Source organism: Dipodomys merriami, unplaced genomic scaffold (genome assembly GCF_024711535.1).
Source record: "Dipodomys merriami isolate MVZ:Mamm:240054 unplaced genomic scaffold, mDipMer1.0.p SCAF_400, whole genome shotgun sequence".
NCBI classification, from domain to species: domain Eukaryota; kingdom Metazoa; phylum Chordata; class Mammalia; order Rodentia; family Heteromyidae; genus Dipodomys; species Dipodomys merriami.
The window spans coordinates 584,867-867,923 of NW_027205605.1; the positions used below are offsets into that span (position 1 = coordinate 584,867).

At 47.0% G+C, this 283,057-nt stretch overlaps 6 protein-coding genes, 1 long non-coding RNA gene and 1 pseudogene across 11 annotated transcripts; 3 read left to right on the plus strand and 5 right to left on the minus strand.

Annotated features, from left to right (window-relative positions):
* Positions 1-4,576: 4,576 nt before the first annotated feature.
* Positions 4,577-47,182, minus strand: LOC138806570 (tyrosine-protein phosphatase non-receptor type 11). 2 transcript variants are annotated; one of them, XM_069991995.1, is made up of 16 exons: positions 46,948-47,182; positions 30,658-30,780; positions 28,212-28,406; positions 26,346-26,538; positions 25,273-25,389; positions 23,188-23,301; positions 18,137-18,233; positions 16,188-16,267; positions 15,919-16,077; positions 14,573-14,704; positions 14,178-14,332; positions 13,075-13,142; positions 12,453-12,604; positions 10,647-10,762; positions 9,331-9,430; positions 4,577-8,523 (listed from the first exon to the last, which is right to left on the minus strand). In XM_069991995.1, the coding sequence occupies exons 1-15, from the start codon at positions 46,959-46,961 to the stop codon at positions 9,361-9,363; spliced, it is 1,785 nt and encodes a 594-aa protein (XP_069848096.1). In that variant the 5' UTR covers positions 46,962-47,182; the 3' UTR covers positions 4,577-8,523; positions 9,331-9,360. The 2 variants fall into 2 exon arrangements, with proteins under 2 accessions (XP_069848096.1, XP_069848095.1); XM_069991994.1 differs by having other exon boundaries at positions 14,178-14,343; positions 14,572-14,704.
* Positions 47,183-51,427: 4,245 nt separating this feature from the next.
* On the plus strand, positions 51,428-54,643 carry LOC138806571 (large ribosomal subunit protein eL6). The gene is made up of 6 exons (XM_069991996.1): positions 51,428-51,670; positions 51,761-51,859; positions 52,735-52,878; positions 53,261-53,309; positions 53,951-54,135; positions 54,455-54,643. The coding sequence occupies exons 1-6, from the start codon at positions 51,428-51,430 to the stop codon at positions 54,605-54,607; spliced, it is 873 nt and encodes a 290-aa protein (XP_069848097.1). The 3' UTR covers positions 54,608-54,643.
* A 9,128-nt stretch (positions 54,644-63,771) lies between these two features.
* Positions 63,772-192,553, plus strand: LOC138806573 (probable E3 ubiquitin-protein ligase HECTD4). Its single transcript, XM_069991997.1, has 76 exons — positions 63,772-64,025; positions 88,618-89,135; positions 92,212-92,301; positions 93,019-93,149; positions 97,276-97,384; positions 98,748-98,886; positions 100,748-100,918; positions 107,207-107,399; positions 108,141-108,299; positions 112,631-112,744; positions 113,658-113,798; positions 114,825-115,057; positions 115,424-115,569; positions 117,369-117,439; positions 118,484-118,589; positions 119,155-119,275; positions 120,415-120,543; positions 122,397-122,521; positions 124,919-125,072; positions 125,491-125,591; positions 128,663-128,861; positions 131,268-131,387; positions 132,928-133,032; positions 133,875-134,038; positions 134,583-134,816; positions 136,213-136,405; positions 137,088-137,192; positions 138,261-138,349; positions 138,656-138,831; positions 142,552-142,687; positions 142,805-142,946; positions 143,037-143,203; positions 144,224-144,370; positions 145,208-145,392; positions 147,826-147,979; positions 149,397-149,677; positions 149,855-150,044; positions 151,615-151,696; positions 153,208-153,410; positions 153,513-153,648; positions 155,554-155,736; positions 156,175-156,339; positions 156,956-157,125; positions 158,138-158,253; positions 159,791-159,894; positions 161,247-161,408; positions 161,526-161,674; positions 162,062-162,141; positions 162,407-162,570; positions 164,732-164,969; positions 166,397-166,533; positions 166,945-167,071; positions 168,634-168,771; positions 170,351-170,487; positions 170,871-171,031; positions 173,017-173,198; positions 173,985-174,190; positions 174,456-174,586; positions 174,835-175,040; positions 176,375-176,554; positions 176,842-178,148; positions 179,383-179,590; positions 180,299-180,522; positions 180,618-180,769; positions 183,255-183,361; positions 183,783-183,906; positions 185,754-185,944; positions 186,798-186,944; positions 187,561-187,680; positions 188,125-188,280; positions 189,433-189,536; positions 189,646-189,867; positions 191,053-191,219; positions 191,524-191,719; positions 191,837-192,059; positions 192,324-192,553. Exons 1-76 carry the CDS (start codon positions 63,852-63,854, stop codon positions 192,458-192,460), a joined length of 13,254 nt encoding a protein of 4,417 aa, XP_069848098.1. The 5' UTR covers positions 63,772-63,851; the 3' UTR covers positions 192,461-192,553.
* Positions 139,038-141,217, minus strand: LOC138806589 (PACRG-like protein pseudogene; annotated as a pseudogene).
* Positions 192,554-198,884: 6,331 nt separating the features above from the next.
* Positions 198,885-211,216, minus strand: LOC138806574 (TRAF-type zinc finger domain-containing protein 1-like). 4 transcript variants are annotated; one of them, XM_069992001.1, is made up of 12 exons: positions 211,146-211,216; positions 208,979-209,043; positions 208,221-208,356; positions 207,545-207,598; positions 205,936-206,341; positions 205,098-205,304; positions 204,537-204,613; positions 201,883-202,113; positions 201,036-201,156; positions 200,149-200,488; positions 199,834-199,903; positions 198,885-199,712 (listed from the first exon to the last, which is right to left on the minus strand). In XM_069992001.1, exons 2-12 carry the CDS (start codon positions 209,023-209,025, stop codon positions 199,659-199,661), a joined length of 1,743 nt encoding a protein of 580 aa, XP_069848102.1. In that variant the 5' UTR covers positions 209,026-209,043; positions 211,146-211,216; the 3' UTR covers positions 198,885-199,658. The 4 variants fall into 4 exon arrangements, with proteins under 4 accessions (XP_069848102.1, XP_069848099.1, XP_069848100.1 ...); XM_069991998.1 differs by having other exon boundaries at positions 199,834-199,906; XM_069991999.1 differs by lacking the exon at positions 211,146-211,216 and adding an exon at positions 210,403-210,519 and having other exon boundaries at positions 199,834-199,906.
* A 2,128-nt stretch (positions 211,217-213,344) lies between these two features.
* LOC138806582 (uncharacterized) lies at positions 213,345-222,610 on the minus strand. The gene is made up of 5 exons (XR_011365929.1): positions 221,953-222,610; positions 221,453-221,509; positions 220,627-220,778; positions 216,032-216,161; positions 213,345-215,370 (listed from the first exon to the last, which is right to left on the minus strand). It is a non-coding gene; the product is annotated as an uncharacterized lncRNA (long non-coding RNA).
* Positions 222,611-222,622: 12 nt separating this feature from the next.
* Positions 222,623-270,745, plus strand: LOC138806576 (N-alpha-acetyltransferase 25, NatB auxiliary subunit). Its single transcript, XM_069992003.1, has 24 exons — positions 222,623-222,709; positions 233,513-233,598; positions 235,436-235,574; positions 236,545-236,663; positions 240,103-240,177; positions 241,134-241,241; positions 241,519-241,597; positions 242,768-242,879; positions 244,612-244,701; positions 245,608-245,777; positions 247,958-248,070; positions 249,667-249,877; positions 251,810-251,899; positions 252,994-253,174; positions 255,464-255,563; positions 259,055-259,206; positions 259,660-259,785; positions 260,751-260,994; positions 261,361-261,484; positions 263,044-263,109; positions 264,382-264,479; positions 266,530-266,640; positions 267,330-267,476; positions 268,125-270,745. Exons 1-24 carry the CDS (start codon positions 222,652-222,654, stop codon positions 268,245-268,247), a joined length of 2,922 nt encoding a protein of 973 aa, XP_069848104.1. The 5' UTR covers positions 222,623-222,651; the 3' UTR covers positions 268,248-270,745.
* Positions 270,746-271,912: 1,167 nt separating this feature from the next.
* LOC138806581 (endoplasmic reticulum resident protein 29) lies at positions 271,913-280,944 on the minus strand. Its single transcript, XM_069992007.1, has 3 exons — positions 280,677-280,944; positions 274,971-275,109; positions 271,913-272,729 (listed from the first exon to the last, which is right to left on the minus strand). Exons 1-3 carry the CDS (start codon positions 280,923-280,925, stop codon positions 272,227-272,229), a joined length of 891 nt encoding a protein of 296 aa, XP_069848108.1. The 5' UTR covers positions 280,926-280,944; the 3' UTR covers positions 271,913-272,226.
* Positions 280,945-283,057: the final 2,113 nt, after the last annotated feature.

Sequence of the window (283,057 nt, forward strand, 5' to 3'; positions counted from 1 at the left end):
GCCTGAGGCCCTGGGTTCGATTCCTCAGCACCACATAAGCAAAAAGAAAAAAGCTGGAAGTGGCGCTGTGACTCAAATGGTACAGTGCTAGCCGTGAGCTGAAGAGCTGAGGGACAGCGCCCAGGCCCAGAGTTCAGGCCCCACGACCGGACCCCCCCCCCAAAAAAAAACCAAAAAACAAACAAACAAAAAATAATGAACCACCCAAAAAGCTGGAAATGATGCTGTAGTTCAAGTGGTAGAGTGCTAGCCTTGAGTGAAAAAGCTCAGGGACAGCACCCTGGCTCTGAGTTCAAGCCCCAGGCCTGGCACAAAAAAAGGAAGGGAGGGAGGAAGGGAGAGAGGGAGGGAGGGAGGGAAGAAATCCATTTCAGTAGAAGGAAGACATCATGGTAACATGGAGAGTGACAATCGAACATGTATGAATGAAGTCAAAAATAATGAATCCTTACAAGTCTAGAATTCTGTCAAGACTCAGACATCTGTCACCTCCCAAGAAAACTGGAGTTTCAGTGTCTGCTTCCTTTCCATTTCCCTTCCTGTAGTTAGAGGAATCTAACATATGGTTGGGGTGTCACAAACTCGGGGTGGTAGGTGGGGAATCTAAGAATATCTGGAGCTTATTTCCCAGACATCTGCAATGACGCTGGAATTCTTAGAGCTGCCTTCGCATCTCCTCTTGCTCTGTTGCCTGGGCATCATGGCTGCCCGGCGATACCCAGTCACCCTCAGGTCCAGCTCGTCTGAACTGACCCACATGGATTTTGCCCACACAAGGAAAGCCTCTGGTGACGTCTGTCTCCGCTTCCACATTGCAGGCCTCTGCTAGCAGGTCCTCTGTGATCTGGTAAGATCTTGCTCAGGGCCTGAGACTCTGCATTTGCCACATTCCCAGGGAGGCTGACTCCCACCCCTCAGGTGAGGAGAGCCCAGTGGATTCCACCCCTGCTCTGAGCTCGGAAGCTGAGACCTGCAAGCAAGTTGCAGCACCCAGGCAAGTGCCTTCTGCAGACAATTACACCTGAAGATCATAGCACCTGAGGATTGTGGCACCTGTGGATTGTGGCACCTGTGGATCATGGCACCGAGGACCTCAGCACCTGTGGAGTTCAGCACCTGCAGATCCCAGCACACACCTGCAGATCCCAGCACACACCTGCAGATCTCAGCACACACCTGCCGATCTCAGCACACACCTGCCGATCTCAGAACCTGTGGAGCCCAGCACACACCTGCAGATCTCAACACACACCTGCAGATCTCCGCACCTGCGGATCTCATTACACACCAGCAGATCTCAACACACACCTGCAGATCTCGGTACCTGTGGAGCTCAGCACCTGAGGAGCTGGGGAGAAAGGGCCAGGGACTAAATATACCCTTCAAAGGCACATGCCAGTGAGCAACTCCCTTCCCCTGGGCCCTCCCCTCTATAAGTGGTCACCATTGGTCCATAGCCATGCAGCTACAAATCCATCTCACACTGGAGCTGGTACTTGATGGTAGAGCACATGCTCAACCTACCCTCGAGGCCTGGGATCTCATTACCCAGAATCAAAAACACACAGGAAAAGTGATGTCAGCAACGACCATGTATAGAATGAAATGACTCACTATACAAGGGAATTCTAGCAAAATGAACCTAGATTGCCCAAGATGGCACTGACGGACAGATGTGAGGACCTAGAGAACACCTATGTTGAACGTGCTTTCCTGCCTAGCACCGGTGGCTCACGCCTGTCATCCTCACTACTCAGGAGGCTGAGATCTGAGGATCTAAGTTCCAAGCCAGCTCGGGCAAGAAAGTCAATGAGACTCTTATCTCCAATTAACCACCAGAAAACTGGAAGTGGTGCTGTGGCTCAAGTGGTAGAGCGCTTGCCTTGAGCTGAAAAGCTGAGAGACAGTGCCCAGGCCCAGAGTTCAAGCCTCATGACAGACCCCCTCCCCCCCCCCCAAAAAAAAAGAAGATTGCTTTCCTTTCCTCCTTTCCTCTGAGCTCCTCAGAGCAAGGAGCTATTCCCCTCACCCATCCTCACCTCCAGCAGCTGGCTTAAGCATTACCAAGGGGAAGAGGATGTGAACCCTGAATATGGTTGTCCTCAGTATAACCATGCAGTAGAATATCACCACACACGATTCCTTTGCCTAGCTGCCCACAGGCCTTGTAGTAAGGCATTGCTTTTTGTTGTTGTTGTTATTGGTCGTGGGGCTTGAACTCTGGGCCTGGGCGCTGTCCCTCAGCTCTTCAGCTCAAGGCAAGAGCTCTATCATTTGAGCCACAGCGCCACTTCCAGTTTTCTGAGTGGTTTGTTAGAGATGAAAGTCTCTCAGAGTTTCTTGACCAGGCTGGCTTTGAACCATGATCCTCAGATCTCAGCCTCCTGAGTAGCTAGGATTACAGGTGTGAGACACCGATGGCCAGCTAGGCATCTCTTTCTTATAACCATTATTTTAGTTATTAGGTTTTTGGTAGGTCATGGGGCTTGAACTCCGGGCCTGGGCACTGTCCCTGAGCTCTTCATCTCAAGGAGAGCGCTCTACCACTTGAGCTACAGCGCCACTTCCAGTTTTCTGGTGGTTTATTGGAGATGAGTCTCATGGACTTTCCCACCTGGGCTGGCTTTGAACTGCAATCCTCAAATCTTAGCCTCCTGAGTAGCTAGGATTACAGGTGTGAGCCACTGGCACCCAGCTTATCATTTTTTTTAAGTTAAAAGTTAAATAGGTATATATATATATATATATATATATATATATATATATATATATATATATATATATATATATATACACCTATTTCCATGGTACAATGTGACATTTTCAGTAGTCACCCCGTGTAGCAATCAGATCACCATCATCGGCATCCATCACCATCAATATCTCTCATCTCTTTGTGTTGACACAGACAAAATCCCTTCTACCACTGCTTTGACACATACTATTAATTGTTTTCAACCATAATTACCCTTCTGTGCTACAGAGCACAGAAGCTATTCCTCCCATCAAACTGAGCTCCTGGACCTATTCATCATTCTCTATCTCCACCCCTCCCCCCCCACACACACACGCGCACACACACACACACACACACACAGAGCCATATTTCATCCTGATGGTATTCAGAATTTTAAATAGTCTGACCTGAAAAGAGGTGAATGTCAGCTTGCTAGCTTGTCAGTAACTAAACCATTACCACCCATAAATGAGCCAATTTCTCTCTCCCTCCCTCCCTCTCTCCCTCCTCCTCCCCCCCTCTCCTCCCTCTCTCCTTCTCTCTCGTGAATGTTTTTCAAATTCAGTGTTTGGAAACCCAGCACTGACACACTCAGTCAAGGACTGGCGTGGACACGAAGCTGACGGCCACTCATCCTCTCCCATGTCCAGGAACTCTGTGACTCACTCGGTCACATTCATTGTGTCTCCCATCTACACACCCACTTGGGATTCTCTGGAGAACCAGAAGGTTCCATCCTGGCCCATCGCTAAGGACAGGGCATGACCACTGCCCTCCGTGTGCATCCAGGATCTCAGGGCGATACAGAGTTGGCCAACGGCATACACAGCACCTCTTCGGAGCCCCCAGTCTGTGCCCCAAACCCACACTTGACGCCCCTCTCCCTGACCGGCCAGGCAGCGCTGCCAGGACCTTCAGCTATGTTCCTGTGTGCATCCCGCCCAGCTCCCTTGGTGGACAGTCACTGTGCTGGGTGGTTGGGTACCAGGCACTCAGAGGTGCTGCGTTTTCCAAATGGACAGAGGACGAGGCTGACCAGCTAAGCCAGCTGCTCTCGTTACCGGCAGAAAGCAGCTCCATCGGTCCACACCGTGTGACAGGTGTAAAGAAGCAATCCAGCCTACCCTGGCTTTATGACGGCTGACAGGTAGCCAATGGCATGCCTAGTGGTAGAGCACGGGAGCAGGAGTCAGGCCCTGGGTTCCATCCCCACCGCCACCTGTTCAAAGGTGGCCTAAAACCTACACTCCAGGAAAGCAATGGCATCCTATGGGGTAGCTCAGTCCTGCAAGCCTTCCAACATCTTTACTTATACCCTTAACACTATTCAAACCCCGTGTGTGTGCGCGTGTGCATGTGTGTGTCAGTCATCACACCTCCCCTGTAGCTGGGATAGCAAACACGCACCACCGAACGCAACCACTGGTTGAGATGGAGTCTTGGGAACTTCCCAGTCAAGCAGCTAGGATTACAGGCTTGAGCCACAGCACCACCCATTCTGTGGTTTGTTGTTTCCTGTGGAGCAGACCAAGACGTGATTCGGAGCCTTTCCTTACTCACAGCTTCCTCCTGAAGCTACTCCAGGAGGAACTCCCCGACCCCCCCTCATTCTGGCTCCTTCTAGCTAAACACTGTCTATGCCAGCACTTCACCAGCGTGCCAGGCTCGGTGGCTAGGGCCTCAGCCTCCCCTGAGGAAAACGAGTCCCAGAACGTAAGAAAATGGGTTTATTCCTAATTTTTTGTTCCAGACAATTTGCAAATACACTTGACGGCTTCACGGCTACCAAAGCATAGAACTAACACCCATCACCCACGGAGGGCCGAAAACACCCACTCATGTTTCTCTACATAAACTATTCTTTTAATGTCATTAAAAAAAAAAAAAACTGCAAATAGACTACGTACTGCATGTGGGCAAAAAAAGGCAAGTAAGTGAATCTCTTGAAACACTAAATGTATAACCAACAGCATATTATCAACATTTACATAGTTCATATCAAAATGATGACATCCTAAAACGTATTCCTTTTAAGGGATAGATTTATCAATAAAATATTACATATCTTTTAATACTCTGGTACAATATTCCATACACTGCAGGGAAATTAAATGTAGGTCTAGTCATCAGCTTAAAAGAGGATCCTTTCCCATTAGCTTTTATTAATAAAAGAACCACAATTAGGTCATAAATAAACAGGCAAATTATTAATTACATGATCTGAGGTTTAGGATGAAAACTTGTAAAAATTAGTTTGATATATAGCAAGGTTATAAGACACAGTGAAACCAACTGCTTTATATTTTGGCCTTGTGTGAACTTGCCCATAGGGAAAAAGGAAAAAAAAACAAACAAACTTTAGTGGTGAAAGATACAATAAACTCTATTTTGGAACTTATTTTTCAAAAGGAAGAAGGAAAAATGTTTCAACAGAATTAAGGACTAACACAGATCCTAAGAAAGGCTTCTTACTATCAGGGAGGCCGTGTGCTTGTTGCGTGAAACTCACCCCGACCACGGACAGCACACAGACCTGCCCCGGGCCAGCTTTCCATCCACACCCCCTCCCTAATTGACCCCTAATCTACAACACCTAACAGCTGCATACTTTCCCATAATCCCTCGACCCAGAAATAACCCAAGAATTCATAACAGTTCTTTAAAATCCCCAGTAAAATAGCTTCTAAAAAAAATCATATGGACCGTTTTTCTTGGCTGAGGAAGCAGAGATACAGGCGGCCCTGCGTGAATTCCTGTCCCATGTGTCCAAGGGCGCTGGGTTTGATGGGTGGGTCACACCCTAGACATGAGGGGCTGTTGGTTTAGATTCACTTTATGGAGTTGATGATCTCACTTTGGGGCAGTGCTGGCATCTGACACAGTGTGTCACGCTTGCTAAGCAGGTGCTCTACCGCTGCCCAGGCTGGCCTGGGATCCTCCTTCTCCCGCTTCCTGCCATGTTGTGATGACAGACATATATCACCATGGTTGGCTTTTCCAGGGCTTTTTCCTTTTTGCCCAGGCTATGCTGGAACCTCAATCCTCCTGATCTCAGCCTCCCATGGAGCTGGGATGACTTCTCCATCAAAAAAGAAATTAAGTGTTTTAAATTTGATTTTCAAAAAGCTCAGTATCATGTGCCAGAAATTTTATTTCACCCCAATCTCACCCCTACGCTTCTAATTTTAAAACGCTCAGCCAGCTATGGCATATTGTGCATTTTTCATGACCACCAACAAGCCTGATGTAGGCTGGCTGTGTTCCTGTCACATCCGTGTTTCTGCTTCACCCAGTACTGACTGCTCTGGCCTTGAGCCTTCGCCTTCTCACAGACCCTCTCAGCAACTTGGAGGAACACCTGCACCCCAAGTGCCCTCATCTCCCCAGCCCTACCTGCCTTACCACATACAGAACCGCCTGACCCGAGACCCTGCAACGGCCTTCCACCCAACACCTGGCAGACTCAGCCACTGGCGATGTCACCAGCCTGGTCTGGGATCTGCTTACGTAACGTGACAGCTTGCTGGCTTTGTGGAGGGAACCTACGCGGAATCAGTGCACGACAGCAGTCAACGCTGACCATCCCAAGACGGTCAACAGCAGGTCAACATGCAGATGCGGCAGGCCTACTTGTACAATCCGTGCTGTGTGTGCTGGTGCGGAGTCAAAGCAGTCCCCCCAAACAGGCGATTCACAATCCCGTGCGCACACACGGAGCTAGCATTTCCTTCTCTGCAGGCTTGGCAGGAAGAGAGCAGCCATTACACCCCAGTATGGTGACAAAAAGACAACAGTCATCACAATTCCAGGACGGTGACAGACGCCTTGCTCTGAAGCAAGGGGCATGGAAGGGGTGGGGGGATGGACGGAGGCCACTGCACAGCCCCAAGTTCCTCAGGGTTCCAGAAAGGAACCTCTGCTGGGCTGGGGGGGGGGGGGCATCTAGTCCTTCCTTTCAAGAGCCAAAGCAAGAAGACTGAGCAAGGAAAGCCGGACTCTGCAGGAGCCGACGCGTCCGCGGAGTTGCTTCACTGGCCGCCGCCGCTGCCGCCGCACGAGAGGCTGAGCGAGGTCTCTGGAGAAGGCACTTAGGGCAGAACATTTGCAAATCCCACTGCGGGCTGCATCTGACAAGAGCCCGCTCCGCTCGGCTCCTCGCTGCGGCCGGACCCGACAGCACCCCCGCCGCCAGGCTCTGCGGGCGTCACCGGCGGGAGCTCTGCTGCCCCATGCTCTGTCCCCGCACTCGGTTGGTTCAGCAGATGTGCAAGTCACTGGCAGGACTGCTCAGAGCTTCTTGAAGGCTCTTGGTGACTTTCTCATCTGATTGCTGCCTCTGTCACTGACTGTTAAGGGGCCTCAGCCTCCCAAGGTCTCCCTTGGCCTCTCCTGGACTGGTGGCCTCCGGTGAAGCCCACTGCACTGGGCCCTCTTCTTGGATCGGGTGGGCCTGCCTTGTCTCAGAGGGCACAGAGGGGAGCCACAGAATTGTGAATTGAGCCTGAAGAAGGCCTGAGCTGCCATGTTGTGGAGAACACCAGAGATGACATAGAGACAGACCCGAGGACTCTACCCAGAGACAGAAGCGGGCCATCCCAGCACCTCCGGCACCTGCCGACCACCTCAGTGACCATCTGTAGGCCCTGCAGACCGACCCAATTGACCCAGCGAGGACCAAGGTGGGAGACATTATTGACATTTCATGATCGTGACTCTTCTCTGCTCTGAACACAAGACGAACATGCCAAATGCAAGGGCAGAGCGACCGCCATCCCCTCAGGCCTTTATCTGACAGGTCATGGCACCTGGCTGTCTGCTAAGAGGAAAATACATCTCACCCTAATTCGTAAGTTTGTTTCTCATGACTTCATGACTTTTTAATTCATTCTTTTTTTGGGGGAAGGGGGTAGGTACAGCAGTGTGAACTTGTGTGACCTCTTGCTTACTAGGCTGGTGAATTCTTGCCTGAGCCATGCCCCCCTCCCCTGATTCCTGTGACTATTAGCAATGCAAAGGTAATCAACTGGAGGGGAAGAAAGAAGCCACCAAAGTGACTATCCACTGCTGGCTGGATAACTGCTTTGGCTGACTGGGTCCCCAACCGCACTTCTTAGACACTTGCTCCCCAGTGTGATGCTTGCAGAGATGGGGAACCATAGGGGTGATGGGGGTTCATCCACAGGGTGGCTTTCCGCCCCGCCTGCGGTGACCCCGAGGCGCCCTCTGCTCTGCTACACACAGCAGGATGTGGCTTTCCGTTCTGCAACTATGTGATAATTGATACAGGCTGTGTCTGGAGTGTTCTGTACAACATAAACCAGGGTAAGATGGCAGCCAAGGTGAATGGAATTGTTCTCACTTCCCAGGGAACCTGCTACTTAACTTCCCCAAGACATTTCTTCTTACATGTGTCACATGATTCTTACAGAAAAAGGTGGGGGGAGGGGGAGGAGTCAAATCACTTAAAGTTATAAAAAGGAAAAGAAAAAAAAAAACAACTGCCCACAGCTAGACTCTGAATCCCATAATCTGTAAAATAGGAGCACAATTTAACTGCTTCCTCAACTCAAAGCAGAATCCTATAAAATAGAACACTGTCTACATTGTAGAGATGATTTCTTCGTATCTGAGGACAGGAACTTCTGAGTTAGAATACAATGGCCTTTAAATGGTTTCCAATTTTCTTATCAAAAAGTAGACCACCGTGCAAGCCTTCCAGTTCATTCTTCTGTAAACTTCCCTGCATCTGTTCTTGACCTCCGTGGGGGAGGGGTCAAAGTCCGCATCTGAGGAAGAAAGGTGTTTGAATTTCGAAAGCATGGCGAAACATTTGACTCATTTTCCGTGTGGTGTGGGGGATAGAGCCCAGGGCTTTACACACCATGAGGCAAGCACTCTACCACCGCGCAATACCCGAGCCCGAAACAAGGACAATACACTCTGCGCTGAGATGGGAATTTCAGCACAAAATTCTGAAACTATGACTTCCCAGCCTATCCATGAAATGCCCATCATCACGTGTTCGGTCTGCAAAGGTGACTGGCAGAGAGAGGATGTGCGGGAGTTGATGCCCACAGTCGAGCGGCAAAGGTGGAGCTGACCCAGGCAGGACTCAGGAGCCTCTGCTTCTGGGCACCACCGAGTGCCGTGTCCAGCCCCTGACAGATGCTGACAGATGGGGCTGGCACAGTGTGGGTCACCCAACTCTAATAAAAAAAAAAAAATGCCCGGATGTGGGGGTGTGACTTGAGTGGTAGAATGTCCATCTTGAACTAAAAAACCAAGTAGCAAGAGCCCCTGGGTTCCAGCTCCAGTACCAGCTCAGACCCCCACAAAAAACGTCTGCTCGTCCCACTGCCCTGGGCTAGACCCCTGGAGCAGCTGCACACTGAAATCTGCATCTAGTTTCATGGCTAATGAATTGTCAACTAAACCTTGCTCGTGAAAGAAACACAGGGTGAGAAAGGGGAGGCTGGTGTGCAACCCTCCATGATGGCACACTTTGCTAAAATATTCACAAATTGCCTGCCTGCTCCCAAACCGCTGTGATTATATAAGCAGTCCCCGGCGAGCGCTGGCTTTCATTTAAATACCTATTTCTGTGCTGGAGTGCCGCAGCGCCCTCACCGGAAGCTCTTCTGCTGCTGCATTAGGCCCACGTTCTCATAGACTCGAGCACTGTCCTCCCTCAGGCTGCAGGGAAAGAGAAGGCACGCATGGACCACGGCACGGGCCTCACAGGGGCTGGCCCAGGATGCGGAATTTGCAAGGCACGCACGCCATTCTTTGGGACCCAGCTATGTGCAAACCCTTCCTCACTCCAAAGGACATACAGCATTAGGAAGTTACTAGGACAGTCAGAGCTGAGAGTCTCTGTGCTCACTGGGGGGTGTGCTCCAGGCAGGCAGGCAGGGAGGTCTGTGAAGCAAGGCACTGAGTTAGACATGAAGAGGCATCCATGTTTGCAGGAGGGAGCAGAGCAGGTTTGCCACTGTAAGAGGAAGTGTGGAGCCAGGTGACCCCAGGAACACCCGCCTTCTAGCTCTACTGCAGACTGCTTTAGATTTGCCATGGAAGCCCACAGGGGGTGAGGGGGGAGGGAGAAGGAGGAAGAGGTGGAAGAGGAGGAGAAGATGGAGGAGGAGAAGGTGGAGGAGGAAGGGCTTCTACTGTGGAATTTCATTTCAATGTTCGACAGAAAGTGAACATAAACACAGCATGTATCTGCTCTCCAAAACACTTACATATAATACCCAAGTCAGTAAGAGCTTTAAACATCCAAATCAGAAGTAAACAGAGGTCAGATTCTTGGGGGGAATAAAAGGTAAATGTTATACTAGTGGGTGACTTCAGAATATAGAGAAAAACAAGCACTATTCACATGATCGCTTCCACAAATGTTTTCCCTGCTGTGTTTCAGTTGTGGGGAGTTGGGGAGAACCAGGGGGTGGATGTTTCAGACTGTGTGGGCCACACAGTCTCTGTCATACATTTTTATTCTTTAGAGGTGGAAGAGGGAACGTGGTGGTGCTTTTAAACAATTTGGCTGGTGGGCTGTTTTCTGACCACTGGCTGAAAGGTGGGTTTCTAGCAGGTCGTGAGCTGGCTGACACCTTAGTAACCCATGTGTTTACTGGCATTTGGCAAAGCCTCAGCACATCCTAAGGACTGTTACTTGCCTGGCTCTGCAGTAGTAACCCCCCCCCCCACGCGCCTCCCCTCCCCGGGTGCAAACACCTGCCTCTCAGAGAACCCACCTGAACGCAATCAGCCTGCAGTACGGGAAGAGGAAGACAAGCGCTAGAAGAGGCAGGCCGCTGGGCGCCCAGGTGCACACGTGGGAGGGGTGGCGGAACACGCCTGCCCACACAACTGCGCTCCATTAGAAAGCCCTCCAACCACTACTTACTCGGTAGCACTGGGTGGCGTCGGGGTGCAGGGCGGGAGGGGACTCTGCTCCCCACCCGTCTGGTCCGACAGGGAATACTTAATATTGGTGTACTCGTGCCCTTTCCGCTTGCTTTTCTGAAAGATGGAAAAGCACAGATATGAGGGGCTGTGGTTTTAAAAAACTAAAAAGAAACATAAAGACACTTCATCAAAGGGGGAGAGGAGAAAGAAAAAGAGACAAAAAATAGGCTAGACTTTGAAAATACTGATATGTTGACCAAATTATGAGGGAACTTATATAAATGTACCATACGGTGAAAAATACATTGACTAAGCTGGGCACTGGTGGCTCACACCTTTAAATCCTAGCGGTAATAGTCAAGAGTCTGAGATCTGAAGATTGTAGTTCAAAGCCAGCCTGCGCGGGAAAGTCCATGAAACTCCCACCTCCAGTTAATCACCAAAAAGTCAGAAGTGGAGCTGTGGTTCAAGTAGTAGAGTGCCAACCTTGAGCCCAAGAGCTCAGGGACAGTGCCCAGGAAGAGTTCAACTGGCACGCACACCCCAGCAGGGCTGTGGACAGGGAGATCACACAGCTCCCCAAAAGAGCAGCTGTCTTCATCCACCTTGGTAGGGTATCCCCTAAGTGACTAAGCTTTCTGTCTGTGAATTGCTTCAAAGGGAAAGGCTCCGACTCTAGTTCTCCGTCATCACGCACAGTGTGTTAAAAAGCAAAATTTCAGGGCTGGGAAGGTAGCTCAGTGGTAGAGCGCTTGCCTTGCATGCTCGAGGCCCTGGGTTCGATTCCTCAGCACCACATAAGCAAAAAGAAAAAAGCCGGAAGTGGCGCTGTGGCTCATAGTGGTAGAGCGCTAGCCTTGAGCTGAAGAGCTGAGGGACAGCGCCCAGGCCCAGAGTTCAGGCCCCACGACCGGACCCAAAAAAAAAAAAAAAAAAAAGCAAAATTTCACAGTCTCCAACTCGGCCAGATTAGTGGTTCAAACCCCAGTGCTGCCAACAGAGATATTCATTTTAAAAGATGGAACTGGGATGAACGTGGGCCAGACCAAAGCTGGAACAGGCTGCGAGCGTCAAGGCTCTGAGTTCTAAGCTTGCCATGTAAGCTTCAGCCTGGGCAGCCGGGACAACGAGGCGGTGCCACAGGATGTCGCTGAACCCCAAGCTGTCAGTGGGGACAATGCTAGTCTCTAAGGGGTCCTGTGAGGTGGGTGTCTGTTTCTCATTCCCAAATGAAGATGGTGCCTGAGGGCCAGGTATGGTAGCCCATGACTATAATCTCAGCAGCTACTTAAGAGATGGAGGGAGACAATCTGAGGCTGGCCAAGCAAAGGTGGAAGGCTCTTTCTGAAAAAACTAAAAAGTAAATGGACTAGACGGGCGGGGGAGAGGGGGAGCACGTGATATACCACCTGCCTAACAAGCAGGGCTCAATCCTTACTACTTTTTTTTTGGGGGGGGGGTGTCCGATTGTGGGGCCTGAACTCTGGGCCTGGGCGCTGTCCCTCAGCTCTTCAGCTCAAGGCTAGCGCTCTACCACTTGAGCCACAGCGCCACTTCCGGCTTTTTCTTTTTGCTTATGTGGTGCTGAGGAATCGAACCCAGGGCCTCAGGCATGCAAGGCAAGCGCTCTACCACTGAGCCACCTTCCCAGCTCCTCCTTACTGCTTCTGAGGGGAGAGGAGAGACAGAGAGAGGGAGAGAAGGAGAAAGAGAGAACTATTGATCTGAGCCTGTGTTCTGTGCAAAGCAAAGGGAAGTAGAAGCCAGGAAGGAAAGGAAGCCCAGGCTGGGCCTCCAGTAGTACCTGCTCTTCTTCAATCCTGCGCTGTAGTGTTTCAATATAATGCTGGACGGCCATGTAGATGAACCGGTATTGTGCTTCTGTCTGGACCATCCCTGACCTCTGGGACCGGACCATCTGAATGGTTTTGGGAACGTCGATGTCACAGTCAACACCTACAAAGCAAAAAAGCAAAGACTATGAAGCTGCAGGAGGGGCTGCTGGGCTGGGGGGAAGGAGCTCAGGAGCTGCAGGGCTGGGCGGTGGTCAGGAGGAGCTGCAGGCCCAGCTCCAGCTGGCTGCAGGGTCAGTGTCTCTGCTCTCCCCAACTGTGTGCTAAGGGCCACAGCCCGGGGCTCCTTGGCAGTGTCTCTAAGGGCTCAGGATGGCACCAGGATGGCATGACCAGGGCAGGAAGTCAGGTGCTCTCACTGCCCAGTGACCCTACTCCATTTCAGAGGCAGGGACAGAGCAGCAAAGCCACAGCACAGGGCTAGCCCCTGGGCTTCATCTCAAATAAGACACTCTCTTCTCAGGTGACTAGTGATGGTGGAGTGCTGGGAGGTTTCTGGACTCCCGATTCCCCCCCGCACCCACCTTCCTTGGAGACAGCCAGCGCTGTCTCCTCACCCTCCATACGACCTACCTTTCTCTCTGATGATGTCGATAAGGATGTCGATCACAATGAATGTTCCCGTCCGGCCAATGCCAGCACTGAGGGCAAGATGAGAAGCAGGGACAGCAGGGTCGGTCATGGTGGCTTACACTCAAAACCAAGCTGCTAAGCTGGATGCTGGTGTCTCACACTTGTAAATCCTAGCTACTCAGGAGGCTGAGATCTGAGGATCAGGATTCAAAGCCAGCCAGGGCAGGAAAGCCTACTAAGACTCTTATCTCCGACTAACCACCAAAAAGGTGGGAGTGGAACTGTGGCTCAAGTGGTAGAGTGCAAGCCTTGAGCAAAAAAGCACAGGGGCAGTGCCTAGGCCCTGAGATCAAACCTAAGGACCAGCACACACGTGTACACGCACACACACATACACACACAAGCTGCTAATATTAAGAGGAGTATCTGCTCTGCCATGGTTTACAGACAGCCTCTTCCTACCTACAAATACACTGGCAACAAACACAAGGCTCCGCACTTGGAGCCTGGCCTCCTAGAATAGGGTGCTCAAGGCAAGTCCCTGCAGCCCTCTGACCCTCTGTTTCCATGTCTGTGAAATGGGGGCAACAGCACAGCTAGGGGCTGACACGAAACAAGGGCTTGCTATATGTAGCTTTTGAAAACTAGGAACAATGCCAGTTTCACACATCTACCTGCCCAGCACAGGAAGGAGATACGGAGAGCCAGACTGTCCCCCATGCAGGCACAAAGCCCAAGTGGGGCACTGGCAACCCCACTTTCCTCTGGAGGTCCAGAGACAGCCACCACCAAGGAGGGAAGTGACTGACACCTCAAGAAGCAAACAGTGTAGGAAAATATATATTCCTAAGACGTGAGCCCTACATTATTACTATATGAACATATCACTCAGACATGAGCCCTACATTATGACTATATTTAAAAAGAAGACTCAGCAGAACTAACCCAATGAGGGATCCTTGAGAGTAAGGCCTGGGCCCACCTCACCCACTCTGTCCCCTCTGCCTGGAGGTCATACTAGGTCTATGAGAAATACACTTGGGGGTCACAGGTGTCCCCTAGAGAGCCAGGGGTGGGCAGGCAAAGCAAGCCCCAGCTGTCACCTGCAGTGAACCACGACAGGGCCTGCATCCATGATGCTCTCTTGCTTGTGGTGGACCTCCTCCAGGAAGTCCAGCACGCCCCCGGGGTCACTGGGCACGCCATGGTCCGGCCAGGTCCGAAAGTGGTATTGCCAGACCGTTCTCTCCGTATTCCCCTGGAGTAGAGCCAAGAAAAACCAGAAAAGAATTAAATAAATCAGGGAGTTGAGGAATCGCTGGCCTTCAAATTGTCCCAGACCCTAGGCCAGCCAGTGGCCCAGAGGTTCCTCCCGCACTGGAACGGCCGAGTCAGTAAGTGAACAGACGCACGAACGCGAGCAAACACAGGTAACCAGAGACGCTGGATCCTAAGTGCCCAACACCGTTACCGAAGTCTTCAAATACAATATACTTACTTGTCCAACCTTCGAGAGCTTGAGTTCTCTTAGCGTGTAGTCATGAGCCGCGCTTTCTTTGACGTTCCGGACGCGCATGACCCCATACTCTTTGAGCGCATACTCGTCTGGCCAGTACTTGACACATTTGCTCTGGAAGGGATCCCAGGACAGACAGTTAATCTCTGAGAGCTGGAGCCAGCAGCAAACAAAGGTCCAAGTCTTGCAAAATGACCACTCTCATGGAAAGTGGCCCATGGCACAAACAGAGATGGAGGCAAGGGAGTTAGCATCGGGACCAAGCCAGCTGGTCAGGCCTGTTGTTCTGAGAGCTTCCATAGCTCTTCTGATGGGGTCTGGCACTGAGACTCTGAAAGCCCCTAGATGCCTATCACAGCCCAAGTGCTGTGAATGAGCTGCCTCCTGAACACCCAAGCCAGCAGGAAGGAAGGTAGGGGGCTTCAACCCTTCCTTCCACATCAGGCCAGCAGCATTCACCTGAAGCAGAAATTAGGAAGATGCTGTCATTGGCCCATGAGTTTGAGAACATCTAATGTCACTGCTCAAGGAAGCCTGCATCTCACTGAATGTGCCCAGATTTAACCTCAGGAATGTGCAGAAGTGCACCAGCCAGGAATCCAAACACGAATCTTATGCAACTGCCCCACCCTCACAGCGCAGAGAAGCTGCCCCGGAGGACCTCAGTCCCAAATCCTCATCTGCCCCTGGTTCACTGCTAGATGTGGCTGTCATGCTCCACTGAATTCTTACATAAACCAGTTACAGACAGAACAGAAAGAACTTTGACAAAAACACCCAAAAAAAACTCATGATATTTCCACATTAAAAACCCACAAGGAGGGCCAGATATGGCAGCACACTTATTCCAGACACGTGGGAGGCTACGGGTAGGAGGACTGTTGTTGAAGGCCAGACCAAGCAAAAGCCCAAGATCTATGTGAAAACTAAAGCCAAAAAGGGCTGGGCTTGTGGCCCAAGTTGTTGTGGCCTAGCATGCATAAAGTCCACGCCTCCACTGTGTTAAAAAAGAAAAGGAAGCTGGGTGCTGGTGGCTCACGCCTGTAACCCTAGCTACTCAGGAGGCTGAGATCTGATGACCATGGTTTGAAATCAGCCTGGGCAGAAAAGTTCGTATGACTCTTATCTCCAATAAAGCACTCAGAAAAAGCTGGAAGTGGTGCTGTGGCCCAAGTGGTAGAGTGCTAGTGTTGAATTCAAAGAGGCTCAGGGACAATGCCCAGGCCCTTAGTTCAAGCTCAAGGAAGGGAAGAAGGGAGGGAGGGAGAGAGGAAGGGAGGGAGGAAGGAGGGAGGAAGGGAGGGAGGGAGGAAGGGTGTGTGGCATACCTTCCCCCTCTCCACCTCCTTGGTCGTCATGACAATCACCCGGGAGTTCTCCTGGAACACCATCCGCCAGAAGTCATTCACCGTGTTCTGTAGGCAGCCTTGTGTGGCAATGTAACTTTTCTTGGGCTTTGAATTGTTGCACTTGGTTTCAAACTCAGGCTACAAATTTAGGAAGAAAGTCCTTCAAACATGTGGAAGTTGCTTCCAGGACACAAGGTTAAAACTTCCCTCCACAGGCAACCAGAAAACAGTGAGAAAGGCAGGTTTACCATGATGATGTTTGCGTTGATGTAATCAGAAACGGGCTCGTTAGGGTCCCCATCATGCAGGACTACCCTGGTGTGATCGACTGGAAGGAAGGGAGAGCACAGCCCCGTGAGAACTCTGCGTCAGCACCCGTCAGTTCACCCTCAACCCTCCAAGGGATAAAACCCTCCTCAACGAGAAGATGGCATGAAAAATAAACTACAAACACACACTCCCTGAATGCCACAGGTGCCCCCACGGCTGCCTTCTCCTCCTCTTTCTTTTGTCTTTCTATTTTTGGGGGGTGGGTTCTAGGGTTTAAACTCAGGGCCTCTTTGAGACCTTCTGGCTTTGGTTACTTATCAGATGGGGGGGGCTAATGATCTCAAGAGACCTCGTTCTTTTTTTTGGGGGGGGGGGGTCTGGTCGTGGGGCCTGGACGCTGTCCCTCAGCTCTTCAGCTCAAGGCTAGCGCTCTACCACTTGAGCCACAGCGCCACTTCCGGCTTTTTTCTTTTTTGCTTATGTGGTGCTGAGGAATCGAACCCAGGGCCTCAGGAATGCAAGGCAAGCACTCTACCACTGAGCCACCTTCCCAGCCCAAGAGACCTCTTTCTTTCTTTTTCTTTTTTTTTTTTTTTTTGGTCGGTCGTGGGGCTTGAACTCTGGGCCTGGGCGCTGTCCCTCAGCTCTTCAGCTCAAGGCAAGCGCTCTACCACTTGAGCTACAGCGCCACTTCCGGTTTTCTGGTGGTTTATTGGAGATAGGAGTCTCATGGTCTCTCCTGCCCGGGCTGGCTTTGAACTGTGATCCTCAGATCTCAGCCTCCTGAGTAGCTAGGATTACAGGCGTGAGCCAGCAGCTCCCGGCGAGACCTCTTTCTTTTATATCTATGTTTTCCCTCTGCTCAGGGGCTCCCCTGGTGCTCATGGGGTCACAGGCGGTAGGAAAGATGAAGGAGTAATCACTGCTGTTTCTAAACATAATGCTGTCCGTAAGTATTTGCCAGGGCTGGACCGCCATCCTCCTGCTTATTATACTTCCCATGTAGCTAGCATGACTGTCGTGTGCTACTACACCAGCTTGTGCTGAGATGGGGGTCGCACTTTTTGCCTGGACTGGCCTTGAATAGTAATCCTGCCAGTCTCTAAGTCCTGAGTAGCTGGGATCACAGGCGTGAATCTGGGGCCCCTGTATGGCACGAGGACAGCGCCTTTGGAATGCCACCTGTCGCCTTGCTAAACAGTCTCTGGCATGTGGGTAAGAACACTTGCTCTGTGCCCATGAGGTCCAGATTAGGAAACATCAGGCTGCAAAGACTGGCAGAGTCTGCCCTCTAGAGAGGTGAACTGCACATGTGTGGGGGACCATTCGTGGGGTCCCTGCTCTAGGGACCTCCTTCCAGGTTCAACCTGGACTCTTGCTGGCAGCATCTGCATATGAAAGGAAGTACAGCTTCCAAAATATTCCCATGGTCCTCTTTTGAGCAACTGCAGGTGTGTCACTGCAAGTCAGGGGACTAGCAAGAGGAATAGTTGGATGGCAGACTCCGGAGTGTTTTCTGATTTTTCCCACATGAGTGAACTGAGGTGAGCCTTCCCCATGACTTGGGGTGCATGCTGGAGAGCCAAGGCACTGATCTCAGACCCTGTGACTCATGGCACGGCCTGACTCTGTATGGTCACAACCTTGAGATGATTACACTTGGGCAGACAGAAAACTAATGAACAGAAGGACAGGACCACAGACAAAACCTCCACGTGGCTGTTTTATGGCAACCGGTATCCTAGAAACCCACGAAGAAGACCATCCATCCCCTCTGCTGTTGATTATTTTAGAAACTACTGCTCTCCCTTTAAGATGCTAAGGCCTGGGGTCTGTTAACAAGAGCAAAACATCTGCCGACCCCCACCCCCACCCGGCCCTGGGCACAGTGACTATTCATTATCAAGGAGGATATATGGATACTTACAGGGCAGGATGTTTTTATATCTGTTCTTGTTCTTATTTTCTTGCCTCTGACCCTCTTTTCGGCTGTAGAGAAGTTTGCATTCCTGCTGTTGTAGTGTCTAGAAAGAAAAGTAATTGTTATGATGCGTCAAAAGCAGAGAAAGGAAACAAAAGGGAAGAGAAGGGAGGAGGGAGGAGGGGAGGGGCCCGTGCTTGATCTGGTACAGGATGGCGGGGCGGTCTGCCGTCACTGGATGATGGGAATGTGACTTCTCCCAGTGAAGCGTTGGGGTTTCCGATGTCAAGCCCGTGTGGCCAGGCCACGACATGGTGGAAGGAGGCTTGGGAAGGGACAGGGATGGGTATGAGGCGTTCACTGAGCCCTCTCTGGGACCAGGAGGTGGGGAACCCCATCAGGCAGAGAGAGACACTGAACCAGCCAGCCACCATGGGGCTGGCCCACATCAATAGGGAACTGGGGGAAGAAAGAAGACAATTGTGCGGGCAGGCCCGAGGCGGGCACCGGCCAGGCAGCAGAACACTCAAGGAGTGTGTTCCCTTTCCAAAATCACAGAATGTGCCTCTGGAGGGGTCATTAGTCTCCAACATGCTATTTGGGTTTTGCAATCCCAGAGATCGAACCCAGGGCCTCTGGCACTTGCTAGGCAAGTGCTGTCCTACTGAGCTGCACCCTCTACTTCTCCCCCGCCAGCCAACTCCCTGCAGGGTAGTTTTTAATGGGAAATCACAAATGGGCAAAACAGGAAAGTGAAAAGTAGGCTAAAAAGAAAAGCAATTTTTCTATATAAAAATGCCACAACGACTACCCCTTAAAGATTTCTGCCAGAAGAGACAGAATCGATATTTTGCAGTGCAGCAGCCCTGTGATAGTTCCATTTCATTTATCTGAATTTCAAAGGCAGGTATAAAAGTCAGGGTTTTAAATTAGTATTTGACTCTCAGTTTCAAAATGCAATATTCAGCCTCAACACACAGCTCATAACAGAAAGTGTTCCACTGGCGGAAACCTTAACAGAAACAAGCCCCAAGCATGCAGGACTCAGGGAGAGACATACTCATCTAGATTAATTAAAGCTGTGTGCCTTCTGCAAGCTGGCATTTTCTTGAACTGTGAGCCAGCCCTGCCTGGCAACAGTGCTGGATGCTTAGGGTAGCAAGGTGAGGTTCAAAGAGAAGTTCAAACACTGAACCAAATCTGTCACTTAAAAGTCAACCGTCGTGATAAAGTGAAACAAAACTTCAGCAAAAAATGGTAAAGGGAGAGAGAAGTAGCAGCCTCATTTAAAACAAACCTGGCTCCCCGGTGTGGGAGCCCTCGCTTAGGAGCCATTGCACTCCTGGAGGGCGTTCGGCCGCCATCACTGTGGAGGGCGGATCCCTCCGGCCCCGCCCTCCGGCCCTGCCCGGTTCCCCTCTATCACCATCAGGGCCGAGCTCTCAGCAGACTCTAGAGGCCAGAGCCCACACAAAACCTGCAAAGGCGTCAGGAAAGCCAACGCCTGTCCCGTCCCGTGGGGAACATGTACAAGTGCCCAGCAGGAGTACCAAGGAAGAGGACAAGTTTCATTGCACAGGCTGGCTCCTTGTGTTTACTGCCATCACGCACATCAAGCATCTCTTCTCTGAACTCCTGCCAACCTGGTACCCAGCGCAGCAGCCCCATCACTGAGGACTGAGATTTTCCCACAGGCTCTGGGCCTGGCTCTGGACTGGAGTTTCAAGAATGGAAACCCAAGAGGAAGAGAGGCACACAGGCACATGCAGAGACAGTGCCCCTGTGCTCCGCCGGCTCCAAAGACTGTTTGGAGCAGCAGAGCCCAACTACTTCGGGATAAAAATAACGATGCTGGTGGGCTGAGCATGGGTCTTCTGGGTAAAAGGCACTGGGTTCCACCGCCAGCTCCGAAAAACAAATGAACAAACAAAAATAAGCAAATAATGCCGGAGAACTTTAAGGCAAGTACAAGCCATGGGATTTACTTGGAAAACAAAGCTACTAAGGGATACATATTTGTGGAAGGAGGGGAAGGGATCTAGAGGAGAGAAGAAGAGAAGGCTGGGGGGGCGGGCAAGTAAGGCTAGAGGGGTGGGATCCCAGCAAAGAGAGCCAAAGAGAGTACCCTCAGCTGGGCCACCCTGGACAGGTACCTTGGTCCGGCAGAGCACCTGGACAAAGTCTAATCTACCTCAGAAGACCTGGCGGTGCACCAGATGTCTTCCAGAGCCCCAGATAGCTTGCCTTGCATGCATGAGGCCCTGGGTTCGATTCCTCAGCACCCCATGAGCAGAAAAAGCCAGAAGTGGTGCTGTGGGTCAAGTGGTAGAGTGCTTGCCTTGAGCTGAAGAGCTGAGGGTCAGCACCCAGGCCCAGAGTTCAGGCCCCATGACCAGAAAAAAAAAAAAAAAAAACTAGAAAGATGTTAGAAAAGGAAAATCAACAGGACTTGGCACACAATAAACTATGGGAGGAAGAGGAGAAAAGTGAATCCAGGCACTATAGGGATGGGATTATTTAAAAAGACATGACTAGCAAGGACAGGAAGCTAAGATTTGCTCTGAGGGAGAAAATCACAAGTCCTGTCTGGAACGCCTGAGTCTGAAGAGAGATGACAGCCGAGAAGCAATGTGGAATGCACAAGCCGAACGGTATCCCCAGAGCCCAAAAGCAGCATGAACTCCAGGGAAGGAGAACACGCTGAGAGTGTGGAGCAAGAAGCGTGGCGGGTCCTCCAGAGCCACCAGGCTCGGCGAGGCGTGTGGGAGAACTGCAGGGAATAGCAAGACACAAGGGAGGGGAAAGGAACAAACTAGTAATGGTGTGCTGCAGGGCGGAGATGCCAAGAAAACTGGGGATTGAGGAGCTAAAGCAGCACAGGGAGGAGGGACTGGAGAAAGGACTGCTGGAATTGCTGGAAAAAAAGGCACTAAGTGTCTTTCCCAAAAGTGACTGCAGTATGCAGGAGAAACCACATTACAGGCCAGGCCCAAGAAAGAAGGCACTGCCGGGCACCGGTGGCTCACGCCTGTCATCCTAGCTACTCAGGAGGCTGAGATCTGAGGATCACGGTTCAAAGCCAGGTCGGGCAGGAAAGTCCATGAGACTCTTTATCTTCAATGAACCACCAGAAAACCGGAAGTGCTGCTGCAGTTCAAGTGGTAGAGCACTCACCTTGAGCTGAAGAGCTCAGGGAAAGCTCGTGCGCAAGCCCAGAGTTCAAGCCCCACGACAGACAAAAAAAAAAAAAAAATCCATGAGCACAGGTGAGGTACAGTGCTGTCAGCTGGTAACAGGTGAGGTGTAGCGCTGTCAGCTGGCAACCTCAGCAACATGGAAGGTGGAGACGGAAGGACCGCAGGTCAAGGACAGTCCCAGGTAAGAAACAAGTACAATAAGTAAAAGAAACTTAGAAAACATGACCTTGAAAACTACTTAGTAAGAAGAAATAAATATTTAATCTGTATTGGTGATTTTAAAAAAAAAAAAAGCTTTAGAGAAATATTTCAATGTTTAAAATAAGTAATGACAGCCCAAGGATGCAGCTGGGTGATAAAGCATGTGACTCTCAGCAACAAATGAGGAAAGTAAATTTAAAATAACAACTCTAACTCGTTACGTTTATCATCGTGTTTCACTGATGCTCTTCATCGCTAGTTTTCCACTCCACTAGAATCTCCCCCCGCCCCCCCCACCGCCCCAGTGTTCCTCAGGTGTCTCCAGGGCCTGTGGAGAGAATAGAATGAAGCTGAATTGCAGGGCCTGTCCTGCAATGCACTGTCCTGAGCAAGCACCCGGTTGCTCCACACAAGCTCCTCCAGGCTGGAACGCAACTGGAGTCTACGTGTGCCGTGAAGTGCCTCAGGCTGCTAGCTCTGCGAGGGAGCTGACAGTGAGCCCACCGGGCTGCTCTGACACACTGAGGCGGAAAGGACTTCATCCCTCAGTCATTACTCACTTGTCCATTCCGCAGCGCCACTGAATTCTACAGTCTTCCAAAGATGATGGAAAGAACATTCATAAAAGGAGGTAAGGGGGGGGAGTGTAGTTTTGGAGAGGGGAGGGAAGGGATGGTAGAGGAAAAACAAAGGAGGAGGCAACAATGCTTGATAAGGAATGTACTCATTACCTTGCTCATGTGATTGTAACCCCTCTGTACAGTATTTTCACAATAAAAAAAAACTTATTTAAAAATAAAAAGTAATAAAAGGAGGTAAACAGCCACTAAATTAAAGCAGTCAGTCGAGAAACACTAACTTATGGAGTTCCCGCTGTGTGCCAGGCCCTGTGCTGAGCATTTGAGATAACTCGGACAGTAACTACGTCAAAAGCAATGCTGGGAATGTGACTCAGTGGCCTCACGTCAGCCTAGCAAGGGAGAAGCCCTGAGACAAATCCTAGTATTGCCCGGAGCAGGAGGAGGATGCCAAAAACCTGGGAGTTTGTGGTTACTTTTCTTTTCTTTATAGTGCCTGCACTCAGGAACTCATGAATCCTAGGCTCTACTTCTGAACCATGCCCTGAGCACCAAGATCACCGTGTTTGAAAGATTTCTGTCAAATGGATGAGGGGAGAGAGAGAGAGTACAGGATCAGGGGTGACAGGAAAGGGGAATGGAGGATCTTTCACTCAGGATATTCTCCTAGCTACGCAGGAGAAATTGGTCCACCCGGTCCCCGAAGTTACCTACCTGACCTTCTGGAGCACAGCTAGTACTTCCCTCCCACCATTCAGAGTAATGAGGCTGCCCCGGCTTTCTGAAGACCCCAGTAAGCACTGGAAATCTTCCAATGGAATTCCAGTCTTTTGCTTTTCTGGGACTTTGCCAGCAGTCCCAACTGAAAGCACCAAATGGAAGTGCTGGCTCCTCCATTCGACACAAACTGCCAACTCCTCTGTCTGAGGACAACGCCCTCTGTCCCTTAGCAGCCCTTCAGCTACTGGCTTCCAGCCAGTCACTGGCTGAATTAAGAAAGGATTGGATTCAGGTCTTTCAGATCAAATTCTAACACCTTATCCATTAAACGTCACATAAAACCAATTTCATAATAACTTACCTCAAACTCTTCCCAAAAGCCTTGCTTGACTTTATCTGTGGTCTCAGCTAACTTGCTCAATTCTCGAACTCGGCTTTCGATTTCGGCAGCATTAATCCGAGTCGTGTTGAGAGGCTGACCAAGTCCAACAGCGGGTAGGAGAGGAAGCAAACGTGTTTTAGAAAGGCATTCATGGGAGGGGGGTATAATTGGGTGGGGGGAGGGGGGAGGCTGGGAAGGGAGGTGAAGGGTAAACAAAGGAGGAGGCTGCAATGCTTGGTAAGAAATGTATGCATTATCCTGCCCATGTAATTGTAGCCCCTCTGTACAGTATGTTCTCAAAATAAAATTAAATTAAAAAAAAAAAAAGAAAGGCATTCATGTAAAAACAAAAAAATTCTGTTGGTAGTAACGAATACTACAGAGTAATGCACAATACAGTTGTTCAAAGGCAGTTTCACCTTCTTTTCTGTTCTCTCAGGAACTGGATCTTTTTTCCGTCTTAGCAAATAATTAACCCTGTTGTTACAAATTCAAACCTGGGTTTGAATTCACCTCAACATGACTTAGAAATGACACACTGTCAAAAACTTGGGAGATAACAACTCCAAAAGAGAACAAACGTGACCAATGAAAGGAAGCCAAGAGCGGATCTCTGAAGAAAATCTGGCCAAATACTGCCTTAGAAAATCTAGCCATACCAGGCACCAGTGGCTCATGCCTATAATTCTAGCTACTTAGAAGGCTGAGATCTGAGGGTCATGGTTGCAAGCCAGCCCAGGAGTAGAGGTGTAGCTCAAATGGCAGAGCACCAGCCTTGAGTGAAAAAGCCAAGCAATTGTATGAGACTCTGAGTTCCAGTACTGGAAAAAAGAAATCTAGCTAGATGTGGTGATTCACACCTGTAGCACCAGCATTTGGGGTGCTGAATCAGGAGAATAGAGAAGTTGATGAGACAAGCTTGAGCAAACTCAAGTTAAGTCTGAGCAACACACTGGATCCTGTCTCAAAGAGCCACGGGTAATTAAGTGTAAGCGTAGTACACAATTAAATGAGTAGGCCAACACTTGTGCAAAACTCCTTTAGCGGAGTCTTAGCATGTGCAATGACTTCAGTTAAATCCTCAACCCATTCCCCCACCCCCCCAAAAAACCCACAACTTTGTAAGCCCTTTTATGTAAATGGGTATATATGGGAATAATATAACACCTAGAATTTGTTTCCAAACACCACAAGTGGTATCCACTAAGTAGAGTAATAAGGAAACATTTGGAGCCAGGTGTCATAGCACACAACACACCTTTAACCGTAGCACTTAGGAGACAGAAGTAAGATGAGCACAAGTTCCAGACCAGTCTGAGCTATATAACATGACCCTGTGTGAAGGAGGAAGAAGAGGAGAAGAAGAAAGAAAGAGAAGCCAGGCACCGGTGGCTCACGTCTGTAATCCTAGCTACTCAAGAGGCTAAGATCTGAGGATCACAGTTCAAAGCCAGCTTGGGCAAGAAAGTCCATGAGACTCTTATCTCCAATAAACCATCAGAAAACTGGAAGTGGTGCTGTGGCTCTAGAGTACTAGCCTTGAGCTGAAGAGCTGAGGGACGTTGCCTAGGCCCAGAGTTCAAGCCCCACAACTGACAAAAAAAGAAAAAAAAAAAAGAGAAGGAAGGAAGGGAGGGAGGGAGGGAAGAACTGAATCCAAACTGAAGATGGATAATATATGTGGAAGCTGATACTCCTTCCTCTCCTTCTCCATTATAATACAGATCTTAAATATTGCCCAGGGGCCTATGTGTCAAACAGTTGGTCTGCAGCCTGTGGTGCTGCTGGGAAGTTAGGTCACTGGAAGCCAGCCCCTTCCTGTCTTCTTTACCACCAAGAGGTGAACAGGTTCCTCCTACCACGACTGTGTCTGCACAGGCCAAAAATGACAGGGCTAAGGGACCGAAGCCCCTGAAACCGTGAGCCAAAATCCCCTTATCCTTACAAAACAGATTCTTTCAGGTGTCCTGTCACAGGCAGAAAGCTGACTGATACATTCTGCATGTATGGAAACTATCTGTATTTTTAAACTCTGAGGGGGAATAGAAGCTTCATTTTTCCAACCTGCTTGAGTTGTAGAACTGTGCCCAATGTCTCCACCATCGGATTCTTCTTGTAATGCTCCACCAGATCCGTCAAAGAATCAAACCGTTCTCCTCCACCAACATCATATTTCAGCTCCTTTTAAGACAAAAATGATGATGCTTGTCATGTTTATGTTACATCGCTGGTTTTCCCCATTCCCAGTCTTCAGTATATGGAAATGACAACAGAGGAATAATGAAGACAGGCTAGGGTGTGTGTGTGTGTGTGTGTGTGTGTGTGTGTGTGTGTGTGTGTGTGTGTGTGTGTGTGTGTGTGTGTGTGTGTGTGTGTGTGTGTGTGTGTGTGTGTGTGTGTGTGTGTGTGTGTGTGTGTGTGTGTGTGTGTGTGTGTGTGTGTGCGTGTTGTGTTATTTGATTTCGCTTGGGTGTGTGTGTGTGTGATATTATTTGATATCGATAATGAAGACAGGCTAGGGTGTGTGTGTGTGTGTGTGTGGTGTGTGTGTTATTATTTGATATCACTTGGGGGTGTGTGTGTGTGTGTGTGATATTATTTGATATCGATAATGAAGACAGGCTAGGGTGTGTGTGTGTGTGTGTGTGTGTGTGTGTGTGTGTGGTGTGTGTGTTATTATTTGATATCGCTTGGGTGTGTGTGTGTGTGTTATTATTTGATATCGCTTGGGTGTGTGTGTGTGTGTGTGTGTGTGTGTGGTGTGTGTGTTATTTGATATCGCTTGGGTGTGTGTGTGTGTGTGTGTGTGTGGTGTGTGTGTTATTATTTGATATCGCTTGGTGTGTGTGTGTGTGTGTGTGTGTGTGTGTGTGTGTGTGTGTGTGTGTGTGTGTGTGTGTGTGTGTGTGTGTGTGTGATATTATTTGATATCGCTTGGTCTTAAGACCAGATCTTGTAGGGCAGAGGGTAACTCATGTACTCAGGTCTGAGTTAATCTGCCAGAATTACACTGAAAATAAAAACTGCAACAGTTCCAGAGTGATGAAGCAAGTGGGATAAACAATGAAGGAATAGAAGAACAAAGAAGCTGACTTTGGATGTCACAGCTCTGTCTTCCCGGAGCAGGGGCAGCTCACCTGGCAGCGAATCATGACATGGGTCACTTTAGACTTGCCATCGTTGCTCTCTCCCTTGTCATCACCGGTGCGCACAGAGAGAACAAAATCTCCAGGGTGGCTCTGGCTCTCCCGTACAAGGAAGCTGCCATGCTTTCCTTTCTCGGTCAGCAGTTTCTCGGCTTCTTTTCCAGAGAGGTGACCATGAAACCACCTAAATTTTTACAAAGAAAAATGAGCCAGGCAGCAGTAGCTCATGCCTGTAATCCTAGCTACTCAGGAGGATGAGATCTGAGGAGATACATGGTAGAAACAACAAAAAATATATAAACGAAATAAAAAATACATAAAAAAATAAACATTTGGTCTTGGTTTGGCCCTAGACAAAAAAGAATCTTCTTAACAAATTAACGCAAGCGATTCACATTTTTCCCTGATTTCCTATCTACACTTACTTTACCAGCCTCCAATTTGCTGTCCATGTCTTGAGTATTTACTGAGTTGTCATCTCAATCTTTAATGCACATAAAACTTGGGGTAGTGTTGAAGGATTTCACTGTGAGTATGCATTCCTATGCCCCCAAGCAGAGATGACATTTAAGTCTGAATGGAGCCCATAGAATCTGTATTTTAAACCATCATTCCAGAGCCCAGATAAAGGCCATCCAAAGTCATCCAAGGACAGACTTGAGACAGTACTGCTCTAAGTGACATGGAAACCATCTTGACAGCCATACTAATTTAGAGCTTTTTCCCTCAAGCTCCTCATAAGAAAGCAAGCTCATCATAGCAGCAATGCTAATGGCTGATCACTAAAGGAACAGACTGTATTTGTCTTCATCCACGCTCAGTTGAAGGAGTCGAATCTAAAAGCAAATCACGCCAAGTCACGGAGAGCCCTTTGTCTGAAGCTACAGTAGTAGCTGGAGAAACAAATTGTCATCAGTACATGGCAGCACTGACATATGATGTGAGCCAGAAAAATGGACCTAAGACACAAAACATACAGACCAGAATTTATCCTGGGTCAGAAAGGGGAATGCAGAAGAAAAAAAAAAAAAAAAAGCAATGCAATTGTGCATGTGAGCTAAACCCAGCTGTCAACTGCTGAAGGAAATCTCTAAAATAACACAATTCCCCATAGGCGAAGTCAGGCTCACTCCCACATGCATGGATGTAACACTGGAGGGATGGTGGGAAAGCTGCCCCTCTACACACTCTGCTCTCCCACTTCTAGACTCAAGCTGACATCTGCTGGTGGCGTGGCTGAACAACTGGCTGGAGCCGCAGAGACTGCTGCTGTTCTGGCAATCTTGATCGTTATGCTTTTCTATCATAAGCCCCACGAGTGATGGATCAATCTTAAAACTACAGCAGGTACAGCACAGGCAGTGTATGTAGGATAGTACGAGGTCCCCAGAGAACGCCCATAAGTTCCACTGACTGGAGATCCCACAAGAAAAGAATGCCTTTCCAGACACCAGTGGCTCACACCTGTAATCCTAGCTACTTAGGAGGCTGAGATCTGAGGAACAAGGCTCAAAGCCAACCCAGACAGGGAAGTCTGAGAGACTCTCATCTCCAATTACCACCAAAATGCCAGAAGTGGAGCTGTGGCTCAAGTCATAGAGTGCTAACCTACCAAAAATGTTCATGGACTAGTTCCTAAGTTCAAGCCTCAGTATTACATCCTGTAATACTGTGGAAACAGTCACACTCACACACACACACACACACACACACACACACACACACACACACACACACACACACACACACACACACACACACACACACACACACACACACACACAGACCCCACAACACAGCTGCATAACACATGGCCCAGGAGAGCTGCAGACCACGTGGTCACTCACAGGTACTGACCGTTCAGAGGTAGGATCTGCACAGTTCAGCGGGTACTTGAGCTCGATCACATCTCCATTCTTCTCTTTCAGTTGCCCGTGATGTTCCATGTAGTACTGGACCAGCTCTGCCAGGGTGGCAAACTTCTCCCCTCCATAGAGGTCATAGTAGTCCCCTGTGTTCTGAATCTTGATGTGGGTGACAGCTCCATTTCTTCTACAATAGTCCATCAGAAAGGGGAAGAAGAAGTAATAAAGAGCCACACTAAAGACAACCCTGAGATACCACCTTACCCCAGTCAGAATGGCCCACATCCTCAAGTCAGCCAACGACAAATGCTGGAGGGGATGCGGAGAAAGAGGAACCCTATTACACTGCTGGTGGGAATGCACACTTAAACAACCACTTGGAAAGCAGTCTGGAGGGTCCTCAGAAAGCTAACTATTGACCGCCCTTATGACCCAGTCATACCACTTCTAGGCATCTATCCTGAACAACAGGAACCAGTATACAAGGACACATGTCCCTCCATGTTTATTGCAGCACTGTTCACAATAGCCAGGATATGGAAACAACCCAGATGTCCCACCACAGATGAATGGATCCAAAAACTGTGGTATCTATATACAATGGAATATTATGCAGCCATTAGAAAGGACAAAATAATGGCATTTGCAGGGAAATGGATGGAGCTAGAAGAAATCATGTTGAGGTAAGCCAAGTGCAAAGAGACAAACGGCACATGGTCTCCCTGATAAGTGGATGTTAAACCCAAAATGTTAGGTGATATGACAAAATTAACAGATTTAAGAAACAAAGGACTTCCACTCATCTGGTCAAATCACTACTAAATAACCCCATGCTGCTGATCACATGTATGGTATATATGTACACACCAGAGGGAAACCAGGAGGATGACACAGAACTAGATGGAATCAGGGAAAAACATACACCAGTGGGACCCATCAGCTGCACTGGCCATTGACCAAAATGAACTAAGCAACTCAATGGCAATTCAATGGGAGGGAGGGAACAAGTGGGAAAGAGGGAACAGCTGATGCTATGCAAAACAAAAGAAATGTACATATCACCCAATGTGGAAGAAGTAACTGTATGCATCACCATCCCACAATACTGTGAAATTTGGGAAATTATGTAACCAATTAATCACAATAAAAAATTTGGGGAAGAAAAAAAAAGAGCCACACTAGCCTAGCGCCAGTGCTCACACCTGTAATCCTATCTACCAGGAGGCTGAGATCTGAGGATCAAGGTTTGAAGCCAGGAAGGCAGGTTTGAAGGCAGGAAGGTCCATGAGACTCTTATCTCCAATTAGCTACCAAAAAAGTGATGAAAGGACAAAAGGTGAATAAATGCAGCAGTGGTACTCAGCAGACACTATGTGGAAAATGAACTTTATAACGTGTGGATAGGGAAGGGAGGAAAAAATTAGGAGAAAGCAAGAGAAGTGACATTGTCCAAACAGAAATGTACTCTTTACCTGGCTTATATAACTAACTACTCTGTACATCACCCTTAAAATAACAAAAAAAAATTTTTTTAAAGCCAGAAGTAGAGGTGTGGCTCAAGTGATAGAGCAGTAGCTTTGAGTACAAAAGCTCAGGGACAGGCTGGGAATGTGGCTTAGTGGTAGAATGCTTGCCCAGCATGCATGAAGCCCTGGGTTCAATTCCTTATCACCACATAAATAGCAAAAGCTGGAAGTGGTGCTGAGGCTCAGGTGGTGCTAGCCTTGAGCCTTGAGCAAAAGAAGCTCAGGGCAGGGCCCAGGCTCTGAGTTCAAGACCCAGGAAGGTAAATACGGAAAGTTTTTAAATAAACTGAAAACACTCCGACGTTCATGAGAAAGAGGGCAGGTAAACTTGTGTGTGGCCACCAGCAGACTGCTACAGCCATGAAGAAGCACTGGCATGGAAGTCAAGGTGCCAAAGTTTGCATGTCATCACTGAAGTACTTACATGGTTAGTCCGCACCTGGTACCAACACAGTCAGCACCAAAACATGCTCAGGAAGGACCTATGCCAACCTCTGGATGGTGGTTTACTCTCCGGAGAGATGAGCAGGGGAACAAAAGGGACCACAACTTCCTCACTGACTTTCTATTTCTTGACAAAGGAAAGTGATCTAAAGAAACCCTCAGAGAGGCCTTCCCCGGTAGAAATGTATGGCGGGAAGAGGAAGAGTGCAGAAGCCATGGTCAAGAAGCGTGGGGCTGGGCCGCAACCTTGCTTTGCCTTCTGCATCTTCAGCAGTTGCTCAGACATAAGGACGTGCACCTTGGCACCCGTTCGGCTGAGTTTCTGGGGCTCTCACTGCAGCGGGCACAGGGAGCCTGTGATGGGCCAGTCAGTGTCCTGCAAGGCGCCTCTGCAGAGGGGCAGGCCACAGCTGGCCAGGTGTGGCCCCAATTCCCAATGCTTAGGAGTCTCTTCTCCTTCCGACTTACCTAACGGAAAGCGTGAAGTCTCCAGGGTTACTTTTACTGGGCCTTGCCAAAAAGCTGCCATCAACTCCTCTGGTCAACAGTAGATTTTCTGCCTCCACGCCAGTAATGTTTGGGTGAAACCATCTGGAAAAGGAGAAATGCAATGGGAGGCAAAGGGTTCCTGCTTTCCATTCATCATGGCTAAGCTACCCTGAGTAGAACATTTTTTCTTTTTTCTTTCTTTCTTTTTTTTTTTTTTTTTTGTAAAACTGGGGACTGAACTCAAGATTCAACCTTGCTAGGCAAGTGCTCTACCACTTCAGCAATGCCCTCAGCCAAGCAAATAATTATTTAATAGTTTTTATCAGACACACACACACACACACACACACACACGCACACACACACACACACACCCCTTGCGGTACTTAGGATTGAACTCGGGGCCTTAAGCTCATTAAGCAGGTGCTTTACAACTTGAGCCATGCTGCCAGCCCAGTTAACATTCTATCCTGAATCCTACTTAGCCTGATAATGTTGGTATCACCCAAATCCTCTGTCACCTGTTTGTTTATCTGTTGTCATTCTTTCTTTTCCAATTTGTCTCTTTTTTTTTTTGCCAGTCCTGGGGCTTGAACTCTGCCAGGGCTCTGTTCCTCAGCTGCTTTAGCTCAAGGTTAGCGCTCTACCACTTGAGCTACTCCCAGCTTTTTCTGAGTAGTTTAATGGAGATGAGTCTCATAGAGCTGAGTGCAGGTAGCTCATGCCTATAATCCTAGCTGCTCCAGAGGCTGAGATCTGAGGATCACAATTTAAGGCCAGTGTAGGCAGGAAAGTCCCTGTGAGACTCATCTCCAATTAACCACTCAAAAACCAGAAGTGGCACTGTGGCTCAAGTGGTAGGTAGAGTGCTAGCTTTGGGCACAAAGAAGCCCAGGGACAGAGCCCAGGCCCCAAGTTCTAGCTCTACAATGGGGTTGGGGGGGAATGCCACCTGACTAAGTCAAAAGCTGGGATTCTCATTCCTTTTTTGGGAGGGGGGCGGTCAGTCATGCAGCTTGAACTCTGGGCTTGGGCACTGCCACAGAGCCACTTCAGGTTTTCTAGTGGTTTATTGGAGATAAGAGTCTCTCGGACTTTCCTGCCCAGGCTGGCTTTGAACCACATTCCTCAGATCTCAGCCTCCTGAGTAGCTAGGATTACAGGCATGAGCCACCAGAGCCCGGCTCTCAACCCAATATTACTGACAGCTTAAGTTTAATCTCATAGATACCAGTGTGTTTTCAACTTTTTTTGCTTTTTGTCTCTTTTCCTACTCAGCTGCTTGGGTTATTTATTTATGTCAGACGTGAGACCTGAACTCTGGGCCTGGGCGCTGTCTCTCAGCTCTTCAGTTCAAGGCTAGTGCTCTACCACTCGAGCCACATTGCCACTTTCAGCTTTTTCTGCTTATGTGGTGTTGAGGAATCGAACCCAGGGCCTCATGCATGCAAGACAAGCACTCTACCACTGAGCCACCTTCCCAGCTCTTGCTTGGGTGATTTAACAGGTGGACATCCTGTTCCTAATTCTAATAGGTTCCTAATTATTTTTAATTTATAATGATGGATATCTTGTAGCATTTCAAAAGTGTCATTAAGCCTATAATTACTGGGTTACTGAAGGGAAAGATTTTGTCTCCTCCTTATGGCAAGTGCAGAAATCCCAGCTATAGTACTCTCTCGAGGCCTACCCCATTATCAGCCTTCATAAACCACACACCATAGGCTCAGCACTCACACTTTAAACACAGAACCCAGCCTGGTCCCACATCTACCATGGATCTGCTCCCAGACAATTACAGATGTCATTTCTGAGTTTTCTTTTTTGGGAGGAGTGGGGGGGGGGGCTGTTTTTGTTGTTTGGTTTTTATTTTGTGCTAGGGCTTGAACTCAGGAGTTGGCTTTTCCACTTAAGTCACAGCTCTAACTCCAGCTTTTCCATGGTTAATTGGAGATCAGAGTCTCATAGGTATTTCTGCCCAGTCTGGCTTTAAACCAGAATACTCAGATCTCAGCCTTCTGAGTAGCTAGGATATAAGTGTGAGCCATCAGGATCTGGCAATATCTTGTTTTTGAGCTAGGGTCTCATTAGATTCAAGACCTAGGTTGGTCTTGAACTCCTGATCTTAAGTGATTCTCCTGCTTTGGGCTCCTAAGTGCTAGGACTACAGGCATGTGCCCTGCACCTAACTTTAAAACATCCTTTGTTGAGGATGGGGATGGAACGCAGGGAAATAGCTATCTCAGGGACGCATTCAATCACTGGACTAGTCCCTGCAGCCCCTAAATTTTAATCTTTTTATTTTATTGCCAAACTGCCCTCAAAAGAAAACACAAATGGCAGGTGAAGTCCCATTCTCCCTCACTGTTGCCAACACTGCACATATTATCAAATTTCATCATCTCTGTCTATCTGATTAATGGAAAATGGTAGCACTCAGGTGCATTTCTTTGTAAGAATGACATCTTTCATGTTCTCAAACAGCTTATTTTCCCTTTCTGAGTTGTCAATGCAGCAATGCTCATTTCCTTTCTCTTTTTTCTTTATTAGCATGTAGGAACTCTTGGCATAACCGAAAAGCTCATCCACCCCTTGTTATAAGCATGGCAAATATTTGTCTTAGCTTTTTCCTCCCGTTTTTACTGTGGGTTTGGTGTTGGTGTTTTCCATAGAAGGTCATCTTGGTGAGGTTAAATTTATCAAAGTTTCCACTGGGCCTCTGGATTTCCTGCCCTGCTTAGATAACAATCTATACTAACAATCTATACCACCGTGGCGTGATGCAAGTAAATTACTACATGTAAAATGTGTAGCCCAAACCACCCTTCAGAGGGTCGTATTTAGAGCTAGGAATTTTGCTGTTAGCCAGAGGAAAATACTATGCTTTGAGTAAAGTCCTAGACTCTACCTGGGTACGGCAAGATGGTGCCCTTACTGATTTTCACACTCCCGTTGAGATTTCTCAAACTGGGCACTTGCGGCCTTTGCACTTGCCCGTCCTTTACAGCCCACAGCCCATCCCACCTTCTCACTCACCCACACAGCCCTTGGGCCTTGGCAGCCATGCCCAATCACAGACTTCCACACTGCCACGTTGAAGGTTTGACAGGCGGCCCCACGAGGACAGGGGACAGGTCTATTTCCTCCCCAGCAAGCCCTGAGCCCCCGGCCAAGGGCTGACCCAGCAGTTTCTTAATGAATACCCGGAGCTCGAAGTGAAGGGCGAGCAGCCAGTCAACCGCCTTTGCCTCTCCCTCACCGTCGGCATCCGCCACAGCTGGCCGCTCAGTTGGGAAGAGGCCATCTTCTTTTCAATCCCAGCAGCTTTCCAGGTGCTGGGATTCCAGCCACGAGCCACTGTGCCCAGCCCCAACAGCTCTTTGCTTGACAGAATCAAATAGTGGGTGTTTCTGGGTCAGTTACTTCCTGAATTTATGGAGCAGAAGAGGGAATTTTCCCCCACTGTGTGCTACTAGATAATTTTTTTGGGGGGGAGGGGGGGGTCAGTCATGGGGCCTGAACTCTGGGCCTGGGCACTGTCCTTCAGCTCTTCAACTCAAGGCTAAGTGCTCTACCACTTGAGCCACAGCGCCACTTTTGGCTTTTTCTGCTTATGGGGTGCTGAGGTATCAAACCCAGGGCCTCATGCTTGCAAGGCAAGCACTGAGCCACCTTCCCAGCCCTACTGCAGGATTTTAACAGGAATTTTGACAGTGAGTATCTAAGGACCCTGTGCATCATAGGCCAAATGCCTGCCTCTAGACTCCCACATTTGGAAATGCCAAATTTAAGTTAACACCAATGGGGAGAAGGACTTCCTCCTCTTCCCACTCTCCATCTTCACCATGCCAGTACCCTGACGGCATTTCTCCCAGGCCAGCCCCATGAAACCCCCCACAGGTGAAGGAAAGTGCAGGTCATCGTGGAAACCTGTGAAGACTTAAAATGGCAGGTGCTCAGGTTCTCCCTACATAACCAGCTGAAGCTGACCACAGCGAGCGGCCCATCGGCACACCCCATGGACAGCAACGGAGCTTTCTGCTTCTTCTGACAAACCTGGGAAATTCCATCAAAGCCACAAACATATCTGTGAGGGTCAGCATGCTACCAGGGCCACAGACACTGACTAGTTTTAAGCTTTAATATCTATTAAGTGTGCTTAACAACAACTGTATACACATATACAAATGTACATTTATATATGGACACATGTCAAATATATATCTATATCTATATATGTATCACATGTTCGAGATTCTATTTCTCTTCAGAAAAAGCCAGCAAGCATTCATGTTTCAAAGAAATAATATGCATTTTCACTTAGTAACACGAGTTGCGTTTTACAAACACTAAATAAACCTAGGTATCATAGCATAAAAACCACAAGCTGCTAGATCATCATCTCTTCCTAATTGAAACATGGAGAAGAAGACACAGTTCTACATGGTCTCAAAGAGTAATTTAGTTTGGTGAGAAACATTTCAATGTGTGTAAAAAATATTTGTACTATGTATTTTTTAAGCTACTACTGTAGCTTAAAAAACCGTGAAAGTAAAAAAAAAAAAAATGTAAAAGTTTCTAAGCAGGTGCCAGTGGCTCACATTTGTAATCCTAAACAGATGAGAACTGAGGATCATGGTTTGAAGCCAGACCAGGTAAGAAAGTACTTGAGACTTATCTCTAATTAATCACCAAAAGGCCACAAATGGAGCTGTGGCTCAAGTGGTAGAATGCCAGTCTTGAGTGAAAAAGCCAACAGTGTGAGGCCCTGAGTTAAAGTCCCAGTACCAGCATTTAAAAAGAAAAAAAAAAGCCAGGCGCTGGTGGTTTACACCGGTAATCCTTGCCACTCAGAAGGCTGAGCTCTGAGGATCACAGTTTGAAGCCAACCCAGGCAAGAAAGTCTAGGAGTCTCTTCTCTCCAATTAACCACCAGAAAACTGGAAGTGGAGCTGTGGCTCAAAGTGGGAGAGCACCAGCCTTGAGTAAAAAGTTCAGGGACAGCGCCCAGGCCCTGATTTCAAGTCCAATGACAGAAACAAATAAGGAGGGAGGGAGGAAGAAAGAAAAAGAATGGAAGGAAGGAAGGAGAGAGAGAGAGAAAGGAAGGAAGGAAGGAAGGAAAGAAGGAAGGAAGGAAGGAAGGAAAGAAAGAGGGCTGGGAAGGTGGCTCAGTGGTAGAGAGCTTGCCTGGCATTCATGAGACCCTGGGTTCAATTTCTTAGCACTATATAAGCAGGAAAAGCCAGAACTGGCACTGTGGCTCAAGTGATAGTGCTCGCCTTGAGCTGAAGAGCTGAGGGACAGCGCCCAGGCCCAGAGTTCAGGCCCTATGACTAATTAAAAAGAGAGAGAGGAGGGAAGGAGGAAGGGAAGGAAGGAGGGAAAATGAAAAAGAAAACCAGCAACAATGAACTCAGCCTTTCAAGCATTATACTCTGCCACTATTTTGCAAGGTGGGACTCAGAACTCAGCTGCCCCTCTACTGTAAGCAGCATGGTTGCCTTGGCTTGCTGTCTCCATCCTGGGTGTGGGAGACACTGTCGAAGCAGCTTTGTCTCATCTCTTAAATGAGGCCCACTGAGCACCACCTCCACCCATCAGCAGAATCAGCGGAGGGAGATAAGGCAGGGGTGGTCTCTTCACCCTTTTATTAAATAAAGTGCATTATTTCATTTACAACTCATAATTACACCTATCCTGTTATTAAAAGCAGACAAGTGAGTGGTATTTTGAAGAGACCTTAGTAACCAGCATTTAGACACTGGCTAGACAGACTAAGGGCTTAATAAGCATTAGTTTCCACTGTTATCATTATTGTTATTACTGGTGGATGCCACACAGGATAGACTGTTCTTGTGCATACTTATGATAGTTTTCCATACACCTTTGGCTGTGTCTGTCACTTAAGTTATACTGCCCTTCATGTTTGTTGTCAGTAATAGGGTTTGGGAATGGAGGTGTGGCTCAGTTGGTAGAGCACCAAACAATTAGGGAAAGTGTCAGTCCTAGCCTCGAACAACAACAAAAAGGTAGCTGGGCCCTGGTAGCTCCTGGCTATAATCCTAACTACTCAGGAGGCTGAGACATGAGGATCCCGGTTCAAAGCCAGCTTGGGCAGGAAAGTCCATGAGACTTTAAGCTGTGGCTTAAAGTGGTAGAGCACTGGTCTTAACAGTTTAGTGGCAGTTCCCCGGCCCTGAGATCAAGCCTCACAACCAACCAAAACAAACAAATAAAAAAAGTAATGTGCTTGCTCAATTTGCTTGCTCTGCTGAAGCTCTACCACTTGAATCATGGCTCCAGCTTGCTTTTTGCTGATTATTTTGAAGATATGGTCTCATAGACTTTTCTGCCCAGTCTGGCTTCAAAAGGATCCTCAGATCTCGCCTCTTGAGTAGCTAGGATGACAGGCATGAGCCACTGACACCTAGTCAGGCTGAATGCATGTTGAGGGGAAAGAAGGGTAAAAGGCAAGGGGGAGGCTGGGGTGGAGCTCAGTGGTGCAGAGGGTGGGAGCATGTGTGAAGCCCTGGTTTCAATCCCCAGGGCAGCCCAGACATTTATGAAGACACTCTTGCTCGTTCTAATACCTGTCACACCTGCCGGTCCTCAACGATCTCTTCTAACCTGCCCACTTCTAACATTGTTCACATTTACTAAAGACCTCTGATCATAATATGGCCCAAGTGGGTAACATCCACTCCACAGAAAGACACACAAACACACCACTAGCACCACCGGCACCACCAGCACATGTGAAAAAGAGCCTCACACCTAAAACTGCCTTCAGGAACAACTATCACACATAAGCCCGTGAGTGTGAAGAAGCAGCAGGCACACTATCTGTAAGAGTTCACAATTAAAACTGTTCACAGAGAAATCACAAGACAGCCTAGATCCCTGAATGGAGATGGGGGGTGGGGCGGCGGGGAATGCAGGAGGCCTGGGGCTCCACCCTCAACACTGTAAAACATAAAATAAATAAAAACAAATCCGCCCTTGAGTGGTAAACACAGATTCTAAAAAGGCTAGAAACTTTCTAAAAACCCTGCTGAAACCCAAATACAGTGAAGCTGAGTGTTTTGTTCGGTCTCTGCACACCGCCCCCCCCACCCCCCCCAGCGATGTGCGAGTACAAGCCAACAATTTCAGGAACTTCTTGTCAAAGCTGCTGTACTAAGAAAAGGGCTTAAATTAAGGGTCCAAAATCTAATATCAGTTTCTTGCCTACATTTCAAGTGATCGTGGTTATATGCTCCAGAAAAATTACTCTTTGTCATTCAGGCAAATGTTATAATTTGGTTACTTTCTACAGATTCTAAAGCTTTACCTCTCTTTTCTATTTAAATCTTACTATACTATAGGAAAAGGATAAATTGCTGGAAATCAGCAGCTCCTGCCTGTAATCTGATCTCCTCTAGGCAGAGTGAGATCTGCTCACAGTTCAAAGCCAGCCTAGGCAGGAGAGTCTGTGAAGACTTTTTTTTTTTTTTTGGTTGGTCGTGGGCCTTGAACTCTGGGCCTTAGCGCTGTCCCTCAGCTCTTCAGCTCAAGGCTAGCACCCTACCACTTGAGCTACAGCACCACTTCCGGTTTTCCAGTGGTTTATTGAAGATAAGAGTTTCATGGATTTTCCTGCCAGGGCTGGCTTTGAACCGAGATCCTCAGATCTCAGCCTCCTGAGTACCTAGGATTGCAGGTGTGAGCCACCGGCACCCCGCTGTGAAGACTCTTATCTTCAATTAACCACCAAAAAGCTGGAAGTAGAACTGTGGCTCAAGTAGTAGAGTGTTAGCCTTGAGCAAAAAAACTAAGGGACAGTACCTAAGTCCTGAGTTCAAGCCCCAATACTGGCACCCAAAAAATAAATAATTAATTAAATAAATTATGAACAGCAGTCATCAGGGACATACACTGTGAGTAAGAAGCTACAAAAAAAGTTGTGGAGGGCTGGGGACGTGGCTTAGTGGTACAGTGCTTGCCTGGCATGCATGAAGCCCTGGGTTCGATTTCTCAGCTAAAGGCAGAAGTGGTGCTATGCTTAAGTGGTAGAGTACTAGCCTAGAGCCAAAGCAGCTCAGGGACAGTGTCCAGGCCCTGAGTTCAAGCCTCAAGATTGGCAAAAAAAAAAAAAAAAAAAAAAAAGTGTGGAAGCAGCTCTTTAGTGGATGCAGTTATGTCTTTAGAAATCACTGCCTTCTCATGGTTTCTCCTTGATCAGCATCTCTTCTCTAATGATTAGGTAATGAAGAAAACCGCCTCCCAAAATGGCTCTGCACAAACTTCTGCTGCCCTGATGCAAAGCCCCCCACCCCCGGCACCCCTACGCCCTCCTGCCTCCTCAGCCCTGCCCCAGCACCAGGATATTTTTAAATCCATCAGCTCACATCAGCTCATGCCACTCCCCGATCACATCCTTCTATGGTTTTGTCCTGATCTTAAAATACAATCCACACTCCTCCCCATGGTGCACTTGACACTGAAGACCTTAAGAGCCCCTGCACAGGGCTGGGCGTGTAGCTCAGTGGTAGAGGGTGTGCTGCTTGCTGTACATACCGATGCCCTAGCTTCCATCCTCGGAACAAAAAGGAAAAAAAGAAAATTGCACCACAGCCACCTCCTCAGGCGCAGAGCTCGCGCGCTTGCTCCCTTGCACTTTACATTCCCCAAGAACTCCCCACCTCGGAACTCTCACACACGCCGCTTCCTAAGCCTCACAACACCCAGTGGCATCACCAGGCCTGTCACTGAGTTATCTGTCTCACAATTAGTCTTCAATGAGCCAGATGTAACAGTGCAGGTCTATTGTCTCAGCACTGGGGAGAACACAGGAAGATACTGAGTTTAAGGCACAGTAAGACCATGTCTCAAAATAAATGACTGTATGCATAAATGAATGAATGCCTAGCTCGTGTGTTTCCTTATAACTGTAATAAGCTGTCTATCTGTATCTTATGCACTAATACATTTCAGGTTTCACTAATACGAATCAGGTTGCAGCCTGATTAGTAACAATCAAACCCAATCCATGCTGGTATGTAGTCTGTCTCCATTCAAACTCAGTGCTCCTTGCAAACAAGGATAGAGAGATCCTCTTATTACAGCAATACCAAGAATCACAGCACTGTATGTTTACTGAATGCACACAGCCCTCCCAAAAATCCTAGCAATAAACTGGGCTGCACTTTAGGGCAGGGATCCCAAACCCTGCTGTGATCCACCACTCCCACGGGGCCTGCAGAACCTCAGTATTTGCCCTGCTTTTCCTTAAAAGCCTTACATGGCAAGTGCCTTCTGTGCTTCCCAAAGGAAAGAGGAGTGCGCTCAGTGTGTCCCTATTGTTCTGTAGCTCCCTAACAAAGGGCCTTAAGGCCTGCTAGTAACAATTACCAAAGGCTGGCTCTGCTTTCCCAGGGCCCCCATTAACCAGGCAGGAGAAGATCTTAGCAGCAGCCTCTGTACTTGAGCAATGCTGGCCCCAAACTTGGCCTTATGTCAGGACACGACATTAATAAAGAAAACCCAGTTTCCACTGGAAAAGCTCTTATTTTTTCAGCTTTTCAGCAGGGCGAGTTTATTTACTCCCACAGGAGATAAACAAACATGGCCGCCAGGGAAAGCCTGGGACAAAATGTACTTGACCTGCAACAGATAAACCAAAAGTCTGAGAAAAAGCTCAATGTTGCCCTTGAAACTCAAATCGCCACTGGGGTCTTCCTGGGATGACAGCAACTGTAAAGCAGGAATCCCACGCTGAAGGCACACTGGAGAACACTGGCAGAGCAGGGCACAGAAACAATCTTAAAACCTATACTCATGTGTTAATTACTGAATACATAAACCCTACAGACACTAATCCCAGCTACTCAGGAGGCAAAGATTGAGAGGACTGCAACTGGAGGCTAGCAGATTAGCAAGACCTCATTAATCTCAACCAATTAAAAAGCTAGGTGTGGTGGCATGCACCTGTCACCCCAGCTATGCAGGAAGCATAAATAGAAGGATCTTGAGGTGGTTCAGACAAAAATGCAGGGTCCTCTCCCCAAAACCTAAGCATACCAAAGGGCTGAGATGTGGCTCAAGAGGTAAAGCACCAGTGTAGCAAGCTGGACGCCCAGAGTTCAACTCTCAGAACAAAAAGAACAAAAAACAGGCCCAAAGGAACTGCTGTGATAAGCAAAAAGCTTGTCAAATAAAGATCTGCTCACAAGATTACCTCCTCAGAGACCTTCCCTAAACTCCACAGCATAACTAATAGCAGCCAGGCATGGTAGCATAACTGCTTTAATCTCAATACTTTGGAGGTGGAGACAAGGAGGACAAAAATACTTGTGAGACAGCCTTAACTAGTGACTTAGAATATTGTCCAAAATACATAGGAAGAACCTGTCTCAAAAAAAAAAAAAAAAAAAAAGACCCACATACGTACACCCATGCACATGCAAAAAGAAAACATCTGAAGCTTTAGTTTAATCTAAGATGTATTAAAGCATGAACCATACAAGAAGAAATTGGCAAACTAGACTTTTAATTTAAAAACTTCCTGAAGCTTTTGTACGATGGGTTTTTGTTTTTGCTTTTTGAGCAGGGGCTTACAAATGAAGGAAGAGTGGGTAAATACAGCCATTATATTCAATGTATGTTATATGAAAGTTGAGGGTAGGGATGGAACTGGGAAAATTGGGGAAGAATGGTGGGTTGACTGATCAAGATATTTTGTGCTCATACTCTGATTTGTGTAGTTAAACCCCTTTGGATGGGCTGGGAAGGTAGCTCAGTAGTAGAATGCTTGCCTTGCATGCATGAGGCCCTGGATTCGAGTTCTCAGCAATACATAAGCAGGAAAAGCCAGAAGTGGCACTGTGGCCCAAGTGGTAGAGCACTAGCCTTGACCTGAAGAGCTGAGGGACAATGCCCAGATCCAGAGTTCAGGTACCAGGACACTCTCTCTCTCTCTCTCTCTCTCTCTCTCTCTCTCTCACACACACACACACACACACACACACACACACAAATAACCTTTGGAGCTGGGAATGTGGCTTAATGCTAGAGTGCTCACCTACCATGCATGAAGCACTGGGTTCAATTCCTCAGTACCACATAAACAGAAAAAGCTGGAAGTGGCACTTTGGCTCAGGTGATAGAGTACTAGCCTTGAGCAAAGGAAGCTCAGGGACAGTGTCCAGGTCCTGAGTTCAAGCCCCAGGACTGGCACAAAAACAAAACAAAAAAAAAAAAAAAAACCTTTGTATAACTACTTAAATTTTAAAACTTTTGCTCATCAAAATACAGTTAAAGAAAAATGAAAAGACAAGCCGCAGAGGAGAAAATATTTGCACTTACGATAAGATTACACAAAAATTAGAACAGTCCATATGGAACTCTCAAATCTCAATAGTAAGAAAATAAATAACTAACCGGGTATGAGTGGCTCACGCCTGTAATCCTAGCTACTCAGGAGGCTGAGATCTGAGGATCACCATTCAAAGCCAGCCTCGACAGGAAACTCTGTGAGACTCTTTATCTCCAATAAACCACCAGAAAAACTGGAAGTGTCACTGTGGCTCAAGTGGTAGAGTGCTAGCCTTGAGCTGAAGAGCTGAGGGACAGTGCCCAGGCCCAGAGTTCAAGCCCCACAACCGACAAAAAAAAAAAAAGAAAGAAAGAAAGAAAATAACTAAATGAATATAGACAAAAGGTTGTTTTTTTTTTTTTGGGGGGGGGGTGGTCATGAGGTCTGAACTCTGGGCCTGGGCACTGTCCCTCAGCTCTTCAGCTCAAGGCTAGCGCTCTACCACTTGAGCCACAGGGCCACTTCTGGCTTTTTCTGCTTATGTGGTGCTGAGGAATCAAACCCAGGGCCTCATGCATGCAAGGCAAGCACTCTACCACTGAGCCATATTCCTAGCCCCTAGACAAAAGATTTGAGCAGAAACATTACCAAAGAAAGTATAGGGGCTGGGAAGGTGGCTCAGTGGTAGAGCACTTGTCTTGCATGCCTCAGGCCCTGGGTTCAATTCCTCAGCACCACATAAGCAAAAAGAAAAAAGCCGGAAGTGGCGCTGTGGCTCAAGTGGTAGAGTGCTAGCCTTGAGCTGAGGAGCTGAGGGACAGTGCCCAGGCCCAGAGTTCAGGCCCCACGACCGGACCCAAAAAAAAGAAAAAAAAAAGTATAGAAGTGGTAAACTAACATATGAAAAGATAATCATCACTATTAGTGATTAAGAAAAATACAAAATAAAACCGCAATGGAATCAGACAACAAATGCACTAGAATGGGTGAAAAACAAAAAAGTCTGATTAAACCAAGTGTTGGCAAGGAAGTATATACACTGTGAAACTCATAGACAAGGAAAGAAACGAGGGGAACAATTTCTGAAAAAGTGAAATGCATGTACTATTCCACTAGTAGATACTGACAGAGAAATAAAGCCACACACCCACACAAACACCTACCCACAAGCACCTAAGCTATCACCTGACACCTCCCTACCCCCACCCACCCCCAAGGATGGATCTCAGCACAAGTATGCCGAACTTAAAGTTAGACCAAGGTGAGCATCAGTGATTCAGGGGTTAATTCTAGCTGTTTAGGAGGCCGAGAACTGAAGACCACAGTTTGAAGCCAGCCTGGGCAGGAAAAGTCTTTGAGATTCTTTTTTGTTTGTTTGTTTTGTTTTTGGTCAGTTGTGGGCTTGAACTCTGGGCCTAGGCCCTGTCCCTGCGCTCTTCAACTCTTCAGCTCAAGGCGAGCGCTCTACTGCTAGAACAGCACCACTTCTGGTTTTCTAGTGGTTTATTGCAGATAAGTCTCAAGGACTTTCCTGCCCAGGTTGGCTTTGAACTGCAATTCTCAGATCTCAGCTTCCTGAGTAGCTAGGATTACAGGCCTGAGCCACCAGTGCCCGGCTTAGTCTTTGAGATTCTTTTTTTTTTGGGGGGGGGGGGTTCGGTCGTGGGGCCTGAACTCTGGGCCTGGGCACTGTCCCTCAGCTCTTCAGCTCAAGGCAAGCGCTCTACCACTGAGCCACCTTCCCAGCCCCAGTCTTTGAGATTCTTATCTCCAATTAACCACCAAAAAGCCCAAAGTATGAGTTGTGGCTCAAGTGGTAGAGTGTCAACCTTGAGTGAAAAAGCTAAATGATGGGCTGGGAAGGTGGCACAGTGGTAGAGTGCCTGCCTTGCATGTATGAGGCTCTGGGTTCAATTCCTCAGCACCACATAAGCAGAAAAGGCTGGAGTGTGCTGTGGCTCAAGTGGTAGAGTGCTAGCCTTGAGCTGAAAGGCTGAGGAACAGCATCCAGGCCCAGAGTTCTGGCCCCATGACCAGCAAAAAAAAAAAAGGAAAAAAAGAAAAAGCTAAAGGACAGCACTTGAGCTTTCAAAGATCAAGCCCAGTATTGGCATTATTTAAAAAAAAAAAAAAATAGGTCAAAAAAGTGGGGGAGGACACAGATCTAGCTCCATGTATGTAAAATTCCAGAAAACAAAATCCAGTCTATAGCAAAAGAAAGTGGACCAGCAGCTGCCTAAAAAGGAGAGATTACCGAGCCCAGAGTTCAAGCCCCAAGACCAACAACAACAACAAAAAGAGAGATTATAAGATTCATAAGGGATGAGTCTGATGTTTCATTATCACCAGTGGTAATGGTTTCACAACTGCACACAGCTGCATACATACATCAAATCTTATCAGAATGTACAAATATATGCAATTTATTACACATCATTTTATTATATATCATTTGTATATCAATAAAGCTTATTTTAAAAAAAAGACAGGGCTGGGAATGTGGCTTAGTGGTAGAGAGCTTGCCTAGCATGCATGAAGCCCTGGGTCCCCTTCCTCAGTACCACATACACAGAAAATGCCTGCAATGGCACTGTGACTCAAATGATAGAGTGCTAGCCTTGAGCAAAAAAAGCTCAGGGACAGTGCTCAGGCCCTGAGTTCAAGCCCCACAAGGGGGGGAGGGGGGTTGGAGGAGAACCAGGCGTGAAAGTTAATGCTACCTGTAATCCCAGCACTCAGGAGACCAAGGTTGGAAAAATCCTAAATTCAAGGCCACCCTAAACTACATACCAAAAAGACTCTGTCCAAAAAGAAAGCACACACACACACACACAATAGAAGTTTACAACCTAAAAATATATAATCTCCCATTACATGTTATGTTCCACAGCCTCGCTTCTTAGGTGACACATGCCTCTTTTCTTTAACAGTGAGTGAGATTTATCCTTCCGTGAGCCAGCCGAAGGAACGACTCCTTGTCAAGCTTCATCATCACCACTTGCCACTCTGGCTGTGCCCACACCTCCCAGCTCCTAAACTAACAAGCTGGACAATGTCGTGTCTATTCCTGCTCAGCTCCTTCTCCCTCCTCCCCAGCCTTTTTGTCGTTGAAAGCAGCAGATCCTTACTTGTCTGGAAGAGCAGACGCGTGGAACAAAAGGCCCAATGACTATTTGACAGATTAAAGAACAGACAACGGTTTTATTTAAAAGCTCCCTAAAGAATTCGAGCCTTTGAGGCCATACACTGTTCTGGTGAAATGCAGCTATATATTACCCTGATCTGCAAAGCCCTGGCCAAGAGACCTGTCCAAGTCACTCACTTCCTAAGACTTCTCAATTTTCTTTTTCATCCCCCCCCCTTTTTTTTTTGTTCCAGATCCATGAGTGGATAACACGGCGGTATGTTTTGAGAGACTCCTAATATTCTGAAAAGTGTCTAAATAACATAGCCCCAACAGCTGGAGATTGTTTTTCAGATATCTATGGCAGTGACTATAAACTGGACAATTATGGAAAAGAATGAACAATGGGGCTGGGCAAAGGGATGTGTGCCTGACATCCCAGCTATTCAGAGGGTGAGATAGGGAGGCTGGTGGTTCCAGGCCAGCCCAGGCACGAAAGTTCACCAGACCCCCCATTTCAACACAAAAAGTTGGGCCTGGTGGTGCCTGCTTGTCATCCCAGCTACAGAGGAAATGAACATTTGAGACCCTATCTCAAAACAACCACAACAAAAAGGGATCGAGTGGTTCAGCATCTAGATGGCGAGCAGGAGGACACTTGGAATGCAAACCCTAGTACCAACGGCCCCCCTCAAAAAACAAAAAACAACAAAAAAAAGGACAATGGATCCTATGTGTCAGTGTTGACACAAAAGATCAGCATCAAACTAGAGGTCAAACCGGTACTTAGCAACAAAGTTACAACTTGCAAACGATTAGCAATAGTTACAAAACAATAATGGCAACAGGGTAATTAACCTGGGGCAGGGGGTGCAGGCACCACCATTTACTAGCTGAGTGACGTCAGGCCAGTTTACTTCTAAACCTCAGTTTGCTCAACTGTAGAGTGGGAGAGTAGGCCTCAAAGGATCGTTGTGAGGGGGGCTAACCATTAGTGACGAACCGTGTGCGTGCCTCGACTTCCAGAGGTTCCCGTGACGCCTCTGACTCTCATCGGCACCTCGCTTTCAAAGCCTCAGTTTCCACATCCGTAAAACCCAACCGCGGCCGTCAGTTACCTGTCTTAGGAGGTTGTAGCCCCGGAGTAACTCGATAAAGCTCCCGTCCCCTCCCTCCTCCCGAAGCGAAGACGGCGGAGGAAGGAAATACTCGTAGTGGCTGCAGATACCGTCAGTTTTTCCATTTCTGGCACGTGAGGAACGGGGAGGAAAAGGACACGCAAGGGGACATTCAAAGGATCAGGGGGTCCCGGGCGAAGTCCCCAAGTGCAGGGCGGCGGGCGAGGGGAAGGGGGCGCCCGGGGCGGCTGGCAGGGCTGCGGCCCGAGGCCCGGGCCGGCGACCCACGGAGCGAGCGGGTTTATTTCGGAATCTCCATGAGGCAATTCTCATGAGGCAATGGGTCAGGAATGCGGCGCCGGGCCGGGCCGCCGGCGTCCGCGGTCCCCGGGGCGCCCCTACCTGCCCCCCGCGTCCCGACAGGCGTCCCCGGGGCCGCGGGAGCCGGAACTCGGGGAGGCAGGAAATGAATGGGGACCCGCGGGGAGGGGACGCGGAGGGCCAGGCCGCCCCCCGAGGCCGGGAGGCCGAGAACGGGCGGGTGGGGAAGCCCGACCCCCCCCCGCCCCGCACACACACACACACACGCACACACATGCACACGCACACACGCACACGCACGGCAGCCGGGACCGAGCCCGGAGCCCGGCCGGGCGCCCCCACCGGGCGGGGCCGAGCGAAGGCGACGCGGGCCGGGCCGAGGCCCCGCCGGGCCCCTCGGGGCTCCTCACCTCCGCGATGTCATGTTCCTCCCGCCCTCCGGCTCCGCGGCGGGCCCGCTCCGCGCTCAGGCTCCGCGGGGCCCCGTCACATCAGGCTGGCCCCGAAAGGAAGCCGGCTCGGGACCGGACGGGGGGGGGGGCGGCGTTGGAGGGGGCAGAGCCGGCCGGCCGCGCGCAGACCCCCCCCTCCAGACCTGGGGGATCCCGGACTCTGTGCAGCCGCCCCCCGAGCCCGGCTCGCTCCTCCCCCCCTCCTCCACCTCCTCCTGCCCCCCGCCCCTCGGCGGCGGCGCCCTCGTGACGTCACCTCGCGCGACGCCCGCCGCCACTTCCTGCTTCCGGTCTGCCTGGGCTCGGGACGGCCGCTCCCGCCGCTCCCGCGGACCGGGCCGCGGGTGGTGCGGGATAGCGGGGTCGCCGCCGTCACCGGTTCCCCCGAGACCCCCGCGGCTTCCTCCGTTGGTCTTCGGGCTGCCGCAGGGTGGTGGCTTGCGCTCGGTCGCAGCCCCGCCACCCGCTCCATTCCCTTCCCCGCGCGCGCTGCCGAGCCGGGCGTCGTGGTTCTCGCGTCTCACGGGCCCTGGGCTGCTCTAGTGATTGCGTGAGCGCGGGAAAGTTGCGTACTTTGCTGAGCCTCGGGTTCCCCCTTGCCTTGCTGCCCGTGAAAATTAAAATAGTAATTGTACCGATGGGATTATTCTGTAATAATGTATAATGCTCAGGACTGGGCCTGGCCTGTGTAGTAAGTGCTCTATAAGTTTTATTTGTTCTTGAAGCTAGATGTCTGCGGAGCGTTTTCTACTTGTGAGGCTCTGTTTTGGACAATAGGGTTATAACGGTGAACAACAACAACAAAAACCGCTTGAGATATGCCTCTAAATCTTGCTGTGGTTATTTTTGAGAATCTCACTTTACCGTTAGACGTGTAGTCCCCTCCTGTGTATGCTTCCTGCGGTAGATGGGATGACAGGTATGTGCCATTGCACCAGCTCTTCCGGTTGAGATGGGGAGGTATCTCATGAACTTTCTGCCTAAACTGGCAAATCGTGATCCTTGGATCTCAGCCTCCTGAGTGGCTAGATTGCAGACATGAAACAACACACCAGGTTTGTCTTTTCTTTAGAGCCTTCTAGATCTCACACTCAGGTTTTTCTTTTCTTTGTATTCCTTTATGTGGCATATATGTACACTCGTGCTTATTTCATACATATATGAATATATTCATATGAATATATTCGGGCTGGAAATGTGGCTTCGTGGTAGAATGCTTGCCTACCAATCATAAAGCCCTGGGTTCAATTCTCGGTACCACATAAACAGAAAAGGCCAGAAGCATTGTGGCAAGTGGTAGAGTGCTAGCCTTGAGCACAGAGAAGCTCAGGGACAGTGCCCAGCCCCTAAATTCAAGTCCCAGGACTGGCAAAAAAAATATATGTATTCATGTGAATATATATTCATATTTATATATGGATATAAATGAATATATATATTCATATTTGCATGAACCGTGGGCCTGGGCACACTCTCTTAGCTTGTTTGCTCGACTGGTGCTCTACCTATTGAGCCACAGCTCCACTTCTGGCTTTTTGGTGGTTAATTGGAGACTTTTCTGCCCAGGCTGGCTTCAAACTGATCCTCAGATCTCAGCCTCTTGAATAGCTAGGATTATGGACACTCACCATCAGTGCCTAGCTTCTCTAGGCTTCCTTGCTCACAGCTGGTGTTACCACTGAGTCACGCCTCTAGTCCCACATTTTCTTGGATACTTGAAGACAGCAGACTTTTCTGCCTGGCTGGCTTGGAACCAGAATCCTCCAGGACACAAACTCCTGAGTACCATGATTTCAGCTGTGAGCCACCAGCACCCAGCTCATTTGCATCTTCCCCAAAGTAAACTATAAGCTCTTCGAATGCAGACCCCCCATTACCCTCCCAGATTTTCCTACACTATATTCTGTATGAATCAAACCTTGTCATTCCCATGATCCAGAAGTAGGCTCGAAGACGTTAGCATTTATTTGAAATCCTCCATTCACTCATGAGGTTCTCTAGACATGGCCCTTGATAACACCCTCATATAATCTAGCAGTTTCCAAGGCTTTTTCCTATTTTTTACATACCAACCATCCAAAATGTAGTTCTTTAGGATTATGGTTTACAAACCTTTTTCCACCTGGTACTGGGGCTTGAACTCAGGGCCTGGCCACTGTCCTTGAGCCTCTCTGTGTTCAAGGCTAGTGCTCTACCACTTGAGCCACAGCACTACTTCGGCTTTTTCTGTTTAAATGGTACTGAAATATCAAACCCAGGACTTCATGCATGCTAGGTAAGCACTCTACCACTAAGCCACATTCCCAGCCCCTTTTCAGCCTTTTTCCATATATAAAACTAAATGTCATACAAGATTCAGCTCTAACTCAAATAGCCAGCTCTATTTTGCACCACTCCCCTTGACCACGTTCTCAAAATAAACCAGAGGCCCCTTCCTATGCTCTTGGGCTGCCTGCTCATTCTTCTATCAGTACCTAACACATTTCAGTGTCAGATGGCTGAGTCCTCTGGCTCCTTCCTTAGATTAAGAGCTCCTTTTAAGACAAAGTAATCTTTGTCTATATATAGCATAGCTCCTGGTTTATAACAACCTCAACAGATATTCATTTAATGACTCTTATTTTGTATTTCTCAACTTCAAAAACTGCATTTTCCTTTTCATGTCACTTTCTCTTTTTGTGTGTGTGTGTGTATGTGTGTGAAAAATCTTCCTATGCCAACACCTACCTATAATAATGATTTGAATATACTCTTTTTCCTTTTTTGTGCCAATACTGTGGCTTGAACCCAGGACCTCTTGATCTTGCTTGGCCTTTTCACTAGTCTGGTAGTCTATCACTTGAGCCAAGCCTCCAATGATGTTTTTTGCTGGTTTTGGCAGTAAGAGTCTCATAGGAGCTACACTTATAATCCTACCTACTTAAGATGCTGATATCTGAGGATTGCAGCTTGAAGTTGGCCTAGGCAGGAAAGTCAGTGGGATTTTAATCGCCAATAATTACACAGCCAACAACTAAAAAAAAAAAAAAAAAAAAAAAAAAGTGGAGCTGTGGCTCAAGTGGTAGAATGCTAGCCTTGAAGTTCATGGACAGCACCCAAGCCCTGAGTTCAAACACCAGAACTAGCCCCCACCTCCAACCCCACCCCCTCAAAAAAAAAGAATCCTGGTGCAGAGCCAGCTTCACTGGAGACTCATCTCTAGTTAACTGCTAAAAAAGCTGGAAGTGGAACTGTGGCTTAAGTGGTGGAGTGCGCTAGCCTTAAGCAAAAAAATTCAAGGACAGTATCCAGGTCCTGAGTTCAAGCTCCAAATATTAAATAAAAAAATTAAATGTAATTAAAGGCACAAGCAAGCTAGTGGCTAGTGATTTATTTATTTAATTTTACACCAGGTCTTACTTAGGAGCCCAGGCTAGCTTCGAACAGGTTCAATTTTTTTTTTTAATTTATTTTTTGCCAGTACTAGGGTTTGAACTCAGGGTCTAGGCACTGTCCCTTAGCTTACCACTTGAACCACAACTCCTTTTCCAGCCTAGCCTGGCTTCGAACTCTGACCTTCGGATCTCAGCCTCCTCTGCGTTGGGCCTACAAAAACTGTTCCCTATTTCAGGAATTACAGCTACATGCTGAAGTGAAAACTACATTTCCCATGATGCCGCGTCCAGGAAGGAAGTTCAACGAGACGCCTCCCGTCATCACTTATAGACCGGAAGCCGGGAACGTAGTCCTCTTTCCCGTCTTGCAAGGTAAGAATGGCTGCCGCCTCTGCAAGACTCGATTTCAGGACCCCCTAATCCTTCGCCATCCGAGACCGAAGGATACTAATTTCACACCTACAACGGTCGAACATGTCCAGACTTAACTTAGAGGCCTCCCCGGACGTTTTCTTTCTGTCGGGTTGGTGGGGAGCGAAGGGAGGGTAGGTGGGGAGCGGACAAGGCCCCGGCCGGTTGTCGCCTTGGACCCGGAGACGAGGCCCCTACGAGGTGCCGTAGCGAGGTGGTGTGACGAGAGCGACCGCGCGACTCCGCGCGCGATTCTGAGGCCTGGTGGAGGTTCCCGAGTTTGCCGCCGAACTGGCCTCAGCCACGTTGGAGCCTGCGGCCGTGGCCAAAACCTTAACGTCCCCTTAGCCATCCCCCGAAGCCGTCCCGGCGTCTCTGCTTGCTTTATGCTGGGCCCAGTGTGTTAAAAGACTCTGTTAAGTTTTTCTGACCCACAAAACAGGGACAGTAATGGTGTGGGGACTTTAGGCTACAAACCAACACACTCAAGTTTCAGAAGATCATAGTGTGTTGGCCGCATGAGGTTTAAGAGTAGGAATTGGAAGGGTGATGCCTTCGAGGTTGTGGGGGGAACCCAGCCCCTCTGTAGTTTTACTTAGAATTGCTTTTTTTGTGTGTAGGATGGTGTCTTATTTATTTTACAATATTCATAGATGGCGGGTGAAAAGGCTGAGAAGCCGAATGCTAAGGAGAAGAAACCTGCAGCCAAGAAGGCTGGTGCCGATGGCAAGGTGAAGAAGGCTACCCCAAAGGCTAAAAATAAAAAGCCCAAGAAAGGGATGCCCCACTGCAGCCGAAATCCGGTCCTGGTCCGAGGAATTGGCAGATACTCACGGTCTGCAATGTATTCCAGAAAAGCCATGTACAAGAGGAAGTACTCAGCTGCTAAGTCCAAGGTAAGGGGAGAAAAGGAACGCTGGCCTTTAACATCTGAACTTTAATCGTCGGCACTGACTTTGTGCGTGTGTGTGCATCTGTCTTTGTAGGTTGAAAAGAAAAAGAAGGAGAAGGTTCTTGCAACTGTCACAAAACCAGTTGGTGGTGACAAGAATGGAGGAACCCGGGTGGTTAAGCTTCGGAAAATGGTGAGACTTGAAGGGATATCAGATGGCTGGGTATGCTAGGGACGCCACCCAGTTGGCAAGGTGCTTGCCGGAATTCAATCTCCAACACTGCCAAGGGACTGGGGGGAGTGTCCTATTTTATTTGTTACCCCTAGTACTTTTGTGGTGGTTTGTTTTTTTTTGGTCAATTTTTGGCTTGAACTTGGCCTGGGCACCTGAGCTGAGCCACAGCACCACTTCCGGCTTTTTCTGTTACTGTGACACTGAGGAACCAAACTCGGCTTCATGCATGCTAGACAAGCACTCTGCCACTAAGCCACATTCCTAGCCCATGGTGTGTTACTTTCCAGTAAGTGGATTAATAAATCCTGAAGTTCAGTCTTGAGAGATTTGTTTCCCTTTGCATAAAATGCAAGTAAGGCATGGTTTTGCGAGGTTAAGTTGTGATACAGGGGATGTAGCATGCGTTATTCTTGGTTTCTATATTTTTCTTAGGGGGCTTTGTACTTCCTATTCAGATGCTTTACTACTGAAGTCATGCTTCCAGCCTACTTTAAATGGAAACTAAAGCTGTATCTCCATTGTTTACCCCTTCTGTGATGTAAACTGTTTTGGATATCTTTTTCTGAACAAATGATTGTGTGGGTTTTGTTTTTGTGACAATGATCCACAGATCTCAACTTCCTAAGTACAGGCATGAGCCACCCAAGCTCATCCTGAATGATGATTTATCCAAAGTTGATGACTAAACAAGGCTTACATGGAAATCATTGTCATCCTACTGGGGACAGTAAAAAAAAAAAAAGAGGAGGATAGAGCATTGGAGTTTCAAGTCAGGGCCTGTGACACAGGGGTCCTAAACATTGAAATAAGTTTAAGGCGTGGGTTTTCTCCAGCCTAGATACTACCCCACTGAGGATGTGCCTCGGAAGCTGCTGAGCCATGGCAAGAAGCCCTTCAGTCAGCACGTGCGAAGGCTGCGGGCCAGCATCACTCCAGGGACCATCCTCATCATCCTCACTGGGCGCCACAGAGGCAAGGTGAGCATGCTGCCTTAGCAGGGCAGGGCCGCGGGTACCAGAGGGCTTTTGGTGGCTTTGCTCGGTTCTGTCATGGCAGGGCTGTTCATTCACTCCATGATGGGGCAAGAATTAGCATTGACATGGCAGTTCACTGTTCATCGAATTTCCCTATTTTAAATGACAAGTTTATGATGTGTAATTGTTGGCTATTTATATCGTGTGCTGCAAATGGCACTACATCCACTTGCAGAACGTGTATTTTATTTAGTAGCCAACTGTGGCTATTCCCTAAGCTTCTGAGCCACGTACATGTAGACATTTTTATGGGACTTTATTGACTAGGATTTAATACAGAAGTCGGTTCATAATTGTAGAAAACTGTTTTCTGTTTGGCTTTCAGAGAGTGGTTTTCTTGAAGCAGCTGGGCAGTGGCTTACTACTTGTGACTGGTAAGAAAATCCAAGTGTATGTGTGTGAGCACTCATGCTTGCCTGTATGGACACACTGGTCGATGGGGTTAATCTCTGGGCCGGTGTGCTGCCCCTGAGCTTTTTTGCTCAAGGCTAGTGCACACCTACTTGAGCCACAGCTCAACTTTTAGATATTATTTTGGTAGTTAACTGGAGATGAGGTGGTTTCAAAAGCTTGAGGTATGTATACACATTTGCTCCATCTACGTAGTTTTTCGTGACTAAGGATGTGAGATGTGATACACTGCTTTGTGGATCTGTGGGTTAAATGTAAGCAGGTATTGGGCTTTTTGTTCCAACTTATCAAGTAAACTTAATATAGTACAGAATGGTTGACTGCTGGCCTTCAGGAAATAATCCTGTGTAAACTAACAATTGAGCTGTCATTGGCATCAGGGTAGAGTTTGAACTAGTAAGTGAATTGTTTATTCCAGGCAAGCAATGGGGTGTGTGTAAATGGGTGCGGTTAATTAGGGATCACTGATTTTGACTAACCTGGATCACTTGGAGGGAAAGACTCCTGGACAGACTTGAGATCTGGGGCATTAGAATTTTTCCACATGAGGCTCTGCCTGCGCAGCTAGTATGAAGTGTTTTTCACCTTGCATTTTCTTTCTCAGGACCTCTGTCCCTCAACCGTGTTCCTCTGCGTAGAACACACCAGAAATTTGTTATTGCCACCTCCACAAAAATTGATATCAGCAAGGTGAAAATCCCTAAACACCTCACTGACGATTATTTCAAGAAGAAGAAGCTGCGGAAGCCTAGACACCAGGAGGGTGAAATCTTCGACACAGAAAAAGAGGTGCGTGTTCCTGTCACCTGCCTCCTGCAGTAGCACAGGTCTCTCTCTGGAATGGGGTAATGTCCTTTAGTTTTTACTACTGAGCTGAAATTTAGAGTGACAGTGTTTTAGGGGAATCACTAGGGATGCCTTTATCTGTCATTGGCTTGCTGTAGAATAAACAAGCCACTCCATTCATTGTACAAAGGTATAGTGTTTATTTCACTGCTCCAGTGTAAGAGTTGGCAAGGCTGCCCTAACTGCTTGTATTTTCTGTAATTCATCCTGACAAGACATGTGTTATTTTCTGTACTAATTGTTTAATTTTCTCTTCATTTAGAAATACGAGGTTACAGAACAGCGCAAGGTTGATCAGAAGGCTGTGGACTCACAAATTCTACCCAAAATCAAAGCTATTCCTCAGCTCCAAGGCTACATGAGATCTCTTTTTGCCCTAACAAATGGAATTTATCCTCACAAAATAGTGTTCTAAACTTACCAAGAGCCTAATTAAATCATTTATACATTTTGTTTGTGTCCTTTCTAGTTTTTGGCTTTCTTTTTTGGTTTTGTTTAGAAATGGGATCACTGAAAGGTTAATGAACAAAGGGTTGAGTTCAAGCCAGCCTGGGCCGGGTACCATGTTCCAGGCCAGCTTATTTTCACCCAGGTCCCAGTGGCTTATGACTGATCTTAGCTACTTGAAATTGATTGGGATGGAACACAGTTTGAAGCCTAGCCTGGGCAGAAAAGTTGTCAAGACTGTTTCAATTGATGGCTAGCTGCCGGAGCTACATGGGAGGCCAGGATTTGGAAGGTATCCATTCCAGGCTAGCCCAGGCAGCTGAGATCTGAGGATCATTGAAGCCACCCAGGACAAAAAAGCTTGAGGATTGCTATTGGCCAGCAAAAAGCTGGACTCAGAGGTATAGACTCATGTGGCTCAGTTCCAGTACTGACACAAAAATGTCCACAAGACTCCCATCTCAGGGTTGGCAGCAAGTGCTAGCCAGTGAGTGAAGGTGGCTGCTACTATATTTGAATCCAGGTCTTAGAAAAGATTTCCACTCAGCCGGGCACTGGTGGCTCACGCCTGTAACCCTAGCTACTCAGGAGGCTGAGATCTGAGGATCGCGGTTCAAAGCCAGCCCGGGCAGGAGAGACCGTGAGATTCCTATCTCCAATAAACCACCAGAAAACCGGAAGTGGCGCTGTAGCTCAAGTGGTAGAGCGCTCGCCTTGAGCTGAAGAGCTGAGGGACAGCGCCCAGGCCCAGAGTTCAAGCCCCACGACCGACAAAAAAAAAAAAAAAAAAAGATTTCCACTCAACAGAAGTCGTGGCATTTATCTATACCAGCTCAACAGGAATCCTAAAACAGGACTGTCATGTTCACAAAGGCAGGTAGTGCCAACAGGACTGGGGGGTTCACTCAACCAACCATGGAAAGCCTGCCTTTACTAACCAAATGAAGGTACAAGTATACTGCTTTTGTAAGAAAAGTCAGTGTCTTGCTTTGTAGCCCCAGCCTCAGCCTTGTGATCTGAAAGATCCACTACATAGCCCTTGACTTGGAGAAGGTAAATTTCTGGCTCTTGGTCAAGAAGTAAGGTGCTTGCTCAAGGTCCTCCATTTATCCCATCGCACGGTAAAAATTGAGATAAAATATTTTCCCCTTTTTAAAAGATACCAGACACTGGGCTAGGGTGGCTAGGGTCTAGTTTAAAACATCACTCTAGTGTTTTTCCTCTGCAAGCAGAGGGTGGTCTTGAACTCAATCTTCCTCTGACTACCTAGTACTGTAATACAAGGGGTATACTGTCACATCTGGTTCTATCCTCCAAGAAGGTCACATTCATAAATTCTGCAGATGTAATTTTTTTGTCAGTCCTGGAGCTTTAACTTGTGGCTTGGTTTTTTTTTTTTTTTTTTTTTTTTTTTTTTTTGCTCAAAGCTAGCACTCTACCGGCTTGAACCACAGCGCCACTTATGGCTTTTTCTGTTTATATGGTACTGAGGGCTTCGCTTCATGTATACTAGGCAAGCACTCTTCCACTAAGCTACCTTCCCACCCAAGATTTAAGTTTGGAAGGAACACTTCAACCCAATATTGTAGAAGAAAAAGCATAGAGAGCTGGGTCTACTCAGGGACCATGGTTCAAAGCCAACTCAGACAGGCAAGTCCACAAGACTTGGTAATCTCCAATTACCAAAAAAGGCCAGAAGTGGAGCTGTGGCTCAAAGTGGTTAGAGGGCTAGCCTTGAGCACATAAAAGCTCAAAGACAGTTCCCAGACCCTGAGTTCACACACACACACACACAATACAAAAAAAAAAAAAAAAAAAATACCAGACATTAACCAACAGCTTGAAATAGAGATGTGTCTGGAGTGATCGTGTAATCTTGAGCAGAAAAAAAGAGTGAGAGTCCTTTGCTGGATTGGGGATTTATCTCAGAGGAAGAACACTGCTGGTAAATGCAAGGCCTTGAATTCAAACACCTTCAGTATGTGCATGTGTGCATGCATGCGCACGCACACACAACACAGGCATGGATTTTTTCTTGCGGGGGGGGGGGGGGGGGGTGTCCGTTCATGGGGCCTGAACCTGGGCCTGGGTACTGTCCCTCAGCTCTTCAGCTCAAGGCTAGCACTCTACCACTTGAGCCACAGGGCCACTTCCAGCTTTTATTTATTTATTTTTTCTGCTTATGTGGTGCTGAGGAATCAAACCAGGGCCTCAAGCATGCAAGGTCAGCACTCTACCACTGAGCCACCTTCCCAACCCATGGCATGGATGTTTTAATACATGGAGACAATGAGCTACCAGACCTTGCAGTGTTAGCTGGAAAATGAGGAAGTAATTCGATAACTACATTTGTGATGTAGGGTGATCAGTAAGCATGAAACCTAAAGGGAGAAAAAAAAAAAACAACCCTGGGAAGAAAAATAATATACTAGTAATATGGACAATCCTGAGAAATCTCATCAACCTATTTTTTGTTTTAGTGCCAGTCCTGAGACTTGAACTCAGAACCTGTCCCTGAGCTTTTGTGCTCAAGGCTAGCACTCTACTACTTGAGCTACAACTCATTTGTAGAAGATAAGAATCTCACAGACTTTACTCCTGGGCTGGATTTGTACCTTCATCCTCAGATCTCAGCCTCCTGAGATTATAGGCATGAGCTACCAGCGCCTAGCAAGATGCCATTTAAAAGATGGTAGATTGTTCTGCCTCAGTTAGCTTCAAACCTTGATTCTCTGACCTCAGCTTCCTGAAGAATTAGGATAACAGGCGTGAGCCACGGAGGCCTGGCTGATTTCATCTCAGTTTTGCATCATGGTGATTGGATGACATTTCCAAGAGAATATTGGAAAATTCTGCTGCATCAATGCCTCTGATGACCACCAAGGGGCGCTGGAGCACACAGTATGGTCCCGATCTCCTGGTGTTCTTTCAGAAAGGAAGATGAGAGCTACATTTAATGCTGCCTCATCTTAGGGCGGGCCATCAGGGGTGGAGGCCTGTCCCTTCCTTCTGCTATTTCAGCAGAACTCCAAGGAAAATTTCTCCTTCCTGGTTTTCAAATACCTCTCTTCTGACTTGCCTGCTGCTTCAGAGACCCACCCAGCAGTCCAAACAATCTTCCTTGAAATATAATGAACAGGGCCTCCCAGATCCCTTAGAAAGACTTCCAGCAGGGGTGTATGTCTTTCCTCTTTGAGATTATGATTCATTGGATGTCTATAGTCAATCTTTCCCACAGGTTTTGACTGTGTGTGTGTGTGTGTGTGTGTGTGTGAGAGAGAGAGAGAGAGAGAGAGAGAGAGAGAGAGAGAGAGAGAGAGAGAGAGAGAGAGGAGGGCAGATGTTCCTGTGCTTTCTCCTTGGTGTTTTGAAGGGCCTTAAGCATAAATATGGCTGCCCCAGCTAGAGCTATCTTCAGGCTCTATGAAGATTATGCAGCCTTGCTTATCTCCAGGCTACACTCACATATTTCAGGCCCAAGGATTACAGACTCATTCCAAGCATCAGCTGGCACACAGAAGTCAATAGAAGAGTGTGATATCACAAAATCCCAAAGGGCCTGCTTGAGCCAAGGGCAGTGCCTATCACGTCAGCCAGGGCATCAGGAGATGGTCTCGGTCAACAAGCTCACGCCCTCTTGGGGAGACACCTCCCCGGGGTGACGGAGGTTCAACCTACTGAGAGTTTTCTGCTTGCCCCATGCTTCCTCTGATTCTGAATTTGGGCTACCCAGTCAGTTTTCCTTGATCATGTCCCCATCCTGTTCTTCTATTCTCAAATGTAAGAGTAGAAAGGACAATTCTAAAGACAAAAAGTCACAGCCATAAAACTTTTTTTTTTTTTTTTTTGGTCGGTCATGGGGCCTGAACTCTGGGCCTGACACTGTCCCTCAGCTCTTCAGCTCAAGACTAGGGCTCTACCACTTGAGTCTCAGCGCCACTTACGGATTTTTCTGCTTATGTGATACTGAGGAATCGAACCCAGGGCCTCATGCATGCAAGGCAAACACTCTACCACTGAGCCACCTTCCTAGCTACATAAAACTTCTTATGATTGGCTCTCCATGCACATGCATGTATGTGCATATATATAGGTGTGTGTGTACGTATTTTGTCTTTTCTAAATATGGATTCTCTGCTCATAGGCTGCCAGTGTGAAGTTCTTTTGATCAGAGACTTCCTTTGTCTTGCTGATCTCGTATAAAAATTCCCACTAAATGGTCTTATTTCCAGAGAGGGTTCTATAAATATTAATTCATCAGCTGCCTCATCAAGGTACAATAGCAGTCCTATAGTCCTATGACTAATTACTGTTGCTAAAATATTAAATAACTATTATTATGCAATCTAAGACATTTAAGCTCCAGATCTGGGCCGTTTTCCTTAATTAGAGGGAAAGACAATCATTTTTAGACATCTTGACTCCTGATCTTGAAATATAAACATTTAAGTGCAGAAGAAGCTAGGCCTAGTAGTACACACCTGTAATCCCTGGCTCTTGAGAGGCAGAGGCAGTATAAAGCAAAAAGAAAGAAATGGTAGCTCCTCTATATAACATCTTAAAAACTATATAATTGGGGCTGGGAAGGTGGCTCAGTGGTAGAGCGCTTGCCTTGCATGCTTGAGGCCCTGGGGTTGATTCCTCAGCACCACATAAGCAAAAAGAAAAAAAAGCCAGAAGTGGTGTTGTGGCTCAAGTGGTAGAGCGCTAGCCTTGAGCTGAAGAGCTGAGGGACAGCGCCCAGACTCAGAGTTCAAAAAAGAGCAAGAGAAATTTCTGAGATACCAATCTGCCTATTTATGTTTTTATTATTATTATTACTTCTTGTCAGTTGTGGGGCTTGAACTCATGGAGCCTAGGCTCCATCCCTAAGCTCTTTTCCTCAAGGCTAGTGCTCTCCCACTTTGAGACAAAGTGCTACTTCCAGTTTCTGAGTGGTTATTTGGAGATAAGAGTCTCACAGAGACTTTTCTGGCCAAGCTGGCTTCAAACCCACCATCTTCAGATCTCAGCCTCCTGAGTAGCTAGGATTACAGGTGTAAGCCACGTGCCACCCCGCTGAGCTGCCTATTTATAGAGTGTAGTACCCTTTAAAAATAATGATGGGGGGCTGGGAAGGTGGCTCAGTGGTAGAGTGCTTGCCTTGCATGCCTGAGGCCCTGGGTTCGATTCCTCAGCACCACATAAGCAAAAAGAAAAAAAAAGCCAGAAGTGGCGCTGTGGCTCAAGTGGTAGAGCACTAGCCTTGAGCTGAAGAGCTGAGGGACAGCGCCCAGGCCCAGAGTTCAGGCCCCACGACTGGACCCAAAAAAAAAAAATCAGTAAAAATAATGATGGGGGGCTGGGAAGGTGGCTCAGTGGTAGAATGCTTGCCTTGCATGCATGAGGCCCTGGGTTCGATTCCTCAGCACCACATAAGCAAAAAAAAAAAAAAAAAGCCAGAAGTGGCACTGTGGCTCAAGTGGTAGAGCGCTAGCCTTGAGCTGAAGAGCTGAGGGACAGTGCTCAGGCCCAGAGTTAAGGCCCCACGACGGGACAAAAAATAAAAATAAAAAAACAAAATAAAATAATGATGGGGAGCTGGGCACTAGCGGCTCATGCCTGTAATCATAGCTACTGAGGAGGCGGTAATCTAAAAATCAAGATCTGAAGCCAGCCTGGGCAGAAAAGTCCCTGTGAGACTCTTATCTCCAATTAACCACTACAAACCAGAAGTAGAGCTGTGGCTCAAAGTGATAGAGTGCTACCCTTGGGGGGTGCGGGGACACTCAGGGATAACACAACACTCAGGACCTGGGTTCAAGCCCCATGACTGACAAAAAATTAAAATGAAAATAATGATGGGGGCTGTGGATATAGCTAAATGGTAGATTACTTGCCTAGCATATGTGAAGCCCTGGTTTTTATTCCCAGCACTGCAAAAACAAAACAAAACAAAAATTAGTGATTTTTTTTTTTTTTTGGTTGGTCATGGGGCTTGAACTCTGGGCCTGGGCGCTGTCCCTCAGCTCTTCAGCTCAAGGTTAGCCATCTATCACATAAGCCACAGCACCACTTCTGGTTTTCTGGTGGTTTATTGGAGACAAGATTCTCATGTACTTTCCTGCCCAGGCTGGCTTTGAACTGTGATCCTCAGATTTCAGCTTCCTGAGTAGCTAGGATTACAGGCCTGAGCCACAGGTGCCCCACAAAAATTGTGATTGATGGCAGGCACTGGTGACTGTCAACTATCTTAGGTACTCAGAAGGAAGAAATTTGGAGGACTGGTGTTCAAAAGCAGCCTGGACAGAAAGGTCTGCAAGACTCCACCTCCACTTAACCTGAAAAATACTAGACTAAACAAGACTCAAGAAACAAAGGACCTCCACTCATCTTGTCGTATCATTACTAAGTGATCTCGTGGTATATATGCACACATCTGAGGGAAATTAGGAGGAGGACACAGAAACAGAGGGAAATGGGAACACATACAACAGCGGGACCCATCAACTGCACTAGACATTGATGAAAATGAACTAAGCAACTCAAGGGCAGCGATGGAAGGGAGCAAATGAGAGGGACAGAGGGAACAGCTAACAGTAAGCAAAAGGAAAGAAATGTACATATCACCTGATGTAGAAGAAATAGCTGTATTTTCAAAGCTCATAGAATTCACAAACTTTATAGACAACAATAATGACGGTTTGCCTCATGAAGGTTCGAATGTGTTTGTGACTTTAACTAAGTATCACTATCTCAAAATACTATGAAATTTGTGAAATTTATGTAATCACTTAATCTCAATAAAAAAATAAAAACACTAGACTAGAGGTGTGGCTTCAGCAGTAAAGCACCAGCTGTGAGCAAGCAGGCTGAGCAAGAGCATAGGGCCTTGATTTCAAGCCCTATTACCAGCACAATACAAGTAAATAAAAATGATGACTGTCTTTAGATTTGGAAATTGTGAGAAAAGGCAATGAAGGGACAGGGCACTGGTGACTCATACCTGTAATCCTAGCTAATTTTCAGGGGCTGAGATCTGATGATTGAGGTACAAAGCCATCCCAGGAAGAAAAGCCCCCTGGGACTTGATCTCCAATTAACCACCCAAAAACAAACAAGCAAACAAAGCCAGAAATTGAGCTGTGGCTCAAATGGTCAAGTGTTATCCTTGAGTAGAAATAGCTAAGGGACAGTTCCCTGGGCCCTGAGTTCAAGCCCCAGGACTGGCACCTAAATAAATAAATACAGTTCCTTCCTCATGATTCTTCTGAAGAGGTGATAAAAATTCTACCACCTTTTTTTTTTTGTTTGTGTTTGGTGTTGAGATTCAATGCAGGATCTTGTACCTGCCCTATCATTGAGCTCCATTCCTCCCAGGCCCCATTCCATCTCTGTCTGTCTGTCTCTGTCTGTCTCTCTCTCTTTCTCTCTCTCTCACACACACCTTTTACTTTCATTGCACTCATCTGCTCTCAAGTGATTTGGTGTTTTCTTACTTCTTGTCAGTTTCCCCTATCAGGCTGTCAGTTCTCTGATAGAAGACTTTCCTGCCTTGCTCATCTTTGTTACCCCACACCAGTAACAATGCCAAAGAGCAGGAAGCAAAAAACATTTGTTAAATAAATGAAAGAGGAATATCCATGCCCTGTGGAAAACATACATAGATGTATGTACACATATATATGTATATATGCATATCTATATTAGTTTTTCTTGACTGGGCACTGAGGCACATGCCTGTAATTCTAGTTCCCAGGAAGCTGAGGCAGAAAAATGGCTGGTTTGGACTCACTATGTAGCTGGCCTAGAACTCTCCATCCTTCTGACTGAGCTTCCTAAGTGCTAGGATGAAAGATGTGTACCCCAGGCCTGGCCTGATGCAGTGTCACTAAAGAGAATGAAAATCAATTGAGCACCAAATTTCTTCTCCTAGGGAAGGATACCTACAAATTTCTGAGGAAAAGTTGGTTTTAACCTAGAGTCATATATCCAACACTCACCATTATTAACACACACCATGAAGGCAAAATAAAGGCATTCCCAGATAGGTGTACACAGTTCAGACGTTTTTCTACCATTGCCCTTCTAAAAAATATTGAGGATATATTTCAGCAAAACTTGAAATAAGCCCAAAGAAGTGTGACAGGGCTGCTCCACTCCCCTTCCATGCATCCCTAAACCTTTTGTTTTTGTTGTTGTTGTTCTTGAGCTTTTTTATTTTTATTTATTTATTTATTTTGCTCAAGGCTGAGCTCTACCACTCCACTTGAGGCACAACCCCACTTCCACCTTTCTGGTGATCAATTGGAGATAAGAATCTCCTGGACTTTCCTGCCCCTTGGCTGGCTTTGAACCACAATCCTTAGATCTCAGCCTCCTGAGTAGCTAGGATGACAGGTGTGAGCCGCCAGCGTCCCGCATGAATACATTTCTTGTCGAGCATTTTTTTTTCTTTTGAGACAAGTCTTGCTATGTAGCCCAGGCTGGCCTCAAACTGGAGATCCTCCTGCCTCAGCTCCCTGAGTGCTGGGATTACAAGTGTGCGCTAGAGTTTGTGGGCCACGCTGGGAAGTGCAATGGGATTGCACTTGCTAGGCTGGCACTGTACCCCTGAGCCACGCTTGAAGCCCAGGCACCTGGTTTTTGCATGCATCTCACCCAAACCAGAAAGCAAGGGTGACAGCCGGTAGGCTCTGAGGACAGGGTGGTGGCTCTGGCTACAGCGAGAGGTGCACACCTCAGTAAGGAGGGAAGAAAAGGCGGGGTCTGGTGGTACAGGGCAGACCCAGCGTGACCCCGAGTAGTCAGAAGCGGAAGGGCCCACGGAGAGGTCACCCCAGTGGGCGGGGTGGAACCCAGACGGAGCTCCAGGTTCTGCAGCCCCGGGCCGGGTGTGCAGGGAGCGGTGGGCGGGGCCAGGCGGGCGGTGGGCGGGGCCGGTATTGTCCGCTCCGCGGGGCATGCCGGGAGCCCCGCCCCCAACATGGAGTCTCACTGACAGTTGGCTGCTGAGCGGCAGAGGCGGGTCCTGCTCCTCAGGGCGGCGGCGGCGGCGGCGGCGGCTGCGGGGCCGGGGTCTCCCGGGCCCGGGTGTGAGGAGATGGCGGCGCGGGCCGCCTAGGGTGGAGCCTCGCGGGCCCGACGGGCGCGGCAGCCGCTGCCATGGACTGGTGAGCGCCGCGGCCCCAGCTCGCGTCTCCCCGCCGGGCGTCGGCGCCTCAGCCCCGGCCATGGGCTCGTCGGCGGCGGCGGCGGCCGCGGCGGCCGCGGCGGACTCGGCGCAGTGGCTCTCGGTGAAGGAGGAGACCATCTTCCTGCACGACGGGCTGATCCGGGTCACCGACCTGGCCGAGCTGCCCAGCGAGATCCTCGGGGCTCCGGAGGCCGCCGACACCGACCTGGAGGTGAGCGAGCGAGGCGGCCCCGACCGCCCCCCGTCCTCAGCCTCGGCCGGGGGTCCCCCCCACGCTCCGACCTCCGCCGTCCGACTGCCCCCCACCGCCGTGGGGAGCCGGGCCTCCGCCTCGGCGCCCCAGCCCAGCGGGCGCCTCCCGCTGGCCGCCGGGCGGGCAGGTGCGGGTGGGTGCGGGGCGGGCGGGTCTGCAGCCCGCTGGCCGCCTGAGGCCTGGCGCCCGCCGGGATTGCGCTTGCGGTTTCCCGTGGCCCGTTCCGCCACCCCGGCATTTGATTAGAGCCACGCCGGGCACGGCCTGGGTGCCCCGGGGAGCCGCGGCCGCGGCCCGCTCCCCTTCCCCCACCCCCGGCCCCTGCACCCACTTGCAGGGCACGCCCAGGTGGCCGAGCCCTGGGGACACTTGATGAGGATGATGATTAGTTGTTATTATTATTATTATTGCTGTTACCATTCGGAGGTTGCACACACCTCGCCTGCGCTCCTGTCCCCCCCCCCCGCGTGTGTGCGTGTGCGTGTGCGCGTGTGTGTCGGGCCTGGGATTGACAGAGGGTCTTTGTCAGGGAAAGGGGGCGGTGTGGACAGCGACCCGCGGCGGCGGCGGCGATCTCGGCCAAGGGTCACGGGCGCCCTAGGCCGCAGGGCCTTTGCGGGGCTCCCCGGGTGGCCGGCGAGCCCCGGCCGGCGCCGCCGCGGCGGTGGCAGGTGCACCAGCAAATCTCAGCGGGGGCCGGAGGCGGAACCGAACCCGGGGTGCTCCGGGGAACTTCGCACGGGCCTCGCCTTTGCCCGGAGGAGGTTGCAGCGGGCAGCTCGCGGTGGGGTTGGTCCCGGCGGCGGATGCAGACGCCCGCCGCCGCCGCCGCCGCCCCTGGGCCGTGGGTGACGTTTTGGTGTAGGTAAGCCCCGGGCGTCACGAACCTTCCTGCGGGGCTCTGCGGGGCGGGGAGAGCCTGCCCTCCGGCCCTCCAGCGCGTCTTTTGTGTTTCGTGGTCCTGCGGGCGCTGGCGCCGTGGGAACGGAGGAGAGTCCCGGGCCGCGTGTGTCTTCTGGAAGCGTCGGTGTGGGGCTCGCCTTGGCGGAGGCGTTGGGGTTTTTTGTGTCTGGTTTTGAGGTTGTGTAGCATCTCGCGTCTTGAACTCTTTAACCCCCTTGTTTACCGGGAAAGTGTTGGCCGGGAATCATTAACGTGGAATCTGAATATTAGTGTCTTCTTTGGACCTATTCTGGTTTTTCTTTTTTTTCTTAAAAAAAAAAAAAATCGAGGTGTGTCTGAGTATCTTACCTGCCTGAAAACTCGAGGGGTATTTTCCTGTGATGTGGACTGTTTTTTATTTAATTTGGCTTGGTTGTGGACGGTGAGAAGTGGTTGCTTTTCTGTTTGTTCTTTGAGACTAATCTACGTTTGTGGAACCGCAAATGTTTTTTTTAATATTTGTAATTGATTTATTTTTAGGAGTAGAGCAGGGTGACTTAAAATGTCTGAGCCTCTTACATTGGCTTCCTAAAATGTTTACTGTGTATGTTTTGTGTGAATTTGCCAGCTGTTACCATTACAGACTGTATTTTAAAAGAAAGATTCTGGTTTAGTAGATTCCTAAACAAAATTGTGGTATTACCTCTCTGAAGCCAATAAGTAGATAGGTGGCAAGCATTGATTGCTTGCTTGCTTGCTTGCTTGCTGGTCCTGGGGCTTGAACTCAGGGCCTGGGCACTGTTCCTGAGCCTCTCTGTGCTCAAGGTTTAGCGCTCTACCACTTGAGCCACAGCGCCACTTCGGCTTTCCCTGTTTATGTGGTACTGAGGGGTTGAACCCAGGGTTTCATGCATTCTAGGCAAGCACTCTACCACTAAGCCACATTCGCAGCCTGGTGACAAGCATTTATGACTGTAGTAGTGATGAACTTTTTCCATTTCTTTCTACCTGCTGTTACACAGGCCATACAGCAGCAAAAGAAATAAATGACTAAGAATGATTTAGTGACAAGACCATTTGATTTGCCTGTAGGAATGTATGCACTTTTAGTTATTTAATAATAATATGGAGTAAATATATTGTTTGTCAGGGAGTTTCTTGTTAAATTCTCAAAAGACCTTAGCTATGTTTTGTTACTCATTGCAACAATTCTGTATATTGTCCCATTGTACAGATGAGCAATGTCAGTGCCAGGCAGGTATGCAGCTTGCTAAAGGTCATCTAGTTAGACAACCTGGAAATTAACTCAGTTCTGGTCATAATTCTGTTGATCTCAAATCATCTGCTCCTTACTGCCTCTGGATATGTGTGAGGTGTTTTTGTTGTTGTTGTTGTTGTTTTTGTGGTCATAGGACTTGAACTCTGGGCCTGGGCACTGTCTCTGAGGTCTTAAGCTCAAGATTAACACTCTACCACTTGAGCCACAGCACACTTCCAATTTTCTGGTGGTTAATTGGATATAAGGGTCTCACGAACTTTCCTTGCCTGGGCTGTCTTTGAACTACGATCTCCATTCTGAGCAGCTAGAATTACAAGCGTGAGCCACCAGCGCCCAGCTTGTGTGAGATTTATATTTGTATTTTCTTTTCTTTTTGCAGTACTGGGGAGGGAACCCAGATCTTTGCATGTGCCTAGTACCCCTCTGGACCCAAGGTACACCCCCAGCCCTCTATACTTTATTATTGTAAGTTCCACAGCTGGCTGTGGATGGAATAATAACAGCTTTCTTTAGCTCCTTTCTGTTTCTCTTCATATTTGAGGTTTATCAGCGTTTAAAGAGCCATTTGCACCACCTGTATGAAGTTCACTCTTCTGACCTCCTTCCAGTAGACATCTGGGTGAATAATGGTTGTTCTTTATGGGCTTTTGTAATTATGTAGAATCCTTCAGTTAACAATTTTGCATTATGGGGGGATGAGACTCAAAGTAAGTTGAATAATTTATGACTGGCAATGTGACTGAATAAGACTGCAGTGTAGTCACAAAATGTAAAGCATGGAGGAACCTTCCTTTGCTCATTTAGACACATGGTGGCTGTAGCCACCATTCTGGATATGGTTGCTGCATGGCTAGCTGTGCTTTCCTGATTGTGAAATAATATTTTTTTTTCTCAGTACGTGCTATGCAAAGTTAAATGTCAATCTCGAAAAAAGACTTAATATTTATGTGCAAGATCAGGATATTTGAATTTCATTTTTTTCTTCCCAATACATTTTAGGCAAGTTTTTGGAAAACAAGTCAATAAATAATGTTTAATCAACAAATTAATACAAATATTTGTGGAGTTCACTGCCCTGGGTGCTGAGGATATAGCTATGGATGAGATAAAATCCTTGTCTTCAAAAAGCCTATGTTTTATTTGAAGGATAAAGACAATGTCAGATAAGCAGATAATACCATATGCATTTGCCCCTTAGTATCCATGAGGATGGGGTCCAGGCTCTCTCCCCATCCCCCCCCCATACTGAAACTCATAGATGAGGCTGGGAATGTGGTTTAGTGGTAAAGTGCTTGCCTAGCATGCGTGAAGCCCTGGTTTGAAAGCTGGAAGTGGTGCTGTGGTTCAAATGGTGGATTGCTAGCCTTGAGCAAAAGAAGCTCAGAGGCAGTGCCCAGGCCCTGAGTTTAAGCCCCAGGACTGCAAAACCCCCCAAAACAAACAAAAACACCTCACAGATGATCAAGTCCCCTGCAAAGCAATATATTATTCATATGTAACATTTGCACCTCTTTCTGTATACTTTTTTCTTACCAGAACAGATTTAGAACTCAGGGCTCAGCAGGTGCTCTACTATAGGAGCCATACCTCCAGGTAGGCTTTTTGCTGGTTATTTTGGATGGTAGTCTCCAGTACTTTTTTTTTTTTTTTGGGGGGGTGGGAGGTTGGGGGCTGGGCTGGCTTCAAACCTTGATCCTCTGATCTCTGTTTTCTGAGTAGTTTTTTGTTGTTGTTGTTGTTGGTCATGGGCACTGTCCCTCAGCTCTTCAGCTCAAGGCTAGCACCCTACCACTTGAGCCATAGCGCTACTTTGGCTTTTTCTGCTTATGTGGTGCTGAGGAATTGAGCCCAGGGCCTCATGCATGCAAGGCAAGCACTCTACCACTGAGCCACCTTCCCAGCCCCTGAGAAGTTTTATAATTAAGGATCTGAGCCACCACCCCCTGGTCAACTTTAAATCATTTCAACACTTAGTTGCAACACTTAATACAATGAATATATTATAGAAATCATTGTTACATTGTGTTGGTTAGGGGATAATGACAAGAAGAAAGTTTGCAGTAAACTAGTTCTATATGCTCCACAAAGCTAATGTGAGGGAAACTAGGCTCCAGCAATGGATACTGGAGAGAAACACTAGAAGTCCTGAGATAGATGAGGGGATGTGCACATTCATTGTGGTGCTTTCCTCCAGCCAAATTCACTCCACCATTGGTTGAGTCCCTGGGTATGGATCCCACAGATATGGAAGGGCAACTCATGTTTGGAATGGAGGGGAGAGGAGGTGTGTGTGTGTGTGTGTGTGTGTGTGTGTGTGTGTGTGTGTGTGTGTGTGTGTGTGTGTGTGTGTGTGTGTGTGTGTGTGTGTGTGTGTGTGTGTGTGTGTGTGTGTGTGTGTGTGTGTGTGTGTGTGTGTGTGTGTTTGGCATCATGAAGTCTCTCTGACACATGTAAAGTTGGATGAAGAGCTGGACAGCAATGGGAGGACTAGTCTATGTTGAGTGAACCTGGAAAGAGAGCCCAGGATGGCTTTTGAATAGCTACCTGAAGGACATCAGGAAGTGGACCATCTGGCTGCAGGGAGACAACAGCAAGAGCCAACTTCCCTTGGGGGGGGGGGGGGGAGTATCCTTGAAAGTTGCAATGATATAATGAGAAGGTCCACCTGTTTTTTTTTTTTTTTTTGCCAGTTCTAAGACTTGAACTCAGGGCCTAGGCATTATTACTAAGCTTCTTTTGCTCTAGCATTCTACCACTTGAGCTACTACACTACTTCTGGCTTTTTCTGTTTATGTGGTACTGAAGACCACTAAGAAGCCACATTCCCAGCCTGAAAGTCCACTTTTTTTTTTTTTTTCTGACAGTCCTGGGGCTTGAACTCAGGGCCTGGGTGCTGTCTTTGAGCCTCTTTGTGCTCAGGGATAGCACTCTACCACTTGAGCCATAGCGCCACCCCCAGCTTTTTCTGAGTAGCTTATTGGAAATAAGTCTCAGACTTTTCTGCCTAGGCTGACTTTGAACTACGATCCTCAGATCTTAGCCTCCTGAGTAGCTAGGATTACAGGTGTAAGCTACCAGTACCTGGCTGAAAGTCCACGTTTTTTGCACCTATATGAAAAATAACTGATATTAAGTAAAATTTGTTTTATGCAAGATATTTTTTGGCTACAAAGAATGAATACAACCAGGTACCAGTGGCTCACACACCTGTAATCCTAGCTAATAAAGAGGCTAAGATCTGAGGATCACAGTTTGAAGCCCTCCCCTCCCCCAGAAGGAAAGTCCCTGAGACTCTTATCTCTAGAACATTACTAAAAAGCTAGAAATAGAATTGTGGTTCATGTACTAGAGTGCTGGCCTTGAGCATAAATGTCCAGTCCCTGAGTTCAACCCCTAAGATAGGCAAAATAAAGAAAAAAAGAAAAAAAAGAAGCCCAGTGTCAACCCTAGCTACTCAGGAGGCTGAGATCTGAGGATTGCAGCTTGAAGCCAGCCCAGGCAGGAAAATCCGTAAGACTCATCATATCTCCAGTTAACCACCAGAAAACTGGAAGTGGTGCTGTGGCTCAAAATGGTAGAGCATAGGCCTTCCTTGAGCACAAAAGCTTAGGGACAGCACTTAGGCCTGAGTTCAAGCCCCATGACTGACTCCCCCCCTCCCAACCCCCCCGCAAAAATAAAAAAGGAATGAATAGAAAGCCAGGTACCTATGGATTACGCTTTTATCCTAGCTACTCTGGCAGCTGAGCTCTGACAATTGAGGTTCCAAGCCAATCCAGTCAGACAAACCTCATCTCCAATTAACCAGCAGAAAGACAGTAGTGGACCGTGGTGTGGCTCAAGTGGTAAAGCAACAACCTTGAGCTATAAACCAAGTAGAAACTCAAGGCCCCAAGTTCAAGCCCCAGTACTGGCACAAAACAAAAAAAGAATTAATATATAGATATGGTAGAAAATGGAGAAAATATTGAGAAGTACCAGAGGGACAGTAGCTTGGGATTACACTAACCTGAAAAGGTTAATTGTTGTTGTTGTTGTTGTTGTTGTCTGTCTTCTTGGCCTCCAGATTGACTGTCACAAAATGCCACCCATTGGCTAGGGCTGCTGGGTGTCTTGTCCTGAACCTGCTCTAGGTTCTGTCTTAGGTCCTAAGGTGTAAGGACCATCAATCCCCAAAGTGCCTCGCCGCCTCCTCTCCCCACTTTTCATGTTCTTCACCGTAGTGGCGATGGGGCAAACACAAGGAGTGTAGTCTGCTTTGCAAGATATTTAGACCATAGATGCACATGAATGTAAATAACAGCAGGTGATCAGCTGTGGGACAAATGCATAGTTATTTTATTTACACTGAAGAAATTGTGTAGCTACTGCTTTGGTCCTGCATTTTAAACATCTCATATGGATATGAAATCTTTTAATTTTTAAAACATTATCTTTTTGTGATGGATGTTAAGAATCAAACTCAGAATCTCATGCATACTAGGCCAGAACTCTATCACCGAGCTCTCTCATCAGCCCCTTTGTTAATTTTTTGTTTTTGGCTTTTGTCAGTCGTAAGGTTTGAACTGAGAGCCTCTGGGCTGTCCCTAAGCTCTTTTGCTCAAGACTAGTGCTCTGCCACTTTGAGTCACAGTGCCATTTCTGGTTTTTGAGTGGTTGATTGGAGATGAGTCTCAGAGGACTTTTCTGTCTGGCTAGCTTTGAACTGCAGTCCTCACACCTCAGTCTCCCAAGTAGCTTGGATTACAGGCGTGAGCCACGAGTGCTCATCTGTATTTTTATTTAACTTGATACTTTTTTTTTTTTACTTTTTTTGGTGCCCATCCTGGGGGCTTAGACTCAGAGCCTGGGCTTCTTTTTGCTTAAAGCTAGCACTCTACCACTTGACCCACAGCTCCACTTCTGGCATTTTCTGGTAATTTTTGGAGATAAGAGTCTCATGGACTTTCCTGTCCAGACTGGCTTCGAACTGTGATTCTTTTTTTTTTTTGTTGTTGTTGGTGGTTGTGGGGCTTGAAATCGGGGCCTGGGCGCTGTCCCTTCACTCTTCAGCTCAAGGCGAGCACTCTACCTCTTGAGCCACAATGCCACGTCTGGTTTTTCTAGTGGTTTATTGAAGATCAGAGGCTTATGGACTTTTCTGCCCGGGCTGGCTTTGAATCGCAATCCTCAGATCTTAGCCTCCTGAGCACTAGGATTACAGGCGTGAGCCACCAGCACCCACTTTTGATACAATGTTTTGATCATTTTCTATCTCCATATATAGATTTACTTTTGGGTGCTCCAGAAGACACAGTGACATGTCTGGCGCCCTTTCTCTAATGGAAGAACGTGGTAGTTTCCTATTTCTGTGCTGACACATTGTCACACACTGAATGGCTTCAAGCAGCATGAATTTATGCCTTCTGTTTTTCCAAAGTACACAGTGAGTGTCACTGGGCTAAAAGTTGCCTGTTGGCAGGTCTGGTTCCTGCTGTAGACCCTAGGGGAGAATCTGTTTCCTTGGCTTTGTTCTCAGTTTCTAGAGACCCCCTGCCTTCATTGGCTTATAGCTACTTCCTCCACCTTCCAAAGAGATGGGGCCTCACTCTGCACTGCATGGCCCTCCCAACTGACTCCCCCTCATCCTGCTTGCTTGCTTGCTTATTTATTTACTTATTGCCAGTCCTGGGGCGTGAACTCTGAGTCTGGGCACTGTGCCTGAGCCTCTTTGTGCTCAAGGCTAGCACTCTACTACTTGAGCCACAGCACCACTTCTGGCTTTTTCTGAATAGTTTATTGGAGATAAGAGTCTCACAGACTTTCCTTCCTGTGCTGACTTTGAACCATGATCCACAGATCTCAGCCTCCTGAGTAGCTAGGATTATAGGCATGAGCCACCAGCACTCAGCTACCCCTCATCCTTTTTATATGAACCTTATTCTTCCTTCTGGTTCAATTTAGCTTCCCCCACACGCCATGATCAAGATCAACCCATTCTCAAATCCTGGCTTTAATCTTATCTACAAAGTCTCCTTTGCCTCCACAGTTTTGGGAGATTAGGACATGGACATTTGGGAAGATAACATTATTAATTAAATAATTAATTAACTAACTTATGTGTGCATGTGCATGTTACTGGTACCTGGGCTTGAACTCAAGTTCTTGCTCTCTTGCTGGCCTGTTTTGTTTGTGGCTAGCCCTCTACTACTGACCAGTATTTTGCTGGTAAATTGGAGGTAGAGTCTCATGGACTTTTCTGCCTTGGCTGGCACAGTCTTCAGTTGTCAGCCTCCTGAGTAGCTAGGATTACAGGCATGAGCCACTGGTATCTTGCTGAAGGTGCCATTACTGAGCAGAGGGCATCATGCCTGCAGGTGCACATGACCGTGTTTCTCTAGGGTAGGTGCTGAGATGCAGAATTGTTGCCTGACAGGTAACTATTTTAGATATTAATAGATACTGCCAAATTGTTATTCCAAGTGTTTGCTTGCAGCAGTTTATACTGCCAGTATTAGTTTGATAGAGTCTCCTTTCTTTACACCCCCATGGAACTCAAGAGTTTGCTTAAATTTCCCATTCACTTAAGCCACAGATTCTTACTCCACTGATGAGTCTAGTAGATATAGTTGCACCTGGAATGAGTGCTGAACTTGGTTGGCTGCAGGAAGCCAGAGTTCTCTCTGTTGGGCTGTCCACTCATCACTTTATTTTAGAGCACTCCCCTGGGCCTGCTCTCCTTTGGGCATGTCCATATATAGGCAGGTGAGAGGGAGGACCCAGTAATCAGTGCTGGTTTGCAGATGTTACCAGAGGCCTACAAAGGCAGGGAGCTGCACTCACCAGGAAGAGATGAAGTGCACAGTAGTTGTTAAAGTACTTATCCCTGGACTCCCTTAAAAATTTCTCTCTTACATGCTAATATAATGTGTAAATCCACATTTTTTGTACCTACATGAAAAATAACTGGGTATTACATAGAACATGTTTTATGCTAGATACTTTTTGGTAACAAAGAATTAATAAATACAACGCTAGGTACTGGTGGATCACACCTATAATCAATCCTAGCTACTCAGGAGGCTGAGATCTGACAATTGTAGTTCCAAACTAATCTGGGCAGATAAACCTCAAAAGACTCACTGCTAATTAACTAACAAAAAGACAATAATGGACCAAGTGGTAGAGTGCCAACCTTGAGCACTTGAAATTAGAGAAGAATTTGAGGCTCCAAGTTCAAGCCCCAGTACTGGCACAAAGCAAAAAAGAATATATAGTTGTAGCAGAAAATGGAGAAAATATTGAAAAATGTTGAAAGGACAGCAGCCTGGGATTATACTAATCTGAAGAGGTAAATTTTACTATTTTCTTCTTCCACTTGTGCATATACCTGGGGTTAGAAATTATATACAACTTGGATTCATTATTGATTTATTATATACATTTTTTATTTTTGGTCAGTCATGGGGCTTGAACTCTGGGCCTGGGCACTGTCTCTCAGCTTTTCAGCTCAAGGCGAGCACTCTACCATTTGAGCCACAGCGCCACTTCCGGTTTTCTGGTGGTTTCTTGGAGATAAGAGTCTCACAGACTTTTCCTGCCCGGGCTGGCTTTAAACCGTGATCCTTAGATCTCAGCCTGCTGAGTAGCTAGGATTATAGGCGTAAGCCACCAGCTCCCAGCTATTATATACATTTTATTGAATTAGATTTCATTCAGGTTTTTTGTTTTTTAATTTTTTGTTTTTTTATTTAGTCGGTCCAGGGCTTGAACTTAGGGCTTTGGCACTGTCCCTGTGTTTTTGCACTCAAGGCTAGTGCTTTACCACTTTGAGCCGTAGTGCCTCTTCTGGTTTTATGATGGTTAATTGGAGATAAGAGTCTCATGGACTTTTCTGCCCAGACAGGCTTTGAACTACGATCCTCAGATCTCAGCTTCCCGAGTAGCTGGATTACAGGTTTGAGTCACCAGTGCCCAACTTCAAGAAGTTTTAAGTGGCTGCATAGTAATTTATGGATGTATTGTAACTGGTCTTCTCCATTATTGTGACTTCTTCTAAGCTGCTGTTGTAAAGAGAACACCAGTTTTAGGAATTTATGTTTGATAAAGTTTGGTTAATTATGAATTCATGATTAATGATTAAAAGTCAATTGACTTATTATTATTAAGGTGTTCTACAGAAGGGTTACTGTTTCATAAGCCAAGTAATGAGTGCTTTTTTTTTTGATCAGTCATGAGGCTTCAGCCAGGCTAGCTCAAGGCTAGCACTCTACCTCTTTAAGCCACAGCACCACTTCTGGTTTTCTGGAGGTTCATTGGAGATAGGAATCTCATGGACTTCACTGTCTGGGCTGGCATGGAACCGTGATCCTTAGATCTTGGCCTCCTGAGTATGAGCCACTGGTGCCTGGTTACATTTTTTTTTTTTTTTTTTGACAGTGTCACCTTTTCCTTCACTTTCTCCCCTAGTTTCCCCTTTCTTTGGCTTTTTTTTTTTTTTTGGTATCAGTCCTAGGGCTTGAACTCAGGGCCTGGGCACTGTCCTTGAGCTTTTTTTCAAGGCTAGTGTTCCACCACTTGAGCTACAGTTCTACTTCTGGGTTTTGTTTTGTTTTGTTTTGGTGCTTAATTGGAAATAAGAGTCTCACAGACGAGTTCAAGCCCCACGACCGACAAAAAAAAAAAAAAAAAGAGTCTCACAGACTTTCCTGCTGGGGCTGGCTTAGAACCATTATTTTCAGATCTCAGCCTCCTGTGTAGATTATAGGCATGAGCCACCAACACCCAGTAATGTTGAGAATTTGTATGTAACTTTAGGTCTAGCACATTTGTAGATGTGCTAATATCCCAGCATAAAGCACATGGGAGTGTGTGCGTTCACATCCCTCATATCTACGGAAACCTATAGTTGGTTGAATTACTAGGTCAGAGCACAGTGTGTAGCAGTTTTAGATTAGCAATAAAGTGATGCATAATTTGTAAACTATGCAAATTGTAGGTTTAGTAATGCTGATAACTACAGATGCCTCATTCAAGCAGAACTTTTACACCAACAAAATATTATCATTGAGCTTGTATTTGTAATAGATCTTTTCTTCATGCTTTATGTGTCCTTTTGCGGTTTGCATTGATAATTTCAATGAATAAAGTCTAATATAATACATTTAGCTAGCTCCTGGACATAGATGGAAATGAGAACTCGCTATCTCATCTTTGTAATACGTTTGCTTTCCTTATTATTAAATGAAATGCTTAAGAATGTGAAGGAACTTCTTTTGAGAACTGTTCTCAGTTCATTTACTCGTCTGTTAATTCTTTTTCTTTTGGTGTTTAATTTTTTAAAATATATTTCCTACATATGCTGAATATTAATCCTTTGTCCAGTGATAACTTGCAAAGACTTTCTTCCTTGTGAGGAATGTTTATTCATTCTAGTAATTGTTTCTTTGGTGTACAGAGCTGCCCCCCTCCCCCTGCCCCATCCTCCTTAAACTCTGGGTGCTGTCCCTGAGCTTTTTTGCTCAAGGCTAGCACTCTACCATTTGAGTCACAGTGTCACTTCAGGATTTTTCTGTGATGAGTTGGAGAAAAGAGTCTTGTGGACTTTTCTGCCCAGTCTGGCTTCAAATCCCAATCCTCAGATCTCAGCCTCCTAAGTAGATATGATTATAGGAGTGAGCACCAACACCAGGCTGATGGATTGCGCCTATGTTTACATTTCAGAAAGTTGTCGCCTATGTTTTTGTTTCCTTATAGTAATTTCCACACTTCAGGACTTACCTAAATGCTATGAGGGGTATTCTGAGATAGCAAGAGTGCCAGCCAGACTCCCTTATCCCTGTCCTGGCAGACACAACTGTGACCCCACCCTGCATGTTTGGTGAGAAGTGATAGGTCCTTCCACTACTCTGACCGGATAATGAGCCTTCTCTTCTTCATGTATGGGGCAGGGGAGGGTTGGGACAGCCTTTCTATTAGTGGTAAAGCAAATCTGGAAGGATATGCAACACTGCTAGTTTGATGCAGCTGAAAGGTAGGATGAGAAGCCAGGTAGCCAGTAACCAAGCCCACTGTGTGTGTGTGTGTGTGTGTGTGTGTGTGTGTGTGTGTGTGTGTGTGTGTGCTGGTATTGACACTTGAACTTGGGGCTAATGCTCTACCACATGAACCACACTTCCATATTCTGGCTTTTTGCTGGCTGGGTTGGCTTGGAACCATGAGCCTCAGATTTCAGCCTCTGGAGTAGTTAGAATTACAGAGGAAGCCATTAGTGCCCAGCATTGCTCAGATTTTTGAAAAAGAAAAGTTAAATGGGTACTTTAATCTCCCAGGAGTATATCCTTGTGTTCCTACACACTTTGCTTAGAACATAACAGCACTGCTCCAAACAAAACACGTTACATGAAATAATGTTTTTCCAAGAACATGTGATTGCCCCAGAAATAATGACCACTTTCTTTGATTATTTTGTAAGATTAGCATGTTTTATGTTTCAACTTCTAACAAGTCATTTCATACCAAAATTTAAAAAAATGGTATTCTTTTCATTGGTGACTTTTTTTTTTTTTTTTGGGGTCCAGTCATGGGGCCTGAACTCTGGGCCTGGGCGCTGTCCCTCAGCTCTTCAGCTCAAGGCTAGCACTCTACCACTTGAGCCACAGTGCCACTTCCAGCTTTTTTCTTTTTGCTTATGTGGTGCTGAGGAATGGAACCCAGGGCCTCATGCATGCAAGGCAAGTGCTCTACCACTGAGCCACCTTCCCAGCCCCCATCATTGACTTTTTTTAAAGCCTAGAAAACTTTTCAGAAATACGAAATTGTTCAAGGTATTCCTGACTTTTTCATTGCTTTTCTTGAATTAACTTGTCTTTTTTTTTTCTTTTTTTTTTAGTCATGGGGCTTGAACTCTGGGCTTGGGCACTGCCCCTGTGCTCTTCAGCTCAAGGCAAGCTCTCTATTGCTTGAGCCACAGCACCACTTCTGGTTTTCTAGTGGTGTATTGGAGATAAGAGTCTCACAGACTTTTCTGTCTGGGTTGACTTTGAACCATGATCCTCAGATCTCAGCCTCCTGAGTAGCTAGGATTACAGGTGTGAGCCACTGGCACCCAGTTTAGAATTAAGTAGTCTTCTTTAATCGCATCCAATTTTCTCCTCTGCTCTCAGCCTTTGTGAAAAGTAAAATTCTCCTGCACCTGCTCACCCAGTTTTCTTCTGCCAGACTCCATGCACTGTTTGTAGGAAAAGTTTGGGATTAAGGATCTGTGCTTCCTGCTGATCACTGTATCTGCTCTGCCATTCCTGTGCTCTGGGCCCATTTCTTTTGCCATGTGTTCACAGCTTGAATAAATTGAGACTCAGACTCATATATTATCACAAGAAGCAAAGTTTTCGTATGACTTTTTCCCCAGGAGAAGGTGGGAAAGGAAGCAAGAAATATTTCTGGTGTGTATTTGCTATTTAGACTTTTCTGCACAATAAAATGACAAGAAAGTACCACTCATTTATTTTTTGTGCTGGTACTAGAGTTCAGCTCTGGACTTGCACTCTTGCTTGCCTTTTTCACTCAAGGAGGTGCGCTACCATTTGAGCCACACTTCTCTCCTGGCTTTTCTTGGCAGTTAATTGAGGAGTCTTTTGGATATATCTGTTAGGCAGAGAACCATGGTCCTTAGATCTCAGCCTCCAGAATAGCTAGGATTGTAGATGTGAGCCAACCACACCCAGCTAAAATTAAAAAACTTAAAATGTCAGTTCTAATAGTTGCTTGTAGACTTCACTATGTATAATGTTTTTTATTTCATGGTTTTATTTGGCTAATGTTATTTTTAATTAAGTTTTTATTGTTATTATAAGGGTGATGTACATAGGTTACACTTTCAGGTAATAAGTCAGATAATCAATGTCACCCCCTCCTTTACTCTCTCCCATCTTTACCCAGTATCACTGCTGCACTTGCACTTAATGGTATATTTGCAGTGTGTTTTCTCTTCTTTTTATGGCAGTGTTGAGTATGGAACCCAGGGCCCTCTGCATGCCAGGATAGCATTCTACTACTGTTCTATCTCCAGTCCTCTAAATATTTTCCTATTATAATATATTCGTCCATTTTCATTCACACATTCAAAGGAAATAAGTGTTTATTGTACACACTGGAAAATAAAGATTAAAAAAGTCTCTCACTTTTGAGATTTTAAACTTTTCAGCTTATATATATAAATGCCTAGTATATGTACATATGTACTTTACATTAAAAAAACTGAATTTTTATTGTTATTATAAAGGTGATGTAAAATGAGGTTGCAGTCTCTGTATATCACCTTTATAATAACAATAAAATATTAACATTAAAGCAAAATGAAACAAAGGGATTACAGTTATATAAGTCAGGTAAAGAGTACATTTTAAAAAATTTACCAATATCACTCCATCCCTCACGCCCATCCTCATCAAATTATATAGTTGATTTTCAACATAGTGTATAGTGGGTACTGCTGCTACATTTGTTCACTCTTTGTCCTCCTATTTCTTTTCTTTTCTTTTTCTTTCTTTTCTTTTTTTTTTGCCAGTCCTGGGGCTTTGAACTCAGGTCCTGGGCACTATCCTTGAGCTTCTTTTGCTCAAGGCTAGCACTCTACCCCTTGAACCACAGTGCTACTTCCTATGTGGTACAGAGGAATTAAATCCAGGGCTTTATGCATGCTAGGCAAGCACTCTATCACTAAGCCACATTCCCGAGCCTTGGCCTTCTTTTTTTTGGGGGGGGGGAAGGGGGTTCCGGTCATGGGACCTGAACTCTGGGCCTGGGCGCTGTCCCTCAGCTCTTCAGCTCAAGGCTAGCATTCTACCACTTGAGCCACAGCGCCACTTCCAGCTTTTTTCTTTTTGCTTATGTGGTGCTGAGGAATCAAACCCAGGGCCTCAGGCATGCAAGGCAAGCACTCTACTACTGAGCCACCTTCCCAGCCCCCGAGCCTTGTCCTTCTATTTCTGTGGCCCCCACTTACCCTCTCAAAGACAGATAAATGAACAAATAAGACAAAAAGAAAAGAAAACAAAAACAGCAACAAAGAAAAAAGCCTCTTGTTTCCATTTCCTGGAGTTCATTTTGATAAGTATTACTTTATATGATCACATGCACATAGGCATCGCCTTTGTGTCATACGTACTTTTTCTTTGGTCGGTCGTGGGGCTTGAACTCTGGGCCTGGGTGCTGTCCCTCAGCTCTTCAGCTCAAGGCGAGCGCTCTACCACTTGAGCTACAGCACCACTTCTGGTTTTCTGGTGGTTTATTGGAGATAGGAGTCTCACGGTCTCTCTTGCCTGGGGCTGGCTTTGAACCGCGATCCTCAGATCTCAGCCTCCTGAGTAGCTAGGATTACAGGCGTGAGCCACCAGCGCCCTGCTCATACGTACTTTTATATGTAAAAAGGCTGAACGCTGGTAGGTCATACCTACAATCATAGCTACTCTGGAGGCTGAGATCTACAGATTGCAGTTTGAAGCCAGTCTGAGCAAGTCTATGAGATTCTTTTTTTTTTTTTTGGGTCCGGTCGTGGGGCCTGAACTCTGGGTCTGGGCGCTGTTCCTCAGCTCTTCAGCTCAAGGCTAGTGCTCTACCACTTGAGCCACAGCGCCACTTCCAGCTTTTTTCTTTTTGCTTATGTGGTGTTGAGGAATCGAACCCAGGGCCTCAGGCATGCAAGGCAAGCGCTCTACCACTGAGCCACCTTCCCAGCATTCTTATCTCCAATTAACCACCAATGATGCCAGAAGTAGAACTGTGGCTCAAGTGATAAGCACAAACACACATACACACACACACACACACACACACACACACACACACACTAACACACACATACATACTCGCACATTTTTAAATAAAAGTAGTATTATGGTCCACATTATGCCTTTGTGAAGTAACTTTTTCCAGTAGCTCTGTGGGGCCCGCCATTCAGGAGCATGAGCAACCATTCCTGTTTTAGAGGGTGCCTGACTCTAGGTGTTGAGACTTATGTCTCTTGCCCATCAAATGAGCTGCTCCTGACTTCTTGCCTTAGAGTGGCTACACAAATACAAAGATTCTAGAGTCAATAAAGGACCAAGCTCCTGATATGCCCCTATAGAACTACTCTTGTGTCAATCCAAGTTGTCTCTCAAGTGGGCTCTGGTGGCTCACACCTGTAATCCTGGCTTCTTAGGAGGCTGAGATTTAAGGATCGCGGTTCAAAGCCAGCCTGGCCAGGAATGTCTGTGAGACTCTTATTTCCTATTAACCACCAGAAAACCAGAAGTGGCACTGTGGCTCAAGTGGTAGGGCACTCGCCTTGAGCTGAAGAGCTGAGGGTCAGCACCCAGGCCCAGAATTCAAGCCCCACAACTGACCAAAAAAAAAAAAAAAGTTGTCTCTCAGTATCAATGCAGGAATAACTCTTGGCTGTGCTGTGCAGTGACTTGACTTTGGTACCACATATAAGAAGACATTTTTTTACCCGCTGTTGGAACGTTTGGTCTTTACAATGTCCAGCATGTATATTCACTGCATTCCATCACTGATTTCATAGACTGTCGAACTGAGATGAGCATTGTTCTACCATCTCTGGGGACCGGGAGTTGCAGGCAGGGATGCTGGTAGAGTCAGTAAGGTGATGGCCTGTCAAAACCTGAGCGTGGAATTCTTTGTTGGTTGTGGGGCTTGAACTCTGGGCTTGGGCGCTGTCCCTGCACTCTTCAGCTCAAGGTGAGCACTCTGCTGCTTGAGCCACAGTGCCACTTTTGGTTTTCGAGTGGTATTGAGTCTCATGGATTTTCCTGCCCGGGCTGGCTTTGAACCGTGATCCTCAGATCTCAGCCTCCTGAGTAGTTAGGATGACAGGCGTGAGCCATTGGCACCCGGCTGAGTGTGGAATTCTGTATGTTGTCCTGTTACACATCACCCATATAAACGGAATGTGTTTATAGTTCATCTGGCAGCAGTTGGCACAAGAGCAAGCACAGCTTGCACTAGCATACTGTTCTTCTGTTCTAAGTCAGCAGTTCTTGCCACCTGCCATGGGGCTCTTCTCCTTCTGCCCCACGCACCTGCCACAAGCCTTTTCTCTTTCTGCCTGAGTGTGGTGGCACTGGGGAGACCCAGAGTGCAGTGTGGCTTTCTGCTCTATTGGAATAGACGAAAGACGGAGAACCTTAGTTCAGGATTGTCCATGATGGGTCGGACCTGTGGTGTAGGCACATTGTGGTAGAGTTAGGTAACTTCGTGAAATGTTCCTGCTTTGTGTTTCAGTCACAGTTACTGTTCTTCCTAACTTGGAATCTTATTTTTCTTTGGGTCCGGTCGTGGGGCCTGAACTCTGGGCCTGGGTGCTGTCCCTCAGCTCTTCAGCTCAAGGCTAGTGCTCTACCACTTGAGCAATAGCACCACTTCTGGCTTTTTTCTTTTTTCTTATGTGGTGCTGGGGAATCGAACCCAGGGCCTCAGGCATGCAAGGCAAGCGCTCTACCACTGAGCCACCTTCCCAGCCCGGAATCTTATTTTTCAAAGAGCCTGTTTGGCAGATGCTAATTAACTCATCACCAGGCATTTATAATTTAACATTGCTCTCCTTCCTGTGAAATATATAAATGTATGCCGTATGTAATAAATGCATATATTTATGGCGAAAAGGAAAACTGAGGTATGAAAAATTGGAACCCATAGGGATTGCAACCTACACTCAGAATACCAGATTCAATGTACAGATTGGGTTTGTTCAGTATGCCAGCATTTTAAGACACTCTTGAATTGGAATGGTTTCTGAGGGCCAGGCAATCTCCAGCAGGCCACAGGCTAGACGTCACACTATTTTGAGTGAGCCCTGTTTGACGTGGGTCAGTTTCACCAGAAGTTTCTTCATTTGCCCGGCTCTGCCCAGATGGGTCTGCACTGGTCCTAGTGTCTTATCCATAGGCTTCTGGCTCCCTGCACCCAACTGTGCCTGAGCAGCCTTAACCGGGAGAGGTACATTAATTTTAGCTGGTTGGTTAGCTTTTTTCTGAACATTCGTTCTCTGCAGACAGAGGGAGACAGATGGATTGGAATTCTAAAGAGGAGTCTTTTGATTTAGAAGAAATAAGCAATAGACGAGGTTTCCAGGCAGTCTTAATTAGCCAGCACAGCTGTGAGCAGGAAACGAGGAGCAGGATAAGACTCCGTGGCACAGGGAGGCTGCCACAAAGCTGCATTTCTCAGGGTTTTTTGAGGGCCTTTGTGGAGAGCATCACCACTAGGGATTTCCACAAATGCGCGCAAATTTGTATTCCTGCGTCACACAGCCAAGCACTGATGGGCCACAAATGCAGAATCCATGTCTCTGATCCACTAAGCAAAATACAGGACAGGCTGCTAGCTTGGTTTGGCAGAAGTGGACAGCCTAACTGGGAGAGAGGAGGATCTCCAGGAGCAGGGCTGGTCTGGGGGTGTGGTGGGTCTGTTGTTTACTCCACTTTTTTGGGTAGGGGAGGTAAGTGCATGCTGAGCAGGACTCTTAGCCATTAATTTACCCAAAAATGGTTATTGAATCCTGGTACCTGGTGCTTGGGATGTGTTAGTGAACAAAATAGAGAAACTTAAAAGCTATCTGGACAGAGTTTGAAATAATACCCTATACATAGATACACACACACACACACACACACACTCACTCACTCACTCACTCACTCACTCACTCACTCACTCACTCACCCCTACGTATATCTGTAGGCCTTGCCAGATGTCTTCTTGGAAGCAGTATCTTCCTCCAACCCCAGCTTTCTGCTAGCTACAGCCCTGGAATAACCATTAAGTGCTTATGAGCAGCAAGCACAGTAATGTGGTCTACTTTTCATGCTGGAATACGAGTCAATAAAAATTACAATTAATATTTATTTAGTCTGGCATTAAATAAAGAGGCAAGCAAATAAGTCTGCTATGTGATCTAGAATCTAACCTTCCAGCTCTTTCTCATGGGAGACTTAGATCCTGAATTTTTTCTTTTGCTTTTCCATATTGTATGCCATATGTACTTTTTTTTTTTTTTACCTTATATGTGTAAGTATATCCAAGTCTATCCATTCTATTGGCAAATATTTGGCTTATTTCCAGGTCTCTCTCTCTCTCTCTCTCTCTCTCTCTCTCTCTCTCTCTCTCTCTCTCTCTCTCTCTCTCTCTCTCTTCTCTCTTTCTTTCTTTCTTTCTTTTGTGCCAGTCCTAGGCTTGAACTCAGGGTCTGGGCACTGCCCCTTAAAGCCCTCTTTGCTCTACCATTTGAGTCACAGCTCCACTGCTGGTTAATTGAGGATGAGTCTCCCAGACTTTCCTAGACTGGCTTCAAACCATGTTCCTCAGATCTCAGCTCTGGAGTAGACAGGACTATAGGTGTGAGCTACCAGTGCTCATTAAGTTGGTACTTTACCACTTAAGCCATGCCTCCAGTCCAGCATTTTGCTGATTAATTGGAGATAGAGTCTCATGGGTTCTTCTGCCTGTGCTAGCTTCAAACTATGGTCTTACATATGTCAACTCCCTGAGTAGCTAGGATTACAGGCATGAGCCACCAGCACCTGCCTTCTTGGCTTGTCAATTTAGATGGTATCTCACTAACATTTTCCCTGTCCAGGCCTCAAAACTATGATCCTCCTAGTCTGTGCTTCCTGGGTAGCTGGGATTAAAAAATATTAATTTTCTAATGAGATTTGGTCAAGAGCAGTGACTGAGTATACTGGTTTATATAAGGATCTAAGACAAGTCATTCAATATTCATGAGTACCAGAATAGATCCTCCATAGCTGACTTACTAAAACCCCAAGGTATAATGTCTTCATAAAATGATTTTAGGCCATGACCTTCAAGGTTGAGAATTATAAAAGCAGCTTCGCAGCAGACAGTTGTTGAGATGGGTACTGCTGAGGAGTCTAATGGGTTTCTGAAAGCAGTGTGCTTTGGATCCCACTAAATCAATAAACACAACATTTGGTTAATTTTATTACAGCTATGATCCATTTAGAAAAATACGTCCTTCAAGTGGAATGCTAAAACACAGTAGAAGGACTTATAAAAATAGACTTTTCAGAAAGACACAAAACCTATTATATAGTTTTTATTAGCTAATTGTAATATTAAAGTTAGATTCCACTACATATACATCATTTTATGTACCATGAAATAGCATATTTCAGAGGCACTCAGTGTTTGAGATAAATAATAAAAGAAATAGCTGGATTTACTGTTACTGAGTTGCTCTTTCATTCTTGAGTTCAATAAAATCTTGGATTGAATTATTGAGTAGTTGCTTCAGATGACTAAGTACATGACTTGTGCATATAAGTACAAATGTATGCGAGGAAAAAGAAATCACAAAATCATTGTAGAAATGCTATAATAGTTCTTATTCACATGTCCATAAACGTTTAAAGCTGTTCAGATTAAAAAGGTGATTTTTTTTGGGGGGGGGTCCAGTGACAGGGCCTGAACTCTGGGCCTGGGCGTTGTCCCTCAGCTCTTCAGCTCAAGGCTAGCGCTCTACCACTTGAGCCACAGCGCCACTTCCGGCTTTTTTCTTTTTTGCTTATGTGGTGCTGAGGAATCGAACCCAGGGCCTCATGCATGCAAGGCAAGAGCTCTACCACTGAGCCACCTTCCCAGCTCATGATTTTTTTTTTTAAGCTAGGCACTGATGGCTTGTGCCTATAATCCTAGCTACTCAGGAAGCTGAGATCTGAGGATCGCAGTTCAAAGCAAGCCTGGGTAGGAAAGTCCCTTGAAGTCTTATCTCCAATTAACCACCAACATGCAGAAAATGGAACTGTACCTCACGTAGTAGAGCAAACACAAGGCCCTAGTAAAAACCCCAGGACTGCCTCTGAAAAAAAAGTAAAACAGACAAAGTACTCTAACTTATGTGAGTATGTTGCCCTAAGTAAAATGTCCTTAGTTGTGTGTGTATTGGTACTGGGGATTTGGACTCAGGATCTCACGCTATTTGCTTGGCTTTTTTGCTCACAGCTAGTACTCTACCACTTGAACTACACTTCTAGTTCAGACTTTTTGCCAGTTAATTGGTGATAAGAGTCTTGAGGTTTTGTCTGCCCAGGCTGGTCAGTAGCTAGGATTACAGGTGTGAGCCAGTGGCACCCAGTCCCTTTTGATATTTTGGTTTTAAATTTTTTTTTCTTGGTGATTGGGATGGAACCCAGAACCTTGCGCCTAGTAAGACTGTACTTTACTGCTGAACTTCACCCTTAGCCCTTCATGTAATCTTTTGAAATTGGCTTCTTTCACTCAACAAAACTCCATTGAGATTCATTTAAAGTTTTGTTCATCAATAAATTGTTTCATTTTTGGTTAAGTTGGTTGGGATTTTATGATGATTAGGTATGGTATGTGATCTACTAGATGAACTGACACTTTTTTTGTTATGATTATAAATTTGAATTTTGAACTCAGGGCCTTGTATTTGCTAGGCAGGTACTCTACTACTTGAACCCATGCCCTCAGCCCTCTTTTGCTTTAGTTATTTCTGAATAGGGTATCACACATTTATGCTAGGGCCAGTCTGGACATAGTCCTCCTATTTATCCCCACATAGCTGAGATACAAGCATGAACAACCACACCCAGGCTGGCTTTGAATGGAGATCCTCAGATTTCAGCCTCCTGAACAGCTAGAATTACTGGCATGACCCAGCAGTGCCTGGTTTGCTTTTACCCTCTTGACCAGTTTCTTGTATTTTTCCCGTGGCCCTTCCTTATTTGCCCTGTCATTTATTTATTCTGTTATTTATTTATTTCCCATCTTCCAGTTGTTCTTGCTATATTTCCCAGTTCTTACTCCAAAAGCATCTATTCTGTTATACAAAGAGTAAAATATGTGGCCAAACCTTTGGATCATTCTAAAGGTGTTTCGCTTCTGTAACATCTTCCCCTGTTCTTTCTTAAATCTACCGAAAGTTGTTTCATCTTGGTCATCTATTTGATGAGAGTCCAACAGTTGATGACTCTTTGCCAAGAACATCTTTTTGGTGGTTTTTTTGGACTCCAAAAGAAAGTGTGTTCATGGAATTGTAGTAATTTCCCCCTTGACTACGTTGCAGAGGGAGGAACACAGGACCTGCAACTTCAGGTCACCTGACCCAGCAGCTTTCCTGCCCTTTACACCTCTGCTAGCTGACTTCTTTGAGTTCTTAGATCTGTATATCCAAGCCTCAGCTTCCTCTTCCTGACTTCCCATTTGCTCAGTTTTTCCTCTGCAGAGCAGTGTTCCTGCTCTGTAAATGGTACATTTATTTCATTGAGTACCTCATGTGCTAGTGGAAGCCCTGGGCAGGCTTCCTGTAACCTGCCCCAGCTCACGAGCAGAAAGGTGAGTCCAGTACCTGCACAAGGTCCCCCATTTTTCTATGTTATTAGCTTTCCCCCAAATATCTTTTTTCCTCTTTGATTATAATGCTTGCTATACAACTTCATCTTCTACTTAAGCTGAGCAATTTCTTTGACTCACCTTGTTTTGTTTTTCTTTAGTTTTTGCTCTTTCCTTTTTGCTGCTATGTTGTTTTTCCGCTATGAACAGGTTTTCAGTTCCACACAGCTAGATAGCTAAGCAAAGCAGTTAGAGCATTTGCATTATCTGAGAGTTCTTGTTACTTTCTTAGACTAATAAAGTTTAGATAGAAAGGCAGATTTTGCAATTTCCATTGCATAAAGTGTAGTAGGACCGTTCTTAATGTCAGACAACCCAGCTGAAGTTGCTTTGCTTTCCTTCCAAGCCTCATCCCACCCTGACTTTGTGGTCCTCTGAGAACCTAGCCCTGGCCATAGTGTGCTACTGCTGCTGTGTCCTCCTTCACCTTATGAGAAGCTCTGCATTGGAAATTTACTTTGGCGCTGCTTTATTTTTTTAAACATTCTTAGATCATTTTTAAGTAGTTGTACAATACTTTAATAATTTATCCTAAAAGCTGGGTCCTTCATAGAGTTGCTAGAAGATGTAATGACTTTATTATCTCCCAGCTCATGAAAATCTAGAGAAACCTTCCTGGTAATCATATGTTTTGGAAAGAACAAAGGGTGCATGGGTAAGTCTGTACTGAGCACAGACCTAAGATTGAACAAAAGAAGAGGGGGATAGCTTCAAAACCCAAGAGCAGTAAAAATCATTTATTAGTGGGTATATTAGGTTTTGAAGAATAAAGATACGATTTGGGTTACTTTTCACTCACAGTCCATCTGGGGGTAGTAAGAATTAGTCATACCATATTTAGAACTCAAGATTAGCCAGGTGTAGTGGTACATGGATTTATCCCAGGCCTATGCTATACAGTTAAGATTGTCTCAAAACCAAACCAAACACCCAAACCCTCAAGACCATTTCATGAAGATTAGTATTTTGATTTTTTCGAAAATAAAGTTAACTGGATTATGCTTTCACATTTAATGGTATGCTTTTATAATTTGAGTTTGTGATGTTTTTCTCTTTTTAAATGTCTGTGTAGCCCAGGCTGGCTTAAAGTTCTGAATCCTCCTGCCTTGGCTGCTGAAGAGCTGGGATTACAAGTGTGCCACTCTTCCCTACCTTGAGCTCTTATTTACCTGGGTTTGTTTCTCCCTCTGTGTCTGCCCTCTGAGTCTTTCTGTGTCACTTCCTCCCTTGCTCCCCACACCCCCTCATTCTTCCTGCTGAAGATTGAACCCAGGGCCTGTATGGTTCATAGTGCATACTGAGCTATGTCTCCAGTCTCTCTAATGCTGATGTTAATCAAAGCACTAACAGAAAAGCCTGGCAGGGTCATTTCATCAGCTAAGGACTTTATAGTCCATATTTGCCCCCCCCCTTTTTTTGGTCGGTCATGGGGCTTGAACTCTGGGCCTGAGTGCTCTCCCTCAGCTCTTCATCTCAAGGCCAGTGCTCTACCACTTGAGCCATAGCACCACTTCCGGCTTTCTAGTGGTTAATTGGAGATAAGAGTCTCACGGACTTTTCTTCCCGGGCTGGCTTTGAACGGTGATCCTCAGATCTCAGCCTCCTGAGTAGCTGGGATTACTGGCGTGAGCCACTGGTGCCTGGTTTTTTATGGTTTTTAAATTTTTTTATTGTAAAAATAGTATACAGAGGGGTTACAGTAACATGAGTACGGTAATGAGTACATTTCCTATCTAGCATTGTTACCTCCTCCTTTGTTTTTCCCCTACCATCCCTTCCCTCCCTGCCTTTTCTTTTTACAATCTTTTGTTAGCTTACATTAGTTATTCAGAAGAATACATAGAGTACATGTTTTTTATTTGGTTGCAATTAAAATAATCTTGATGTGGACTATTAGATGCCATTAGACAGACTTGCTTTCATAGCCACTTTGATGAAAGCAACACACACTCACTTCTCTGTTGTATGTTCCTTTAGATTTTAACCTTTGAGACCAAGAACCCAACAGAGTTAGCAGAACGTTTGCGCTCTGTTTGTGGGAATCAGAGCAACGCCTATGCCCGCCTGCTGGAATACCGCCTGAATGCCTTGCGAGGGCTGTGGAACGCCCAGCGCCAGCTGGCCCTGGAGGAGCAGCATGAGAGGGAAAGTTCTGGAGATGAAGAAACCTTGGCCCTGCTCAAGCGCCAGGGCCTGCTGCAGCAGCCAGAGCAAGCGCCCTTCACGTCACGGATGGGGCTGCTGCTGGTCTTCCCCCTCATCCAGTCCCAGAGTCGAACGGACCCCTCTCTCTGTAACCTAACTGCTGAGGTGCTATTGAACTGCCTGCGCGACTGCCAGCCTCTGAGCCTCACCAAGGAGCCTGCTGACTGCCTCAACGGGATCGAAACCTTGCTGTGCTCGTGGCTAGAGGAGACTTCGGACACAGGCCGACACATCCCACAGAAACAGAAAGAAAACGCTGCTGCTGCCCTGGTGGCCTTGGCATGTGCCAGGTAAGGAAAACGGAAGTTACTCCCTTTCCCTTCCCCCCCATCTGTGACTTCCACTCTAGGGTCAGGCAAGTGAGTAAGAGGCCAAGCTCTGAATGGAAGTCTGAGCATTCCGAGCCCTTCTAGGTTTGCAGTGTTTGTTTCACAGCCCAGACCAAGCATGCGATGCTTTTGCCAAAACCTAATGCCAGGCCCCGAGCTCTACCATAACAGCAGCTTCCAGTGAGTGCCACCCCTGGCCTGTACACGCTGACATGGCGAATGTTCTGCGTCAGGTAGTTAGCCAAAGATGTTTGGTTTTATTCCTCCTGGGCTGCAGAGCTTTCTGTGGAGAGCTTTTGACTTTTTTTTTTTTTTTTTTTTTGTCAGTTGTAGGGCTTGAACTTAGGGCCTGGGTGCTGACCCTGAGCTCTTTTATTCAAGCTTAATACTCTACCACAGTTGAGCCACAGCCCAACTTCTGGTTTTCTGGTGGTTAATTGGAAATAAGAGTCTCACAGGGACTTTTCTGCTCAGGCTGGCTTTGAACACAGTTCTCAGATCTCAGCCTCCTGAGTAGCTAGGATTACAGCCATTGGGTGCCCAGTGAGCATTTGACTTTTATTTATGTGTTGGCAGTTGGTTAGTGGCTATTGATCATCTGGACTCCATCCCAAGGCTAAGTCACAAACTGCATTTCTTTTTTTTTTTTGTTGGTCGTGGGGCTTGAACTCTGGGCTTGGGCGCTGCCCTTGTGCTCTTCAGCTCAAGGTGAGCGCTCTACCGCTTGAGCCACAGCACCACTTCCGGTTTTCTAGCAGTTTATTGGAGATAAGAGTCTCACGAACTTTCCTGCTCGGGCTGGCTTTGAACTGTGATCTTCAGATCTCAGCCTCCTGAGTAGCTAGGATTACAGGCGTGAGCCACGGGCGCCTGGCTACAAACTGCATTTCTGGACCCCAGTGTTTTCCTTCATTGATTTAACTGAAAATTCTCTTCACATACATCAAGATTTAATAGTATGCTGTGTTTTGCTCACACACTCTCACTTGGCTTTTTTGCACAAGGCAGGTGTTCTATCACTTGAGCCAAATCTCCACTTTGGCCTTTTTGCTGTTTAATTGGACATAAGAGTCTTGGGCATTTTCTGCCTGGGCTAGCTTCAAACTATAATTCTGTGATCTCATCTTCCGGAGTAGTTAAGATTGCAGGTGTGTGATGGGGCCATCAGTGCCCAACCTACAGATCTGTAATCAATGAAAGAATTCCTTTTGAGAACATTCACTTGTAGGAGGCATTGTCTCCAGAAGTCCCTAGCCAGCAGAGATGATGGTTGAGTGGAGTCAGGGTGATGGATTCTGCAGAACCTTGTTGCTTACTCAGTGTTCCAGGTGATGGGTATCCTGTAGTGATCAGGGAGATGGACTTTATTATTATTATTATTATTACTATTGTTATGTATTGGTATATTTATTTATTTGTTTTTGCTAGTCCTGGGGCTTGAACTCAGGGCCTGGTCACTGTCCCTGAGCTTCCAGCTAGCACTCTGAGACTTGAGCCACAGCTCCACTTCTGTTTTTTTCTGTGTATGTGGTACTGAGAAATCGAACCCAGGGCTTCATGCATGCTAGGCAAGTGCTCTACCACTAAGCCACATTCCCAGGCCCAGGTGGACTTTAAAAACTGTAGACTTTATGCAAGAATGAGGGACCCAATGACCAGTACAAAAAAGGAGAATTTCAGAGATGGATAGCCACCACAGGAATAGAAATCTGGGTATTTGAGGGAGTATGACTAGAAACAGTGCTAGCTGGCGGTACCAGGAAGTCTTATTAGAGAGATGGCATTAGAACTGAGGACTGGGTGAGGAGAAAGAGCTAGCCATGCAAAAGAGCCAGAGGCAGAGAGGGAGACATCCGCTGGGGAGTCGGAAGGGGAAAAACTCATCTGTGAGGGGACAGATTGTGCAGCTGTGAGTGGCACTGTCAGGCTTCCAAGCCTTGTGTCCTGTTCCCAAGTGGTGCTGTGATACTGTGCCGCCTCCCTGCCCTATTCTGAAAGGAGCTATTAAGAGAGTCTTTAGGCCTTCTTGGTCCAGCATAGGGGTTCCATTTCTGTTGCAATTTAGGGATATGATACCTAGCAATTAGAGCCTTGGCTGAGAGGAGAGGGCGGCAAGCCGGAGTCGGCCATCTGATATAGGTGATCATTTCATTTGGAAGTGTTCTTGTGGTGATTTATACTTGGAACGTGGCCAGGTAGGTCTGGTGTTTCTTAAAAGCACCTTCTTTTAGATCCTGCTGACCATGTTACAGACTCCCAAGAGTCTGGGGCCTCAGGAAGCACAGGGAAACCAGCTCTCAGCGAGTCTGCAGGCAGAGTCACCCTGTGTCTCCCATCACAGGGTGCAGGAGGAACACCTGTTGGCACAAGCACTGGGTAGCTGTTTCTTTGTTCCTACTGAATGTCATGTGAAATGGATGAACTTGGTTAAGGCTTGAAAAAGCAAGCCCAGAACTGCTGTTAGACTTCAAAGGTTGCTTGGTCCTTGACTAGGTAACATGGGATAAAAATGGTATCCAAGCAGAATACCCATATTGCTAGGTGCTTGTGTGTTGAGGAAAAGTCGTTTACTTTTCCAGAGGCAAGGAGAGCTTCTTCATAGTCAGCAAGGTGCCACGCCCCTGGTAAGAGCCCCTTTATAGGTAAGAATCAAGGGTGTTTTGTATAGCACATTTTCTGATTGACAGTAGCAGACATATTTTGGTATCTTCCCATGTGGTTAATAAAATTAACACTAACTTCCTCAATTATTTGATTTTTCAGGTGTTTTTTGAGGGGGTAAGAGGGTATTGGTTGTGGGGCTTGAAGTCAGTTTGGGCACTGTCCCTGAGTGCTGTTTTGCTCAAGGCCAGTGTTCTGCCACTTTGAACCACATTTCCTGGTGGTTAATTTAAGATAAGAGTCTCACAGACTTTCCTGCCCTGGGTGGCTTTAAACTGAGACCTTCAGATCTCAGCCTCCTGAGTAGCTAGGATTATAGCCTCCTGTGCCCAGCTAATTTTCAGTTATGGTGATTTTCTTTTCTTTTCTTTTTTAGGGGCTCCTTGAAAACTTTTGTCCACACAGTCCATCTACTGCAAAAACAGACTGACCTCGGGTCCCTGCCTGTCGCTGACGTACTGTATAGGTGAGCTGCTGCTTTACATTCATTCTGCCAAACACAGCTCTTATCAATGGATAATCCATGCTCTTGCTTTGTACCTTTCATTCTTTGAAAGTGCCTCTAAACATATTCTTTTTCGTATTTTGTATCTTTAAAAACTGCAATAGCTTGTGACACATTCTAGTTGTGAATTTGAGATGAGAATTTACTAAGGTATGAAGAGGACGTAAAAATCCTTCACAATCTCATGCCCTACAGATGAACACTTCCAGCATTTGTCCATGTGCTTTTCTTTCTCCATTTCATAAAAATAGAATTGTCTTATACCATTGCTATAAGCACTGCTATGTGATTGTTTTTCATTGAAAATATGCTGTGAGTATCTTGAGACACATATTTGTATAAAGCTATTTTAGTTTCTGCTTTTCGACTTTTCTCTCTCCTTCCTTCCTTGCTTGCTTGTTTGCTTGCTTGCTTGCTTTCACCAGTCCTGGGACTTGAATTCAGGGCCTGCACGCTGTCCCTGAGTTTCTTTTGCTCAAGGCTAGCACTCTGTCACTTGAGCCACAGCACCACTTCTGGCTTTTTCTGTTTATGTGGTGCTGAGGAATTGGACCCAGGGCTTCATGCATGCTAGGCAAGCACTCTACCACTAAGCAACATTCCCTGCCCAATGTTCTTTGACTTTTCTTGCTACATTAGACAGTCTTACTTTCCTTGCAATTTCCCTTCCCCTTCCAGGTTGTTGCTTTTGGAAGGAGGGCCTGGCTCCCCCTCATGTTTGCTTGGGGGCAAACACATAGTATCATGGGGCTATGAAGACATGCTGCCTGCCCCAGACAGCAACATGGGCTCCAGTTCTGAAAACAAAGGTAACTCAAGCTTGTGGGTCTTGGGGTTAATATTAAGATGGAAGAGGAAAGGTTTTAGGTCACGGTGATAAAGACTTTAGCTATAACTCTGTGTTCCTTTTGTTGTTGTTGTTGCTGGTTGGAGCTTGAACCCAGGGCCTGGGCACCTCTTTTGCTCAAGGCTAATGCTCTTCCACTTTGAGCCACAGCTCCACTTCTGGTTTTCTGGTAGTTAATTGGAGCCAAGAGTCTTCACAGGGGCTTTTCAGCCTGGGCTGGCTTTGAACTGTGATCTTTAGATCTCAGCCTCCAGAGTATCTAGGATTACAGGGGTGAGCTTCTGGCATCTGGCTCTGTATTCCTTTAATAAGAGCTCATGGTTCCTATACACTGTGCTCCTTGTCTGCTTATCAGTAAAAGTAGAAAAGCTGATATTTAGTTAGTGAGGTAAGAAAATGGATAGGTCTTACTTTCCAGAAAAAGGGACTACGTATTCAGTCCTTCCAGGGCAGTGTGGTTACTTAAATTACTTCCTAGGTGGTTGAGTTTAGGCTTGGAAACCATAGTTGAAATTGTTGGTCATCTGACAGAGTATTGGATATTGCTGCATGGTACTGTTCCTTTTAGTAATTTGTCATGAGTGTAATAAGCACAAAAGAAGGTTCAAGGGAGGGAGCATGATTATTCAGTAACTCCATTAAACAAAGTAGGTTGCATGGTTTAACAGAATTACATGTGAGTTTATTACATTGTCTCAGCAAAAATGGCAGAAGTTCTTTTAAGTGACCTACTTAACAGACTTCCAGGCAAATTAGGCCTCTCTATTCACTCCCTAACTGAGCAGACCAGGACCGAGGCCTTCACCTACGCTGCCAGTGGTTCTTCCTGCATGGCCTTCCGCCTGTGGAGCTGTGCTGCTGCTCGCCAAGCCTGGGCTGTGCTCCCCAAACTAGTTTGTTACTGTGCTTCATATTTATTATATCATCAGTTATTATAATGGTATTAGACTCATGTTGCCATATGATTAGATATTATATAACTGATGACATAGGACCCCAGAGACGATTTCTTCCAAGAAAGTGTCTGTTTTAGAAAGATTCAACCAAATGAGCCTTGGGACAGTGGTTGGGGATGTGCTTGGTTATAGGCCTGTGTGGCTACCCTTTGGCTTCCCACCTTCCCTGAGCTAGCCTAAGGGCACAGCGCCCAAGCCAGCAGCAGGCAGCCCAGCACCTCCCAGCCTCAGAATGCTGGGAGGCAGCAGCAGCTTCCGATCTGGCCCCCTTCATGACCCGACTTGGGTTAGCTGGGGAAGCAGACAGCCTGCAGTCCAGCTATCCTCACATGTGATGGGCCATACTTTGTCATGCAGAGAGATAAAGCCCATCCTTTTCTTCTCAAAGTTGGAACCATCTTTTAATGTATAACATAAAAAATGAGCACTCTTTGACATTTTGGCTTTCTTTTTTTTAACACTCTGGCACACATAGAGACGAGTCTAATAGCTAATTGTACAGAAGAAATGAGCTCCTTCTCAGTTCTCCACAGTCCTTTTCTACAGTCTGTCTTCCTCATTTGTGGCTGAAGCCATAGTCTCCTGTAAGGGGCTGCTTTATACTACAGCAAGAATGAATTTTGCCAGTGTTTTAACATGTGCAGGTCCCTCCCCAACAGCTCTTCTGTACAAAAAAAAAAACAACAACAAAACACTAAAAACTAAAAAAGAACTGGAGCTCTTTCTTTATCCACTTTGGTATCTGCTAGGGTAGGCACTCACTGAGGGCTGGTGTTAGCTGATCTCCTTGCTGGTTACCCTCTTGTTCCTTTGGGTTGCATCTAGATACAAGATGTTTTTCTTATAATATTAACTTTTAGAATAATTTTGTTAGTGGTGGTGGTGGTTGTGGGGCTTGAACTTAGGACCTGGGTGCTCTCCCTGAGCTCTTTTGCTCAAGGCTAATGTCCTACCACTTGAGCCACAGCACCGCTTCTGGTTTTCTAGTGGTTTATTGGAGATAAGAGTCTCACAGACTTTCCTGCCTGGACTGGCTTTGAATGTGATCCTCAGATCTAGCCTCCTGAGTAGGTAGGATTATAGGTGTGAGCCACTGGTGCCCGGCTAGAATAATTTTTTATATGGGTTTTTGTTATCTTGCCCAAGCTGGCCCCAACCTCTGGGGCTCAAGGGACCACCTTAGCCTGCTAGTTAGATTAATTCTTTCACATGGAAGTATTCATTCTTGTCAGAATTTGGGAGAGTACTATAGTGCTCTAATGAGCCCTGTACAGTCCTCATTCAGCCTCTGCCCATTGGTTTATTCTTTCCCCTTCACTTCTATTCTGTCAGACCACACTATATAATAAATAAGAAATATAGTTTATGAGTATGTACAAAAGTGTTTGAAGTGTGAATTCCTTTTTTTGTGTGTGTGTATGTGCCAGTCCTGGGGCTTGAACTCAGGGCTCCAGCTGGACACTGTCTTTGAGCTTTTTTGCTCAAGGTTTTTGCTCTACCACTTAATCCACAGCTCTATTTCTGGTTTTATTTAAGCAGTTAGTTGGCGATGAGAGTCTTGTGGACTTTCTTGCCTAGGTTGGCTTTGAACTGCGATCCTTAGATCTAAGTCTCAAGTAGCTGGGATTACAAGCATGAGCCATCAGCACCCGGCTGAAATTCCTTTTTAAAATGATATTTTTTAGTAAACAGTAGGTACAAGTCCTGATTGGTTATCTCAGATTAGTAGATCAAGTTTTTAAGATAATAACAGCCACAGTATTAATTTGCATGATGTGCTACTGAATTTCCTCCAACTAATATGACATGCTTCAGACAGACCACACCCCTGAAATATAGGGAATAGACTGATAGAAAGTGCTGAAAGTTTTATCCATGAGCTCTAAGGCGAATTCTTGAAGATTTGTAAATCATTTACTATCATATATAGAAATTGTGTTTTAGGCTGGCTGCTGGTGGCTTGCAGCTATACTCCTAGCTACTCAGTAGGCTGAGAGCTGAGGATCCCTGTCCAAAGCCAGCCTGGGCAGGGAAAAAAGTCTTTGAGACTCTTGTCTCCAATTAACCACCAGAAAATCTGAAGTGGTGCTGTGGCTCAGAGTGGTAGAGTACTAGCCTTGAGCAAAAGAGTTCAGGGAGAGAGCCCAGGCTCTGAGTTCAAGCCCCCCAACTAATAAAACAACAACAAATACAGAAATCATGTTTTAGTACAGGGAAGATATAGTTAACAGTATAATTGCTGTTTTAAGTTTCTAAAATAATTTTATTACTTGTATTCACTCATGAGAGGTTGGCGAAACTTTCCTGCTATTCCCTCCAGAACTAAAATTGGAATGTGAGAATGAGAGCTTTCTGGCAGAGGTTGGGTGTAGGTCCAAGGTTCCATTACCATCAGGGCAATCCCATTTGTTCTTTGTGGACAGTGCCTTTATCTTGTCCTGCAGATGACCAGGCCAGCATTCCAAAAGGCCCTAAGATTAGCCGGGCGCTGGTGGCTCACGCCTGTAATCCTAGCTATTCAGGAGGCTGAGATCTGAGGATCATGGTTCAAAGCCAGCCCGGGCATGAAAGTCTGTGAGACTCTTATCTCCAATAAAAACCACTAGAAAACCGGAAGTGGCATTGTAGCTCAAGCAGTAGAGCACTCGCCTTGAGCTGAAGAGCTGAGGGACAGCGCCCAGGCCCAGAGTTCAAGCCCCACGACCAACAACAACAACAACAAAAAAACCCAAACACAAAAGGCCCTAAGAACTTGTTCCTTCCTCGCTGTGCAATCAGTAGTGGAGATGTGGCTTCTTGGTCATTTCAGGTTCAAGTTTAGAATGTATAAACTTGATTTAGACCTTTGTTTCTCGAAAAAGAAAGAAAAAACATTTGGCAGGCTTAACAGGTAGTGCCTGTGTCAGGAACTACCTGCTGTTGGTCCCTGTGCCCACAGGCTTTCTGAACGTTTGATTTGAGGGTTTCAAGCCATCCATCCTAAAAGTCACATTTCACTTTTTTTTTTTTACATGAAAGATTATCTTTCACTCTGCCTCTTAATGCCGTTTTCATTAGGAAAAAAAAAAAAGCATGTTTATGGTTTCGTTAAAGAAGCGTGTATATAATTTACCTGTGGCACATGGATTGCAGATGCTGACTTGGGGCGCTGTCTCACTGCGGATGGTCTTTACTTGTACACCACTAACTCAGTTGGAAGAGGAGTAAGCAAACTGGGGTCTGGATTACATGGTACTCTCAGGTCAGTTGCATGGAACTTCCTGAATAATTTGGTTGAAACATTTTCCTCTTACATCAATCTCTGAGAAGATGTGGGGGTATATCCCCGTTCTCCATTCACCAGTACCAGCAACAGGTCTCAATGCAAAGGACTCCAGGCTTTTCTGATGGCCACTTTCTCCATCTTTTTTTATGAATGCTCTTTAGCTTTGTGTTGATTCCTGCCCCAAGTCTGTTGTTTCTGTCCAGACATTTTTCTGTAGTCTAGATGTCTATAAAGAGCATCATGACTTTTCTAGGTTGACAAATGGACACATTTTGCTAGATAAGTCATTTTCTACTTAGATTTGACATTAGCTTAGCTGAAGTTTACGGTTGAGATACTAGATCCATAAATTATGTTTTAATTTAATTTTTTTTTTGTCGGTCATGGAGCTTGAACTCTGTGCTGGGCTCTGTCCCTCAGCTCTTCAGCTCAAGGCTAGTGCTCTACCACTTGAGCCACAGTGCCACTTCCAGTTTTCTGGTGGTTTTTGTTGGAGATAAGAGTCTTACAGACTTTCCTACCCAGGCTGGCTTTGAACCGTGATCCTCAGATCTCAGCCCCCTGAATAGCTAGGATTATAGGCATGAGCCACCAGTGCCTGGCTTAGATCGATAAATTCTTTTTATTTATTTATTTATTTATTTATATTTATTTATTTATTTATTTATTTTGGTCCAGTCGTGGGCCTGAACTCTGGGCCTGGGCGCTGTCCCTCAGCTCTTCAGATCAAGGCTAGCGCTCTACCACTTGAGCCACAGCGCCACTTCTGCCTTTTTTCTTTTTGCTTATGTGGTGCTGAGGAATGGAACCCAGGGCCTCAAGCATGCAAGGCAAGCGCTCTACCACTGAGCCATCTTCCCAGCCCAATTCTTTTTATTTTTTAAATAAGTTTTTTATTGTGAAAATACTGTACAGAGGGGTTACAGTTATATGAACAAGTTGATGAGTACATTTCTTTTTTTAAAATTTTTTTATTGTGAAAATACTGTACAGAGGGGTTACATGAGCAAGGTAATGAGTACATTTCTTATCAAGCATGGTTGGCTCCTCCTTTGTTTTTCCCCTCCCACCCCCCCCCAGATCCATAAATTCTGAACAACAGAAATTGCAGTTAGCTCAGTATGTTTTGTGAATTGCTTTACCTAGCCATTCCTTTTCCCAACTCCTTGTGTAAAGTTAACATTTGCCGTACTCCGCTGGTCGTTCCTGCATAATCTCTTCTTCAGCTGTTTTACTTTGTTGGTCATTAAAAAAAAATTTAGTCACAGTTGTCTGTCATATCTCATGGTTGGGCTACCTGCCGATGTCAGGGTCCTACCTGTGTCTTTTTCGCTTCCAGAGGATTTGTGTACTGCCGGAACGAGGAGCTGGAGCCAGGATGGGTGGCTTTCGGCAATGGCAGTCTCCTCCACCGGCCTGTGTCTTTCGACAACAAACCTCATTCCCTTTTCCAGGTCATTGACCAGAACACACTCCAGGTAAACAGAAGACACTGCGTTCTCTTTGGTATTTTGGAGGCAGTGACAAACGCTCCTGATGTCATCAGAAATAGTAGTAATACGGTGGATATAGTTGCCTCCTGGATTGACCTCCTTTCATTGTTTACAATTTTTCTACAATGACTTCCGGTCTCCCACAGATCTGACTGATTGCAAAGGTCAACAGCAAACTTTTTGTTTTCTTTTTTAGCTTTTGCACTGGGGATCAGCCCAGTAACTTGTGCATGCTGAGCACACACTCTATTTCTTTTATTTATTTTTTTTTAATTTCTTTTTTCTTTTTGTACCATGGACTTGGTGGGTGGTAAGCCCCTTATGTGCTTAGTTGGGATCTGCCATAGACTTTCTTTTTTTTTTTTTTCCTGAATCTCTCCTTTGCCCTCTCCTCTGCCTTTTCTTTCTCAGTATCTTTAGCTCTTTCTTTTATTCTCACATATTTATTAAATTACTTCAAATGAGATTCTTCATTAGGTGCCAGGGATATAAAAATGTATAAGACATGGTTCCTGTCTTTGAAATAAAATTAATGGTCTTAAATTCCTTTACTAAAGAAATTCTAGAAGGTACTTCACTTTGTTTTTGTTGTTGTTTATATTTTTAGTTTAGTTTTTTTTTTTCTTTTTGCCAGTCCTGGAGCTTTAACTCAGGGTCTGGACACTGTCTCTGAGCTTCTTTTTTTTTTGCTTATGTGGTGCTGAGGAATCAAACCCAGGACCTCAGGCATGCAAGGCAAGCGCTCTACCACTGAGCCACCTTCCCAGCCCCTCTGAGCTTCTTTTGCTCAAGGCTAGCACTCTACCACTTGAGTCACAGCGCCACTTCTGGCTTTTTCTGTGTATGTGGTACTGAGGAATCAAACCCAGAGCTTCATGCATCAGGCAAGCATTCTACCACTAAGCCCTATTCCCAGTCCCTCATATATATATGTATATATACACATAATTTTTTAAAGCATGTATGTTGTGTATGCGTGGAATTGTGGGGGATGTGTACATGTTTTGAGCCAGGGCCTATTTAGCCCATGCTGGCCTTCCACTTACAATCATCCTCCCTCAGCATCCCAAGTGCTGGAATTATAAGTGGGTACCACCATGCCCAATTTAAAATTTCATTTTAAATGTTAGATAAAATATACATGCATAGCAGATTCAAAGTATCGAGTAAAAATATTTTCCCTTAATCTCAGAAATTAATCTTGGTTTTGTCCTGGGGCCTGAACTCAGGGCCTGGGCACTGTCCCTGAGCTTCATTTGCTCAAGGCTAGCACTCTACTACTTGAGCCACAGTGCCACTTCTGGCCTTTTCTGTTTATGTGGTACTGAGGTATCAAATCCAGGACTTCATGCATGTTAGGCAAACATTCTACCACTAAGCCACATTCCTAGCCCTCCATATTTTCATCTGATACATGGCTAATCAAATTATTTCACTACCCACTTTATGAGTTTTTATATTTTTTTTAATTTTTATTTTTTTATTGGTCATGGGACCTGAACTCTGGGCCTAGGCACTGTCCCTCAGCTCTTCAGTTCAAGGCTAGCGTTCTACCATTTGAGCCACAGCGTGGCTTCTGGCTTTTTCTGCTTATGTGGTGCTGAGGAATCGAACCAGGGCCTCATGCATGTGAGGCAATCACTCTACCACTGAGCCACTTTCCCAGCAGAGATTTTATATTTTTGCCATGTAAGTTTTATATATTCTTCTTAGAGGTAAATAAGTTTTGTTTGACCCAGGAAGATCAGTGATTCCTTATTTTGGACATAATATCTAAACAGTTTATGACCAATGGTCAGGGTGTCTGAGTCTCACTAAAGGACGACATCTCCCCTTTCCCGGCCAGGTGTGTCAGATGGTGCCCATGCCACCCAACCACCTCCCTGTTGGCAGCACCATGAGCACCGTACACCTCTCTTCTGATGGCACTTACTTCTACTGGATCTGGTCCCCTGCCAGTCTGAATGAGAAAACTCCCAAGGGACACTCGGTCTTCATGGACATTTTTGAACTTGGGGTAAGTGTTCCACTCTCATCTTTGAGGAAACATTTCCATTCGCTCTCACTTATTGTCAGTGTCCAAAGGTCCTGTTTCCTTATGGCGGGGTTTCCTCCCAAATGTCTTTGAAGACTTTTTATTGTTGTTAGCATTGAGTGGCATACATAGAGCTGGGATCTCAGAAAGTTAATCTGGGCCAGAGAGGAGATAACAGTACTGGGTGTGCTGACAGGTGATACTGAAGGAGAAATGTTAATGAGTGTTGGTGTGGGGCTACCCTGCAGTAGTGAGAAAGCTCACAAAGTGGAATTGAGTCCCTGAGAGGTGACAGTTAATGTGCATTATTAGCCCAAAGCTTAAACAGCATTTGTGCCATGTAGGTGGAGGCCTCCAGTGACTGCCAAGGTGAATAATGCTTATGTTCAAATGGAACTTGAGTTATGCCTCTAGGAATGGGGGTGATGGTCGTGGAGAAATAAAATAATCATAACCATAAACAAGTGAGCAAATTAGAACAAGATCATTCAAGGCAGTGAAGGAAAAGTGGTAGCAGATAAAGAATTTGAGGAAGCTGGGCGCCAGTGGCTCATGCCTGTAATCCTAGCTACTCAGGAGGCTGAGGTCTGAGAATCACAGTTCGAAGCCAGGCAGTCTGGGCAGGAAAGTCCATGAGATTCAGTACTCTTCTCAGAAAAAGCCTGAAGTGGCACTGGGCTCATTAGCCTTGAGCCAAAGTACAAAGATCCAGTGGCAGGAATGAATATGTATTAGGAAATAAATATGGGCTGGGATGTTTCAAATTCAGAAAAGGAGAGTGTCCATTGCAGAAGCCACTAGCCACATATAGCTACTCAAATTTCAGTTATCAAAATTAAGTAAAATTCAAAACTTATTTGCATTAACCATATTTCAAGTGCTTTCTGTGGCTACTGCTGCTGTATTAGGGCTTGAACTCAGTGCCTTGCACTTTTACTTAGTTTTATCACTCAAAGCTGGTGCTCTACCACTTGAGTCACAGTTCCACTTCCAGCTCTTGCTGGTTAAGTAGAGATAGGAGTCCTACAAATTTATCTACTTCAGCTGGCTTTGAACCATAGTCCTCAGATTTCAGCTTCCTGAGTAGCTAGGTTATAGGTGTGCACCGTGGGTGCCCAGCTCATATTTTTGCTCGTATACTTATAGCTCAAAAGCTCCTACATGTCCTGGAGGAAATGGAATACCTAAAATAACCCCTGCCCACAGCATGAAATCAAACATCAGAGAGGAAAGGGCCTACTCTACAATAGAGAGGTACCTTGGAATCATTTTTGGGTTCAAATCAAATAAGCCTACTATAAAAAAAAATCTTTTTGGAGATCATTTGAAATTTGAATATAGAAATATTAGGAATAGGGGCTGGGAAGGTGGCTCAGGGGTAGAGCGCTTGCCTTGCATGCATGAGGCCCTGGGTTTAATTCCTCAGCACCACATAAGCAGAAAAACCTGGAAGTGGCGCTGTGGCTCAAGTGGTAGAGTGCTAGCCTTGAGCTGAAGAGTTCAGAGACAGCGTCCAGGCCCAGAGTTCAGGCCCCATGACCGACAAAAAAAAAAAAAAAAAAAAAAGAAAGAAAGAAAAGAAATATTAGGAACAGTAGATGAAACTAAAGGGTTGTAGTCTTTTGTTGTTGTTGTTGTTGGTCGTAGGGCTTGAACTCTAGGTTTGGGCACTGTCCCTGTGCTCTTCAGCTCAAGGCGAGTGCTCTACCACTTGAGCCACAGCACCACTTCTGGTTTCCTAGTGGTTTATTGGAGATAAGAGTCTCACAGAGGGGCTGGGAAGGTGGCTCAGTGGTAGAGCGCTTGCCTTGAATGCAAGAGGCCCTGGGTTCGATTCCTCAGCACCACATAAGCAAAAAGAAAAAAGCCGGAAGTGGCGCTGTGACTCAAGTGGTAGAGTGCTAGCCTTGAGCTGAAGAGCTGAGGGACAGCGTCCAGGCCCAGAGTTCAGGCCCCATGACCGGACCCAAAAAAAAAAAAAAAAAAGAGTCTCACAGAGTTTCCTGCCCGGGCTAGCTTTGAACCATGATCCTCAGATCTCAGCCTCCTGAGTAGCTAGGATTATAGGCGTGAACCACGGGCGCCTGGCAAGGCTTGTAGTCTTTTTTTATTACTTGTTTGTTTGCTGAGAGAGGGCCTTGATATGGATCCCAGGTTAACCGTGAACTTGAAGTTGTTTATTTTTTGTTGGTTGTGGGGCTTGAACTCTGGACTTGGGCGCTGTCCCTCAGCTCTTTTGCTCAAGCCGAACCCTCTACCGCCTGAGCCACAGCACTACTTCTGGTTTTCTAGTGCTTTAGTGGAGATAAGAGTCTCACGGCCTTTCCTGCCCAGGCTGGCTTTGAACCGTGATCCTCAGATATCAGCCTCCTGAGTAGCTGGGATTACAGATGTGAGCCACTGGTGCCTAGCTAACTTGAAGTTGTTCTGCGTCTGCCTCTTGAGCTCTGGGACTACAGGCATGTACTCCTATATCTGGCAAAGATTAGTCTTCCTCAACTCAGTCTTCTTTTCACTTGACCTTTAGCAGGATTGGATGTAAGTGGCACTGTTTTTCCTGGCTTTCTGCTTGCTTATGGTTCCTTTTTAGCCTGTCTACCTCGCCATATCCCTCACATGGACCCGCTTGTTTCTGGGACCCTTCTTTTTGCACTTGCTGTTCATCCTCCTCAGTGGCCTTCAGCATCTCAGCAGGCTGAGTGGGCTGAGATCTCTCAGCCAGAGCCTGTGCCTGGGCCTCCAGGTCCACCTACTCCTGCGCTCTTCTTTGTATAAAGAAGAGAAGACATCACCCATTGTGGTCTGACCATCCCTGTTCCCATTTCGGTTCCCAGGAGCTTGGCTGGGCTGTCTCAGCCCCCAGGGCTCCCGTCTGCTGGATCTCCATATTGCAGTGACCTAGGCTAAACCTGGGCATCATGGAGCTGTTTTCAGGGAGGAAGGGCAATCCTCAAGCCTTTCTGAGCCTCACGGTTCTCGCTTGCTAAGCAGCCATGGGGACTTGAGGACGACACAGTGGCCAATGCCTGTTGCGGAACATTCTGACTTGTGACTCTTCTAACTTCTCTGCCTTAGCAGACCACTTTTACATGTGGCTTCCATTTTAGTCTCATAGTCCGTGCCCCCATTCCTCAGCATAAAGTGTTTTTAGCCAGTTAGATCGACAGTTTTAGTGCTGCTATTTTAGATTCTCAGTGTTGCTTCCTAAAGATATGGGCAGCAGTATAATGGCTATCTGGGTCTCTCCTCCCTAAGATTTAACATTAACTGGAAGTGGCGCTGTGGCTCAAGTGGCAGAACGCTAGCCTTGAGCTGAAGAGGTGAGGGACAGCGCTCAGGCTCAGAGTTCAAGCCCCACGACCGACAAAAATAAAGTGGGACCTAGAGCTAGGAGGCAGCATGGAGTTGCATTGGAGAGGAGGTCAAGGCCAGGGAGAGAACTAGGGCAGGAGTGTGGCTTTTGTTGTAACCCATGTGAAGTCACTGCAGAGTTAACAGGTAGGGGATGTGTTTGTGATTTTTCTTTTTTTTGGGGGGTCAGTCCTGGGGTTTGAACTCTGGGCCTGGGCACTCACTGTTCCTGGGCTTCTTTTGCTCAAAGCTAGCACTCTACCACTTGAGCCACAGCACCACTTTTGGCTTTTTCTGTGATTAATTGGAGATAAGAGCCTCATAGGGACTTTTCTGCCCAAGCTGGCTTCGAACCTCAATCCTCAGATCTCAGCCTCAGGCATAAGCCACCAGTGCCTGGTATAATTTGTTTTTTAAGCTATCTATTGACTTTCTCATAGGGCCAGATCAGTACTGTCAGGCTTAAAGAGATTGATTTTTATCTTGGATGCTTTTAAAGGGTTATATTTAGAATTGTGCAACATAAATAGATGTATGACTACCAAAGGTTAGTTAGTAGGAGAGTGAGGATAAAACAATGCCAAAAGAAGGAGATCTGGGAAGGTGGATCCCAAGTCGTAGCACACTTAGCAAGTGCAGGGCCCTGAGTTCAAACCTCAGTGCCACCAAAAAGAGGGGGGGAGTGGGTTTGTAGGAGACAGGCTGTTGGAGTAGAAATGCCAATGGAGCGGTTATGGGTGCTGAGATAGTGAGGCCAGGTCTCAGCAGCAAGCGTGGATCTGTGGGTCAAGCCTGGGAGTTGTTACAGAGGTGGACATTGACAAGAGAGGGCCTGGATCTGTGTGTCCAGTAAGGCATCATGTGTCCACCCACCTACCGCCTCCTGAGTGTGGCCATCCCAGGGGAATCTGGCAGGCACCCTGCTCTCAGACAGCTGGCATTCAGTTGGGAGAAGGGACAATGGAAGGGCAAGCCAGTAGGGAATTAATGAGCAGAGTCATTTCAGAGTGCTACGTGCTATGCTCTGGGGAGGGGGGGAAGTGCTTTTCTAGCTTGGTCATCAAGTAAGGCCTCTTTGAGTAGGTGGCATTCTGCCTGAGGCATGAAGGAAGATCTGGGCAGAGTCCCAGATGGAGGTCTTGGGCCCCAAGAGGTAGAGTTTCACTGGAGATGTGGGACCAGCGAGGAAATGGGAGAGGAGGGAGGGCAGAGACTGAACTGCTCCACCCTCTAGCCCTGAATATGTGAAAGAAACTAATCAGGAGTGTGGTCTGTCACTGTGGCTGAGGCTGAGATGCAGGAACGAGAATCTCAAGAAGGCTGCCAGTCATGGTCCACCCTGCGAGGAAGTCAAGGAAAGAGTTTGGGTTTCTCTGGTCCAGTCATGAGTAGCTGCTCACTTGGGAGTGGAACTGAGAGGCCAGACAAGATGGGAAGAAGCAACATTTTCTCTCTCATAGATCTCTTTTCTGCTGCCATCTGGGAATGTGCGGACAGCCCTTTAGGTTTGTTCCTGCCTGTGCTTTCCCTGGCCTCTTGTCGGCTACCAGCATTTCCTTTGGGACTCACTTTCTGTGGGCTTTACAGAGGATCCCACCTCATCGGACTCTCATTCCCTCTTGTCTTCGTGCGCCTCAATAGGCCAGTTGTGCCTGCCTTCCCAGCACAATGAGTTTCTAGGACCTGTTCAAATGACGGACCTTCAGCCTATGAGGCACTTGCGATAGAGCTGGGACATTTGACAGTGGAAGTGGGGAAAGGGAGGTATGCTCATAGACACGGAGGATTTGCTAAGATGCACAGGTGTGTGAAATCTGAACACAGAGAAGAGAGTTGATGTAGGAGAAATGTTGATCAGGAGGAAGGGACAGAAGCAAGCCTAGGACGTAAGGTGGAAGAGGAAAATTAGCTTTAAATTATGTGAGGCAAGATGCTTCTTCCTTTTTTTGGCGGGGGGGGGGGGGTCCGGTCGTGGGGCCTGAACTCTGGGCTTGGGCGCTGTCCCTCAGCTCTTCAGCTCAAGAGCTAGCGCTCTACCGCTTGAGCCACAGCGCCACTTCCAGCTTTTTTCTTTTTGCTTATGTGGTGCTGAGGAATTGAACCCAGGGCCTCAGGCATTCAAGGCATGCGCTCTACCACTGAGCCACCTTCCCAGCCCCAAGATGCTTCTTCCTGGGAAAGCAAGAAGGGCAAGTATGAGAGTGGATTTAAAGATCCTAGAGTTGGAGGAATGAGAGGGAAAAGCTATAGGACACGGTCTGCATCTTTTTAGGCAGTAAGGATATCAATGGAAGAAGAACAAGAACAAGGAGAGGAAGGAAGGGTGCTAAGGGCAGGCCCCACACTGGCAGCACCACTCCAGAGATGGGAAAGGCTCCAGTGACAAATGAGATGGCTACCAGGCCTGAGCAGGGTGCACTTGAGGTTGGCGTGCACTTTTAGCCAGGTCTGCCTTGCTCCAGTATTAGCCTGCCAGGGTCCAAGCAGCTGGAGTGAATATTAACTACTGTTCATCGAGAGTTTGGATTTTAGCCACCAATTATAGTTCAAGAAGACATCAATCTCACAGTTGTCCTCACAGTAACTCAAAGCCTGATTGATTTGTTTTCCTCTGTCTTCCTGGTAACTGTCAGAGGCCACGATTAGTGAGCTCTGACTGCAGAATGCAGTCTAAGGAATTTTAATCAACTACTTTTCAGAGAGCCTATTAAACCCAGCTGATTACATTCAGAATAATCTGGGCTGTTGTGAAAAATGACAGATCTCAAACAGTGTAGCCTGTAGTCACTTATAGAGCATGGAAGTTTTGAGGGATATGCCCACTCAGGTGCAATTTTAGAAATGTTAAGCAACCAGGTCACAGTAATACCTAATTGGAAACAGGTATCATTTCAGAAGCTCTTGCACTTTAAATCTTAGGTTGAAAATGGGGTACTTGTAGCCAACCCGCTTCAGGAACGTACGATCCTCATGAGGAAAGAGGGCGAGTCTGCCAAGAGCATTAATGAGATGCTTCTGAGCAGGCTGTCTCGGTACAGAGCCTCCCCATCGGCAACGCTTGCGGCCCTGACTGGCTCCACCATCTCCAACACACTGAAGGAGGACCAAGCGGGTATGATGCCATGTGCACCCCAGGACAGCTTCCTTGGATGCTCGTGTTCAGCTACTTTTTTGGGGTGTGTGGGGGGGGGTCGGTTATGCTAGTCCTGGAGCTTGATATCAGAATCTGTCCCTGAGCTTAAAGCTAATGCTCTATCACTTGGGCCACAGCTCTACTTCCAGTCTCTTTTGGTGCTTACGTGGAGATAAGAGTCTCACAGACTTTCCTGGCCAGGCTGGTTTTGAACAATGATCCTCGGATCTCAGCCCCCTGAATAGTTATGATTATATGTATGAGCCACTGGTGTTTGTCTCAGCTGCTTTGTGTGTGTGCGCGCACTGCTTCTGGTGCTTAAATTTGGGGCCTAGGTGCTGTCTTTGAGCTTTTTTTGCTCAAGGCTAGCACTCTTCTTCCAGCTTTTTGATGGTTAATTGGAGATAAGAGTCTCATTGATTTTTCTGCCTGGCTTTGAACCGCAATCCTCAGATCTTACATTCCCATGTAGCTGGAATGACAAGCACATGCTACCACACCCAGCTGTTGGTTGAGAAGGAGTCTCATGAACTTTTCCCCTGGGTTGGCCTCAAATTATGATCCTCCTAATCTCAACCTTCTCCATTGATTGCTAGGATGAGAGGCATGATCCACTCTGCCTGTGTCTAATCTGGGGATACCTGTTTTAAGTTTGGGTCACCTTTATAATACACTAGTCTTTCTGATATTTTCACTTAGCATTTTCATTTGTTTTGCCAGCAAATACTAGCTGTGGGCTACCTCTGAAGATGCTGCGGAAGACACCCATCTACACCTGTGGCACATACTTGGTGATGCTGGTGCCACCTCCAGGAGGATCAGGCAGCTCTGCCACACGCTCTCTTTTTGGTGGAACAAGCGGTTTGTCGTCTTTAAAAAGTAAGTGCATTTTAGTTGTACTTTTCCTAATTTACCTGAAACTTAAGACTTCCCTATTTATTATTTTAAACTTACTCTGCTAAATAGTTGTTTGGGATAGTTCTCTGATAGCAACCTAAAATAATAATTATAATGTTGTTATAGCCTGGGAGCTACTTTTATTTTTGATTTTTGGTGCTAGGGATCGAACCAGGACCTGTGCTGCTAGGCAAATGCTCTACACTCAAGCTCCATCCCCCAGGGGCTGGGAAGGTGACTCAGTGGTAGAGTGCTTGCCTTGCATGCATGAGGCCCTGGGTTCGATTCCTCAGCACCACATAAGCAGAAAAGGCTGGAAGTGGCGCTTTGGCTCAAGTGATAGGGCGCTAACCTTGAGCTGAAGAGCTGAGGGACAGCCCTCAGGCCCAGAAGTTCAGGCCCCATGACCGACAAAAAAAACAAAAACAAAAACTCCATCCCCCAGCCCAAAATACAATTTTTATTTTTTTTATTTTTTTTATTTTTTTTTTGGTCCAGTCGTGGGGCCTGAACTCTGGGCCTGGGTGCTGTCCCTCAGCTCTTCAGCTCAAGGCTAGCGCTCTACCACTTGAGCCACAGCGCCACTTCCGGCTTTTTTTCTTTTGCTTATGTGGTGCTGGGGAATCGAACCCAGGGCCTCATGCATGCAAGGCAAGTGCTCTACCACTGAGCCACCTTCCCAGCCCAATACAATTTTTATAGATGGCATAATATTATAAACTGTCACTCTATAAGATTACTAGAAATAGTAATCAGCTTAGTGAAGTTTTAGTAAAGAAAGAAATAATGTATTTACTGGTGTTATGGAAAGAGTTCTGCTGACTGATAAAATTCTGAAACTATTAAATAAATATATAAAAAACTATACAAAGTGGGGGCTAGGAAGGTGGCTCAGTGGTAGAATGCTTGCCTTGCATGCATGAGGCCCTGAGTTTGATTCCTCAGTACCACATTAAGCAGAAAAAGCTGGAGGTGGCGCGGTGGCTCAAGTGGCAAAGTGCTTGCCTTGAGCTAAAGAGCTGAGGGACAGTGCCCAGGCCCAGAGTTCAGGCCCCAAAAAACAACAAAAAACAAAAACTATGCAAAGTGTAAAACAACAACATGGGAAGGAAGTAATACATGTAAAATTTATTAATGTTTTCTAAATGTAATATATTGGTAATGATTTTTTTTTTTGGGGTCCGGTCGTGGGGCCTGAACTCTGGGCCTGAGCGCTGTCCCTCAGCTCTTCATCTCAAGGCTAACGCTCTACCACTTGAGCCACAGCGCCTCTTCCGGCTTTTTTTTTTTTGCTTATGTGGTGCTGAGGAATCGAACCCAGGGCCTTGAGCAGGCAAGGCAAGCGCTCTACCACTGAGCCACCTTCCCAGCCCACTGGTAATGATTTTTATGGAAGAGGGGACACACTAACATCACTAAATCAGCATAATTTTGGCTTCACAGTAGCCAAATAATTAAATGAAATAAAATATACAGTCTTTTGGAACTATCATTTTATTCCTTTTTAACTTTAGGGACATCATTACACCTTTATTTTTTCTTGAAACTTTTTTAGGCACAGGATATTAAAATGTTCTAGAGTTAGTTTACTTCATTTTATTTCCCAGTATTTCATAATGTCCTCTTAAAATAATTTTTCTAGCAGTAATTCCTTGAAAGGGTTTTATTTCACATTTAGATTTTAGAAAAGTATTTCTTGCCCTCACCAAAGCCTTAGATAAATTTGACCTCAGCAGTTGAGGCAGTGTCAGCATCAGTGCAGCCAGTGTCAGGCTGTCTCAGCTTGCTGCATATGCTCGAACCTCTGCTGTTCCTGACGGCCCCACATTCAAGTTGGTTGGACTTTATCTCAATGCTTTTTTTTCTGCTGTCAGTTCATATCCATATCCCCTTAAGTCTCTAAGGTAGAGTAACTCATGCAAATTTACCATTAGCTTTTTTATTTTTCTTTAAGTATTATTAATAGCTTTACTGAGATCTAGCTCACATACAGAATTAATCCTTTTAAAACGTATAGTTCAGTGGATTTAAATATGTTCACAAATTTGAGGCTTACATCCCTCACCACTGTCTGTATATCACCTCCAAAATGAAGCCATACACTCCTTAGTGGTCATTCACCCCACCACTGAATCCCTGGCATTCACCTATCTTTTTTTTTTTTTTTTTTTTTTTGGTGAGTTGTGGAGCTTAAACTCAGGGTTGGGAACTGTCCCTGAGCTCTTTTGCTTAAGGCTAGCACTCTACCACTTCGAACCACAGTGCCATTTTTGGTTTTCTGGTAGGTAATTGGAGATAAGTGTTTCACAGACTTTCCTGCCTGGGCTGGCTTCAAACCATGATCCTCAAATCTCAGCCTCCTAAGTAGCTAGAATTATAGGCATGAGTCTTGAGTACCCAGCATCATCCACTTATCTTTTTCTGCTTCTGGATTTTCTTGTTCTGGACTTCCATACAAATGCAATTAGGAGGGAGGGAGGGAGGGAGGGAGGGAGAGAGAGAGAGAGAGAGAGAGAGAGAGAGAGAGAGAGAGAGAGAGAGAGAGAGAGAGAGAGAGAGAGAGAGAGAGAGAGAGAGAGAGAGAGAGAGAGAGAGAGAGAGAGACTGTGTGTCTGTGTGTCTGTGTGTCTGTGTGTCAGTGTGTCTGTCTGTGTCTGGTTTTTTTCCCCCTTAGCATTGTTTCCTCCAGTAGCAATAGTGAGCTTCATTCCTTTTTAGGTTGGAATTCGATTCCGTTGTAGGGGATCATCGCTTGTTGAACATTTGAGTTGATTCTTCTTTTGGCTGTTTTGAGTGATGTTGCTGTGGCTGCTGAGGCAGGTTTCCACTTCTCCTGCCTATGTGCACAGGTGGATTTACCGGGTCCTCTGGTAACTGAGTGACAGTGCTCATTCTTTGAAGGAGCCGCCACATTGTTTTCCAAAGTGGCTGCTCCTTTCTGTTCTCATTGGCAAAGTGAAATGGCCTGGATTTCTCCATTTCCGGCCATCTTTGTGATTTTCCTTTTGGTTTTGTTGCACCTATCCTAATGGTCATAAGAAAGGACCTGGTTGTAGCTTTGTTTTGTATTTGTCCAATGACTAACAACACTGGGCATACTTTCATGTGTTGAGTGACTTTGTTTTGGAGGAATATCTATCCAAATGTTTAGTTTGTTTCTGAGTTACTGATCATTAGACTTATTAAACACTTTTTAGTCTCCTTGGTATTGCTTTTTTTTACTCATTTGAAGTTGGCTTCATTTGAGTAAAGCAGGTCTTCGTGGTATTGTTCTTTTTGTTGTTGTTGTTCCATTTCCTGGAGTTCATTTTGATAACTATTTTATATGATCAGAGTCATGTTGTATCTTCATGTTTGTCCCCTAAGAGTATTCTCCTTTGCATGGTGTCATTCTTTTCATGACGATGTATATTCCATTAATTGTATTTTGGCCTGACAAGTCAGTAAATGCTTAAATATCCTCTGGGGCTGGGAATGTGGCTTAGTGGTAAAGTGCTTGCCTAGCATGCATGAAGCCCTGGGTTCGATTCCTCAGTACCACATACACGGAAAAAATCTGAAGTGGTATTCAAGTGGCCTTGAGCAAAAGAAGCTCAGGGACAGTGCCCAGGCCCTGAGTTCAAGCTCCAGGACTGGTAATAATAATAACAACAACAACAACAATAATATAATAATGTGCCCACATTCCACATTGGTCACTGTGGAGGCTGCTTGCTGTAAGGAGGAAAACTGGTGCTTGCCTTCAGGAGCTTCTCATCTAGTTGAAAATGTGGAAATGGGGACGGAGCTAGTCTCGCTGTGTCATTGCTGGTGGCTCTGGGAGTACATGGATATGCTGCAGGGGCAGAGGGAGGAAGGACCGTGGGTAGCACACAGGAAGGAGGCCGCCTAGAAGTTGTCAGGAATGAGTAGTATTCATGTAAGTGGCTGAGTAGAGAAGACATGTATGTATAGTAAGCTCAATGAGGAGGAAGACTGGGGACCATCATTCTTTTGGTGTGCTGCTGGAACTGCAGAAGCTGCTACGGCTGGGGACATAGGTCAGTGGTGAGCGCTTGCCTGGATACACAGGGCCCTGATTTTCACGTCCAGTACCACAAAAATATACGAATGGATAGATGGATAAAATGGAATGGGAAAGAAAGAGTATAGTTTAGGGTTTAACTTAGGCTTTCAGTGGTCTTGTGTGTGTAGTTTCTGTCTCATTGTTACAACCAATGGACAACCAAAGGGGGTGTTTTTCATAAATGTCTTGTTAAGAGCCTAAAAGTGGTCTGTTGGCTCACTGAACACCTGACTGTTTGTTTCCAAAGTCCTCGCCTCCAGCCTGGTGTATAATATTTCGGATGGTCAGTTCACAAGCCGTGCGGATCTCATAGATGCTGCTGGAAGCTCACTGGGACGTGGTGCTCTTGTACCTGGCTTGGGTAAGAAATGAATGCACATTTCCTTCTGAAAGTCAAGGTGTTAGCAATTTCTCTCGAAATATTTTCCCAATTCCCTATAGTTTCCTTGAAATGAAAAAGTTAAAAAACAAAAACAAAAAAATTGCTCTTTAATTTGAGGAATCAGTATAAGAAATTGTTATGCATAAAATTCTTCACCTAATTAAGGATCATTGAGATCCTGTCCATTAAGTTGTATGGTAATGCTTATAATATTCTTCTCAAAAGTCTGTGCCCTCAAAAAACTTGATTCCTGTGATTTTTAGAAAGTGAACATGTTGCTGTATAGTGGATTTTACCTTTATGCTAGCTACTAGAAAGCTTATATCCAGGTTTTGTTTCTTGTTTATGTTTGTTGGTCCTGTTATTACCTAGTAAGCCACTTAAACGGTTTTTGGAAGCAGATCACAATTAAGAACTGATCATTTTTTATAAGATACTTTCTTTTCACATGGGAGTTAATTAAATTTAAAAGATAAAATCCTACATACAGTGCGTGTTTTCTCTTATATCCAGAAGCTAGATAGAAAATACATCAGGACGTGATCAATTATACAAGACTCTAGACATTTACATACAGTGAGACCAAAGGAGGATTCCCTTAAGGGAAGAACACAAAGGTTCAATGCCTCTGTGTCTCTGATCCTACAAAATACTATGTATTGAAATAAAGTCCCAGAAATGGAAAAAAATTAAAAGTACAATCCTGGCTTCACCCTTTGTTTTTGAGACAGGTCTCACTGTGTGGCCCAGGCTGCCTGGGTGCTGGGATCACCACAGCCAGCTAAATCCTGGCTTCTTGCTGGGTCCCAGTCTAGTGCTTGACAGAGTCAATCTGCAGGTTGGGTGTGGTTGTTAGCATTAGAGGGAATGTTCACCCTTCTGCTCTGTACAGGTGCCTGTTATGACACAGTGAACAACATGCTGTGGACATGCTCGAATGACTACATTGATCAGTGGTGCAACCCCGGGAACCAGGCCTTCCACTACGTGTGCCAGAGACTGGGCGTCAGCCACGTTATCACAGAGCCCAAAGGTCAGGTGCTCTCTTGGTCTTCTGTTAATCTGGCAACCTACAGAGCACCATGTGTGGGACTTGTACCAACAGCCTTCTTTCTTTGAAATTAGAAACCCAAAATCTTTCTTTTCTTTTTCTTTTTTTATTTTTTTTGGGGGGGGGGTCCGGTCATGGGGCCTGAACTCTGGGCCTGGGCACTGTCCCTCAGCTCTTCAGCTCAAGGCTAGTGCTCTATCACTTGAGCCACAGCACCATTTCCGGCTTTTTTCTTTGTGCTTACATGGTGCTGAGGAATCGAACCCAGGGCCTCATGCATGCAAAGCAAATGCTCTACCACTGAGCCACCTTCCCAGCCCCCAAAATCTTTCTTTAACCTGAAGAGATTGGTTAATAGATTAAGTAGAAAAGTATATAAATCAACAGAGGTTCTGATGTGGCCTAAAGACTTTTCTTCCTCCTTTCCCTCCCTCCCTTTGTTCTTTCCATCATTGTGTTACTGGGGTTTAAATTCAGTCTTAGGCTTGCTAGACAGGCAGTCTACCACGTGAGCCCACATCCATAAGCCATTTTTCAAACCGTTTACATAAGGGGATGCTTGTGGATACCCACAGGTTTAGTTGTAGATGTTTCATAGAAACATTGAGTACTGAGGATGAGCTTTTTATAGCCAGGTGGTTCTACTGTAGGGTACCTGAGGAAGAAGGACATATTTTACGAGTCTTGTTTCCAGCATGGGTTGAGATGCTCGATCACTTTGGAGTTGTGTAACCTAGGGTGACTTCCTTAACCCTCTCTACTTGTGGCTTACCAGCCTGCAAAAAGGGCCTCAGTAGTCTAAGTTTATAACCATGTTGTAAGGTAATGCATGTCCAACATGAGCCATCATCCAGCATAGAGAGTGGGCCCAATAAGTGGTAACTAAATAAAAATCCCAATTGTTTTCACCTCACATCTGGCTTCTCTAGCAGCAGTGATGAAAGTTGGGAGTCTGTACCTCGGAGAACCACTAGTGGTGTTTGCTCACGCTTTCTCTTCATCTTCCAGAAGAAGCCATCACCACCAATGAGGTTATCAACCAATTGTTGCACCACGTTGGTGCAATGTGTATCCACCAGCTCAATCTTTTGGCCACCAACCCCAACCTTCCCATCACAAGCGTCCTGGGCAAGCAGCATCCCATCGAAGCGCACCATCTAAGCAGCATTTGTGACATCATGGAGAAGGCCATGGTCAATGGAGACACCTGCATCATACGCTGCATCCTCGTTGTCTTTCAGGTAAAAGGACTGTTCTGAAATGAAGTATGCTAGACTAAAAAGAACACAACCCTTGCATTCAGCCAGCTGATTTCTACCTGAGATCACACCTTCAGTAGCATCTCTGCTTTTCTATCTTCACCTCTTCTAATCCTCTGATTAGAATGATGATGTTTCACTGCAGTTAATGGAGTCTTGCTGTACATAGCTTATTGCTGGAATGTATGTAAAATATTTACTACTGTTACACAGTAGGTGACATTGCAGCTAAAAAACTACCTGGTTATATCCTCATAAGGCTAGTTACCATGTGCTTCTTTTAAAGGTTAATTTTATCCCCAATGAAATTAGGATGTTGAGATTCACCCCGTATATATGTTTCTGTAGGTGGTGTTTAAATTTTTCTTCAGCCCACAAAGTGAAAGGAACCGAGACATCATTCGACGGTCAGGATTGCTTCTTTGGCAGTTGTTGATGGCACCCAAAGATCAAATCTGCCCTGAGATTCAGAAGGAGGTCTGCCTTGCCATCAGGTAAACAGCAGGTGGTTCCCTTAGTGCTCCTGCCAGGCACTGTACTTCTCCCCATAATTGGCAGCATGGTCCTCTGAGCCTGCTCTGCAGCTAGGACCCTGTGCACTGGGGATGATTTTATCAGAGGATTTGTGCTCCGCTCTAGTGGACCAAAGGCATGCCTACATTCTTCATCTAACCTTTTGGATACCCTTTAAATAATAGCTCTTTTCTTTTCTTTTTGCTAGTCCTGGGGCTTGAATTCTGGGCCTGGGCGCTGTCCCTGAGCTTCTTTTGCTCAAGGCGAGCACTCTACCGCTTGAGTTACAGCACCACTTCTGTCTTTTTTGAAGTTTATTGGAGATAAAAGACTCACTGAGGGGCTGGGAAGGTGGCTCAGTGGTACGAGCGCTTGCCTTGAATGCAAGAGGCCCTGGGTTCGATTCCTCAGCACCATATAAGCAAAAAGAAAAAAGCCGGAAGTGGCGCTGTGGCTCAAGTGGTAGAATGCTAGCCTTGAGCTGAAGAGCTGAGGGACAGCGCCCAGGCCCAGAGTTCAGGCCCCATGACTGGACCCCCCCCCCCCCCAAAAAAAAAAGACTCACTGACTTTCCTTCTCAAGCTGGCTTCAAACCACGATCCTCAGATCTCAGCCGTAACTAGGATTATAGGCATGAACCACCAGCTTCTGGCTGGATAGTTGGTTTCTAAGCTACTGTTCTTACAATGTGAGAGACTGTGGTAGTCACAGTCTGCTACTCACTTCCTGGGTCTTGGCTTAATGCTTCTCCATCTTCAGCTGGAGAATGGGCTTAGACATTTTACCTCCTGTGGAGCTTTGTGAAGTTCTGTTGCAAGTTAGGATATTGGCTTTCATGAACCTGCTTAAAGCCTAGACTCTCTTGTGAGTTTATGAGCACTCTCTATCAACTTTAGGTCCAGTGAACTTTCATCTAAAATCATAACCTTAATGTGACTACCAAGAGCAGGATGCTTTCTTTTGGATATTAAAGCTAGTAACTAAATTCTGATGCCATGAGGAAACCTCTGGAGGTGACAGGCAGTGTCGTTCTTTTCCTTATGGTAAAATGGATGTTTTATAGGTACATACGTAAGTCAAATCTATCCAATTGTATACTTTACTATATGCACTTTATTCTTTATCACATTTCAATAAAAGAAGAAAAAGAACTATTTTTTTACTCTCCTTGCCATCCTTTTTGGAAAAGCCAAGGATTAGAAATCCTCTTTCTCAAGTGACTTTTTTGAAGGACACAATCTGAATGTATGATTGATTTGGCTACACTGGCTTTTCATAGCTTACCAGTTCTCTCTATTTTCACACAGGGCTTCAAATAAGTTACTTTCTTGGCAATTCACAGATAGCAGCAGAGGGATTTCATTTTTCAAGGAAGTGATTGGATTCAATTTTGTCCATATATTTAGGTTCAAATGCTTTCTTAGTCATAAAACTTAACCTCAGGCTGGGAGTGGGGGATATAGCTCAGTGGTTGATGATTTATCTAGCATTCTTGAAGTCTTGGGTTTGATCCCCAGCACTGTAGCCAATGAATAAATAAACTGGGTGAAGTGTACCTCAGTGTTACATAACCAGGCTGGTGTGCAGGCCTCACTATGTATCCCAGGCTGCCTTTACACTCAGCATGTTCCTGTCTCACCCTCCCAAGCACTGGGACTAAGGTATGTACTACCATGTTGGTCCATTCTCGCATCTTTAATAGAAATCAAATTGTAAACATTTCAAATTCAAAGCCTCTAGAAAATTTGCTTACAAACTTTTTGGCTTTTCTGTCTTTCAGCTCTGGCCTAAACATCTTGTACCCTGGTGAAACTGAAATCAATAACTTACTTCAGCTGGTCTTAACTGAAGGTAAGCATTACTCTTCAACCCTAGTAGTTTGTCCCTAAGGAAACAACTAGATATCCAGATTACAGTCTTGTTTCCTTCTTATCTGTTAGTCAAAATATTTGAAAACTGTATCTGCACGGATGCAACATTTCAGTCACACTGAAAGAGAAACCATGCTTATGTATCTTCAGGCTTTGTAAGCCTGTCTCCAAGGCATCATCTGATGTACCTACCTGACTGTAGATGTTTACTTTTTTTTTTTTTTTTGCCAGTTCTGGGCTTGAACTCAGGGCCTAGGCACTGTTCCTGAGCTTCTTTTGCTCAAGGCTTGCACTCTACCATTTGAGCCCTTCTGGCTTTTTCTGTTTATGTGGTACTGAGGAACTGAACCCAGCGCTTCATGCATGCGAGGCAAGCACTCTACCACTAAGCCACATTCCCAGCCTGATGTTTACCATACTTAAAGATAAATGACTTCTTGGTGACTGCTAAACCAGTTCCCCCTTTCTCCACATTAGAATCCAAACTTTAAGGTAACAAACAACAAGAAGACATCCAGTGTTAAAGATGACCAGCATTGACAAACAGCCTTAAGGAATCAGAAATCATGTTTTATAAGGGTCTGGGCAGATGGTTCAGTGGTAGAGTACTTGCCTTGCATGCCAATGTATACATGAGGTCTTGGGTTCCATTCCTCAGCACCACATAAGCAGAAAAAGCCAGAAGTGGCGGCTCAAGTGGTAGAGTGCTCACCTTGAGCTGAAGAGCTGAGGGACAGCACCCAGGCCCAGAGTTCAGGCCCACGACTAACCCTCCCCCCTCCCCCCCCAAAAAAATCATGCTTTATGAAAATCCAGAAGGCAGTCACTCTTTGAAGAGGCCAGGATACCCACGCAGAAAGCAGTATAGTTGGCTGGCATATAGTTTTGCTACTGTCGTGTTCGTCTAGGTTGGTGCCTCCAGATTCTAGGCCCACAACCTACCATTTAAAAACTTTGTTTTAAAAAGCATCAGTTTTCTAAGCACTGTCACCAAGGTTGTTCACAGAGCTTTGTTGTGTATTAGGGGAGAGAAACAGCGGACTTGCCCAGCTGCGAGATGTGATCCTCACCAGTTTAGCTGAACAGCTTCAAAATAATCGATTCGGCAGCGATGAGGATGATCATTACAGGTGATGACATGATGCTAATCACTCACTGCTAGTCTCTTCTTTACCTTCTTCTAAGAGTAATGTCTTCACATTGAAATATGTTTGGCCAGTGTTAGTCTTCATTGTAGCTTATGTGATCATTAGTATGGAGGCCTAAAGCCTGGATAATTGATTACCAAGTAATAAATCCCAGACCTAAAAATCAGGGATAGCACATTTGCCTGGGCAAAAAGTGCTTAGCAGAAGTAACAGAAGGAAGATTTTTTAGAAATATGCTATCAGGGGGTGGTGGAGGGGGCAATCCAAAGCTGGGGATGGGGAGGAAGTCTTACTTTGCTATGTTATTCATAAAGTACTTTGATTAGATGGTTTGGTAGCATTTTGTTTTTATAGGTTTAGTTTAGATAATATATTTAGTTGTTAGCATCATTTCTGAATAAGGAGATTGGCTTGCAGAGTCAATTAATTTTATATCTTTTAAAAAATTTATTTCTTGTGTTTGTCATCTTGTACTAGTTGTATCAAATTTACCCTGTGACTAATAAACCATCAATATTTTATCATTGTATTTTCCTGCAATTGAAAGACTAAATGATGAACTCCTACACTACATTTTGAAGATTGTCGTACGAGAATCTTGTATCTTAATTACCAAGTGCCAAACTGTCTCTAAAGATGATTTTCAAAAGCTCCTTTCAACTGTGCCTGTAAGTAAAGATGTGTTTACTGCAACCAAAATTGCCTCAAGTCCCTGTTTTCATACACACACACACACACGCACGCACGCACGCACGCACGCACGCACGCACGCTGATAATAGTTGTCTGACTATATTTGGGGTTTTGTTTGGTGAGGATTTTCTGCCTGTTAATTTAGTGTTACTTTCTAAGCTATTAATGTTTTAAAGAAAGTGATCAAAAGAATATTCAGATCTGGGTACTTGTGGCTCATGCCTGTTATCCTAGCTATTCAGGAGGCTAAGATCTGAGGATCACAGTTCACAGCCAGCCTGAACAGGAAAGTCTGTGAGATGCTCATCTCCAATTAACCACCAGAAACCAGAAATGGAGCTGTTGCTCAAAGTGTTAGGATACTAGTCTTTAGCAAAGGGCTCAGGAGGGGCTGGGATGTAGCTTAGTGGCAAAGCGCTTGCCTAGCAAGATCCCCATTACCAATAAAGAAAAGACAAGCTGGGCGCTGGTGGCTCACGCCTGTAATCCTAGCTACTCAGGAGGCTGAGATCTGAGGATCGCGGTTCAAAGCCAGCCCAGGCAGGAGAGACCGTGAGACTCCTATCTCCAATAAACCACTAGAAAACCGGAAGTGGCGCTGTAGCTCAAGTGGTAGAGCGCTCGCCTTGAGCTGAAGAGCTGAGGGACAGCGCCCAGGCCCAGAGTTCAGGCCCCACGACTGACAAAAAAAAAAAAAAAAAAAAAAAAAAAAAGAAAAGACAAAAAAAATACAGTAAAAACAAACAAAGAAAGGGCTCAGGGACAGCACCTAGGCCTTGAGTTCAAGTCCCATGACTGGCTAAAAAAAAGAATCTTCAGGGTGTGGGTGGGGTTTTCATATGGAGAGGTGAGGGGAAGGGAAGGAACTGTTAAGGGACAAAAACCCAAATGATCTTCTAGCTCTAGTGAGGCCTGTGCAGAAGGAGGAAGGAAGGTACTGTCTCAGAGTCTATATTGGAAGTCATATGCATATAAATAACCTGAGAAACTAACCTGCTCTGTTTTCTGTACTTTTCTTTTTGTTTCCCTATGGGAATCTTATAAAAGCTTGAGGATTACATGAGCCCTGTTCTCAAGAGGGCTCAGTCACTTAAACACCCTTGTTTGTGTTAAAGGCTGCATCTTCCTGCCTGCGCTATCTGATGGCAGTTCAGAATCACCTTCTCAGTAACACTGTTTTGATTAAACCTGATGAGAATGATGACAGTGACAACTCCTTGCAGGGAGAGACATTGAAGGTACAGGTAAACACCGAGCTTTATTTTAAAGATGCTTTCTACCCAGTATGTAAAGCACAGTGTAATGGGCATATTTCTGTGTGGTATGGTGTCAGAATTCACCATGTGAGTTAGAGTCTTCTGAGGAGTGCCAGGCCATTCATCTCATAGATTTTAATGTCATTACAGTGGTTGCCATACTTGTGACTCATGATATGGCATCCACGTGCTCCTGTCAATCTCTGCGCCTTTGCTTATTGTCATCTTTCTTTGAGAACCATGAAATACACACTCACCAGTGACCTCATCATACCTGGAAGTTTTACACACACACAGAGGAACATAGCATTTTAAATAGTTTTGACATTTGATGGTTTACTATATTTTCTGACCCAAATAACCATTTAAAAGTGATAATCTGCTGGGCGCCGGTGGCTTATGCCTATAATCCTAGCTACTCAGGAGGCTGAGATCTGAGGATTGCGGTTCAAAGCCAGCTCAGGCAGGAAAGTCCGTGAGACTCTTATCTCCAATTAACCACCAGAATACTGGAAGTGGCACTGTGGCTCAAGCTAGCACTAGCCTTGAGCTGAAGAGCGCTGCACTAGCCTTGAGCTGAAGAGCTGAGGGACAGCGCGCAGGCCCAGAGTTCAAGCCCCACTACTGACCAAAAAAAAAAAAAAAAAGATATTTTCTCTCTTTGTATTGAATAGTTTAATTTCTAAATCTATAGTTCATTTCATTTTCTGTCCTTACTTTTAAGCTAGCTTCGGTGTGAGCTCAGTCCTTCACTCTCGCCTGACCAGTTAGAAAGTTGAAAGATTTCTGTAGCGGTGCTCAAGGCAGTTGTTTGCATTGTTCTTCAGCATTTCATCTTTGTGGGAAAGCTAGAGAAAGTAATCAGAACTTTTTCTTCCTGAAAATGTTGACTTGAACACACTGAAAATGAATCAAAGAAGAACATTTTCTCTCTTTCTCTCATTGATATCATTGTCATTAGTGTGACAGTCATGGTCCAGCTAGTCTGTCAGTTCAGAATTCCTTTAATAATAAACTTATTTAATAATACAAAAAAGAACCCTGGAAATTACCAAGAAATATATACCAGGGTTTTTATTCTATGTGAAAGATTAAACTTTTCAAATTCTTAATTAAATCATGGAGAGAAATATGAAGACTCTTCACAAAGGCAGAATAAAACTTGGTTGTATAGGTTTTCCAGGGAAAAATTTAAGACACATAGACATCATCCAGAGAGTTAATTTGTTTTTTTTTAATTAAAAAATAATCGTAAAATAATTACTTATATGATATTAACTAGTGTTTCTTAACACATTTAGTATGTGTATTCCATGAACCCCCCAACAGTCATTTTTAATTTTTAATGGCCTAGAACTGCCTGCTACTTTGAATTATTAAACTTGCTGATTTTCAGTGTAATGAGTTTTGAGACATGAAGAGAAGGTCACTCGTACTGTTTCAGAATGTTGTGGTTTTGTCTCATTTTATTCACCGCCTATACATGCTTTACTGTTCTGTTTTTCTCTTTAGCTGTCCTCATCTACCCAAGGCAGTCTTCCACCTGGACAGTTTCTGGGCTGGCCACCAGGAGCTCTCCTGTGCTGGATGGGATGGGAGCAAGGCCTTTCCTTCTAGGCGTGCATTCGCTCCCAGTGAAATACTACGTATTTCTGGCCTCACCCACCCCTTGGCCTCCCAAATCAGATTGTTGCCTGCCGTCCCAGAGGGGCTCTCTGCTTTGGGTTCACTCTGGCCACCTCATTTCATTTGAGAATGCATCATCAAATACATCATGTTATGTTGTCACTGTGTTTGGTCATCATAAAACTTAAAAATAATATGCTGTCTTTTCCACCTAGGAGCTAAAGGTCAGTATTTTGGCTCTTGCCACCCAGATCTTGACGGGCTGTGACGAGGTTCTGGAGATGCTACAGCAGGTCACCACTGCCCTCATCCACAGTGACCTGCCCGACCGTGAGCAGAGGTGAGGAGGCAGGCAGGATGGGGCCTGCACCCTTCATCAGGAGAATTGCTGTGAAAGTGAGATCTTTCTGGGCAGATCATAAAACAGTCTTTTGCTATAGAGAGACATTTCTGTGAGAATAGGCTAGACTAGCCATGTTTCAAAGCCACGAGCAATCAGCCTCCTCCTTAATGTGCTTTGAGGTGAGATTGAGCCAGTAGCCATGACCTAGGGATTGAAGGGTTCTGGTGACAGCCTCAACTCTGACATTGGGATCATTTTATTTTTGTCATTTTAAACTTGGGTCTTATGCTTCCTATACAGAGTCTCTTCCACTTGGGCCATGCCCCCAGGTCTTTTCGCTATAGTTGTTTCCAGATAGGATCTCTCATCTCTTTTTCTCTCTTTTTTCTTTTTTGGCCTGGGTGGGTGTGGACCATATCCATGCTTCCTGCATAGCTAGGAGTGGCTGCCATGCACCACCATACCCAGTTTATTGATTAATATAGGGTCTTAGAAATTTTTGGGCATAGTTTGTGTCAAACCACAATCTTTCTGGTGTCAGCCTCCTGGGTATCTAGGATCACTATGTGAGCTACTGTACACAACACATTTGGGACTTCTGTCATCATTCTCAAATTGGCCTTTCTCTTCACTGTCTAGCTTAGCTCCACATTCACTTTAAAGAGGAAGAAGTGATACTCAGCTGCTACACAGAGGTCAGCATTGACATGGCACCTCAAGATTTTACTGTAATTGCCCTTCTCCAGATCCAGGCCTGGCCTTTGTAGAGGGTGGCAACTCCTTCACAGTCACCCAGTCCTTCTCAGCCTTCCATTGCGATGACTGCCCTGGCTGGTGTTTACAGCTGCATTGTGTGCCATTATGTGATAATCTGGTTAAGAGATATGGAGGAAAAACAATAGTGCAGCATAATTTTCATGCAGACAATAGGCCTTGTATGCCCCCATTTCCTTGATTCTCCCCCACTGGCAGGGGGCTACTGGGGACAGGGCTGAGAAGTGTATAACCCAGACTCGCTTTGTGCCAGGGCTGCTTAGGACATGTAGCATCCACCCATGGTTTGTAGAAGGAGTGGAGCGTAAAGGGGCAGGCTGAGACTGCCATCTGTTTCTGTTGGCACCAGTGTCCTCAGTGCCCTAGGAGATTTTATACTTTAATTCTTCTGGTGAATGTTGAAGACAAAATCTGCCTCCTTAAGGTGGTCAGAATTGCAGAGATTGAAAGTGGAATAGTACTTGCTAGGGTAGAGTTTTACAAGATGAAGCATTACAGAGATAGATGTTGGTGGTTTGCATATCTAAAATGTGTACTTTAAAAATGGCTGGGCCAGGCGCTGGTGGCTCATGCCTCTAATCCTAGCTACCCAGGAGGCTGAGATTTGAGGATTGCAGTTCAAAGCCAGCTCAGGCAAGAAAGTCTATGAGAAGCCAGGCGCCAGTGGCTTACGCCTATAATCCTAGCTACTCAGGAAGCTGAGATCTGAGGATCGAGGGTCAAAGCCAGCCTGGGCAGGAAAGTTCGTGAGACTTATCTCCAATAAACCACTAGAAAACCGGAAGTGGTGCTGTGGCTCAGGCGGTAGAACACTTGCCTTGAGCTGAAGAGCACAGGGACAGCGCCCAAGCCCAGAGTTCAAGCCCCACGACTGACAAAAGAAAAAAAAAGAAAGTCTGTGAGACTTATCTCCAGTTAACCACCTGAAAACCAGAAGTGGTGCTGTGACTCAAAGTGGTAGAGCACTAGCCTTGAGTGTGCAGGCCCAGAGTTCACGGGCCCCGTGACCAACAAAAAGGAAAAAAAAAATGGAGGCTGGGAATGTGGCTTAGTGGTAGAGTGCTTACCTAGCACACATGAAGCCCTGGGTTCAATTCCTTGGTACCATATAAACAGAAAAGGCTGGAAGTGGCACTGTGGCTCAAGTGGTAGAGCGCTAGCCTTCAGCATAGAGATGCTCAAGGACAGTGCACAGGCCCTGAGTTCAAGCCCCAGGCTGGGGAAAAAATGGTTAAGAGGATAAATTTTGCCACAATAAAAACAAGTGGAAAAACCCGATGGGGCCTACTTCTGTGCCCTACAGGAGCCTCCATTGCTACAGGCAGGAGAGAATTTCACAACTATGGGCAAGACTCAGAAAGACATCTGTAGGGACAAGAAGAACCTGGGGACAGCTTTGCTTTTCAGGATGCATTTGTAAAGTGTGTTTTGGCCCTGTCCAGGTTGGAGGGGTAATCCATGAATAGCTCTGTCAACCTTCCTCAGTGGTAAGAGGTGGGAAATTGCGGGAGGGTGGCTACAGCTACAAGTATTTCACTGTATTTGTCAGCATAGACAATGTTGATTTCCTCTTTTTATGTCAGGACACTGCTTATGATATGCACTTTCTTGAACTTGTAGGTTGAAAGGCTTGGAACAAGTCACCAAGGCCACGATGCTCGGTCACCTCCTCCCAGTGTTGCTGACCTCCCTGATGCACCCCAATCTGCAGACCCTGACCATGGCGGATGCCCTGATGCCTCAGCTTGTACAGCTGGTGCTCTACACCAGTCAGGTGGGACCTGCGGGCCTCTGACCCGCTCTCGGGTCTGCCTGTGCCTTTCAGAATCCAAGGAAAGGGGGCTATGTCCCCCAAACAGACTGGACTGTTCAGGGAACAGGTGTTGTTTGTTTGTTGGAGCAAATTACTGGCTAGTCTTTTAGCAAGTGGTGATAGCTAGTCAGCTATAAAAGTGTAAATTAATATGTAAAGCCACTGAAACCTGGGCAGTTGAAAGTAGTAAGATGAATGTGGTCCCTCTCAGATTAAGGCAGATGACTTTGGGTGACCTTAGTAGCAAAGCATTTCTTACTGACAAAGAGCATACTGGGATTTAAACGATGACTGTAATGGGAATTGTAAGTTGGTGTCTTGTGCAGCCAGGTTACCTACAGTAAGCACTTTAAGACACACATATGGTTTTGTGTTTCAGACGGCTCTGCTGCTTAAAACTCAGTGTCCGGTTTTTGCTGAGATGGGCTGTTCGCCATGTGGCTCTTCAGACCAGAAGTGTAGGCTGTTCCCAGACGAGAGGTAATGCTGGTCCTTTCCGTCTTCTGTCCTTTTACAACGCTGATTTTCAGCAAGGATGATCAAACTGGCATAAAATTTTACAGATAACTACAACTATTTTATAAATGTATGGTAGGATCAGGTTAGAATAAATTGCCCTGTGAATCAAATGATTAGTTTGAAATTGACTTGAAACTCTCATATACTAATGGTAGGAATATAATAAAATATTAGGGCTTAAGCAAATAGTTTGACAGGGTATTTTGCCCTTCACATTTTTTTTTTTTGTCAGTGGTGGGGCTTGAACTCTAAGCCTGAGTGCTGTCCCTCAGCTTTTCAGCTCAAGGCTAGCACTCTACCACAGCACCACTTCTGGTTTTCTGGTGGTTTATTGTTAATAAGAGTTTCAGGAATCTCCTGCTTGGGCTGGCTTTCAACTGTGATTGTCAGATCTTAGCCTCCTGAGTAGCTAAGATATATGTGTGAGCCACCGGCGCCTGGCTCCACATTTTTTTTTTTTATTAGCATTGATTAGTTATACAAGAGGAGTTCAGCTGGGTGCTGGTGGCTCACACCTGTAATCCTAACTACATAGGAGGGTGAGATCTGAGAATCACTGTTTAAAGCCAGCCTGGGCAGGAAAGTCCATGAGACTCTTATTCCAATAAACCACTAGAAAAAAAAAAACGGAAATGGTGCTGTGGCTCAAGTGGTAGAGCGCTCGCCTTGAGCTGAAGAACACAAAGACAGTGCCCAAGCCCAGAGTTCAAGCCCCACAACCGACAAAAAAAAGCGGGGGGGGGGCTGGGAAGGTGGCTCAGTGGTAGAGTGCTTGCCTCGCATGCATAAGGCCCTGGGTTCGATTCCTCAGCACCACATAACCAGGAAAGGCTGGAAAGGCACTGTGGCTCAAGTGGTAGAGTGCTAGCCTTGAGCTGAAGAGCTCAGGGACAGTGCCCAGGCCTAGAGTTCAAGCCCTACAACCAGCCAAAAAAAAAAAAAAAAAAACTCTCCCCCATCCCCTCCACAAAAAAAAGCCGGGCGCTGGTGGCTCACACCTGTAATCCTAGCTACTCAGGAGGTTGAGAGCTGAGGATCGTAGTTCAAAGCCAGCACAGGCAGGAAAGTCCATGAAACTCTTTTTTTTTTTTTTTTTTGGGTCCGGTCATGGGGCCTGAACTCTGGGCCTGGGCACTGTCCCTCAGCTCTTCAGCTCAAAGCTAGCGCTCTACCACTTGAGCCATAGCGCCACTTCCGGCTTTTTTCTTTTTGCTTATGTGGTGCTTGGGAATCGAACCCAGGGCCTCATGCATGCAAGGCAAGCACTCTACCACTGAGCCACCTTCCCAGCCTCCATGAAACTCTTATCTCCAATAAACCACCAGAATACGGGAAATGGCCTTGTAGCTCAAGTGGTAGAGCACTTGCCTTGAGCTGAAGAGTGCAGGGACAGCGCCCAGGCCAAGAGTTCAAGCCCCGCGACCGACAAAAAAAGAGGAGTTCATTTTCACATGTCCACATGTATATACAATGTACCTTGATCAGACTTACTCTTCTGTCACTCTCCTTCACCCTCCCTACCCTCCCTTTCCAAACCAGTTTCAGGAGATTTTATTGTTTTGTCCTGTTTTGTTGTAAGGAGCAAGGTCTTCCTGTGTTTCCCAGGTCGGCTCCAATTTGATGGGTTCCACTGAAACTCCTATTAGCTTCCCACATCACTAGGCACAACCTACCATACTTGGCTGCCTTCTTTTCTTTAAAAGTTACTCATACGGGGCTGGAAAGGTGCCTTGCATGCATGAGGCCCTGGGTTTGATTCCTCAGCACCACATAAGCAAAAAAAAAAAAGCTGGAAGTGGCGCTGTGGCTCAAGTGGTAGAGCGCTAGCCTTGAGCTGAAGAGCTGAGGGACAGCGCCCAGGCCCAGAGTTCAGGCCCCACGACTGGACCCCAAAAAAAGTTACTTATACGCCTACCATATAACCCAGCTATAGTTTTTTGTTAGTTTGTAAATTTTAGACCTGAAGGTTTATAATGGCTTTAGCGAACAAAACTCACAACTGGAAAGAACCCAGTGTATCTTAGCAGGGGGAGTGGAAAACTGTGGGCTGTCCCAGAAGAGGCTTCTCCCCAGCAGCAAAACACAGGCCGTGGGCGAACAGCACATTGGGTGGACTCAGAGTACTTGCACTGGGAGAAAGAAGCCAGTCATACACCACAGATCCCTTTATATCAACCTCTAGAAAATGCAGACTGCTATCCAGTGATTGCCTCAGGGAACAAGGGCAGGTGGCAGAGGGAAAGAAGGAAACTTTGTGGCTCTATGCAAATATCAAAACTTGCCAGGTTGCATGTTGTAAATGTTTGCAGTGTATTATTTATCTGTTTCATTCAAGATTGGTCAGAAGGGATTTTCCAGGTTTAGCTATATATGCAGCGAGTCGTTGCACTGAGGAAAACTTGTATCTGTGCCATCCAAAGCCCCTGTAACTGAGAGACGGGCTTCACATTTTATTTCTTTGAAATCCAATGTAGCAGCTGCATTGTTAGTCGGTGCAGCTCTGCAACCACTGGAGTTGAAAGTAAACAGGAGGTCAAAGCCACCAGGCTCGGGTTTTAGGAGTTTGCATTCTGCATTCTGAGGCACGTTAAGAGGGCTCAAAGGCACCTTCTGCTAGTAAAAATCCCAGCAGGAATGAGTGACGTAGAATTGGGGAGTTTTTGGCATCTGGTGCATGAACACCCATCAAAGGGAATTTCACAGGGAAGTAAGCCTACAGGGTTTGGAAAGATGCCAATCTTAAAGATTCTTTACAATCTCTCCCCACCCCACCCCCCCAGTAACCTTACATGAAAGTTAGTGAGGTCTCCTGTAAATCAAGCAGACTTCTCCATAGGAAAAAAAGGGGGAAATCCAAACATATATTATGTTTATGTATACTAAGGTTATATATTACCATGTAAGTAATGTAGTACCTAAGAACTAATGAAAACAGTGTTCCTGGGTGCTCCATGGAAAATGGAACGTGCTATTTTGCACCATTTGCTTTTACTTGCTGCTGAGCCATTCCACTGTTCCTCCTCCACTTGTAGAGTGCTGGAGGAGAAGGAAGAGCCAGGCTTCCTCACTGGGTTAAAGATTCCTGCCCCATGGGCTGCTGGGAAGACCGTGGAAACAGTTCACCCCGTCAGAGACAACTATAAGTTTAAAGAGACCGTCCATATTCCTGGAGCTCGCTGCCTGTACCTGAGATTTGACAGCAGGTGCTCTTCACAGTATGACTATGACAAAGTAAGCAAGAGTAGATTATATTGCTACCACTCTAGTGAATTCCCTTCTTAGTGCTTCTTATTTTTCTTTGCTGCTGGCCACCAGTCCTGACTTATTTCTGTCTGCAGATAGCTCTGAGGAGGACTTTCCTCACATAGTGCCTTGAAGGGTCGTGCTTGAGGGAGTTAAGGAGCACCACCTCTGCAGTCTCAGAGCAATGTTCCGATGACATGTTGAAAGAGCATACCTTTGTGACAAGCTTTCAACAACTCAGTTCTGAGTCAAGGGACAATTGCCTTCTATTCTGCTGACTTCCTGCCTTCCCTCTTGGGACGCTGGTAGATATGTGATAGCCATTCATCTAGGAAGGTCTCGCTGCCCAATTCCGGGGACTGCTCATATATCTTGGGGAGAAGGTGGGCTTCTAGAATTTGCTAGAATCTGGAGCATGTGTGTGCGCGCACGTGCGCACACACACACACACACACACACTCTCACACACATTCATTCTTGTTCTTCTTTACCATTGCTAGGTAGATTTTCAGAAAGAGTGGTTTCCAATTAGTACCTTAACAGTTTTCAAGAAAAAAGAACTATCTGAGGGCTGAAGTCTTGTTTCCTGCTGTTAATTGTGTATCGTAGACGAGCATATGGACCTGAGGAAAGACAATGAAAGTGGGATATATAACATGACAAAGGCTGAAGGATTAGCTGATGACACTACTATAAAAAGCTCTGAATCACATGTTACCTCTGTACCTGTAAACTGGGCAGATGGCACTAATTCCCACTCACCAGGAGAGGCTTTTAGGTTAAAAATGAAGTACTTCTAAGCCAGACACTGGCAGTTCACACCTATAATCCTAGCTACTCAGGAGACTTGAGATTCAGAGGATCAATGTTCAAGGCCAGCTTCAACAGAAAAGTTCAAGAGAGTCCATCTCCAAAGTAACCAGCTAAATTAAGCTGGGCTGAAGGTACAACTCAAGTGGTTGAGGTGCTAGCCAGTCAAGCAAGCCAGCAAGCTTGATTGATTGTGTCAAACCCTGGCACCAGCAAAAAAGAAAAGAACTTCTTAACTATGTCTGCCATGAGATGGTGTAACATATGACTGGAATTTGCAGAACCTCTCCCCACTATCTTTTAGGAGGGTCAGGAGTCCCAGATGCCTGGAGAGGTTTTAGGCTTGTCCCCAGGACTCTTCTTAGCTGGAAGCAAGAAATAAAAAAGATGGTCTTTGGTAGGCCTTAAAAAAAAATATATATATATATGTATATTTATATATTATGTAAATGTATATGTCATATAAATATACTTTATATGCTTTATAAATATATTTATATACTGTTATATAAATATATTTATGTATTATATAAATATATATATTTAAAAAATTATATCCAATGGCATCAGCCTAGCCTGCTCCATGGCTCCTGGCATTTACTTAGCTACACCATTTCCTAGGTTCAGGTGAAGTGACTGTTTAATATGAGAATGGAAGGTGCCCACTCCACTTTGTATCATTTGATTTCTCCTATAAAAAGAATAATTTGCATCTTCTTATGTGCTCTAAGTTACACCATGATGGACATTGATGTACATTATAAGGCACAAAGGCTCCAGACATATTGGAAGTACATTTACTTTTCAGTGCTCCCTTGCTGGTGTCAGCCTAAGGTCCAGAAAGGATATGAAGTCATCCTGATAAGCATCCAAGCCTAGAGATGCAAATGCAGTGCAGAGTCATCAGACTTTAGTTTTTCTCTGGAACTCTGTGAATGCGAAGTGAGCTGTCAGTGTTCCACCTCCATTTAGAAAGCCAGGTGATTTCTTTATGGATGAAAGCACTGACATGTGAAAATGGACCCAGGAAGAAACAGACCCCTTTCTAGCCTATGTTTGTGTCACGTTCTTACACCATTAGGCATATTATAAGAATATATGGCTTGTTTTCAATTTGTTGCATTTTTTAAAATCCTTATTTCTTCATTGGAGGGTTTTTTTTTTTTGGTGCTTTTATTTTGTTGTGTTGGATATTAACCATCTGCCTATCTGTATGTGCACATTTTATTAAATTTGGGGTCAAATTCTGTTACTAGTGAATCATATGTAATTAATTAGGATTAAAATAGCTATTTGAAAAATGTATATGCATAACTAAATTAAATTTTACTGCCAACAATACTTGATAATATAAAAATACAGCTTTTAATTTTTATCATTGTTATTTGTCTGTGGCTGTCCCGTTAATGCCAATGGCTGATGGCCTCTGAACTAGACTTAATTAGGACATATTAGTTATGTTGTAATAATACCAATGCCTGGTTATAAATGTGTTTTTAAACAAATATTTTTGCAGCCTTTTTATTGGTAGATGTTGTTTTTGTTTTTCTTTTACAGTCTAACAGTCTATTTTCTGTTTTGAAGTTGGTGATATACGCGGGGCCTAACACAAACAGTAGGAAGGTTGCTGAATATGGAGGCAATACTCTGGGATATGGCAGCCGTAGTGTCTTAGGAACTGGTTGGCCGAAGGACTTGGTGAAGGTATGGTATCCAGTCACAATTGCCTTCTAGAAAGCAAAGGCGAATTTAGGTTCATCGTGGCCTGGGCACTAACCATAATGCCAGGAAGCACTGGCCACATCAGCCTTGATAGAAAAGGGGCTATTTTGCCAGAACTTTGAACTCCTTCCATTCAAAATGACTCCCCCCATGTGTAGGAAGCCAGACCCCTGTGCATTTCAGAGCTGGGTCCCCTGCACTGGTCCCTTCTTGCAGAGTGTGTCATGGCTCTGCCTTCCCCTCCATGGAAGGGGCTGCTAGTTCTTCCAGTTACTTCTCCAGACTCCTTCATGACAGACCACTAGCCTAGAACCACACAGCACTGTTGCAACTTACAAATATTGAGTTAGGTAAGTTAATTATTCATGTGAATTTGGGCCATTGGAGGTAGCTATAATCCCTGCTCAAACTGATGGGATTAAGGCCATGATTTATATATAGGCTCTTCAGCTACTTCTTGGTATCTAGAATGTGACATGAGCTCAAAAACCCCTTAACCCCACAGTGTACTTAAAGTCTATTTCCTGAGGACATAGGGAAACAGACTTTCTGTTTATTGTGTATAGGATGCGGCATCTTTAATTCTGTCCAGGGTGTGATCTGGCGATATCTAAATCTGGGCAGCACATGCTGATTGTCCTCTGATTGGCTGCCTTGTGTTCTTACCCATGGACCTGGTTCTGCAGTGTGGAGCATGCCCTCCAGCATCACGTTCTTCTGAAGGACTGGCCACTTGCCAGTGAGGGAAGAGGCAAAGGGAGTGAAAAAGGAATAGAATGAGGAGTTTACTTGATTGATCTTCATTCTGATCCAGTCATGGCCCATTTCACAGATGCCTCAACCCAAAAGCTATCTGGTCAGGAGAGACACCTGAAAGATTGGTGTCTAAATGAGAAGGGATGAAATTTGAATGCAAAAGCAAGTGAGAGGTGCTGGGTGCAGTGGCTCAGGCCAGTAACCCCAACTACTCTGGAGGAAATGGGTAGGATCAAACTTCAAGTTTAGCTGGCGCAAAGCAGCAAGTTAGCAATCTCAACTAGATGTTGGGTGTGGTGTCATACACCTGTCATCCCAGCAGTGTGGGAAGCATAAATAGGAGGATTGTAGTTCAGGCTGACCCAGGCATAAACATAGGACCCTATCCCCCAAATAACTAAAGTCGAAAAGGCAAGGGGGATGGCTCAAGTGGTAGACTACCTGCTTAGCAGACAGAAACTCCTCAGTTTAAACCACAACACGTATGTGTGGGCGTGCGCATGCGTGCGTGCGCGTATACACACACACACACACACACACGCACACACACGAACGAGTCAGGTATTATTATGGTCCTGTAGAAAGTAAACTCATTTCTGAGGCAGCCTCAGTGCCTGCCTATAATGAATGGTAACTACTGGGGCGACTTACACAGAAGGACCCTGTCTCAAAAAAAGAAAAGGAAGTAAATCTCTGAAATACAGTGTTCTCTTGAAACATTTTGTGTCTTGATTTTAAAGTGCATTCTCCCCCCTTCAATCTTAAGGTGGAAGGCGATACAGTCACCTTCTCCTTTGAAATGAGAAGTGGCCGTGAACACAACACTCCTGACAAAGCTATGTGGGGCTTTGCTTGCACAGTCCGTGCTCAGGTACTTGAATCTAACAAAGTGTGCTATCTCCTGTGTGCCTTGGCGACATACATCATATTTGCCTTGGAAACAGGGCAGAATATGAGCCACTCTGTCATTCGTCTCTTCCATCTGCCAGTAGGAAGTGACTACGAGTTAGTGTTGTTTGATGGAGTGAGACAGCCGTGACCTAAAGTCAGTTCAGTGGCACAAAAATAATCCATGGAGAGGGTCTCCTCTTCAGGGCCTGCCTGGGGAGGAACTCATCCCCAGCGTCTTCTGCTCAAACACTCTAGACATAATCTAACACTTGGAATCTGGATCTTAACAGTAGGAATTCTACTTGAGCAATGTTCTAGTTTCTGGATTTTAAAAATGCATTTTAGACTTAGCGACTGCATAAGCTTAACCAAGCTCTTCCAGAGTGGGCCTGTCTGCTAGCGTCCAAGCTCCATGAAGACAGGGCATTTGTTTTGCCTTCTCACATATCTCCATCTCCCTAGAACTGGCTGCTACATAGAAGGCACTCAGATATTTCCTAAACAAATCTCAACATCATGGTTTGAGCACAGGGTAGAAGCAACAAACGGAACAGTGATCTGTACCTGCATAGGACAGTGGAAAGGAAGTCCCCAGAGAAGCTGGCTTCTTCTGTGGTTCGTGCTATTTCTATGCCGAGTCTGAACAGAGCTGTGGTGAGGGCTCACTCAGTAGCCATCCCAGGGCCACCATCTCCTCATGGTGTTGAGCACTCTCTGCCTGTGTCCCTGAGCCCTGGCATGAGACGCCTGGTAAGGCCTGGCTGGGGACAGTGCAGTCCGGTGTCCACTGACGTGTGTGGTTTGCCCCTGTCTGCATTGTAGGAGTCCTCGGAGGACGTCTCAGGAGGCTTGCCCTTCCTGGTAGACCTGGCTTTAGGTCTGTCTGTGTTAGCTTGTTCCATGTTAAGAATCCTGTACAATGGACCAGAAATTACCAAAGAAGAAGAAGCCTGCCAGGAGCTATTGCGGTCCAAACTTTTGCAAAGGTAACACAAGGGTTCAAATTGAGCCACTCTTGCCCACAGAGGAAAAAGAAAACTCCTCTAATGGGAACCACATAATGACAGGGAAACTACTTTTATTACGTTTCCTAGTGAATTGTGCCTGCTGCCTGACCCTGACATGGGTGTCATTATGCCTGAAAAAGAACATGAAACTTATGCCATAGTGCTTTCTGGCCTTCGCTGTGCTAAATTAAATTTACATATTTGAACTGCATAAACTTTTCTCCAGCCTGAGTGTCGCACCACTGAAGGGTCCCCAAAATGATAGCTAGACATGACCATATATCGACTGTAGAGCCAGGCAGTGGCATGTGATATTCTTTTCATTTCTCTGTATGTTTTCATAATAAAAAGTTGGGAGGAGGTAGATTCCCAAGGTGTGCTCTTGTTCGAGTCTCACTTCTCTTTTTGTCTTTGAAGATTTGATGAAAAAATACTTAATATATATGTGTGATGTGTCTCTAAACATCAAGTCGTTTCCCAGGAGGCCTGATCTGAGACTGAAGAGCTCTTTTCTCTCTGCCAGGTGCCAATGGCAAGTGGAAGCTAATGGCGTCATCTCCCCTGCCCTCACTCCAAGCCCATCTCCACTGCCTCTCACCATAGAGGAAGACAGAGAGTTCACTTACCCCTCCGATGTCCTCGTGCCCCCTGCCGGAGGCTACCTCGACCTGCCCCGGATCAGGCTGCCTCCCGGAGTCATGATAAAGCTCAGGGAAATTTCTGGGCGTGCTAGACCTCAGTTCAGACCAAGTATAAAGTATGTCACATTTTACTTTTTCCAGTTGGCGGGGAGGGATGTTTAGACAGTGAAGGGGGTGTTTCTTTTCATAGTCCAGTAAGTGAACCTTGAATTGTATGTTTATTGGAGCTCTGTGGTAGAGCGCACGTCCTCACAAATATTAATGAACAGGAAGTGGGAACGCATGCTACCCCTCAGCTGGTGCCCAGTTAAAAGTGCTCATCCTGTGCTGCGCTGTTCCTGTGCTGCGCTGTTCCCATTGGCTGTGGTGGGAGCACCTAGATCATTGTTAGCCAGAGGCCTGTTGCATACCTGTTGAATCAGAACTCTGGGGGTGGGGCCTGCTCAGAGTCTGGATATGACTTTATTTTTGACTTCTAGAGAAATAGTGAATATGCACCCTTGCAGTCACAAATGTGTTAGAGCTGTTCCTGTTTAAAGTCTCTTTTGTAGGCCTCTGCTCTGCCTTGAAAGGCAAGATGGGTCATTCCAAAACACAAAACTTAAGGAGCAGATGAAACTTAAAGTGAAACAAATACCAAAGAAGCCATTGTTTTCATCCTAGAACACATATGTACTAAATTCCACACACCTGAATACTACAAAAAATTAGTATATAAATGGTGCCAGCACACTGTTCTAACTCAACATATACAAATGCTAAAAGAAGTATATTTAGTTTTGATTTTCATACTTTTAGCCCTTAAAAGTTCTGTAAGGGCCGGGCGCTGGTGGCTCACGCCTGTAATCCTAGCTACTCAGGAGGCTGAGATCTGAGGATCGCGGTTCAAAGCCAGCCCGGGCAGGAGAGACCGTGAGACTCCTATCTCCAATAAACCACCAGAAAACCGGAAGTGGCGCTGTAGCTCAAGTGGTAGAGCGCTCGCCTTGAGCTGAAGAGCTGAGGGACAGCGCCCAGGCCCAGAGTTCAAGCCCCACGACCAACAAAAAAAAAAAAAAAAAAAAAAAAAAGTTCTGTAAGGTACCAGTGGCTCATACCTATAATTCTAGCTAGCTATTCAGGCGGCTGAGATCCGAAGGGTACTATTCAAAGCCAGCCAGGCAGGAAAACTGTGAGATGCTTATCTCTAATTAATTACCAAAACAGCAGGAAGTGGAGCTGTGGCTGCTGTGGTGTAGAGTGCTAGACGAGAGCAAAAATGCTCAGGGACAATACCAAGGCCTTGAGTTCAAGCCCCAGGACTGGCACCAAAAAAAAAAAAAAAATTCTACCAGTGAATGATTTGCCACCTACAATACCTACACTGTTCACACCCTTACAGTAGTATAATAGAGGAGGTATGGTGGCTCAGTGAGACATTTAAGTCAAAGACTGCAGTCTTCAGCTTATCCAGCTCAGTGTTGATAAATTGAGAGCTTGGCTTAGACCTAACAGATTTCCACTGTCATACAGAGAAGTGATTCAGCCGGATGTGATGGAGGAGATGGTGGTATCATGTGTTATTAAGCACTTGAACTTGGTTGATGCACTGCAGTCTCTAATCAATTTCCAATATCAAGAAGAACATGCAGAGGAATATGATTTATTGTGTAAAATCATGGGAGAGACCTTTAAGAAGCTTAATGCCATGGAGAGACAGCTGCAAGTGAGTGAAAGCTAAGACTTTTCTACATGTCTTATAACTGTTGGAGATCATTTCTCTCTGGCAAGTTGGAGAAGTTTAAAATGTAGCCGGCTCTATAATCACAGCAACTTGGCAATCTGAGGCAGGAGGACTTGAGTTTGTGGTCAGCAATGCAGAGGTAATGAGACCCTATCTCACAAACAAAATCAAAACAAAAGAGCTGGCTGGGGGTAAAGCTCAAGTGGTAGAGCACTTACCTAGCAAATGTGAGGTCTTGGATGCAATCCCCAGTTCCTCCAAACCAACAGTAAGTTCAAACCATTATCTAAGTCTTTTTTAAATTACTGTGACAAGAAAATATATGAGGCCGGGAATGTGGCTTAGTGGTAGAGCATGCCTAGCATGCATGAATCCCTGGGTTCAATTCCTCAGTATTTCATAAACAGAAAAAGCCAGAAGTAGCACTGTGGCTCAAGTGGTAGAGTGCTAGCCTTGAACAAAAAAAGAAGCCCAGGGATAGTGCCCAGGCCCTCAATTCAAGTCCCCAGGACTGGCACAAAAACCCATATATTTATCTATATATAGATATAGATATCTATATTTATATACAGATATATATACATATATATGAATTTATTGATTGCTCTTGTTTTCATTTTGCATCTGTTTAGAGACTGGTTTGTTTGTTTGTTTTTTCTCTTAGAGTGTTGCAGAACTGGAACAGAAGTGGCAAAGTGAGGTTGAAGATGCCATTCAAGGGAGACTGGAGAACAACATGCCTTTCTTTTATGATTACCATTTTAATGAGGTGAGCCATGTCCAGGGCTCCCCAAAGGGACAGTGCCATTTATAGAGCAAAGGCATTGTGTGTATGTGTGTGCTACACACATGTGCAGAGATAAGGTAATGTCTCTTCTTAATAACATGCCTGTTTTTAAAGGGATTAAATGAAAACAGATTACATCAACATGTCTATACAAATAGATGTTCTTAACTGAGTAAAGTTAATAAAGCCTAAAGAATGTATCAAGTTTTGCTATCAAGTGTTAAAAAAGCAAAAATTAGATAGAACTATAAATCCCACAGATAGCATAAGAAAGTAGACCATGCAGTTTTTTTTGGGTCCGGTCGTGGGGCCTGAACTCTGGGCCTGGGCGCTGTCCCTCAGCTCTTCAACTCAAGGCAAGTGCTCTACCACTTGAGCCGCAGCACCACTTCTGGCTTTTTTCTTTTTGCTTATGTGGTGCTGAGGAATCGAACCCAGGGCCTCAGGCGTGCAAGGCAAGTGCTCTACCACTGAGCTACCTTCCCAGCCCCGACCATGCAGTTTTTAATCATCAAAACATCTAACAATGTGGGAGAAGAAAAGATGAGAAGGAAAATAGCCAAATGTTAGTCCATGTGATGAGGTGGGATTGTAAGAGGCTGCCTGGTGATCTGTGAGAATGGAACAGTGTGTTGGAATTCTGTCTACAGAATGTAAACTGAGGAAAGGCCAGCAACAGGGACATGTGGAAATTGTAATTGCAGCTCCTGGGAGAGAGGCCCAGGGAGGTGGGGCAGGAGAACTGGAGTTTGAGTCCAGCCCTAGCTACACAGTGAAAAAATAGACTGGGCTGGAGATATAGCTCCATGGTAGACGCCTGCCTACCTTGCATTCCCAAGGCCCTGGGTTCCATATCCATTAAGACGCAGTGTTTACCCTCTCCCCACACATACACAAATCATAACTTGCAAAGTACTTTCAGTGTAACTGTAAGTGGCCCAAAAGTAATGCTTATTCCTTTACATTTTCTGTTCATTTTAATAACTATTTAGTGAAGCTTGATTTTCATAGATTCTGCATACCATCTTTTCTTGATTTTTCCTTCTTTAGAACAAAATGAAAGAACTAGAACTTTTGTGTTCAATGAAGGAAGTCTCCTTTGATGGAAATGATCTTGAAAACATGGTCCTATCACTCAGGTTAGTGATGCTACGCTCTTTAAGTCCTTTTTAATGTGCTGTCATGAGATATATGAGTTGAAACTCATGTAGTAAATTGGAAGCTTTGACTCAAATCTTCAAAAGGTTTCGTAGGCATTTGAAACAGAAAAAGAGCTAAAACCAGCCAGAGGTTATAGTTCTACTCCCCTCAGTAAACAAAGTTTATTAGGATACTCTGCCTTAGTTTCCTTCTGTCCTCTGTCCCTCTGTCCTGTGTCATTTTTTAAAAAAATTTGTTTTGGCAAGTCTAAGAACAAGTAAATATACCTCAGTGTTTCTTTATAGGGAGAAGTTCCTACAAGAAGTGAATTCTCTTACTCAGAAGCCCTCACACCCACTGGCCAAAACAAAGGCCCTGGTGAGGAGTCTGATGAACCGAGCTGAGTTGCTGCTGCATGTCACTATTGCGGCCCAGACAGGCCTCGCCAGGAGCTTCTCGGGAACCCCCACGGAGACACCAGGTACTGCCCCCAGAGGCTTCGTGGGCTTCTGGGCTGATTCTCCTCATCAAACAGACATTAGCTACTTCTAAAAGACTTTGCTCCTGGGCCAGTTTCAGTAGTTCATACCTATAATTACAGTTACTCAAGAGGGAATCAATCAGGGTTGAGGCCATCTGGTGTAAAAGTTAGTGAGATCCCATCTCAACCAGTGGCTGTCCTCCTAGCTACCTGGGAAGCATAAATAGGAAGATCACAGTCCTAGCTGGCATACAGGAGAGATCTGATGCTAAAAATAATAAAGCAAAATGGACTGCGGACATAGCTCAAGTGATAGAATTCCTGCCTTGCCAGCGTGTGACTCTGAGTTAAAACCCTAGTACCAAAAAGCATTGGGGTAGGGTCTGTGAACATTTCTCTGTTTATCTTTTACTTTCTCTGGTCACAAAGTACTTGGATTCCTGTGGTGGTTTCTGAGTCACCCAGCCTCAGTGGCACTTCCTTGCCTGCCTCTGGAGGCCCAACGGCATGTATTGCCCCTGTGTTCTTCATGGTTTCTCCAAAAACATAATAGTTCACAGTAGTATAAACAGCCAACGTGTAAGTCTTGGAATGCACCATCCTTGCTTCTTGATAGGAGCTGAGCCTGCATTTCCTCTATAGAAGCTCTATGGAACTTTCTGCTTAAGTTTTTGTCAATTTTGTCAATAAAATATGGCCAATTTCTTGGTCATTTTATTTTTATGAGAAGATTGTTATTTCTAAATATCATTGTACACACATCAATATTTTCAGTCTATGAATTTCAAAGATAACATTTACTTAAATACAATTAACACCTAAAGTTTAGGCAATTTTTAACAAGTTGTAAAAAACAACATACATAAAATTTGAATATTTAAAACAAATTTCCTAAACTAGAATTCTCTGGAATGAAATCCTTCCAACCATTCTACAAGTATAAAATATATGTTTAGAAAAACTGCTTATCTTCCATTTTAAATTTCTCTAGCCCTGCAAAATACAAAAACCAAGAAATAACCAAAAGAATCATGGATAGAAATAAGTGCACAGCACAAAAAGATTTGCAAAGAGGTGCTTTAAATAAAAATATACTAGAAAATAAATACAAATGCATCTGATATTATAAATTCAATTTTGGTTTTTCATACTAGGATAAAAATGAGACAAAAGATCCACAGAGTTGTACTGTTACAGAAATTCTTTCAGTAGCTTTCTGTTATTACCTGTCTTCTTTTGTTGACAAACAACATTTACTATGATTTGGCTGGATTATGTACACTCCTCTTGACCTAACAGCTAATGAATTGTGGATGTGATCTATAAAAGAATAAGCTGAACTGGGCTGGGAAGGTGGCTCAGTGGTAGAGTGCTTGCCTTGCATGCATGAGGCCCTGGGTTCGATTCCTCAGCACCACATAAGCAAAAAGAAAAAAGCTGGAAGTGGTGCTGTGGCTCAAGTGGTAGAGTGCTAGCCTTGAGCTGAAGAGCTGAGGGACAGCGCCCAGGCCCAGAGTTCAGGCCCCCCCAAAAAAAGAATAAGCTGAACTGAATAAACATTCCATATGTACATGTAGTCAGTGCATGACACTTGTAAGAAAGAAGCAGGATAACTCTTTGCTCCCTTAGCCAACAGCATATAGATAGAGCAGTAGATTGCAATTTTGGATTTGATGATTGTAAGGCTTGCATTTCCACCGTGTTGCTCAAGCTTCTGCAGTGTGCTAGTGATGGGCTCCTTGAACTTCTTATTCATTAGTCTCTTGGAAAGGCTTGTCAGCAGGTCATTAGAAGAAGGACCAAGGATGACACTTAACTATACCAGGTCACGCAACCCTCTCCCAAACACTTCATCATCTGAATAGACCAGAGCTGCCTTTAGTACCAGAATCAGCCTAGGTAGCAAAGGTACAACCTTTTCAGGAGCATCTTTAAATAAATATAACTCTTTAAAACTCTCCTTGGCCACAAAGGTATATGAATGTTTTGTTTCTCTCAGACCCCCAGCTAAACTAATAAGAAACTGGTCAAATGGAAGGATTTCAGGAGAGCATTCCCATTATAATCTGTGCTTTTATGAACCATGGACTAACCTGCAAGGAATATCTCCCTTAGAATAAATAACTGAGAGGGCTGGGAATGTGGCTTAGTGGTAGAATGCTTGCCTAGCATACATGAAGCTCTGGGTTTGATTCCTCAGTACCACATACACAGAAAAAAAGCCAAAATGGTGCTGTGGCTCAAGTGGATTACTAGTCTTGAGGATTTGTCTCACTGAACTGTCATCTTGTATTTTATTGGTGAGCTTGTGGATGTCTTTTGATCAAAGTTACCTGATAACTCTGTTTCTCAACTTTACATCTGTAAAGCAATCTGATTTCTGCATTGCTTCCTTTCCACTACTCTTCCACCTTGCTCTGTACACTGGGGCTTCTGCCCAGTTCTCGCTTCACCAACAACTACAACTCACACTGGCCACCACCTAAGTTACAGGCTTTGTGGGTCTTGGTCATATTTTAATTGTTAGCCTTTCAATGTGTCTCTCAAGGAAATCAGTGAGTCTTCTTGCCTAAGACAGATCCACAATACTGGGCATAACCCACGAGTTTGGTTTTTGTTGTTGTTGTTGCTGTTTTGTTTGTGTTTTTGCTAGTACTGGGGCTTGAACTCAGGGCCTTTTGCTTTTGCTTGGCTTTTAACTCAAGGCTGGTGCTCTGCCACTTGAGCCTACTTGTACTTCCAGTTCTTTGTGGTTAATTAGAAATAAGAGTCAGATTTGTCTGCTTAGCTGGCTTAATCATCAGATCTCAGTCTCTTGAGTAGATAGGATTATAAGTGTGAGCCACTAGTACCTGGCTTCTATTTCAGTAGTCTTTTATAAAATGATTTCCCTTAATAAATGTCTAGGGCTGGGAAGGTAGCTCAGTGGTAGAGTGCTTGCCTTGCATGCCTGAGGCCCTGGGTTCGATTCCTCAGCACCACATAAGCAAAAAAAGAACAAAGCCGGAAGTGGTGCTATGGCTCAAGTGGTAGAGCACTAGCCTTGAGCTAAAGAGCTGAGGGACAGCGCCCAGGCCCAGAGTTCAGGCTCCACGACTGGACCCAAAAAAATAAAAAAATAAATGTCTAACAGGAAAGGCCAGTCACATTCCAGCTCAAGGTGGATCCTTGGCTCTACCAGCTCTAGTTACAGGAGAACCATCAACCAAATTGCCATGAGGGAGCCAAACAAATCTAAGATTAGAGAGAGACAAAAGCCATCCCGGTAAAAATGGGTCTGGATTTATGTGAATTAAGAAACTTGTTCTTGCAGAAATTATTCTATGTCCTCTCTTGCTTTTTAGAATGTTTATATTGAAATGAGCACACTTATGAAATTAATTTTTCAACTTTCTGTTGGAAGACCAATTAGGAAAATTAATTTTTCAAGCTAAACTAATTTGAGCCTGATATTTGAGTTTAAAATTTTGGTCTGAAATTTACCAGTATGCTGTGCTAGCTGACTCTGACAGAAAGCCTAAAGATCCATTCTGTTTGGTAGTTAGTTCTCTTAAGTTTTGCTGTTGCTGTGAATTCAGAAGCAGAGGGTTGTGGTAGAGCTCAGTGGTGGAGCACTGGCTTCACCTGTACAAGCCCTGGTTTGAGCCCCACCACTGCACACAAGAACAAAATAAACAATGCAGTGGTGGAGATGTTAGCTTATATTTGTTTTTCTTCCAGCTTGTAAATCAGCTTCTGAAACTAAAGTGATATCTCATGCTGTCCGGCAGCCGGCTTTTCTTCGCAGCATGTCGGCTCCTTCTGACCTGGAAATGATTGGAAATGAAGATCTAGAATTCACTAGAGCTAATCAGAGGTAAATGGCCTGTGGCCAAGGTTAGAGCTCACATGTAGAAGAATGTACTTGTCAAAACCAACTCCCCAAGGGTGGCTCTTGTCTGGCTGGTCTACTGCTTCTTTAATTTTCCTGTAGGCGTCGCCATGGGACCAGCCACCGCAGCAGTTCCTTCACACTCCTACAGTCACTCGCTATTGAGGACAGCAGGGACAAGCCCACCTACAGTGTTCTGCTGGGGCAGCTCTTCGCTTTCATTGGCACCAACCCTGACCAGGCAGTAGGTGACGTTTTGCAGCCCTCAGAGGAATGATGTGGCGGGGCTTGTGGCCGTCTGCAGAATCAGGAGCTTCCTCCTCCTATGTTTCAGGTGTCCAGCAGCAGCTTTCTTCTGGCTGCACAGACAAGGTGGCGGCGGGGAAACACACGCAAGCAGGCCCTGGTGCACATGCGGGAGTTGCTGACAGCAGCTGTGCGGGTCGGGGGAGTGACTCACCTGGTAGGGCCAGTGACAATGGTCCTCCAGGGGGGACCCAGGTCAGTTGTTCCTGCTGTTGCTTCACCCACACACTCCTCAAGAAGGGTCTTACTCCTTAACCAATCCCCTGTTTTTTTTTTAACCTTGCCTCAGTCTTACTTTTGCTATTATAAAAATAGTATATTGGGTCAGGTGACAGTGGCTTGCGCCTATAATCCTAGCTACTCAGGAGGCTGAGATCCTAGGATCACGGTTCAAACAGAAGAGTCCATGAGACTTATCTCCAATTAATAACCTGAAAACCGGAAGTGGCACCATGGCTCAACTGGTAGAGCACTTGGCTTGAGCTGAAGAGCTCAGGGACAGCACCCAGGCCCAGAGTTCAAGACCCATGACCCAAAAAAAAAAAAAAAAAAAAAAAATATATATATATATATATATATATATATATATATATATACACACATATATGTTACAATCTTGGAGTTTCTATTCTCAGTTAATATTAATTACTATAGAATCAGCCCTATGTTGTGTTTGTAAAAGTCTTACTCATATCAACTGGGCTCTTGGACTTCACTAATAATTGGAGCATGAACTTAACAAGTACATTGGCTGATTTATTTGGGCCTTGGTTTTCTCATTAATGCATCTGTGATTACAGTATTGAGTGCTGTGAGGAATATAGTACCTGTGTTCAAATGAATCGTTTGCCTAACATTGTCCTTAGAAAACACTGTGTCCATTAGCCTTGCCAAACATACTCTGAAAAAAAACAAAACAGAAACATGCTCTGAAAAGTCCTACAGAAAAAGTCCTGTTTAACTTACCCTAAGCTAGGATATCCCAGACTTGCTTTTAGAATGTGGACCACTGTGTCCAAGCACACAGAGACACCCTGCCCAGTGGTCTTGTGTGGTCTGTATTTTATGGCTCTGAGCATGGTATGTTCTGGTGTGCCTTTGGTGTGGGATCCTCCTGAGGCCCTGGGCTTCTCAAAGGAACTCTTCTGTTCGCCTAGTCACAATCTGTGTCATGGACATGTTCAGGAGGCATGTGCTTTGATTTGTGTTTCATAGAATTGAAGAGCTCACCTGTGGTGGGATGGTGGAGCAGGTCCAAGAAGCCTTTGGTGAGACCATGACCTCGGTTGTGTCTCTGTGTGCTCGTTATCCTATCGCATGCGCCAACAGCATTGGACTCTTATGTACCATTCCTTATACCAGGTGAGTACAGACACAGCCTTTCCCATGTATAGTTACACTCCAGCTGATTATGCTTTTATTATCCAGTACTCACTTATGATGGATTGTACCGCACTGTGAAGATGAGGAGGGTCAAAGAAACCTTAGGAGATGCCTCCTCAGAGAAAACCCCTAGGAGATTACTTACATATTTGGTGGAAAGTTTTGCATGGCTATGGTCATTTTAATTACTAGTTTGAGTTGTCAGGCACTTGTGCAATCTTTAATGACTCTTATGATAATTTTTCTATTATGGAAACTTTTGCTGTATTATGTGAAGAGAAGTTGAGGGACTTTTTTTGTATATGAAGGAAATTGTCATTATAAGAAGCCAGAGGTTCACATCTGTATTCCTAGCTACTTGGGAGACTAAGATCGAGACAACTAAGGTTTGAGGTCAGTCTGGGAAGTAAATTCCCAAGACAGTTTCTCAGCCAATAACAGCGTGGTGGTGAGTGCCTGTCATCCTAGCCACATAAGATCAAGAACATCAGGGTTCTGAGTCAGCCTGGGCAAAAAGAGTCCTTGAGATTCCATCTCAGTGGAAGAAGCTGGGGATGGTGGTACATGCCTGTCATCTCAGCTATCACCAGAAGCAAAAATAGGAGGAATTCAGGCAAGTCCTGGGCAGAAAGCAAAACTATCTCAGAAATAACCAAAGCAAAACAAGGGTTGGGGTGTGGCTCGGCAGACCACCTGCCAAGGAAAACAAGAAGGAAAAAGAAACAAAGTTTTGTGTTATTTGCATATAGACAGACCTTCCTGTCAGTTTTCCCTGGACTGTCCAGTTCTTTCATCTGTGCTGTGCCCCTTTTCCAGGAGCGAAGAGAAGTGCCTGGTCCGCAGCGGCCTTGTGCAGCTCATGGACCGACTATGCAGCCTGAGCAGTCAGACCGAGTCCAGCTCCAGCGAGAAGCAGACCAAGAAGCAGAAGGTGGCCACCATGGCCTGGGCTGCCTTCCAGGTGCTGGCCAATCGCTGTGTGGAGTGGGAGAAAGAGGAAGGTAAGGATGGCCTCCTTCTCCTAACACTTCTGTTGGCATGACTGGCTGTGACTTGTTTGTGCTGGACAGGGGAAGGCTCTGCTACACTTATTCAGGTAAGCTTCACCAGTGGACCATGTCCTGAGGGCCTTGACATCAGTGTGGCACTGTGTCCAAGTTCCCTAGAGGAGGACAGGGTCTCAAAAAACAGAGAAGGCAGTTTCTTTATCTCTTGCTCAACTAACAGTTTCCACATACATATTTTTAGGAAAGGATTGTGCAGTTGCATATTTGCTCCCCTTCCCTCTCTTCCTCTCTCTTCCCTTCCTCTTTTTTTTGGGGGGGAGGGAGTCCAGTTGTGGGGCCTGATCTCTGAGCCTGGGTGCTGTCCCTCAGCTCTTCAGCTTAAGGCTAGTGCTCTACCACTTGAGCCACAGCACCACTTCTGGCTTTTTTCTTTTTTTGCTTATGTGGTACTGAGGAATCAAACTCAGGGCCTCAGGCATGCAAGGCAAGCGCTCTACCACTGAGCTACCACCTTCCCAGCCCTTTTTTTTAGTTTTTTGTCGGTCGTGGGGCTTGAACTCTGTGTCTGGGCACATTCTCTGAGCTCTTCAGCTCAAGACTAGTGCTCGCTCTACTGCTTGAGCCACAGCACCACTTCCGGTTTTCTAGTGGTTTATTGGAGATGAGAGTCTCACGGAGTTTCCTGCCTGGGCTGGCTTTGAACAGTGATCCTCAGATCTCAGCCTCCTATATAGCTAGGATTACAAGTGTGGCCACTGGTGCCCGGCTTCCCTTCTTAGATTAGGAATAAACCTAGGGCCTCTCGCGTAACAGGCAGTGTTCTACCATTAAGTTATGCCCTCAGCCCTTTTGTTTTTATTTTGTTTTTGAAACAAGGTCATAGCCGGGTACTGGTGGCTCACACTAGTAATCCTATCTACTCAAGAGGCTGAGATCTGTGGGGCTGGGAATGTGGCTTAGTGGTAGATTTATTTGCCTAGCATGCACAAAGCCCTGGGTTTGATTCCTCAGTACCACATAAACAGAAAAAGCCAGAAGTAGCACTATGGCTCAAGAAGTAGACTGCCAGCCTTGAGCAAAAGAAGCTCAGGGACAGTGCCCAGACCCTGAGTTCAAGCGCCAGAACTGGCTATATATATATAAATAAAAAGCTGAGTGCTGGAGGCTCATACCTGTAATCCTAGCTACTCAGGAGGCTGAGATTTGAGAATCGCAGTTCAAAGCCAGCTGGGTCAGGAAAGTCCATGAGATTTTTTTTTTTTTTGGTCGATCATGGGGCTTGAACTCTGGGCTTGGGCGCTGTCCCTCAGCTCTTCAGCTCAAGGTGAGTGCTCTACTGCTTGAGCCACAGCGCCACTTCAGGTTTTCTAGTGGTTTATTGGAGATAAGAGTCTCACGGACTTTCCTGCCCAGGCTGACTTTGAAACGAGATCCTCAGATCTCAGTCTCCTGAGTAGCTAAGATTATAGGCGTGAGCCACCAACACTCAGTTCCATGAGATTCTTATCTCCAATTAACTACCAGAAAACTGGAAGTGGTGTTGTAGCTCGAGTGGTAGAGCATTGGCCTTGAGCTGAAGAGCAGAGGGACAGCGCCCAGGCCCAGAGTTCAAGCCCTACAACCAACAAAAAAATAAAAATTAGGGCTGGGAAGGTGGCTCAGTGGTAGAGCGCTTGCCTTGCATGCCTGAGGCCCTGGGTTCGATTCCTCAGCACCACATAAGCAAAAAGAAAAAACCCGGAAGTGGCGCTGTGGCTCAAGTGGTAGAGTGCTAGCCTTGAGCTGAAGAGCTGAAGGACAGCACCCAGGCCCAGAGTTCAGGCACCACGACCGGACCAAAAAAAAAAAAAAAAAAAAAAAAAATAAAAAAAAATAAAAATAAAAATAAATAAATAAATAAAAAGAGACAGATCTCAGGATCACAGCCCAGGCAGACAAATCAAAGAAACTCTTATCTCTAGTTAAATGGAAAAAGCCAGAGGTGGAAGCATGGCTTAGGTAGTAGAGTGCCAGCCATAAACAGAAAAAGCTAAGCAAGAGAGCAAGACCCTGAATTCAAGCCTCAATACTGGCACAACAGCAACAATAGAAAAAAAGAGAAGGGGCTGGGAAGGTGGCTCAGTGGTAGAGCGCTTGCCTTGCATGCCTGAGGCCCTGGGTTCGATTCCTCAGCACCACATAAGGAGAAAAAGCCGGAAGTGGTGCTGTGGCTCAAGGGGTAGAGTGCTAGGCTTGAGCTGAAGAGCTGAGGGACAGCACCCAGGCCCAGAGTTCAGGCCCCATGACTGACCAAAAGAAGAAGAAGAAGAAGAAGAAGAAGAAGATGTGTCTTGGGGAGGTTGTCATGCAGAAAGGCCAAAGGGAAAAGTCTGTCTATGGCCTCCATAGATAGTTACTGTCCTCTTCCTTTTCTTCCTTTAACTGAAGGTGGCTCCACCGAGGCTGTGCACTCAGGCCTGGCCCGTCAGGTGTCTAGCCTCCTCACCAACCATCTTGCCCGAGCAACCGAGTGCTGTGGCAACCAAGCTGCTGGGAACGACGCTCTGCAGGATGCCCTGAGCCTCCTCAATGACCTCTCAAGGTTTGGAAGCCCACAAAGCCTAGAGGGCAGCTTGTTTTCCCCTTTGGTAACACTACCTTTTGCTGATAGCTGTCTTTTTAAACATCCAAATTTTAGGCCCTTTTGACACCCCTGTTCTTTAAGAAAAGCAATAGAGAATGGAGGTATGAAATATTAGTGCTAAAATGGGAAGGTTTGTGTAGGGGACCTTGCTGGCAACAGCCTTGAGAGCAGACGTGCTAGCACTCCACCACCCTACCCCCAGCAAAACAACACGAACCGCCAAGAGCTTTCATTCTCTAACCTTAAACATGAGTGGTTCCACGTTGGTCTAATACCCCTGGTCTAGGCCTGAGACCCAATGGTTTGTCTTCATACTCTAGTGTGTTCTCCAGTTCCCTCTGGGCTCAGTACATCTTCATGAGAGATGACAAGTCAGCCATGGCAAGCCCTGAAGCTGTCTGACAGCCTTGCCCTTGAGATACACATTATGAAGAAATGACTGTTAGAAAAGCACCCAGCTTAGGTGGTATAGTCTAGTCCTCACACTGAATTGAACATGCCAACTTGAGATATCATAGATCAGAAAATCAGAGTATCACTGATTAGTTGTGAATGCTAATCAAATGTTTTGCTCAGCCTGGACACTGGGGACTCATACCTGTAAAACTAGCTATTTAGGAGGCTGAGATCTAAGGATTGTGGTTCAAAGCCAACTCAGGAAGGAAAGTCTGTGAGACTCTTCTCCAGTGAACCACCAGAAAACCAGATGTGGAGCTGTGGCTCAAAGTGGTAGAACAATGGCCTTGAACAAAAAGAGCTCAGGGACAGAGCCAAGGCCTTGAGTTCAAGACAGACAGACAGACACACACACATGTGCATGCACACACGTTGGCTACTCAGGAGGCTGAGATCTGAAGATCACAATTCAAAGCCAGCTTGGGCAAGAAACTCTGTGAGACTCTTTTTTTTTGGGGAGGGGGGATGGGGGGGTCCAGTTGTGGGGCCTGAACTCTGGGCCTGGGCGCTGTCCCTCAGCTCTTCAGCTCAAGGCTAGCGCTCTACCACTTGAGCCACAGCGCCACTTCCGCTTTTTTCTTTTTGCTTATGTGGTGCTGAGGAATCGAACCCAGGGCCTCTGGTATGCAAGGCAAGCGCTCTACCACTGAGCCACCTTCCCAGCCCCTCTTTGAGACTCTTATCTCCAATAAATAACTAGAAAACCAGAAGTGGAGCTGTGGCTCAAGTGGTAGAGCACTCGCTTTGAGCTGAAGAGCTGAGGGACAGTGCCCAAGCCCAGAGTTCAAGCCCCACAACTGACCAAAAAAAAAAAAAAAGTGCCAGGTCCACTTATTTAAGGTCATCCAGGAAGCTCTTTTCCATGACTGCCGGCAGCCCTTCCAGACGGGGTTGTGAGCTCTTCTTGCTCCCTTTATAGGAGTCACATAGGAAAAGCCATCCTGAGCCAGCCAGCGTGTGTGTCCAAGCTCCTTTCCCTGCTGCTTGACCAGCGGCCATCTCCAAAACTGGTCCTGATCATTCTCCAGCTGTGTCGAGCAGCCCTGCCTCTGATGAGCGTGGAGGACTGTGGGAACGTGGAACTCCCACCCTGGAGCTATTCTGTCCCCTCCCTGAACAGTGAGCAGGAGGATCCTAGCGATCCAGCTTCCAAGATTGCCTCCCTGCTCTTGGCCAAGCTGGCAGACTATGTAGTCCCAGGTGAGGAGCTCCTGACCAGAGGGTGGCATAGCTCCCTTCTGGGTCCTGTGTTGAAGGAGGGAGACTGGGGGAGACAGGGAGTGGGAGGGAGCTTCCTTGAATGAGCCTCTCATAGTTTGGGAAACTGCTCAGGCATTACTGCAGTTTTTCTGAATGGGCTTTGATTTTTGCTTTAAGGATGTCAGACAGTTCTTTCCCCAACTGCTTCTGAACCTGATACCACACTGACAAAAAGCAGTCCCAAGAACTCCTTAAAAGGAGATAAGGATCCTGGAGAAGAAAGCGAAGCAGTGGATGGCAAGCTCTCCATCTTTATTCACAAGCGAGAAGACCAGTCCTCTCATGAAGTCCTCCAGCCGTTGCTAAGGTGACTATAGTGACAGCCACACTGTGTGTCGATGGCTCCTCCCGTGGCTCAGGCCTTCCATATCACCACTGTGACCCCTAAGGAAAAAGGAAGAAAGTGAAACAGAACTGGAACTCAGATCTTGACCTCTGGTTCAAGCTCTGAGCCTAACACGGGGCTTCTCTAAGGTGTGCCGTTGCCTGTGTGCTGGACACTCACACCACGCATTGTCTGTGACGAGGAATCATGCAGCTGGGTTTCAGCTGTTGCCATCAACAGATATAGTGGGAGGGAAAGAAAGGAAACACTTTTTTTTTTTAAATTGTGAAAATACTGTATAGAGGGGTTACAATTACATGGGCAAGATAATGAGTACATTTCTCATCAAGCATTGTTGCCTCCTCCTTTGTTTCCCCTTCCCATCCCTTCCCATCTCCCCCCCCATACCTCCCTCCCCCTCCCCCTGCCAAAGTTGTAAAGTTCGTTTTTCGACATAACGACTTGTACATCTCATTGTTGCAATGGGTCCACCTGTTTCCCTATTTAAACCATTCGTTTTTTCCCTTAGGAAACGCTTTTTAAAGCTTTAATTCCTTGACAGATGAGTGATAGGATTGCACAACAGGAAGCAAAAATATTGTTCAAATATATCATAGATCTACAGAGCCTTGCTAGTGGCATCCGGGGCACCAGGGAGGCCTACTGAGCAGCACAAGGTGTTTGTGTGAGGGGTAACAAGGGCTCTGGCCCTTTTGTCATTCTCATAATGAATTCACTGTCAGCCAAGATGGCCTTGCCTCTGTAGGGTCACCACAGGTTAGTTTAGGCAGAGTAATCGAGAAACTTTCTTAGCATTGCCAAAATCACAGACCAGATCTGGTGAAGACATTTGTGGAGCTTGTTGGGGAGGTAGGGGGAACAGAGTTACTAGGCAGAGAGAACTGGTCCATGCTGCTGCCACAGCTCTTGCTGCCCCTGTGAGACGGAGGGAGCTTTCTGCGAGCTTTCTGCTATTTCCGGCATCAGGCTTTCCCTGCAGCTGGCTTCAGAGCACCCCCACTAGTCAGCTCTTGTGTGTGCAGCATTTTCACATAGCTTCTTAGAGCTTCACCACAACTAAAAATAGCTGTTGTTTGTGGCTCTATATAAGTGCTATAATTGTGCAGTAATAAATTGTTTCCTTTTTGGAAAACGAAGCCTCTATCTATGGATTGCCTGTTATTTATTGAGTACTACAGATTGAACTCAGGGCTTCTTGTACTGTACCACTTGAGCCATGCCCCCAGCACACTATGAGTTTTAAAAGCCAGTGTTAGCAATTAAAAAAAAAAAAAAAGAACCTCGGGGAAGGTACAGAGGGAAGGGATAGTAGGGGGAAAACAATGGAGGGGGTAACAATGCCCAATAGGAAGTGTACTCATTACCTTACTCATGTAACTATAACCCTCTGTATAGTATCTTTACAATAAAAAAATTTTTTAAAAAAGCCAGTGTTAGCATCTCAGAACAGCCTGATCCTGACCGTGCCTAGCAGCACATGGCCATGAGTATTGCCCTCCTGGCTGTTTACTATCTTCCTTCCCCTTTGCAGTAGCTCAGAAGGACGACCCTTCCGACTGGGTACTGGAGCCAACATGGAGAAAGTTGTGAAGATGGATCGAGACATGACCAAGGTAATCCTCACAGGGGACCTGCTCAGAAAAAAACCTATAATGAAAGAGCCTTTGACATGCTTTAGATCTTCAAGAGAAATCTTTTAAAAATTAATGCAGCCAGGTATGGTAGCAGGTGTCTGTAGTCCCAGCTTCTCAGGAGGCTAACATAGGAGGGTCATGAATTCAAGATAAATTTGAGATCATGTCTTAATGGGAAAGAAGGGAGGGAGAGGGAGAAAAAGAGAAGCCAGGCATGTGTGGCTCACACCTGTAATCCTAACTACTCAGGATGCTGAGATCTGAGGACTGCAGTTCGAAGCCAGCCCAAGCAGCAAAGTCCATGAGACTCTTATCTCCAATAAATTACTCAGAAAAAGCTCAAAGTGGCGCTGTGGCTCAAGTGATAGAGCACTAGCCTTGAAGACAAAGGGACTCAGGGATGGTAGCCAGTCCCTGAGTTCAAGCCCCAGGATTGGGGAAAGAAAAAAAAGAGAACTCTTATTTTTTACTTATAATTTTTTCTTTGCTCTTTTAAAGCCTACAAATGGTTTTGAGATTACGATGATTGCTAAGAGAAAAATAGATTTTGGACTATAGCAAACAATTTATAAAAATGTAAAATAAGCTGGGCGCTGTTGGCTCACACCTGCAATCCTAGCTGCTCAGGAGGCTGAGATCTGTGGATCACAGTTCAAAGCCAGCCTGAGCAGGAAAGACTTTGAGACCCCTATCTCCAGAAAACCAAAAGTAGCACTGTTGTTCAAGTGGTAGAGTGTTAGCCTTGAGCTAAAGAGCTGAGGGACAGCACCCAGGCCCAGAGTTCAAGCCCCACAATCGACAAAAATAAACAAATAAAAGCAAAGACGTAAAATATAAATACCCATTATTGTCAAGGTGAGGATAAGTAAACTTCTCAAATGACCAAAAATAAATGAATAACATGTTCTTCAGAGTTTTATTTGGAAAATAAATGAAATAGGTTACATCTATCCATAAATAGAAAATTAGTTAATGAAATTCATATATTTGAATAATGAAATATACAACTATAATAAAGTATATGATAAACTGAAAAGTGCTAAAAGCAAAATGTAAAGGCATATAATAGGACCTATAATTGTGGAAATCAGAATTTGCATGGACAAAATCTAGAGGACTCAAAGTTATCTCAAATACGCATGGAAATTTAACATCATACACACAATACTTTGTTTTGATTTATTTTTCTTTTTGCCAGTCGTGGGGCTGAACTCGGCCTGGGCACTGGCCCTCAGCTCTTCAGCTCAAGGCTAGTGCTCTACCACTTGAGCCACAGCACCACTTCTGGCTTTTTCTGCTTATGTGGTGCTGAGGAATCGAACCCAGGCCTCATGCATGCAAGGCAAGCACTCTACCACTGAGCCACCTTCCCAGCCCTGTTTTGAATTTTTTAAATGAGCCTGACTTGCTTTGGTAATGGGGGAAGAGTTTTAAAGGGCATAGAGCTGACAGAAGTAAAATGAGTAATTAATGTCTTAAACTGCCCCCAGGGTGGCTGTTGTGAAGTCATTACAGAAGAGGCCACCGCCGCCCTGCGGAAAGCAACCAAATGGGCACAGTCAGGCCTCATCGTCAGCGTTGGACCCCCTGTGGAAGCCCTCAACCCTGAGACTGTGAGTGGACTGTCCACAGGCGATAAGAAGAAAACTGCCCAAACTTCCATCTGCCGAGAGAGGAACTCAGAACTTGCCAGGTAAACCTTCTGCTTTTTCATGTGTGTAAAGAATATTTCTCTCTGATGGTACACTTGGAGCCATCACTGGCATTGACAAGTCTTCTGTGTGGACACTTGCAGGACTGACCCCGTCCGCCCCTTTATCAGCGGGCACGTGGCAAATAGCATGGCTGCAGAAGTGATTGCCCTGTTGCACAGCTTGCTAATGGCGCCTGAATCAAATGCTGCTCAAATATGGACCACAACGGCAGAAAAGGTCAGTGTGGGCTTGCTGATTAACTGAGCAGGCACCTGCATTAGAATCCTGCACAGCAAGAGACATTTTATTTCATTTTATTTTATTTTAGTTGGTCCTGGGGCTTGAACTCTGGGTCTGGGCGCTGTCCCTCAGCTCTTCAGCTCAAGACTAGTGCTGTACCATTTGTGCCAAAGTGTCACTCCTTTTTTTTTCTGAGTGGTTTATTGGAGATAAGAGTGGCATGGTCTTGCTGGGCGTGGTGGCTCACACCTGTAATCCTAGCTACTCAGGAGGCTGAGATCTGAGGATCTCGGTTCAAAGCCAGCCCAGGCAGGAAAGCCTGTGAGACTCTTATCTCCTATAAACCACTAGAAAACCCGAAGTGGCTCTGTGGCTCAAGCAGTAGAGCACTCACCTTGAGCTCAAGAGCGCAGGGACAGCACCCAAGCCCAGAGTCAAGGCCAGAGACCGACCAAAAAAATAAAAGAGTCTCATGGTCTTTTCTGCCCAGGCTAGCTTTGAACTGTGATCCTCAGATCTCAGCCTCCTGAGTAGCTGGGATTACAGACATGAGCCACTGGTGCCCAGTCCTTTTTTTTTTTTTTTTTTTTTTTTTTTTTTTTTTTTTGCGCTGCTCCTGGGCTCTTCAGCTCAAGGCTAGTGCTCTACTACTTGAGCCACAGTACCACTTCCAGCTTTTTCTGCTTATATGGTGCTAAGAAATTGAACCCAGGGCCTCATGCATGCAAGGTCAAGCACTCTACCACTGAGCCACCTTTCCAGCCTACATTTTTTTTTTTCAGTCCTGGCATGGGGTTTGAACTCAAGGCCTGGGTGCTATCCCTGAGCTTTTTCACTCAAGGCTAGCATTCTACCACTTTGAGCCACTTCTGCTTTTCTGATGGTTAACTGGAGCTAAGAATCTCATCGACTTTCTTACCCAGACTGGCTTTGAACTGCACTCCTCAGAGCTCAGCCTCCCAAGTAGCTAGGATTACAGGCATGAGCCACCAGTGCCCAGCACAAAGGACATTTTAGTAGGATATGAGTCAGGTATACTCATTGGCATTTTCCCCTGGCATTTGTTTTGACTGAGTAGCTTGAGCTCTGTTCCTATTTGTCTCCTGTCCTGCTTGTTCTAATTTTATAGAGGCCAGGACAGTATCCTCAGAGAGAGAATGGTAGTCTTGTTTCTTCTTGCTTACATTTAGACTGGTATTGACATGTGTCTTGGAGGTCATGTGCAGTGTACTCAGGAGGCCCAAGGGCATCTTCTGTGTGAGTCCACTGCCTGAGTCTTGCAAGTAATTGGTTATTACAGCAGTGTTCCAGCTGCCCAGAACCAGAGCTCTGTATTGTTCCTCCTTTTCATGGTGGTTCTTCAAATGACCACTTATGACATGGCCTGAAGGTAATTGCACGTTAAGATGTGGGCAGTATACTGGCCTGGCTTTCCCTTAGATAAATGATTGCTTCTTTTTTTTTTTTTTTTGTCGGTCGTGGGGCTTGAACTCTGGGCCTGGGCACTGTCCCTCAGCTCTTCAGCTCAAGGCGAGCGCTCTACCACTTGAGCTACAGCGCCACTTCCGGTTTTCTAGTGGTTTATTGGAGATAGGAGTCTCACGGTCTCTCCTGCCCGGGCTGGCTTTGAACCGCGATCCTCAGATCTCAGCCTCCTGAGTAGCTAGGATTACAGGCGTGAGCCACCACCACCCGGCTGATTGCTTCTTTTAGTAGCTTTAGTAACAGGTTTTTGATTCTTCTACATTTTGTCTGATGACATAAGGTACACATGGGGGAAAATGCTGCTGGCCATACCTGATAGCTTTTGGTCCCTCCTATATCCAGAGTGCCTTCAGGATACTACCAGACCCAGGCACTGTTGTGGACACTTCATCATCCTTGGTATCTTCTTCTGCTTAGGTTCTGTCTCAGGCATTGATGTACATTCCACAGCTGGGGAAATATGCAGAAAGTATTCTAGAAAATGGCAGCAGCAGTGGCAGAAAACTGGCCAAACTTCAGAGAATTGCACGCCAGGCTGTGGCTGCACTGTGTGCGCTGGGAGGCTTTAAGGAGACGATTAAGATCGGATCTGAGGTTCAGGTAACCAGCCATCCCATCCTGCCCCAGCCACCCCAGTCATTGTTTCCATGTGTAAGCATCCTAACAAGTTGGACCGGTCCTTGGCCCTTTAAGCTAAGTAATGAATCTAAGAAGCTCATGAATTTTAATTCACAGTATGCTGTGCTTTATTCAGGTACTAATGAAATATGGTATGCTAAATACAATATCTTTGTCCTATAATGTCAGTAATGTTGTTACTATTTTAGAATTGAAGGTCTGTGATGATACATACTGTCATCACCTTGCCGTAAGATCGTGGACCTGTTTTCATCCATGCTCTGGGCATGGCATCCACGCTAGAATAGAGAATTATTATAGCACAGATAATGATGACAGTAATGGATTCTTCCATTTTTCACTTTGGATAGCTGCTTGCACATCAGCAAGTGGGCGGTACTAATACACTTCTGTCTGCAGGTTTTAGGTAGAGGAATATCAGGAAGCATTGGAGTCGTGGCTTCTATCAATGAGCAGGAAGGCATAGCTACTGTCAGATTCCCACCCATCGACTGTCGAAAGACTTCGCAGGCATCCGACACCTTGACCATTCCGTTGTCTAGACTCTGTGTTCCAAGATCAGAGGTATGGTAAAATGTCACTGCAAATGTTTACTGTACTGAAATGAGCAATGATTCTGTGCCTATCAGAGAAGCACAAAGACACCGGGGTCTTGAGTTTTACTTGTTATGTATTTATGTATTAGTTCTAGGTATTTAATAATTACATTGGTGTGACTATATAAATACATATGTATGTATGTATATTTGAACTCAGGGCCTCATGCTTGCTAGGAAGCTGTTACTGCTTGGACCTCTCTCAGCAATCTTTGCCTTCATTATTTTTTGAGCTTGGGTCTCCCATTTATGCCTAGGCATATCGAGACATGATCCTCCTAGTTAGGTTTCCTGCATAGTTCGGATGTACTACCACACCAACTATTGTTGAGACAGAGTCTTGTTTACTTTTGGCTCAGGCTGGCCTTGAACTATAAGATCCTTCTGATCACCACCAAAGTAGCTGATATTATAGGTGTAAGTTGACCCCAACCTGTGCAGCATAATTTGTTTTTGATAGTTTTGATCTGGTTTGCAATTTTCTGTGTTGACTATTTCGTTGAAAAACTGAGAATTCTGGCTAATGCTAACACCTTCCTTTCCTATACAAGTCAACTGTGACTTCTGCTCACTCCACCCCCCAGGCACTGCCTCTTCATAAGCTGTCCATCACCGAGAAGGTGGTCCAGGCAGTCCAGTCTATGTTGTTCCCTCAGGAGGGAAGTCTCTCTATCCACACCTCCCTTCCTGCCACTGGGGATGGGGCAGCACCTGTGATGGCAGTAGTGCGGCTCCTGGCTGAAATCAGAACAAGGTGAGCCCTTCCCCATGTTGCCTGCATGCAGAGGCAGGACCAGGGAGGCAGGGCTACTGGGTGGGCCCTCCTCTCTCCTTCCCCTTTCTGGGCCCAAGGCTCAGGCTAGTGAAAAGCAGCCACCACTGACTTGTGCTCTGCTCACCAGTCTGTGGTTCCCTGATTGTTTCCTCACTTCACAGTGAAATCAAGCCAACAGAATAAACACTTGAAATGTGCTGTGTAGAATATGTAGGCACTGCTGCCCTGCTTGTTCTGTTGCAGGATTAACGGTCACTTCTTTCTGTGTTGTCATTTGGCAGTACTACCACACCCAGCTAATTCTGCCACTTTCTAAGATGGCTAAGCCACATTAGTATCTATCTGGCCCCTCCTTTTCCCACATGATGTCTGGAAAATCAGGACATTCTGGGTGTTGGTATAGGAAAGAGAAGCAAGTCTTCCCACTCAACAGGAGTATTGAGTTTCTCTTTTTGACATATTGAGTCAAGTGAGAGAAATCAGAGCAGTTGTACCCAGCTGCGGGATTCCTCTTGCTTGTGGAGTGGACATGGTACAGAGAAAGCTCAGAAGGCTCCTCACCTGCCTGTATCTTCAGCTAGCAGACATTTCCCTGCAGCCCCGTGGTTACCATGTGACAAAGTTACACCATCCTCCCTTAAATTCAGATGCTCCAGCTTTCACATAAAATGGCATATACAGCACTTGTCATGTAATTCAGTCATCCTCAGTCCACTTCATAATACCTGGTGCTGTGGACCATGGAAGCACTTGTTACACTGCGCCCCTTAGGTGTGGAGACAGACATCTGCACGTGCCTAGTGCAGATGCAGTTGTTCACATGTTTTCTATCTGATATAGGATGAATCCTCATGCCCACATCAGTCCTATAGAAAAGCAGGGAGCATCAACAAAGGGACAGAGTTGGCTGAAATGTTTTTCACAGTTAACTTTTTGAGAAAAAGAACATGGATTGATCATTTTGAAATATTATAAATCTTTTAACATTAAGAGCATGCCTGGTCATGGCCCAGCTGTTGGAAGACAGCTTATTTTGTGAAGAATTCATACAGCAGTGCCCAGCAGCTGTGGAAGTCCTTAACCTAGTGGCCCATGAATGTAGTGCTGGTGAGTACCTATGACTCTGTCCCCACTTGTGGGCTGAGTCTGCTCAGCGCCTGTGCAGTTTGACTGTGTCCACACCCACATCACTCAGCTGAGCTCCAGACGTGAGGCTTCCTCAGAGCCACTCTCACCTGAGACCTTGGAGTTGAGCGAGGAGCTGCTACCCTGGCAGCAGATACGCAGCCCTCCTCAGCCCAGTAGCAGGTGTTGGCAGAGCACTTTGTGTTCTCCACTTGCTTTAACCCAGTGTTTCTCTTCCCCTGTTGGAACTGTTGGTGAGCTCTCATGTAGGCACATGCCCTCTGACTGTTGCATGTTTTCTGATTGCTGAGTTATAGGAGTTCTCTGTGCATTCTGCATACACTAATCCCAGATCAGAGTGGCAGACATTTTTTCCTATTTTATGTATTGGTTTTTATTTGCTTGACTTGAACTCTGGGTCTGAGCTTCTGTTGTTCAAAGCTAGTACTTTACCACTTGAACCACAGTACCACTTGCAGCTGTTGTTTTGAGTAGTTTATTGGTGCTAAGAGTCTCATGGACTTTCTTTCCCAAGCTGGCTTCTAAGCATGATACTCAGATCTCAGCCTCCTGAGTAGCTAGGATTATAGGTGTGAGCCACCAGTGCCTGGTGAGCCACCAGCACCCAGCTTGATTACATGTTGATGATGCTTAGTTTATCCCATTTTGTTTCATTACTTATGCTTTTGATGTACTTTTTAAGAACCATTAGTTTTTAATCCACAAATAGTGTCTAATCTAAGGTCTTTAACTTAGATTTCTCTATAAGAGTTTTATAATTTTAACTACAGGGGTTTCTTTAGGTGTTTGAGGCATAAGAGGCATTTCTAATACCTCTAGCATTTGACTTTTCTAGACCTTCATAGACTCAATCCACCAGAATACCCTTCCTTCTTTGTCTACTGAAATTTTGTCTTTTCTGAGATGTAAGCTTATGCTGTCTCCATGAGGCCATTTCAGGTCCTGGATTGAAGTCATCGTCCACTCTCCTGTCCTGGGCCCACATCTGCAGACTCCTACTTCAGAGAGAGAGAGAGAGAGAGAGAGAGAGAGAGAGAGAGAGAGAGAGAGAACATGTGCATCCACATCTTATCATAACTTTGTGCTTTCCAGCATCTCACAGTGTGACTGCTTATAAGAGTTATTCAGTATGCAGTCATTTTTTTAAAATAATGTAGAATTAAAGGGTAACAGCCTTCATTTATTAGATAGTAAGAACAATAGCTCTCATTTATTGAGACTCTGAGGCATAGGGATTGTTACATCCTCCAGTTGGAAGTGAGGTAGAAAATACCAGTAATGGAGCCAGACTCTGCACATAGGCAGCTGGATCCAGAGCATGCTCTAGCCTACCATGTGCTGAGGTGCAGTAGACACAGTGGGTGGGCTCAGGGTGTATGTGTCTTCTGTGAGGATTTCCATGATTTCTTTATGTGACTCTTACCATGGAGGTACTGCGCGGAGTGTGCAGTATCCTCTTGGTGGTGGGAGTGTTTCATAGGTCGATTCCCCTCCACAGGTGAGCGGCTTGCAGTTGTGGAGGTCCAGTGCGAACGACTGAGGATGCTGTACCGGGACTGTGCTCGGCCCCCACCGCCTCCCCTGCAGGCTGACCGGAGACAGGTGAGTCTTCAGTGCCTCACACCTGCCACACTGCAGCTACTTATAAAGAATGCCAGGCAGCAGGCCATCTCTATCATGATCATAGAGGGCTCAGCGTACAGCTGAAGTGGTAGAGTATTTGCCCAGGAAGCACGAGGCCTCAGGTTCAATCCTAGGACTACTAAAGGAAAGAAGGGAGGGAGAAAAATAGGAAGGAAAGAAGCCAAATGCCAGTAGCTCACACCTTTAATCTTAGTTACCCAGGATCTGAGGATTGCTGTTCAAAGCCAGCCTGGCCAGAAAAGTCTGTGATACTCTTATCTCCAATTAACCACCAAAAAGCTGAAAATCGAGCTCAAGTGATAGAGTGCCAGCTTTGAGCAACAAAAGCCTAAGGACAATGCCAAGGCCCTAAATTTAAGTCCCAGTTCTAGTACAAAAAAGAAAATGCTTTGTCTGATAGAGAAGCCTGAAATTTCAATGATTATATTAACTATTATGGAAGTGAAAGAGTGAGGGAACCAACCCCAACAGTATCATCCGAGGCGCTGTGCTTAGCTCTGAGCTGCATATCCAGTTGTAGGAATGTACCCTCTGATTAGAAATTGAACCAAATTTGTCCTCTAACTAGGAGGTAGTCTGTAAGGATGAGCTTCCCTGGTGTAAGGATTGAAGCATGTGTCAGAATTCAGGCCATGTTTCTTTTAAGGGAAGAAAAGTGATGCTTAAAGGGAGAAGGCAAAGAGCAAGCATGAGAAGGAGAAGCAGGGAACTATGAGCATTACCTGTCACAGTTCAAGGCATGGTTATTTTTAGGGAACAGGGCTAGACATAGAAGGGATTCATGATGTAAACTAATCAGGTTCCCTTTAGAGAAAAAAAATAGGTAACACTTTTAACTATGTATATAGGGCTGGGCTATAGCTCCAAATGTTGTCCCAGCATTCTTTTTATTTTTTTATTTTTTTGGGGAGGGGGTTCCGGTTGTGGGGCCTGAACTCTGGGCCTGGGCGCTGTCCCTCAGCTCTTCAGCTCAAGGCTAGCGCTCTACCACTTGAGCCACAGTGCCACTTCCGGCTTTTTCTGCTTATGTGGTGCTGAGGAATTGAACCCAGGGCCTCATGCATGCAAGGCAAGCGCTCTACCACTGAGCCACCTTCCCACCCCATGTCCCAACATTCTTGAGGCCCTGGCTTCAATACCTAGAGCTACCAGAAAGGTTAAGTAAATGTATAAATATATGTGAGTGTGTGTATATGTTTAGTGAGATTTTAACACCATCAGATAAAAATTATTTCTTCTTTGAGAAGACAGTGGGATTTATGTCTGCAATTGTGTTGACTAAGGCTTTCCCTCCTCTCTCCTCCTCGCAGCCCAGAGAGATCACCTGGAGCCCCTCTAGAGTGTTCCCCCCAGTGCGCGCCTGCATGTTCTCATCCCACCTGACCTCCGTCACCTTCCTGGCCGACCCCAGCGCTGGGGGAGGTCTGCCCCGGGGCACTTTCATCTATGCCACCTCGCCTCTGCCAGTGCAGGTGAGTCCACGCGCCAGTCTTTGCAGGTTCCTCCTCTGCTTCACCCATGAAAGGAGGAGCAGGTGGCAGGGCCCTGGGCAAGCCCTCTGACTGTCACCTGTGCTGGTGTCTCTTCAGGCCCCATCCTTTTACTGGGAAATTGAAATTGTTTCCTATGGAGACACTGATGACGACACCGGACCAATCGTTTCCTTTGGCTTTGCTACAGAGGCAGAGAAACGAGATGGGGCGTGGACCAATCCAGTGGGCACTTGCCTGTTCCACAAGTAAGTGGCTGCTGCTGCTTGTAGTCTTATAAAAAGGAAAAGTGGGTCCCTGTGGTAAAGAACAGGAGCGTCCCTCGAGTCACAATCAAGGTGGGTCTTTCAGCAAGGTTGAGGACTGCAGCACGCTATTTTCCTCCCATACATGCTGGCACAGGTCCTTCCGAGCTGTCCTGCAGTCCTGCTTTCCTTCTTCCACATGTACCCAAACCCATTGCAGTCTGGGTGCAGCCATGACCTTGGGATGCTAGAGGAGTTCCACCAAAACCTCTCTCCTCAAGCATGGGGATACATTTGCATTTGGGGAAGGCTGAAGCCTCCCTTGACCTCCTCTCTCTCACCTCAGGGAGCAAGTGAGTCTTGTTTCTGACCTGCTTCTTTCCTTCCCAGCAATGGCCGGGCTGTGCACTACAATGGCTCCAGCTTGCTGCAGTGGAAAAGCGTCCGCCTAGATGTTACTCTGTCTCCTGGTAAGTGACAGCTGGGGCCTCCTGGCCCTGTTTGCTTCTGGGGCCCCAGGCATGGGTCTACCTGGGTAGGAGTTAGATATATTGAACAACTTGTCTTCCAGTGAAAACCAAACTCTTGTCACGGCTGTCCCCAAGTTCACGCCCAAGGCCCCTACCCTTTTTGCCTGTCTGGTTAGCATAGGCTTCTCTGCTTTTGTTCACATGTTCATACATTGCAATGGGAGTTCCTGATGATCTACAATATGGAAAATGTTCTCTGCCATAGGTGATGTGGCAGGAATTGGCTGGGAGAGAACCGAAGGGACCCCGCCTCCTCCGGGACAGCCAGCCAAAGGCCGGGTGTACTTCACATACTGTGGTCAGCGCCTTTCACCGTACCTCGAGGATGTCTCGGGTGGGATGTGGCCTGTGGTTCACATTCAGAAGAAGGCAAGTTCCTTTGCAGGGAGAGTAGAGCAGATTCTTCCTGGTTAGGAAAGGAAGATGCTGTTGTGCTGTTGTATGAGCCAGAGTTGCACGTGATAGCCTGAGTGAGTCGGTTCCTTTCCGTCAACCCCACAGCTTTGGACTGGGCACTGCTCTGTCCTGAACTGCACTTAGCACCGTGTTCTCTTGACTGTCTCGAATGTTGGGAATGTTGGCCCTCTTGGGTCCTCTCAAAGCTTGGAGGAATCCAGCATTCCCATTCTAGCCTCCTGGGCTCCTGTTGTTTTCCCTAGAGCCCCAACATCATATGCTTAGGACATAACTACTGATGGCATACGGCTCAGCCCCAAATCCATATCTCCACCCAGACCACACTCAGATACCCATCCCCAAATACATGTGGCTCAGGGACCAAGCACTTGCCTAGCATGAGTGAGGCCTTCAATTGCAGTCTGAGTGCCACAAAAAAGAAAAGATTCTCCAGATCAGTCAGTGCCTTCCTATGTCACTTGCTGTAAAAAGTCTCTAATGACCTATAAGGTCTGTAGGACCTGGCCTATGTCATGTCTGACTGTCCTTCATCTCATGAAGAGTGATATTTTTTTTTCGTTTTATTTGTTTGGTCAGTTTGGGGGCTTGAACTCTGGGCCCACGCACTGTCCCAGAGCTCTTCAGCTCAAGGCCAGCACTCTACCACTTGAACCACAGTGCCACTTCCAGTTTTCTGGTGGTTAATTGAAGATAAGAGTCTCATGGATTTGCCGGGCGCTGGTGGCTCACGCCTGTAATCCTAGCTACTCAGGAGGCTGAGATCTGAGGATCCCGGTTCAAAGCCAGCCGGGGCAGGAGAGACCGTGAGACTCCTATCTCCAATAAACCACCAGAAAACAGGAAGTAGCGCTGTAGCTCAAGTGGTAGAGCGCTCGCCTTGAGCTGAAGAGCTGAGGGACAGCGCCCAGGCCCAGAGTTCAAGCCCCACGACCGACAAAAAAAAAAAAAAAAAAAAGAGTCTCATGGATTTTCCTGCCCAGGCTGGCTTTTAACTGTGATCCTCAGATCTCAGCCTCCTGAGTAGCTAGGATTACTCAGGCTGGGTGCCGGAGTCACCGGCACCTGACATGAGTGAATTATTTCACACAGCATTTCTCAGCCTTTTCCATCCCTTCATTCCACAAATACTATGATGTGTCAAGCACTGTATCAAGCTCTATATGTAGAATGATGAGTGAACCATATGGCGCCTGTCTTCATAGGATAGTAACAGAGGAACTGGACATTAGATTATCACAGAGGTGTGTGTGTGTGTGTGTGTGTGTGTGTGTGTGTGTGTGTGTGTGTGTGTGTGTGTGTGTGTGTGTGTGTGTGTGTGTGTGTGTGTGTATAAAATCACAAATTAACAAATATTGGGAATGAAAATATTTGTCTTTATGGAACTAAGAATTTGTTCTTTGAAGAAGTGCTGTTAGGGCTGGGAATGTGGCTTACGGTAGATTGCTTGCATAGCATGCATGAAGCCCTGAGTTCAATTCCTCAGTACCACATAAACAGAAGAGCTGGAAGTGGTGCTGTGGCTTAAGTGGTAGAATGCTAGCCTTGAGCAAAAGAAGCCCAAGGACAGTGCCCAGGCCTTTACTTCAAGCCCCAGCACCAGCAAAAAAAAAAAAAAAAATTAAGCCAGGTCTAGATATTATCTAGTTTTAACTAGACAAAGTTGGAGGAAAGAGTATTCCAGGTGGAGGGAGCAGTATATGTGCAGTGATGTCAGGCAGACAAGATTACTGTTAGCTGCGGGTGGTGACACCTTAATCCCAGCACTGGGGAGGCGACGGCAGGAGGATTGTGAGTTCAAACCAGCCTGAGCCACATAGATTTATCCCAAAACAGAGGAATGAGTAGAGTGAGTAGGGAGGAGACTGAGAGTAAGGTAGGGTGCAGTCACACCTGTCCTTCATGGCTGCTTTCCCTGGGCTGCTCTGATTGGATGTTTTGCTATTGTTTTGGTGGTACTGGGGTTTGAACTTAGGGCTTCAAGCTTGCTAGGCAGACATATTATCACTGATCCATTTAGTCCTGATTTGATGCTTAATGAAGTACACTTGAAGTGTTATAAATAAATAGAAATAAACCTAGGTCATTTAATCATTGATTTCATCCCCTTTTCTAGAACACCAAAACTCGAGCCAACTTTGGCTCCCGCCCTTTTGCTTATGCGGAAGGGCAGGCCCACCGCAATGCCGCCGACCTGTGCACTGACCTGGCAGAGGAGATCAGCGCTAACTTCGAGGCCTTGCCCTTTGCCATGGCATCTGACAGTGACAACGATGCTGGCACCAGTATAGCATCAGACCCAGGCACCCATGGGCCACCATGCCGGATTGCTGCTGTGGCCACTGCTCAGCAACGTAAGCCACTCCCCATCCCCCACGGGGACCCCACTGCTTTGGGAAGGGTAAGTGCCTGGCCAGCTCCTAACATCAGAGGCTGTGGACTTTGGTGTCCCATAATGATGGGATGACAGGCCATGGTGAAGAACCAGACACAGGAGAAGGGCACACTGAAAGTGAACTCCCTTGCAAGAAGTCTGCTGAGTTGTGCCAGCATAGTAGTGTGGACTGCTAAAAACCTGAACTGTGGGTTACTCATTTTTAAGAAGTTGGGGGTTAAGCCAGAAGTGGCGCTGTGGCTCAAGTGGTAGAGCGCTAGCCTTGAGCTGAAGAGCTGAGGGACAGTGCCCAGGCCCAGAGTTCAGGCCCCACAACCGGACCAAAAAAAAAAAAAAAAGGACACATAGCCGGGTGCTGGTGGCTCACGCCTGTAACCCTAGCTACTCAGGAGGCTGAGATCTGAGGATCGCGGTTCAAAGCCAGCCCGGGCAGGAGAGACCGTGAGACTCCTATCTCCAATAAACCACCAGAAAACCAGAAGTGGCACTGTAGCTCAAGTGGTAGAGCGCTCGCCTTGAGCTGAAGAGCTGAGGGACAGCGCCCAGGCCCAGAGTTCAAGTCCCACGACCGACAAAAAAAAAAAAAAAGAAGTTGGGGGTTTATTTGCCGGTCCTGGCTTGAACTCAGGGCCTGGGAACTGTCCCTGAGTTTCTTTTGCTCAAGGCTAACACTATACCACTTGAGCCACAGCACTACTTCTAGCCGTTTTGGTAGTTTATTGGACATAAGAGTCTCATGGAGGGCTGGGAAGGTGGCTCAGTGGTAGACAGCTTGCCTTGCATGCATGAGGCCCTGGGTTCGATTCCTCAGCACCACATAAGCAGAAGAAAAAAAAGCCGGAAGCAGTGACCTGCTTTTTAAAAGTATTTTAGAGCTAGAGGTGTGGCTCTATTGCTTGGAACACTTGCCTAACAAATGCTAGACCCTGAATTCAAGCCCAGTGCCACCATCAAAAAGACTGAAAAATGTTTTAAAGCTGAGGTCATGAATATTAGAATTCCAGTTGTAAAATTTAGTGAGTGCACTAAATTCTGTCCTGATTTTGAAAGTTTTCAAATAATCACTAAACTAAAACTGTCTGGAAGCCCTGGTTGGCCTGAAGGATACTGATTGATTTGCAAACTAAAGTAACTTTGGTGCTTTTTCATGATAAAGAACTCTCCAAATCTCCTCTGACATGAATAAGTCATATCCAAAAGATGATATCAGGCTTCAGGGTAATCAGATACTTGGTTATTCCGTGTTGCTGTGCTTTGAAATGTCTCACTCTACAAGGAATCTAGTTGCTAGCATGCAGGTTCAGAGTCAATGAGGTTTTGCTAGGGAGGAGTTGCTGATTTCTCCAGCTCTTGCTTGGAATTTGCTCTGGTCATGCTTTGTTGCAGAATACGACAGTGACACCTCCTGTCATTACAAAGTTGAACTCAGCTATGAGAATTTCATCACCTCTGGCCCAGACCCTCACCCGCCTCCCATTGCCGACGATGAGAGTGATGATGATGACGATGACGACATCCCACAGGTGAGAACCAGTGGCCTGGCCCAGGCCTGGGCAGTTCTCACTCAGCTCCCGGTGTCAGGACAAGCTTGGGGACTGGTTCGGACATGAGGTCAAGGTCAGTGGGGTACCTTTAGCTCCTTCTTGGGCCTGGGAAGTCACCTGTCAGTTGCCGTGTCGGCTGAGCTCTGCTGCCCGGTAGAGGTCCAGGTGCTGAGGAATGGAGGACTTTGCTAGTTACTCACAAGGAAGTTCCAAATGCTGTGAGCATGTCTTCAGCCAGGAGTACCTCCCCGCATCTGAAGGGTGTTTCGGAGCAGGGTTTCCATGGCTGGCCCTGAGCGGGTTCCAGGCCCGGTGAGAGCCACATGGGGAGGGTGTGCTGCTGTAGAGGAGCTCCTTCTCAGCTCATGAGTCTCCCTCCTCCTCTTACAGGAGGACCACTACGCCCTGCTGGTGAAAGCATGGGAGACCAAGGTTTTCCCCACCATCCGAAGACGCTTCCGCAATGAGGCAGAGCGGAAATCAGGCCTGGACCAGATCAAGGGTGCTCTACAACTAGGTCTGGGCTCTTTGTTCTCCCAGGGAGACACAGGCTTGAGGGACAAGGCGGATGTCCATGAGGAAGGTGTTCCTTACATGGTGTGCCTGCCTTGACAGTGTGCTGGGGTCTTTCCCCTTCCATCAAGGGCTAGGCTTTTCTTTGTCACCGTGCTGCTATGCACAGCTGGAAGGGTTGCCATGGAAGCCATATGGCTGCTGTGGGAGCTGGGGCTTCCTCCTTCAGGAGAGTCACTTGTGGTGCCCACACAGGAAGTCAATTTGTTGATATAGAAGAGCTCCTGAAAACAGACTGGTAGGTGGTAAGCATTCCATGGGCATAGCTCTCATGCCCAGCAGTGCTGGCAGAACCCTGCCCAGTGGCCCTCCTCTTACCAGGGCCCCCAGGAGGTAAAAGAAACCACCACATCCTCTGTAGGATTTCCTGTGGTCTCCCCTCCATGTTCCCTGACTCCTGCTTAAATGATAGCAGAGTAGTATTTTCCTTCTTTTTCCTCTCCCTTCTGGAAATGTTGCAAACATGATTATTCCATAGCCTGCTGATGTCAGGCCAGTTTCTCCTTCACCCTGGCTGACAGCTCTTTGTTTAAGCACTCAGACTACACCTATGTCTTTTCACTGCAGTAGATGCGGGTGATGGAGGTAGTGTTGCTGACAAACAGCTTGCTGTCAAGGCTGTTTTTTTGCCTGTAAGTTGTTAAGTATTGTGGGACATAAAGCAGCCCCAGTAGGGAAGATTTTAAGCCCCCCTCACTGTGCTTCTCACAGTGCTTTCTTCAGCCAGGTAGTACTTGGACTATTAACAGTGCTTTTTCCCCCCCAGTAGTAGGGCCTGAACTCAGGGCCTGGGTGCTGTCCGGAGCTCTTTTCTCAAGGCTAGTGCTCTACTACTTTGACCCATAGTGCCACTTACAGTTTTCTGGTGGTTCATTGGAAATAAGAATCTCATGGACTTTCCTGCCTGGGCTGACTGAACTGTGATCCTCAGATCTCAGCCTCCTAAGTACCTAGAGTTACAGGCATGAGCCCCTGGTGCCTGGCATATCAGTGCCCATTTTTGCCCTCAAACTTAATGATACCTTCTTTGTCTGAGAGGGAAGAACACAGCAGCTGGGTGTAGTATTTCGTGCTTGTAATCTCATCACTCAAGGGCTGAGGCAGGAAGCTTGTAAGTTTGAGGCCAGCCCGGGCCACACAATGAGACCCTATGTCAATCAATCAAAACAGAGCGTATTACAGTGGTGGGTTACAGCTGACACTGAGGCTGTCTACTTCTCTAAGTCAGCAACGTGTGTTTATTATAGTAAAGATGAGCAGTACGGAAATCTGGAGAGTAAGAACTAAATGTTATTGTCACATTACTCCATGGTTTAGTTGTTACTGTGGGCTGACACTGTTATAGTGCATGTTCCTGCTGGGAGATGCAGGAACAAATAATGCGTGTACTAATTTGAACCTGGCACAGCCTTTCCTAAGAGGTTGTGTCCTTGCTTCACGCAGCGCAGTGGCACATTGCTCTGAAGGCTGGGTCTCTGGGAATTATTCAGTGTCTTCTATTTTCAGGCATGGTGGACATCGCCCGGCAGACAGTTGAGTTTCTCTATGAGGAGAATGGTGGCATCCCAAGAGACCTCTATCTTCCCACCATTGAGGACATTAAAGATGAAGCAAACAAGTTCACAATTGACAAAGTTCGAAAAGGTTCTGCTTCTGTGTCCTTCTCCTTTACCTGTGAAATTCCCCATCAAGTGAGCAAGTGCATTTTCCCAAGCAGGAGCCAAGCACGCTGGCTCTCCCTCCTAGGGTCTCCTTTCCCTCTGAATGACTTCCCTCTTCTAGCCCCTCCCATAAGGGCCCCTCAAGCATCCTGGTGGGGTATAAGAAAGGGTTTGGTCTCTGGTGGTCTTTCCCACACACCTAGATCTCACTGATCACTGGCACATGTGGGTGAGGCAAGTCAAGAAGTGTGAGGAGGAGGGGGCTGGGAAGGTGGCTCAGTGGTAGAGTGCCTGCCTTGCATGCATGAGGTCCTGAGTTCGATTCCTCAGCACCACATAAGTGGAAAAAGCCAGAAGTGATGCTTTGGTTCAAGTGGTAGAGCGCTAGCCTTGAGCTGAAGAGCTGAGGGACAGCACCCAGGCCCAGAGTTCCAGTCCCATGATCAACAAAGAAAGAAAGAGAGAGAGGAAGAAAGGAAGGAAGGACAATACTGTGAATTTCCGGAAATTAAGTAATCACTTAATCACAATCAAAAAAAAAAAAAAAAAAAAGAACCTTGGGGAAGGGAGGGAGGGAGGGGATGGTAGGGGGAAAACAATGGAGGGGGTAACAATGTTCAAGAGGAAGTGTACTCATTGTCTCACTCATGTAACTGTAACCCTCTGTATGGTATCTTTACAATAAAAAAATTAAAAAAAAAAAAAAGAAAGGAAGGAAGGAAGGAAAGAAGGAAGGAAGGAAGAAGGCAGAGCCTACACTCACTCTGTGCACACAGGTTTCCAGCTCACTTCAGACTTCTGAGCCAATAAACCACATGATTATTGTTCTTTGGGCTTTTTGGATTTTTTTTTTTTTGTACTGATCTTGGACTTTGTGCTTGCCTTTCACTTTTTCAGCTTTTGCTGTCTAGATAGCTATTTGGGGGTAAAAGTCTCAAGGATTTATATGACCAGACTGGCTTTGAACCTTGATCCTCAGATCTCAGTAGCTAGGATTATAGGTGTGAGCCACTGGCGCCTGGCTTACTCTACTCTTTTTATGGATAAATAATTCCATTTTATGGATATGCTACATATGCTTTTCATTTCTTTCTTTCTTTTTCTTTTTCTTTTTTTTTGCTGGTCTTGAGGCTTGACTCAGGGCCTGTGCTCTGTCTCTGAGCCTCTTTGTGCTCAAGGCTAGTGCTCTACCACTTGAGCCACAGTGCTCTTCTGGCTTTTCTGAGTGGTTTATTGGAAGTAACAGTCTCACGAACTTTGCTGCCTTAGGTGGCCTCAAGCCATGATCCTCAGATCTCAGCTTCCTAAGTAGCTAGGATTGTAGGCCTGAGCCACCAGCACCCAGCCCTTTTCCCATGTCTAAGTGATTTGCTTTTTTTTTTATTTGTGAATTGTCATTGTTTTCACATTATTTTGTTGTATGACCTTCCCAGCTGAGCTGTGTTCCTTTGAAGTCATAACAAGACTCAGCAAGCTGTCAAAGGCTGCAGTTGTTTCAGACCCTTTAAAACAGGTCTCAAAGTGCTGTGGCACTCCCTCCTGAAGGAACTTCTTCTTCCCAGGTCTCACAGTAGTAACCCGCTCTCCAGACAGCAATAACGTCGCTAGCAGTGCTGTCGGAACTGCTCTGCCAAAGTTTGCCATCCGAGGGATGCTGAAAACCTTTGGCCTTCATGGCGTCGTCCTGGATGTTGATTCAGTAAGTGAACAGCCACAGGTGCATTAACCCTTTTGTGTTTATTGAGGCCCGGACTCCAGTTTATATAGTATAAGCTTGCAATATGTGGTGGTTATAGCTTGGTGATTGAGCACGTGCCTAGCATGTGTGAGCCTTTGGTTTACCCAGCACCAAAAAACTCAAAAAGTATCATGACTTCCTTTTTAGTTCATTAATTTCCTCTATGAAATAGCAAGGAGGTACAAATTATGATTGCATTATCTAAAAGCCAAGACTCAGTGAGTGAGTGTGTGTGTGTGTGTGTGTGTGTGTGTGTGTGTGTGTGTGTGTGTGTGCACAAATGTGGAAAACAAAGCTGATGCTGAGGAAAAACAATAAGAAATAGTCATTCATTCCCATTATAGGTGAATGAGTTGGTGCAGGTAGAAACATACCTCCGGAGTGAAGGGGTGCTGGTACGATATTGGTACCCCATTGATATGCTGGAAAGACCACCAGCAGGCTACCGAAGGACTGCCACAAATGGGCTGGTCACACTGGACAACACCAACCTTCAAATTCACAGGTAAAATTGAGCCCTTCTTTCCCCTGGGCCCAGGCCCCACAGACTGTGTGGCCTGTATGTACCATTGTGTACCTCTGTGAGTGTCCCTGTGTGTACTGTGGGGCCTGTGTGTACCACTCAGTGTACACAAGGCAGCATCACAGATGTTCCTTCAACAGGAAGTTCAAGGGCCTAGTAACACCTGGGGTGAAGGATGGACTTTGCCCACAGGTTGTCATGGTAACCTCCCAGCCTCATGGCTGCCAGGGTCTTGGCAGGAAGCATGCTATGCTCTGCAAGTTTGGCAGGTGTGATGTCCCTGGAGAACTTTCTCCCTCCCGCTGCTCCTGGTCCAGATGTGCTGTCCCCCATGTAACACCCCTCCATGCTGTTGCCTGGTTGCCTCTCTCACTCACAAAAAATCTACCAGGGAACTATAGTAGCCTGCAAGGTGGGATCTGTACTCCCTCAAACCTCCCCCCACTTTCTGGGCTTTACATATCTGCAGAGGCAATCGCTTTCCTACCTAGGCTTCAGCCCCACCTCTTACCGCCTGCCATGGTGGGGGGTGGGTGTTGCTAGAGCTTCCCACTCCCTGCTCTGTGCCCTTCCCACTCCCTACTGTGTGCCCTTCCACAGGCATTGCCCCCTTTACTGTGGCCCCATGCAGAGCTCATTTCCATCTAGAGCTCTGTGTCACCTCCTTCCTCACATGGTGTTTTATCTCTGTGTCTCTTGCTGAGTAAAATTCTGCTGTGTGGGTATACCACTAAGCTGATGGGAATTTGGGTCTTAAAAACAATGCTACTTACTAAGCCAGGTGCCAGTGGCTCACACCTATAAGCAGAACTACTTAGGAGGCTGAGATCTGAGATCTGCATATCATATTTTGAAGCCAGCCTGGGCAGGAAAGTCTGTGAAACTTTTTATCTCCAATAAACTACTCAGAAAAAGCCAGAAGTGGTGCTATGGCTCAGATGTAGAGAGCTTGCCTTGAGCACAAAGAGGCTCAGGGACAATGTCCAGTTCAAGTCCGAGGACTGGCAAAATGATGATGATGATAATGATGATACACCAGGCACTGGTGGCTCATGTGTGTAATTCTAGCTACTGAGGAGGCTGGGGATCTGAGGATTATGATTCTTAGCCAACCTAGGCAGGAAAGTCTGTAAGACCCTTATTTACAATAAACTACCAAAAAAAGAAAAAAGAAAAAAAAAAAAAAAACCTGGAAGTGGAGCTGTGGCTCAAGTGATCTAAAGCACTGAACCATGAGCAAAAAGGCTCAGGGATAGTTCGCAGGCCCTGAGTTCAAATCCCAGGACTGGCACACACAGACAAAAATAATAATAAAAATAATGTTCTGAGGTGTGGTTCAAGTGCTAGAGCATTTGTCTGAGAAGCACAAGGCCCCGAGTTCAAACCCCAGGACTGCAAAAATACTAGAAACAGTGTTGCTGTAAAAAGGCACATGAGCTTCTGTCAGACAAACATCTTCACTTCTTTTTCCTTTGGTGCTTTTTGAGTTGGGAAAAATCAAACATGACTAGTGAAGATTTTAAGAAACAATTGATTGCTGGGGTGGGGAGGAGTGTAGTTGTGGAGGTGGGAGGAAAGGGATGTTAGGGGAAAAACAAAGGAGGAGGCAACTATGCTTAATAAGAAATGTACCCGGGGCTGGGAAGGTGGCTCAGTGGTAGAGCGCTTGCTTTGCATGCATGAGGCCCTGGGTTCGATTCCTCAGCACCACATAAGCAAAAAGCTGGAAGTGGCGCTGTGGCTCAAGTGGTAGACCACTAGCCTTGAGCTGAAGAGCTGACGGACAGCGCCCAGGCCCAGAGTTCAGGCCCCACGACCAGCAAAAAAAAAAAACAACAACTTATTTTTTTAAAAAGTGATTGCTGAGGTGCAGAACTTGAACCCCACCAGTCCTGGAGCCCACCCACTGGAGGGGTGCAGGGGTGAGGTACACAGTACCATCCTCCCACACACTCTCTCCCCTACAGAGAGCTGCTGCGCTGTGAGGCCTCCCTGGCCAAGCTGTACTGCCGCGTGGCCCTGCTCGGCATCTTCGCCCCCAAGCTGCCACACTCATTCACCCGCCTCTTCCACATCCCTGCCGTCCAGGACATCACACTGGAGCACCTGCAGCTGTTGTCCGATCAGCTCCTCGCTCCTCCCCTCCCCGGTAAGAACCAAGAGTCTTGGCCACATTCTCACTCTGAAAAATGGAAGTGTCTCATCACTCGAGTCACATAGTGATCTACCAAGTTCTCCCTGAGCCTCCTCAATGGTGGGTCCAGAACAGTGAGTGTTTAGGAAAACCTAGGCCTGCTGCGGGGCCCTGCAAAGCAGAGAGACCTCAGGCAAAGCTCACGTGTCTGCATGACCTTCAAGGACCCTGTGCCTGTCCCCTGCTGAATGCCATGAGAAGTCTGCCTTGGCCTGGCCAAGATTCCGGAGCCCCTTTGACTTCTTGATGCCTCAGCCACCACCAGCTCCCCTTGATCTCCCAGCCACTAAGAGGGGGGCGCAGGTGGGGAAGTGGGAGCAGCTGCCTTGCAGCTTTTGCAGCCTTGGGGTCCCTGGCAGCACCTGTGTGTGCCACATTCCCACTGGCCCAGTGGGACCCCAGCACCCGCCAGCCACCCCCAAGGGCTTTGAGGCCCTTGACACCTATGGGAGAGGCTCTCCTATGATGACCAGCTGGGTGCGGCCCCAGCTGAATAAATATGTCAGGCCCAAAGATCTCTTAGACCCAGCAGTGTCGCTGTGATCTGACAAGCAGCTTATTGCAGGCAACAGCTTTGCCACCACTGGTCCCCTGAGTCCTACCTCCCCTACCCCTGCCCCATAGACCTTGTAGGTGATGGCTGTCACCCAGGATGTGACGTGCCATCTATGCTAGCCTCCATCCAGCCCAGCCTTTGTGGATGGCAGTTAAAGACACATCCATTTTCTTTCCCAACTACAGATGGCACCATCAGCTCCAGCTCCATCCTCCTGGCGCAGTCTCTGCAACACTGCCTCCATTCACAGAACTGTTCCGCCACCGACCTCTTCTACCAGGGCAGCTCCCAGACAATGAGAGCATGGCTGCACGTGGCCATCACCCGCACCCTACAGCAGGGCGAGGACAGCCTTCTGGAGCTCACCAAGCAGATCTGCGCCTTCCTGCAGGTGCAGCTCTACACCCGAGCGTACCGCTGCTACTGCCAAGTCGCCCACTCCTGCCCTGGCCCCCACCACTTGGTTGCCCATTCTCAGCAGCTCTTCCGCTGCTATATCATCTCTTGGGTGGCTTTCTTCATCCCACAGGGCCTCTGTGTCCATTTGGGTCTATCACAGTGGGTGCCTTAGTGATAGCTTTGACTCCTGAGGTGGGAAGATGAAATACCGCCCCTTAGGTCTGTCTGCACTGTCCTTACTTAGTGTCCTTTCGCAGAAAGCACCGGAGCAGTTCCCCTCCGAGGAGTTCCCGATTTCTGAGTCCAAGGTCAACATGGACGTTAATTTCCCTGGAGCTGCTTTTGTGGTGGTGTCTTGCAAAGAAAGTCAGTCTGGATTCCGCAAAGAGTAAGTTGCCCCTTTCAACAACATGGCGGGGCGGGTGGGGAGGAGAAGAGCAAAGGGCTTCCTTGCAGGGGACTTGGCACAGGAAAAGCTCTCTCAGGGTCTTGATCTTTCACCATCATTTAAGGTTCTTCCCACATTTCCACAGGTGAAGAGCTGCCTTCTAGATGGCAGTGGAGCTGACATTGGTTCAGCTCCCCTTCTGGCATGCGTAGTGAGTCTGTCTTAACCAGCAGCTCTCTCCCTGTCAGCTCCTCTCTGTATAAGGCTCCATGGGCTCGCGTGCTTGTATACGGGCTCGGCCACAAAGTGAAGCGGACAGGCCAGCTGAATCTCATCGAGGCCGCCTGCTACCCTCGGGATGCATCCCCAGCCAACACTGGGCTGTCACCTCCACCCACTGCCGACCAGTACCCTTCTGTGGTCCTGTCCACAAACAGGGTCCACATCAAACTGGGTGAGTTCCCCTCAGCTCCTGTGGGGCTGCAGCCATGGCCGTGGCTGCGGGCCTTCTGTAGGCAGATATGAGGGATAGCATACCTTGTTGTGTCCTAAATGCAGTTGAAGAACAGACTGCCTGGGCAGTGGTATATGGGTGTGCGTGCATGCGTGCGTGCGTGTGTGTGTACTGGAACATGAACTCAGGGCCTCACACTGTCCCTTAGCTTTTTCCACTTGGCTGACACTCTACCACTTATTTGAGTCAAACTTCCACTTCCACCTTTTTGCTGGTTAATTGGAGATAGCCATCTTAGATTTGCCAGGCGCTGAGAGGCTGAGATCTGAGGATCGAGGTTCAGTGCTAGCCTGGGCAAGAAAGTCCATGAGACTCTTATCTCCAGTTAACCTCCAGAAAACTGGAAGTGGTGCTGTGGCTCAAAGTGATAGAGCACTAGTCTTGAACTAGTGCTCTAGAGCACTAGTCTTGAACTAGACAGTGCCAGGCCCTGAGTTCAAGCCCCATGACTGACCAGAAAAAAAAAAGAAGAAGAAGAAACTCATATACTTTTCTGACTTTGCTGGTTTTGAACCTCAATCCTCAGAACTCAGCCATCCTAGGTCACTAGGATTAAGGGCGTGAGCCACTAGCACCTGACTAGGTTTAATGGTCTTAATGGGATTTCAGCCAAATTAAATGAATGATTATTTCTTTTTATTTATTTATTTTTAAGGTACTTTGGTTTGAACTCAGGGCTTCATGCTTTCTAGGACTGTTTTGGGGTTTTTGTTTGTTTGTTTGTTTTTTGTCTGAACCCCAACAAAAAAAATACTGACTTGAATTCAGTATCTTACACTTTTGCTCATTGGCCTGGTGTTCTACCACTTGAGTCATACCTCCAGCCCCTAGGACTGATTAGTTCTTTACCAACCTTAGAGTTTCTCTGGTGAGTTAATTCTGTCTGGAATATAAAGTCAGTTCCTATTCTTTCTTTTCTTTCTTTTTTTTTTTTTTGAGACAGGCTCTAACTGCGTAGCACAGGCTAGATTTAAATTCAAGATCCTCCTCCTCAGCCTTCCTACAGCCTTCCTACTACAGGCAATGTACTACCACATCTGGCCCAGTGCACCAGTTGGTATCACAGAATAGGAGATGCTGTCCATCTTGGTTCCCATTCCTGCTGTTGGTTCTGTCACTCTACCTGCAGGTCCTTCAATCGAGTGTGCAGGACTCATACTTCCTCCTACCTTGAGCAGATGAGGGTTGAGTTCTCTGCCCCTGATTCTTCCTTTGCTCAAGCTTACCTGACTCGGATGCTGCCAACCATGCCCTTTCCTCCTGGGCCCTTGTAGGCGTGTCCCCACCCCCCGGAGCTGTGCTGGTGTTACACTCCCTGCCTCTGGAGTTCCCGCTGGCCATGGCCTTCGCCGAGCAGCTGCTGTCCTGGAAACCAGAGGAAGGCGAAGGGAGGGCAGAAGACGAGCCTGATGCCATCCCCACTTCCGTCCTCCTGCACGTGGTGGAGCTTCTTGGTGAGGCCCGGCTCGCTGGGGAAGTAGGGGCATGCACATAGACTTCAGTATCTTCTGCCTAGACCCCCAAGCCCGTGACCTGGGTGGCCGCTCACTGTGCCTGGGGGTGAAGGGTGGCAGGAAAGCGAGCAGCGGAACACACAGGCCATAGGAAACTGTGGTGGTCAGAGCTCCAGCAGCAGAGGAGCACCGGCCAGTGGGTAGGCTGTACCCTGGGCCTTTCTTCCCCCTCTCACTGGCCCTCAGCGCTGTGGAGTGATAGCTATTCCTGTGTTCTGTCTGCTCAGGAAACTTCCTCTGGACCACAGACATGGCAGCGTGCGTGAAGGAGCTGGTCTTCCACCTCCTGGCAGAGCTGCTGCGCACCATCCATGCTCTGGAGCAGCGGAAGCACCCTGCCGGCCTGTCCTCCTCCATCGCCCTCCAGCTCAACCCCTGCCTGGCCATGCTCATGGCCTTGCAGTCCGAGCTGCACAAGCTGTATGATGAGGAGACCCAGGGCTGGGTCTCGGGTGGTGCATGTGGGGGCTCTGGGACAGTGGTCACAGGCGAGCAGGGCAGGTTCTCCACGTATTTCCACGCACTCATGGAAGGCTGCCTGGCTGTGGCTGAAGTGACCCTGCCCGCCAACATGAGTGTCACTGCCAGCGGCGTGACCTCAACAACCGCCCCAAACCTCAGTGACTCGTCCTCATCGTCCTCATCCTCCCCAGGACAAACCCCACAAAGCCCCAGCCTCCTGTCCAAGAGGAAGAAAGTGAAGATGAAGCGGGAGAAGGCCTCCTCCTCTGGGAAGCGCCAGTCATCCCGCAGCGGGGACTCAGACAGCACAGTGCTCAGCATTGGGGGCAGCAAGCCCGAGGACATGCTGTGGTTCCACCGCGCCCTCACCCTGCTCCTCATCCTCCGCCACCTCGCCAGGAAGGACCCGCAGGGCCTGGGTGTGACGAGCGACGCCATCGCTGATGCCTGCCAGGCTCTGGTGGGCCCCACTGCCCACAGCCGCCTGCTGGTCATCTCTGGCATCCCCACCCACCTGGAGGAGGCTGTAGTCAGGGGCGCCATCCGCAAGGCCTGCAATGCCCATGGTGGTGTCTTCAAAGACGAGATCTACATCCCGCTGCAGGACGATGACCCCAAGAAGCCCAAAGACAAGGCCGAGGGCAGTGACGGCAAGGCCGAGCCTGAGAAGACGCTGGGCTTCCCCAGCGCAGACAGCTTGGAAGGGAGCACGTCCAGCAGCCTGGCCCCTGCCATGAGCATCAGCGCCTCCGCCTCCACCAGCCAGGCCTCCGTGTGCAGCTCCCAGGGCGTCTCACAGACCGTCAGTGACCTCTCGGTGGACCCTCTGCCCCCGGGCTTCGAGCTGCCTGTCCCACCGGGCCTGCTGGAGCCCCACGTGGTGTCTAGTCAGGAGAGCCTGGACATTTCTCTGTGCAGCACAGGCAGCCTGGGCAGCTTGGGCAGCCTGGGGGAGCCGCTGGACAACGCGGAGGCAGCCTCCAGCTCGGACGTGGGCTCCATGTACACAGTGACCTCCCTGGACACCCAGCCCCTCGCGGCACGCCCCATCAAGGGCTTTGCGGTCGTGGAGGTAATAGCTCTCAGCCTTCTCCAGTGTTGCTCCCCTGCACCTTGGGCATCCTGAGTTATCTCCAAGAGATGGGCCAGTGAGGGGAATTTGAACAGCCAGGGCTGCTGCAACTGTCAGAACCTATTCTGCCAGAGGTCACATGTCCAGGAGCGATGACCAGTTTGGCGTCATAGGCGAATGCAGTTCATTGCTGAGAGGCCAAGCACAGGGCCTCAGGGTCGGGCGCCACGGTGCACCCTGGTGGTGTGTCTTCAGAGGCCTCCAGGCATGGTGTCTACCCGAGCGGAGGGAGGGTGGACACTGCTCGTAGCCACATGGGGTGCAGGCCCAGATTGCCACCACATGCTTTTCCACACTTAGGCATAGCAGACTTAGACTCAACAGTAAAAGCCGCATTTCTCGGGGATCTCAGTGGTAAAGCATGTTCTCAATACATACAAGTTCTTGGTTTCCGGTTCAGAGCCAGCCTGGGCTGGAAAGTCTGTGAGTTTCTATCTCCAATAAACTACTCAGAAAAAGCTAGAAATGGCCCTATGGCTAAAGTGGTAGAGCACTAGCCTTGAGCACAAAGAGGCTCAGGAATAGTACCTAGATCCTGGATTCAAGGCCCAAGACAGGCCAAAGAAGTTCTTGGCTTCCAGCAGACAATAAAGAACTTGTATTGCAAGTTAAGAACTTGTGTTGCAGCTAGGCACTGGCAATTCATGTCTGTAATCGTAGCTACTCAGGAGGCTGAGATTTGAAGGAACAGGGTTTCCAGGCCAGTTTGAGCAAAAAAGTCCAGTAGACTCCCATCTCTAAAGTAATCAGCAAAAAGCTAGGCTGATGGTGTGGCACCAGTGGTAGAGCACCAGCTAAGTAAGCAAGCTGAGCAAGTATGAGGCCCTAGAGTTCAAACTCTGGTACTAGCAGAAAACAAAAGTAAAACCCTTAGATTGCATTGCTTTCTCCTAGCAGCACCTGGAATGCCTCTTTCCATCCCCTGGCTTCCTTCCTGGGGCCTCCCTGGCCTGTGCAGAAGAGCAAAGCCCCAGGCCTGGCCAGGGTTTAATAAGAGCAATCCCTAAATGTAACCATTGTCAGCACATGGGAGTCTCCCAGGAAGGCCCGCTGCCTGTTGAGCAGGGTCCTGGGGGAAGGGAAGGAGGGAAGGAGAGGCGGGGAGGCCTTGGATGATGCTTGCTGAGGGATGGGCAGCCCTGCTTCCGGTCCTGACCCTTTTCTTTCTCCACAGATTCGCTCCCGAGCCAAAATTGAGAAAATTCGAGCGAGTCTCTTTAACAATAACGATCTGATTGGTTTATCGGGTTTGGATGGGGAAGATGAACTGATGGAGATGTCCACAGAGGAGATTCTCACAGTGTCCGTGGTGAATCAGAGTCTGTTTGACACTCAGGGGAGTCCGGGCCTGGAAGACTACTTCAACGACAAGTCCATTAAAGGTGGGCTGTGGGGTTTCGTCATCACAGACCTCCTTTTTTTTTTTTCTTGCCAGTCCTGTGGCTAGCACTTGGGGCCTGGGCACCGTCCCTGAGCTTTTGCTCAAAGCTAGTACTCTACCACTCAGTCACATTCCCAGCCCTATCATGGGCCTCTTATGGGAGCGGTTTTTGGGTTACAGAAGTTTGAGTGGCAATGTCCACCCCCACCTGTTTCCCTCTCGAGCACCCTGGGTAGAGGAGGGCAGGGCTGGAGGCTCGGTGCTGGCCTCGGTGGCTGATGGGGACTCACTGCCTGCCTCTCCCTGCATGGTGCCCGTCCACCCTCGGGTTTCCTCCAGCATGTTCTGGACCTGAAGCAGAGAGAGTGAGTACCCGCTGGCCCTGGGAGAGGCCTTCAAAAATGTTGTGTGAAGTTTGCTGGTGTCTCCAAAGCTGGTACTCTCCAGCCCGTTCATGGCTGCTTAAGCTACGATAGGCCAAACTATAAGAGACCATAGCAGCTCACAATAGAGGCATTGATTCCTTGTGTGTGCGAGAGCTGGAGGTTGAGCTGCTGCCACGCAGCCTGACCCATCACCGAGGCACAAGGTCAGAGGGGGTGCCTGATCACCACTGTGTCCAGCTGCAGGGTGCTTTGTGAGAAGTCAGCTGCATGCTTGTGAGCACGTGCTGACCAAAGATAGTCACAGCAGAACTGTTCTGGAACAGGTGAGAAGCTGGTGCCTGGGGCCAGAGAGGTCCTGACGGAAATATTTAAGAGCTGTGCCCATTCGGAGCAGACGCTGAGCCTGACACCAGCAAAGCCCATCAGAGTGTCAGACATCTATCTTAGCAAAGAGCAGATCAACTCACAGACACCCGGCAACCTCCTCCACCTCTTCTTCACTAATGTTCGGCCTCCAAAGAAGGTGCTGGAGGACCAGCTCACACAGGTAGCCCCCTGCCCCCTGCCCCATGCCCTGCCCGGGCTGGGCCTCAGGGTCATTGGGGCAGGTAGAGAGCCCCTCTCCACCTCTGTGCCCTGCAGATCCTGAGGAAGTATGGCGTACCGAAGCCCAAGGTAGACAAGAGCAAGTACAGCAAGGCGGGCAAGGAGCAGCACCCAGTGAAGGTGGTGAGCACCAAGCGGCCCGCCAGCAAGCCACCCACCAAGGACAAGGCTGTACTCAACAGCGTCAGGTGCTGCAGAAGGGTGGGGGGTCCTGGGTCCTTGATCCCCTGAAGCCCGGGCCAGGCAAGTGGAGAGCCCACTGTGCTACGTCAGCAAAACTTATCTCCAATGCATAGAATTAGGTTTCAAATTCCACTTTTTTTTTTTTTTTTTGGGGGGGGGTCTGGTCGTGGGGCCTGAACTCTAGGCCTGGGCGCTGTCCCTCAGCTCTTCAGCTCAAGGCTAGTGCTCTACCACTTGAGCCACAGTGCCACTTTCGGCTTTTTTCTTTTTGCTTATGTGATGCTGAGGAATCAAACCCAGGGCCTTAGGCATGCAAGGCAAGCGCTCTACCAACTGAGCCACCTTCCCAGCCCCTCCACTTCTTTTTTTTCTTCCCCATCCTAGGGCTTGAACTCAAGGCTTGGCTGCTGTCCCTAAACTTTTGTGCTCAAAACTAGTGCTCTACTACTTGAATCACAGCGCCACTTCTGGTTTTTTTTTTTGTGGTTGTGATTAATTGGAGATAAGTCTCCCATAGACTTTCCTGCCAAGACTGGCTTTAAATTGTGTGATCCTTAGACCTCAACCTCCTGAGTAGCTAGAATTACAGGTGTGAGCCACCAGCACCCTACCCAAATCCCACTTCATTTAACCACACAAATAGTGCATACCTCTTACAGAAAGATACAAAATGTTTATGTGCATTGAAGAAGATGTAATTTGTGGTGGGGTGTAGAACTATGTTTAGCCTGTGTGAGGCCTGGGTTCCATCCCCAGCATCCACAAATCAACTTACCCACACAGTGAAATGCCTCTCTACAACCTTTCATTTATGCATGTGTATTGTGGGGTTTTTTGTTGTTGTTTTTTTTTGTAGGTCGTGGGGCCTGTACTCTGGGCCTAGGAGCTGTCCCTCAGCTCTTCAGCTCAAGGCTAGTGCCCCTACCACTTGAGCCAAAGCGCCACTTCCGGCTTTTTCTGCTTATGTGGTGCTGAGGAATCGAACTTGGCCTCATGCATGCAAGGCAAGCACTCTGCCACTGAGCCACCTTCCCAGCCTCTGTATTATGTTCTTAAATGGCCCAAAGCTTAAAAGCATATGTAGTGAGAAGACATTCTTCCTCCCTCCACCCTTACCTCAAAGCTCCCTCCCAGGACTACCCAGATCGCTTGGAAGGCCTTCTAGAACTGTCTATGAAGACAGAATGTATGTGCGCATGTGCACCCTGTGCGGTGTCAGTGCTGGCTCTACAGCACGGCTCTGCAGTGTTCCTGTTTCACCGCATCTTGCTACATCAGTAAAGAGCGACGCCCCTGAGACTGAGCGTGACCCTGCAGCTGAGGCTCCATGGTGCTGTACCTGCCAGGCACCCACAGGGGCCTGGCTTCCTCCCTCCCCTCGCCATATTGGGAGCTGCATTCTATTCCACATCTGAACCTACCTTCAGGAGAATTTTCTGGGCTTTCTGGGCAGCAGTCCTTCTACTTGTGCTTTCCCTTGTTACTGGGGGTGATACCACACACAGTATTGCGCTTTCCTGTAGCTGGGACAAAAGGTGCAAGCCACTGTGCCCAGCCCTTGTTTGAAATGGTATTTTGCGAACTTTTTCCCTGGGCTGGCCTCAAACTGCTGCCCAGATCTGTGCCTCTCAAGAAGGTAGATTTGGGCTGGGAAGGTGGCTCAGTGGTATTGTGCTTGCCTTGCATGCATGAGGCCCTGTGTTCGATTCTTCAGTACCACATAAGCAGAAAAAGCCGGAAGTGGTGCTGTGGCTCAAGTGGTAGCCTTGAGCTGAAGAGCTGAGGAACAGCACCCAGGCCCAGAGTGCAAGCCCCACAACCAACTAAAAAAAAAAAAAAAAAAAAGGTAGACTTACAGGCATGGGCCACAGCACCCACATACACTGGTTTATTTTTGAGACGGGGCCTCGCCTTCTACACTTGCCTAGACTACAGTCCATCTACTTGGGGCTTCCTCTCATTTTAACCATGGTGACAGTGCATGCCACTGCATCCAGCATGAGCTAAGAATGGGTTTTGTGCCAGGCACTGGTGGCTTATGCCTGTAATCCTAGCTACTCGGGAGGCTGAAACCTGAGGTTCTTGGTTCAAAGCCAGCTGGGAAGGAAAGTCCATGAGAATCTCACCTCGAAATAACCACCAGGAAAAGCTGGAAGTGGCGCTGTGGCTCAAATGGTAGAACACTAGCCTTGAGCACCATAGTTAGGGAAAGTGCCGAGGCCCTGAGTTCAAGCCCCAGGACTGGCACACACATTTAAAAAAAAACCAAGTTTTTGTGAACATTTTGGCCCAAGCTCACAATTTTTTACATCGTGGAACATTGATTTGTCTTTGTAATTTGCTCAGAAATTCTTCTTGCGTGGAAGGTATTCAGTCTTCCACATAACCCATGTGAAGCATGAGCCCCATTGGGCTTGCAGTCTGTGAACTGAGCATGTGGGGTGTGCACCCCTGCTGGAACACGGGTTCTCATGCAGTGTCCCTCCACAGCAGGACTGCCTTAAGTGAGAAGAAGCCAACTGTAAAGCCAAAGTCACCTGAAAAGAGCAAGCCCGACGAGAAGGACCCAGACAAGTCACCCACCAGGAAGCAGGAGGGTGAGTGAGCGCCTGCGCCTGCTGGCTAGGGTGCGCTGGCCCTGCTGCCTGGGCTTTGGGCAATCACTAGAAAGTGTTACAGGCAATGCTAGGCGTGCCAGGCTGCTGTCTGTGATACCTATTAGCTTAGAGAGGGGGAACTAAGATGGACAATAGATGGTGGTGACTAGAGATTTGGAGATCTAGTTGGCCCTTTTCTTCTAGAAGGCACTTGCCTCAGCCAGGTGTAGATGTCAGCCTCTCAGGGACCCAGCCAGCATTGGAGAAAGTTACTATCTCTGTCTTGCTTGGGGACTAGCCTGGGGCAGGGAGCCCAGCAGGTGGACAGGGTCAGGCAGGTCCAGCTATACACAGGAGCATGCTGGGAGGCACATGCTCTGAGCTTCCTCCACATTGATGAACTGGTGCCCCCTTCCACTAGTCCCAGAGGAGAAATACCTGACGTTGGAAGGATTCCACAAATTCGTTATTGACCGAGCCAAGCAGGACATCCGAAGTGTCTGGAGGGCGATTCTTTCTTGCGGCTATGACCTGCACTTTGACAGGTAAGAGATGACCCTCAGTTCTCAGCTGGACACTGGTGGCTCACACCTGTAATCTTAGTTACTCAGGAGGCAGAAATCTGAGCCCAAGAGAGATAGGTCCATGAGACTCCTTTGGTGGTGGTGGTGGTGGTAGTGGTCATGGGGCTTGAACTCTAGACCTGAGTGCTGTCCCTCAGCTCTTCAGCTCAAGGCTAGCACTCTACCACTTGAGCCACAGCGCCACTTCTGTTTTTCTGGTGGTTTATTGGAGATAAGAGTTTGACGGGCCGGGCGCTGGTGGCTCACGCCTGTAATCCTAGCTACTCAGGAGGCTGAGATCTGAGGATCGCGGTTCAAAGCCAGCCCGGGCAGGAGAGACTGTGAGCCTCCTATCTCCAATAAACCACCAGGAAACCGGAAGTGGCGCTGTAGCTCAAGTGGTAGAGTGCTCACCTTGAGCTGAAGAGCTGGGACAGCGCCCAGGCCCAGAATTCAAGCCCCACGACCGACCAAAAAAAAAAAAGAAAAAAAAAAAAGTTTGATGGACTTTCCTGCCCGGGCTGGCTTTGACTCGGCATCCTCAGATCTCAGCCTACTGAGTAGCTAGGATTACAGGCATGAGCCACCGGTGCCCAGCCCATGAGACTTTTATCTCTAATTAATCAGCAAAAAACTGGATTGGATGTGTGGTTCAAGTGGTACAGTGCTAGCCGTGAGCAGAAAAAAAATCAAGCCAGACTTCATGGCCCTTATTTAAGTTCACATAACAGCACGAAAAAAGAAAAGTTCCCAAGGGCTGGGAGGGTGGCTCAGTTGTAGAGCGCTTGCCTTGCATGCCTAAGGCCCTGGGTTCGATTCCTCAGCACCACATAAGCAAAAAGAAAAAAGCTGGAAGTGGCGCTGTGGCTCAAGTGGTAGAGTGCTAGCCTTGAGCTGAAGAGCTGAGGGACAGCGCCCAGGCCCAGAGTTCAGGCCCCACGACCAGACCCAAAAAAAAAAAAAAGTTCCCAAGACCCCATCTGAACCAATAGCTGCACATGGTTTGGGCCTGGTGGTATGCGCTGTTATTCAGGGATACAAGAAGCATAAATAGGATTGTGACCTGGGCAAAAATGTGGAGTCCCTGTGGGGAAAATAAAGCAAAAGGGCTGGAAGCATGATGCTAGTGGTAGAACACCTGCCTTGCAGTGTAAAACCTAAATTCAATCTCTAATACCACCCAAAAGAAAAACGAGAAGTTTTCAGCAAGTAGCTGTGTGGAAGAATGCACAATTTGGGAGCTGCTCCGTCCTGCCTGTTCATCATGCTGCGGGAGCCCAGTCTAACTTGTCATAATTGCTAAGGACTTTTCTGACCCATTTTACAAACCCCATTCTGTTCCTCCACATCATGACTTAGGAGCTGTGCTAGTTGGCTCAGGCTACCATAACAGAACAGCACGGTATTTCTGTGGCAGACCCAAGGCCCCTAGGCCCCCATCGGGACTCCCGTCGTCCCCTTCCCCTGCTGGCTGGCCACCTGCCAATCTTGGGTTAATAGCATAGTGTTTGTGGAAGGAGGTGCACACTACTACAAACCTCATGTAGTATACACAGGCCCAAAGAAGCAGAGCATGTACAGCTGTGTGCCAGAGGTGACACAGGGAGTAATCGTGCCCATAGTGCCAGCAGCCGGCGGCGCCCTGCACGGGGCTATATCGAGCCTTGGTTTTGCCAGAGGCTTGCACCATTCACACCTCCCCACTCGCCCTGGAAGAGGAAGCCATTTCTGAATGTGCTCCCAGGGCTGAGACATGGCTCTGAAGGAGGGATCCACCATTGCCCTGTAGATAATGCCACACCTGGCCCTTCTTTCCTCCCCTGCCCCAGGTGCGCCTGCATTGATGTCCGACATGCGCAGAAGGCCTCGAGGAAGTGGACTCTGGAAATGGATGTGGCCCTGGTGCAGTACATCAACCGACTATGCCGCCACCTTGCGATCACGCCTGCCCGGCTCCACCCCCATGAGGTGTATCTGGACTCTGCAGATGCCACTGACCCCAGGGTGGCCTGTCTCACAAGTATGTGGTCCCTGGGGCTACCCCTCCTCCCCCGGCCTACTAGGGGTGCTTCCAGGACACATGTGTTTACACAGGCTTGAAGCCATGTAGATATGGATTGCAGAAATACTTGAGAACCCCTAACATGCACCCATGGGGCAAAAAGGGAGGCTGGAGCTGTGGCTGTGGCTTTCTGTCTGCTCATTGCAACAAGCCACGGGTATGGAGATGCAGGAATTCATAAGAGGCCCACCCCGTGCCAGGCATGCCAGTGCTGCCCACAGAGGCCAGACTGCCGGGCAGTGCAGCAGTGTGGGGGGGGGAGCTGCATGGCAGCAGTGACGCACTAGTGCCCCAAAGGTCGCTCCCTCCCAGTCAGCCAGGCAAAGCCACTGCTGTGCCCAGGGCACCACCCGCTGCAGGGCCTCCACTCTGGGACACTGAGGAAGCAAAGGTGGGTCAGTAGGTATCCTGACGTCCATCTGGGACCCAAGGGATAGATGCATAGGACTGCACTGGTTTTGTTACTACCTGTTGTTAATTATTCCAAAATAGAAGTTAGCAGACCAATGTAAGGCTGGGGCTGTAACAGCGCTGGAGCACTCGTTAGCATGCTCAAGGACCTGAGTTCAGAATGAAAATAATTGAGTATACAGCCCTGGCCTGGCCTTGAGTCCCAGTGCCTTGCCCTTTGTTCTGTTTGTTGCCAGCTCAGCTTGAGCATTGTGAGGGCCCTTTACCTCTGATGGCATCTCTGGAGTCCCAAGAGCAGGGGAGGAGCCCTAGGTCCCCCCTTTAGTTGGCCCTCCCAGGGACGGGGCCACCTGCAAGCAGCCATCTCCCACTCCCCACACTGACCTGCTGCTGCCCCCAGATGTGCCCATCGAGAGCCTGCGCCTGCGCTTTGCCCTGCTCCAGTCGCTCAACACCACACTGGAGACCTTCTTCCTGCCCCTGGTAGAGCTCCGCCAGACACCTGTGTACACCCACAGCATTGCCGCCCTGCTGAAAGAGGCCAAAGGTGAGTGCCCGGACCCACCGGAGTGACCAGGCCACGTTTACATCAGCAGGATGCCGGGAGCAGTCGTTACAAAAAAAAACAACTAAGCCGGGCGCCGGTGGCTCACACCTGTAATCCTAGCTATTCAGGAGGCTGAGATCTGAGAATCATGGTTCAAAGCCAGCCCAGGCAGGAAAGTCCATGAGACTTTTTTGGGGAGGGTTGGGGGGGGGGTCCGGTCGTGGGGCCTGAACTCTGGGCCTGGGCGCTGTCCCTCAGCTCTTCAGCTCAAGGCTAGCGCTCTACAACTTGAGCCACAGCGCCACTTCCAGCTTTTTTCTTTTTGCTTATGTGGTGCTGAGGAATCGAACCCAGGGCCTCAGGCATGCAAAGCAAGCACTCTACCACTGAGCCACCTTCCCAGCCCCAAGAGATAATTTTTTAAAGGGTGGTTTGATACCTCTCTCGTCTGCATGTGTGTGAGCTGTGCATCAGGTGTGGCAAGCACGTAGCATCTGGATAAAGGCGTGCATGGCACCCTCTAACGGTCAGCCCGGAAGGCAGCAGGCGGTCACTGTGCTCCAGGGTGACTGAGATGCAGCCCCATCCTTCCTGTCTCCCACCTTCTTCCCTTCAGGGCTGATCTTTTATGATACGAAGGTGACTGTGATGAATCGGGTGCTGAACGCCACTGTGCAGAGGACGGCTGACCACGCCGCACCCGAGATTACCCTGGACCCCCTGGAGATTGTGGGAGGTACGGTGGGCTGCCATGAGCCTCAAAATAGCTTTCCTAGGGGAGCAAGTGTACAGGGCCAGAATCCTTTACCCTCAGCGCATCCTCCAGCGGGCACATGCTGTCATGTTGAGCCACCCAGCCTGGTGTCAGGGACAGGGAGGAGCTGCCGGGACAGGGCTGGAACCCGCATAGCCTGAGACGAGACTGGCAGGAAGGAAGATAGGAGAAGCCAGGTGGGAAAGTCAGGAAAGTAATCAGAAGATTACTTTCTTCTAGAAGATGAAGAACCAGCACCTTGGAGACCTTGGAGGTGGTTCTAGGCAGAAGGCACCAGGCCAAGAGGTTTTAAGATCTCTTGAGGGCAGAACGAAGGTGGAGGGGCGGACAGCACAGGCCTGGGTGGAAGGACAGCACAGCCACATGGAGAGGGAAGATGCTCATCTCTTCCTGTGTCCTCTGCAGGGGAAATCAGAGCTTCTGAAAACTCCTACTTCTGCCAGGCTGCCAGGCAGCTGGCATCTGTGCCATCCTCTCAGCTCTGTGTCAAGCTTGCCAGTGGCGGCGACCCCACCTACGCCTTCAATATCCGCTTCACCGGGGAGGAAGTCCACGGCACCAGTAAGTGAGCGCTGCCGCTGCCCACTACTGCCCATCGCTGTCTACTACTGTCCACCCATGCCCACTGCTGCCCATCACCACCAGCCCCTGCCCACCTCTGCCCCTGCTGGAGGCTGGGTGTTAGTGCACAGAAACTCCCAGGGGCTGCCATCCCACATCCTCAACCCTGCACTTCTGCCAGGGTCCCTGTCCCCACTTGGGACGTGGTGGCCACACAGCTGACCGTCCTGTGGGGTGGCAGCTTTCTTGCCCAGCAAGAGCTGGCCAGAGCCGGGCGCTGGTGGCTCACGCCTGTAATCCTAGCTACTCAGGAGGCTGAGATCTGAGGATCGCGGTTCAAAGCCAGCCCGAGCAGGAGAGACCGTGAGACTCCTATCTCCAATAAACCACCAGAAAACCGGAAGTGGCGCTGTAGCTCAAGTGGTAGAGCGCTCGCCTTGAGCTGAAGAGCTGAGGGACAGCGCCCAGGCCCAGAGTTCAAGCCCCACGGCCGACAATAAAAAAAAAAAAAAAAAAAAAAAAAAGAGCTGGCCAGAGCTTGAGGGTGCCTGTGACAGCACACACCCACGGCCCCTCGGGCCCCTGCAGCTCTGCATGGTTCCTGTGGAAGGAGGGCAGAGGGCTGAGTCCCTGCACCGCCTTCTGCTCTGCCCAATGCGCCATTGCTACCAGCATCCGGGAAGCACTGTGGGCAGGGCCGACTGTGCCAAGAGCAGGGTCGCGGTGCTCGCAGCGTGCCAGTCCAGCGTGGGCCGGATGCATGCGCTGCATTTAAGCATCTGACGGTCCTTGGATGCACCACTGTGGCAGGACAGGCTCTGGAGCATGGCAGGGGGTGGCGCCAAGCCAGGCAGCAGGGGTCCCGCCCTCCGTACAGCCCCAGATACGGATGTGGCTGGAACAAGGATGTGCTTGTGGCTGGGAGAGGGGCCCATGTTGGGACACGGACTGACCTGCCCTCATTTAGTTCTTGGCACAGCCTGCACAGTGCTGCCCCCCAGCACCTCCCCTCCTTGGTAGACCTCAAGGGGTGCAGGACTTGGCCCCAGGTCCTCAGTCCTTGAGTTTTCTTTCCAAACAGGCAAAGCACATGGTGTGTGTTTGTGGGGGGTGGGCACAGGCCTGGGTACTGATGCTCTGTCTGCCCCGCAGGCGGCTCTTTCCGGCACTTTCTGTGGCAGGTGTGCCGGGAGCTGCAGAGCTCCTCGCTGTCGCTGCTCCTGCTGTGCCCCAGCTCCGCAGTCAACAAGAACAAGGTGAGGCCCCGGGCTTGTCCTGTACCTTCCCCAAACCTTCCCGGCCATGGGGTGCCCCGGTGGCAGCCTCCACTCAGGTGTTGAGGGTCCCCCCCATCTCCGCCCACAGGGCAAGTACATCCTGACGCCCAGCCCCATCACCTACGGGGAGGAGCAGCTGCTGCACTTCCTGGGCCAGCTGCTGGGCATCGCCATCCGGGCAGACGTGCCACTCCCCCTGGACCTCCTGCCGTCCTTCTGGAAGACGCTGGTGGGCGAACCCGTGGACCCCGAACAGGACCTGCAGGAGGCAGACATACTCACCTACAATTACATCAAGAAGTTCGAGAGTGTAAGTGAGAATGCATGCTGGGCCTTGGCTCCCCCAGACCCAGACCCAGACCCCAGCAGGAGCACCGTGGCGTCCAGGTCCCCACCCCCAAGGACCCAGTGGGGTGTCCCTGGCAGCCAAAAGAGGGGCTTGGGTGAGGGGAGCTCCTGCTGCAGCTCCTTTGTGTGCAATGCTGGTACTAGGACTTGAACTTGGGCCTCACGCTCTTGCTTAGCTTTTTCTCTCCAGGCTGGTGCTCTACCACAGATCCACACACTCCTGTGAGAATAGAGTAAGAGCCTCACACGTCCGTTCTCATTGTATTCTCACAGCCATGGCAGAGGAGGGAGAGGCTTGGGAGCACAGCTACCAAGTGACCCAGGTCTGACCAGCTCCTATGCCAGAGCCGCTCAGCACCTGAGGAGGGGGTTTTCCTCTGAGCCAGCCCCCGAGGGGTGCCTCCCTCTGCTACTCCAGGAGACCTGAGTCTGAGGCTGGCCCAGGCCACGCTCCACAGGGACCTGGGCGGAAAGTTCCTCTTATTCCGCCTCTACTGGTGTGACGCAACAGGCAACAGGTCACTGAGGCTTGAGGCCAGGCTCTCTAGCTGTCCCTTCCACCACCACTAGGGGGCCTGCAAGGGAGCAAAGCCGCGCTCCTAAGGAGGTCAGGGAAGATGAGAGTCTGTTAAGGTCTGAGGAATGTCCTCCATGGGCTGGAAGTGGAAGTTTCTGTTAGGCTCTGGGTGGCAGCAAGGGACTGTGGCAGGCAGAGCTGCAAGCCAGTATCTGGGGCAGACAGCAAGAGCTCTGGCGGAAGGAAATGAAGGAGGCTGAGGGACATGGAGTATACTGAGTCTCCAAAGTCAGGCATGGCATCTAAGCACTAGAGGCTGAGGCAGGAGGATTGTGAGCTTGAGGCCAACCTGAGCTACATAGTAAGATCCTGTCTCCACTGAGCACCCTCAGACAATGTCATGCAGCATGCCGGCAAAGATGGTAGTAGCAGGCCCACTATTCTTTGGGTGCTTACTTCCAGACAGTAATTGGCACGGCCCTAGGTTTTAGGCCACATGACTGTGGACAGGCCTGGGCCGATCTATATGCCAAGGAGAGAAATGTCCCACCTGTTGACATCTGTCCAGCTGCCGATCAGAGTTATATCTTCCAGAGGCCTTGGCCAGCCTCACCGTGCCTCTCCCCACAGATCAACGACGAGACGGAGCTGGAGGCGCTGTGTGCCGAGATCGCCTCCCAGCACCTGGCCACCGAGAGCCCCGAAGGGCCGGGCAAGCCCTGCTGCAGGTTCACCTACCTGACCATGACAGGCGAGGAGGTGGAACTGTGCAGCCATGGGCGGCACATCCCCGTGGCGTGAGTGCGCGCGCCGGGAGGGCCAGCCAGGGCACTGGTGGGGTGGGCAGGGGCCAGGCAGATGCCACCGGGGCAGCAAGACAGTTTTGAGCTTAGGCCTTTTGCAAGGGAACAGCAGCTGTGAAGGAGGGGACCCCAGGGGTAGAGAGAAATGGCAGAGCCAGGAGAGCCTGGTGCCGGGACAGAAGCCAGCAGAGCGAGCAGCAGCCAGGACCCTGCCTGGGGGGACCGGGGTGGGGGGACAGTGACCCCAGGCCCAGGAGCAATCTCATCAGCCTCTTCGGTTCACCCCACCCCTTGCCAGGTGGGAGAACAAGGATATTTATGCGGCGGCCATCCGGAGCCTACGGCTTCGAGAGCTGCACAACGTGGAGTGCGTCACAGCCGTGCGGGCCGGCCTGGGCTCCATCATCCCGCTGCAGCTGCTCACCACGCTCAGCCCCCTGGAGATGGAGCTGCGCACCTGCGGCCTCCCCTACATCAACCTCGAGTTCCTGAAGGTAGGTGGCTGGGCCAGGCACACCCCACTGTGGCCCCCATGCAGCCTGCGGAGCCGGGCCTAGGGGACTCTGGGGGCAGCAGGACCTGCTCAGGGCGCTCTCCTCACGCACCCCCAGGCGCACACCATGTACCAGGTGGGCTTGATGGAGACAGACCAGCACATCGAGTTCTTCTGGGGGGCTCTGGAGACCTTCACACAGGAGGAGCTGTGCAAGTTCATCAAGTTTGCCTGCAACCAGGAGCGCATCCCGTTCACCTGTCCCTGCAAGGACGGAGGCCCCGACACGGCCCATGTGCCCCCGTACCCCATGAAGATCGCCCCTCCGGATGGCACAGCAGGTCTGCCCGCCCCAGCTCCTGTTCCTAACGGGGACCCTCAGGCCCCACATGAGGGAGAACGTCCCATCCCCCTACCTCTTTCCCGGTTCCCAGTTGCCCAGGGATGGGGGTGACACTGGCTGAACGAAGCCTGTTCACAGCCAGCCAGGTTCTGCAGCTGAGGCAGGCCCGGGAATGCCCAGGAGACAAAGGCAGAGGCCAGGCAGGCTCCCCGGACCCGGCTACGGGCCTCAGCTCTGACGTGCACCCCAATGTCGCCTGCAGGGTCCCCCGACTCCCGCTACATCCGCGTGGAGACGTGCATGTTCATGATCAAGCTTCCCCAGTACTCCTCCCCGGAGATCATGCTGGAGAAGCTGCGCTGCGCCATTCACTACCGGGAAGACCCCCTAAGTGGCTGATGGAAGAAAGCGCCAAAGCTGGCCTTCACCGTGGCACCGCTGTGCCGGCTTGGGGAGCCTGCGCTGCAGGCGCGCCCCTCCAGGGCCCTGCGCAAGGAGTTGGCGACATTTTGCTTTTCTGAACTTTGGTCCGTGTTCAGGGTCTCTCAGGAGACTTCGCCTTTGTCCTTGTCCATTTCGTGGTGGGTGGGTCGGTCCTTTTGCTGCCTGTTGTGGTGTATGTGTATGATAGTTTAGTTCCTGGACAGTTTGTGTCTAATTTGATCTTCCTGGACATTGTCCCTCGTGGCTACCAGGTTCTGATGCCCTGAGGTGTCCGCTGGTTGCTCGCCACGGAGCCCCCGCAGGCGGCAGCTGGGATGACCACAGCCAGTGGGCTGTCCTCCCTCCTGGAAAGCCAGTCTCCCAAGCAGCTCCCGTGAGCCTCCTTCCATCTTGAAATGGTTGGGCTGTTGTCCAAACAGGCAGGAGACAGACAGGGAGCTGGATGTTCATCTTCCTGCTTTACAATTTGTTCCTGGCCTTGGTTTTCCGGAGGAAAAGCCCACAGGGGCCCCGGCCCCACCACGCAGCCCCATCTGCCTCCACGCTTCCAGGCCTCTTGGCTGCGTTCCCCGAGGCGTCCAGGGAGCGGAGACCCAGGGGCCACTCCAGGCCTCCGTTCGGAGGGGCAGGCTGGGGTGTCCCGGCCCAGCATGGACAGGACATCCGGAGCTGGACAGTGCTCAAGGTGGGCCTTTCCCAAAACTGATCAGGAAAGCACAGACTCGGGCGTCCTCTGCTGCTGTGCGCAGAGATGGCGCTTCCCTACGAGGAACAGAAAAGGGCTCCGGGCCCACTTTCAAGACTGAGGTGCTCTGCTCAACCCAGGGTCTACGTCAATGACTCAGACCTGCAGGTCCAGATGGAGACTCCCGAGGGTCCCTCTGCCACCCCACCCCGGCCACCCCACCCAACATTCCTCCTGCCCCGAGTAAGTGTGTGCATGCCAGGGCTGAACTGCCCGCGGGTGCACCCAACACCCAGTGCATTGGCGCCCCAAGTAAGTTTCTGCCCAGTGGTACTTTGTGCAAGAGCGGCCCAGACGTCCTTGGAGGCTGTCACTTGGCTTTGTCAGCTCCCACGGAGGCTGACGTTGCGTGACATCGCCCCGGAGGGCCTGCCCGGTGCACGGGAGGACCGCATCCCCTTCCCCGCGGCCCGAGCAGCAGTGGCTCCCCCCTCCTGTCTTAGGAAAGACCCTCCCCCAAGCCTGAGGACAAGATCAGCCTAGTCCCTGGTGATGCCACAGCCACACCGGGCAAGAGTCACCCCAGATGAGTGTCCACCGCAAGTCCGCTGCTCTGAAAGAAGATGGCTGGCGCCCCTGCCCCCGGATTGAGGCATGGGGCACCTCGGGATGCGCTCCCACAAGGATCCTCTCACTTCACTTCTGCGTAATGAAAGAGCCTTTGAATTATCACAGGTGGTTTCTTCCCCGTATCTACGTTCTTGGTTCCCTCCAATCCACATCCCTTGAAGGGACTTGGAGTCTGTCAGCTGCCTCTCTGAGAGGGGTTCTGGAAGCTTCTGTCGGCCCATCACTTGGTCAGAAGACGAGAGCCGTGAATGGGAAAGCGCTGCTAACTCAGCTGCTTCTCCCAGAGCACACTGAGGTCCAGACAGATCCAAACCGCGGCCCTAAACTACGTGTGCTGTAAAGTTACTTGATGTATATTTATTATAATTATTTATGGTTGCATTTAACAGACTTTTCATTCAATCCGATGCGATTTACACTATGCTGTGTAAAGGAAGCTCACTACAGGAAAAAAAAAAAAAGTCACACCAATAAATAACCTTCATCTAATTCTGATTTACCCTAAGTGTGCGATCATCTACTCTTGCTGAGCAAGTTCAAAGCTTGGAGTTGCTTGGACGGCTCTGGTCCTTGAGCGCCGCCAAGTGGCTGGGAATTAAAGTGTTTCTAATGACGATGGTCTGTGCAGTCCGTGATTTTTACTCCACCAGGCTTCTGACCTGCCCACCTTGCCCATGGAAGACAGCTGAAGGAGCCAGAGCCAAGGTCAGGGCCGAGCCGAGCCTGCGTGTCCTGCCATCCATTCTGTGCTCCCCTGCCTGGGGTAGGGTTTCCACAGCAGGAGTCTGGCTGTTCACCGGCACGGGCTTGCAGGAGCACGTAGTACAGCTCACCACTTTGTGCCACAGCGATGCATGAAGAGGTAAGAAGCTGGCAGGGCTCACTCTCCCTCCCCACCCCCATGTGTGTGTGTGTGTATATATGTATGTGTGTTAATGTGCATGTGTGTCTGTATCCATCCCTGCATCCCCTCCCCACATAGCCTCTAGCATCTATGCCTGAGAACCTAACTTGGTTCTCATTTATCATGAGAATCCTTACTCATACCACCTCTTTTCCCCTCCCTCATGAATGCACTTTCAGAGCAAGGATCTCCACTGTGTGTTCATTAGGAGAGCACGGGGCACGCCTCTTCCCTTCCTCATCCTGTGTGTTGCCCAGGGTGCTGGAAGTGGATGGGCACAGCCCCTCCTAGCAAAGAGAAGACCTTTGTTTAGATTTAAATGCTGGGGGTTGAGACCTGTGCTCCTCCTGGCTAAGTACAGAAAGCATTCCTCTATTCTCCAACTCCAAGGCTATCTTCTTGGGTTGTCTCTTGAAAAAAATGAGTACACCTTAAAAGTATGCCATCCAAACCAGGTGCCAGTGGCTCACGCCTGTCATCCTAGCTACTCAGGAGTAGCTGAGATCTGAGGATCATGGTTCAAAGCCAGCCCCGGCAGGAAAGCCCCTGACACTCTTATCTCTAATTAGCCACCAGAAAACCAGAAGTGGAGATGTGACTCAAAGTGGTAGAGCGCTAGCCTTGAGCACAAAGAGGCTCAGGGATAGCACCCAGGCCCTGAGTTAAATCCCAGAACCAGCAAAATAATAGCACATACTTACTGCACTACCAAAAGGGTTAAAAAGATAAAGACAGTCAGGGAAGACTGGAACAATCAAAACTCAAAATTGTTATGAATCTGGGCACTGGTGGCTCACCTATAATCCCAGCTATTCGGGAGACTGAGATATGGAGGACTGACGTACAAAGCCAGCCCACATGGCAAAGTCTGAGACTCCATCTCCAAATGAATCATCAAAAAGATTATAAAATGTATATCAAGTGGTAGAGCACCAGCTGTAAGACAGCTGAGCAAAAGTGCAAGAACCTGAGTTCAAAACAAACCTGCCAGTGGCAATGTAGCTACAACTGTGTTTAGAAAACACTAGCACCAAATACTCTTATCTCCTGCACTGGAAATGCTCCTGGGTGTAAACCCAACCGGAATATATACATACACTTACCAAATGACATACATGCCTGCAATAATGCGCACCGCCCAGCCACAAACTAGTGAAGCTCCTCCACGGAACACTGCGCAGCAACGTGGGCGACTGAGCCCTAACCATCCTCACAGGAAGCACGCACCGTGCCATGAGGCTGTGACACTACTGCACATTCGCATGGCTCAGGCGGCAGAGTGCCAGCTGTGAACAAGTCAAGCAAGTGTGAGGCCCTGAGTTCAAGCCCCAGTAACAAAAGAACGTAAGGATCAAAGGATGTGGTTAAAATCATCCATGGAATAGAAAAACAGAGACAATTGAAAAGAGTAGCAACCAAGAGAAACATAATTCAAGAAAAGTGGAGAAAAAGAGGATATGAGTTTCCAGACAAAGTACTCATTAAGTAACTTAAAGTAGAAGGAGAACATGGTACTACACAAGTTGTCAAAGGGAGAGAGCCCGAAATCAGCTGCAGGGAGAAAGAGTCGTGTGAGCCAGAACTGAAAGAAAGGGAAGCAATACCACGAAGCTCGTTCTATCAAGCTTTACACTCATTCCAAACCAGACAGATAAACAACAATAATATTACGGTCTAGCTGGGCCCTTCATCCAGTTTCTTAATAGAACCAATGCAAACAAGATAAACTCTAGGCAGGCGCTGGAGGCTCATGCCTGTCATCCTAGCTACTCAGGAGACTGAGATCTGAGGATCACAGTTCAAAGCCAGCCTCAGCAATAAACCACCAGAAAACTGGAATTGGCATTGTGGCTCAAGTGGTAGAGCACTGGCCTTGAGCACAATGAGCTGAGGAACAGCACCCAGGTCCTGAGTTAAATTAAAAAAAAAAAAAAAAGTAAATTACAGCACCAAATTCAAAGAAAGAAAAACCTACCATCTAGAATTCTATACCTAACAAAAACATCTTTCAAATGGAGAGAACTGGAAAACCCAGAGACAAATCAGACATGCAGTTGAGAAAGTACGTGCTTAATGGATTCAAGATTGTCCTTTTGTGACTAAATGAAAACTTCTAAACCTAGATGGTGATAATGGTGCGACACAATAAATTAGCGCCACCGATGTACAAACATGAAAATGATTAAACCGTTTAAGTTTCATGTTAGTTGTTTTACCGTGATTTCTAAAGTGGAGACCCAGGTGTGGTGGTGTGCCCAGGTGTCCCTGCTATACAGAAAAAGGCTGGAGACAGGAAGATAGCTCATCACAGGATTTCAAGAGCAGTTGAGGCAGCACAGCAAGACCCCAGCTTTTTTTTTTTTTTAAAGCCAGGTATAGTGGCACCTACTTGTTTGTACTACCAGCACTCACAGAGGTCAAGCCATCAAGGAAAGTCAGAGTTCAAGGCCACACCAGGTGTGAATGACACATGCCTACAATCAGGAGGCTGACATCAGGACTGACGTTCAAAGCCAACCTGGGCAGTAAAGTCCACCAGACTCCATGTCCAACTCACCAGTAAAATGCTGTCCTGCAGGCATGGTTCAAGTGGTAGAGTGCCAGCTGTAATCAAGCAAGCTGAGAGCATGCCAGGTTGCGGATCTCAAGCTACTGTACCTGCATGCATACACATGTAGGTGCACTCAATGCGTGTGTGCGCACACACACACACACACACAAACGGGCCAGGCACCAGTGACTCGAGCCTGAGATCAGGAGATTTCAGTGGGAGGCAGCCTGCACGTAAAGGGATTTCTTCAGTCAACAGGTGCGTGCCTGTCACCCCAGCTGTGAGAGGCCAGGATGAGGGGATCATAGCTCCAGGCCAGCCTGGACACGAGGCATCATGGCACGTGTGCCTGTTCTTAGAGCTATGGCAGGCAGCCCAAAATAGGCAGACTGGTCCCGGAGGGAAAAGGATTAAAAGAATGACAAAGCAAATGTGATAGAAGTAAAAAAAAAAAAAAAAAAAGTACTGTCAAATGAATCATTCAGAAACACAGCAGTGAATACCAGAAAAAAAAATTAAGCCTCAACACTGTTGGCTTTGGGGAGATGATTTAAGATGAATATTCAACTGTTCAGCTGCACTCTTAGTTACAGGTAAGACTTTAAAGATTTTCAAAAATTATATCCACTTTCTAAGCTATTAGGAACTATCCATTCCTATAAACTGAAAGCAAATGAGTCCACCGTGATTGGATACAGCCAAGCCCCACCCCTGGGGGGACACCCCTGCCCCTCCCCCCGCCCGCAGCTGAGGGCGGGAAGAGCTGTACTTCAGCTACCAGGGACCTCCAAGCCAGTGGCCACTCTTGGGCCACCCTGGCGCCTCTCGGGACGGTTTTCCTTCTTCCTGAGCTCGAGCAGGGTAACATCTCACCCCAGCACAGTGCTCTTTCTTCTCAAGATGAGTCTTTGTTCAGAGTCCTCCATGTGTCAAAAGCAAGTGGCACAGCCTTCTGTAAATTGCTACTGTTTCCATGTGCCTTACTTGCCACCACCGCACTGGCCCTCCCTCTCCTCTCGCCCCTCCCCCCCCCCCCCCCCCCCACACACACACTAGCTTGTTGGAAGAACAAATGAGCTTCAAATGAGCTAGGGGGCTGAAAGGCTCTGCACAAACTGCAATGGGCAGAGTGGGCAGAGAAAGTCCCAGCAAGGAGCCACTATGAGAGCACGTGCAGGCTGCTTGGGTTTTGTTTGGAGCTGAAGTCCTGGCTGTCCTTGGCCTTCCAAGGGCTGCGACTACAGAGGTGTATTTCTGTGCCTGGCTCCAAATTGAGGCTTGCGAACAATCTGCCCTTCTCTGTTCAGTCAGAGCCCCCTCCCCGGCCCCCTGAGCTATCACTGGAGCTTCAGCAAGCCTCTCCTTGAAAAGCTGCCACACCAGGCGCTGTAGCTCACACCCATCTCCCCACGGGAGGCGGAGAGGCAGGATCATGGCAGGCACAAAGCCTGCCCAGGTCAAAACTGTTGAGCCGCAGGGTACAGGCACAGCTCAGGGGGCAGATCACCTGCAAGCCCCGGATGCCCACGGCAGGGCTGCCAGGTGACGGGGTACTGAAGAAACTGCCCGCCACCAGCTCCCCGAGTCTCCACGGAGCCGACAGCCTGGCTGAACTCCAAGTACAAACTTTATTTCTATTACAAGGAACAGATAATAATTATAATAGTAAAATAAAAAGAAGGGAAAGGGGCTCTAGCAGCGCTTTCCAAGCCTAGGCCTGGGGCCTCCGTCCTGACCACAGCAGGGCCCAGCCAGGACAGGCAGCCACCAGCTGCCCGAGGAGAGGGCAGTGAGGACCGGAAGCCACAGCAGCCACCCGAACAGGAGGCAGCGATGCCAAGTGCCACAGAAGCAGCTTAACACACAGCCCCCGCGCACGCACCTACGCTCGACTCCCCTCGGGCCTCCTTCCTGACACCATGACTGGCCTACGAGCGAGCATCAGAGGCCAGAGGCTGGAGCTGGTCAGGAAGCACACAGGGAAGGTCCCAAAAGTCCCAAGCTTAAGAGCCCACAGGAAAAAAAAAATCACTGGTGGCTGCCAGTTTCCTAAAACCCTCCCCTCCCCCTTCCCTCCACCAGGACTGCAAAGCACCAAGGAGCGGCGGCGGCAGTGTCAAAACACAGAGCCTGGTGGGCAGAGCCATGAGAGGCAGTGGAGGCCGGACGTGCCTCCCGGCCTCCCTCCGCGGCCTCCCTCCCTCCCTCACACCCAGAGTCCTGCAGCACAAGCCCAAAGACACAAAATGGCCAGAACCTAGAAAAAGTAAAAAATCCACGAAGCCTCTCCTGCCTGAAGAGCCTGAGAGAAAGGCCTGCGGTGGCAAGTGCTGTGTGCATAGAAGGTGGGCGCGGGGCGCGGGGCTCAAGCCTCTGGATGTCATCACTCCTCCTCTTCCTCCTCAGCATCGCCAGCCCCCTGTGGCTTTGGCTTCGCCTGCACCAGAGCAACACGAAGGCAGGCTGAGCGGCGGGGGGAATGGGGCTGAAGCCCCCTCTCCAAAGGCCAAAGGAAGTCCTTCCCACAACCAGCCCCACCTCGCCTGCCACCCCGCTACCTTGGCGCCTCGGCTGCGGTAGTTGGCAGCGGCAGGGGCGGCCCGGGAGCTCCTGCTGCCTTCACTCCTGCTGCTGGAAGAAAAGGGAGAAACACCAGCTCCCGAGATGCCCCTGAGCAGAGTCCAACGGTGAAGGGACACCGAGAACCCAGCGGTGCCCAGAGCGGCCCTTCGCAGCAAATCAACAGGAAAGCTGGCGGACAGCGGAGGCAGCGTGTGCTCAGCACGCCAAGGCAGTGACCAGACCCGACCACGCTCCCCTGCGCTGTGCTCAAGTGCCAGCTCCAAGTACCACCCCTAGCTACCCGTGCTTACCTGGCTCCATAGCCCCCCGCAGGCCCACGGGGGAGGGAGGGCACCAGGTTTTCGGGGTAGAGATTTCGGATAGAGTGAATCACTGAGGGGTGGTCCGTGGCCATTGAGCTATTCTGTCCTCCCCAGCTCCGCCCCCGGAGCTCCTGGCCGTCTGCGTTGTTGAGCTTCAGCACTCGTGGAGGGCTGGGCTGGTACCCAGACCTGGGGCCTGGCGTTGATTTTAACAGTCGGTTGCAGGTCGCGGTCATATTATTCATGGGTCTGCTGGGAGGCAGAGGATAGGCGGAGCCTTTCGCAGGCCCCTGCTTGGTGTCCTCCATGTAACCAGAAGACAGGTCTCCTGGGAAGAGACAAGAGTCACAGCCTGAGAGCAAAGTCTACTCTTGCTATTAATGCTGGATTCCGGGCAGGAACTGAACTATTCTGAATAGAAAACAACGGGGCCCCTAAAGGATACCTGAACTCCGAACTCCAGGAGAAAATCAGGACGATCTACTCCACACACTAGTGAGTCTCCTAATGGTTCACAAAGTGTGTGTGCGAGCCTCATTTCTAATTGGTTCTACAGTGGTAAGTTTGAAAATAGTCCACTTTTCTAGCCATGAGTCTTGTGACTAACAGCAGTACTAACAGTGCATGCACAGGAGATGCACAGCTAATTCTAATGGGACTCAAGGCTACCCAGAGCCTTTATCCCAGCAATGCAGCCTCAGGGCGACAGCTCAGGAGAACAGGGGCACTCAACTGGCCCCAGTGGAGCTTCCCGGGAGACCCTTGGTGCCAGGTAACCCAAGATCCCCACAGCCCCCAGAAGGCAACAGAGGAGGGGCGGAGGGTACAGAGCCAGTGGCGGGCCAGGCCACGGCTGAGTGCAGCCGGGCGGGTACCCTGGTGCCTGCTGCGCCTCCGGAGCTGCTCTGGTGAGGCCTCCTGCCGCTGAGGATCCTGTCTCCGGAAGCCCTCCGTCCCGTGGCTGTGTGCCGTGGCTGGGCGCTGGTCACACTGGTCCTAAACAAGCAAAACCAAAACTAGTCATCCGAATTGAGAGGGCTGGGAGCAAAGGGGGCACAGCAGGTAGGGTGATCATGCACTGTGGAGGGAGGCTGACAGGCACTAAGCAGGTCCTGGAAGGAAGAAGCCCACGGTGGGGACAAGCAGCCATCCCACAGCATCAAAGGCACTGAGGGCACCGAGGAAGGGCTGGCCTCGGGGGCCCAGAGAAGCATGCCGTGCGTGCCGACAAGTGCAGCTCGCTTGATTGTCTCCAGTGGTGCATCCAATACCTAGATTTTTTTTTTTTTTTTTTGGCCATTCCTGGGGGCTTGAACTCAGAGCCTGGAGACTGCTCAAGGCTAGCACTCTGCCCCTTGAGCCACAGCACCACTTCCGGCTTTTTCTGTGTAGGTGGTGCTGAGGAATCGAACCTAAGGCTCCATGCTTCCTGCATGCTAGGCAAGCACTCTACCACTGAGCCACCTTCCCAGCCCAATGCTTAGATTTCTTACAAAAGTGAAGTAAAGCTGGCACCTGTGGCTCAGGCAGGAAACCCGAAAGGCTCTGTGCCCACATAAATGCAGTCCTGGTTTGAGGTCCGTGGCCAGAAGGCAGGCCCTCAGATAGGTCCCAAAACAGGGCATGAATTTCTGAACAGGTGGAAATGCTAAAGTGCGGAAAGCTCAAATTCACTCACAGAGGTTCAACAGACAGACAGACAGACACTCCAGGAGCTTGTACCTGGTGATGGAACAGCACCTCTTCCTCTAGCTGCACCCCACAGAATTCACATGGGATGACGACGCCGCCTTCCACGGGAGACAGAGTGCTTAGGCCTGTCACAAAGCCTAACTGGTCATATGTCGCCTGCTGCAGAATGTTCTGGAAAAGATCGCCAGGATCCTCCACCCGGCTGGAAGAAGAGCTGTCAGGACCAAGTGAAGGTAAGGCACGTGATGGATTACAGCTTGTCTGTCATTAAAAAACAAACACCAGATTTTAAAAATCAGAGGTTAAAATCAAAGCATTTTACTACTACTTAATATTGAGGAGGGCTAAAAAAGGGTGAGGAGAACATAACTAGAATCTTTATTGGTTTACTTTATGGTGTTGGGTGGTTCTGGTTATTGAACCTATTGCTGTATACACAGTAAGTCCACTCTATCACTTGAACCATGCCTCTAGCCTTGTCTTTGGAACTTTATTTTGAAATAGGTAGGATCTCACTTCGACTCCGGCCAACCTTGAACTCTGTACCCACCTGCATTCATCTCCTGAGCACCATACCTAGCCGGATGATCTTGTATGTGTGGATGGCACTAGGACTAGAACCCAAAGCACATCCCTCATCTCCTAGACTGTTTTCCTATTTTGTTCATGTGATTGTTCTTTCTAAATTTACAAAGATCCAAGATACTACCAAACTAAGAGAAAGATGCAAATATTATATTTTTTTTTCCCATCGGTCGTGGGCCTGAGCTCTGGGCCTGGGCGCTGTCCCTCAGCTCTTCAGCACAAGGCTAGCACTCTACCACTTGAGCCACAGCGCTACTTCCGGCTTTTTTTTCCTACTTATGTGGTGCTGAGGAATTGAACCCAGGGCCTTGAGCATGCAAGGCAAGCGCTCTACCACTGAGCCACCTTCCCAGCCTAGCCTTGCACTCTTGCTTGGCTTATTTGATCAAGGCTTGAACTCTACCACTTGAGCCACACCTCTACTTCCAGGTTTTTATGCTTAATTGGACAAAAAGAGTCTCAAGCTTTTTTTTTTTTTTTTGGCCTTGGGCTAGTTTCAAACCTTAGCCCTCAAATCTCACCTCCTGAGTAGTTAGGATTGCAGGCGTGAGCCACTGGCACCCAACCTGGTTATTATTCCTATTAGTAAGTTTTCTTTTGCTGCTTCTAAATCAGTAAGTACATGTATTAAGTTGTATTATCCCATTCATGAAGGAAAGTCTGCTCCATTACCTAGAGCTAAATACCACAGCATTGAGCAATTTTGGAAATGCTGCATTAGGCCAAACAGTCAGAGTCGAGTGGACTCCCTTGTAAAACTAGCAGGATGGTGCAAGTCTGTAGTCCCAGTCCCACTCGGAAGGCTGAGGAAAGAGTTAAGAGCAGCCTCAGCCACCCAGCAAGACTGTTTCCTAGGTACTCAGAAGACTGCTATCTGAGAATCGAAGTTCAAAACCAGCCTGAGCAAGAAAGTCCACGAAGACTCTTATCTTCTTTTTAACAGATTTTTTTTTTTTTTTTTTTTTTTTGGTCCAGTTGTGGGGCATGAACTCTGGGCCTGGGCACTGTCCCTCAGCTCTTCAGCTCAAGGCTAGTGCCCCACCACTTGAGCCACAGCGCCACCTCCGGCTTTTTTCTTTTTGCTTATGTGGTGCTGAGGAATCGAACCCAGGGCCTCAGGTATGCAAGGCAAGCGCTCTACCACTGAGCCAACTTCCCAGCCCGACTCTTATCTTTTAAAAAAAAAAACAAAACAAAACACCAAAAGCCAGGCACCGGTGGCTCACACCTGTAATCCTAGCTACTCGGGAGGCTGAGATCTGAGGGTCGCGGTTCAAAGCCAACCCCGGGCAGGAAAGTTTTGAAACTCTTATCTCCAATAAACTGCTAGAAAACCAGAAGTGGTGCTGTGGCTCAAGTGGTAGAGCATTTGCCTTGAGCTGAAGAGCACAAGGGCAGCGCCCAAACCCAGAGTTCAAGCCCCACGACCGACCGAAAAAAAACACCCAAAACAAAACACCAAAACAAAACACCAAAAAGCCGGGCGCTGGTGGTTCACACCTATAACTCTAGCTACTCAGGAGGCTGAGATCTGAGGATCACAGTTCAAAGCCAGCCAGGTCAGGAAAGACTGTGAGACTCCTATCTCCAATAAACCACCAGAAAACTGGAAGTGGCACTGTAGCTCAAGTGGTAGAGCACTTGCCTTGAGCTGAAGAGCACAGGGACAGTGCTCAGGCCAAGAGTTCAAGCCCCATGATGACCAACCAAAAACAAACAAACAAAAAAAAACACCAAAAAGTTGGAAGTGAAGGTGTAATTCAAGTGGCAGGATGCCAGACTTGAGCCAAAAAAAAAAAAAGCTAAGACCCAGTGCCCAGGCCTTGAGTTCTAGCCTCAGTACTAGCAAAAAAAATAAATAAAAATGGAAAGAATAAAAGAAAAAAGGAAAGAATCAGGAAAACTCAGAAGCTACCATGGAGGAACTTGGTTCAGAGGTGCAAACCTCCAAATCACCCAGAAGTGATCTCACAGGGCAACAGCCAGAATGAGCATGGTGTTTCTAGGAGGAAAAAAGGCCGACTTCCACAGCCACACATCAGCTGGGCACTGAGTGTGCGTATGACTTCACCAACTGCACAGTTCGGTTCTCAACACACCTGGTGGTCAATCAGCAGGTCTTCTGGGTAGAGCTCTTCACAAAATTCACAAGGCAGCATGGTCTCATCTGCTGCACCTAGGTAAGCTCACAGTTAGATGCAACAACAACAAAAACGGAATTGATTAAAAAGCAACAAAAGTGAGAACCTAGCCAGGCAAAGTGTCTCAATCCTAGCTACTTGGCAGTCAGAGATTGGGGGATGAAAATTGGAGACTCAAACTCAACCAATGGCCGAGTGCGGTGGCACAGGCCCAGTGGTGCATGCCTGCCATCCCCCGTGACACACGCATATACACACACATATACATATTTCAGGTTGGTACAGTAGCTAAAGCCCGATCCTGGCCGAGATCCACAAGATTGCAGTCCAGGCTAGCCTACGCAAAACAGCAAAACCCAAGCAAAAAACAAAAAGGGCTAAACACAAGGCCCAAGAGGGAGAGTGCCCGCCTAGCCAGGAAGCCTTGAATTAAATCCCAGCACCTACAAAAATGTGTGACAATGTTACACGTTGTATAATGTAACAAAAATTAGTCTAACGCAGAATGTTCACACCTACCTTTCCTATCAATCAAAGAACCGGGACCACTGTGCAGCTGCTCCGCCTCGCACACAGCCTGCCAGAAGTCCTGCTCCGCCATGCTGGAGGCCTGGCCTTCACTCTGCAGACTGAGGGCCAGCATGAAGTCCAGATTTGCGCTATCTTCACCACTCTTTGTGGGGGGCTGCTGGCTTCTGTTCCTTTCCTGTCTTTCTTGTTCTTCAACTGAACAAAAACAATCAGCACTCAAGATACGTTGGAGATATAGCCAGACCTCAAGTTTCCAAATCTACACGAGTCCATCAGCATCCTCTGAACCCTACGTGTGCCATCAGATTAAGATGCACTATTATTACAGTATTTTACTGATCTGCAACGCTGGAATGGGGGCATAGCTTGGGGATGGACAAGCATGAGACCTGAGTTCACTCTCCAGTACTACAGAAATGGTACTGTTACCGAGCAATTGCGAGGGGTGGAACTCGGGTGGCATGCTTGCCTAACTCCAAGGACGTGGGTTCCCTCCCCAGCACAAGAAAAGTCACTCCGTTACTAAGCACCACTACTGGCCAGGCACTGGCCTAAACATTTTGCATGTTCTTCCTGTTGAGAACTGAGCTCATACATGGAAAGCACTCTGCAGAAACAAATATAAGGAGTATCAGCTACTTGCAGCAACAGCAGCATCAACCCTACAGAAATCTACCAAGGTTCTGACATTGCTATTCCACAGGAAAAGTAGGAACTCTACTCTCCTTAGCCTGGCAGACTTCTACTATCATAATCTACATGGCCTCATTTGCCCCAGGGATGGTGCTGCCATTCCCGGGGTACCCTAACCCCAAATGTAACTCACACAGATTATTCTGAATTGGAAAATGGGCTGGCACATTCCTTTGGCTTGAAGTCCTGCTGTGCACAGAGTCTGACTCAAGGCTTCTCAGGGGCCTCGAGGACAGCCGCACAGGTGGGTCCAGAGACTCGATCTGTCTGAGGAGCTGGGAAGCAATCCAGATTCTGTCTTGACCCCACGCCTCATCATACGCATTAGGAGACATAGCAGTGGTGTTCCTCTTTTCCACTTCCTCTCTGCCACAAACGACAGGGTGAGTCTTCAGGTCTTTCACGAGGACATTGCGTCCACAGCTGCCGCACGGCTCCGTCCGGGCCCCACAGTACTCTTCATGCTCCTTCAGTTTGAGAACAGCAAGTTCCAAATCGCAGTGCTGGCAGAGAGCAAGCCGCAGAGGGCAGTCGGTCTCCTGCAACACACGGCAATGAGCAGTTAACACACACTCTTAAGAGGCTGTGCCTTTAGGACAGAAAAGAAAACTCCCATCTTCTCTTTCAATCCCTAGCTTTCTTGGTCATCTAGTTTTCTAAGGGTTTGAAAACTACAGTTTCCTCTGTGTGTCTCCAGAGTTCTTCAAGAAACTCTTAGAAGGAATCTTCGAAGCTGCCCTGCCATCATGTAGTTTTGTTCATCGATACCTAAAAATCAGCCAAGGCAAGGTGCTGGTGCTCACGCCTGTAATCAATCCTAGCTACTCAGGAGGCTGAGATCTGAGGATCACAGTTCAAAGCCAGCAACAGCAGCAAAGTCTGTGAGACTCTGATTTTCAATGAACCACCAGAAAAGGGGAAATGCTGTGGCTCAAAGTGATGAGTGATGGCGTTAAGCAAAAAAACTCAAGAACAGGGGCTGGGAAGGTAGCTCAGTGGTAGAGCGCTTGCCTCGCATGCCTGAGGCCCTGGGTTCGATTCCTCAGCACCACATAAGCAGAAAAAGCTGGAAGGGGTGCTGTGGTTCCAGTGGTAGAGTGCTAGCCTTGAGCTGAAGAACTGAGAGACAACGCCCAGGCCCAGAGTTCAGGCTCCATGACCAGCAAAAAAAAAAAAAAAAAAAAGACTGTTAGCTTTCCCAAAGTATTTTCCTGAAAAATGTGAATGGGCCCCAGGTAAGGCTTCTCTAAAAGATATGAGAACAGTACATAAAATGAACTTGACATTGAGTCTGAACTCGACGTAAGTGTTTGATCTATCCAAAGGACATGGTGTAGAGTTCCTGGTGCCACACACTAGTACAAACTCCACTTGGACTCTGTTGCAACCATTCAGGTTACAAAGCCATGAGCTGTGGCTCAAGTGGTAGAGCGCTAGCCTTGAGCTGAAGAACTGAGGGACAGCGCCCAGGCCCAGAGTTCAGACCCCACGACCGGACCCAAAAATAAATAAATAAATAAATAAAACTCAAGGACAGTGCCCAGGCCCTGAGTTTAATCCCCACAACTGACAGGAAGGGAGGAATGGAGGGAGGGAGGGAGGGAGGGAGGGAGGGAGAGAGGGAGGGAAAAGAAAAGAAAAAAAATTATAATAAGTCTATCAAACTGTTTTTCCATGTGCTCTGAAATCTTAGTAAGAACAACCCATGTAAGTTCCTCCCTTCATAGTACATGACTACAAACCTCATGCTTCTTCAACTGCCTCTTCTCCAGCTTCTTGTTACATTTGCAGACCACCTAGGGTAAAAAGTCAGAATAAGCTAGCTTTAAAATGACAGTGTGGGCCGGTACCAGTGGCTCACGCCTGTCATCCTAGCTACTCAGGAGGCTGAGATCTGAGGATCTTGGGTCAAAGCCAGCCCGCAGGAAAGTCCATGAAACTCTAATCTCCAACAAACCACCAGAAAACCAGAAGTGGCGCTATAGCTAAAGTGGTAGAGTGCTCACCTTGAGCTGAAGAGCTGAGGGACGGTGTCCAGGCCCAGAGTTCAAGCCCCACAACCGACAAAAAAAAAAAAAGACAATGTGGCCGGCACTAGCTACTCAGGAGGTTGTGATCTGAGGATCATGGTTCCAGGCCAGGCAAGAAAGTCCATGGGACTCTTACCACCAATAAACTATTCAGAAAAGCCAGAAGTAGTGCTGTGGCTCAAGTGGTAAAGCACTAGCCTTGAGCACAAAGCAGCTCAGGGACAGTGCCCAGGCTGAGTTCAAGCCTCAGAACCAAGCAAAAAAAAGAAAAAAGCAATACAAAAAAAAGACAGTACGCTCTTCTCTTATTGCAAAATCACAAGTATAACACATTTAAGAACAACTGCAAGTAAAACACATCAACCCTGGGGGAACTGGTGTCTCTCACCTGACTGTGTTCTGTAGCCATGTGAATCTCCATTTCGGATTTGGGAAACGGTTCCTTGCAGATGGGACACACACCAATGTTCCTTTGACAGTGGATTTCATGGATGGTAAAGTTAAACACGGGTATTTCTTTTGAGCTACAGAAACAGACCAAAACAACAGACAGGCATTACTAATCGATCTGTGCCTTACCTTGAACAGTGCTATCATATGGAAATTTGTTCAATTACTGTTGTTGGGTTTTGTTTGTTTTTTTAGGGTTTGTTTCTGCTGGTATCAATGTTTAAACTCAGGGCTTTGCCGTAACTTGGCTTGCTTGCTCACAGCTGGTGCTCTACCATTTGAGCCAGGCCTTTTCTTGGCTGGTTATTTTCAAGATGGAATCTCTCAGGAAAGTAAAGAGTCTAGGGCCCAGGAATATAGAGTGATACAGTGCCTGCTAGCATGCCAAAGCCCTGGGTTCAATCCCAAGCAAGCCAAGGAAAGCAAATGAGGCTCCAGAACAGTCCATGCAACAGAGTCAGTCATTAAATGCAGGAAGCAGAGCCCCGCCTCCCAGCCCGGTCACGGCTGCTCACTCCACCCAAGCCAGCTGCCCTAGCAAATGACTAAAACAGGCAATTTTTCAAAATTGTTAAGCAGCTCTAGCTCTACTGACTTGTACAATACAGTATACAGTTGCAATTTTGACCTACCAAAAATAACAATTTGTTACAGAGGTTAGTTTATCCTCATTGAACATCAGGTTTCAATTCTTACCAGTTGTTACAAAGACGAGTATCCTGGTCATCGGGAAATTCCGCCATCTTTTACTCTTCTGAGAACTGCAAAGAAAGATGAACTTTCATTTCTGCTTTGGGGGTGACATGCAAAAAATAGTAAAAATACCACGCTGGAAGTGTGGCTCCATCTGGTTAAATGCCAGGTGCCAGAAAGTGAAGTGAACATGAACACCGGCCTACTGGGCACCAGTGACCCACGCCTGGGATCCTGGCTGCTCAGAGGCTGAGACTGAGGATCACAGTGTAAAGTCAGCCTGGAAGGAAAGCTGTGAGACTCTTACCTCCAATTAAACACCACAAAGCCAAGCCGGGCGCTGGTGGCTCACGCCTGTCATCCTAGCTACTCAGGAGGCTGAGATCTGAGGATCACGGTTCAAAGCCAGCCCGGGCAGGAGAGACCGTGAGACTCCTATCTCCAATAAACCACCAGAAAACCGGAAGTGGCGCTGTAGCTCAAGTGGTAGAGCGCTCGCCTTGAGCTGAAGAGCTGAGGGACAGCGCCCAGGCCCAGAGTTCAAGCCCCACGACCGACAAAAAAAAAAAAACAAACACCACAAAGCCAGAAGTGGAGCTGTAGCTCAAGCACTAGCACAAAAGCTCAGGAATAGTGCCCAGGCCCTGAGTTCAAGCCCCATGACTAACCAAAAAAAATAAACTTCTTTCTTTTTAAAGGGCAATGCAGAAAGCAAAGCGCTGTTACCTTCTCTACCAATATTTACTTCAAATTTTTCCTTTCCATGACACACACACAGAAAAAATAGAAGTCTGAACACTGAGCCCTAAGAAAGGCTCTGTAATAGTTTTGGCACGATCAAACCAGCTGCCCTGGCACTGAGAATGTTTACAAACTTGTAAAAATATATCGCTTCTGGCAAAAGAACAACTTGGTGACCAAGAAAAACGAAGAGGATGTATGAAGCGGATTCTCGTTGTTGAACCCTGGGCCTGGGCGCTGTCCCTTCCCCGGAGAGCGCTCCAGCCACAGCGCCACTTCCGGTTTTCTGGTGGCTTATTGGAGAAGAGTCTCGCGGCCTTTCCGGCCCGGGCTGGCTTTGAACCGCGATCCTCAGCTCTCAGCCTCCTGAGCAGGATTACAGGCCTGCACAGACTATTTAAAGAGAAAGCAGAGACAACTAGGGATGAGATGGCGGGAACTCGGAGGAGGGCGGCCAGGGAGGCGCTTCCCAGGAAGGGGCTTCTGAACGGAGCTGCACCGGGCGCCGGTCATCCCGCTACTCAGGAGGCTGAGGTCTGAGACCGCGGTTCAAAGTCAGCCCGGGCGGGAAAGGCCGGCGGCGGGGGCGGCGCCCAGGCCCGGCAAGAACAAAAACCGAAACCAAACCTAAGATGCGAAGCGCACAGAGCCGGTCGGGGGGGTCGGGCTCCCGGCAGGGCTCCGACCTGCGGGCCGCCGGGGGTGATCGGGTGCAGCGGCCCTCCGCGGGGCGCGCCGGGGAAGGGAGGAACGCGGGGGCCCGGCGGGCCCGGCTCGAGGTGCGAGTTCTGCCACCTGTGGGCTTTGGCCCTTGGGACGCTCCGCTGCCCCGCGCTCCCGAGGGTGGCGGGGAGCACGAGGGGGCCGAGGGGCTCCGGGCCTCCGCGGGCCCCGGGCGGCGCCGGGCCGGGTGCCCGGGGCGAGCGGCGGTTGGCCCGGCCGTTGGCGTCGCCGGGCGAGCGTTCGCGGCTGAACGCGGCTCCGACACCCTCCGGTCCCGAGCGCCCCGCGGGGAGGGACAGCCGCGGCCCCGGGCTAGAGGCGGCGCGCAGAGGCCGTGACCCTCGCGGCCGGCCAGCGGGGCTCGAACCCGGGCCCCGCGGCTCCGAGGCCGCGCCCGGCTCCCCGCGGGCCGCCCCCACCCCACGCCGGCCGGCGAGGCTCGGGCTCCCGGCCCAGGCCGGCGCCGAGCCCAGCTCCGCCCCGGGCGCGGCGGCCGGAGCTGCGGGGCGGCGGGGCGCGGCGGCTCCCCGGCTCCCCCGGGCCGCGACGAGCGCAGCGCCGCTCCGCCAGCGCCCGGCGCAGACCCCGCCGCCGCGCCCCGCCGCCGCCCGGGGCCGCGCCCCGCCCCTGCGGGCCAGACGCCTTCCGAAACGGAGGCCCCCGGGGCCTCCTGGGGTCCCCGGGCGCGAGTCGCCGCCAGGCTCACCCGGGACGAGAGCAGGAACGCGGCCGCGCCAGCCACCGCCGCCGATCCCTACGGCCGCCGAACAACGGCCCCCGGAGCTGCCTCCGCGCGGCGGGGCGTCGCGGAGGAGCGCTCCCATTGGCCAGGGCCGGCCCCCGATGAGGGCCCATTGGACAGTACTGCTGTCTCTCTCCGGGCCCCGCCTTCCGAGCCCTGATTGGTTCATCGAAGCTCCAAGGGAGCGTGTCCCTGAGAGCCCCAACCCCTCGCACATCTGGACGGAGCGCCTGATTAGCAACTGCCCCCCCACACACAATATTTGCATGAATAATATTGTGCAAACATTACGAATGAGCCTAATATATTAAGATAATTAATTGCGTTCTGTCATAGGCCATAAATATGTATTTGTCACTCTTGTTGTGACTCTAATGCCCTGTGCGAGACTTCTGACCATATAAGAGCACTCGGCTTTATGCAGTGCACGGACCAAGGCCCTGAGACACAGGTACAAGTGCTAGCTTCTCCGCTTGGGGCTGAGTGGCAGACCTGTCTCCTGGGAACAACTGTCCTCCTCGCGTGGGTGACTCAGAGGTTCCTTTGAATTAAAGAATTTACCAGGAGGATTGGCAGCATGGTCGGGAGAGCTAGGAATAAAGAAGAAATAAGGATGATCTCAATCCCTAGGGATACCTTATTTTAACTGACCTATATGCAGACTTTTTTTTTTTTTAAGTTTGGGAGTTGGAGCACAGTGATGGAGTATTTGCTTAGCATTCCAAGGGCCCCGGTTTTATGACAGGGGAAGGGCAGGTCACCTAAACACACAAGAACACAAAAACTAAAGGCAGTTCACCTAAACACACAAGAACACAAAAACTTTTTTCTTACTGAAAAAAGGTAAACAAAGCCCAGCACCCAAGGCTCTCACTACTCAACTTGAAACCAGCCAGGGCAGGACAGTCCTTGAGACTTCCAATTAAGGAGCAAAATGCCAGAGGCAGAGACAGGGCCCTAGAAATCGAGGACCAGCCATCTTTCTGGCTAGCCTGAGGCTCTGAGGTCAAGCTCTTGAGCAACCCCCAACTGCTTTGACCCCTCATCTGCACAAATGCATCCTATGAACTGAATTGCCAGTGTCTTGGGCTCTAAGGGGGTGTGTGTGTGTGGAATTTTCATAAAGCCCCTGGGAGATGTTTCAGGCCCTTTCCGATTCAGCCAAACTCAAGGCTTAGGTAGGTTTCGGGGAGCTGGGTCCCTCTATTCAGCCAAGGCTGTCACTCGCAAGGCTGAGATGTCAGTAGAGACTTGCTTCCACCGCAGCAGTCCCTCCAAAGCTGCTCACCCAAGTGTCCTCAGCTGCCTCCAGTCTCAGCTCCACTCAAAGTTCAGGATTTTCCCTGACAAAATAAAGCTTTTCCTTTGGTTGAGGCTGCAGCCTCTTCCCTCTCTCCCACTTTCACAGCTCAGCAGCTGTCCAGAGTCACAGATGCCTGGCCGGGTGCCCAGCTCTCACCAGGACATGTAGAAGACGCTCCATACTTGCAGAATGATACCAAGGTATTTGTGAGTTTTCACCGGTTTCTTACACTTAATAGCTTTCTTTCTGCTGCTTTATGATTTAAAAAAAAAAACTAAAAGGTAGCATTGTTTTGTTTGGCTAATACCAAATATGTTTTTATGGGATTCGATTTTTTTTTAAATTCCCTCAGCCCTGTTCTGGCTGGGCTGAATTTTTACTTTTTCATTTTGGTGCCAGTACTGGCATCTGAATTCAGGGCCTGTGTGCTGCCCTTTAATTTTTTGCCCAAGGCTGGCTCCCTACCACTTGAGCCAAAGCTCCACTTCTGGGTTTTTGGTGGTTAATTTGGATTTAAGAGTCATTTGGGACTTTCCTGCTCAGACTAGCTTTGAACCTTGTTCCTCAGATCTCAGCTTCCAGAGTAGCTAGGACGAGCTTGAAACTGCCTCCTGCCCCCGCCCCCCAGCTTTGATTCTGATACTTTTTTGCATACAACAAAGGGTAACTGTAGCAATCCACCCTGAGCTTCCAGAGCCCTGGATTCATGGTGGCCCAATCAGCACTCAGCCACATCCCTTTTTTTCCACCCATTTTCTCAAGTATCTCTGGAAGGATGGTACTATTATTTTGCATTTGGTTTTAAACTTTATTGGAATTACATATAGTAAATAAAAAATTAGTGTACTGAGCAACGAAAAATTATATAATAGTCTTATTAACATACCATACCACATGGAATTTCACCCATTTAAAGTGTATCCTAGCCAGGTGCTGGTGGCTCATACCTGTAATCCTGTAATCTCAGGAGGCTGAGATGAGATCTGAGGATCTAGGTTTGAAGTCAGCCCAGGAAGGAAAGTCCATGAGACTCTTATCTCCAATTAGTCACCAGAAAACCAGAAGGAGCGCTGTTGCTCAAAATGGTAGAGTACTAGCCTTGGGCAGAAGAGCTCAGGGATAGCACCCCGGCCCTGAGCTCAAGCCCCATGACCAACTAATAAATAATAATAATAATAATAATAAATAATATAAAACCTCCATTTTGAATCTTTAATGCCCATTACCATGGGGAGCAAGAATGTTTTATCTTTTTCTTTCTCCCTACTTTAACCCTAATACAGTAAAACAAATCCGTAACCCTCTCTGTCTGGTGAGACACCTGGAAAAGCTTTTCATGAGTGGATCTCAAGGACCTGAGGTTCTGAGTGTAAATTGAGAAGCCCACACCAATGCCACCCTCCAGTATTACGACAAAGCTGAGGGTATAGCTCAGCGGCCATCAAGTGCTTGCATGGTGTGGAGCAGCCCTGGATTCCACTCCTAGCACCATCACCACCAAAACCAGAAAATGCAGCCATCCAGCCATGTGTCCACGTGAACAGAGGCGCTCCGGTCTCCAGTCATCAGTATTTAGCTAAGCTGGGCTGTTTGTTTTGCTTGTTTGTGGGTGCTGAGGGTGGAACGCAGGGCCTCCTACATGGACGGACAGGGCTCCTTCAGAAGCCACATCCCCAGTCTCAGCCTCTCCATTTCTACCCACAAGTCTTTTATATTCTTCTGGTGCTTCTCAGCGCCATCCAGGGCTGGAAGCTGATGGTGTGTCACTTGCTCAGAGCTGCTTGACAACTGACAGGATACAAAGGGAAACTAGGAAGGGAGTGATATTCGAAGGCAACTCACAAGGTATAGTGCACACGCCGCGAGCCCTTGTCTTCTTCACGGATGTAGGATTTTCAGGGCAGGCTGTAAACATCCTTTTTGGTGTGATTTTTTTTAATGGCATTTTGTATCTACCCACAATAATATATTCATGTGTCACTGGGAAAATGCTTGTGAACCCACTGCTCGAAGCCAGTTTCCTAATGGAGGTGCCAGCCCTGATACACTCTGTGGGTGTGCCCTTGACCCTGAAATGAAATATTCACATTATTTTTTTCTTCTTTGTTTTTAAGCACAGAACTAGAGATTCTGCCAGGAATTGTAGAGAAGAGGAAGGATGAAGAGTGTGTGTGTGTGTGTGTGTGTGTGTGTGTGTGTGTGTGTGTGTGTGTGTGTGTGTGTGTGTGTGTGTGTGTGTGTGTGTGTGTGTGTGTTTGAGCAGAAAGGAGGGGTTGGTTCTCAGTTGACATCTGGGGAATCATACATATTCATGAGGACAGGGATTGGACCCAAGGTCTCAGAGCATGCTGGGTACTTTCCAGGCCAGCCTGTTACTAGGCAGAGTTCCTAAGAGCTGGGGCTCCCTCCCTTTGCTGGTAGTTTCCTCCCCCAGATGTCTGACCAGATACCTTCTGTCCTCCTTGTAAGGAGAGCACTTGTATCTCCGAGTTTTCCAGAAAATCCTTCCATGGTCTCCCCCTGCATTGTATAGGAGAGTACTTCCCAATTTCAGGGGAAGATAGTTTATGCTCCATCAGTCTTTCTCAGAGTAGTTTGGTGTGTCGTAGAGGATGAGAATGCAGATTCCCAGGCCCACGGTTCAGACACTAGATAAAGATTTCTGAGCCAGGCGACCGTGGCTTACGCCTGTAATCCAAGCTACTCAGGAGGCTGAGATCTGAGAATCACGGTTCAAAGCCAGCCCGCAGGAAAGTCCGTGAGACTCTTATCTCCAATAAACCACTAGAAAACCAAAAGTGGCGCTGTGGCTCAAGAGGTAGAGCGCTCACCTTGAACTGAAGAGTGCAGGGACAGTGCCCAAGCACAGAGTTCAAGCCCCAGGGCCTACAAAAATAAATAAATAAATGAACAAATAAATGAATAAATATTTCTGGGGTGGCATCACAGAAGTTACATTTTAAAAGTCTGAGAGTAAAGCTGGTGGCTCATAACTGTAATCCTAGCTACTCAGGAGGCCGAGATCTGAGGATCATGGTTCAAAGCCAGCCCTGGCAGGAAAGTCCCTGTGAGACTCTTATGATCCACAAAAACAGCCAGAAGTGGAGCTGTGGCTCAAAGGGGTAGAGTACTAGCTGTGAACAAAAGAGCTCAGGGACAGCACCCAGGCCCTGAGTTCAAGCCCCAGGACCAGCAAAAAAATAAAATTAAAAGTTTGAGATTAATTGCTGTGTTTGGTTAAGTTGGAATGCACCTTGACTTTAATGAGCAATTAAAGGAAAATGAATAATAGACACATTTTTTTTCTTTTTTTTTTTTTGGCGGGGGAGGTCCGGTCATGGGGCCTGAACTCTGGTCCTGGGCGCTGTCCCTCAGCTCTTCAGCTCAAGGCTAGCGCTCTACCACTGGAGCCACAGCGTCACTTTCTTTTTGCTTATGTGGTGCTGAGGAATCGAACCCAGGGCCTCATGCATGCAAGGCATGTGCTCTACCACTGAGCCACCTTCCCAGCCCCAACACATTTTTCAAATTGTCAAGACTGACCTACCTGAATGTTTATTTGTTGCTCATCTCAAGCCTTGAGCTCCGGGCCCCGCACCGCCTTGTCCATGGCTGGGGCTCCACCCCAGAGCTACAACCACAGCTTGGCCTTTTGCTGTTCAATTGGAGAGACAGTCCTGTGGAAACCCCAAACCCCTTCAGGTTTCAGACTCCTGAATAAGCTAGAATTACAGGCATGAGCCACAAGCACTGAGCTACTATTGTCTCTTTATATTTAAGTTTACATGTGTGTAGTATGTAGTGTGTACAGTGTGTCCTTTTCTTGTTTTTTGCGCTGCTCAGGATCAAACCCACCTAAGGACATCCCATTGTGGCCCTGTTTCATTTTAATTTAATTTAATTTTTTTATTTCGTGTGTCAGTCCTGGGGCTTGAACTCAGGGCTTGGGCACTGTCCCTGAGCATTTTTTCACTCAAGTCCAGTGCTCTACCTCTGGAGCCACAACTCTACTTCCAGTTTTGTTTTCATTTTTAGTACTTAATTGGAGATAAGATTCTCAGAGGCTTTTCTGCCCACCTGGCCTGGCTTTGAACTGGAATCCTCAGATCGCAGCCTCCTGGGTAGCTAGGAATGCAGGTGTGAGCCACCAACACCTGGCTGGCTAGTTTTTAAAGATAAATCCCAATGGAGCACATACCGGGAGAAACATTCCTTCCTTCACCCACTGCCTTGCACTTGGGCTCCTGCCATATATATGGAATCCATTTTTGGACTCTCTCTACCTCTGTGTTTATCTTTATTCCACGTTGATGTCGTCTGAATGGCTGTAACTTACATTGCCATGATATCTGGTCATGTAAGTCACCTTATGCTTTCCTGTTTTTCAAGATCTTCTAGGCTATTCTAGGTCATGTGCACTTATAAATTTTAGGGTTGGTTTGTAGTTTTTCTGGCTCTTTTAATCCCTTATCTCTTAGGCTTTATCATACCCAATACCTGCCTCTAAGGCAGTAGTGCTGTCCCAGGGCCTCTTTGTCTGGATTGGAGGGTCTCCTTCTTCTTGGCCTCCGGCAGTTTCAAGTAACTGACCAGTTTTACCCAAAGGCAGCAGTTCAAGGCTGCACAGAGAAAGCTCAGGCTCAGGGCACAGATGCCAACTAGCTCTGTGGACTCCTTACTTGTAGCTCCTGGTTTGGGTCCTTGATTGGAGCCTGAAAGCTATTCTACCACTAGACAGAAATACATGCACAAGTTAAAAATCTGGTAAATATGGCATTGTGTGCTTTGTGAAAGATGGATTCTACAGTGGGAAGGGTTTAGTGCAAATAAAACTGGAGCTCCATTTCACTACTCGTAAGGAAACAAATTCCAAATGGATCAAAGATTCACGTGTTGGGGCTGGGAAGGTGGCTCAGTGGTAGAGCGCTTGCCTTGCATGCCTGAGGCCCTGGGTTGATTCCTCAACACCACATAAGCAAAAAGAAAAAAGCCGGAAGTGGCGCTGTGGCTCAAGTGGTAGAGCGCTAGCCTTGAGCTGAAGAGCTGAGGGACAGCACCCAGGCCCAGAGTTCAGGCCCCACAACCAGACCCAGAAAAACAAAAAACAAAAAACAAAACAAGACAAAGATTCACGTGTTAAGAATGGAAACAGTGCTAAGCGCTGGTGGATCACACTTGTAACCACAGCTACTCAGGGGGCTGAGGTCTGAGGATTGTGATTTGAAGCCAGCCCAGGAAGGATAATCTGTGAGATTCTTTTTTTTTTTTTGTCAGTCGTGGGGCTTGAACTCTGGGCCTGGGCGCTGTCCCTCAGCTCTTCAGCTCAAGGCGAGTGCTCTACCACTTGAGCTACAGCGCCACTTCCGGTTTTCTGGTGGTTTATTGGAGATAGGAGTCTCACGGTCTCTCCTGCCCGGGCTGGCTTTGAACCGCGATCCTCAGATCTCAGCCTCCTGAGTAGCTAGGATTACAGGCGTGAGCCACCAGCGCCCGGCTAATCTGTGAGATTATCTCCGATTAACCACCAAAAAGTTCTAAGTAGAGCTGTGGTTCAAATGGTAGAGCTCTACCTTGAATGAAAAGACTCAGGGAGGGGCTGGGAAGGTGGCTCAGTGGTAGAACACTTGCCTTGCATGCCTGAGGCCCTGGGTTCGATTCCTCAGCACCACATAAGCAGAAAAAAAAGCCAGAAGTGGAGCTGGGGCTCAAGTGGTAGACCCTTGAGCTGAAGAGCTGAGGGACAGCGCCCAGGCCCAGAGTTCAGGCCCCACGACCGGACCCAAAAAGAAAAAAAAAAAGAAGACTCAGGGACAGTACCCAGACCCTGAATTCAAGCCCTAGGATGGGTACTAAAAAATAAATTCCAAACTAAAACAGGTGAATGTTATGATATAAATTATACCTTGATAAAGATAAGTAAAATTATTAAAATATAACAAAACTATATTTGAAATTAGAGTATCAAATAATAATGATTGGTAATGTATAATATATGACATTAATATTCTGTTTTCGTAAACAGGAAAAACAATGAGACATTCCTTTCATGTGGAAAATGGTTTGATCAACTTGGAACTTGTGTGCCATCTGGTGGATAGAATTGGAAGTGCGAAACTACAGCAAAAGGGATTGAGCCTGAAAGTGCTCTATTCTCTTCCCCGCCCCGCCCACCCCCCCACCCCCACCCCCCCCACCCCCCGCCCCCCATTTGCTTTTGTGCTGCAGTTAATTGGAGATAAGAGTTTCATACACTTTGCTGCTCAGGCTGGCTTAGAAGCTCACTCCTCAGATCTCAGCGTCCAGATAGCTAGGATCACAGCAATGAGCAGCCAGCACCTGGCACCATCCTCTTTTTTTCTGCTGGGAAAAATTCACTCGTTCAACTACTGGTAAAATCAAGACAATATCTAAAATTTATCTCAACTTCTAGTTTTCAGTTCTGTAGTTCTCTGCTTTGATCTGCCTGTACTTTTTTTTTTTCAGTCCTGGGCCTTGAACTCAGGGTCTCAAGCTCTTGCTCAGCTTTTTTGCTCACTGCTGGTGTTCTACCACTTGAGTCATGCCAATAGTTATGGCTTTTTCTGGTTAATTGGAGATAGGGCTCTTAGATTTGTCTACCTGGGCTGGCTCTGAACTGTGATCCTCAGATCTCAATCTCCTGAGATCTAGGATTATAGAGATGAGTCACCAATACCCAGCTAATGCTTTCTTCCTTTGTGTTTTTTTTTTTTTTTTTGGGTCCGGTTGTGGGGCCTGAACTCTGGGCCTGGGCGCTGCCCCTCAGCTCTTCAGCTCAAGGCTAGTGCTCTACCACTTGAGCCACAGCACCACTTCCGGATTTTTTCTTTCTGCTTTTGTGGTCCTGAGGAATCGAACCCAGGTCCTCAGGCATGCAAGGCAAGCGCTCTGCCATTGAGCCACCTTCCCAGCCCCTCTTCCTTTGTGCTTTTTAAAAATCTTTTCTTGGGCTGGGATGTAGCTCAGTGGCAAAGCGCTTGGCTAGCAAGCGCAACGTCCTGGGTTCAATCCCCAGTACCAAAAAAAAAAAAAAAAAAAAAAAAAGATAAAATCTTTTCTCTCCTCTTCCTCCTCCTCCTGTTTCCTTCTTCCTTCTTCATGAGACAGCATGCCACTATGAAACTCGTCTTTCCTCAAACCCATAATCCCCCTGCCATAGCCTGAGTACTGGAATTACAGGGATGCACTATCATGTCTGTCTGTGTCTGTTTCTTTATATGGACAAGGACCAGAGTCTATTCTTTTGCTGTATGAGGTAGTGTCCTTTGTTATAATTTTGCAGATGAAGTTCAGGGCTTTCTAGTCACTTGCTTAGGAGGTCACAGTCAATAGATGTTAGAGCCTGGGTTTGAAGTGGAATCGATTCAATTTCAGAGTCAGCACTGTTGTTAATTCTGTCAAAAGTGCAGGAAACTAGCCAGGCGCTGGTGGCTCACACCTATAATCCTAGCTACTCAGGAGGCTGAGATCTGAGGATCATGATTCAAAACCAGCCCCGACAAGAAAGTCTGTAATTCCCTTCCCTGCCCTTCCTTCCTCTTTCTTTCTTTTCTTTTCTTTTCTTCTTTCTTTCTTTCTTTCTTTCCAGTCCTGGGCCTCGAACTCAGGACCTGGGCACTGTTCCTGAGCTTCCTTTGCTCAAGGCTAGCACTCTACCACTTAAACCATGGCACCACTTCTGGCTTTTTCTCTTTATATGGTACTGAGGAATGGAACCAGGGCTTCACTAGGCGAGCACTCTACCACTAAGCAGCGTATCTCCCATTAACCTCCAAAAAGCCAAAATAAAAGTGGAGATGTAAAAACAAACAAACAAACAAACAAAAAAGGGACAGTGGCTCAAGTAGTAGAATACAAGCCTTGAGTGAAAAAATACTACCCAAGGGCATAAAACTCTGAGATCTAGTCCTAGTACTGGCACAAAAATAAAGGCTGCAGAGAAATACCAGAAGAGTTATTGGTGGAGAGACCTAGAACCACCACCATGTCCCCAGCAGTTGAAGCACAGGGAGAAAGCTTCTCACCAGAGCAAATCTACCTCTGAATGAAGTGCATACTTGCCAGGATTAAGTTGAGAAAATGGGAATACCTGATGCATGTTGAGCAAGCACCACCCCATAATACCTTCTCTCAGAGTTTCAAGGATGGACATTTGGCTCCTCAGCTCTTTTGACTGGAATGACTTGAAATGGCTCAGCCCTTTCCAAGGTGTGGAGGCTGCCATCCAGGGAGCAGAGCACAGGCTCTGAGCTGCAACCTTGCTTCATTCCTAGGCTCTGAGAACAAGGGAGAGAAATGGGAGAAGAGAAGGTACAATTCCTCCTACCTGGAGGTTAAACTGGCTTCCAGCATACAAGGAAATATATTCCACTAAGGGTGCTAACCTCAGGCCCACACCACGTTCTGGCCTGGCCAAGTGAAGGGAGCCTATGCCCAGCCTGCCAGCATTTCTCTGGTGCTGTGCCAACACAGGTAACCTAAAAACAGAGCTGAGTAACTCAGCAGCAGCAGCCCTTGCCAGGCACCTCCCGTGACCCCCTCCGCAGGGTGCTGTGTTTTTCCATTCTGGGAAAATTTTGAAAATTCCAGGTGACTCCCCCATCTCTCTCTCTCTCTCTCCCCCTCCCCTTCCCCACCCCCTCTCTTTTACTAGTCCTAGGGCTTGAGCTCAGGGCCTGGGCGCTGTCCCTGAGCTTCTTTTGCTCAAGGCTAGGATGCTACCACTTGAGCCACAGCGCCACTTCCAGCTTTTTCTGTGTATGTGATACTGAGGAATGGAACCCAGGTCTTCATGCATGCTAGGCAGGCATGCTACCACTGAGCCACAGTCCCTGCCCTCTCCATCTCTCACTTGCACCAAAGGTGAACCCCAGGTCTCCTCCCTCCACTCCCATCTCAGCCAGGTCATACCTGGTCACTTCCTCTCAGAGAGATCCAGGGGTCAACTTACTTGAGGCTCCCACCCTTCCCTTCCTTGTTGGTTAGTACGGTGACCGTGACGTTCTCCCTGAGATAGAATGACCAGATTTAGCAAACAAAAATACAGGACATTGAACTGAATTTGAATTTCAGATAAATAATAATGTATGAGTATGTTCCCAATGTTACACTGTGTTTTGTCTGATAAACTTTATCTTGGGGAATATTTAAATGTTTCCCAATAACCTCAGCCAGAGTGAGCAAAAGGGTTGTTTGGTTTTGTTTTTCTTTTTTCCTGCCATGGGGCTTGAACTCTGGGTCTGAGCGCTGTCCCTCAGCTCTTCAGCTCAAGGCTAGCACTCTACCACTTGAGCCACAGCGCCACTTCCGGCTTTTTCTGCTTATGTGGTGCTGAGGAATGGAACCCAGGGCTTCATGCGTGCAAGGCAAGCGCTAGCCAGCGCTCCACTTCGGACTTTCTAGTAGTTCACTGGAGATTAGCGGGTTAGGAAAGATCAGAGAGTCTCTCACAGATTTCTCTGCTCAGGTTGGCCTCGAACCTTGATCCTCAGATCTCAGCGTCCGGTGTAGCTAGGATGACCGGGGTGAGCCCCCAGCGTAACCTAGAGTCTACGTGAGGCACCCCCCAGGGTGGCTGGCCCGGGCCAGGGGGCTCTCTGCCCTCTTTTCCGTACTTTCCTGGGGTCAGGGTTCCTGAGGATTTCCCTTTCCTCAACAGCTCAACAGTTAATCCAAGCCCGGCTTTCGGTTTCGTTTCGTGTTTTCAGGGCGTTGGGGCTGGGCAGGTGGCCCGGTGGTGGGGTGCAAGCCGGCACGCCTAGCCCGGGCTTCGATCCCTCCGCACTGCGTAACAAATGCCATTTTGAGAAAAGCCTCTCGAGCTGGTTCTTCGGGGCAGAGGTCCGATGGGATAAAGAGGCGGGGCCGGCCCGGCCCTGGCTTCGGCCCAGACCGTTCTCCTCCTCTTCCCCGTTTCAATAGCATTTCCCACCTGTCAGCTAATTTCCCTGAGCGGGACGGATTAGAGGGGCGCCGGGCACGGGAGACGGGTTGGGGAGCACTTCCGCTTCTGCGCGCGCACGCACGCATAGTCTCGGCCCCAGCCCCTCGACTATCGCGATACCGCGGCCGGATCGACGCTGGCCCTTTAACAGCCCCTTCCCGGGGGCCCGACCGGCGCGTGCGCACTGCGGTTCTGCGCTTGTCATCATGGCGACGCGGGGCCATGTGCAGGACCCTAACGACAGGCGCCTCCGGCCCATTTACGGTGAGTGCCTGGGGCCAGCCTGGTCAGCAGCCCGTCACGCCGAGGCCTGCCCTGCCCGGGGCCAGGGCCCGGGAGGGGTACTGAGGGAGCGTGCGCGCGGAGCGGGCAGCCGAGGGGGCGGGCCGCGCGGGCAGCTAGGCCGCAGTGGCGGCCTCGCGTAGTCTCCGGCCCGGCTCGGCGGAGCCCCCGCTCGGCAGCGGCGCGGCCCGGGCCGCGGCGCGCCTCGGCGAAGCGGGTCTGTCCGGAAGGCCGCTCGGGGCGCGCCCTGCCCTGGGGCCGCGCCGCCCGCGGGCTGCGTGGCTAACGGCCGCTCCCGGGAGCGCCCGGCGTCTCCCCGCCAGGGAGACCGGTTCCGGAGAGGGTGGTGCCGGCTCCCGGCCCGGGGGAGGAGAGAGCGGACGCACGGGGCCTGGGCCTGGGGGCTGCCCGATGGGCCGGGCTGGGGTGCACGTGGAGAAACGGAGGTCCACGCGGGGGGGCGCAAGGTCACCCCGGCGAGGCCCGGGCGCCGGGCGCCGAGCTGCGAGCGGGGAAACAGCTGCTCGGCGCACGCGGGGGGCGCGGGGCGGGGGGCGGCCCGGCGCGGCTCTCCCGGCTCTCCCGGGCCGCCCCCCCGCCGCCCCCCGCCCCGCGTCCCCCCGCCGTCCCCCCGCCCCCCGCCGCCCCTCGCCGCCCCCCGCCGTCCCCCGCCCCGCCGTCCCCCCGCCGCCCCCCGCCGTCCCCCGCCGCCCCCCCGCCCCGCCGTCCCCCGCCGCCCCCCCGCCGCCCCCCGCCGTCCCCCGCCGCCCCCCCGCCCCGCCGTCCCCCGCCGCCCCCCGCCGCCTCCCGCCCCGCCGTCCCCCGCCCCCCGCCGCCCCCCGCCGTCCCCCCGCCCCGCCGCCCCCCCGCCCCGCCGCCCCCCGCCGCCCCGCCGCCCCCCGCCGTCCCGCCGCCCCCCGCCCCCCGCCGCCCCTCGCCGCCCCCCGCCCCGCCGTCCCCCGCCGCCCCCCCGCCGCCCCCCGCCCCGCCGTCCCCCGCCGCCCCCCCGCCGCCCCCCGCCGCCCCCCGCCCCGCCGTCCCCCGCCGCCCCCCGCCCCGCCGTCCCCCGCCGCCCCCCGCCGCCCCCCGCCCCGCCGCCCCGCCGTCCCCCCGCCCCGCCGCCCCCCGCCGCCCCGCCCCCCGCCGCCCCCCGCCGTCCCCCGCCGCCCCCCGCCGCCTCCCGCCCCGCCGTCCCCCGCCCCCCGCCGCCCCCCGCCGTCCCCCCGCCCCGCCGTCCCCCGCCCCCCCGCCGCGCCCCGCCGTCCCGCCGCCCCCCGCCCCCCCCCGCCCCGCCGCCCCGCTCGGCCTCGTCCCCGCGGGCTTTTGGAACCGCGACGCCACGACCCCAGGCGCCCACCCTGAGCTGAGTGTGAGGCGGCCTGCCCAGCAGCGGGTCTAACGTCGCCAGACGCCCCCCCCACACACACACATTTCCTTCCCCTCAGACGGGGGCCTCGGTGGGGGAAGCCTCAAGGTCAAAGGTTTTTGCAAAGGTAGTCTCGGAAGGTACAGGGATGACCACTGTCGGGGGGGGTGTGTGTGTGTGTGTGTGTGTGTGTGTGTGTGTGTGTGTGTGTGTGTGTGTGTGTGTGTGTGTGTGTGTGTGTGTGTGATGTGTGGTGTATATGTGTGTGGTATGTGTGTGGTGTGTGTGTGTGAGGACTGTCGGTGTGTGTGTGTGTGTGAGGACTGTCGGTGTGTGTGTGTGTGAGGACTGTCGGGGTGTGTGTGTGAGGACTGTCGGTGTGTGTGTGTGTGTGTGTGAGGACTGTCGGTGTGTGTGTGAGGACTGTCGGTGTGTGTGTGAGGACTGTCGGTGTTGTGAGTGTGTAAGGACTGTCGGTGTGTGAGGACTGTCGGTGTGTGTGTGTGAGGACTGTCGGTGTTGTGAGTGTGTAAGGACTGTCGGTGTGTGTGTGAGGACTGTCGGTGTGTGTGTGAGGACTGTCGGTGTGTGTGTGTGAGGACTGTCGGTGTGTGTGTGAGGACTGTCGGTGTGTGTGTGAGGACTGTCGGTGTGTGTGTGTGAGGACTGTCGGTGTGTGTGTGAGGACTGTCGGTGTGTGTGTGAGGACTGTCGGTGTGTGTGTGAGGACTGTCGGTGTTGTGAGTGTGTGAGGACTGTCGGGGTGTGTGTGAGGACTGTCGGTGTTGTGAGAGTGTGAGGACTGTCGGGGTGTGTGTGAGGACTGTCGGTGTGTGAGGACTGTCGGTGTTGTGAGTGTGTGAGGACTGTCGGTGTGTGTGTGTGAGGACTGTCGGTGTGTGTGTGAGGACTGTCGGTGTGTGTGTGAGGACTGTCGGTGTTGTGAGTGTGTGAGGACTGTCGGGGTGTGTGTGAGAGGACTGTCGGTGTGTGTGTGTGTGAGGACTGTCGGGGTGTGTGTGTGAGGACTGTCGGTGTTGTGAGTGTGTGAGGACTGTCGTGTGTGTGAGGACTGTCGGTGTGTGTGTGAGGACTGTCGGTGTTGTGAGTGTGTGAGGACTGTCGGTGTTGTGAGTGTGTGAGGACTGTCGGTGTGTGTGTGAGGACTGTCGGTGTGTGTGTGTAAGGACTGTCGGTGTTGTGAGTGTGTGAGGACTGTCGGTGTGTGTGTAAGGACTGTCGGTGTTGTGAGTGTGTGAGGACTGTCGGTGTGTGTGTGTGAGGACTGTCGGTGTTGTGAGTGTGTGAGGACTGTCGGTGTGTGTGTAAGGACTGTCGGTGTTGTGAGTGTGTGAGGACTGTCGGTGTGTGTGTGTGAGGACTGTCGGTGTTGTGAGTGTGTGTGTGAGCACTGTCAGGGTTGTGGGTGTTCGTGTTTCTGGCTCAGTGGATCCTGCTTTTTTTTTTTTTTTTTTTGCGTGATCGAGTCCTCTCACATCTGATCCCAGTAACAATTCTATGAGGTGGCTAACAATAAAGTGTAGAGAATACACGTAAGTCTCCATTCTTAGTGTTTTCATTAACATATTTCATATTCTTGGCCTTTTATATGGAATTTTCCATTTAATCGTTACATATTGTTTGGGGGGGTCATGTTTCTGCCCCTTTAATTTTTGGGGGAGTGCTGGTACTAGGGCTTGAACTTAGGGACGCACTCTCTCTTAGTTTGTTAGTGTAAAGCTAGTGCTCTGCCACTTGAACCACATCTCTACTTCCAGCATTTTGCTGCTGTATTAGAAATAGAGTTTCAGGGATTTTTTTCTGCCTGGACTGGCTTCAAACTTCAATCCTTAGATCTCAGCCTACAGACTTTTTTTTTTTTTTTTTTGACAGTTTAGAAAACTTGAAATCAGGGCTGGGAAGGTGGCTCAGTGGTAGAGTGCTTGCCTTGCATGCATAAGGCCCTGGGTTCGATTCCTCAGCACCACATAAGCAAAAAGAAAAAAGCCGGAGGTGGCGCTGTGGCTCAAGTGGTAAAGCGCTAGCCTTGAGCTGAAGAGCTGAGGGACAGCGCCCAGGCCCAGAGTTCAGGCCCCACAACCAGACCCCCCCCCAAAAAAAAAAAAAAGAAAGAAAACTTGAAATCATTCAGCTAGTCCTTGGAGTTGGGACTTGAACCCCAGCCTCCCTCCCTGTAAGCTAGAAATCCCCTCACTTTGAGTTGTAAACACTGACTTGTCTAAGGCTACAGGTGGTGAGTGGTTTCCTTTTTCCCATTTTTGGGTGTTAACATCTCTTGCTTCAGAGGGCAGGAGTGATGCATGGAATGGGTGATAGAAAAACTGAATTCAGGGATCAGTGTGTGATTCATTGTGGTGTTTAATTGGAGAAGTTTCACACTTTCCTGCCCTGGCTGGCTTTAAACCATGCTCCTCAGATCTCAGCCTCTCAAGTAGCTAGGATGACAGGCAGGACCCTTGCAAGCCGCCAGCGCCTGGCTTGCCTGTGGACTTATAATTTTTTTTTTAAACTGAAAAGAGTACTTTTAGGGGCTGGCTCAGTGGTAGAGCGCTTGCCTTGCATGCCTCAGCCCTGGGTTCGTTTCCTCAGCACCACATAAGCAGAAAAAAAAAAGCCAGAAGTGGCGCTGTGGCTCAAGTGGTAGAATGCTAGCCTTGAGCTGAAGAGCTGAGGGACAGCACCCAGGCCCAGAGTTCAGGCCCCACAACCGGACCCAAAAAAAAAAAGAGTACTTTTAAGAATAATTGAATTCTTAAAGTTCTTGAGAACAAAGAAATGCCTTTGGTTCCATATTCATTTTTGAGCTGTCTAATAAAAAGCACCATTTCACACTGCTAAACATATTTTCTTGAAGTGACATGTATTCTCAAAACAGAAGTCACAGTTATGTAACTTTCATTGTCAACATGGGAAGAGGATTAGAAGAGGCTTTCTTTAGGAACTCTAAAGCGATTAACAGAAATTGGCAAGAATAGGAAAAGAAAGAGAACAGACTATAGCATTTTTATTTTTATTTTATTTTTTTGGTGGGGGAAGTGCCAGTCCTGTGACTTGAACTCATGGCACTGTCTGAGCTCTTTTTTTTTCTTTTTTTGTCCGTCATGGGGCTTGAACTCTGGGCCTGGGCGCTGTCCCTCAGCTCTTCAGCTCAAGGCGAGCGCTCTACCACTTGAGCTACAGCGCCACTTCCGGTTTTCTGGTGGTTTATTGGAGATAGGAGTCTCAAGGTCTTTCCTGCCCGGGCTGGCTTTGAACCGCGATCCTCAGATCTCAGCCTCCTGAGTAGCTAGGATTACAGGCATGAGCCACCAGCGCCCGGTTGAGGTCTTTTTGCTCAAAGCTTAGCTTCATTTCTGGCTCTTTTGGGGTGATTAATAGGAAATAAAGAGCCTCATGGACTTTCCTGTTGGGGCTGGCTTTGAACCTTGATCCTCAGATTTCAGTGTCCTGAGTTGGTAGATTACACACATGAGCCACTATTGCCCAGCAAGTGACTAGAGCACTTTTGATTTTGAACTTCAGACTTCTGTTGCTTAAACATATTAATACTCTGGTTTTTTTTTGTTGTTGTTGTTAGTCATAGGGGTTGAACTCTGGGCTTGGGCACTGTCCCTGAGCTCTTCTGCTCAAGGGGAGTGCTCTACCACTTGAGCCACAGCACCACTTCCAGTTTTCTGTGGTTTATTGGAGATAAGAGTCTCATGGACTTTCCTGCCTGGGCTGGCTTTGAACTGCGGTGCTCAGATCTCAGCCTCCTGAGTAGCTAGGATTACAGGCATGAGCCACCTGTGCCCATCCATATTCTTTTTTTTTTTTTTTTGGGTCCGGTCGTGGGCCTGAACTCTGGGCCTGGGCGCTGTCCCTCAGCTCTTCAGTTCAAGGCTAGCGCTCTACCACTTGAGCCACAGCGCCACTTCTGGCTTTTTTTTTTCTGCTTATGTGGTGCTGAGGAATACAACCCAGGGCCTCAGGCATGCAAGGCAAGCGCTCTACCACTGAGCCACCTTCCCAGCCCTCCATTAATATTCTTAAACAACTGTTAACCCTTGAGTTCTAATGTTTACTGGCTAGCAAGTAAACAAGGTGGTCTATGATGGAGCTTGTCCATTCAAAAGTTGAGTAATTCAAGCCGGGCGCTGGGGGCTCACGCCTGTAATCCTAGCTACTCAGGAGGCTGAGATCTGAGGATCGCGGTTCAAAGCCAGCCCGGGCAGGAAAGACCGTGAGACTCCTATCTCCAATAAACCACCAGAAAACCGGAAGTGGCGCTGTAGCTCAAATGGTAGAGTGCTCGCCTTGAGCTGAAGAGCTGAGGGACAGCGCGCAGGCCCAGAGTTCAAGCCCCACGACCGACAAAAAAAAAAAACAAAAAAGTTGAGTAATTCCATTGAGTGCTTACTTACTCTTGGGCTGCCTTATTAAGGTGGAATTTTGGGGGTCATTGTAGGAAACTGAAGGCCAAGGAGATTAGCTTACCCTGTGTTGTATCAATATATCGTAGATCTGGGATTGAACCAGTATGCTCACAGGAGAGCCCAGTGCTTCACCAAGTTCAGTTTACCATCATTAACTCTCTAAGACATCATAGGTACTGACTGCCAAGTGTCTTAGGATTTTACAGCTGTGGGAAACCTTGCCTGATACTTCAGCTCTTTCAAGATAGTATTTTTCTTTTCTTTTCTTTTCTTTTTTCTTTTCTGTCATGGGGCTTGAACTCTGGGCCTGGGTGCTGTGCCTCAAGGCAAGCGCTCTACCACTTGAGCTACAGCGCCACTTCCAGTTTTCTGGTGGTTTATTGGAGATAGGAGTCTTTCCCGCCTGGGCTGGCTTTGAATTTCGATCCTCAGATCTCAGCCTCCTGAGTAGCTAGGATTACAGGCATGAGCCACCAGCGTCCAGCTTCATGCTGACTTTTTGAAATAGTTCTATTGTGCTATATAGTTTCTACTAGTTCTTTTTTTGTTGTTGGTCTTGGGGCTTGAACTATGGGCCTTGGGCGCTGTCCCTGAGTTTTTCAGCTCAAGGCGAGGGCTCTACCATGTGAGCCATAGCGCCACTTCCAGCTTTTTCTGTTGATGTGGTGCTGAGGAATCGGACCCAGGGCCTCATGTTTGCGAGGCAAGCACTCTACCACTGAGCCACTTTCCCAACCCCTCCACTAGCTTTTGTACTCCTGTATGACTTGTTACTTTCTTCTACCATCAATGACTTAAAATTTTTTTCTTTTTTTTTTAGTTTGTTTTGGTGGGTTGTGGGGCTTGAATACTGTCCTTGAGCTTACAGTGCCACTTCTGGTTTTCTGGTAGTTTATTGGAGATAAGAGTCTCATGGACTTTCCTGTCTGGGCTAGCTTTGAACCACAATCCTCATATCTCAGCCTCATGAATAGCTAGGATTACAGGCTTGAGCCTCCGGTGCCCAGCTTAATTTAAAAGTATTTTTAAGCCAGATGTGAGTGGCTCCTTGCTACTTAGGAGACTGATCCGAAAATGGGGTTCAATGCTAGCCTGGGTAGGAAAGTCCTAGAGAAGACTTATCTCCAGTTAACGACTGCAAAACCATAAGAAGTGCTGTGATGTATAGTAATAGAGTACTAGCCTTGACGGAAAGAACTCAGGGACCGTGCCCAAGGCCCTGAGTTCAAGTCTCACAACAGACTCCCCCCCCCAAAAAAAAGTTTGATTCTGTTAAATGAAGTACCCTCTCACCACTTTTTAACCAATTGGAAGTGAAAATGATAGCCTGGTATTAGATTTAACAACTGTAGAATATGGGAATTACTAGGTTAGCAAATTGCAAAATAGGAATAGTGACATTTCAAAGTAGAAATACATACTAGCACCCCTGCCCCATGCACAGATCCTTGCTCTAGCTGTTGTACCTCCAGTCTTTGACCAGCCTAGTTCAGGGATGCATGATTCCCAGCAGTGTCTTTTCAACAGCAATCACTTTTTTTGGAGTGGGGGGGGCGGGGGGCAGTTGTGGAGTTTGAACTCAGGGCCTGGGCACTGTCCCTGAGCTCTTTCACTCAAGGCTGGCGTTGTACCATTTTGAGCCACAGTGCCAGTTCCAGTTGTTTTCTGATGTAATTGGAGATAAGAGTCTCATGGACTTTTTCTGCCCAGGCTAGCTTTGAATCATGATCCTCAAATCTGAGTAGCTAGCGTTGTAGGTATGAGCCACTGACATGATCACTTTGGTGAGTTTGAATTTTTCCTTTGAGTGTCTGGTCAAATGTCAGCAAATTATTCTGCTTTTACTCATTAATGAAAGCTCCTGCATCATCAGTCAAAGGCGATATTTATTCTGAACTTCTTTCCTGTTAAGTATGATTAAATCTTTGGCTGGGCGTCAGTGGCTCATGCCTCTACCCAAGAGGCAGAGGTTTGAGGATTGTGGTTTGAAACCACAAGACTCTTATCTCTAATTAACCAGCAAAAAGCTGCAAGTGGAGCTGTGGCTCAAGTGGTATAGCGCTAGCTAGCCTTGTGCAAAAAAAGCTCAGAGACGATGTCCAGGCCCAGAGTTCAAATTCCAGGACTGGCATAAAAGCAAAATAACTTTATGAGTTTTGTCTGTTTTCCCTAAGTATTGTGGTAGTGAAGACTTTTGATTTTCTGTAGAAAAATTACTTCATGCAACATATTTTTTTCTTCACTACTTCTTTGTTGTTTTTGGTGGTCATGGGGACAGAGATTAGTGGCAGAGTGTTCAGGTGGCATGTGCAAGGTCCTGGGTTCTAGCCTCAATACTGAAGCGGGGGCTGGGGGAAGCTTTTTTTTTTTTTTTTTTTTAAAGTACTCACCTTGAACTCAAGGCCTTGCTCTCTCACTTTGTTGTTGTTGTTGTTGTTGGGAGGGGGGGAGGGCTTGAACTAAGGGCCTAGCCACTCTCTGAGCTTTTTAGCTCAAGGCTGTCATGGCTAGCTACCACTTTGAGCCACAGCACCACTTCTGGTTGTTAATTGGAGATAAGAATCTCATAGACTTGTCTGCCCCAGCTGGCTTTGAACTGCATTTGTCAGATCTCGGTTTCCTTAGTAGCTAGGATTACTGGTGTGAGCTACTGGTGCCTGGCTTACTTGTCTTTTTTTCCCTTTCCCTTCACACTTTAGTCTCACATCTAGCCCAGCTAAGCCTTATACTGTTTTGTTTTGTTTTTACAGTGACATGTATTGTCCTTTAAAAGGTAGTAGAACATTCTGAAAAATTTACCTTATTAGTTGAAAGGTATCACCAGTCTTTGCATTGAGCTGCCTGGTGTGGTCCCTTTGTGTTTTGTTTCCTTTTTCCAGTCAAGGTCTGTTTATGTAGCACAGACTGGGCTGGAACTATTTTTGTAGCTCAGTCTGGGCTTGAACTCTATTCTGCTTCCCCTTCCCAAGTGCTGGAATTACAGGCATGTACCTCTGTACCTGGCCATTGCTTATCATCTTTGTTGGATTAAAGGAAAGGTTCTCTCAGCCACTTTCTTTTTCTGCTCAAATAAGTATTGTTTAGCTGCTTTGTATCATCTTACAGATAAGTGCATCTCTCTCTTTTTTCTTTGCTTTTTTTTGGGGGGGGTTCCGGTTGTGGGGCCTGAACTCTGGGCCTGGGTGCTGTCCCTCAGCTCTTCAGCTCAAGGCTAGCGCTCTAGCACTTGAGCCACAGCACTATTTCCAGCTTTTTCTGCTTATGTGGTGCTAAGGAATCGAACCCAGGGCCTCACACATGCAAGGCAAGCACTCTACCACTGAGCCACCTTCCCAACCCTCTCTTTTTTCTTTTTGGCCAGTCCTGGGGCTTGAACTCAGGGCCTGGACACTGTCCCTGAGCTTCTTTTGCTGAAGGCTAGCACTCTGCCACTTTTGCCATAGCGCCACATCTGGCTTTTTTTGCTTATGTGGTGCTGAGGAGTGGAACCCAGGGCCTCATGCATGCAAGGCACGCGCTCTACCACTGAGCTACCTTCCTAGCCCCCCAGCCCTCTTCTTTATCCTTTATTTTTTTTGTGCCTTTTTTTTTTTTTTTTTTTTTTTTGCTGGTCGTGGAGCTTGAACTCTGGGCCTGGGCGCTGTCCTGAGCTCTTCAGCTCAAGGCTAGCACTCTACCACTTGAGCCATAGCACCTACTTCCAGCTTTTTCTGTGTATGTGGTACTGAGGAATTGAACCCAGGGCCTCATGCATGCAAGGCAAGCACTCTACCCCTGAGCCACGTTCCCAGCCCCTGTGCATTTATTTTTATTTCTTTTTCTTTTGTTTTTTGATGCTGGTACTGGAGCTTGAACTAAGAGGCTCACATGCTTATGCTTAGCTTTTTCACTCAACTGCTTGAGGTACACCTCCATTTCCAGCTTTTTCTGGTTAATTGGAAATAAGATTTGTCTGCCAAGGCTGGCTTTGAATCTTGGTCCTCAGATCTCAATGTGAGCCAGTGGGGCCCAACATAAATTCCTTTCTTCATCCTGCATATTAACTTAGAACTTATTGTAAGTTAGGCACAGGGAAGGTAAGGGAATGAGAACAACACAGACAAGATTCTAATTTTTAGGAGTTTGTAATCCCAACTGATTTTCATCTTTTGGCCATACTGGATCAGACCTAGGGTCTGTGATAAGTTTAGATATGAAAGAAGAGCAGGAGTTAGGTGAAGAGATGAAGAGACAGGGATGAAGACCCTGAGAAAGGAGCTTATTCCCCTTCCCTTTGACTTCCCTCTCCACCCCAGTGGTGACAAAGTTTGGGAGTGGTAGATAAGGGAGATGTAGGTGATAAGGCCACAGTGTGGTTATGCTATATGAACAGGTCTAGAGATCTAACATACAGGTTGAGGGCTATAGTTACTAATAATATACTGTAAGTGCTCTAGTCACACAAGGTTATGGATATGTATGAGTGAAAGTTAATCTACTGTATATGTATGTCAGATATGCTGTGGTGGCTTATGCCTGTGATCCTAACTTCTAAGGGGGCTGAGAGTTGAGAATCTTGGCTTGAAGCCAGCATGGACAGAAAAGAAGTCCATGGGACTCTTGCTGTTCTTGTTGGTCGTGGGGCTTGAACTCAGGATCTGAGTGTTGTCCCTGAGTCTTTTGTAAAAGGCTAGCCTCTACCACTTTGAGCTACAACTCCACTTCCGTTTTTTTGGTAGTTAACTAGAGATTAGGGTCTCACAGACTTTCCTGCCTAGGCTGGCTTTGAACCATGATCCTCAGATCTGTCTCCTGAGTCGCTAGAATTACAGGTTTGAGCCACCAGTACCTGGTGGTTAGTTCTTTTTTTTTCAGTATTGCAGTTGAACTCTGAGACTCATGCTTGCTAAGCAGGTCCTTTACCATGTGAACAACCTCCCTCCCCCATTTTTTGTATTTTTTGCTGTAGGAATGTAATGACTATAACATATTTTCTCTTTGTAGATTATCTTGATAATGGGAATAATAAAATGGCAATTCAGCAGGCAGACAAATTGTTGAAGAAACACAAGGATCTTCACTGTGCTAAGGTAAGTTTTTTTGAGCTCGAGTGTTCATATATATGGTTATATTTGTAATTCTTAATTGGACTTTCCTTTTTTACAACTTTTTTTTTTCCTTTTAGCAAAATTTTTTAAGTATAAAAATAAGGTTAAAGGAGGGAGAAATAGAAACCTTTCCTGCTTCCCATGAAGGAGTTAAAGACTATTATTATTACTATTTTTTTTCCCCCAGTACTGGAGCTTGAATTCAGGGCCTGGGCCTTGTCCTGAGCTACTTTTTGCTAAAGGCTAGCACTCTACTACTTGAGCCACAGTACCACTTCTGGCTTTTTCTGTTTATGTGGTACTGAGGAATCGAACCCAGGGTTTCATGCATGCTAAGCAAGCACTGTTCCACTAAGCCACATTTCCAGCCCTATTACTATTTTTGGCAGTACTGGAGTTTGAAGTTGGAGCTTTGGGATTGTTTATATTTGCATTGAGCTTTCTAGGCAAATACTCCACCACTTGAGCCACATCTCCAGCTTTTTTTTTTTTTTAAGTTCCTTAAAGAAAGGAGATGTATTTGTGCCATTTTTAGAATATTTTATAGCATGCCCTATGTGGCTACTATACACTCTTAGTATGACTAAATTAAGGTCTGTCTGGCAGTTGGTACACTCCTGTAATCTCAGGGGACAGGAGGATCTTGAGTTGGAGGCAGTCCTGAGCAAAGGTACCAGCAAGTATTGTGCTTGTCTAGAATGTACAAGGCTCGAGGTTTGATCCCCAGAACAATGCCCCCCCCCCAAACAAACAAAAAACTACTCTCAAAAAACAAAAATAGCCAGGCACCAGTAGCTCACGCCTGTAATCCTAGCTACTCAGGAGGCTGAGATCTGAGGATTGCCGTTCAAAGCCAGCCTGGGCAGGAAAGTCCATGAAACTCTTATCTCCAATAAACCACCAGAAAACGGGAAGTGGCGTTGTAGCTCAAGTGGTAGAGCTCTCGCCTTGAACTGAAGAGCTGAGGGACAGCGCTCAGGCCTAGAGTTCAAGCCCTACAACTGACCAAAAAAAAAAAAACAACAACAAAAAACTAAGCAAATAGGAAGAAATCTTAAATTATATCATATTTAAGGTTTAAATTTAAGATTGTGCTGATCCATAAACTGCCACATAAGCTTGCCTTAGGGATTGACCTTGAACTCTCCATTTCTTTCTCCTGTCTCAGCTTTTCCTTTTCTTCTTTTGGTGGTCTTGGAGCTTGACTCAGGACCTGGGAGCTGTCCCTGAACCTCTTTGTGCTCAAGGCTAGTGTTCTACCACTTGAGCCACAGTGCCACTTCTAGCTTTTTCTGAGTGGTTAATTGGAGATAAGAGTCTCACAGACTTTGCTGTCTGGGCTGGCTTTGAACCATGATCCTCAGATCTCAGCCTCTGAGTAGCTAGGATTACAGGCATGAGCCACTGGCACCCAGCTCAGCTTTTCATTTTTTTTTTTTTTTTTTTTTTTTTTTTGGGTCCGGTCGTGGGGCCTGAACTCTGGGCCTGGGCGCTGTCCCTCAGCTCTTCAGCTCAAGGCTAGCACTCTACCACTTGAGCCACAGTGCCACTTCCGGCTTTTTTCTTTTTGCTTATGTGGTGCTGAGGAATCGAACCCAGGGCCTCAGGCATGCAAGGCAAGCGCTCTACCACTGAGCCACCTTCCCAGCCCTCAGCTTTTCATTTTAAAAATGGATTTGGTAGGACGCATTGCTAAAGTGGTAGATTGCTTATCTAGCAAGTATGAAGCTCTTAGTTCAAACCACAGTACTACTCCCCCCCCCCCCCCCCATCCTCAAAAAAAAACAAGCAAAACTGACATTTCTTTCCTTGCTGGTAGGTCCTAAAGGCAATTGGTTTACAGAGAACTGGAAAGCAAGAGGAAGCTTTCACTCTGGCTCAGGAAGTGGCCGCTCTGGAGCCCACAGATGACAACTCACTCCAAGCACTGACCATTCTCTACCGGGAGATGCATCGGCGTATGTTGCTTTCTTTCCACTGCGAAGCATAGGCTGTCCCCTTTTCTGAGGACTTCTCTATTTGCTTTGTCTGGTTTAGGTATCAGCCATGATTTACATGATGACAGTAGTTAGATTGACACAGTAGCCAGGGCTTGTTGATGGAAGCTCTTGAACAGAAAATATATTTACGAGAGTTAGGTTCCATGAAGTGGAATGAAGTTTTAAGTGAGTTTATTTGTGTCATTATGATTTGCTAAATGAAGTCTTTTCCCCTTGTTTTCACTTTTGTTTTTGGTGCTAGTACCAGGGCTTGAGCACTCCGCTCTGTCACTTGAGCCACACCTCTACTTCTGTCTTTTGCCTGGATATCTTTTGTGGGTCAGTCTCATGGACTGACCTTTCCTGCCAAGGCTGGCTTTGAGCCTCAATATCCAGATTTCATGTCTCTGAGTGGAACTAAAACAATTTAACAATGAAGTACTAGGGGAAAGAATTAGGAAGGAGACAGAGCGGGTCCTGGCTGCTGTTGTATGTTGTAAATGTAATGAGGTGATCTGAGCTACTTTGTGCTTCTGCCAAACAACAGCTAGTAGAGTCAGTATCAGCCAGATGCTGGTGGGTCATGCCTGTGGCTGAGATCTGAGGATTGCAGTTTGAAGCCAATCTAGGAAAGAAAGTCTGTGAGACTCTTATCTCCAGTTAGCTATCCAAAAAGCTAGAAGTGGAGCTGTGGCTCTAGTGGGCTAACCTTGAGTAAGAAAAAGCTCAAGGAGAGTACCCAGGCCTTGAGTTCAAGCCCCAGGACCTGTACACATACACATCAAAAAAACAAAGTGAATATCAGATGATGTAAAGGCAAAGCGAATGCGTTCCTCCTCCTCACTGGTAGCACACCTCCATTTGTACCAAATAGAGAGAACACTAAATGCTGTTAGGATTTGCTTTGATTATTGAAGCATGCTGAAGTTTTTATTTCTCTTTGTCTTAGCGGAGTTAGTTACAAAACTTTATGAGGCAGCTGTGAAGAAAGTTCCCAATAGTGAGGAATACCACTCGCACCTCTTCATGGCCTATGCCAGAGTAGGGGAATACAAGAAAATGCAACAGGTAACTTGAGCCCCATATCTATCGGGCTGTGGGGTTACTGTTAAGTGGTAATGTGGTTTAATTGCTGTGTGTGTGTGTGTGTGTGTGTGTGTGTGTAGAGAATTAAAATTATATGTTGGTTTGTGGTGATCAGCCACATTTATTAAAGGTGTCTTATTTGAGAAAGAGTTGATTGTTCTTGTGTGGCTTAAATGGTATGTTTCGTTTGGTTTCGGTAACTGTCCCACTGCATCAGATAGCAATCTGAAATGAATAGATTATCGGGAGAATAATTTTAAAGTTTCATCTAGTTTGTAAATTTAAGTGTTTGTAGCCTTCTGGAATTTGTTTTTGTTTTTTAAATTTTAGGTGGCACTTGGGTTTGAACTTAGGCCTCATGTTTAACTAACGCAATGCTGCTGAGCCATGCTCTCTGGACAACTCTAATCTGCTGGGGTTTTTATTTTTGTTCATTGTTGTTGTGGTTATTTTTAAATTTGTACCAGCACTGGAGCTTGAATTCAGTGCTTTGCACTCTTGGTTTTCTCTGCTCAAGACTGATACTCTTCTGCTTGAGTCACAGCTCCACTTCTGGCTTTTGGCTTGTTTACTTGAGATAAGAATTTCATGGACGTTTCTGCCCAGGCTGGCTTTTTGCCTCAATCCTTAGATCTCACCTCCTGAGTAACTAGGATTACAGGCTTGAACTGCTAGGGCCAGGCCATGGTGAGATTTTTTAGAAGGGGAAAAAAAGTCTTCATTGTTTGAGTGACTTTTTGTTTTTAATATTTTCCTGAGGCAGCTTCTTGCCAGTTAGTGTTTTGTATGTGTATTTGAGGGAGCTTCATTGACATGGACCTGTCTGAACTAGTGTATTGGTAAAGCTGACATTGGAGAAGAATGAAACACCCACACAAAAAGCTCATTAACAGTTATGATGTCAGACTGTTTCTAACGGTTTTCATCCCATTCCTCCAGTGTGTGTACCCCAGTCTCAGCTACAGGGACTTCAGGCCATCCTAGGCTGTCTGTCCAATCCTTTGGAATATACTCCATATTGCTTTCAGACCTCTTCTCTTTTTGATCTACCTCATCCTTGTTTAATGCCTCCTTTCTTCCTGTTTTCTGTCTGCACAGTAGTGCTAACATAGAATTCCCTGAAAAGTTGATTTATATGTATCATTTCCCTGCTTTCTATAGAGTCCTTTTCAAAGACTTCTCAACAAAGATACCCACAGTCTGCCTTGCAACCCCTTTTCCTTCCTTCCTTCCTTCCTTCCTTCCTTCCTTCCTTCCTTCCTTCCTTCCTTCCTTCCTTCCTTCCTTCCTTCCTTCCTTCCTTCCTTCCTTCCTTCCTTCCTTCCTTCCTTCCTTCCTTCCTTCCTTTTTTTCTGTGCCAGTCCTGGGGCTTGAACTGGGGGTCTGGGTATTGTCTCTGAGCTTTTCTTTTTACTCTACCACTTGAGCCTACAGCTCCACTTCTGGCTTTTCCCCCCACAAGTTGATTGGAGATTAGACTCATGGACTTTCTTGCCTGGGCTGGCCTCAACCTTGCTCCTCAGATCTTAGTCTCCTGAGTAGCTAGGATTATAGGTGTGAACCACTGGCACATGGATTTTGAATTCCATCTTATGCTTGCTAGGTGCTTGCAAGGTGCTTGCTAGGTGCTTGCAAGGTGCTTGCTAGGTGTTTGCAAGGTGCTTGCTAGGTTCTTGCTAGGTGGGCTCTACCACCTGAGCCATGCCTCCAAAGATCTCCCCCACCTTTTAAAAATTGTGCTGGAGATTATAATTAGGTCCTTGCACATACATGCTGAGCAGGTATTCTATTACTGAGCTACATCTCAGCCCTTTATTTTTTTATTTTTTTTTTAGGGGTTCTGGGAATTGGACACAGACCCCGTGTTTGCTAAGCTACCTCTGAACTTCACCTAGGTTTTTTTTTTACTTATTTTGATATTTTTCCCATCTTAGAACTGATGTAGTTACTTACCCCCAGCCAAATATTTGTTCTTGCATCCACAGCCTCACCTCAGGTCTTTGCCTGGCAGCACCTGTCTGACTGCTGAACGAGTGCTGCTTCCTAGAGGCTTTACACATACCAGTCTCCTCCCAGTTTTCCTTAAAGAAAGTAGAAAGGAAATAAACTTAACTAAATTTTTCTTGGAAAAGCCTACCATACCATGGTGTTTTTTTTTTTTTTTTTTTTTTTTTGCCAGTCCTGGGGCTTGAACTCCGGGCCTAGGCACTGTTCCTGGGCTGCTTTTGTTCAAGGCTAGCACTCTACCACTTGAGCCACAGCACCACTTCCAGCTTTATCTCTTTTTGTGGTATTGAGGAACCCAGGGCTTCATGCATGCTAAGCAAGTACTCTACCACTGAGCCACATTCCCAGCACTGCCATGGTATTTTAGTATGCATTTTTATTGTTAATTAAATTGCAGTTGTGTATTTATCATATCTTCCTAGCTTCTCTTTCTTCTCTCTCTCCCCTTCCTTCTCCGCTTGCTACTCCCCTCCCCCTCCCCCCTACACCCTTTGGCCTTACAGGGGATGAAACCTAGGATTTCAAGAGTTCTTTTCTTAACTTTTAGAGCTTTATTGGGGCTCATGTAACTTTGGAAGTGGATTGACAGTTGGCAGAAGAGTAAAAGACATAAAACAGTGACTATGATGATTAGTAAACAGACTTCTAGCTTCTAGTTAGCTCATTATGAATACGTTCTCAGATATGCTTGAATAAGTATATTATTTCATTTTGTCATGTCCCTGATTTGAAGTAATGCTGCATATTGTACATTTCACAATGAAAGGCTTAATTTTGATTGCTATCTTGAAAGAACCTAACTGTTTCCCTAATTTAAGAATTATTTTTGATTTATGTCCTTGTACTCTTGATTTTGATGTTTAAATATTCTGTTTGAGGTTTTTTGTTTTCTTTTTCTGTTGTTTGCTTGTTTGGTACTATATAGTCCAGCCTGGCCTTTAAACTCTTGATATTCCATCCTTTGATTCATTAGTGCCCAGATTACAGGCATGTGCCACGCTGCCTTATTACTATCTGCTTTTCTTTGTTTTACTATAAATGGTTATTGTGGCATTTTCAGGAATGATTGCTTACTGATAAATATTTGTAAGACTTGTGTGTTTGCATGGTAGCCTGTAGAACTGTATTAGATCATGTTGTAGTCTGTGAATATTTGGACTTTTCTCTTAGAATAAGATAGTTGGAAAGGTGAAAATAGCACTCAAGATGTAGAACCCCCTTCTGATGACTGCTGTCATCATTAAGTAACTTGGCTCTCATCTGGGATATGTAAATGTGATGCTGGTCTTTTAGGAAACTTCTTCTACGTACCTAGATTATTTTTATTTATTGTTTCCTTCATACCTAGCTTATTAATTGATCTCTATGTGATATTTTCTAAATTAGTTATTCTAATTTAATGGCTCTCTTTCAGGCTGGCATGGCTCTATATAAGATTGTCCCCAAAAACCCTTACTACTTTTGGTCTGTGATGAGCTTAATTATGCAAGTGAGTATGGCATTTGGAATGCATCAAAGTATGTCTTTAAAAATTTATTTTCTTAAAGTGTTTCTGAACGTACTGCAGTGAGTGTTAAATATAAGACTTATTGTCAGGTGATTTTCCTAGGTAGGGATACTTGGTATCTTTTTTCTCCTCTTCCTCCTCCTTCTCTTCCACTTCTTTCGCTTCTTCCCTCCTTTCTTCTACACAGCCCAGGCTGGCTTTGAACTCTAAGTAGCCCAGGTTAGGCTAAAACTGGAGATCCTGCTGCTTCTGCCTCCTGAGTTCTGGGATACCAGGCCTTAGGCCTGGTATTTTATTTGTACATAACAGAGACTCAATTTCCCCTGAGTGTTTGATCCATTGCTGGATTATTTGGTCAGTCATGAAGCTCAGTCTGGAGATGATAGAGGCAGTGTTAGAGGTGAGTGAGCAGTCATTGAATGGGTCAGCCTTCATTTAGTGTTTTCCTTTCTGAGCCTTGGCTTGCTCTTTTGTGGAATGGAGATGCTTACTGTAAGCAGCAAAGTGAGATTCTTTGTAGGAGAAGATGCGGAAGAATAGTTAAAATGTAGTGATTAAGAATAGGCATTCTGGGATCAGACAGTATTTAAGGTAATTGTAGCCAGTAACTATAAATGAGAAGAATCGGCATTTCTCCTTCCTTACAGCTGAGGACATTGTTGACGTATGACAAGCTTATACAGGGCCTATGTTTCTAAAGAAATGCAGGGATATGTCATGGTGGAAGTCTAGCATCTCAAAAATGCACTGGTTGGTGAAGCTGTGGTGAAGGAATCTCTTGTAAAGCACATAATCTCTTAGATGTCCAGTTGGCAGGTTCAGAGTAGATCAGCTATGTGACACGTTGGATCAACAGTTATAAGCCAGAGTTGCGTGTTAATAGGAATAGTGCAAGCAGGGGAAAAGTTAGAATGAAACATTTATTTTTCCCCTTCTAGTCTATATCAGCACAGGATGAAAACCTGTCTAAAACCATGTTTCTGCCCCTTGCCGAGAGAATGGTAGAAAAAATGGTGAAAGAGGACAAGATCGAAGCTGAGGCTGAGGTGAGTGTGATTTTAGTAGTCTCACAATATTGTGCTAAAGTACTGTTAACTCTAGTCTAGTTTCATCTAGCCTCTCCATCTCTGCCCTGCCTATAATTGAAGCTTTCTGGTCTTTAGCAAATACCCTAGGATGAGATGTGTGGGTGGGAAGTTTCATGTCACTGGAGGATAGTGTTCTATTAAATAAGTGTTAAAAAAAAAACCAACAAAAACATACACGTGATCATGTTATTATTGAAAAATTGCAATGGTTGTCCTCATTTATGTCTTCTGTAAGGTTGAACTTTATTATATGATCCTGGAACGCTTGGGGAAGTACCAGCAAGCCTTGGATGTCATTAGGGGGAAATTAGGAGGTAATTTTAAAAGTTTTCCTGAATTTTTTTTCTCTTTAAGCATAAAAATTATTTATTGTGCTAAATTTTTTCTCATAAAAAATAAACATGTTAAAATGTTATGGATTCACTTGTGATTGATAACTTTGATTACAAATTCTTACAGATTTTTCTATATGTTGTTAATTAATTTTTCTGGCACCACTTCAGTGCATACAGTCACATGCATGCACACAAACACATACACAAAAGAACTGTGCCAGGCACTGGTGGCTCATATTTGTAATCCTAGTTACTCAGAAGGCTGAGATTTCAAGATCATGGTTCAAAACCAGCCTGCGCAGGAAAGTCTCTGAGGCTCTCCAGTGAACCACCAGAAAACTGGAAGTGGCACTGTGGCTCAAAGTGGTAGAGCACTAGACTTGAGCAAAGGAGCTCAGGGATGGTGCCCAGACCCTGAGTTCAAGTCCCACGACTCCCCCCCCTCAAAAAAAAAACAACAAAAAAAACCCCAACTGTTTGCCTGGGCTAAATTTGTTGGAGTAGTTTTATGAGTCTTCCACATACACAATCTCCATTGTATACCTCTTTTTTTTTTTTTTTTTCCTTTTTGGCCACTCTTGGGGTTTGAACTCAGGGCTTGGGCACTCACTGTCCCTGAGTTTCTTTTGCTCAAGGCTAGCACTCTACCACTTGAACCACAGCACCACTTCTGGCTTTTCCCAGTAATTGAACCCAGGGCTTCATGTATGCTAGGCAAGCACTCTACCACCAAGCCACATTCCTAGCCCAGTGCACCCTTGTTTTTAACTGACAAAGCAATTATAAAAATTTAGCATTAGAAATATCCTTTGCTTTCTCTTTTTGTTGGGGAGGGGTTGGTCATGGGGCTTGAACTCTGGGCCTGACCCCTGTCCCTCAGCTCTTTAGCTGAAGGTGAGCACTCTACCACTTGAGCCACAGTGCCACTTCCAGCTTTTTCTGTTTATATGGTGCTGAGGAATTGAACCCAGGGCCCCTCCTTTGTTCTCTTAAGTGAAATCTTTATTATAAGCTTGGGTTTAAGAGCAATCCCATTTTTTAAGGAGTAAATAAGGAAAATGAAACCTTTTCCCATTTATGATTGGACTTTTTTCTGGTTTGGGGTGGAAATGGCACCAACTCACCAACTTTCGTAACTTTGTGTTATAGAGAAGTTGACAAGTGAGATTCAGAGTCGAGAGAACAAATGCATGGCTATGTACAAGAAGCTGAGCAGGTGGCCGGAGTGCAACGCTCTTTCCCGGCGCCTTTTACTGAAAAAGTGAGTAGATCCTGGATTTTGTGCTGAGATCATCATTGGGTTTCCTGGACTCATTATTGACAATTTTTGTGCCTGTGTATTTTGAGATTTCTAGGTAGAGAGAAAATTCTCTCAGTAGTTGTATCATTGGTATTTTTAAGATTCCATTTTTTTTTTTTTCTTTTGTTGGTCGTGGGGCTTGAACTCTGGGCCTGGGCGTTGTCCCTTAGCTCTTCAGCTCAAGGCGAGCGCTCTACCACTTGAGCTACAGTGCCACTTCCTCATTGGTATTTTTAAAAAGCAAGTTTTCGAAGAGCCTTCATCTTTTGCTAAGGAGGTGCAATGGTACTTAATGTCACCATGGTGGCTAGACCTGGAGAATGAATGCTGAATATTATAAATGTATTGCAACCAATATTGGCCCAAAAGAGTCTTCCTTCTTAGGACACCACCTCCTATATAGGAAGAGCTCATAAGCCGGGCACTGGTGGCTCACGCCTGTAATCCTAGCTACTCAGGAGGCTGAGATCTGAGGATCGCGGTTCAAAGCCAGCCCGGGCAGGAGAGACCGTGAGACTCCTATCTCCAATAAACCACCAGAAAACCGGAAGTGGCGCTGTAGCTCAAGTGGTAGAGCGCTCACCTTGAGCTGAAGAGCTGAGGGACAGTAACCAGGCCCAGAGTTCAAGCCCCACGGCCGACAAAAAAAAAAAAAAAAAACAGAGCTCATTTGGACAGTCATCTATTAAGTAAAATTTCTAGGTTGGGCAAGGTGGCTTATGCCTGTAACCCTAGCTGTTTAAGAGATAAAGATTGAGAGGCTTGCAGTTCAAGCCCAGCTCAGGCAAAAGGTTTGTAACACTCTTATCTCAACCAAAAAAAGCTGGGTTGAGATGGCATGGGCTTAGCTAACAAGAAACAAATAGGAAGATAGAGGTATGAGGCCAGCCTGGGTAAAAGTACAAAACTTACCCTAAAAACCAATTGGAAAAAACTGTGCTGGCTCCATGTCTCAAGTAGTAAAATACCTCCCTAGTAAGTGCAAAAACCAGCCAACTAACCAAACAACAAGGTTACTTTTCTTTGATAGCCTGGGCGCTGTCCCTCAGCTCTTCAGCTCAAGGCTAGCGCTTTACCACTTGAGCCATAGGACCACTTCCAGTTTTCTGGTGGTTTATTGGGAATAAGAATTACACGGCCTTGGGGCTGGGAAGGTGGCTCAGTGGTAGAGTGCTTGCCTTGCATGCATGAGGCCCTGGGTTCGATTCCTCAGCACCACATAAGCAAAAATTAAAAAGCCGAAAGTGACGCTGTGGCTCAAGTGGTAGAGTGCTAGCCTTGAGCTGAAGAGCTGAGGGACAGCACCCAGGCCCAGTTCAGACCCCATGACCAGACCCCCCAAAAAAAGAAAAAGTTTCACGGCCTTTCCTGCCTGAGCTGGCTTTGAACTGAGATCCTCAGCTCTCAGCCTCCTGAGTAGCTAGGATTACAGGCGTGGTACCCAGCATGGTTATTTTTTTGAAGGGACACAGGTTTGTTTGTTTTGTTTTTTGTTTTTAAGTCTTTCACTTTGATGATAATGCTTCTGGAGTGATATTCTCTTAAGAGTTGCAGAGTTTCTACAGGAATGGGTGAACCATTCCTTACTTACAAAGAAACGTAACTTAGAACAAAAGTAATGCTACATGGTGCATAAGACAGATTTATCACAACTTGTATTTAATCCTGTGTGCATCATTCAATCTGATTTTAGCTCAGATGACTGGCAGTTCTATCTGACTTATTTCGATTCTGTCTTTCGACTGATTGAAGAGGCCTGGACCCCTCCCGCTGAAGGTGAACAGTAAGTCATCTTTCCTGAATTACAACAGCACTTTCAAATAGGTTTTTATTTTTTATTTTTTAGCAGAAGCTAATTGAATTCTGTCTGAACTGTAAAATCCTTTCAAAGTAAGATTTTTTTCTCTCATTTTTTTCCCTCTGTCTTAGAGATGATTTATTTAACTTCTCTATTGATGATACTTGTTTTTTTTTATTTCTTTTTTCTTTCTTTCTTATTATAGGTAATACTATAATAAACAGAAATAGGATTTTTTTTGGGGGGGGAGTCCAGTCATGGGGCCTGAACTCTGGGCCTGGGCGCTGTCCCTCAGCTCTTCAGCTCAAGGCTAGTGCTCTACCACTTGAGCCACAGAGCCACTTCCGGCTTTTTTCTTTTTTGCTTGTGTGGTGCTGAGGAATCAAACCCAGGGCCTCAGGCATGCAAGGCAAGCGCTCTACCAACTGAGCCACCTTCCCAGCCCAGAAATGGGATATTTTAAAAATAATGAATGCAGGAATAATGTTTAAGATAGGAATTATGGTAGAGGAGATCTAAAATAGCAGTTGTGGATTTAAGATAGCTTTGAGGGCTGGGAATGTTGCTTAGTAGTAGAGTGCTTTCCTAGCATGCATGAAAATCTGGGTTTGATTCCTTAGTACCACATACACAGAAAAAGCTGGAAGTGGTTCTGTGGCTCAAGTGGTAGAGCGCTACCCTTGAGCAAAAGAAGCTCAGGGACAGTGGTCAAGCCCTGAGTTGTTGACATTTGGGTTTAATCCCTATCATTGGACAAAAAAAAAACGATACCAAATATGAACCCATCTTGCCCTCTTACCCACATAGAAAACAATGAATTCCACTTGGCTTTAACCTTTTGGAAGGACGGTAGAGGTAATAAAATACCTTTTTTAATGTGTTTGTACCCAGCTCTTTAGAAGGAGAAGTACATTATTCAGCAGAAGAGGCTGTGAAGTTTATAGAAGACCGGATAACAGAGGAGTCCAGAGGCTCCCGCCATCTCCGAGGACCACATCTGGCTAAACTGGAGCTGATTAGGCGTTTACGAAATCAAGGGTGTAATGATGAGTACAAGCTGGGTAAGAAGTGGTACAGTGTTTGTGGACCCTGGAGTAGGCATAGGGATGTCCTCAGTGCCTCTGATTCCAGTGATGATGAAGTGTAGCAATCTGAAGTCATCTGAAAGTATTCACTGGAAAATAGATCATATACTGTTCTTTTTTTTTTTGGGTCCGGTCGTGGGGCTTGAACTCTGGGCCTGGGCGCTGTCCTTCAGCTCTTCAGCTCAAGGCTAGCGCTCTACCACTTGAGCCACAGTGCCACTTCCGGCTTTTTCTTTTTCCTTATGTGGTGCTGAGGAATCGAACCCAGGGCCTCATGCATGCAAAGCAAGCGCTCTACCACTTGAGTCACAGCACCACCTCCGGCTTTTTTCTTTTTGCTTATGTGGTGCTGAGGAATCGAACCCAGGGCCTCATGCATGCAAGGCAAGCACTCTACCACTGAGCCACCTTCCCAGCCCCTTGTTGCTACTTTTCAATGTTGTGAATGCCTTCCCTAAGGTAACTGTCTCATAGTTTCAATTAAATTCTGGCATTCACTAAACTTAGGTAAAAATTGTCATTTTTTTCAGTATTCTTTTGAAAAAGAGAGACCCAAAGAAACTTTTAAAAAACTTCATTATCACTGAACGTTTGGTCCTTTTTAGGGCTGGTCCACATGTGTTCTGGTGGCCACTTGTCCTGTGATAATGCGCCTGCAGTGTATGTCATCTGTCCTGTGGTCTCCACCCATTTTATTATCTAATTAGTGTTCTTGGCCGTTCATCCTAAAATCAGTATTCTTTCTCTGTCATTCCCTTTGTAGCTTATTCATAGCCAGTGTTTAGTTCTGTGTTGGCTTCCTCTTTTGGGCTACATTATTAGACCTCACTGGATATATTAGCCACAGAAATGGAGGCTTACTTTCTTTGCAATCTGAACATGAATGTCTGTGGATTTCCTAGCTCCCTCTTCCACTCAACAGCTTATATCTTACAAATGTGCTGGTATGGGTATTAGCCTGATCTTCACATTTGTTGAATAGCTATGATATCATGTCTTCTTTTCCTTGGAAGTGCTGGTGTTTGAACTCAGGACTTCATGCTTGTTGGGTAGATGCTCTTCCATTTGGAGCCTGCTAGCCCCTTTTTTACATTGATGATGATGATGATTTTGTCAGTCATGGGGCTTAAACTCTGGGCTTGAGCACTGTCCCTGAGCTCTTCAGCTCAAGGCTCGCACTCTACCACTTGAGACACAGTGCCACTTCTGGTTTTCTGGTAGTTAATAGGAGATTAAGAGTCTTACAGACACTTTGCTGCCCAGGCTGGCTTTGAACCGCGGTCCTCAGCTCTTAGCCTCCTGAGTAGCTAATATTACAGGCGTGAGCCACCAGTGCCTGGCCTGGTTAATATTTTTATTATTACTGTTTTTGGTACTGATCTTGGAGCTTGAATTCATAACCTGGGCATTGTCCCGAGCTTTTTTTTTTTTTTTTCTTCAAGGCTAATGCTGTACCATTTGAGCCATAGCTCTATGCTGACTTTTTGGTGGTTAATTGGAACTAAAAGTCTTATGGACTTTTCCTGCTTCCACTGGATGAGAAATCTGATCCTCGAATCACCTCCTGAGTAGCTAGGATTATAGGCATGAGCAAAAGAAAAAAGAAAACAGGCTTTAAGTGTAAACCCCAGTACCACCAAAAATTAAAATAAAAAAGAACAGTACATCGGGGCTGGGAAGGTGGCTCAGTGGTAGAGCCCTTGCCTTTTTTTTTTTTTTTTTAGTCATGGGACTTGATTCAGGGCGTGGGAACTGTCCCTGAGCTCTTTTTGCTCAAGGCTAGCACTCTACCACTTTGAGCCACAGCACTACTTCGATTTTTCTGGTTGTTAATTGTAGATAAGAGTCTCATAGACTTTTCTGCCTGGGGTGGCTTTGAAGCGTGATCCTCAGATATCAGCCTCCTGAGTAGCTAGGATATAGACATGAGCCATAAGCATGTTCTACCACTTTGAAGCACAGCTCTACTTCTAGTTTTTTTGGTAATTGGAGTTAAAGAGTCTCAAGGACTTTCCTGTCTTTGCTGGCTTCAAACCGTAGTTATAGGCATGAACCACCAGCACTTAGCAAAATGAATGCTATAAAATAAAAATCATTTGATTTAGAAATTGCTAAAGTTTATGGATAATTTAGTGACTTTCTTCTCTCCCTTTTAGGAGACCCGGAAGAATTGATGTTCCAGTATTTTAAAATGTTTGGAGATAAACCGTGTTGTTTTACAGACCTTAAAGTGTTTGTTGACCTATTGCCAGCTACACAGTGTACAAAAGTAAGTACCTTTCAGAATTTTGTTGATGAAAACTAGGTTAAGCATTTGGGATTCCTTTCCTTAATGTGTGGGAACAGCAAACATGAGGTACATGGTGAGTTCGCTGGTCAGTTAAGTACTCTGAGTGCTATCACATCAAAGGCACAGTTTCTCTTCAAGGCAAATTATAGTGGGAATGAACACCTGGAAGGTGATTGGAGTCTTTTTTAAAAATTACTCTTTCTGGTGATATTGGGGATCAAACTCAGGGTTTTGTGCTTGCAAGGCAGGCTTTCTGCCACTGGAGTCACACACCCCCATATCAGGACTTTTGCCTACTAGGCTCTGTCACTTGAGACTTACCCCCATTATATCATTTCATTCTGGGATAACTGGAGATTTTTGTGTTAGTTGGAGATGAGGCTCAAGTGCAAGCAAAGTAGAACAGTACCTGAGCTCAGGACCTGTACCCCCAGCAAATTTCTTTGTAAATCACTGGGCATAGTGGCTCAACACCAATAATCCTCCCTACTCAAGAGGCTGAGATAAGGAGGATGGAGGTTAGAAGTCAGCTTTGGTCAGAAAGTTCTAGAAACTCACCTCAACCAATAAAAACTGAGTGTGTTGGTGCATGACTGTTCTCTGCACTGAGGGAAGTATAAATGAGAAGATTTAGTCTAAGTCAACCTGGGCAAAAAAATGAGACCCTATTCCAGAAACAATGCAAGCAAAAGGGCTGAAGGCATGGATCATGTGGTAGCAAGCACAAAGCCCCTGAGTTCATAACCCAAATACTGTCCACAAAATAATTTATTGTAAATGCAGTTTATGGTGTGTGTGCGCCAGTCCTGGGGCTTGAGCTCAGAGCCTGGGCCTTCTCTCTGGGCTTTTTTCTCAAGAGTAGTGTTCACAGCTCCACATCTGGCTTTTCTCATGTATATTTAGAGTCTCATGGATGTTCTACCTGGGCTGGCTATGAATCTCGATCCCTAAATCTCAGCCTCCTGAGTAGCTAGAATTATATGTGTGAGCCACTGATGCCTGGCTACCTTTTTTTTTTTAAGTCTTCCTTATGATACCTTTTCATTACTCTAGTACATACTCAAGATGTCACAACTTGTGAAATATTTTTATGATGTTTTTGATTTCTGTAGACCTGTAGTAAGGGTACAAGTCATAGTTTTGGACAGCAGTGAAGGAATGTGCTAGGTTCACCTGAGTCACAGCATTTGTGTTGCCCTGACATCTTTTTTTTTTTTTTCCTCGGGAGTTGGGTTGAACTTAGCCTGGGTGCTATCCCGTCCCTGAGCCTCTTTTGCTGAAGGCTAGCCTTCTACCACTTGAACTATAGCGCCAGCGCCACTTCTGGCTTTTTCTGTGTATGTGGTACTGAGGAATGGAACCCAGGGCTTCATGCATGCTAGGCAAACACTCTACCACTGAGCCACCTTCCCAGCCCAACTCCTGACATCTTTATAAGCTGTTAGTAGATGGAAAATGGTGTATTAAATCTGGAATTTATGTTTTTGTTTTTGTTTCTGATAGCTTTATCCAGACCATTTCTATTTGTGGAGTTACAGTTTGAGATTTGTATTCCTTTTTTTTCTCATTCTGCAGTTCATTAATCAGTTACTTGGAGTCGTTCCTTTGTCGACACCCACAGAGGATGATAAGCTTGCACTGCCTGCTGACATCCGAGCTCTGCAGCAGCATTTGTGTGTGGTGCAGCTGACGAGGTTACTCGGTTTGTACCACACTATGGATAAAAATCAGAAACTGAGTGTGGTCAGAGAACTGATGTTAAGGTACCAGCATGGACTAGAATTTGGTGAGTAGCCTTGTGTGATGTCCAGTATTTGCCTGACCTGTTTATACTTCCAAGTCAGCTGTTTGGTCAGCCATCACCACATGTCTCATTGTACTTGCTAAGGAGCACATTTTATTGGGTGGGGATACTGCCCACACTGGGAGCTTAAGATCATTATAATTGGGAGTATAGCTCCTGCTATATGGAGCTTTATATGAATTGCATAGTTGATGATTGTCATATTTGGGGGGATATAGGCTTTAATATTCTCTATAGTTAAGAAAAGGAATAACACACACACACACACACACACACATATAGGCTTTAATATTCTCTATAGTTAAGAAAAGGAATCTCTCTCTCTCTCTCTCTCTCTCTCTCTCTCTCTGTCTCTCTCTCTCTTTCTTTCTTTCTTTCTTTCTTTCTTTCTTTCTTTCTTTCTTTCTTTCTTTCTTTCTTTCTTTCTTTCTTTCTTTCTTTCTTTCTTTCTTTCTTTCTTTCTTTCTTTCTTTCTTTCTTCCCAGGGCCTGAGCTTCTTTTGATCAAGGCTAACACTCTACCACTTAAGCCATTATATATATATATATATATATATATCTTTTAATTTTTATTTTTTTGTCGCTCATGGGGCTTGAACTCTGGGCCTGGGTGCTCTCCCTCAGCTGTTCAGCTCAAGGCTAGCACTTTACCATTTGAGCCACAGCACCACTTCTGGTTTTCTGGAGTCTCATGGTCTTTCCTACCTGGGCTGGCTTTAAACCACAATTCTCAGATCTCAGTTTCCTGAGTAGCTAGGATTACAGGCATGAACCACTGGCGCCTGGCCTCTCTTATCTCCAGAGAACTATGCAGAAAAAGCCAAAAGTGGTGCTGTGGCCTAAGTGGTAGAGCACTAGCCTTGAGTACAGAGACATTTGGGCAGAATCCAGTACCTAAGTTCAAGCCCCAGGACTGGTAGAAAAAAAAAATAGATGAAGTAAGGTGTATGATATTAATATAGTTATTTATATATGGGCCTTGATTCTTTACCTAAAAACTTTTTGAAACCTTCACATTGGGTCCAGGCTAAATACTGTGTGTTCGCTTGGGCTCTCTCTGGTCTAGCTGAGTATAATCTAATCTTTTCATTCATGACCCAGAGTGCACAGAACTAGGAATTGAATTCAGAGCCTCACATAAGCTAGCCAAAACTCTACCACATAGCTGCTTCCCCAGCCCTTATGCATTTCTTCTGGTACTCAGCCTGTTTTTGTTTCCTTTTCCCTTTCCTCTTCTCATCACATTCCTTCCTTTAAAAACTCTTTTGGGGAGGGGGCTGGGAAGGTGGCTCAGTGGTAGAGTGCTTGGCCTTGCATATATGAGGCCCTGGGTTCGATTCCTCAGCAACTCATAAGCAGAAAAAACCAGAAGTGGCTTTGTGGCTCAAGTGGTAGGGTGCTAAGCTTGAGCTGAAGAGCTGAGGGACAGTGCCCAGGCCCAGAGTTCAGGCCCCACACCGACAAAAAAAAAAATCTTTTGGGTGGGCCTCTGGTGGCTCATGCCTATAATTTTAGCCATGCTGGATGTTGAGATTTGAGGATCAAGGTTTGAAGCTTGGGCAGGAAAGTTCATGAGACTCTTAGCTCTAAACACCAAAAGTCCAAAAGTGGAACTGTGTCTTCTGTGGTAGAGTGCCAGCCTTGAGCAAAACAGAACAGCTCAGAAACAGCTCCAGGATTGGCGTGCACGCGCATGCGCACACACACACACACACACACACACACACACACGCACGCACATATACACACACACACACACATATACACACACACACACATATACACACACACACATACACACACACACACATATACACACACACACACACACATACACAAAGAAAACAAAAAACCTTTGGGACAGTAATAAATAGTAATAAATGAACAAATGTTACTTTTTTTTAATTCCTCATAGGAAAATCCTGTTTGAAAACAGAATTGCAATTTTCTGACTATTACTGTCTCCTTGCTGTCCACGTGCTCATTGATGTATGGAGAGAAACAAGTGAGTCTGATAATTTCAATGTTACTTTTGTTTTTGTTTTTTTGTCCTTTGGATTGAACTATTTGCAGTATGCTTTGCCAGCTGTTACATCATTATCTTCGGTTTTGTCCTGGGGCTTGAACTCAGGGACTGGGCGTTCTCCCTAGGCTTTTGTGCTCAAGGCTAGTTAGTGCTCTACCACTTTGAGCCACACCTCCATTTCTGGCTTATTGGTAGTTAAGAGTCTCATGGACTTTCCTGCCTCAGCTGGCTTTGAACCTCCATTTTTAGATCAGCCTGGATTACAGGTGTGAGCCACTAGAACTCAGTTCTGATTCCTTTTTTTTAATGACTGTAAGTACTGGATTCTCTCCTTAGGATGTAACTCAAGAATTGCTTCATGCTTTTAGGTCTTTCTTGTACTCTTCAGTGGCTCTAATAGAGGAATCAAGACTTAAATTTATCCTGCTACCTGTAATCAGGATGATTTTAAGTTCATACATCTCTAGTTTGTTTCCAGGTGTGTTTGAATAATACAAAGCTATGATAATGGCAATATGATAAGTAGATGGAACAGAATGGGCCTATTTACCTAAGACAGTTTTATATACACAGATGTACATTTTTTGGAGTAAGTTCTGATGTATTTATTTATTTATTATTTTTTGTGCCAGTCCTGGGCTTGAACTCAGGGCCTGAACTTTTTCACTTAAGGCTACCACTCTACCACTTGAGCCACAGCTCCACTTCTGGCTTTTTGGTGGTTAATTGGTGATTAAAAATTTCACAGACTTTCCTACCTGGGCTGGCTTCAAACCACATTATTCAGATTTCAGCCTCTTAAGTAGCTAGGATTGTAGTCTTGAGCCCACCGGTGCCCAGTAACTCTTGAGTTTTTTGTAGAGGGCATATTTAAGAATTAGCTTAACAATTGAGGGGCTATTAGGGAAATTTCCTATTTCAGTTCACAGGTTTATAACTAAAATTGATTACTTGCTACCTAAAATTATTTGTGGAGTACTTAAGGGAGGTGATGGTATCAAAGGGTTTTTCTTTATTTGTTTTGAGAAACTCTGCTGTCAAGATCAGGGGATAATGATCTACTCTGGTTTTAGGTGATGAGACTGCGGTGTGGCAGGCCCTGACTTTGCTGGAAGAAGGGTTAGCCCACAGCCCTTCCAACGCTCAGTTCAAATTGCTGCTTGTTCGAATCTACTGTATGCTGGGTGCATTTGAACCGGTGGTGGATCTTTACTCCAGCCTCGATGCTAAACATATCCAGCATGATACCATTGGGTTGGTAGTATATACTCTGAGTAATGGGCAGGCAGCCACCTCAGCAAGGCAATGTAGGATTCTGACTAGATTTGAGCAGTACAACTGCTCATGATGTTAATTTAGCACCTACTATGACTTGTTGCAGATCATCTATCACCCAGGATTTTATGATAATTTAAAATTTTGCATTTATTAAATGGTCACATTTTTTCCCCCAAGGACAGCATCCAGCTACATACAGTTTCTTTTTGATGCTAATGATTAAACCCAGGGCCTTTTAATGCTATGTGTGCTGACAAGCTATATGTATTCTGGGGGGGCGGGGGGGTGTCTTGAACTCTGAGCCTTGGTGCTGTCCCTAAGAGCTTTTTATTCAAGGTTAGTATGCTACCATTTGAACCACAGCATCACTTCTGGCTTTTTCTGTGATTAATTGGAGATAAGAGACTCATGGATTTTCCTGCCTGGGCAGACTTCTAATGTGAACCTCAGATCTCAGTCTCCTGAGTAGCTAGGATTCTAGGTGTGAGCCACCTGTGCCTGACTCAAACTATATGTATTTTGAACCTTCTTTTTTTGTGTGCCAGAACTGGGGCTTTTGCTCTTGCTTGGCTTTTTCCCTCATGGTTTGACTCTGTTCCTCAACCTATTTCTAGTTTTTTTTTTTTTTTTTTTTTTTGGGGTCCGGTCGTGGGGCCTGAACTCTGGGCCTGGGCGCTGTCCCTCAGCTCTTCAGCTCAAGGCTAGCGCTCTACCACTTGAGCCACAGTGCCACTTCCGGCTTTTTCTTTTTGCTTATGTGGTGCTGAGGAATCGAACCCAGGGCCTCATGCATGCAAAGCAAGCGCTCTACCACTGAGCCACCTTCCCAGCCCCTAGTTCAGACTTTTTGCTGGTTAATTGGAAGGTAAGAGTCTCTCAGCTTTGTCTGCCTTGATCTGCAGATCTCAGCCTCCTGAGTAGCCAGGATTCACAAGTGTGAACCACCAGTACTTGGCTTCATATCTTATTGTTTTGATGGTACTAAGGTTTAAACTAGGGCCTGTACTTGTTAGGCAGGCAGTCTTTTTTTTTGGGTCGGTCGTGGGACTTGAACTCTGGGCCTGGGCGCTGTCCCTCAGCTCTTCAGCTCAAGGCGAGAACTCTACCACTTGAGCTACAGCGCCACTTCCGGGTTTCTGGTGGTTTATTGGAGATAGGAGTCTCACGGTCTCTCCTGCCCGGGCTGGCTTTGAACCACGATCCTCAGATCTCAGCCTCCTGAGTAGCTAGGATTACAGGCGTGAGCCACCAGCGCCCGGCCAGGCAGTCTTTTATTTGAGCGATGTTGCCAGCCTTATTTGAGTAGTGATTTTTTTGTTTGAATTTTCCTGGATCATGATTCTTCGTATTTATGCTTCATAATAGCTAGGATAGCTGGAATGACAGACATGTACCACAATGTCTAGCTTTTGTTGGTTGAGATGAAGTCTTATGAACTTTTTGCCTGGGTTGGCCTTTAACCTTGATCCTGTTGATCTTAGCCTTGAGTAGCCAGGACTAAACACTTGAGCCACTCTATCCAGCAGCACATTATTTTGAAGTCTTCTTTCTCATTGAAATAGAGATATGTACTTTATTATCCTGAGATATCCTTTTATATGTATACATACATACATATTTGTTTTGTGTGTATACTATATGCATACATATTTGTGTTTATGTCATACACAATACACATATACTTCTTATTGAGACATCCTTTCAGATTTGGGTTTTGGCTATTATTACTTGAGGTCATTTAATGTCCCTTACAGTGATGTTTAAGAAGTCAGCATTAGCCAGGCACCAGTGTCTAATCCTAGGTGCTCAGGGGGCTGAGATCTGAGAATCACAGTTCGGAGCCAGCCGGAGCAGAAAAGTTTTCAGGAGACTCTTTATCACCACTCAGAAAGCATAAGTGGGTGTGTGGCTCAAAAGTGGTAGAGCAAATAGCTTTGACCAAAAAAATAGCTCAGGGACAGCCCCTAGTCCCTGATTCAAGCCCCACAGCTGATCGGGGCAGAAGTGGGGAAAAGACAGCATTATGTTTTCTTACAAGTTTTGTGTTCTATTCATCATTGAGGAAAAGAAAGTATTGCATAGAACTTTAGGTTTCCCATAAAACCAAATGAACTTTGATTTTTATTTTTTAATTTATTTCTGTGTATTAGTTTATTTTGGTTGGAGACCTTGCATAGTATGCCTTGCCATAGTAATTTGAAGCATGTATTTGCCACCAGAGTTAGAAAATGTGTTTTGTTTTTTTTTTTCTTTTCTCTCATCTAGTTATCTTTTGACCCGGTACGCCGCATCCCTAGGTCAATACGCTGCTGCCTCCCAGTCCTGTAACTTCGCACTCAGGTTTTTCCACTCCAACCAGAAAGATGTAAGTGAAAAGCCATTTCTTCTACTGACTGACATGGTTTCAAAGTTCACTACCTGTGTCTCGAGGACACGTGCTACGGCTCCCTGCTGTAGTACTGTCAGGTGTCCTTAGGCTAGGTCCTTCGGAAAGAGGTAGACTTAATTGTGTATGTTGAAATGTGGATATGTTCAATGGAGTCCTTGGAAAGTCACACTGAAAACGGATATTTAACAGACTAAGAAGTGTTTTGCCTCTCAGATGTGTCTTTGAGAGCCTTTCTCTAAGGCTATAGTGTAGCCCGGAAGCTTGGAGCCTGGGATGCCGTGGAATTGTCTGCTAGCGCCTGGTTCCTGTTACCTTAATTTGTGAAGTTCACTGTGCTCTGTGCCAATGGTGCATGCAGTTAGAATTAGAGGTAATGTATGTAGGATTATGAAGCTGATCAGTTGAAGGACTTTTAAGGAAACCTTGGTCAATTGTATTTTGTAACTGAGAGCTTCTTTGTGCCATAATTCCAGGATGGGACTTGGACTGTAGGTTTACTGCAAGCCAACTTGGGCGCCAAGTTGGGTTAAGTGGAGGTTTTGGGGGAAAAATAATAATGCTGTCAGTCAGCTACCCTTGGTCTAGCTACACAAGAAGTAGGTGAGGTCACTGCCAGCTTGGTTTTCACATCTCCTGCCTGGAACTTGGGGGTGCTGGATATTTGCCCATAGCTTTCCATTCTTATGTTCTCTCTGCAGCTGAGGAATTTACCTTCTGGAGATCTTCTTGGAAGCATTCTTGAATTTTTAAAAACGCTTTTTAACTATAAAAGCCATGGCTGTTTTATTTGCCATCGGGTTCTTCAGTGGAGTGTATTACATGGAAGGCAGTGCAGAAGCATTGCTAAATACAGGTTCCTTGTTCCCAGTTTCTGGTGGTTATGTTCTAACAGACTTTAGGGCCTGGCCTCCATGAGTGGAGCGGCAAAGGAGAGCTTGAGGCATGTAGGAGACAGGGCCTCTCAGACCCTTCTCCCTGTTACTCGGTGACTGATAGCTGATCAGACACAGCTTCTGACTAGGGAGAATAGGAAGTGCATATCAGCCCCTGAGCACAAGGCTTGACCTGGAGGCAGGTTGGTGTCCCTTACAACATTGGGTCTGTAAATCTCTTCATGTAGGTGGGTGGCTGAGGCTGAGTTTTCACTCCTGTCCAGTCAGTGTCTGTGCTTGCCTTCTTAGGTTTTCAAGGAATTTCATTTGTTGAAAATCAAAAGAAGTAGTTTCATCAAATCTCATGATTTTGGCTTTCCTTCTGCGTTTATGAGGAGGTTAAAAATATATTTGATTTACTTGCGTGGTGTGTGCATGCTAGTTTTGGGGATTGAACTCAGGGCCTTGAGCTCTTGCTAGGTTTTTTTACCTTTTTTGCTTATGGTTGATACTCTACCACTTGGGTCATGCTTCCATTTCCAGCTGATTAATGAGGCATAAGAGTGGAGGCTGTGTCTTCCTGAGCCAACCCTCCGACCTTAGCCTTTTGAGTAGCTAGGATTACAGGTGTAAGCCTCTGATGCCTCCTTGTTCAGTGGTAGATTTTCCTATCCAAAAAATGACTGAAATGTTTGTACTTATATTGTACTTGTATTCATAAAGGTTATTGTTTAGGGTCTGATGTCCATGCACTTTGCTATTTTTTAGAGTAACCAGGGTTCATTTCAGGACTTTCTCCGGGATCTAAGTAGCCTCACCAGTAAATAAGTTGTAGGTTACGGACACCATACTCCACTCAAAAGTCTTCACAGTGCCTGTGGCTTCTGGGTTTGCCTGCAGTTCCCGTGGGGGCCGTCCTCTCCCATAGCGGCACTTCCCCAATTCCTTGTCTGGCTCTGCAGCGGTACTTTGCTGCTGTGTTTAAGGAGGACTATCTAAATGACACAAGTGGGGAGTTACACCGCCTGGTCTTTTTTTGAAACGAATATATGTTTCTTCCTAAAGTGGTATTTCATGGACCACTCAGAAATAAAACTGCCCCTATGCTTGGCGAAGGATGGGTTTTCTCCTTTAACCATAGCATATTTTGGAGCTGGAGTTTATAAATGTGCTTGGAATTGCAAAAATCATATATCTTATCTCGATTACTCAATCAAATATTCCCAGTTTTTTCCAGTTGTAACTCCCTATTGCAAGAGCTGGTAATAAAGCTTGCGCTGTTTTCTAAGCCCAGGGGCTGTAGGATTGACTAACGTACTGGCCTCCGCTTGATGGGGCATTTCACTGTCCTCCATCAAGCTAGAAGGTGCAGTTGAGCTTTTTTCAGATAGTCCTTCTTTAAACATACAGGATCACAAGTAATCTTTTTAATTTTCTTGTGTCCGTCCGTCTTTAATTTCTCCAGATACTGCAGGCAAACAGCTCGCCGAGGTGTCCCATGGGGGTTTAAAAGCCGCATCGAATGCAGTTGAATTAGCAGCGCCCGCGGCGCAATCCCGCGGCCTGAAATGAACCCTGCGAGGCTGTGTATCAGAGGGTATGTTGTTGACTATTGGCCTATTTTCCTACTTGGCAAATTACTGAGACACAATAGAGCTGGGGGTCGAGCTGACAAGCTGAGGCTATGCAAAAGGCCAGCTTTTCTAGAAAGGATCTTTGTTGGGAAAAGTTTTGAGCTAAATCTTTTTCTTGGCCAAAAAGGTGACCACTGTCTTCTGATCCTGATGGCATAGGCCCATTTCCGTGAAATGTTCTTCCCTGAGCGTGCCTTTGATGTTGCCAGGATTCCCATGGAAATTCCCATTGACAATTCTTTATCTTGCCTCTGTTCTGTACCATTTCATGTATCCATTTTTAATCTCGATTAAAATGCTTGTGGCGAGTGTTCCTTTTACTTGGAAATCTCAAGCAGAGATCTTGGGTAGTCTGGACGCATAGAAAGTTGGTTGTGGAAGGAAGTCTTTGTCAGAACGGATTCTGACATGAGTTTTTATGAATCTTTGTAGTGTCTTCTATCCTGAAAGAATGCAAATCTGCCCTGTGTGTCTGGTGCTGTGTTCAAAAAGAAAGAAACAGAGATCAGCCTTTTTTTGAAGGAAATTCGTTTTCACTCTGGGTGGGGTGTGGCTATATTATTCTGGCATCCTTGGAATCTTTGTATAAAAATGTAGATTATTGTGATGCAGACAGACATGGAGTAAATCCCTTCCAGAATGGCACAATGGGCCTTTTGACTGACACCATCAGTCCTGCTGCACTGAGAGGCAGGATTGCCCAATCTGTGAGATGCTAGCCATACCTACTACCATTGGGCCACTGTGGTTGGGAACACTAAGAAAAGGGACAGTTGACTCAGCTACTAAAGGAAGAAAAATACTATTTTTTAAAGCTCGGTGACCAAGACCTTTAAAGATCAGATTCAAAGCCTTACTTTTAGCCACAAGTATTGTGTTTTTGCTGACCAAAAATAGAAGCGTTGCTTACATTGTCTGACTTGTGAAATATTTACACGAAGGTGATATCTTTCCTTCTTAGACCTCAGAATATATCATTCAAGCTTACAAATATGGTGCATTTGAGAAGATCCCAGAGTTTATCGCTTTTAGGAACAGGCTGAATAATTCTCTTCATTTTGCACAAGTCCGTACTGAACGGATGCTGTTAGACCTTCTACTTGAAGCAAATATGTAAGTATTTCATAAGGAACTTACAGTCACAGAAGCTAAGGGGTTAGATCTGATGCTCCAAGCCACTATGGGTATCATTGCCATTTAAATTGAGGAAAAATGGGGTGGGAGTAAGAGTGTGGAAATGGAACCACAGACTCTTGAGCCTGTCGTGAAGAATCGTGGAGCAGTTACATCTCGCACAGAGCTGCATTCTGTGGTCCTCATGTCCTGGTCCATATATACTCACCAGGTTCCCCTCTTCTACAAGCAGGGCTCTCAGAAGTTAGTGCTGGTCTTTGTCTTGGTTGGACTTAAGAAGTATTTATCTTGCTGTGTTGTATTTTATTTTATGTGAGCCTTACTCCTTAGCTTCTTTTCCTCTTCCCCCTTTTTTCTTTGTAATGAAAAAAAAGTCCTAATTTTTTATGACTGCTTTGTTATGGAAATAAAACATAATTATCTTTATTACAGATCGAGCAGCTTAGCAGAAAGTATAAAATCAATGAATCTTAGGCCAGAAGAAGATGACATTCCATGGGAAGATTTGCGAGACAACAGAGACCTAAATGTTTTTTTCAGCTGGGATCCAAAAGACAGGTAACTGGAACTCAACCTCAAGAATTAGTTTTGAAAGAATCAGGATGGATCTAAGATTTACATGAAAAAGTGAATAAAAGGCTCCTTTTGATGTAAATGTGGTATGTTGTTGGGATCAGAAAATGTAAGTAAAGCCAGATAAATAAGATATGTCTCACCCTATATTAGGACTGTGGCTAATCTAAAGGTTAGATATATTTCACAGCTCAGATCAGAATAAATTCCAGATGGATTAATAGGCTCAACGCCAATTTTTAAGCAATGGCTGTTGTTCTTGGAATTTGGTAGCTATCTTACTCTGTTTATTTTTTTTGGGGGGGGGTGGGGGGTGCCAGTACCAAGATTGAACTCAGGGTCTGGGTGCTCTCCTTTAGCTTTTTTGCTCAGAACTGTAGCTCTACTGGCAAGAACTTTTTTTTTTTTTTTGGTCGGTCATGGGGCTTGAACTCTAGGCCTGAGCGCTGTCCCTCAGTTCTTCAGCTCAAGGCTAGTACTCTCCACTTGAGCCACAGTTCCACTTCCGGTTTTCTGGTGGTTTTTATTAGAGATAAGAGTTTCACGGCCTTTCCTTCCAGGCTGGCTTTGAACCCCTCAACCTCCTGAGTAGCTAAGATTACAGGCGTGAACCACTGGTGCCTGGATTTTTTTTTTTTGGTGGGGGGGCAAGTCCTGGGGCTTGAACTCAGGGCCTGGGCTCTAGCCTTGAGCCTCTATCATGTAGTATTTTAAACATCAGAGAAAAAAAAATCTTAAGAGAAAGAATGACTCATTAGGTAGGTTATCATGCCCATTTTATTGACAGTAAAATTAACGGGAATCAGTAGTTTCTCTGCTTGTCTAAAATCAGTCAGACAGTAAATGAAAGTTGAGAGACTATTCAGAGGCATCTTGGTGAAAGTGATATTGAAAGGTTTGAAGGCAACAGGTTAGAATAAAACAGATGGTCTGGGATGTTTCTGTTTAAGGGATGTTTCTGAAGAACATAAGAGACTTTCCTTGGAAGAAGAGACCCTGTGGTTAAGGATCCGCTCCCTCACATTAAGGCTTATTAGTGGACTTCCCAGCCTCAACCACCCCATGGAGCCAAAGAACTCTGAGAAAAGTGCTGAGAATGGTGTGTCCTCCCGGATTGATATTCTCCGCTTGCTCCTTCAACAGCTGGAGGTAGCTGTGGAAATGGGAAAGAGATTCATTGAGAAGGAAATTCAGGTATCAATATATATTTGCCATTTACAGTACTTACACTCAGACTTTCTTTTAAAAGATAGGACTTTGAGTTGTTTTTTTTTTTTTTTTTTTGGTTGATTGTGGGGCTTGAGCTCTGCGCCTGGGCATTGTCCCTCAAGCCCTCACCACTTGAGCCACAACGCCACTTCTGGTTTTCTGGTGATTTATTGGAGATAAGAGTCTCAGTCTGGGCTGGCTTTGAACCTGTCTTCTCAGATCTCAGCCTCCTGAGTAGCTAGGATTACAGGCATGAGCCACCAGGGCCCGGGCAGATTGAGTTTTACCTAATAGTTTATAGTGTCTTCTTAACTTGCATGGATTAAAGGACAGCATTGTTTCTCATTTCAGTATCCTTTCCTTGGTCCTGTACCCACCAGAATGAGTGGATTCTTTAATTCTGGCTGTTCCCAATGCCAGATAAGTTCCTTTTATCTCATTAATGATATTTATGAGCTGGATACCAATGGTTTAGGTAAGTATACACATGTACTTTCTTGTTGTTTTTTTTGCCAGTGAAAACCTAGTAATGAATAAAATTTAAGTTTTCACATTTAGAAACAGGTGCAGTAGATAGATGCAAGGTGGAAATTGTTCTGGAAATATCTGACAGGTTTCAAAGCGCTACGTGAGAGGTCATCTCTGTGTTAAAGTTGTGTTAGATCTAAAAGGGGAAGAGCTTCTAGGTACTTCTAGATATTCTTTTTTTTTTTTCTTGGGTCCGTTTGTGGGGCCTGAACTCTGGGCTGGGCGCTATCCCTCAGCTCTTCAGCTCAAGGCTAGTGCTCTACCACTTGAGCCACAGCGCCACTTCCAGCTTTTTTCTTTTTGCTTATGTGGTGCTGAGGAATCAAACTCAGGGCCTCAGGCATGCAAGGCAAGCGCTCTACCACTGAGCCACCTTCCCAGCCCCTCTAGATATTCTTGAACTTTCACATTGAATTGTATTTTTTGGTCAGACGTGGGATTTTTGAACTCTGAGCCTGGGTGCTGTCCCTGAGCTTTTCAGTTCAAAGCAAGTACTCTAGCAGTAGAGCCACAGTGCCACTTCTGGTTTTCTGGTGATTAATTGGAGATAAGAGTCTCATGGACGTGCCTGCCCTGGCTGGCTTTGAACTGTGATCCTCAGATCTCAGCCTCCTGAGCAACAAGGATTACAGGCATGAGCCACTGGTTCCCAGCTTGATTGTATTTTTAAAATGAAATACTAAACTATCAAAAGCAATTTTGTTTCTGAGTTTTCAGCTCAATGGAGTGTGCTGGCTGGTTGGTTGTGGGACTTGAACTTGTGGCCTGGGCACTGTCCCTGAACTTTCTTGCTCAAGGCTAGTGCCCTACCACTTTGAGCCACAGCACCACCTGCAGTTTTCTGGTGGTTAATTGGAGATAACAGTCTTTCAGACTTTCTTGTGAGGGCTGGCTTTGAATTGTGATCCTCAGATCACAGCTTCCTGAGTAGCTAAAATTCACAGGCATGAGCCACTGGTGCCGACTTGTTTGTATTTTTTTTTTTCCCTAATTGCATATGGTTTGTAGATTCTACAAGCCTAACAGGTTTAAAGTACCCCAATCACATGGATTTCAAATCTTTTTACACAATTTTACATGCTCCTTTGGCAGAAAGGTCATTAGGTGGTACCTAATTTTTTGGTCGATTGTGGGGCCTGAACTCTGGGCCTGGGCACTGTCCCTCAGCTCTTCAGCTCAAAACTAGCACTCTACCACTTGCCACTGCACCACTTTCAGCTTTTTCTGCTTATGTGGTGCTGAGGAATCAAACCTAGGTCCTCATGCATGCAAGGCAAGCGCTCTACCACTGAACCACCTTCTGAGCCCTGGTACCTTTCTTTTTCTTTTCCTTTCCCTCTGTCATTTTCTGCCCTCCCAATCCCCACCATGAATAATGGAATTTAGATGTCTTGTTCTTAGTGATAAAGAAGGTCCTTGCTCATGATTTGTTCCCAGATGTTGATCTTCCTGCTTTATGTTATTTGAAAATCTGAAAAAGGGCTATTTTTTTCCCCCCAATTCTAGAGGATACAGTGGAGATACAGGAACGAGTAGAGAATAGTCTTAAGTATTTACTAGAACAGTTAAAAGGTAAGTAACCCGTGTATTCCTGAATTGTCTATGGATATTAGCAATAGGTTTGTTGTTGTTGTTCTTGGGCCGCTACTGGGCTTAAACTCAGCCTTGTGCTCTCTTGCTTTTTTGCCCATGGCTGGTGCTCTTAACACTTGAGCCTTTCTTCCATCCAGTCTGGTATTTTGCTAATTAATTAAAAATAAGAATCTTTGGATTTGTTCTCAGTAGTACCCTCCTGAGTAGTTAGGATTATTTCTTACATTTATAATCATCACTGAAATTCATGTATTGGGATATTTGGATACTTGATTATTGCTTTGGAATTTAATTTCTAGGAATGAAATTGTTTAGAATTCTAGATCTGTAAGGGCTTTTCTTCTCAAATCATCTTTTACTTTATTGCTGAGATGAAGCATGTCTGAAAAATTAAAAGATAGTCAAGAGTACAGCATCAGACATGGCGTAAAGAGGTGTTTGCACAGTGTACTCTTGGTTATTCAGTCCTTAGTGACACAAGTTCTTACATGTCATTCACTCAGTCTTAAAGTTAATGTGTCCATGACATACCTGAAATGTCTTAGTTAATGTCTAGCCCTAGTATATATAAATTTTAAGGCAATTATTTATATGTGAAGACTATAGACCTGTAATGAATGTGGTTTTTGGTTTCTTTTTTTTTTTTTTTGTCTTTTATGGGACTTGAACTCAGGGCCTGGGAACTGACCCTGAGCTTTTTTAAACTCAAGGCTAGCACTCTACCACTTCTTGTTTTTTGAATAGTTAATTGGAAATAGGAGTCTCCTATCCAGACTAGCTTCCAACTATGATCCTTGGATCTCAGCCTTCTGAGTAGCTAGGATTAAAGGTGTGAGCCACCAGTGCTGGGCCCAACATGTTTTTTTATTGAAAGCTACACTCTGATGTTTGATTTAAGTTGAAATGTGAGATTAAAAGAAATGAAAAGCTTTTTTTTTTTTTTTTTAAGAAACAACTGCTTTGTGGAGAGTTAATTTTATTTTATTTTGGGGGGGGGAGGAGTCCGGTCGTGGGGCCTGAACTCGGGGGGCTGGACGCTGTCCTTCAGCTCAAGGCTAGTGCTCTATCACTTGAGACACAGCGCCACTTCCGGCTTTTTTCTTTTTGCTTATGTGGTGCTGAGGAATCGAACCCAGGACCTCATGCTTGCCTTCCCAGCCCCTAAAAAGCTTTTATAATTCAGTTTATACATTGTATTCTTAAAAGTAGTATTGAATGCCAAGATGAATAAATGTATTTTTCTATTTTCAGATATCTTCAGTAAATGTAAAGGCAACCTCTTAGAAGTTAAGGATGGCAACTTGAAAACACATCCTACTCTTTTAGAAAATCTTGTCTTCTTTGTGGAGGTATGTTTTTGTTCTTTTCATGTTGTTCAGGATTCATTTTTCAACAATAAGCAGGTAATAGCTGCTTTATACCTGCAGTTTCATTTACGTAACCCAGCTCTGATTCATTAAAAAGCAGTTTAAATAATTTTCTTTTTTTTTTGGGGGGGGGGTCCAGTTGTGGGGCCTGAACTCTGGGCCTGGGCACTGTCCCTCAGCTCTTCAGCTCAAGGCTAGTGCTCTATCACTTGAGCCACAGCGCCACTTCCAGCTTTTTTCTTTTTGCTTATGTGGTGCTGAGGAATTGAACCCAGGGCCTCAGGCATGCAAGGCAAGTGCTCTACCACTGAGCCACCTTCCCAGCCCAGTTTAAATAAATTTCTAAATCAATTCCTTTTACAAATCTTAATATTTCATTCAGGTTAGTAGGTAGAACTTTAAAGTTGCTTTGTTCATCTCAGATTCTCCAGAATTACTCTAAGTCTAGCTGTTTTCTCTCTGTTATCCTTTCTGACTCTCCTAGATGTAGTTTAAGGAAATCATTCCAGCTTTTTTTAATTGTTTGCTGTTTACTGAGATACTCTGCAGTATAAAGGAATCTATGGGTTAGTACAGAAGGCACTTGTAGATGGAAAGCTCTTAGACCACATCTACAGCCCCCATCCCCATCCTTTTGCTGTATTTGTTAAATCAGGAGTTCTTTGTTGATATTTAATTGTTTAGGTTATGTTGTTAATTATACAGAGGGGGATATCACTGTTATATTTGCACAGATGTGCTTTTTAGAAAAGGTCTTACTACATAGCCCAGGCTGGCTTCAAATTCATGATCTTTTTATTTCATGCTATAACTATATGTGCTAAACTTCCAAGTGCTAAAACTGTAGGTTTCCATCACCGTTCTTGGCAGTAGAACTTTTTTTTAAATGAGAAGGACCTTGTCATCCAGTATCTTTCCAGTATCCTATTCCTTTTTTTCACTTGTTTTCTTTCCCCCTTTTAGTGTGTAATTTCCTGAAGGCAGTATATACTATTCTAGTGACTAGCACGTGGTGACTGCCTAAGAGATAGGTAGTAAGCAAATAACTAGTAACTACACATATATGTACATATAAACACCGTAACATAGGAAGAGATGTCCAAATGATCAATACAGGGAGAGATACTTCCTGTTCCTCCATAAGTCAAGGTGTGTAGGTAAGATGGTATCTTACCTGGTAAGTGTTTGCAGAGAGCCATATATATATAAAGAACTTTTGGATTCCATGCCTAGGAATTTGGACTTTTTACTGTGTGAGTAGAGAGTTGTAGAACCCCTCTTCTATAGGAATGCTAAAGAAAACCAGAGTGGAGTGGAGGGTGGCTTCGAGCTTGGCAGCCAGTAGAAAGGATAAAGTGTTAGGCTATTACACTAGTCTGAGTAGATAGAGGCCTGGTGACTTAGGTTTTTTGGTTGCTGAAAGAACTTAAAAGGAGGAACAATCTTTTTGGCTCACAGTTTCAGAAGTTTCAGCCCATGGTCATCAGCTTGTGGCTGTGGGCTTCTGTGGGGCAGAATATGGTGGTGGTAGTCACACTAGAGGAGGCTGCTCATCTATGCGGCCAGGAAGCAGAGAGGCAGAAAGGGTAGGGACAGTGGAGTAGGGTTCTCTTCCCATTCAGCAGCCAAGAATCAGTGAGAAAGAGAGGGAGACAGGAAGAGGTGGGACAAGTATACAGACCTGTTTTCCTCCAGTGGGGCCCCACCTCTTAGTTTCCATCTCTTTTCAATAAGGCTGTCGTTACAAATCCATCTGTGGTGTGTGAATCCACTAGTGAAAGCAGTCTATGGTGCAACCACTTCACAGCACTAAGCCTTTAACCCATGAGCTATTTTAGGGAAGACCTCACATGCAACCCTTAACACCTAGATCAACATGTGATTATAGGAAAGAGAGTGGAAATTGACAACAGAAATGGAAAAGATACGTAAATAAGTACCAGTTAGAATTTGTTTAATCCTTTGCCTTTAACTGCCTGATAATCTTGAGTATAATCTTTAATTGATGAATTTGCAAATTTTCCTCTTTCAGACTATTTCTATTATCCTTTGGGTATCCAGTTACTGTGAGAGCATCCTGCGACCGTTCAAACTAAATTTACAAAAAAAGAAAAAGAAGAAAAAAGAAACTAGCATCATCATGGTAGTATCAGAAAATTATGTCACAATCTCATTGCAGGCTGCCTGCCTTTTCTCTCTTCCTCCATGTTGTACAAGTCTTACGGATCTTATAGGCATTCTTTCTCTGAGAGAGAGAGAGAGAGAAAGCAAGAGTGTGTGCGTCTGGGGTTTGAACTCGGCCTTTGTGTGCCAGGCAGGCATTCTATCACTTGAGCCATGCCCCAGCCTTTTTATTTTCATTATTTTTCAAGAAGTGTCTTTGCCAGGGCTGGCCTCCATCCTATTTGTTTCCTACACCGCTGGGCCGACAGTTGCATATTATACCTCTCACGTGCATCACTGTGCCTGGCTGTGCTGTGTTGCTGTCCCAAACTGTGTCTATTTCTGGCGTTGGTTTTTTGTTTTTGCCAATCCTAGGGCTTGAATTCAGAGCCTGGACACTGTCCCTGAGCCCCTCTGTGCTCAAGGCTAGCATTCTACCACTTGAGCCACAGCGCAACTTGTCTTTTTCTGTTTATGTGGTACTGAGGATTGTGGAACCCAGGGCATGCATGCTAGGCAAGCAGTCTGCCACTAAGCCACATTCCTGGCCCTATTTCTGTTGTTAATAGCATCGAGTACTGGTATAATGAAGTTAGTACACATTGTGTAATGTAAACTCTGGAAATGTTTGATAATCTTTTAGCTCCCCTTTAATCTTTTTAATCCCAGCCGCCTGTCTTCACCAGTTTCCAAGACTATGTTACTGGACTTCAGACTTTAATCTCCAATGTTGTGGATCATGTTAAAGGGCTTGAAGCACATCTAATTGCACTTAAGCTTGAAGAACTTATTTTAGAAGATACTTCATTCTCTCTGGTAAGAGATATAGAAAACCAGCAATATTTTTCAGTGTATATAGTTAAATGTTGCCTTTTATCACAAGGAAAAGGTATTCTCTCCTTTGAAGACTGGAGACTAGAAGGTAATTTGGCAGTAGTTTTTTTTTGGGGGGGGGGAGCTTGGTTTAGGGAAGTAGTTCCTTTTTTTTTGGTGGGTAGTCAGGCTGTGGACTCAGGGCCTGGGCACTGTCCCTGAGCCCTTTTCTCAAGGCTAACACTCTACCACTTTTGAGCCACATGACACTTTGGGTTTTCTTCTGATTGGAGAGAAGAGAATCATGGACTTTCCTGCCTGGCTTGGACTCTGTCCCTGAGCCTCTCTTTACTCAAGTGCTCTACCACTTGAGCCACAGCATCACTTCTGCTTTTCTGTGTAGTTTATGGGGAGATGACTTTCCTGCCCCAGCTGGCTTTGAACCATGATCTTCAGATTTCAGCCTCCTAGTAGCCAGGATTATAGGCATGAACCACTTGCATCCGGCTTGAGCCTGTTTGTTTTTGTTTTACCCTTTGACATAGAAAATTCCTGTTCGAATGACACTTGCAGTGAGTTGTTATCTGAGGAATTCTAACTTGTGAGAATGAATTTTGAGCAAGACTGCTTATTTTTTGACTGTCTTTGTAGGAAGAAAGGAAGGTTTCAAAGACTGTTCAAGGGAAGGTGAGAAGCAGTTACCTGCACTCACTCCTGGAGACAGGGGAGCTGCTGAAAAAAAGACTTGAGACCACAAAGAAGCTAAAGATTTAAGAAGGTACAATCCACAGGCCTTGATGACAACAGCTGAAAACGATGAAACCATCTTCCCAGCAAAAGCCACACTAGTTGACCATCGTTTTAATCCAGAACTTCCTCATAAAATGCATGGACTTTGATCGTGAATTAATTTTTTGAGGTATTAAATATGTACAACTGATTAAATTATTGTATATAAAGCAGAAGCAGGAGCCCTGAAGTGGGTTCGACAACTTTTTATACATGTTAATATGTATGTGGCAGCAACAAGAGAACCCCCCCCACACACACACACACTCTTCTTCCCTCCTATCACCAGACACATCTCGGGGAGGTGGTGTTCTACAAAAGCAGCAATGGAACTGAGGTGTAGAGCATCCACTTTGAAGCCGCTGAGTTGCCCTTCCATACTGACAGTAGGAGTTTTGCTCTGTTCCTTGAGCTGTGAGGCAGAAGGCAGTAGAGGAGGCAAGATTGGGATGGATGGAGCCCTCCCACAGCTGCAGTCTCATTCCGAGGCTTCTCAACTCCCAACTCCCACGGAAGCCATGGCAGGTCCACTGAGGGCCTCACAGGAGGCTTGTAATTAGAGCCTGCCATTGAAAGCACCCGTCAAGATGACCACAGGTGCTCGTCTTCAGTCTAATAGTCTTGATAGCCAAGACATCCCCTATCCTAGCTTCTTTGAGAGTTAAGTCTCAGGGAGACAGGAAAAGCTGTTAATTTCCAGCTGTTTTGAGAAGCAGTACAGGTCACTTCATAAGCCTCCTGGAGTCATCCATTTAGCGAAGATAAGAATCACTAGGCTAATGAGAAGGTGTATATAACTTACGTGGTGAGTCAGATACTTAATTCCATTGGTTTTGTGAGTCATCTGTTGCAGGTGGTTCTTATATGTGTGTATATATGCTTGAAAATAAGATATACTTTTTTAGTGTTTTTAAGTCTGGGGTTTGGGAAGGAAGGAATTGTATATTATGGATTTAATCTGGGTTTTAAGTTTTAGGCTGACAAAAGAAATGATTATCTAATGGATTTGATGTTTGATTCACTTTCTCGAGGCTTTGAGACTCACACCAGGATGCTATTTACTTTACCTGCAAGTCTAGTCCCAAGACTGTGGCTCCAGAGGTTTGCCTGGTAGAAAAAGATAAAAATTGCTCTTGAAAATGTTACACAATTTTCAGTTTGACAACTTTTTTTTTGTGTTTGAATCCCTGCTTGTTTTTGGTCTTTGTTACCTGAATATTGAGTTGGTAATTCTGTAATACGAGTGAAGAAATGAATTTGATGAGGAACCGTACGCATCTGGTGGAGGATGGGTCTGGTAGATAAGAACAGCCCTTCCTACATGCTGCTCCAGTGAAATGGGGTCATTTCTAAAGCAACTAAAAGCCAGCTGGGAAAATCTTTACAGAGCCTGCATTTTGTCTTTCATCTTGACTTTCTTAAATTAACAGTTTGATATGGTGATTAAAAACTGTTTAAACTTCATGGGAACTTTTAGAAATTACTCTATGGTCTGTTGGAAAGCCTATACCATTGAGTAATTGTAAAATACTATTTTTGATATAAATTAGTAGACAGTGTCATAGATCCATCCTAAAAGGAAGATCTTAAAAAAGATGAATTGAACATTCTGATTGTGACTCCTTTAACAACATATTTCATGATCTATGGCCTACTTCAGATGGACTGTGTGTGTATGCAGGGAGGGGTTGTATATATGGCACATGTTCTGGGAATGATGTTCCTATACAAATAGAAACGCTCTGAAATCAATCTAGCATGCACTTGGGCTGGCAGTGGTCCTAAGGGCACCGCATGACTAGTGGTCTTTAACCTTTCTCCTGCCCAGGGACATCTAGGACCTCTGCCAGTGTTACTGACACAAAACATTAGACTGGAGTTACGTTCTCTTTGTTACTTGCTGATTTTCCTACTAAATGTAGCTTTTCAGTTAGATCCGATTCTTAACATTTTGAGATAATTGTAAAAAAGAATGAAATTATGCAGAAATAGCTACCTTTTTATCTGTTCTGAAAACTCATGCACTATAAATTGTGTACAGTTAAATATATATACATATACATATATATATATATATATTCTTACGTGAGTAAAACCACCATCTCCCAGCAATTGTATGTCATTGCTATTTGAAGAGAATTCCCAAATAACCCAGTGCTGCTGCTGCTGTTTATGGTTTGTATAGGTTTTTTGTTTTGTTTTTGTGTGGTAAATTCATATTTAAAAAAAAAAAGCTAAGGAAAGAAACCACGACTACTGTTTACAGACTGAAAAATGATTGCTTTTTATACTACTGAGATCCTAAGTTAAGATTCTCCATAGGAAACATTTGGTTTAAATCATATCTCTGTGGATAAAAGGAAGAGACATTTTTAGTGTTCTCCACATAATGGAAGATGTACAAATGCCTAGTTGTGTTGCCCATCAATTTTGTATATTTTCATAATTTTGTTCAAAATTGCATTATATTTTGCAATCACTTACGTTCACTCTGGATTTGTCTTTCATTTTAACTTTTAATATAAAAGGGGTTTCAATGTATCTACAGCCTTGTTATTGAAACTTCCTAATTTGATGTGATTCATTAATATAGGCAGGAAGTCTAGTCTTCCTAAGTGATACATAGGACGTCTTCAAATTGGATGGGTTTATATAAACTTTTAGATTTTAAATTGGCGCTTCTTCCCGTTTCATGTTTTAGTCTAAATGACAAAATTTACTTCAATTTTGAATTGAATGCTCTATCTGCAACCAAATTATTTGTGAATTTTAAATTTTATGCTCAGGCCAACTTTTAAATTTAAAATTAGTGTCTTTGTGGAACCAGTATCTGTGCTGGTTATGTTTAAATGTGTCTCTTATCAAGCTTTGAATTGTTTGCCTAAGCTACTAGGAGTTTTTCTATGCAGCTCCTCCACTTTTTGTTTCCAGTGACTTAAATGTCAACCTGGCTTAACTGGCAGAAAAGCAGCAATCTAAGGATTTATTTGCCAACTCCTTGTAATTCGCATTTCTTTTTTTTTTTTTTTTTTGGGGGGGGGGGTCCAGTCGTGGGGCCTGAACTCTGGGCCTGGGCACTGTCCCTCAGCTCTTCAGCTCAAGGCTAGTGCTCTATCACTTGAGCCACAGCGCCACTTCCAGCTTTTTTCTTTTTGCTTATGTGAGGAATCAAACCCAGGGCCTCAGGCACGCAAGGCAAGCGCTCTACCACTGAGCCACCTTCCCAGCCCGTAATTTGCATTTCTTTGTTGGTGTACAAATCAGACATTATCATCTCTGATGCAGTTTGATGGCATTTCCAGTGGTCAGTAGAAAATATTTTTTAAACTTTAAAGTTGGACTGAATTATATCATCTAGTTATCTAAAACTCTAAAAAGGTTATCAGTAAAACTAAGAAATACTATACCTATCTCATGAAAAGTAACTGCTGTGTTCTTTAGTGTTGAGTTTTAAGGACAAGAAGATAGGCAACATATTTAAGAGCCACAGTTAATTTACAAGAGTAGAAAATAACAAGTGGAAATCAACGGAGGCTTTCCCTTGTGCTAGAATCTGCCTTGCAGCAGGATTACCAGGAACGTGGAGTAGATACCAGCTTAAAAATCCAAAAAAGCTGAAATACAATTCAAAGAAACCCACGTGGCTCCAGTTCTTAACCAAACACAGGGATGTTTATTGGATCAGAAACTTCTTGTAGTGGATGTGGACAGTACCCTCTTTATATAGCACCAATTCCTTCCCAGGGGGCCTTTAGCTGGCTGTCTGAGTGGAGCCATCAGCTCTCCCCAGATGGGCTTGAGAGATGCCCAAGCATGGTTAACGTCCAGACACACTCAGGGCTCAGGTTTAATAACACCTTTTCCAACTCCTCCCCCCTCCCCCCATCCATCCTACATAGGTCTCAAGGCCAACAGGTAACTCTTCCCTCCCTATCCCCAGCAAACCCTAGGAAACTGGAGCCTTTCACAGCTCCTCCTTCTCAGCCCCCTTCTTCTGGAAGGCAGTCAGGATGTTCAAGCTCTTCTGGAGCTCTTCCTTTTTCCCGTCACTCATCTTGTTCTTCTCAATCAGCTTGGTGATCCGGGTCATCTCAGACGCTGGGAAGTCCTCACCTTGGTCTAACACCTTCCCCATGATTTTTAGATACTGCTCAGCCCACTTCTTCTCAGTCTCCTTCACACTTGAGAGGTTGTCCTGCCCCTGTTTCAAGAGGGCCTGGCGCGCCTCCATGCTGGAGGCCCTGATGAACTCTCCCGCTAGGGTATCATACACAGGTAGGCAACCAGGCATACCCAGGTAGATCCCTTGCCCTTTTAGCCAGCGCTGGATGGCTCCAACTTTTACTGCCCCACTATAGGGGACTGGGTTTTCAAAGTCCCCATCCCGGAAGAGGTAGAAAACTGGGTAGCTCTCCTTGTCTAGCTTGTATTTCTCACTCAGCTCCAAGTTCAGCTTGTCACCGTAATCTGTGAGCAGAAACCAGAGATGAGGTGCAAGGATATATCCATCTGGGGCAGAACACTGCTCTGGGGGCTGAGTGGAGAGGACTAGTCTTAGCTGTAGAGCAGTTCAAAGTAGGTTCTGAATTCTAATTATGCCATGGATAACTATGGCATTAATCAAGTTATTTAATCTTTATCTATGGTGCCAGAAGCTGTTCTAGGTGTGAGGCCTAGATTCAGAATGTGAGAAATCCAGGTTCTTACATTCTAACGGTGAGAAGAGAGATAGTGAACAAGTAAAATGAACTGACTCGTGACACAATGAAAACACTAAGAAAGCCCATTGCAGGTCATCATAGAGCTTGCCTGAAAGTACCAGCACCCAAGCGACCTGAATGTCCCTCAAACACATGAAGATCTGGGAAGCATGTCTCAGGGAGAAAGCAGTCCAAAGCACAGAAGCTCTGTAGACTGAGTTTAGAGGACAGGAGGCTTGTACAAATGGGGGCTTAAAGCAGGTGATCATTGAGGAAGTCCCTGTGTACTTGAGACCTAGTAAGAACTCTATGCTAAAATCTGTCCTTCCTAAGAGTAAACACCAGTCGTCAAAAGCTGCATTAATTCATTTCTTTTTTTTTGGGGGGGGAGGGGGGTCCGGTCGTGGGACCTGAACTCTGGGCCTGGGCGCTGTCCCTCAGCTCTTCAGCTCAAGGCTAGTGCTCTACCACGTGAGCCCCAGTGCCACTTCCAGCTTTTTTTTTCTTTTTGCTTATGTGGTGCTGAGGAATCGAACCCAGGGCCTCATGCATGCAAGGTAAGCGCTCTACCACTGAGCCACCTTCCCAGCCCATTAATTCATTTCTTATACTTTGGCAAGAAGAAATGGCTCAGCTGACTATTACTGGGCAATAATGTTGATATTAATATAAGCAAGTGGGCTGTTTTTGTGTTTTTGTTACAGTATTGAGGATTGAACCTCAGACCTCACACTTACTAGGCAACTGTGTTGCCCCCTGAGCCACACCCCTGACTTTTTCTATTTTGAGATAAGGTCTTGCTAGGTTTTCCTAGGATGGCCTCAAGCCATGGGATTAAAGGTGTGCACTTGGCAACAAGTTTCATGACTTAAAAAAATGGGGGTGTGGGGGAGGCACAGTGCCTCTATGAAGTGGTTCCTCCAGACTCATCACAGAGGGAAACACATAAAACACAGCACAGTGACCAGGGTGAACATTTAGCTGTTGCTATCTGTTATTCAAAAAGGACCAAGGGAATTGACTGAAGTCCATTAAAATTGACTGGCTGCCATCTCTACCATGACCAAGCTTTGATAAGTGCCAGCCTCGTACAGGGAAAGCAGGTCTCTAGGCCGGGAGATCACAGCCGCCAGGAAAAACACTTAGGAGTACTGGGTGAAGTTACTCCACACCCCAGGGCCAGACGGTCACTAAACTTCTAGGGCTTTAGCCTTTCAAATGGAACGTGGAGATAACCCATCTTGTTTCTCAAGCAGGGTTCAATTGAAGATGAAAAATTTGATCATACCTGTATAGCCTGTTAAGTGTTGCTATTACATTTATTATTAAAAGCTGTCACTATGGACTGGTCACGGTGGCTCACACCTGTAATCCTAGCTAATCTGGGGACCAAGAGGTGAAGATCATGGTTCAAAGACAGCCCGGACAGAAAAATCTGTGATAGTGTCACCTCCAATTAACCACCAAAAAAACCAAGTGGAGCTATGGCTCAAGTAGTAGAGCACTAGCCTTGAGCAAAACAGCTCAGAGATAGCACCTAGGCCCTGAGTTCAAACCCTGAGGTTGGCACCAAAAAAAAGTTAGTGTGGTTCAGAGCTGCCCTTGAGTTAACAGTAAGCCAGTGTACTCAAGCTAAAGCCAAATTCCAATCATTTGAGCACATCCCAGACCTGGTTTTGGTATAAATGCTAAGGTGAAGATAGAGCCAACTATGCTGCTCCACTAAAAGGCCCCATGGCCCAGTCCTCTTCCGGGGAAGTTCAAAGTTCTCACTGCACCTTGAAGGCCAGCCAAGTGGAAGGTAAAGGTTGGGGGAAGGAGACTTCAAGGCTAAGCCTCAGGTTCCAAAGGCCCAGAATCTACTTGATGAATTCTTGATGTCCACAATCCCATTAAACCCTTGGGAGTGGCTCATCTGGGAAGACCCTGGTTATTCTCCCTTGGGAGCAGGGACACCATTCCTAACTTCCTCCCTCTCTGCCCTCCCAGTCATCCTGCTCATCCATACCTGAGATCCCCACCTCTGCCACCAAGAGATCATCACTGGAGGCCGAGTTTTCAGCCAGGCGCTTGAACTCATCCTGCTTCTCACCGTAGGGGTACTGGGTGTCGAACTTCACCAAGACGAACTTGCTTTTGGGAATGACCTGAGGGCGCATAGAGCTGAGCAAGTGGGGTGTTCCGGGAACATGGGGGGCTATTTCTCTTTCCCAAGGGGCCCCTGTTTCAGAAACATTGGAAACAAGCAAGCCCGTGAAGGAGACGGGCTCTCACAAACTACTATTTACTCATTTCACCCACTGAGTCACTTTATTTCGTGACTATCTGCTAAGCCTTGGGCACCTCAGGTGTATGTTCACACTAACTGAACATGTACAACGCTATCTAGAATAGACAAAGTTGTAGGGAAGCAAAATGAGTGCCTCTGTCTCTAAAGTCCCTTTTGGAAAGTTCCAGAAGACCTTAGCATGCACTCCATTGTCTCATCACACCTGCTGTCACCCCACTGCACCAGAAATCTGACAAAAACAAACCATCTGAAAGGAGTTGACTAAGTGAACTAGGCAAGTTCGGGCAGATAAGTTGGTGAAAGACCCTTGCTGGGCCTGTGTCCCCTCCCCAGACCACAGCTCCCTTGAACTGGACGACTGGGTCCTAAGCTGTGAAGGCCAAGATTTTCATTTCCATTGCAGTAAAATTTGCCTAAGATACCCTGATTTAGTGTGTTGACAATGTTATATACCCAATACTAGCTACTTGCAGATCACTGTCATCACCCCAATCCCTGTGGCAGCCAGGCAAGTACTCCACCTCATCCTCCCTGCCCCCATCAGCTCTATAGATTTGCTTATTGTGATAGAATCACACAATAGAGAGCCTTTTGTATCTGGCTTCTTTGCCTTAGTCTAATGCTTATAAAGATATTTTTATGAGCAGGGTGCCACTGGTGGTTCACGCCTGTCATCCTAGCTACTCAGGAGGCTGAGATCTGAGGATCATAATTTGAAGCCAGCCCAGGCAGGAACATCCATGAGACACATCTCCAATTAATCACTAGAAAACTGGAAGTGGCATGTGGCGCAATTGGTAGAGTACTAGCCTTGAGCTGAAGAGCTGAGGGACAGCGCTCAGGCCCAGAGTTCCAGCCCCATGACCAACAAAAATAAATAAATAAATAAATAATATTTTGGGATGGGGAGGCTAGTGAACTTTTCTGCCTAGGATGGCCTTGAACTGCCATCTTCCAGAGCTCAGCTTCTGAGTAGCTAGGATTACAGGTGTTAAATCATTAGTGCCTGGCTAGAATTTCATACCTCTTCAGGGCTGAATAGAAACAATGTATCGGACTGGGAATGTAGCTTAGTGGTGGACTGTTTGCCTAGCATTCATGAAGCCTTGGGTTCCATTCCTCAGTACCACATACACAGAAAAGGCCAGAAGTGGTTCTGTTGCTCAAATGGTAGAGTGCTAGCCATGAGCAAAAGCAAAGTGCTCAGGCCCTGAGTTCAAGTCCCAGGACTGCCTCCCCCCCCCAAAAAAAGAAAACATGTATAGGTTGACAAATACTCATGGTGGTTTCTACTTCGGGGGCTCCTGTAGATGGTACTTTAGTTAGAAACACTGCTTTCTTCTCCTCCCTTAACTTTTTTTTTCTATTCTAGTGGTCACTGTTGTCAGGTTTTCAGCTTTTCAGCATAGGCTGTCACTACCCATAATTATGTCAAGATGACATAAGTCCAGCAGAAACCAAAGAACCTAAATTAATGTTTTTGTTGGTCCCTACTTGTATATTGATGTCCATCTGGCTTTAGGTTTTGGAGACTATTAACAATGCCTAGACATGCAAGGTGGAAAGCCTCCAGAAAAAGCTGTGAGTGGTCACTAACACCCAAAAGCCTGAATTTTAGGGGCTGAAAAAGCAGGTAGTCTTAAAATATAAACCAGATCACATCCCTGTGGCTCAACTGGCCTTGTTTCAGTGCAGTGCACTGTACCCCCGCTTGCTATGCTGGCTGGAATTCTCTGCCTAGGCCACCTCTTTCTCAGACAAGCCTCAGTTCAAATGTCGCCTTCTAACAGTCTACCAATCATCTAATATTCCATCATTCCTTTCATAGCTTCCATCCTGATGATGTCTCTTCTTCACTGCGTTTATCACTCTGAAATTTCCACTGGCTTGCTTCTATCCTCTCCACTAGGACAGATGCTGGTGAGAATACAGCCATTCTGGGGCCTAGGTTCTGTATCCCTAGGGCCCCATCATGTCTGGAAATGTATGATGAACAGAACTCTGGTCACCTTTGGAAGCAGGTGCTACGATCTAGAGGTATGAGTGGGGAGGGTGAAAATGCTTCAAAAAAAAAACCCCAAAAACTATAGAACTGGGAAGGTAGCTCAATGGTTGAGTGCTTGCCTTGCACGCATGAGGCCCTGGGTTGTATTCCTCAGCACCACAAAAGCAGAAAAAGCTGGAAGTGACACTGTGGCTCACGTGGTAGAGTGCTAGCCTTGAGCTGAAGAGCTGAGGGACAGTGCCCAGGCCCAGAGTTTAGGCCCCACGACCCACAAAAAAACAAAACAAAACAAAAAAAAACCAAACATACTTGTCTCACTGCACAAATACCTGCCTACACTCGAGCTGGGGACATAGCTCAGTGGTTTGTGGTTGCCAGCATACATGAGGCCCTGGGTTGGACCTCCCCCCACCTCCCACGATGCAAAATAAAAAGGGGAGGAGGAGTATACTTATATAACAGGACAAAATTAATAATCATACAGTAATCTAATACCACTACAACTAAAAATGTTTACGTTCAACATTCTTAGCTAACAAGGATAAAGCAGTGGTTCTGAATAACAAATACTTGCATGAAGAACTTTCTATTCTATGCAGTCTGTATTTAACTGCTTTAGAAATCACTCTTCTCTGCCGGGCGCTGGTGGCTCATGCCTGTAATCCTAGCTACTCAGGAGGCTGAGATCTGAGGATCGCGGTTCAAAGCCAGCCCGGGCAGGAGAGACCGTGAGACTCCTATCTCCAATAAACCACCAGAAAACCGGAAGTGGCGCTGTAGCTCAAGTGGTAGAGCGCTCGCCTTGAGCTGAAGAGCTGAGGGACAGCGCCCAGGCCCAGAGTTCAAGCCCCACGACCGACATAAAAAAAAAAAAAAAGAAATCACTCTTCTCTCATCCTTGAGGTAACTGTGGTACTTTATCTACAACCAAACAACTTCCTTCTTCAAAGCAGAGACTATTTTTGGACTCATTTTTTTCATTTATTTATCTAAAGAGGTCTCACTGTGGACCCCATGTTGGCTATAAACTTGGTATGTAACTCAAGATGCTCTGGGAATGTGGGGTGCTGGTGTCTTATGCCTAGCTACTGAGGAGGCTGAGATTTGAAGACTGCGGTTCAAAGCCAGCCTGGGCAGCAAAGTCTCAGACTTTTATCTCCAATTAACCACTCAAAAACCAGAAGTAGAGCTGTGACTCCAAGTGGCAGAACGCTAGCCTTGAACAAAAGAGCTCAGGGACAGCACCTAAGGGTCTTAGTTCAATCCCCACAACTGACAAAAAAATGTTGCAAAGGGTCCATTATGGACCAGACACCATTCCAAGAGAATACAATAGTGGGCAAAATAGACAGGGTCTTATTTAAAGGAGTGGACATTTCACTGTTTGTAAAGGGTAACAATAACAAAAAGGTATTAGAAACCCCTAAAAGGCAAAGCATAGAACAAGGCTGCTGGACAAAACCGCAGTATTTGAGGGCTGGGAAGGTGGCTTAGTAGTAGAATGCTTGCCTAGAATTCATGAAGCCCTGGGTTCGATTCCTCAGCACCACATAAGCCAAAAGAAAAAAGCTGGAGGTGGCGCTGTGGCTCAAGTGGTAGAGCGCTAGCCTTGAGCTGAAGAGCTGAGGGACAGCGCCCAGGCCCAGAGTCCAGGCCCCACAACTGGACCCCCCCCCAAAAAAAAGAAAAGAAAAAAACCCGCGGTGTTCAATAGTGAAGAGAGTGCCATTTTGCAAGAGACTGGAGAAAATACCTACTCATTCATTTCACCAATTGTTTTTATTGAACTTCTCACACACCTGCTGTGTGCATGGTCAGCAACAAAAGTGACCTGGTGCTTCACAGGTATGTAATAAGCTAGTTTCGAGACAGATGATAAAATTGGGAAGGAAAAAACAATCAGTTAAAGTACCCTACTGAAAAAACAATGCCTAACCCTTTGGCCTAGGAGTGTCCAAAACCTAGGGTTTGAGGAAGTAACATTTAACCTAAGCCTCAAAGAGAAGTAACTGGCTTTTCAATCCTGGGGAGTTCCAGTCACAAGGATCAGCTAGTGCACTGGCAGTAAGAAACTAGGAGTATTTGAAGGACAGAAGGAAGGTTTGTATGGCTGGGGCAGAGGGGGATATGGGGCAGATCATCTAAGACTTGCTTTGAGGTGGAAACAGGTCAGTCAGTTCAGTGCAGAAGCTAGTCTGACAGCCTAGGTCAGGGTGATAGCAGTAAAAATGGAACCACACACTGATGAGGAAATACTGGTAAGTCTCATGGTACAATGTCTCTGTCACACTTTGATTGTGATGAACCTGTTATACCTAGACTGGGAAATTACTGGAAAAAGTGCCCAGACCATAATAAGCGAAGATTTCGACCACTGGAGAGACATATTTAGAATGCCACTTCTTGGTATCACTTCCCCCCAACGACTACAAAACAAGAAACTTTTAACTATCTCAACAAGTAGCTTGCCTAGTTACAGGAAGTTAAAGGTGGCTGTGGACAGATAGAAGAGGAGGGGGTTTTTACATTCAGCCTTCAATATCTCCACTCTCTTGTTGACCCAGTCCAGGATCCCACAATTTAAGAAAGGGGAATGGGAATGGTGGCAGGAGGTCCCAAACCCAGGATGTTCCCTTAAAAAGACTGGTTAAACTGGAGCATTTTGTGTGTGTGGGGGGGGGGGGGTAGGTCGTGGGGCTTGAACTCGGCTTGGGCGCCGTCTCTTAGCTCTTTCACTGGCCTTGAACTCTACCACTTGGGCCACATCGCCACGTCCGGCTTTCTAGTGGCTTACTGGAGATAAAAGTCTCATGGACTTTTCTGCCCGGGCTGGCTTCGAACCGTGATCCTCAGATCTCAGCCTCCTGAGCAGCTGGGACAACAGGTGTGAGCGACGGGAGCCGGGCCTGGAGCTTCTTTTTTTTTTTTTTGGTGGTGGTGGTACTGGGATTTGAACTCAGGCCCTCGCCCTTGCTAGGCAGACCTTCTATCGCTTGGGCCCCAAACCCCGTCCGTGGGGCTTACTCTAAACGGATGCGCTTTTCAGGGAGATGGGTGCGGCTGACGGAGGGCAGAGCAGGCTGCAGCCCCCTCCCCGGGCAGAGCGAGCGCCCCGCGGCGCGCCGAGGTGCGGGCCGCGCCCGGCCCCGGCCCCACCGGCAAAGGGGAGGCGGGCGGGCACACGGCTCCCACCGCGGCACCTCCGCGACTCTCCGCGGCCGTGAGGAGCCGGGTGGCCCCGGACTCCACGGGGCCTACAGGATGGCGGGAAGCGCTGACGTGGTCTCCGCACGGACGCCGCCTCTTCCCGGCCCTCCGTGCCCAACGTCTCCCCTCCCACCCGCCCCCGGGCTCGCGGTCCCACGGGTCCCCTCCCCACTCCGGCGGCACCTGCGCGCTACGTCCCCGGCCCCCGTTACCTTATAGAAAGTGATCGTGTCCAGGGGAAGGGCGCCCTTGGTGTGCAGGCCGTTGCCGCCCTGCGGAGCGGAGAGGAGGAGGAGTCCCAAGAGGAGGGGATGCAGTGGAGAGAGAAGGGCGGCGCGGGTCATGGCGGCAGCCAGAACGCCGGATTCCGGGAGCCGGTGGTGGGAAACCTGTAGCGAGGACGCGCGGAGCCGGCAGACACGTGACGGGAAGGGCGGGGCCACGCGTGCGCACTCGGACATCTGGGTAAGCACGAGCAGGTCTAGGGTGGGAGGGAGGGGCCTCCTGACGGGACGGGGAAGTGGAACCGGTCGCGCACGCGCTCTTGGAGATGCTCGCGCGGGCTACCGGCGACGGCGGATCACGTGAGCTGGGGGAGGGTGAGAGTGGACTGTCGCGCGCGCGCAGTCGGCTCGTTTCGCCTCGGTTGGCCGGGTTGGCGGCGCCTCGTGAGATGAGGCGCGAAGAGCGCGATCTGGGTCACGTGAGCAAGGGAGGCGGGGCGAAGTGAGCCTGCCGCGCACGCGCAGGCGGCCAGGCTTCCCTCGCGGGCGGTCGCGTGAGGAGAGGCGCAAAGCGCGTGTGCGACGAAGCTTTGGGAATTCCTTCGCTGAGTTTCCTAGCTCTCTTCCCTCTCCTTGGAAGCGACTAGGCCGGCCATCATGCCCTGCTGCCTGTGGTCCGTCTGGAAGTCGGTTGGAACCCGTTATTACTGTGCTGTTTCCCTCAGCCCGCCCCGTGAGCCTCAGTCGAGGCGCCGCGGCCTGGTTAGGCCTCAGACCCTCCCCTCTCCTGGGCCGGTCTGCCCGGGAGAGGCCTGTTGCCCGAGTGCGGCCCCGGGGAGGCAACGCAGGCTGAAAACCTGCCCACCTGGGTTTTGGGCTCCAGGAAACTTGACAGACTTCATTCAGCCACGCGCTGTGGTGCAAGCTTGCAATCCCAGCACGCTGGAGATTGAGCCCGTGAGCCCGGCCCTGCGCCAAACATGTTATGCCGCATCGTGGTTTTGCCTGTGGGAAGTCAGCGTAGAGGTGAGCAAGACTCTGCTGAAGGAACTCTTGTTGGGAAAGGAGACATAGGAATGATAATATAACCAGTACCTCATATTGCCCACTGGTACTAGGGCTTGAACTCAGCCTGCATACTGTCCCTGAGTTTAGTTTAGTTTTGGTTTTTTTTCTCAAGGTTAGTGCCCTACAACTTGAACCACAACTCCACTTCTGGATTTTTTGTGGTTAATTGGAGATAAGAGTCTCACAAAGCCAGAAGTGGCGCTGTGGCTCAAGTGGTAGAGCGCTAGCCTTGAGCTGAAGAGCTGAGGGACAGCGCCCAGGCCCAGAGTTCAAGACCCATGACCGACACACACACACATCATACACACACACAGTCTCACAGACTTTCCTATCTTGGCTGGTTTCAAACTGTGATGCTCATATCTCAGCTTCCTGAGTAACCAGGATTACGGGTGTGAGCTACTGGTGCACAACAGTCCGACTGAGTTTGAATGTTGTGTCCACTTGGTAACTCTGGTCTTAGAGGAAGGACAGCTGTTTGTGGGTGGGTGGGTTGAAATCTTAGGATTTGAATTCAGTGCTTTAGGCAAGTGCCCTACCACTTGAGTCACATTTCCATCCCTTTTTGCTTTACTTTAAAATTTCAGATAGATTTTCATGCTTTTTGCTTAGGGACAGCCTCAGACAGAAATCCTTTTGCCTAAGCAGAAGTGGACCATTACTACCAACTTGAGAATTGACAATTGTTAATTAGCTTCTTCATTTGTAAAAACAGGAATAATACTAATTTTTGTTGTAATCGTTGTTCAAGACCTGGACTCAAACTCAGTTTCTAACGCTTTACAACCATTGGCAAGCACCCTACCACCTGAGCCAATACTACTACTTATTAACTCATAGGCTGTGTAAAGGATTAAAATGGCCAGGATAGATTTTTTTTTTTGTTGGTCGTGGGCCTTGAACTCTGGGCTTGGGCACTGTCCCTCAGCTCAAGGCGAGCGCTCTACCACTTGAGCCACAACATCACTGCTGGTTTTCTAGTGGTTTATTGGAGATAAGAGTCTCATGAAGTTTCCTGCCCAGGCTGACTTTGAACCTCCATCCTCAGATCTCAGCCTCCTGAGTAGCTAGGACTACAGGCGTGAGCCACTGGCACCTGGCTGTCAAGGATAGATCTTTACACATAGAAAGCACTTGAAAATTTACATCAATTATTTTTAGAAATCTTTAATTTTTAGAAGCATTTTGTTTAAATATTTTACCACACTAGTATGTTCCTTTATATCTATTTGAGTTACATGCTCCTGGTAGAAGTTTAATGATGCTGGGTGCCAGTGGCTCACCCTGTCATTCTAGCTACT

Coding starts and splice junctions, on each gene's coding strand:
- LOC138806574 (XM_069991998.1), bottom strand. CDS start 209,025: ATGGCGGAATTTCCCGATGACCAGGATACTCGTCTTTGTAACAACTG. Junction 208,357..208,978: donor ACTCGTCTTTGTAACAACTG/GTAAGAATTGAA, acceptor CTGTTTCTGTAG/CTCAAAAGAAATACCCGTGT. Junction 204,614..205,097: donor TTCTTTGATTGATAGGAAAG/GTAGGTGTGAAC, acceptor GAGCTTACCTAG/GTGCAGCAGATGAGACCATG.
- LOC138806571 (XM_069991996.1), top strand. CDS start 51,428: ATGGCGGGTGAAAAGGCTGAGAAGCCGAATGCTAAGGAGAAGAAACCT. Junction 51,860..52,734: donor TGGTTAAGCTTCGGAAAATG/GTGAGACTTGAA, acceptor GGTTTTCTCCAG/CCTAGATACTACCCCACTGA. Junction 52,879..53,260: donor CTGGGCGCCACAGAGGCAAG/GTGAGCATGCTG, acceptor TTTGGCTTTCAG/AGAGTGGTTTTCTTGAAGCA.
- LOC138806573 (XM_069991997.1), top strand. CDS start 63,852: ATGGGCTCGTCGGCGGCGGCGGCGGCCGCGGCGGCCGCGGCGGACTCG. Junction 100,919..107,206: donor TGGACATTTTTGAACTTGGG/GTAAGTGTTCCA, acceptor TTTAAATCTTAG/GTTGAAAATGGGGTACTTGT. Junction 143,204..144,223: donor GTCCTCCAGGGGGGACCCAG/GTCAGTTGTTCC, acceptor TGTGTTTCATAG/AATTGAAGAGCTCACCTGTG.
- LOC138806570 (XM_069991994.1), bottom strand. Junction 23,302..25,272: donor CAGTTCTACAACTCAAGCAG/GTTGGAAAAATG, acceptor GGACTTGGTCAG/CCTCTCAACACGACTCGGAT. Junction 16,268..18,136: donor ATATAAAAACATCCTGCCCT/GTAAGTATCCAT, acceptor CCTTCCTTCCAG/TCGATCACACCAGGGTAGTC.
- LOC138806576 (XM_069992003.1), top strand. CDS start 222,652: ATGGCGACGCGGGGCCATGTGCAGGACCCTAACGACAGGCGCCTCCGG. Junction 236,664..240,102: donor AATACAAGAAAATGCAACAG/GTAACTTGAGCC, acceptor GCTCTCTTTCAG/GCTGGCATGGCTCTATATAA. Junction 241,242..241,518: donor AGATCGAAGCTGAGGCTGAG/GTGAGTGTGATT, acceptor GTCTTCTGTAAG/GTTGAACTTTATTATATGAT.
- LOC138806581 (XM_069992007.1), bottom strand. CDS start 280,925: ATGTCCGAGTGCGCACGCGTGGCCCCGCCCTTCCCGTCACGTGTCTGC. Junction 275,110..280,676: donor ACACGATCACTTTCTATAAG/GTAACGGGGGCC, acceptor ATGCGCCCTCAG/GTCATTCCCAAAAGCAAGTT. Junction 272,730..274,970: donor GGCAGAGGTGGGGATCTCAG/GTATGGATGAGC, acceptor TTCTGCTCACAG/ATTACGGTGACAAGCTGAAC.